This window comes from Seriola aureovittata, chromosome 14, assembly GCF_021018895.1.
Source record: "Seriola aureovittata isolate HTS-2021-v1 ecotype China chromosome 14, ASM2101889v1, whole genome shotgun sequence".
NCBI classification, from domain to species: domain Eukaryota; kingdom Metazoa; phylum Chordata; class Actinopteri; order Carangiformes; family Carangidae; genus Seriola; species Seriola aureovittata.
The window spans coordinates 12,387,405-12,637,500 of NC_079377.1; the positions used below are offsets into that span (position 1 = coordinate 12,387,405).

The 250,096-nt window shown below is 42.1% G+C and overlaps 15 protein-coding genes, 1 long non-coding RNA gene and 1 other non-coding gene across 32 annotated transcripts; 7 read left to right on the forward strand and 10 right to left on the reverse strand.

Annotated features, from left to right (window-relative positions):
• Nucleotides 1–18,724: 18,724 nt before the first annotated feature.
• On the forward strand, nt 18,725–23,116 carry gdf10a (growth differentiation factor 10a). The gene is made up of 3 exons (XM_056394849.1): nt 18,725–19,269; nt 20,712–21,877; nt 22,026–23,116. Exons 1-3 carry the CDS (start codon nt 19,008–19,010, stop codon nt 22,215–22,217), a joined length of 1,620 nt encoding a protein of 539 aa, XP_056250824.1. The 5' UTR covers nt 18,725–19,007; the 3' UTR covers nt 22,218–23,116.
• Nucleotides 23,117–26,351: 3,235 nt separating this feature from the next.
• prdm8 (PR domain containing 8) lies at nt 26,352–37,024 on the reverse strand. 2 transcript variants are annotated; one of them, XM_056394851.1, is made up of 5 exons: nt 36,877–37,024; nt 36,563–36,746; nt 28,575–28,794; nt 27,999–28,227; nt 26,352–27,868 (listed from the first exon to the last, which is right to left on the reverse strand). In XM_056394851.1, exons 3-5 carry the CDS (start codon nt 28,785–28,787, stop codon nt 26,787–26,789), a joined length of 1,524 nt encoding a protein of 507 aa, XP_056250826.1. In that variant the 5' UTR covers nt 28,788–28,794; nt 36,563–36,746; nt 36,877–37,024; the 3' UTR covers nt 26,352–26,786. The 2 variants fall into 2 exon arrangements, with proteins under 2 accessions (XP_056250826.1, XP_056250825.1); XM_056394850.1 differs by lacking the exons at nt 36,563–36,746; nt 36,877–37,024 and adding an exon at nt 29,588–29,751.
• On the forward strand, nt 26,963–54,522 carry antxr1d (ANTXR cell adhesion molecule 1d). Of its 3 annotated transcripts, none has more exons than XM_056394848.1 (18): nt 26,963–27,082; nt 37,558–37,629; nt 37,732–37,803; nt 38,198–38,279; nt 38,850–38,880; nt 38,964–39,037; nt 39,389–39,457; nt 39,547–39,627; nt 39,765–39,825; nt 43,856–43,954; nt 44,247–44,316; nt 47,674–47,752; nt 48,040–48,135; nt 48,271–48,309; nt 48,483–48,581; nt 48,715–48,879; nt 49,001–49,081; nt 53,250–54,522. In XM_056394848.1, the coding sequence occupies exons 3-18, from the start codon at nt 37,736–37,738 to the stop codon at nt 53,556–53,558; spliced, it is 1,503 nt and encodes a 500-aa protein (XP_056250823.1). In that variant the 5' UTR covers nt 26,963–27,082; nt 37,558–37,629; nt 37,732–37,735; the 3' UTR covers nt 53,559–54,522. The 3 variants fall into 3 exon arrangements, with proteins under 3 accessions (XP_056250823.1, XP_056250822.1, XP_056250821.1); XM_056394847.1 differs by having other exon boundaries at nt 26,996–27,130; XM_056394846.1 differs by lacking the exon at nt 26,963–27,082 and adding an exon at nt 31,280–31,691.
• Nucleotides 54,523–55,602: 1,080 nt separating this feature from the next.
• On the reverse strand, nt 55,603–65,708 carry rrp12 (ribosomal RNA processing 12 homolog). The gene is made up of 34 exons (XM_056394845.1): nt 65,504–65,708; nt 64,527–64,756; nt 64,151–64,234; nt 63,928–64,004; nt 63,711–63,816; nt 63,225–63,341; nt 62,999–63,137; nt 62,727–62,854; nt 62,524–62,622; nt 62,334–62,425; nt 62,113–62,224; nt 61,848–61,948; nt 61,634–61,748; nt 61,402–61,544; nt 61,174–61,295; nt 61,020–61,084; nt 60,751–60,913; nt 60,477–60,631; nt 60,168–60,235; nt 59,964–60,057; nt 59,714–59,872; nt 59,511–59,591; nt 59,301–59,406; nt 59,064–59,171; nt 58,814–58,971; nt 58,635–58,726; nt 57,559–57,714; nt 57,299–57,462; nt 57,069–57,179; nt 56,941–56,987; nt 56,717–56,795; nt 56,511–56,578; nt 56,330–56,412; nt 55,603–56,224 (listed from the first exon to the last, which is right to left on the reverse strand). The coding sequence occupies exons 1-34, from the start codon at nt 65,640–65,642 to the stop codon at nt 56,122–56,124; spliced, it is 3,864 nt and encodes a 1,287-aa protein (XP_056250820.1). The 5' UTR covers nt 65,643–65,708; the 3' UTR covers nt 55,603–56,121.
• Nucleotides 65,709–66,441: 733 nt separating this feature from the next.
• Nucleotides 66,442–73,819, reverse strand: ubtd1a (ubiquitin domain containing 1a). Of its 2 annotated transcripts, none has more exons than XM_056394612.1 (5): nt 73,450–73,819; nt 72,888–72,974; nt 68,268–68,495; nt 67,551–67,736; nt 66,442–67,340 (listed from the first exon to the last, which is right to left on the reverse strand). In XM_056394612.1, the coding sequence occupies exons 1-5, from the start codon at nt 73,499–73,501 to the stop codon at nt 67,126–67,128; spliced, it is 768 nt and encodes a 255-aa protein (XP_056250587.1). In that variant the 5' UTR covers nt 73,502–73,819; the 3' UTR covers nt 66,442–67,125. The 2 variants fall into 2 exon arrangements, with proteins under 2 accessions (XP_056250587.1, XP_056250588.1); XM_056394613.1 differs by lacking the exon at nt 73,450–73,819 and adding an exon at nt 73,084–73,399.
• Nucleotides 73,820–75,516: 1,697 nt separating this feature from the next.
• zdhhc16a (zinc finger DHHC-type palmitoyltransferase 16a) lies at nt 75,517–79,848 on the reverse strand. Of its 3 annotated transcripts, none has more exons than XM_056396260.1 (11): nt 79,693–79,848; nt 78,518–78,775; nt 78,230–78,424; nt 78,034–78,122; nt 77,689–77,717; nt 77,462–77,595; nt 77,174–77,257; nt 76,995–77,080; nt 76,619–76,742; nt 76,372–76,442; nt 75,517–76,248 (listed from the first exon to the last, which is right to left on the reverse strand). In XM_056396260.1, exons 2-11 carry the CDS (start codon nt 78,749–78,751, stop codon nt 76,146–76,148), a joined length of 1,149 nt encoding a protein of 382 aa, XP_056252235.1. In that variant the 5' UTR covers nt 78,752–78,775; nt 79,693–79,848; the 3' UTR covers nt 75,517–76,145. The 3 variants fall into 3 exon arrangements, with proteins under 3 accessions (XP_056252235.1, XP_056252234.1, XP_056252236.1); XM_056396259.1 differs by lacking the exon at nt 79,693–79,848 and adding an exon at nt 79,097–79,252; XM_056396261.1 differs by lacking the exons at nt 77,174–77,257; nt 79,693–79,848 and adding an exon at nt 79,097–79,253.
• Nucleotides 79,849–79,922: 74 nt separating this feature from the next.
• On the forward strand, nt 79,923–83,007 carry mettl18 (methyltransferase 18, RPL3 N3-histidine). Its single transcript, XM_056396262.1, has 2 exons — nt 79,923–80,307; nt 81,817–83,007. The coding sequence occupies exons 1-2, from the start codon at nt 80,203–80,205 to the stop codon at nt 82,780–82,782; spliced, it is 1,071 nt and encodes a 356-aa protein (XP_056252237.1). The 5' UTR covers nt 79,923–80,202; the 3' UTR covers nt 82,783–83,007.
• Nucleotides 83,008–84,496: 1,489 nt separating this feature from the next.
• On the forward strand, nt 84,497–97,802 carry sufu (suppressor of fused homolog (Drosophila)). Of its 4 annotated transcripts, none has more exons than XM_056395384.1 (13): nt 84,497–84,788; nt 88,794–88,969; nt 89,349–89,483; nt 89,790–89,926; nt 91,439–91,581; nt 92,193–92,278; nt 92,704–92,776; nt 94,316–94,469; nt 94,568–94,670; nt 95,091–95,225; nt 95,885–96,023; nt 96,116–96,199; nt 96,285–97,802. In XM_056395384.1, exons 1-13 carry the CDS (start codon nt 84,780–84,782, stop codon nt 96,372–96,374), a joined length of 1,464 nt encoding a protein of 487 aa, XP_056251359.1. In that variant the 5' UTR covers nt 84,497–84,779; the 3' UTR covers nt 96,375–97,802. The 4 variants fall into 4 exon arrangements, with proteins under 4 accessions (XP_056251359.1, XP_056251358.1, XP_056251361.1 ...); XM_056395383.1 differs by having other exon boundaries at nt 84,499–84,788; nt 94,313–94,469; XM_056395386.1 differs by having other exon boundaries at nt 84,500–84,788; nt 96,116–96,184.
• A 1,407-nt stretch (nt 97,803–99,209) lies between these two features.
• On the forward strand, nt 99,210–108,982 carry trim8a (tripartite motif containing 8a). Of its 2 annotated transcripts, none has more exons than XM_056395380.1 (7): nt 99,210–99,468; nt 99,958–100,560; nt 105,746–105,841; nt 106,557–106,790; nt 106,962–106,993; nt 107,457–107,572; nt 107,697–108,982. In XM_056395380.1, exons 2-7 carry the CDS (start codon nt 99,991–99,993, stop codon nt 108,353–108,355), a joined length of 1,707 nt encoding a protein of 568 aa, XP_056251355.1. In that variant the 5' UTR covers nt 99,210–99,468; nt 99,958–99,990; the 3' UTR covers nt 108,356–108,982. The 2 variants fall into 2 exon arrangements, with proteins under 2 accessions (XP_056251355.1, XP_056251357.1); XM_056395382.1 differs by having other exon boundaries at nt 99,210–99,464.
• A 7,257-nt stretch (nt 108,983–116,239) lies between these two features.
• On the reverse strand, nt 116,240–118,896 carry npm3 (nucleophosmin/nucleoplasmin, 3). The gene is made up of 5 exons (XM_056395625.1): nt 118,729–118,896; nt 118,451–118,536; nt 118,177–118,296; nt 117,988–118,081; nt 116,240–117,069 (listed from the first exon to the last, which is right to left on the reverse strand). Exons 1-5 carry the CDS (start codon nt 118,799–118,801, stop codon nt 116,954–116,956), a joined length of 489 nt encoding a protein of 162 aa, XP_056251600.1. The 5' UTR covers nt 118,802–118,896; the 3' UTR covers nt 116,240–116,953.
• A 564-nt stretch (nt 118,897–119,460) lies between these two features.
• Nucleotides 119,461–133,120, reverse strand: oga (O-GlcNAcase). Its single transcript, XM_056395465.1, has 18 exons — nt 132,582–133,120; nt 131,792–131,843; nt 131,583–131,680; nt 131,249–131,379; nt 130,960–131,131; nt 130,763–130,861; nt 130,363–130,647; nt 130,090–130,248; nt 129,725–129,915; nt 129,091–129,366; nt 128,780–128,983; nt 128,174–128,348; nt 125,064–125,149; nt 123,868–123,972; nt 123,364–123,455; nt 123,086–123,278; nt 122,807–122,966; nt 119,461–122,214 (listed from the first exon to the last, which is right to left on the reverse strand). Exons 1-18 carry the CDS (start codon nt 132,745–132,747, stop codon nt 122,078–122,080), a joined length of 2,781 nt encoding a protein of 926 aa, XP_056251440.1. The 5' UTR covers nt 132,748–133,120; the 3' UTR covers nt 119,461–122,077.
• Nucleotides 133,121–134,144: 1,024 nt separating this feature from the next.
• Nucleotides 134,145–145,680, reverse strand: pprc1 (PPARG related coactivator 1). The gene is made up of 14 exons (XM_056395464.1): nt 145,544–145,680; nt 143,097–143,192; nt 142,808–142,957; nt 142,484–142,564; nt 140,297–142,391; nt 139,680–139,733; nt 138,608–138,668; nt 138,240–138,307; nt 137,280–138,003; nt 136,968–137,171; nt 136,768–136,846; nt 136,551–136,672; nt 136,077–136,228; nt 134,145–134,787 (listed from the first exon to the last, which is right to left on the reverse strand). The coding sequence occupies exons 1-14, from the start codon at nt 145,622–145,624 to the stop codon at nt 134,687–134,689; spliced, it is 4,068 nt and encodes a 1,355-aa protein (XP_056251439.1). The 5' UTR covers nt 145,625–145,680; the 3' UTR covers nt 134,145–134,686.
• Nucleotides 136,314–136,453, reverse strand: LOC130181916 (small nucleolar RNA SNORA50). Its single transcript, XR_008829642.1, has one exon. It is a non-coding gene; the product is annotated as a small nucleolar RNA SNORA50 (small nucleolar RNA).
• Nucleotides 145,681–149,715: 4,035 nt separating the features above from the next.
• ldb1a (LIM domain binding 1a) lies at nt 149,716–170,360 on the forward strand. Of its 6 annotated transcripts, none has more exons than XM_056395466.1 (12): nt 149,716–149,906; nt 152,984–153,084; nt 162,914–163,016; nt 163,737–163,781; nt 164,030–164,105; nt 165,082–165,184; nt 165,527–165,699; nt 165,793–165,915; nt 166,022–166,099; nt 166,225–166,348; nt 166,538–166,686; nt 167,709–168,585. In XM_056395466.1, exons 2-12 carry the CDS (start codon nt 153,057–153,059, stop codon nt 167,931–167,933), a joined length of 1,227 nt encoding a protein of 408 aa, XP_056251441.1. In that variant the 5' UTR covers nt 149,716–149,906; nt 152,984–153,056; the 3' UTR covers nt 167,934–168,585. The 6 variants fall into 6 exon arrangements, with proteins under 6 accessions (XP_056251441.1, XP_056251442.1, XP_056251445.1 ...); XM_056395467.1 differs by having other exon boundaries at nt 149,717–149,906; nt 166,538–166,680; XM_056395470.1 differs by lacking the exon at nt 167,709–168,585 and adding an exon at nt 168,592–170,360 and having other exon boundaries at nt 149,723–149,906.
• Nucleotides 170,361–174,002: 3,642 nt separating this feature from the next.
• prom2 (prominin 2) lies at nt 174,003–186,504 on the forward strand. The gene is made up of 24 exons (XM_056396354.1): nt 174,003–174,162; nt 174,981–175,327; nt 176,868–176,932; nt 177,265–177,470; nt 177,708–177,828; nt 178,350–178,413; nt 178,535–178,624; nt 179,522–179,718; nt 180,630–180,704; nt 181,007–181,070; nt 181,212–181,362; nt 181,446–181,598; nt 181,711–181,834; nt 181,929–182,008; nt 182,151–182,235; nt 182,425–182,568; nt 182,657–182,725; nt 182,893–182,985; nt 183,103–183,156; nt 183,263–183,343; nt 184,716–184,784; nt 184,942–185,031; nt 185,221–185,333; nt 185,483–186,504. Exons 2-24 carry the CDS (start codon nt 175,021–175,023, stop codon nt 185,532–185,534), a joined length of 2,547 nt encoding a protein of 848 aa, XP_056252329.1. The 5' UTR covers nt 174,003–174,162; nt 174,981–175,020; the 3' UTR covers nt 185,535–186,504.
• Nucleotides 186,505–188,398: 1,894 nt separating this feature from the next.
• On the reverse strand, nt 188,399–193,763 carry LOC130181838 (BLOC-2 complex member HPS6). The gene has a single exon (XM_056396293.1). The coding sequence runs from the start codon at nt 193,194–193,196 to the stop codon at nt 190,404–190,406; it is 2,793 nt and encodes a 930-aa protein (XP_056252268.1). The 5' UTR covers nt 193,197–193,763; the 3' UTR covers nt 188,399–190,403.
• Nucleotides 193,764–239,923: 46,160 nt separating this feature from the next.
• On the reverse strand, nt 239,924–240,663 carry LOC130180967 (uncharacterized). The gene is made up of 4 exons (XR_008829499.1): nt 240,577–240,663; nt 240,233–240,464; nt 240,090–240,116; nt 239,924–239,973 (listed from the first exon to the last, which is right to left on the reverse strand). It is a non-coding gene; the product is annotated as an uncharacterized LOC130180967 (long non-coding RNA).
• Nucleotides 240,664–250,096: the final 9,433 nt, after the last annotated feature.

The following is a 250,096-nucleotide window of genomic DNA, read 5'->3' on the forward strand; positions in this document are numbered from 1 at the left end:
TGTGCAGGCAGTTCTGTTGCATAAATGTCCCAGTGGGATGTGTGAATAGAGCAGTGCTGACAGGTTTGGATGTAGAATAGAATTAGAAAACATGTTTACTTTGAAGCTGTGTTTGCATGCAAATCTGTGCTGGAGAGTGGCGTTTCTCTCTTTATTTCTGATGTTGTGAAGCGAGACCGCAAGCAGAGGAGGACAAAAGCTTCCGCAATACCCAGGGGTTTGTTGACAGCTAGATATCTTCATTCTCACACGAGGCATTACGGATGCAAATTGCCATTTAGGTACATGTATGCAAGAACAGCGGAGATCATTAATTCCTATTTAAAGCATCATTTATCAGAGTTATGTAAAGACTGTATGAACGGCCATTAATCACTGTACATTCTTGTGTATAAAATTGTGTGTGTTTTTATGTTTTTTTTTGCATGTGTGTGTGTAAGTGTGTATGTGTGTATGTGTGTGTGTGTGTGTGTGTGTGTGTGTGTGTGTGTGTGTGTGTGTGTGTGTGTGTGCTTGGGTGGGTGCATGAGTGTGACCTTACCCTAACTTCCTGACATTTTCCCACACACGTCAAGGAAGCTACAAGTTGACAGCAAAAAACACTGTGATAAATTCATCATTTTCTTCTTTCCACCCACATACATGATCAATCAAATTTCTTTCATAGCCAGTCGAAACACAGCCTTCTGGTTGTGAAAGAAGTAGCAGGGGCCCTTGGAAAAGGTATAGTCCATTTTGATGTTCATGCGTTCATGTATGTGCAAGAGGTTCTGTGATCATGTTTGCAAAGACAAACATACGAATGGAAGAAATCCTGTGACGCCGACAGTCTCAGGCAAGTCTTACATTTTTGCTAAAACTAACAGATGGTCCTGGGTCAAAAGCCCGTCATGCCGTTGCTAAAGTACAAACCCATATTTCAGTCTGTTTAACAATTAGTGAACCTCACAGCATGGGACAAGGAGATCATTATTGGAGAGCATCAATCAGACCCTTGAACTCAACCGTAGCCATGCAACTATTACCGAGCCGTGACCACTCTGTGCCTGTGACCTTATAACAGGGGCTGTAAAACACATAAGGAGGCTGTTACTCTTTTTTTACTTTCCCAGTATTCTCCTATCACACTGCTTTACTGTGGAGAGCAAACAATTTAACAGTCTGGTCTACGTAGACACTCTTCTGGTCTGGGGTGAGCCAGAATCCGATTACAAGCCAAGACAAAATTGAGAATATTAGAGAACATTAATACCTTGTTTCTTCATCATAAAAAAAAGGTTGTGTATGGTTTGGCGCGTTCATATTCGTGTAGCCTGTTATGTGCCCGAGCAGCATGTGTGTGTGTGTATTAAAATAACAGTGTTTCTCTTAAGTGGCTGGAAACTCTAACAAGCAAGCAGCGTTTGGAGGGGGATTCCATGAGGAAACACCTCACCAGGGCTTTCCCCGACATCCTTTTCCTCCACCCGCCCAGGCACCAACGCTCATACATACTAATAGACAGTGACATGCATGCATGCAGAGAGAGTGAGGCATGCTAATTTCTGCTTCTCTTGGACAAAGATAAAAGCGTGCAGGAAATCGGCAGGTTGTTTGGTTTCATTTGTGTTATTAAGACATCAAATAGCTGTGAGCGTAGGAGAGTGGCTGCATCAAGCTACACTGTGACTCTCCTTCACCCTCTGAACACCCCGAGAGAAAGCAACAATGACACCTGAAGGTGATTCTGTCATCTCATACTTTCCCAAGTACAGTGTCTGCATTTCAAATACCATAAAAATCCCAGTTTTCACCTTATCGGGCCCTCTTCCATCTCATTAGACCCATATTTACTTCCCATTCCATTACTGTTGTTCAGTCTGGGTTCTCCAGATGATGTGGTTGTAATGTTTAATACCTCTGCAGAAACGTTGGGCTCCCCAACACCATGAGGCACATTTTCCACTGATTTAGATGTTTCTGCTGTTTACCAGGTAAAGACCCCAGAGAGAACACAGGCTGGAAACTTAAACGAGGAAGCCTTTTTAACGAGACAGGGGAAAAAAGCCTTTGCAATTTGATTTCACATCATGGCAAAAAAAAAAAAGAAATACAAGTTGGCCTTCGAGAGTGTATGGAAACCACCAGAGGCAGTGGAACACAACTGTTTCTGACCTTGCAGGGTTGGAGACAACAGTGAGGGAGATTTTCACTCCAAACGTGGGATTTTAGATAAACAAAAGAGTTGGCATTCACTGCTCATAACGGACAATTTCTGAGACGAAATGTATTCAAGCTGAAGTGCAGCATCTCAGCACTAATACTTTCCACAGTGTCATACAACCAAAAAGCACACTGGCTGATCTCAATTGGCAGGATGAACTGTGTCATGGAATATCATGGATCATTTGGCAGCTGATGTCATGGGTAACTAAACTAAAGTAATATTTTGCTCACCTGTAATTTGGATGCATGTCAGAAAGAGGCCTCATCTCATTAACTAGAATTGGATGATTATAGCCCTCAGAAGGCTTTAACTGGCACGTTTGGATTGATTCTGCCAGTAACTGATGTTTTCCCTGATATTTAAGCTCTTTAAATTAGATTTTTAGGCCCACGATTTCACCAAATTACATGGGCTCTTTTCCTGTCAATTTCACTTTTGGTAGTGCCACAACAACAGCATTTACATCATGAAACACAAAAACTCCCACTGAAAAGTGTGATCTTTTAGATGAGTTGCAGACTCCTTATAGCAATGCTGAGCTTTAACTGAATCGTAAGGCATCGCTAACCAATAGTTTTATACAAGAAATTGATTAAATAGGCAGTTAGCTATGACATTTGCCATATTGACTCTTTAAGGTGATAATAGCATTGCTGTTTTTGACATTTATTCATTATTTTGAAGGTTTTTAAAGGTGCTATATGAAAGGTGTTGCTATTGCTACATAGACAGTGTTAGCATCCTAAACACCAATCTAGAAGAAACATTGCAAGTTCATCATCATCATCATCATCATCATCATCATCATCAAATATTCTGACAACATCAAGTTTGTTGCACAACCTTAACCGTGTGTTGTCCAGGCTACGGGGGACACTATTTCAGGAAATGCTCCTAGGGACGTTTAGGTTGGAGGACTTGTTGTTATATACAGTCTAAACTTAACACTAATGAATTTCAAAAGTAAGAATATGCGATGATAGGAAAGGGACACCTGTTGGATGTTGCCACATCCACATCTGACAGTCATTACCCCTCCACTTCAAATCTCTACTCCATTACACTGTTACACTGTTACCATGATACCACGATACCACCAAAGATGACAGCCTCATCAATCTTCTGCTGTCTTTGAACAAACAGACACACACACGCACACACACACCCACACACACACACACACACACACACACACAGACAGACACACACTCAGGACAACTGACAGGCCTTTCTCTGCTGCGCTCAGGCCTCCTCCTGCAGGGAGTTTATTATTCTTTCTCCTCTGACATGTTGTGTGCTCTTTTATCTTTGAATAATGCATGAAGCCTTTTTGAAATCCAGTTGTACATTTGGCACCAATGCTCGGTTTATTTGGCTTTGCTTTTAGATGTCGAGGTGCCCCACACATTATAGAAGTCTGTCAAACCTCAAACCCCAGCTCTCTTTCTTTTTCTGCCTCCTTGCTCAATAATGACACACGCAATTTACAGAACTTTCATCGGTTGACTTTGTACAGCAGGCCCCTATTTCTGCAGCAGCAAAGCCCCCCTTCTTTACCATTTACAACACTTATTTCTTACAGTAGGTCCTACTTAGGAGTGTCCAAGCCTGTGACTGGGATCTTTCCCTCTCTTGTGTATTGTAATGGTGTTGGGGCGATAATGTAAAGTGTTAGCAACGGGCCGGGTCACTGGCTGCTGTTTTGAGGCCTCTGTGTTCTCTCAGGCCTCTCCTTTCCCAGCTCCTCTCCCCTGAAGCACTGTGGGTGTGTTTAGAGCATGCTCAGCAGGCCACCCTCAATCACAAAGCCCTCTTCTTCCACAGACCGAGGCTGCCAGCTGGTGAGAGTGGTCAGTGTAAATGTGTATGTGTTTGAGAGAAACAGAAAATGTCTGTGCAAAAAAAAATAAATAAAAAAATAACGACTTTATCTACTCTGCCCCGCGCCACTAACCTAACCAGTGACGAAGAGAATAAAGGGAGCAGACTTGGAGAGAGACATGCAGGACTTGGATCTCGAGGTGGAATAAATCAACAAGCTGGACTCATTAGACCCAGCGCTGCAGGTTTTTTATCTCCCCAGCAGGCAAGCAGGGCTGATAAAGCTCCGCCACTCAGTAGCAGCTCCACAGAAGAAAAAAGAACATAAAACACAAAGAAAGAATAAAGTACTGGCTTTGGGGTTTCAGGAATCCAAATTAACTGTGGGTCATGTCATGTGAGAGCCTTGCAGCGGTAAAGCAAGAAAATGAAACGGCTGAACTACATCACCTTTCTGGAGCAGTGGGCAGATCTACCATTCCCATGGGAACTCATATGGTCCCGATGACCCGCCCACCATGAAAGCCTTTACAGAAAGACACAAATTCTCAAGCAGAAGAGCAGGCATACGATATAAGATCTGCGGGTGTGAAAATGAAGGACACAGTTTCTCATTTTCTTGAGGCCAAATGACATGCTGCACACCCTCCAGACCTGGCTCAGCTGTATTCTGTGAAGGAGGTAATGACAAGTGGTTGATGAGCATCACCCTCCGATCCACTCTAAGTCCTCAAACAGCACCAGTGGCCACCAAGAGCGATGCATCTGTCAGCTGTCATCTTTCTTAAAGTCTCTCAGTCGAGAAAAAAAAAAAAAAAAGTCCACTTCCTTCCTCCCAGGCATCGTGCAGAAGCCAGGTTTCAGAAGAAAGACGTTCTGGTGCTCATCACACACCCCTGTGATCATTCACAATAGTACTGGAATGCTGCAGAGACCGAGAGCTGCTTGAGCTGTGACTGTGGCCAGACTGACAGCAAGAGACACATTTTCTGATGCTACACTGTCCAAAAACAATCGGACGACTTCTTTCAGGGCTGTCAACCGCTGGTCATGTGCCATGTGGGTTTATAAAGGACACAAGAGGGAGTGAACTCCAGTTTTCTCCATCCTCTGGCCCTTCACCAAACTCTGCTGCTACACAGTGTTACCCTCCTCTGTTGGTTTCTTTCTGTTGTATTTGCACACATTCATATCTCTGAAATTCTCTAAATAATTAGATGTTTTTTTAGCTCTTGTGAAGAGGATTTTTGTCTTTGCTTCAGTGAACTCTGATTGTCAAATTCTCAGACATGTTTCCATATTGGGATTTCCTTCTTGGTTGACAGAACTTTAACAAGATATTAGTCCTCAAGTTCCATATTTTCATCCATATGCATATGCATATTTTGACATGCATATTCATCTTTTTCAAAACCACTCATATATCACCGCAAAAGAATTCCCCACATTCTTATCCATATTCTCTCCACACAGTCTCCAGCATGGTTGCCATGTAGATGAGACCCCGCATTTAGTATTTAGTAGTCAGGAGAATGGACAACACAGCCTGGAGCCTGTGGTTCTTTTAAATCATTCAAGTGTCAGTTTGTCCAAATTACAAAAACAAAACATATTTTCTCAGTAGCTCTTGGTGGTATCTAGAAAACAGATAGTTTGGGGTTCTTTTGCTTCGCCTTTGAGATATCCATGAAAAATGGACATTATGAGGGAAGGGATTTCATTTGTGATGCTCAGAGCATTAAGAAACTAAATTTTAACAAGACTAGGTCAAAACCGAGTATGTGGTTGGACCGTATTGTAGGCTATTCTCCCTAGTGTCAGCTGGTTTCAGCCCTTTATCTACTTGCTTCTCTCCTACTCTCTGTGCTCAGATATACAGTATTTTAATACAGCTGAATTTCAATGAAGCCATTCTCATTTAGATGTTTTTCTGTTTCTGTATGAACAAGTATAGTGACTGAAACATGGCCCATTAAGACTAAATGTTAATTAACAGTCACAAAAGAAAAAGTCGCTAAAAAGATCTGAAAAATCAGTTGAGCTAAATTGGACTAAGTTGATAGCACTGCTTGTTTGTGCCAAATCATTTTGAAAGAGCATCGGCCAATGGGGAAACCCCAACACTCGGCCAGCTGACCAATGATGTAACATCACTCAGTCAACAAGCGACATTTGCATTTATAGGGCTGGCAACATGACTGTCCAGAATCAGTATCCCCAATTTTAAAGAACATTCCCTCAGTGTTTGTTCTTCAGACTATTTCTTGAGCAGGAAGTAGAGAACAGTGAGAACTGTTCACAGCAAGGTCTGTGGACTACCCAGAGAAATTGCGACATTGTCTCCGGAAAGACACATTACCCTTGAATTTTTAAATGTAATCTTTCAATGTTGTGAACACCACAAATAAATTACCATTCATTTCCACTGTACTGGGTTCTGGGAACAAATTCTCACAATTTGGTGATTTTGATTTCAAATTAAAAGTCCGGTTTAATCACATTAAATATTTTTTCTATCAAGTAAAAGAGCAAAATGTTCCACATTTCATCAGGTCTGCCATATGCTTCATCTTTGCAAGAAAACTGTATATCATAACCAGACAGACATTTGGAGTCAAGCAGCATAAATGTCTTGAACACATTTTGGCTCCATATGGATCAGAACCCACATTCTGTTTAAGCTAGTTGTTGTGGTCAGCCAAACTGCAGCGCAAAGGGCTAGATCTGTTTTCAAAGACACTCACAGTGATCTCTGCTATTAAAGCAGACACTTGTGCTATTTCGGGAGCAGGCCTGGGGGGCACAATAATAGTGTTTTATTGTTGTGGATGAAGCTTGAAATTAAACAAGCCACTTTTGAGCTTCACTTAAACAATTTCAGCAGAACAGGGAGAGGCTGACTTAATGAGGTGGATTTGAATGGATAATAAAAGGAACGATATGAATTCTGAACACAGACTGTACTGGCTGCACATTGAAATCATAGGCCCTCTGACTCAGGAGGCATACGGAAGCACTTCAGAGAGGATCCTGCTTGGCTACGGTTTCAGTTTTCATTCTCCAAAACCATGATTATTCTTTTGAATTTCACCCCATCAAAACTGCACTCAGACCTCAAGGCACCACAGCAATCCTCCGGGTCTATGATTTGCATTTCAGGATTTATGGGAAGACGTTTGAAGATCTCCAGATCAAATGCAATATTAGAACACTGTTCCTCCAGCTCCATAAAAGAGGAAACAATCACATAAACATCAACAATTTTAACGATGTATTGAGAAATGATGACAGATGCAAAGCAGAATATTGGATTGTTTCTACCTTTGGTGCATGAAGCCAAAGACAAGGAGGGGCAGAGGGTGAAGGCCATTTGCAACCACAACTTCACACATGCAAATGGCTGTAAGATGGTTTGATTTCCTGTTTATATACTAAATGGAATTGGCCCTGAACACAACCTCTGCAAATGTGATTATTTGGAAATTGCTACACGGTCATATTTACAATTTCCACTGACAATTACAAACAGTGTCAGTCACTGAGTAGAACATTAACAATACTGATGTGTTTGGCAGATAAGAAAAAAAATGTATTAGTTTGTTTAATGCAGCATGTCTCCCCACAGCCTAACAAGGTATGTGTAACCGCTGCTGGTCTTTTGAGAGGGAGAGTGACTTATTGGCCTTTCTCCTGTTTGTCTTTGCCAGTCCAGGTTTGTATTGGCAATGTGGTGACTGAAGAGAAACACAATCAGGGCCCAGAGTGCAGCTCTGCGTCCTTCGTTCATCCATCACATCAAGGGCTTTCTCGACGCAGAGCTCCTAAAAGCAATTAATGCCACTGAGCTCCAGTGTAAAGGCTGCCTTGAGGCGCGGACCATAGAGGTCACAAAGCACTTCCTATCCCTTAACCTCACTCTTGTAGTGGAAACAACAGACAGGCATCAAAGCAATGTCAAAGCTAGATAAAACTTGCTTATTAAGTTCATAAACTCCCCCTGGAGCGATAGTGTGTCCCATTCAGCCACTGATTGCACAAAAACCTTGATTTTCCTTCATACAGCTGAGACATTTCTTGTGTCGTCAGCAGTGGTCGAGGAACAGTTTAGCCAAAGTTTTCCTGAACTTATGGCAAATCCCACTTTGTGTTTTTTTTTTTAAACAGACAATCTTACAAAGGTATTTGAGCTGCACAGCAGATCAACGACAGGCTGGCATCGTGTTTCCTGTCTAGAGAGGAATTTTTTTGTTGTTGTAAAGTTCCATTTTTCAGCACATGTACTGATAGAGGAAACATAGAGAGTAGCTCAGAGTAGCAGTCCAGGCCAAGCAAAGTGTTTTCCTTGGCTCCGGTCAGAATGAGTAACATGGGAGAAAGTATGCTCCCAGCATATAGCATGACATGTTGCGCTTAACTTTATATTACAAATATAAACATGTTTTAAAGACAAAATCAAACAGGAGGCAGAGTTTACTTCATCTGCTGCTCTGAGGTTAGCTTGCGTACACACGGACAAAAGCACACATGCACACACAAATATATTTTTCCTTCGACTGCCAAAGATCTTCAGTCAGTTGTGGTGCATGTTTTGTGAAAACTTTTCATGCCTGCTGTTTTTGAGACACATCAAACTACCACAACCACCTCCATGGGAATCTGAGAACTGCATTTCACATTAAGTCTGTGGTTTTATGCTCCATAAAATGGATATTTTAAAAAGCATAAAACACAAATCTTTGGTTGGACAAGACTTATATGGCATGACAACTATGAAAGATACTCTGGAGAGGCATGGGTCTTTTTCTATACTTGCAAAAAGTAAGAAGATGATAGCAAACAAAAGCGGAACAGTGAGACTCAGCACCCATTAACCAGGCATCCCTTCCTGCTCCAGAACTCCAGTGTGGCATGGCTCTGGGCCACTGGGCTCTAAAGAGAGATGAGATAATCTGGCAATGGTGGAGGTCCACTGTGGAGAGTGTATTGTCTGTGATGAAGCTAATAAAGTCCAGCCATGCTGTCTGATCCTTGATCCTTGGCCCAGGTCCAGACCGGGCATACTGCTCCTGTCTCTCCACTTATCGTCTACTCTCTGCCCCCACCCAACTGTGACAGCGGGGCTTCCAGGAGCAGCTTTGATCAGTGTCTGGCTGTCATTCAGCATTAGTCACCCCGGGAGAGGGGAGTCCTCTCTGGGCCCGGGATGGACCGGTGAAGTGCTGGATCCTGAATGGAAGGGCCCATGGCTGTGGAACAATCGGCTCTGTGTGGTACAGCAGACGTCTGGGTGTTAGCAGACATACTCTGGTGTGTGCCACATGTCTCACCCCTGCCACTGTCATGACCCGATCTGCACTCCTGTTACAGCTTTATCTCCCTAATATGACCCCACGCACAACTCTATTAAAAAGGATGTGTTGGTGTGTGTTGTGATATCATAGCTACTGCTGTCACACACGCACGTGCTCATTTAACTATGGTTTAATTGATTTTTAATTATTTTTCCAGGGCAAAACTCCTAAAAAATTGTAAGGGCATGAAGTTGCACTCATTGCATCCAGAAGGTAAAAGATACACATTCACAGTGTTTCACTTCCAACAAATTAGCTTATTTCCCATTCCACTAGAATCACTGCACTAACGACTTGTTAGACAGAATATTTTTCTTGGTCCAGGCTTATTTAGCTGCCAAGCATGACATCAGACGTCTCCTATTCAAATCTATCATCTGTCCCTACCTCATGTCTGAGGCACAGGAGGCAGAGGGGAGTACAGGAGGAGCGTGCATTTGTGTGAGTGTTATTCAGGCAAATTTTTATAGTAGAGACTCTGAGTGTAAATAAAGCTGTTCTCATGTACATGTTTTTTCTGTTTCTGTTCACAGAGAGTTTGAAATAGAGACCGAAAGGCAGTCCATTAAAGTGATAGTTCAAGTTATTTGACATGAGGTGTGAGGTAGATAGTCAGTGTGTTGCAGTAGATTCGGATTGGCACCCTCTCGGTTTGGAGAAGCAGTCGGCACTACTGGGGCAGAAGCTGAGCGGTGCACTGCTGTGGACGGGGCCAGCCACAAAAACATGTTTTAGCCACACCCAGCGGAAAAAGCCAGCATCAGTTGAAGTGTACGCTATATTTTGAATACTTTCACCACTTTATCTTGCTGTCAAACAGCCCTTTCCCTCGGAACTAGATTTTCTCAACCACTTAACCATGTGGTGTCAAAGTTGCTAAGTTGGCAACGCTGGAAAGGCAAGGCTCCTGTTGGTCTACCATTCAAGTCAAGGCAGTGGTAGAAGAACCGTCCAGTCGATCACAAAGTTGTAACCAATCCGGCTGTAGACTGAATTAGGACCGCCCACCTTATTAACTTACGTACTGTATATGGACACAAAAATAAAGAAAGAAATGTAAAAATGTAGAAATACAGTAAATTAATACATATTTAAATAAATGTATAAATACATGAATTAATTTCTATATTTATTTATTTATACTTATGTCTTTTTTTTTTCCTTCATAGAGTCTGCCTGTGATGGTAGGAGAGGTTAAACAACAGACATAATGTGAAGACCTCATGGTCCGCAGCCATGGCCTTGGAACAAGTACACAACAGACACATGTGCATGTGTACACACTCTGTATATACACACGCGCTGTAACATCTGACACTGCTTCCCTGCTGCTCCCACCGTGTCAGGAGGGGAAGTCCATTCATTTCAGAAAAAAGCCTTGTGAATCAGAAAGACTCTGAACCAGGGCTGAGGTTTCAGTTTACATGGAGACTGAATGTTAACAGCCTGTGTCCACCCCATCCAAAACCATTCATAAATAACATTTATGATAAGGTGGACTGGGACCATCGATCACGAAGCGCTGTCCACTGCACTCAACCATAAAAGTAAGGTAACGTGAAATTTGACATTGTTCATTTTAACCACATAGTTGTCAAACATCTGAAACTCTAGCAGCCAATGTCTTATTTTGTACAATCTGCTGTATTCCATCTTGTGGCTCTCTACCACTCAGTAGCAGTCACACAACCGGCAGGCACATCAGCTATTATAGCCCTTTTAGTATTTCCTGTTCACAAACCAAATCTTGAGCTTTATCCAGGGGAAATCTGTCATCACGATTTGTACTTTTATGTGGACACACTAAAGCAAAGTCAGAATCAGGGGAATGCCAGGACTGCAGTTTTGGAAGAAAAAAGAAAAAAAAAGTAAAACATAGTCAGCTGTAAAGTGGAGCTTGACATCTCTTTTCTTCAAAGTCCCATATTCTTACATTGTGGAATATTGATATTCTTTTTTATATTTTCATATTGATTTGATTTATTTAACAGCAACAATGTGACCACATCTCTCCGTGTGAACCCTTTTTTTAAAAACATCTTGGTGTTCTCCCTAATATGTTGTGCTGCCGGTTCCCTGTGTTCATTCAAAAAAAAAGTTTCCCTGTGTCTTCTTGTCTGTTGCCAGAATGAAAGTAATAATGTAGAAAAATCTGAAGGGTCACTTTGTTTAAAACCAGGAAGTTATCAACAAAGGGCCTTCACTGATATTAATTGAATCCGCGTTCCTGTGAGATTAGCTACCGCTGCTCTGGCCTTGACCTTACAGCAGGCTTTCCAGGGCTGACAATGTACATGGATCTCACTCTCTCGTACTGTATATTTATTCTGTACGCTGACCTGCCTGTAACATCAACAGAGACAATAGACCCCAGTGGATGAAATGTTTGTTCTTGTGTCAGCGACTGCCAGAATCATGAAATATCAAACTGATTCAACATGACTTGGAAATATAACAACATGTTTCTTTTTTTTTCGATCTCTACTTTCCTGACATTCAGCAAATCAGTCACCCACCACTATCGGGCTTTTCACTTCCTGAAAACCGCGAACATGACATCACCAAAGCAACGGTCACGTCCAATTAGAGGCCAGAGAGCGACAGGAGGCCTGAACCCCCACTAATGGGAAATAGATATCATAGTTATTGCTCTGCTAGGAAGCTAAATTTATTGGGAAATATCACCCACCACCTCGCTAAATGATGGAGACAGAAGCAAATTAGAGCAAGGGTCAGTCTGACAGATCCATCAAGCTATGAAAAGGCCCTGCCATCATATTCCCAACACAAATTACATATCTGCTTTCTTTAGAGAGCCAGAGCTCTGGGATAACAGGCTTTCTTTTTTCTTTTTTTTTTTTTTTAAAGGAGCCTTGAGGCCGTTGGGTAAAAGCCCAAAAGAAACAAACCCCATGTAAATCTCAGCAGGATATTGTACTGAATGTGTGTGGGCATATCACGTTCTGGTAAAACACCCATGCATGCACGCACAAAATTATCACATCTCACTGAAGAAATACACTTCGTCTATTCTTCCCATCTCAGAAGTCAAGTTAAAAAAACACCAGAAATGTGAAGTGAGGAGGAAGTGACAAATAAGTGCCCTTTGATTTGTTTTACAGTTAAAATACTCAAACTCATTCCCAAGTGTTTCGTCTCTGTTTTCTAACAATATTATGAAACCTGCGGCAATTCCCAGATCTCAAATAAAACTTCAAATTTCACTTGATTTTTTGGAATACTTTTTTTTTTTTTTCTCTAGAAAAAGTGTGGCCTGTCAAGAAGGTGAAACATTCCCATCTTTGTTTGAAACAGTCAACGACCAAAGGCTACTCAGACTTTGTGAAATCCAAATAATTAAAGGATTTAGCCAATCAATCTCCCAGTGCAATTTCCTCCATCCTGGCTCCAGCCCAATGGGGTTTAAGGGAAGCCTGTGGAGGTGAAGGTCACGGGCCAATGGGACGTGTTCAGGAAGTAGCAGCACACAGCGCAGCCTGTAATGAATATCATGGGCGTCAGAGTAAACACAACACCACCAGTCACAGCTCAAATCACACTCTCTCTAGAATATTCTGCATTCCCAGCAAACACTGCACACTGAGTTACCTCAGTGTCTGAGCACAGAGTTGCTCACTTAGCACTGTCTGTTAAATAAGTCTAACTGGAGACTGCACTGTATGAATGGATAAGCAATAACTGACAAACAAGATTTTTATGGTATTAGAAAAACGCTTTCATGGGGGCAATTATAGTTGGCATGGCAAATGGTGTCTGCACAGAAACACACGCTAACAACATGAACGTGAACCACAAAAAAATAATAATCTTTTAGTAATTAGTCGAGGTACATAGCGCAACCTTGATATTTCTGTCTGTGAATAACATGGCCATTGAGAGATGGAGAGACACAGGACAAAGGCTGCATGTCAGACCCGGGAAAGGACATCAATCCTGCAAGGTTTGGAACATGCAAGCACACACACACACACACACACACACACACACACACACACACACACACACACACACACACACACACACACACACACACACACACACACACACACACACACACACACAGAGAGAGAGAGACACACACACACACATATTCCATTTATTTTCCTTAATCACCGATCAGCCCTCCTGTCAAGTGGTTTGAGCCGTGCTCAGAGAAAATACTCTGTCAGTCAGTGAGATCTTAAGCACAATGCATCTCTCTATACTTTGCCGCGGGCTGTGCAGAAAGAAGTGAACAAAATGAATCTGAATCAGTCAGATGTCAATTAAACATGAAGTAATACTCCCACAGAGGCCCATTGTACTGTGGGACGGTTTCATCATACAAAAGTCAAGATGTCACATGAGGTGAAACCCAGAGAAGTCGGGTCCTGTCCTCCAGGTTTTCAACCTCAGGTAAAAAAAGGATGAGACAAAATCGCATGACCACCTGTGTGTGTTCAGGAGTCGTCTATCAAAAGCAAAGAGCCGGAGGAGAAAGAAAACCCCAAAACACAAAACTATTTATTGAGACAAATTCAGAGCAGGAAGGGAAATATTTGGTTAGCTCGGCGGCGAACGGTCGGCAGCGTTGGAGCAGTCCATGGTTGAAGTGGGGGGGAACAGCCAGCCCTTTGTTTGCGGACAGAATGGTGCACTCCGTGGGGTCACTGCAGGAGGCCCAACATCACAGACACAAGGACACATACACACACACACACACACATTCTCCCTCTTCTCACACACAGGCATGCACACACACACACACACACACACACACACACACACGTTCTCCCTCTTCTCACACACAGGCGTGCACACACACACACTTTTGCCCGCACATGCATGCACACAAAAACCATAACATTCCTCTGCTTCTATGAATGTTTTATTAACCATGTGAATGGGTCACAGAGTTACACCCCCTAGCATAACTATAGTCTCCATAGTCACACACACACAAAAACACACCCCTGCTCTTTCTCACACTCACACACCTACCTACCAGGCGAAGTGCATGACATTCGCATGGCGGGATTTCTGGTCTTTCATTGCCCTCCAACCTGTGTCTCCTTTTTAGGCCGGGCTGTCTGAATCTGGCCAGAAACCATGAATCCCCGCTTGTAGGCAATCTGTGTTTTACTGGACACTTGTATCCTATATTCTCATACCAGTCTTACAGCTGAAGCAGGGCATTCTTTGCCACAAATAAGTATTAAAGGATTAGCTCACCCAAATCCACAAAAACATATTTTATCACTTTCCACTGGTGGTATCTAGCCATGCAAATAGTTTTGGTTTTATTTGCTGTCACTGAGATTTCTGCCTCCACCCCAGTACAATGGAAATTTGTTTGTGGTGATTTCAGTATTGAGACACTATATTATAAGAAATAAATGTCTTTCCAGAGACAATGTCATGATCACCCTGGATAAGCAATAGATTGTTTTCAATGGAAATCTATCAATCGTGTCCCTTACAAAAACTGTTGCCAGCATGTCGTGTGGATTATCCGGAGAAATGAGGACACTGTTACTGGAAATTTTTAAATGTATTTTGCCAATGCTGTGAGCACCACAAACAAAAATCTTGTCACCCCAGTTAAATCGGATAGGAAGCAGAAATCTAAAGGTTGTGAGATTTCTAGGTCTCAGAACTTGGACAAGTCAAAACCAAAACTGATCCCCTTGTAAGATGAAGCTAGAACCAGCAGGAGGTTAGCTTGGCTTATCTTAACATAAAGTATAATAATGTATTGTTTTTACATTTTGTTTTTTGTACTAATCTAGAGATGTTTTGTTGGCAGATTTCTTTTGGTGCCACACTAGCTGTTCCTCCTGCTTCAAGTCTTGCTAAGCTAAGCTAATTGCCCCGCTGGATCCAGATTTATATTAAGCAAACATGACAGTAAGTATTTTCACCTAACTCTAACCAAGAAAGTGAACACATATTTCTAATGTTTTTTTGTTTTTTTTCATACCATGTTGACTTGAGCCTGTAATGAAATGCAGCGAAGAAATAAAGTTTGACAGAAAACTCCTACAACAATGCGGTGATTTAGACGTGGGAGCAGTTTTCACCTGGATGTTTTTGTCTGTTTAACAGCGTCCTAAAACAGCCTTTAATCAGACAAGTTCCAGCAATCCTGAGGGACCTCTTGTACGTTACAGTGTGACCTGTTGTTTTGTCCACCCATAAAAAATTCCCGAGGTACACAGGAAAGTCACTTATAGCAACGGTAAACATCCTGGAGGATACACAACATGCGAAACATTTGGCTCAAACTTCTCCACCTTTTTATTTTTATGAGCTCAAGACATTGCCGGTTAATCCATCCCCCAAATGTGCAGAGCACTGTACTTTCTGGACAAACCATGACAACATCAGGCACCAGATGATGACTGGCCAATAGTTGATCCATACCAAATCCCCTGAGCCTGCACACAAACATCTATCAGACCCCCAGTGCTGAGCTCTGAAACCAAAACGTCTTACCCAATACCACGCAAAGGTGTTAAACTAGGAGCATTTCCAGAACCAACCATCAGTCCTTGCACCACACACAGACACACACACACACATGGGCATGTTAATTCCTCACGCTCCTCCATACCCCCACAGAGAGCAGAACACAACTCCTGTTTGGTTTGGACGGCCCTACGAGGGGACCTCCATGTTGAACAAACTATAACACACCGTGGCCCTGTAACACAGCCCGAGCGGTCAGATACAACAAGTTTCACAGTTCAGTGCTGCTGCGGAGATCAATGGGCAGTGTAACTCACATATCAGAAGACCTGGATTATAAAACAATCATCATTCAAACCCTGCGATGACAAATCATATTCAATCCTACAGGCCATGAGTTGCTTCGTGTACTAACGCAGCAGTTATGTAGCAGTCCACATTGCATCCATCTGATCCGTCTAAATTCTGTTCTGCGCCTCTCTCGGCTCTCGGCTCTGCGGTGCGCTGATGCATGCTGTGCATCATGTGCATCATGGTGGCTAGCGCTCCAGCTGTCCGCTTTAATGTGATTTCTGAGCCCAAAAGATCACACTGCTGCATGTCCACACTCACGCCTGAAAAGTGGCGGTCGTGGCATCTGATGTGGCTGTATTTATTAGAATCAAAAATGTGTGAGATTCTGATCTCAGTCTGAGCCTGAGTACTTCCACATGTGGCTTTGAAGATCCAATGGCAACAAAAGAAAAATCAAATTGTTGTGCACTTTGACCTTGTCACTTAATACGCCCGTGCTTCAGGCAGAGACATAAAAGTCATACTGAAATGACATGTGTAACCATAGCCTTAGATGATGCGCCTATTGAGAGCTCTTGAGAAACATTTACCCATGTGCTTTTCTTTTTTTTTTTTCTGTCCTGCTGTTTTTCATCTTATTAGATCTAGTCACAATGATGCTGCTGTCCTCACAGTCATGATGGAGAGAGGAGCATTATTGTAGATAATGCCCAACATTAATCTCACACTGCCCTACATATTCAGGGTTAGAGGTCAAAGCCATTTCATGTTGTCGTCCTCACGCTTGAACTTGTATTGGGCTGTCTCCTCCCCAGGACTATTTATTATGACCCTAACGCCCTGGTTTCAGATATCAGTTTGACTCTCCCTCCCTCCCTCTCTCTCTCTCTCTGCTCACGCATATGTCGGGTCTGTTAAAACTTTTTGAGTCATTCCGGGATGAACTCCTGCATTTTGTTGAGCGGTTGATTCACGCTTTTCAGTCTGCGTAAAATGCAAAGGCCTCTTTGTTTATTTCCATGTGCCGCTTCAGAGAACATCAAGAAGATGCTCCAATGTGGTCGTCATGACAAGGGGTTTTTAATGGCTTGTTAATAACAGAGAATGACGGCTCACTGTTGGGCAATTATTGTTTGGTTTCAATTTTTATTACTTGAAAAGGAACAATTGTATATCTTTCAGTATTTGTTCGTGTAGCCAGGGGTTTTTGATTTACGGAGCGGTCAGTCCTAAATGCCACCCGAAATCCTCACTGGATTTCTCAGAGTGTTTTTCAAAGATGACACTTAATCAAACAGAAAACAGTTCTGCATGGTTTCAAATAAATAACCACAACAATTAATCATATTTTGTTTTTCAAGAGTATAACTCAGCATGGGGTGGGAAAAGGCCAAGCATTTCTGTGTTTGTGTGCAATGACAAAACCATAGAGAATGCCACTTCAGCCAAATCCTTCATAATACACACACACACAACACACACACACACACACACACACACACTTTCAAACACATCTCCAGAGTAGTCCAGATTTAAGACCTGTCGCTGGTGTGGAACATAGTGAAAAGGAGTATCCTTTGGGGCCCTTGGGGGCCAGCAATGTACTAAGTAGCTCTGTATGTGTGCTCGTGCATGCATGTGTGCATGTGAGTGTGTGCGTGTGTGTGTGTGTGTAGTGGCAGAGTGTGACCCGAGAGGCCCAGCTAGTTATAGCCTCCCTGCTGGAGACCACCACTTCCACAAAACAAGCATTGTTGGTACAGAGCTCCAGACATCAGAGACACACACTGGAAACAACTCGTATGCACACACACACACACACACACACACACACACACACACACCTACAAAAATATATACACACACACACACACACCAGAGACAAAACTTCAGAGTTCGAATCCGGCAGTCCCAACAGAGGTCATGTTCTGTTTGCCATGAATAAAATGACAGAAAGTCCCTCGAAAGTCACAGCAACACTACAGTCTTTCTCTAAAAAACCCACTCTCTCTCTCTGTCTCTCTCACACACACACACACACACAGACACACACGCACACACATGCACACAACACTGCTGTACAAAATGTGGATCACTGTTGCTAACAATAGCCCTTGGGTGGTTGGCCAGACTATTATTGTAGGTGTTTCTATGCTAATTATGTGTGACTGAGAGCATGTCAGAGGCAGTTACTGGAAATAATGTGGTGAGCTGGAAATTGTGAGGTGGAATTACTTTGCCTGTGAAGAAAAAAGCTCAGTTTATTGGGTTTGAACAGTGGCTTTGTCTGACCGGTGCTAAACAAATGACTACAAGTTCTGTCCTGAAACACTGTGCCAAAGCCACTGGATCAATGTTGCCACTCCACCACTGCAAACCTACATAAGGAAGTCATCATCATCATCAACATCCTCATCATCAGAGAGAGAGAGAGAGAGAGAGAGAGAGAGAGAGAGAGAGAAAAGGGGGGGGGGTCAGCATCATGACCTCCACTTCTGGCTGTGTGCTCTGCAGAGACCTCGTTGGCTGACAGGAGTATACGTCAGCACCTCTCAGCGCTCCAGTATAACCCCCCCCCCATCAAGCCTCTGGCGGTCACACAGACGCAAGTGTAAAAGTAGCAGCTCCAACTCTTGCCCGGACTAACCCATTCAGCATCCACGTCCCGCACAGTCTGTCACAGAGGAGTGAGACGGCTCACCGCGCACGGAGCGGAAAGAGAGAGGAGAGGTGGAACATTTACGCACAGCCTCTATTAGTTTGGATTGTTTTTTGGCGCGTCACTAAAGTGCACCTTGGATAGTTTTTGGACACCATTTCCCTGCACTCTTTGCGTCTTTGGATTTTGTATTCTTTTCAGCACTTAAATGGCAGCTCTAAGTGTGATGTCCTCGCACCTGTTCCTGTTGATGTTGAACTGTTTCCTGGGTGCCGCATCGGTTAGGACAATGAAAGGGGGCTCTTGGAGCGCACAGGACAGTGGCTTTCTCCACTCCTCGTCGGACCCGTTCTCAGATGATCTGGATCAGGACATGGTCTCCCAGCACATGTCCAAACTGTACGAGAAATACAACAGGGAAAACCGCCTCAGGGAGGGAAACACTGTCAGGAGTTTCAGAGCCAGCCAAGGTGTGTGAACATATCGATCAACCTGCATAGAAGAGTGCTCAAATGCATGCAGATTTAATTTTGGAACCAACACGGAAAAAAAACAAAGTCTTGTGTGCAATTAGTGCATCAGTAATCCGACGCAAAAAGCAAAAAAAAAAGAATAAAAAATAGATGGGGTACCCAGAAAGCTCCCCGACCCTTTCCATGATGGTTATTAAAAGTGCAGGCGCTCAGTGGGGCTGCATAGCTCGGTCAGCCGCTCTAAATAGGTTGGATTGTTTTGGAACAGTCTGAGAATGCATTTAAATGATTTTGGGGACGCTGTGGACACACTGTGTTTGTTGCAGCAGCTGTGCCCCTTCTGCGCGGAGTCTGACCAATTACCGCAGACAGACGCGCACTCTGCGCAAGAATGCATGCGAGTAATGCCCAGATGCCCAATACAGTTGAAGCCTACGCGCTTGCAAAGGGTCACCGTCGTGGCTTCTGCGTTCCTGTTATGGCTACAGGACATGTGTGACTCCACGTCCTGGAGTCAAGGGGCTTAAAGCACAGTCGTACCTCTCTGTCTGATGCTGTTTTTATAAACACAACTCATAGACATTTATATCCCACATAGTTCTCAGATGGCATATCATAACACGTGTGTATTTTTACTGCAGAGGCTGAGTGTAATCTAAGGAGAGATGTAAGAGAGTTTTCACAACAATGTAAGATCTGTTAAAACAGTCGATTATGTCTTGGTGTCTGGGCAGACAGTGCTGGCTGTATTAGGCTTAAGGGGAAGCTTTAAGAGAAACTGAGGTAAGCATTTCCATATGCAGGCTGAATCCGAGGTAATGTATATCTCTTGAGTCAGCCCATACTTCCGCTGAACTCTTATACAATGAACAATAACTCTGCTGTTGAAGTTAATGTTCATCATGAATATGTAGCTCTCTGCTCACACCCCTCCACCCCTGCCAGCCAGATCCCCCAGAGTCTGGTTCCTCTTAAGGGCACCTTCTGAAATCCTACCAAGGCATGCGGCTCCATACCAGCCACGCAGCTCTGTCCTGTAACACACAGAACATGGGAAGGTGTTGAACAGTTCCCACTTTTTCAGATTTTAGCAGCAGGAATGTGTTTGGTGCAATTTTGTACCTTCTTTACACATTCCTCTCATGTTTATACGGGACTTTATATCAAATTGTTTGCTTCTTTTTCAGACTCATCATCTAATCACGGCAAATATTTTAGCCTCTATGTATTTGTACCTGTCCAAGTACATGTCCTTAAAATACAAGCACCTCTGAGCTGCAAAACGGTCCAATTGTTTCTGTGCAGATTCATCTTTAATGTAAAGGAGTTGTGGGAAATGTTTCAGAAGTAGCACCACTTCATTCATAAAAAACAGGTTTCATTGTAGTGTTGTTCACCTGACTGACTGACACTGAGTAACTGATTGATTGTCTTTGCAGACTCTCCTGACCACAGGATGGTGTATTGGCTAAACTTTACAACCCTCCAGGATTCAGAGGTCATCCTCTCCGCCACATTCCACTTCCTGCTCGATCGGCGCCCTCATCAAAAACCCTGGTTCTGTAAACGCTTCAAGAGCCCATCCTGTCGTTCCTCAGCCATCCACCCTTCTCCGTCCGTCAGCCTGCTCCTTCGCTCTGTCTCCTCTGGGTCAGAGGTTAGGTCTGGGTCAATGGGGTCATTTCTAGGCAATGTGACCTTCCACCCCCACAGGAGAGGGGTGTGGCAGATGAAAGATGTGACCCAGGTCATAAAGGAGGCACGGGACAAGGGTCATCTCCTGGTGTCAGTGGAGTTGGACTTAGGGCAGCAGTACCAGAGGAAACCAGAGGAGGCGCTGTCTGCTGGCAGCCTGCCCTACCTGTTACTGTATGCTAATGACCGAGCCTTGGCAGAGCCCAACAGTGTGGCCGCAAGCCTTCAGAGATATGATCCTCTCAGCGAGGGAGGAGAGCCCTCGCATTCCTCTCAGGCCTCTCAGCTGCTGCACAGACCTACCTCCTCACCAGAGTCGAAAGGACGTGTGAGAAGGGAAGCAACTCTGCCCTCTGACCCCATCCAGAACAATGAGCTGCCCGAGGTTGACTACAGGCCTGATGGATACAGGAAAGATGACCTCTGGGAGAGTTCTTGGTACCTCAAACTCAAGCCTAAATCAGGAAGGAAGGAAAAGAAGAGAAAGAGCCAAGAGGAAGAAGGAGTGGAGGGAAATAGAGGAACACATGATAGAGAAGAAGCTCAGGTTCTCAAAGAAGGAGAGAGAACATCACATGGACTCAAACCTGATGACTCAACTGTGAAAAAACTCAAAGACAGTCGCATGCTGACTACCAGCGATGCACAAAAGCATGAGCGGAGGAATGAGGGGAAGGATGGAAAAAGGCACAAGGGGAGCTCAAACACTCAGTCACCTGTCCTGAGCTTTGATGAAAAAACAATGCGTAACGCCAGGAGGAGGCAGTGGGGCAACAGCCAGCACAGAGGCTGCTCCAGGAGGAACCTCAGGGTGGATTTTGCAGATATTGGCTGGAGCGAATGGGTCATAGCACCCAAGGCCTTTGAAGCCTACTACTGCGCTGGTACATGTGGATTTCCCATGTCCAAGGTAGGAGCACCCACAAGTCGCTCTATATTATATAATTTACTTCTAAAATAGCAGTAGCAAGGTATATTGAGTGACTATAGTGTGTTGTTCTTCTCTCTCTGATTGATTTTCTCGTTTGCATACCTCCCCTCCACTCAAACTCTCCCAGGTGACGAGGCCGTCTAACCACGCCACCATCCAGAGCATAGTCCGAGCCGTTGGGATCATCCCTGGGGTTCCTGAGCCCTGCTGCGTCCCGGAAAAGATGAGTCCTCTGGCCGTGCTCTACCAGGATGAATCCAGGAACCCAGTACTCAAGGTTTATCCCAATATGTCCGTCCAGTCCTGCTCCTGCAGATAGGAAGAGGAGGAGGACGACACAGGGTGGAAGCAGAGAGAAACATAAAACAGGACTAACGGAGACAGAACCATACCTCTGTTTGTTGAGTGGTTTCTCGATACCGAGAAACAAAGTCACGTTGGCCGTCGTTATTCCTTGAGGAACATAGGCTGTAGAGAAATCACTTCCATCTCTTTTGTTCTGTGGCAGCAGACTTGAAGAGACACATTGTCTGGCATCTGCCTTCGCAAGAGGAACAGAGTCCCACATGTAAAGCCAGGGCTCCACATGTCTAAGAAGCCCAGTTGTTTTGATTCTGTGTTTGAGCTAATATTGAGGATTTCATGGACAGGAGCATTTAAGGGATGTTTTCCTTTCATCTCAAAACGTACTGGTTTTATAAGCAGCTCACAGAGAGTCTGTGTTCATCTTTTCTTGAGACACAAAGGCTATAAATGTAAGACTTGATCAATGTGTCGTCGGGCAGCTTACACAGCAACATACAGTTGAGAGATTATGAAACGTATTTCAACTTTTTTTTTTTTTAACATACTGTGTCGAGCTGTTCCTACTTTGAAGCTAATGATACGCCACAGTGTACATACATGCAACGTTGATTTGTTTGCAAGACAGGAAGGTTATTGTACATTCTTGCTCTGTATATCTTAAAAAGGAAGAACCCAATGAATTGTAGAGAGCATCTGGAATTCATTCACACACGGCATCCCTCCAAGAATGTTATAATGAAACCAGAAATATTTTTCTATTTTGAATGTGAAACTTGGTTAAAAATAATTTGTCATGGTTATTAGGTTATGTATTACAATATTTTAGATGAGATGGTGCTTTGTACATGTGTATTGTTTAAATTATGAAAAGATAGCCTTCTGTAAGTTAGAATAAACAGTAATTTAATCCAATGCTCCTGCTGGAATATTATTGTTTCACACAGTTTTATTTTTTGTTCATCAAGTGGCATTTGATTCTTGGGAGGAACTTTTTTTTTGTCCAAACAAACCTAAAAGGGCACCACTGTTCATCCAAAATAACTTACAAAAGCAGGAAGGTCCCACTCAAAGATAGCCAGCATTCCCCTACAGCCCCTTGAACCCATTATTACCCCACACCAAAGGCTCAGGCGACTGCTGGCCAGCAAATATTGTGACTGATGCGGCTGCCGTGCGTTAATGGTGGATGGAGGAAGCAGGCATGCACCTATTAGGACGTCAGCCACTTGAACTTCAAAAACATGGTGAACTTCCTCTTTTCTACCCATTTGTCCCTCCCAATTGAAAAACAGAACATTTCCAAGTGTTGGATGTTTTCCTCAACAGCCTTTCAAAAACAAAAAAAAAAACAGATGGTTATAGATTGATGATCTCAGCCACTTTAACTCAACTGCTTGTCACATTTATTCTCTGGAGGAGGAAGGTGACCCATGTGGTGCCTAAACAGTGTGTCAAGCTGACAGCGAAATGACAGAAGGGAACCTTTTGATTATTAACCCATTACTCTGTGGTTGTTTTTGTTCTGAGCCTGAAAAAGTTGGCGCAGAGCACCACATCTGTTTGCAACAACAGAAAGCTTTGAAGCTCGCTAAGACTGGACAGTAATTTTGTCTCACACACAGAGACATTTAGGAACCACTTGGGGAGGGGGGCGCTGAGCCCTTATACTGTTTATTGCAGTTGAGAATAAAGCTATAAGTCTTCTGGCTTGCGTACATGCTATTGTCCATGGAGAGCTAAAAAAAAAAAAACAGGCAATGAGCAGTCATTCAGCTGCTGTCATCCCTAAAACACAATGTGCCACCTCCTGCTGTCTGCATTGCTTTGCCCATTAGAGAGGCTTTCAAGTTTTCATGTTTTACTGCCACAATGAATCAAAGGGAATTTAATTTTGTTTGACAAAGATTAAAACAGAAAAAGACCCTTAAATGTCTAAGTGACATCAGATTTTCACTCACACACTGGACCGTCAAGATACAGTTGTATTTACACGGCAGTCAGTTACACACTACACACTGGTGTTCTCCATTTAACTAAGTATGCGCTTTCTAAAACCAACTTCCTGCACCAGACAGTGTCTTTTCTTACAGGGTGCGTCAGTGCTTTCACAAACATTAAATCCCCTTTGATTCAATAAAACATGAAAACTATCAAGAGTAGGAGTGGGTGGATGTTTTGTTTTACCATTTATTATTATGAGAGTTGTTTTTTTTTTTTCATTTTGCAAAAGGAAGCGCAAAAGAGACAGTGCGGCCTGCAGCTGAGTTTTCACTGGCAAAGTGTGCTGCTGTTTTATGATAAGCGGTATCACAATCATAAAAAGATTATCTGTAATCCATATTTGAGGATGACGGAGCGAGACAGATGAGGGGAGAGGGAGATGTCTGAAATACCAAATGAATGATTCAGTTTTCTCCATTCTGAACAAGTGGAAATGTTCTGCAGCTAGAAACCTTTGTACAAACGCACCCTTTATGGGGTCTAACCTCCTTTTAAATTATGATGATGACTGTAATTAGGGTTATTATAAATCATGTTTACATTAATAGATGTTTAAGCTTCAAAGTAGGCTGGCCCAATTGTAATGTACACATCCAGGTTCATATTTTTCCCCTCATTTCCTGACTGATCCCTTGTACGGCCCGGACCCACAGTCTGCTATTACAAAGTGAACCCCATGTCAACCGCAATCTCAGTCACAGGAGAGTAGTTACAATGGTCAGTTCCAGCCGAGAAAACCACAGAAGTCTCGGCTCGTGTACAGAGGCCAATATGCCTAAAAGCCAAAACGAGGCGAGCGGGGAACCAAGAACAATATTTGTTTTTCCACATGATGACTGTTCAATTAAAGGAGAGCAATACGGCCATTATTAGACAACAGAGGATTTTCTGTGTCTGGGCTGAATTGGCTCTTTCCTCACATGGTTACTGAGCTCAGAGAACTAATGGCGCTCTTCATTAAGACATAGCTTTAATAAATTGACACTGTGCCCCTTAATCATTCATTTAACCACGAGGGCCAGTGGGTATTTTATTTAAAAATCTTATTTTTCCTGTCGAGAGTGGAAAAAAAAAAATCTACTTTTACCAGTTTCCAAAAAACATTTAGAACTTGTTTTTTTTAACCAAGAAGTTCATTTTAGTCTTGAAACAAACATTATTCTGGATACCTGAAAATAAATAAGGTTTTAAAAGTCAATGAAAGATTATGAGATGAAGAAGATGTTGCAGTGCATTTGTTCTTGCCATATTTTTGTGGGGTGTTTGTGTGCAGTTTTCATGTCTTGCGTAGGTTTTGGTGGGAGTAGTAAAACATATGAGTAATGATCTCCGAGTGATCACAAGCAAAACATCCATGAAAGAAACCTGCTATATTTTTCAGAACTCCTCAAAGGCACCTGTTGATCGTCTAATCAGTCTGTGGCACGCAAACTCTTTGACTCAAATAAAAGCAGATAGCAGCAGTAGTGTGAGTGGGTTTCCATCCCTGCTTACGTTACAGAGTGACTGTACAGGGGTCCAGGCTTGACTTTCCCATGAACTTCATGCCTTCTTCCCGCCTCATTTACCTGCAACAGAGATGGCTATTTAAGTCCATCTGTACGGAGCCTGACCCGAATGGGATGTAAGCTGCTCACTGATGGTGGAGAAACATATCATCACACATTCAAAGCAGTGGGCTTATGTGGACTCCATCCAAGTCTGGTGATGAATGACAACCATGAAACTTTTGAACCTAGAACTTGATTTCATTTTTTTTTCTTTTCTTTTTTTTTTTTTTTTTTTTGAGTGGCAGCTGGGAAATCAGCCTCTGGTTGTTTTCCTATTCCAGTGTTTTTCTTCAAACAGCTGCTGAAATTGTTGAAACATCTTAAACCTCACAACGATATTGAATTGATGCATCTTTTAAGCAGCACATTTCTTATCTCACATTGTAGTGTGTGAGATCTTTTGCTCTATTCTATTCCTTCTCTCTATAAATGACACCGTCCTGGTTTCATTCAGGACAGTCTGATCACAAAGGAAACATGTTTGATAGACATTACACAGAATGATCTACAAAAAGTTAGTCTCAGTCGCCGCCTATTGGAAAAGACAGATACCGACTCCAACATGATGGTGGAATAAAAACACTCGACACGCCGTGTTTTGATTTTCATCATTTTAGATTTGAAAACGAATGTGCGAACACACTCAGTCCACATGTTCTGTACAAAGCAGAGCAGAGAGAAGCTGATAAATAAGAGAATCGCGTCGAGATATTTATGACAATCGTGAGCTGTCCTCCAGATCTCTCTCCCCCTCCTGAGTTCCATAAGGCACAAAATAATCATCAACCTAACAAACAGGGCTAAAAGGACAGACAACAAACTGCAGTGAGATCAGCTTCGCGCGAACCTCTATCGTCATCTAGTGGACAGGCTGTGGTGGCCATGCCTGTCCGTCTTGCTATTTTCTTTACATGTACCTACATTCGCTGTTATACACCTAATCTGGAGTATAAACATGTTAAATACGAGCATCATTTAGGAAATAAATAGACCTAGAGTTTGTTTGTGTTCTTTGTTTGTCCCTTCTCGTCTCAGTTGTGAGAAGTCATGTGTCTCGACAGGTGGTGCCGCTCTCGGAAGTATTCGTGGCAGATCGGGCAGGTGAGTTTCTCCTCCCTCCTCCTCCTCACCTGGGACTCCGCCGCGAACTCCTTCTTGTGGTGAGAGCGCATGTGGAAGACGAGGTCGGAGGTCATGCGGAAGGACAGGTTGCATTTGGCGCACCAGTTCTGCACCGAGACGCCGAACGAGGTGTAAGTCGGCGGGAGGATCGTGAGAGAGGACGTGGTCTGCAACTGGGCGCCAATGTTCCTGGACCAGTGCTCCGGTGCGTAATGGAAAGCGCTGTTTAACGCAACCGGGGAGGGCACCGTTTGTAAGTCACCGCTCAGGATGCTGGGTGCTATCAGGTTGTTGTATCCCATAACGGTCCTGGAGGTAAAAGCATCAGTCATCTCCTCTAGGCGGCTAGAGGGGGCTGTTGTAGCGCTGCTGAGATGCGCCTGGGGGTCAGCAGGGGAAGTTCTTTTACTCGGTTTACAGAAAGCGCTTTTCTGCTCGCCCTGACTGTTGGACAGAACCAGGGAAAATGCGCTGCTGCTACTGGAGTGCACGCCAGAGCTCTCTCCTGTTCTCTCTCTGTCGTGCGTAAAAGTCTCTTTGGCTCCCCTCACTTCGACAAAAGCACCATCCTTACATCCCAAATGATCCGGTTTAACGATCTTATCTGCTTTCAGTTTCCCCGCAGAGGAAGATGCGTCCCCTGCTGTCTGCTCGTAACCTTTAATCAGCTGTGTAATATTATCATCATTGGAAATGTTTGTTTTTTCTAACAGAACTGTTTTCCGGCCTTTGGGATAAAGAGTTTCCTCGTATTTCCTTCTCTTGGGAGAAATCTCTGCGTCCTCGTTGCTGCTGGGTTTTTTGTGTTCCAGATCTCTGGCGATGTTGTGGAAATCTGTCACTCGGTGTTGCCTCTTCATTTCCACGTGCTTGTGCCCGTAAACTTCGCGGCTCCAGGGGTCACTCTTTACTTGAGTGCACAGGAACCGGCAGTGGGCCAAGAAAGGATACTCGTTCTTGAAGACCTGGTTACATCTGCCACATTTGAATTCTACAAGAGACAAAAATGACATGAAGTGACTGTGCACAGATAAATCCACAGATTGCCGATAATCATGTATTTTGAGTGAAATACCAAAAACATAAGGGCTCATAATTAGAAGATGCTAGATGGTCCTCACCTTCACTTGATCCTCTGGTCATGTCTGTGAAGCCCAGTAGGTGAGACAGCTCCTGGTCGTACCACACCAGCAGCTCTTCCTCCTGTCGGATGTCCCGGGTGGTCCGCACATACAGCTGACCCGCTTTCAGAAAGGCCTCTGTGTTCTGCTCCTCTCCATTGCGCGCAGCCTGTACGAGCCGCAGCCAGGACAGCACCAGCGCAGAATTGCGCATGGCCTCAGGGTCCACCTGTTGACAGGAACCATTGATATTTTACTCCAGATTCAAAATGATCACCTTTTAATTTAATTTCAAAAGATAAATTGTTAATCTGGCAGAATTCTGTCAGCAGGTGGCACTTTTAATTATTCAGCTACTTATACAGGTTAGTCCCTTTGTTATAATAGTCAAGGCAGCAGTTTCCATTGACAACATAAGGCCATGTTCACATAAAAGAAAGAATGTAAATACATAAATGTGAAAATTCAGTCAAAATTAGCCCACAATGACTTAGCCTATATCATAACTAACCAAAGTAAAGAAATATTGAAACGTCCGTGTTTCATGACAACTGGCCACAGAAATGTACGACTCACCCTGAACACATAGGGTTTAGCTCTCTTGTCGCAGGACTTCTGCGCTATGAAGGCGATGGTGTCATAGAAAGTGTTTTGGAGCACACATGGACCAAAGCACATGCCTGCAGGGATGCTGCGCGTAACTATGACACTGCTGTAGAGATCCGCTGGATGCTGGAGGAATTTACTGTCACCGGTCCAGATGGACCGAGGCAGGAAAGTGTGATCCATCGTCAGACTGTAATAAAAAATAAAAAATACAAAGGTTAAAGAAAAACTGAGTAACAGTGCAGGTTTAAAATGGTTCAAAATTATTATTTCAAGGTACCATTTTAAATCACGAGGTCTAAATGAATCTTTAACGGATTTAAAATAAAATTATAAGAATTGTAACAACTGATGCACATTTGTAATTATTGGTTTTAGTCAAACTAAAAATAGAGAACAAAGCGCTACATGAAATAAAATAGAGTGGTGTGACATGCAGTTAGCCAATGGATTCAGATGCTCCAACCCCACGCTGAATTGTCCTGTGTGTAATATTGAAAAAAACTAATTGGTGCAACAGTGTTTTATATATTTTTTATTTTTCCTGTAAAAATTACGCTTCCCAACTGTGAAGCAGGCGCAGCCGGTGTCGAGGCAAAATGATTTCTAACGTCCTTTGTCTCTGTTTTTCAGTCGGTTTCTCCTTTTGTCTCCCCATCTGCCGTGGAGCCCAACTGCCTCCTCTGCGCGCAAGATGAGTTCAATACGTTTCTGTCAATTTATGAACAATATTAACGCACGAAGATTACGTGACTATTGATTCTGACCTCGCTGGTCAATAAAAAGTATCGGATCATTAAGGTTTTATTATTTACAAATGTGGACAGGTGACCGCGCGGAAGAATGGTCTGGTGCCAATCTGAAAATTCCAGTTTTGCCATTAAGAATAACGACACGTGAGTGAAGAAGAAAAAAAAAACATCGCACATCCCTGTGAAGAAAAGAGAGCAGAAGTGCATTCATAGTGATGCGTGTGGACTCACCCGCCGGACATGGAGGGGGATGTTTGTGCCGTGTGGCAGCAAGTTGCAGCTGGTGCAGTGGACCTCGGTAATGATGCCCTCGCGTTTCTTGGTGACGAGTTACTTATCCGGCTGAATCTTCCTCCGTACTGTCGCCCCTCTCCTCTCCCACTCCCACTTATCCCCTTCAGAGAGCGCACTGAAGCGTGGCGCATTGATATAAACACGTGCGCGGCCACGCACGCGCGCGCGCTCACACACACGCTTGAATATAGCCCAGTCCCCTGGCAAATTCTCCCTAGTCTGATTTACAGTCCTCTACATGAAGAGGGGCGTAAGAATGAAGGGAGCAGTGACAATGTGGCCGCTAATGAACATTTTGGGGTCTTTAGGATGGTGATCAATACAATACAGCATGCAGCCGGCTGATGTGGATACTGTGTCATATGTTCAGGGTTTAAACATGGGCTAATGTGCCCATGCAGTCTCTGCGTAATTGCTCAATTTGAGGTAACTTCCTAAAACCAGGAACCAAGAACACAACCTGGGGCAGTAGACCTCACGCATGGAGGCCTTTGCCAGCCTGCAGTAAGTCGGATAAAAAACATTATAGTGTGTTCATGCGCAACAGATAGCCGGGCTGCACTTCAGTCTATACACGCTATGTGGGATTCAAAGACACGTTTCTGGAAACAATAAATCAAGCTACACGCGATTTACACGAGCGGTTGAAACGGTCCTGGCTCATGTGGGCAGTGGGAAATAGTAAAATTGGCCACAGATTACATGACATGATGCAGGGTGGTCTGGGTCTGCCACCGGGCAAATGCATTATTCATAAACTAAATGTTTCTGTCTAATGAGCATTTAATGGATTATTCTGCATCAAAGCTTTGGATTGGGTAAATGTCCTGGTTGTTATCGAGCCAACTTTCTATAATGAGAAGCACATAAAAGCCTTGGATGAGGAGACCTCTGGCGCAGTCTGGTTTAAGTATAATTACAGGAGCTATAGGCTGAAGAGTAGCCTATGTTATTTAATGGTAGATCACATTTCCTGGAATTTCAATGACAATCACAGGAACCCTTTGAAAACTTTTCAGTATCTCATCCTGTCATGAGTAGAATTGCATCAGGCCCATAGACCATGTCTTTGCAGTTCCTGTTTTTCATTCGGGGGCGAAATGACTGAGTGGATGTCACCTTTGGAAATAGTCTATAAATTCAGAGACACGTAAAATTATCGAATTGGACTAATGAAAACAAGGCTCAAAACGATGGATTTATTATGACTTTAAATCCTTGTCCACGCGAATCCTGTTTGTTTGGTTTTAATTCTAAATACTATGAAGAACTTTAAAGCAAAAATACTGAGAAGCTCTGCATCAAACATCTTCAAATTAAATTGAATTAACCCTGGTTCATTAAATTTCAGGAATTGTTTCACGAAATGAAACAATTGAATTTTTTTTAGGAAGTTAAACTGAATTGTTTCAGAAAATGAACAAAAAACAAAACCGACTTTTCAAAAAAGACATTCTTGATTATTCCCCCCCCCCCCCCCCCCCCCCATCATCATCAAATGCTCTGCATCTTTATTGTGGGTAATCCCACCTCACACAGCAGCCTATCTGCTCAACACTTTTTATCATTTGTGGGGCAGGATTTTCCTCCTGTGGAAAAGTGGAGTTTTGTATCTCTCCTCGGGTGTCGCTCCTCTCCTCCATCCTGCCTGCCCTGCTCCAGTGCCTCTTTTTTTTTCCTCAGCTGAAAGAGAAAGACTTGAGGATCCCGGCTTAAACTGAACAAGAGTCCTGTGAGCTGAATGCGCTCGACCTAAGAGAACAGACCACCGAGAAACAAAGCCACACACGCAAAACAGTCGATTCAGAAACAGACGTTAGAGAAAATGTGAAGATCTTTAGTTGTCACAGTGTTGGAGCAGTCAACAGTAACCGGGAAAGATGGCGAGGACACAGACTCGCATGTTCCTCGCCTTGGCTTTGCTGGGAATTTTATTTCTCGATGTCTCGGTGAGAGGGGAGCTGCAGGGAGAGCAACAGGCGGAGGAGGAGGAGGAGAGGTCCTGTCAGGGCGCCTTCGACCTCTATTTTGTCCTGGACAAGTGAGTGTCCGATATTATTTATGGCTTTGTTAGTTTCTTATCGCTGCGCATTGCCATGCAACCGCCCAGTTGTTTGGAAACGCGGAGCGCATCAGTCGGTTTCAGTCTCTGTGTCTCTGTTTTTATAACGGTTAAAGATAAGAAGTAACCTACAAGTTTTAACTTTGAAAATCAAGAAGCACAAGTCTTTATGAAATGTCTTTTTGTATCACAGAATCAGTCTGAAGATAAAATAGCGGTTTCTTGTTTAATGGAATGAACTACGCGTCCGAAACCTTTTTTTTACCCCCTCATTGTTTGTGTCTGAGTGCCTTTGAGCACAGATATGCAGCATTGTATTTGAAATGAGAATAATATTGTAGACATTAGTGCATGCAGTTCTTTTCGGCCGGTTCTCAGTGGCGAGGCAGAAGCTTTACCCACGGGATGTGGGCAGGGCGAGCAGGATGGATATAGAGTTTCAGGCTGATGACGCCTGCGGACACAGCTGCAGCAGCTGCCCCACAGCGGTGCTGTGTGGCCGGGTGATCTTTCCTTTCAACTATTCTTCTCTCCATCCACTGTGGGCCGATCGTATCCTGAGCCGGTCATGTAGAGACCAGAAGCAGGCTCCATGCTCTGCTCTGTTGTTTTTCTGCGGCAAATTAGATTTCTCAGTACTGAATTTGATTAGGTTGATGCTTGTCATGGAACAAAAAAACACCAGAAAAACACAGCATGCATATTGGTACCACTCTCTAAGGCATGTTTTACAAGGTGCTTAAAAGTTGGAACTAGCGGCCTTTTTAGTGATTAATAAGATATTTATTAATAATTTATAGACCAGTAATAAGCCATGTGTAAGAACAACGTTTGGGTTGCCAAGTTATGAAAAAGCCATTGGTATATTGTGTCTCTTCCTGCAGAGTAACTTGCTTTGCCTTTTCACTAGCCAGCAACACACAGTTCAACCACTGTGAACCTTCCAGAAACAGGCAGCAGAATGTCTGAACTAAAGCTTATTTATCATACAATAACAATTTACAACCGCTATTGAAGTACATTTTATAAACTCTACTGTATATACAAGTGTTTATACTATATCTTTAAAAATCTACGCCTAACCTTGATCTTCGACTGATCCTAAAAGGGAATGTGTGTATTTATTTGATAGGACGCCATCGACGGTTGACTGCAAAGGAGAAATGAGAGAATAAGAATGACAAACAAGGGTTCTGAGGGTGATTTAGATCAGAGACCCTGCGATTACTAAAGACAGTTTAGACTTCTAATGCTGCCAGAAAGCCCACGACCCTGTTTCTAACATGAACATCAACTCTCAGACTAACCCTTCCTTCATGCCATTGTAACACTTTTTATCTCCTGAAACTCAATAGACTTTGGCACAATGTGGCACAGTTTGTGCACCAAGAGGAATGCACATTAGGCCACCTCACAGCCTCAGCATACATACTTGACTTATTAAAATCTCATGCTAATAAGATTTTTGAGACCTCTTGTTTTCACCACCTTTGTGGGCTGTGCAAGCGACGTGACTCTGCCAGTAATTATCTGTGTGTGATCTCTGCAGTCTCAGATTGTGCCGCTGTTTGTGTGTGCTCAGACATTATAATTGACATTTTTGTCGTATCTTGGCTCAAGCTGCAAGTTGAGATTATGTCCATGGACACAGAACAATCAAACATGTCGAAACATGCAAAGTGAGCAGAGCAAGAGAAAGAGAGAAAGAGACAGAGAGGGGAGGGGGGGAATAACACCCAAAAAAAACATAGGCATGGTTGAATTTGTGCTATTTCTGTAAAGGAATAACAGGTTGTAATGTCAAGAGAATAGATATTATTTATATATTTTTTTAAAAGAAGGACTGAGTGCAGTGATTTTGCAGCGACACAGTTAAACACTGTGGTATCTGTGTATGACATTTGGGAATACGGTGAGGTAATGGTTTAAAAAGGCCTGCTGTATGTCCTCGGTTGCCCCGGGCTCACTACCTATGAGCTGTGAGGTGGACACGCTGAGTGACATTTTGCTCTGGTTTCGACACATTTGATGATCTTTCAGATGTCCACGGCAACATCTGTCAGCCGCTCTTCAGTCTTTACCCTTTGCTTCAGAAAGTTTAGGAAGAGCCTGGGGAGCGTGGCACGTCACGCATGGCCAGGCCTCTGGTACGCCTCTGTTTATTTTTGATGGTCCAGACCTGCATGCTTCAGCAAGGCCTACGGGAAGCTGCTGATCTTTCTCCTGAGATGGCACCGACTTGTTGGCTGTTTTGCAGATCTTAAATGCCACACAGTGACCTAATCTAAAGTTTCAGTGGTAGAGAAAGGAGCAAAATCATACATGAGGGATGTTTTGAAGTGTCTCCACTGGTCTTCACTATTTGTCTTACTAACACGTTTGGCTGTGGTCTCGATGTCCAGAGGGTTATGAAGCATGCTGTGTAGAGAATGTGTGCGCTCCACTGGAAGTATCTCAGTAGACACAGAACGAACATTAGAAAATCTAAACTACCATCAGCTCCCCACATTCCTACGCTCCACGTCTGATCCACACCAAATACCAGGCTGCATTTTTCCTCTCTATCTGGTTTGCCCACAAATAAAATAATAGGCGTTGTGTTTTATGGTTGGGTTTGGAGCAGACAGTGGTTTTCACTGATCTGATTGGCAGCTAGAAGAGATTCTGCCCTCATATTATGCAAACTTTGGAAATACAGGTAGACAGGTGAAGAATAATTGCTAGATTTGTTGGATGATGGTAGTGATTTATATTTTTAATTTCTTTTAATCAAAGTAATAAAGTTAATGTACATGAACTCACTTTCAATTTAATTGTACATTTGCTGAGAATGAGAATTTTCATAATGCACACAGTATTTAAAATCAATTAAATTCACTTGCATCATGTTGAGAGGGATTATTTCTATTAGTGATCAATTCTTATTTCTAATTTAAAATAAATTTTTTTTTTAATCCAAAAAATGTAAGAAAATAATAAAAATGTGCAGAGTCCTATTTGCTTGTTTTATCTGAACAACCGTCCAAAAACCAAAAGATATTCACTGATATCTTCTTGAGAAACTGGAAGTGGCAGCTATCTGGAATATTTGCTTGAAAATTGACAAAAAGTCCATTAACTAATAATTTCTGCACATGGAAAAGGACTAATAATGCTAATATGGTCGACTCCTGCTATGTCATTCATACTCACAGTAAAGTCAGGTCCTTTGTCTCACTCTCAGTTTGATGAGGAGAACACCTTTTTTTTATTTTTATACTTTTGCTGTGTACGTGTATCAGTAAACACTGAATCTTGACATGAGGATTTTTTTGTCCAAGTTCCCCTTAGAGTCTCCTCTTACCACAGGGGTTTTATCATGCCCTCAATTCCAGGGAAAATGATGAGTAAAGCAAGTAGTGACTGGTTAAATAGGATGCACAAAAGAGCCATCGTGAATCTAAGTAGCTCACACTTTCACCCCGTTTATGACCCTCTTACACACACACACACACACACACACACACACACACACACACACACACACACACACACACACACACACACACAGCCCTTTGCTGAGTTTTGTGTATAAGCTGTTTGATGTTGCATCCTTCAATAGAAACTCACACACACTCACACTCACACTCACATTTACCCCCTGCTGAGTGTTACTCCTGCGTCCCTCTGTTGTTCATGTCACAGCCTTTTCACTCGGAGGACCCCCAACCTGTTGTTGGACTGGCTGTGCTCACTGGGACCATCTGTTCCCCTTCACAGTCACACACACATGCATGCATGCTCACATAAAATCAGATACTATACACACACACACACAGACACGGACACACAGGCCAGCTGCCTGCTACATGGTCCCTGCTAGAGGCAGACTGCTACATCTGTCCCTGTCTAACCTCAGCCCTCTGGCCCAGCAGCAATTAGCCCCCATTAGCAGCCCCCTGGGACTGGGCTTCATTAAGGAGACTGTCATGTCCAAAGCAGCATGTAGCAGGCTAACCAGCAGCTCTCACCGCTGACAGGTTGCAGTCCAAAGTAATGGAATGTGACGGAGCGGCCAGAGGAATGTCCTCAAATGAGTAGGAGATGAACTCTGACTGTTGTTCCTGAAACATATCTCCATCTAGTTTGCACAAATTTGTACAAAGCCCCACACAGCCTTTGAATCACATACTGTGAAAAGTGATGGCCCTGTTACACAGACAATACAGTTGCAGTTATTCCTTATTTTTGCCATACTGTTTTGTAGCAAAGGTAGGATTAAATCATTTTATTAAAAACCCCTCTGATAAAAAATCAAGTTTTTAACCTTGTTAACATGTCCATATGGTGTTTTTTTATATAATACAAGACACATCATGACAAAAATAACCAGTCAAAGACATGGCCGCGTATTTCCACCTTGGAACTGCAGTGAACCAATGACGGTCCCACAATAATGGCTTCAGACAGCCAGGCTTTCATTCATCTAACCTAAAGAACCAATCCTGTCAATCCCGGGGGCGGCCAAAATAAACCCAAACCCTGGTCAGTAATGAGAGTTTGCATTAGCCCAGCCACTGACACTGTGTCAGCCACTTCCAGTTGCAAGCTAGCAAACAACTTAAACGAATGAAAGATGCTAACTACGCTAACCGCTCTGATATGATTTCTAGTCACCGATTTTGGTGCACAACAGGCTCCTCGTGTCAGTCTGGGTCTGACTGAGGCTCAAAAGTCCCTTTAATGCTAACCATGATAATCAAAACCTTGTCAGTGCACAAAGCAAGTTTGCATTAGCACAGCCACCAACACTGTGTTAGCCACTGTCTGTTACAAGCTAACAACCAACATAAACAAATAACTACGCTTACCTTACTTGTAGGTCTTCTAGTTGCAGAGTTTGGAGCTCAACTCCTCGAGGCTACATCCACACAATTACGTTTTGGTTTGCGCCTGGCGTCCATACTACTTTTTCGAGGGGCTGAACTTTTGGAGAGCCTTTTGGAAACGCTGCTGGTCCCATTTTAGTTTGAGAAGTCCCGGGTTGCGTTAAGTCTGGATGGGTAGAAATTGAGACTTGTGTAAGATTACAGCTAACACCCGCCGTACTCCCTTATTGGGTCTAATCAGTCATGACTACCAGCGGTGAATGCAACACGGATGACGAATTACAAGCATTACTGACCTTGTTGTCTTTGCTAGCAGCTGTTGTGTAGTTCAATTCTCAATTTTAACGCCACAACCACCTTCCCAGTTCCTCCTTCGTAGTATTTTCTGCAACTAATCAACTGCAGAGTAGACAATATGCTTCCTGTTTACACCGGCAAGCGCATGCCCAGTGTATGTGAATGGTCATGTGATATGCGTTTTCAGGTGTGTCAGATGTACTTCCAGCCCATGGATGTAATATAAGAAATGATAATACATCCATGTTCTAGCCCCGGTTTTAGTTTTTTTTTCACTTTTTATGACGGAAAATCACGTTAAACAAAATTATTAATCATAGCGGATATTTTTACATTGTTTAAACATGTCTGGAGCATATGGTTATTTACGTTAGCATAAACAGCCATGCTAGCAGTTTTGAGGCTACTTAAACAACAATGCTTAAAGCTAAATGCTAACATCCGCATGCTAACATTCTGAGTAATATTGCTAATATGTTGATGTGTACTGCTAAGAAGAAACTGATGGGAATGTCTTGTTGTGGAGGTATCTGGTCATCAAAGTTGAGCGATTGTCAAAGTGATGTTCTGTTTTCTAGTAATGCTACATTTGATTTTATGATATATTGGCTGTGGATACTCATTGTCATCTGTGGCAACATCACATTTCTTCCTTAAAAGGTTGTGTTTTTGTTTTTCAGATCTGGGAGTGTGAAGAATCACTGGATAGAGATTTACTCCTTTGTGGAGCAGTTGGCAGAGAAGTTTATCAGGTACAAGCATGATTAGTCATTCATGAATCATTTGTGTTTTCGGGGGTGGGGGGGTTCTTCTGCTTTTGACAGTGTTAATGTGATCCAACTGTGTGTTTGTAGCCCCATGCTGAGAATGTCCTTCATAGTCTTCTCCACACGAGGAAACATCATCATGAAGCTGACTGAGAACAGGTAACAGCCACACCTGATCAACACCTGATCTGTCACTGTGTCTTTTGTTTGGATCTCTGTGTGCCTGTATCACGCAGGGATATCCTTTCTTGTGTTGTACTCTCTATCTGGGGAAACCAGATTTTTATTTATGCAACTCAAAATTTAATTGCTTACAAATTTCATCCAGCTTTAGGCTGTCTACCAGTACAAAGCAGTGCATTCAGTTTACTTCGGACAGCTTTGGCTGGGAAGTAACACTTGGATACAACTAGAGCCACAAAATTACTTGCCAGCTCAAACTGCTCCCTTCCTCCGTCTTTGTATCTACTGTATTGGGAACATTTCTCTATCTCTTTTCCGGAGAGATGCCTTCTTCCAGTGTATTTTATCAGTCTGTTTGTTTACCCCACAGGGATGCCATTACTGGAGGCTTAACAGCTCTGAGAAGGGTTATCCCTGGAGGAGACACATTTATGAATTTAGGCCTGGAGATGGTAAGGCACGGTTTAAAAACCCAACACGTTGGCAAAACCAGCCCAAATCACACTGGCTTAGTTTTTACTATAAGATTTTATTCTGGAACATATCAATTGAGGATTAATTGAACCTGACAGCTGGAACCAGGGTGAATTAGATGAAGTATGAGGAGTGGCTCAGATCATAAATGACTTGCTACCACTTGAAATTGCTGAGCTTTTCTGGACAAGTGTTAAAGTAAAATTGAGCATGATCCCACACATCCGCATGGTCTGCTTCTCAATTTTTTTAATTCAACCAGGAGCATGTTTTGGTGGTTAAAGATTAAGCAACATTTCCGCTGCTGACATGCAAGCAAGTGGTATATTCATCCAGCCAAGTATAGGAAAGAGCACTTACCAATCTTGAGTCATACAACATACTTGAAATAACACTTTACCGAATCACACTGAGCAAAGTGAGATTTGTGGGCTGCCTTTGTAACGTAAACAACCTGTTTTAATTCATGCTCTGGTCCTTGTATTGTCTGAAACCGTCCTCAGTCTTCTCGTTCACAAGCTTGACCAACACAATCTTTGCAATTGCAGGCCAATACCCAGATACATCAAGAGAAGCATGGTAAGCTCTGTTTAATACGCTCATTACATTAGCCTGCATTTTGCACATTGTTTCATAGAACATGAAAGTTGTCTGTTCTTCAGGTACGGCCAGCGTCATCATCGCTCTGACTGATGGAGAACTGAATGATTGGCAGTTTGTCACAGCTCAGCAAGAGGTAGGATGTGTTAGCAAGTAGAGGGGTTTTTTTGTGGGGAGGGGGTGGACAAAATATTGTGAACACTTGATGAAAAAGGAGAACTTGCTTTTGTGAGTTCAAAATATCACGTAACCACAGTGAATACAAGAAGTGAAGCTCAACTAAATCCTGTGAATACTGTAGTTCCTGTTGATATTTATAGTGCACATTGTTAAATCTTTTTCAAAGCAGCCAATGCTGTGAATTTAACCACCTTTGTGTGGTTTGAGAAAACCTGATTTGTTCTTTGGGAGATATGTTTGGCTCCATAAGGCTACCAGAGTGTCTTTATGCTCACTGCATCTTGGTTTAATTGTTCTCTTCTTGTAGGCGCAGAGGGCCAGGTCCATGGGAGCCATTGTTTACTGTGTAGGGGTCAAAGAATTCAACCAGACCCAGGTAGGATCCACAGGAGGATATTGAAGATGTTGCCAATACCTAAAAAAGCAAATGCATTATTTTCTTTCTGTGTCTGTGTGTTTTTCTAGCTCGCAACTATTGCAGACACTGTGGAACATGTGTTTCCTGTGTGGGGAGGCTTCCAAGCCCTCAGGGGAATCATTGACTCGGTATGACACATACATACCACATGTATAGTCATAGAAACAATCACCGACACAGAGAGAGCCACAAAACCATATTATGTTATTGAATTATCTTCTGACTGTGTTTTTTTTTTTTCTTCTTCTTCTTTCTGATCCCACAGATCATCAAGAAGTCCTGTATTGAGATTCTAGCAGCAGAGCCATCCAGTGTGTGTGCAGGAGGTAAGAGGTGGGAGGAGCAAGGGTTTCCCCTCCTTGTTGAGACACCGGGCAGCCACGGTGTGCGATTGTGTCAGATGACAGTCATCTAAAGCCTCTGGAGTAGAACATGAGGTTGAGTAATCGCATGGACGCTTATGACCGCAGAGTGACAGAGAGCGTATTGTCATTCACGGCCGGGGGAAAATTAGCATAGCCGCTTCAGCACAGCGTGTGTGCAAAAAAAAAAAAAGGAAGGGGGGGCGGATGTTGGTCAGAGGAATTAGCCATGAATCTTTAAGCATGGCTGCTTCTCTGGCCTAGTTTGCCACATCGTATATGCTAAATAGTTATTTGGACTGTTTTAACCTCACCTCCTCTCCCCACGTCCAGCTCCTCTGCTTCTGGACGGCAGCTTGAGGAAGTAAGAGGCAGAATAACAGCTAAAAAGGATGGTGAGGGAGAGCCGTAATGTGTAAGCCAGCAGGATGGATGAGCTTTGACATGACCTTATTAGGGCTCACTTAAGAGAGTGCATTTGGAGCCGTCCTACCAGGACGGCCCATGTAGATTAACATCCATTATGGGATATGATATGAGGAGAGGAGAGGAGAGGAGCAGCAATGAGGAAGGGATAATAAAGAATCACAGTTGTGCCCATGTGATAATTACAGTCTCTGGGCTCTTGCCAGAGCCTGAGTGTGTGTCACTCGACATGTGGACAAATATCCTCCAGCCTAATTAATTATTCGATTGATGAGCAGTCTAATGGTCAGTGAACTAAGAAACCAAGGACCCACTTTAACCAAGGCCTGATTCTGGCCTAATTAATGAAGGACAAAGATGGTAATGTGCTTTACTTGCTTTTGTTGGATCATGTGTGTCTGAATAATATACAGCTCTTATCTTAATAATCCATATATCTTGTACTTATGAATGCTTGTAATTGTTCTGTGATGAAATAAGATGCACTTCTGTTCCTTACTTAAAGCTTATTCTTGCAGTGTAATGGAAAATAATGTGATTGTGGAGCACAAACACACATTTAGCAAGTGTGTGCTTTTATTTTGAACTGCAGGACTGTGAACAAGATTCCTCAGGGGTTTGAATGTAACCATCTACCCACATCTCTTTACTCATACATGCATACACTCTGACATATTGCATAGGTATTGTGACAGTCTCTCTCTCTGTCTTCATCTCTGCCTGCGTGTAGTCACATAACGTACATGCTCTATAGCAACACAGACGTTTAGATGTTCTTTAGTGAGCACGCGCACATTTACACACACACACACACACACACACACACACACACACACACACATCTTCAAGCACATATACACACGTCCCTCACACTGATGTGAAGTGACCAGACCGAGCTGCCTGCAAACAGGCCATCAGACTGGACAGTGAACGTTGGGCTGCACTATCAGACATGACAGCACTGATTTACCTCACACACACACACACACACACACACACACACACACACACACACACACACAGTTGGGCCTTAGATCTAACATGACAGCAGAGATTGCTGCTTTCATTAACGTCTGACCCTTTCCTCCCCGTTGTCCCTTCCTCCCTGTCCCCTCCCTGCCCTTCACTGTCCCGTCGCACTAACGTGATTGAAGAGCCGCTGTTCGGACAAGCCGTACCCCATTTTCTTTTCACACACACGCACACACAGGACACACATTCACATGCATGTACATGTGTATATAGTCACACACAGACGGACAATCATACAAATGAAATCCTTGTCAAACATTCAGGTGTGGATATAAATGGACATGTGGCCACAGAGGCAGGCAGAGAGCAGAGGGGAGAGGGCAGCAGCATATGTGTTGTACATGTCAGCAGGGCACCACCAGTCCCTGCCCACCATGTGTCTGACAGCACTGACCTTTTAGCCCATCAAGCCTCAGTGTGTGTAGTGTGTCAGGGTGTGTTTAGAAGATGCTCACATTGCGACGTTTAGCTAAAAGCCATCACTGATTTATTAAGATTTAAAAGATCTGTGGAAATCATCCAAGTGTAGAATTTGGTATTTGAAAATACATTGTTCTTTGGTTTGGAAATATGATAGACGATTCACATTTAATTTTTGAATTAATAAGATCCTGTTCCGATAAATGTTGAACTTTTACATCTTTTAGTAAAAGTAAGTAATATGCAATGCAATACACTACTTAATTAATGAATAATAAGGCAAAGCCAGTAACCATTTTTTTATTTTCTCACTTTTACAAGAATTGGATAATAACATCTCTTATAATTAGAGCAATATTTGCCATGTGCAGGACACTAAGTTGTGTATTTTTATGTGTGCACATGCGCCCTATCACAGTGCAGCTCATGCTATTTGATGGTAACACTGTGTGAAAGGGGGGTGATTGCTAAAGCAGACAAAGCACTGAGCATTAAGAATAATTAGTGTTAAGTCCTCTCATTAAGTTGCTAGTTGTTGTGGCTGTAAACTAGATGAGTCGGTTTGCTAGAAAATTGATAAAGCCCAAGTTATTTGATATTGTATTTATATTATATAGTTGTAATTTTTGGTTTGATTGTGGTGCTTGTGTTTTACAGTAAAATTAGGGCAGGGGTGGTGGTTAGATGATCAGGCTGTCTGTAATGAGATGTGTGGGTGATCGGGTGTGTGTGTGTGTGTGTGTGTGTGTGAGTGTGTGTGTGTGTGTGTGTGTGTGTGTATATACATATAGAATTGCTGACAAAATGACAAGAGCGGTACTGACAAGTTGCAAGTCATTGAACATGTGTAAATAAGCAGGAACACACACAATGTGTTTAGTGAACTGAGGTGCAATGTGTTTAGTAAAATGTATTATCCAATATCTGTTTCATATACTGTATATCAAATATACGTCTGATCCCTGTTTTTTTGAGAGCTCAATTTCAATTTCCGTCTGTCTTGCACATCACCGGTTTTCATTTTGGATCTTCTCCAACGGCAAATCTGCACTGTTAAACATTTTTGCAGCATCTGTAAACATGTGGAGATGTGCAGACATCTGTAAAGTGATATTTTTTTTCCTCCACTCAACTCTGTCTCTGTTTTGTGTATCTGTATTTATGGCTTTTCATAACAGCTTGTCTGACCTTTAAGGAAACACTGCCACATATACACTCACACCCCGTGATGTTTTTATCCAGTGATCTTCACGCTGGAGCTTTAAATGTTAAAGGTGTGGCAAATGTTCACTTCTATTAGCCAAGATAATGCTAGAGGAGACCTCAGTGCTCAGCCAGAGACCATGAATACACACACACATATATGTTCAAACACATGCCTGCACACATTCATGCATGCACACACTGAGGACATGCAGACGCTTACACATTCCTCGGAAAAACACAAAGCCAGTGCGCACATGTTACATATGTATCCTCACATACACTTCTGCATACACACACACACACACACACACGTGCTAATGCCATGGTGCCATAGGTAAGGTCAGACCTACTTTGACAGTGCTACGCGGTTGTCAGCCCTACAGGCATGTTTTTAAGCAAGTGTTTTTTTCCCACTCTCTAACATATGCTGGGTAGCAGCCACATAGACACTCCAGCATATGCTGGCAAGCCTCTGTCAGTGCGCTTTAACAATGCCCAGGGGAAACTAAAGGTCAAAGACACACACACTCACTCACACACACATACGCACACACCTCCTGGCTACAGCACAGTCTAAGATGTTTGTGAATAGCAACACTTTTAAGCATTAGCACCACTGGAGCATATTATGGCCTTTCCACACATACACGCACAAGCACACAGATATAAACAAGCAGTAATGAAGCATGAACAAGTTTCTACTGCTTAAGTTGAGCCGCTTCAGAGAAAGGGAATGGATATCAGAGCTCACCATAATGGCACACTAGAAATCTTTTTCTCGTTCAAATCAAAACTGGAGACCAATTTTTATCTTTTTACAGCTCTCACACGCATGGCTGAAAATATGTGTCTTATCATTGTTGTGCATATTGCTCATCATTTCTGATTACTCTTGTTGTTTTCGCCTCAGAGAGTTTCCAGGTGGTGGTGAGAGGCAATGGTTTTCTCCATGCCAGAAACATCGATCAAGTCCTCTGCAGCTTCAAACTGAACGACACACACACTTTGGGTAAGTTCTATACAAAGTGCTGAAACCATACGGGACACAGGTTAGCAGGAATATAGGAATCATTTATGCTAAAAGGTAAAAAAGTGATCATCAGAAGAGAGCACTGTATTTGTTTGTATGCTTCTTATTACAGAAAATTTGCTGTAATACATTAATACATACACTTTACTGGATCATGAGATTGTGGTTTGGCTTATGCATCTAAGAAGAATATGTGCGCTGTGTCTACCCTGCAGATGTTTCAATTTCTACTTCATAAAGTGTGATTTAGTTTTTTTCCCTGACTCTGCAGATGAGAGACCAGCTGGAATAGAGGATACCTTCCTGCTCTGTCCTGCTCCTGTCATAGAGGAGGTTGGGAGGTAAGCAGGATATCTCTTCTGGCTCTCACCTCCTTTTCACCCCTCCACCATTTCTTAGCCGTTACCACAGTTACCAAACTCTCCCTGTACAGCTGTAACACTCTGAGCTAGATACTTGCCAGCTGTACGCCAAGTTTGGTGTGGACACAGAAGACTGCTGTCCTTGAACAAATTAGGGCCAAAGTCATTGAGTGTCTGTGATCAATCAATGTTTGTCACAGCTAACGAAGCCAGACACCAATCACAAGGGGACAACAGGAGTAGAGCCCAGGAACACGTCTTAATGAGAGCCTGCTGGAGAGGACCTTCACAACCGTGTGTGTTTGTGTGTTGTGTTGTGTGCGTGATGTATCCCAATCTCAGTCTGACACTTTGGGAGAGAGGAAGTGTGAGTGGAGTCGGCCGGGCAGTGTAAAGTTTCCTCTGAGGGCTCCCAGCTTTGCTCCTGAGGATTTCAGAGCAGAAGTTTCTTGCGGGGCAGACAGAGCGATGCTGTGGGCTGAGCTCGGAGAGGACCGAGGCCCGGCAGCCTTCCCGTCCCCGCCGCCTGGAGTCCTGAGCATAATTATACACTCCGACCTGCGGCCTCAGACACCTCCCAGTCATCATCTGTCTTGTTGCTGTCACTCAGATTTCTAGCGTGATTTGAGCTTGTCTTGTCGGCCAGTGAAAAGCACTGCTCAGAGGTGGGCAAAAGGAATTTTGTTTTTATACCGTGGCTACAAGAGGATTTAAGAGTCTGTCACAGCACAGTATATTTTATTCTTGTCTTTTGACAAAAGTAGCACATAATTGATACATAATTGTTTAGGGTTTGACATAATGACAGAAGAAGCCAAATCAATACATCAAGTATCCGGTCCTAAGTATGTCTTTGTGTCTGATAGTTGTCGCCAGTGTGGCTTGGTGGCGGGTTTGGGCTGCTCCTCCTGAGAGCAGAGCAGAACAGGGAGCATCATTACACATAGCAATGGTGCCTGAAGGAGACATCCCTCCATGTAACAGAAGCCCATTAGAGCAGAGTCAGCACTGCCTAACTCCCTGAGTGCTACGAAAGAGGAAGTCAGCTGTGAATGGCTGAAGGGCCCAGAGAGGAGGCCAGCAGCTGGCTGATGAGTTTTGGGCTGTGGAGCAATGACGTGCAGATAAATGTGGACACATGTAGTGAAGCGAGAGTGTCTCCGTGCAGGCTGGACAGGTGTGGTGCAAAGTTATGCTTCGCGTATGGTTGTGTGCCAAATTGGTGCTATTTTTAGTCCTGTCAGCAAAATCTCCCTCAACAGCCAAGCCTACGCAGATTATATATTTGACTCTACTTACAACTATGTTTATATTTATACATATGCACCTGTGTTTGCTTTAAGTCACTAATCAAGTAAAAAACATTTCAAGAAGACTAGAAAAACAACAGCATAGTAAATAAGACACACTATCAAAAGAACCTAACACAGATAACAGGCACCTTTACAAAAAAAAAAAAACTCTCACCACCATGTCCACGTGCTTGTTTTTCTGGAGCTTTCAATCCCATCTCATGGCCTTCCTCGTGCACAGAGTTGCTCAAAATTAAACACCAAGTAAGTGGACCTTGTGTTGAGAAATTGTTCAAACTGCTGTTTTCAGGGTCAAGAATGAAGCTTGAGGCTCCTATTATCACAGCATCAGTCTGAGACACTTGCATATTAAATAATGCAGAAAGAAAAACACCACTGGTAAAATAAATTACAAGTTATTCACATTTTATTCACAGACGTACGATGAACCATGAAGCTAGAAAGAAAACTGAACCCACCCACACATAAGGAAGCACACAGATAATACCAGTAGTATAAAGATCGCTTCTTAATAGACATTCGATTTTTGACTATTTTCTGCAATTTTATTGATCAAACTTCATCAATAATGACAATAGTAATCATTAGCTGCAGCCCTTAAAATCAGCCTTTACATGTCAGATCACATTATAGGTGAAATGCTTCCTGTTTTGGGGTTGTAAAGTCTATACAGGAGTTCTCAGGGTCTCCAGCTCCCAGCGTCACCTCTTCACCCAAACCCCAAAGACCCGCAATCACCTCCTGTTCCACCCGAGCCTTGTCGCATATAATGAAGTCATTGACGCTGCTGTCACACAAATCCATGTTGACTGGGAACCTTCCGGATGAAGCCCACCCCCCCCCCGCACACACCCACACACACACACACACAGGGCAAAGACATATATAGTGGGCAGATTGATGATTGATAGGGGCTGAGATCACTCTGTCAGAGAGGAGCTGATAGCACCGTGTCCCCTGCCTGCCTGAGAGGAGGGCTGACCATATTGGGGAGAGAGAATGGGGGCAAAAAAGGGAGGGAAGAAATGGTTGAAAAGATGAGTGGCACCTGCACCGCCAATTTCCTACTCTGAAGTCAGTGTCAGCATGAGTTATGAGACGAGCTCCAGTGGTATGGAGAAGATTCAGGAGGGGGTGAGGAGGCGAAAACAGAAGGGAGGTTTCAGAAGGGAGGGACAGCGCTGAGGGGATGTAGAACAGGAAATGCCCTCCTCCTACCATCCCCCACTCGCTGTTTCCTCCACACCCCCACACCACCCTGCAGTGACCTCCCCTTTGTCACCCCCCCCCTCCTCAAATCTAAACCTAGAGCTCAATGGCACCCTTGTCTCTGCCCCCCCACCCCCCACTCCAAAACAGCACAAGAAACCTTTCTCCATTCTGTTCCAAGACCTATAACTACAATCCAGCTGTCTGCTGTTTGTACCTTCGCCCATGTCTTGTTTTTGTTCAGAGCTTTATGAATAAGCTGTTGACTAAATATTCAGCTGCCCTTTTCGCTACCTCTCAGTCCTGGGACTTGCAGCTCTGTCCTGTCGTCTTCCCAACCAAAACATTTTCCCTCATTTCTTGTCCTTGCAAGAGAGCCTATCCTGCAGATATCAGCGCCGAATACCGGAGATGAACAAGTCATTTAGCTGTTTGTGGTTTCCACATTAGAGGTCTGGGTCTGATCCAAACAGAAGAGATTCCTTCTATGGGTGGAGAACTCCCCGACCTCTGTAAAGACTTTGGCTTTGTGTCTATGTCAGCATGTTTGTGTGCTTATAAGGAAGCAAGTATGGACAGAATAGGTGGAGGAATGTGTTTGACACCTCGGGCAAGCTTCTACAGTAGCTGGAAAAAGATCACGAATGTGGTGAACCCAAGCAGATGTACAATCGAGTGTGTGGTGTGTGTGTGTGTGTGTGTGTGTGTGTGTGTGTGTGTGTGTGTGTGTGTGTGTGTGTGTGTGTGTGTGTGTGTGTGCGCACGCATTTTTGTGTCGGAGGAACAGAACGAGTTATGAGTTTGTGTTTTGCAGGGTGATCTACCTGCAGGTGAGCATGAACGAGGGCCTCTCCTACATCACCAGCTCCGTTCACATCACGACTACTGAATGTGTGAGTACATGCTGCGTATATAGTCTGCACTATCACGACACACACATGATGATGTTTCCCGCTTGGCATGCTGCCTTATTTGAATAAACTTTTCTTTCAAGCTCCTCATTTTTTCTTGGTTCTCCAGTCCTCTTCTTCTTCTCTCCTGCCTCTCTGAGGTCTCCTCTGTTGTGTCTGTCATCAGAGGAGGCTGTGAGTACTTCCGCTTGACATTTTCACCTTTTTCTCATCTGCCGTCTTTAAATTCAAGTTCCATCTTAATCCTGTCATTCTGTGTTTGTGTGCAGTTCGACGGCACCATCGTGCTAATATCGTTGCTGGTGGTGTTCCTGCTGCTGGCTCTGCTGCTGTTCTGGTGGTTCTGGCCTCTCTGCTGCACTGTGGTAAGTCTGCACTTCAGACATTTTAAATTGTTTACACATTTGAGATGAGGGCGATGAATCAGAGGTCTGGGTCCAGGCTACACTGAAGTATTTCAGCAGTATATCATGATTCAGATTTTTTTTCTCAATCTTCAGGTAATCAAAGAACCTCCACCACCTCCACCTCCAGAACCAGTAAGTAACCTACCTACGTGGACTTTTTTGTTACTGTTCATTCTAACCTGAGATCCATACAAGAATAAAGGGACTGAGGCAGGATGACAGATTTTTTTTACTGTTAATAAAGTTGTATTAGTGGTATGTTTGGAAGAATATGAGCTGTATCATAGTTGACGTCTCACTCACAGGACTCGGATGATGATGACGGGATGCCAAAGAAGAGGTGGCCCACGGTGGATGCATCTTACTATGGAGGAAGAGGAGTGGGTGGCATCAAACGCATGGAGGTACCCCCCTACACATACACACACACACACACACACACACACACACACAACACACACACACATTCAGCTTTCAACATTTGCAGCACTTGAATTTATGTTTTAGTTGTGTTTTTTCTCACTTTATCTTTCCTAGGTGCGATGGGGGGAGAAGGGGTCCACTGAGGAAGGCGCTAAGCTGGACAAACCTAAAAATGCAGTTGTAAAGATGCCGGATCAGGAATTCGAACCTTATGAGCCCAAACCTCGAAAACCGCCCCGCCGCCCCCCACAGCAGAGGAGGTGGTACACACCCATTAAGGTCAGTCTTTTATGTCACTTCCTTTAGAAGTTAAATGCATATTTAAGGTTGTGTTTTTATTCTTCTTACTTGAAAATCCCAATTTTTTTTTATTGTCTTGTTTTCTTTCTGGGTCGTTCAGGGGAAGCTCGACGCTCTGTTGGCTCTGTTCAGGAGAGGTTACGACCAGGTGTCTCTGATGCGACCACAGCCTGGAGATGAGGTGAGCCTGCCTCTCAACTACAGTCACATTTTTATCTTGACCTAAATCATGACTATAAAATCTGATGTACCAGAAACAGGCATGATGACTGATAGAAAACTATAATTTAGTAATTATGTGTAATTTGGGGGTGGGGTGGGGGGGTGGCTTTGTGGCTAACAACCACTTTAAGTAGCATGGTACAGAAGGTTTTGGAAAGTGTTTCTTGTCCCTGTTGTGAACAATTGGGCATCTGCATCCTTCTCTCTGTCTTTCACACTGCATACAGACAACACGTGTCAGTGTGCAGCATGTACAGCATAATCTTCAACACAGCGGCACAGTACTGATTTTCTACACACACACACACACACACACACACACACACACACACACACACACACACACACACACTGAGTCAATGAGCTACTGATACCACACTCTTCGTCAAAGCTGTCATTGTTCACACACAAGGAGTACTGTATCCTCTGTTCTCTTCCCTGTGACTCCTAGGAAATGACTGGGTTTCTATCAAGTTTCCAAATGGCATGTTACACAGTCACTTTCTACTTTCAAGTGATAATTATAGTAAAAGCTTTACTGATGTCCCTCACTTGTAAGTCACTTCGGATAAAAGCGTCTGAGCCAAATAAGTAAAATGTAAATGTAAAAAAAACAAACTGCTACATGCTTGGTTTCCTGTGAAAGTTTTATGTACCGTCCACCACTGCTGCTCCCGAAGAGTCCTAAATCATGACATCACTGTGTGATGTGTAACCTTGACCCTGTGTTTGACATCCCATAACCCCACAGACATGTTTTCATCATCATACTGGTCGTCATGGTGAAACATCTGGTCTGTTGTAAATGGTTTCATTGTCGCTTTTCATAGCCGAGGCCATATCGCTGTAAAATTTATTGATTTGTTCTTTGAATGGTATGATTCATCATCAGTATGAGTGTGTGTGCCTACTGTATCTGCAGTCTATAAAAGTGGTCATCAATGGTTTTATCCCGTCTTTCCATCTTGGACTTATTTTTAATTTTTTCTCTAATTCTAAGCGGAACAATTCATCCCTGTCAGGACAGAAGTTTCTAGAGTCTTTGTCAGACACAGAGCCGCTCAACAATGACCCCCGCATCTCTTTACGCACCATTAACTGAGGAAAATAAAACGCCGCTTCACACATGGAAAGAAATGAGGGGAAAAAAACCCCACTTTTGTTGCGAGGGAGATAGTTGTTCAGAGCTGGTGCTAATAGCCATAACAGACATGAAAGGCGACATTGATTTCTCATCGTTGACAAAAGCCTGGCACAGATCTACATTCTCAAAAGCAAGAAAGTGCAGCTGGATGTCAAACAGCACAGCCGGATTACAAAAAGCTCAACAAGGTGGCAAAAAGCACAGCGATATCTAGCAAGGATCAGACTTCTCAACGCGGGTTGTTAACCAGCAGCTCAGGAGGAGCTCGTCCTGCTTTCTCCCCGCATTACTCCCACTTCACTGCCTCTGCAAACGGTCATCAGCGGGCTGCCAGTTTCTGCCACGCTCCCTGTTTGCATTTCACCTCTCCTCTCTGCTGTGTGTGCGTGCGTGCGTGCATGCGTGCGTTTGTGTGCCACTGTAACGTGTGTGTCAGCTCTGCCGAGTGAGCGTCACACAAACAGATGGGGAGTTGAAAGGCCACGAGCAATATTGTGACAGAAGAGATTCCCTTCTTTTGTCCCCAGAGCTGATGGCACTGATGGCCCCGTCACACAGTACAGACCAGACCAGAGGGCGGCCGCTATCCCTCCGTCCTCACACACAGACGCCACAAATGAGCACAGCAGCACCTCCCCATCTTCACCTTCCTCTCTCTCTCTAACCGCAATCAGTTCACTTAAAGGATCAGTTCACCCAGATTACAGAAAGAAAACCATATATATATCATACCACAATACAGTGGAGGTCCACTTACTCACTTGTTCTGGTGCTTTTGACCGTATCCCACAGTCTTCATTAGCATACAAGTTTGCTCCAGTTACAATGGAACTGAGATTTTAACTGAAAAGTTACATTTAAAAAAAAAGTATTGTATATCAACTGTCGCAAAGCGAGTTAGCAGATGAGCTCAGAAGATGGAATAGATTGCTAAAAATAATGAATAATCACCTAGTGTCTACCACCTTAAATAAACACATTTGGAACACAATGATCCAGCGCAGCAGAACCACTGATACTGGAAAATGTCACTGTTGAGATACTGTCATTTGCAAATGCATTGAGCACCACAAATAGAACTGTGTTTACCTCCATTGTATTTGGTAAAGAGAAAGAAATCTCAGAAACTGATATCTCGAAAGATAAGTAGATGAGAGCTAAACGATCTCGAATGATCTACACGTGAAAAATGTTTTGTTTTGGTTTTTTTTTATAATTTGGACTCTCTCCATTTCAAATCTGTTCCCCTGGCATTATCTAAGTATTCAGTGAATCACCATATATGTAGTCTAGAAAAACCGTGTTAACTCTTGTAAGAACACATGGAGCGTTTCCCGTGTGTGAGTGGATCGCCGTAATGTCATGCGAGGTGACAGGCAGAGCTGTCAGGTCAAATGTGCGTCTCCACTCTCTCGTCTTTTCTCCCCTTTTCTTTACTATAAATGGTGACAAATGTGTGCGCGCATCAGTTCCCTGTAAACGGCCACAAACTATCTGCTTTGTGTGTGTGTGTGTGTGTGCACGCGTTTGTGATGGAAGGGCAAAGTCTTGGGGCTCAGACAGAGAAACGGAGGCTAGACAGAAGAGTGGTGTCAAGGGCGATGCTGGAGGTGTTTAAGGGGTTTGTTTTTCTCCTTAAAAGGAGTTGAGGGTTTGAAGTAAACAATTGCCGAGAGCTGGAAGTAAAACAGTGGCAGACATTATAGCCAAAGGCGGCTCACGGGGAGACTGACCATCACAAGTGACACATTACTGACCTCTCACACAGCTCATCTGCGTACTTAAAAGTGGAAAGATCTCCTGTTTTCCCCCTTTCTCTGCTGCTCTTCTCAACACCAGGCTTCTGTTTTGTTTTTGTTTTTGTTTTGTTTTTTGCTGCTCTCTCGCATCCAGCCCCCTAACCCCTCTCTCCCTCTCTCTCTCCCTCTCTCTCTCCCTCTTTTTCTGTTATTCATGAGGCTGAGGTTTCATTCAGGCCATATGCTCTGGTGGAAGCATACTTAGTCACACACACACACACACACACACACACACACACACACACACACACAAACACAAACACACTCATATTCATGAGCTTGTGTTCTCATTGTGTCCATATGCTCGATCTGGTGTTGCGCTGCTGCTCTGCTGCTCACAAACTGGCCTTTTCACCACGACCCGGCGACAAGACCAAAGCAGTCGCCCCCCCTCCCCAACTTGGCTTCCCCCAATCAATTACGCACCCCTCATATACAAACACACAATGGCCCCCTAAGTCACAAAGCTACTGCTGCTGGGTTCCTCTTAATGGCCCCTGTGTGACTTTAGGGCCTCTCTGTTTAATAAGGTGTTATAATCAGACCACCAAGGGTCTGTGACACAGAGACCTACTCTCCATCCTTCACAGGCTGACTGAGCAAGACAAGAGTTTGTGTGTGTGTGTGTGTGTGTGTTGTGTGCAGAAGGATGCTATGCAGGGAACAGAGAGGAAAACCATCAATGAGAACAATAAGAGAAGCGTCCCATTCTCTGCGACTTGTAAATTATGTTAAATGCTGAGGGGCCTCTGTTAACTATTGTGGGTATGTTGAAATCACCCCTTTACATTCCAACAAGTCAAGCACATAAGAGACATAAACCACTTTCTGTTCTGCATCAAGGGAGAGTGAGTCGCAGCAGAGCCTCCTACAGAAGAGGAGGGGAAGTGGGGAAAGCTTCAGACTGCAAGAGCGTGTGTGTGTGTGTGTGCGCCTGTCTTTGCTAGCATCACAGCTATTGTAGTGCAGGTGTGGACAGAAGCAGCTCTGTGTGCCTCAGACACACATGCCTCTGTCAGTAGAGTTGGGCAAAGCCTCACACAGACCACTCTGGCTGGTGGATCTTAGAAGCTCATTGATTTTTTTTTTTTTTTTTTTTGCACAAAGATGCACTGCATGTTAATCTGTATTTCTGCATTGAAATGATGATGTGTAGCTGTGGTCTGACCTTGTGTGTCTTCCAGGGTCGCTGTATTCGTTTCCAACGGGTCAAAGACGGGGAGTCCAGCCCAAACAACCGGGCCCCTCCTCACACACATCACTCTCCCTCGCCTCCTCCTCCTCCTTCTCCCCCTTCTCCTCCGCCTGCCGAACAGCGACCTCTGGTCTCCAACTCTGTGCCTCGTACAAAGCCGCCATCGAGAGGGCCCCGCACCACGCCGCCCTCCCGCGCACCCCCTTCCGCGGTCCAGCCCCCTCCGGGTCCACCTCCAAATCGTGCACCCCCGGGGCCTCCGGGACCTCCGCCATCTAGACCCCCACCCAGGCTGTGATGATGAAGAGTTGGCCTCCAATAAACAACTGATACATGAACTCATTCCATAAAAAAACAAAAAAACACATCCTCCTTTCACCCCACAGACTCAGACAGCAGAGAGCCATAAACTCTTATAAGCCAGGAGCTCTTATTGAAGCTCTGTGCTTTGTTGCTGGACAGCAAAAAATATTTATCTGATATCAAAATCAGCTACTGAGTTTCATCGATAACATTTTTTTTTTATTAAAAAACACAAACATTATAGGAAAAACAAGCATGTAGTTACTTGATTAAGCCTGTATGTACAGTATTAGAGGTCATGTTGACTTGAGTGGTAAGAGTAAGTGCAATCCTTGACTGGAAATTCAGCAGAGAGGATTTACGTGTTGTTGAAAGTCAGCTTGTTTGTGTATGAGTGGTGATGATAGATAGACCTGTTTGCTTTGGTTTCTCAGAGAATATTAATGTCGAGCAAGGATGTGGTGATGAATACAGCATGTGGTGAAAGATGATAGCAATGTTGGTGATGCTGGCTTTGGTTTTTAAATGTACACTATCTTAAATCACACTGATGCATCATTTTATCTTTTTTGACCAAAGAAACTTTTTTTTTTTCTACATTATAGTTAAAATTTAGTGTAAAGGTTCAGTGACCTTATTGCAACTGCAGGGCAGTTTCTTCATATTTTATTTATTGTAATACAGGCCCTGTCTGCATCTGTTTTCTATTTAGTATCAGGTGGGTTTTTGGGTCTTTGAGGAATAGGGAATATCCAGGTGGATATAAGGAAGCGTCCTGGGACAGCATGTGATGTGTTTGTGGTCTTGTTGACACTTTTACGTGGAAGATTGCATTGAGAATTAGTACCTTCAGGGTTCTCCTGTATTCTGCATTTACTGACTGAAATGATCATTTGCATTATTTCTTTATTAACAACCTTTTGTGACTGTCTTCAATAAAAAATGTTTTTTATGTGCTACCTGGCAGTTATTTCTTTCATACTTATTAAAAAGTGTATTTCAGTTGGACTTTTTTGCACAGTCATTATGAATCAGCTTGCAGACATATTGGGGTCATTGCAACAGAGACCTTATGGCATATTTATTAGTTAACTGGATATATTGCAGGATGCAACATTTGGTGTTCCTCTTTAAGGAGACGTTCTTTAATTAAAGTAATTACACTTCTGTTGCTGTCAGGACTCTACTAATCTATCTGTGACATTTATAGAGGTAGCCTGCAAAATGAATATTAGTCATATTTCTGGAACACATTACTGCTCTGATATAAATCTTTTTGTCACTTGTTTTCCATTTAAACGACCAGTGCACTTGCAGTAATTTCTAAAAACGTGTTTTCACTTTGTCACTATTTGTGTGGAGTAAACAAAAGTAAAGTGAATTCATTTAAAATAAAGTCTATAGCACAATTGAGTGTGCAAAGAGTGAAGGGGTCTGAATACTTTTAAGAGCGACTGTATGCACATGTACAGTATAACCTGATGATGTCAGGTCTGAGAATGTCCTGAATCCGTCCTGGAGGTCTACCCCGCCCTCCTCAGGGACACCGACAGACACAGTGAGCTCAGACACAAAAGAGTGTGATCAGGAGGTCAGTCTGACACTTCATGACTCATTTTACTGCAATCCATCTGGGGAAATGAATCACACAAGGCTTATTGTATGTTTGGTCAGTCTGTACCACAACAACAACCAACAGCTTCTCTCTCAATGTCTGGAAGGAGCTGCACCATGAAAATCTCCCACAGCAGCTGGAGATAACTGTGGGTTGCTGACATGGAAAAGTGGAAAATTTGGATTTTATTTACTATTCAATCCAAAATCAGCTTTAACGATGTAGTTAAATCAAATTAAAAGCATTCATGAATGCTGCTATTCAGCATTAACAATTCAGTCTGCAGCGCCATCAAGAGACCAAATAATGCAATAACAGGCTCATATTACTCCTCCCTTGAGTCCGTCTACATATTCCAACACATACATTTTTTTTTTTTATGTTATCAGAAGGTGAGAGTTTCATCTGAGGCAAACACTAAGGATTACACTTGAGTGGTTTATTTGACAGACGAATGATTTTCCATTTGATTAGTCAATTTCCATCAAGGCAGGAACAACGCATTCAATGTTTATTGTCTCAAACACGCACTTGCACTCTCGCACACACACACACGCGCACACACACGCGCACACACACGCGCACGCGCACACACACACGCACACACACACACACACACACACACACACGCACACACACACACACACAACACACACACACACACACACACACACACACACAGACACAGACACACACACACACAGTCATACACACTTACTGACTGTGGTGAAAGCTGTATGATGTCAACTGGAGCATTTCTTGAGCTCTGATAACAGTTTAAAAACAAACCGGTTTTACCTTCAGTGACAGTCTGTCAGAAACACACACAGACATACACACACATCCAAGGTGTATGTCCATATTTTAGTAAGTGTTTATACGCACGCCATCACACACACACACAACAGATTTAAAGTCCATTGAATTACACAAGGTATGCGCCTCAGGCCTTCCTCTTTTTCTTCTGCATTTTCTTTCCGGACAGCGCCCCCTTCTGGGCTCCTCTCACCATGCCCTTGAACTGGCCCTGTAGCTTGGCACGCTTCCTGTGAACACAGAAAATAAAACAAGTGAGCGTCTGACATTTTTATATAAATGTATTCCTCTGTCAGAGACGTTTATGGAATTCCACATCGACTTGCTGCTCATACCTGCGATTGAGCTGGGCCTTCTTTAGAGGGATGTACGCGTAAGGATCGAGTTTTCCTTGTTTCTTCACATCTCCTTTTCCTTTCTGGAAGACGCAAGATGAACGAACAGACGCTCAGAATTAAGAGTTTCTAACCAGCAGCTCCTGCATTGTGTGTTTCTGTTAGACGCCGTCAGACTCACCTTTGACTTGTAATCCGCTCCGATGTCTTTGCTACCTCCAACAGGTCTGTGGATACCTGAGCCTCCGGCTGAGTGAGGGGGGAAAAAAAAAAAACCCAATGAATATCCTTAGTCTGAATCCCAATTCCTCATGGACCAACATGTCATCAGCAAGACGTTTTGCTTTCTGGTAAAACTTTACCTGAAGAACCTGGTGCTAATCATACCTTTATATTTCAACTGGGGCTCAATGTCCATGTCATCATCAAAGTTGTCGTCTCTGAACTTCCTCTTCTGAGACTTTTTCTGAGGGTGATTAAAAAACAAAGATGATAAATGAATAAAATAATTACGACAACAATAACAATAATAATAATAATATGTAAATAAATAAAATGTCTCTACAACAAGAATACTCCATAACTCCAGTGTCACATATGTAAGTACTCACACTCTTGACTCCAGCCTCTTCTAGAATATCTTTCATCTCTCCCTCATCTGTGGGAACAGTAACAGGTTCACTGTCACAAGCTGTTCAGACATAAAGCAATGTACAGGACCGTCGTGGATTCCCCTTACCTTTGTCTTTTACATCCTCCTCTTCGTCTTCTTTAATGATCAGCCGTCCGTCTGAGGTCACTTTAAAGCCGTGCTCGACCTTAGCGCTCTTTCTCAGCTCTGGGTTGGTGGCTGAGAAGCAGCAGAAACCCGTGTTACCGCCACACAACATGCTACGCTTTTTTTTTTTTGGGCACATCAACATGCAAGATGGCTGCGACAATGGAGGAAAAGTGAGGAGGCTGTGTTACCTAGCACTCTCTGGGAAACTTTGGGATCCAGGAAGTTGAGCGGGTCATCTTCTTCTCCTTCTTTGAGCCACGCCCGTCCTTTCTGCTGTTTCCCTGCTTTCTTCGGAGCCTTTCCTTCATCCTCTGACAAATCACTGTCTGACTCAGCAAGGATGTCCTCAATACTTGAAAAGGACAGGACAGAACATTATTAGTGAGGAGAGGGGTAAGTGTAAGAAGGAGGGCGGGTCTTTATGTGCGGGAGGGGACGGCGGTCTAACCTTTCCCCCTTTGTTTTAGGCGCCTCCTCTTCACTCTCGGAGTCGTCGTGCTGCTCTGTGGCCTGCTTCCGTCTCTTGGTGCGAGCCTCAGCCTTGCGGATGTTTACGAGCACCTTGTGGTGCTCTGCAGGCAGCATGCTCTTCACCAGCTCGAAACTGGAAACACAGCCGGTAATCAGACACGTACGCAAAAATACATGACACTGTAACACACAGAAGTGACGCAGCTGTGTTGCTAAATTTCTCCGAGGGGACATCTGGTACCGACGAAACAGCCAGTGTAGAGCTGCATGCAAGTAGTGTCCGATTGTATGACGAAAAGAGGTGGGGAAAAAAGTTTGGCGAATGCAGGTCAAATCACAAATGATATAGACACTAAAGAATGAAAATGATGTGGACACGTGGAACCAGCTCTAACCTCTATTCCAAAACAGTTTAAGATGAATGAGCTGCGTTCATCTCGACAAGCAGCTGGTGCCATTACTGCACAAAGCACTCCTCTGTCAATGTCAGAATATGATTAGTTTGCTAACATTATTACTGCTAACATCTCCTTCTAATAAATTCACCACACTGTGCTTTCATCAGCTGCGTTTACGGCAAGTCTGTTTCGGTTAACTGGTAGCAAACAAACTGACATTGTTCAAACCAAAAAGACAAACAGACGCTTCCCTTATGATGAAATATTAGATCCAAATCAAAAACAGCACAGAAATTTATCAACACCGTCAGTTCTTGTGAGAATACGATGCATCACCTGAAAGCCATCTGTTATTCAGACGGTATATTACACATCCAAAGACACAAGCACTTTCTAAATATGATTATGCACAAATTCCATTTAATAAATAAATTTAGATTTCTTTGTTTGAGTAAAGTGATTTATTGACGCTGTGGAAGCACCAAAAAAAAAAAAACAAGATGGGATGCACCTTTTGAAATAATTAATTTAGAAGATTTGAAACCTGGATACGAGTTTTAAAAAAATTGGACATTGTTTTTATCGTGCATTACTACACAGCACCATGTCTCCCTCAGAGCCACAAGCTGCCTGAATGGTGTCCAACAACACTTACCCAAACTTCCTGATGAATTTAGTGAAGATGTTCTTCAGTTTCGTTCTGAAGTGCCTCCTCACATCATCCGTGATGTTCCCCACGCCCTCCATCTGAACACAAGAGTGTAATCTCTGTTACGTGAAGGCACGAATATCTTTAACATTGGACTCCCAGTATCCTGAATGTACAATGCATACCATGACAGTGACATGTGAAGCCAGCGTCTTGGGATCCATGATGAAGAGGATGACCTTGATGAAGCTTAGTGCTGCTTTGACTATCTCCCTCGTACGGGACGACAGCAGCACGCAGACATTGTGCAGCAGCTGCTCCATGGTGCTCACCTCTATCGAGTCTGGGAAAGAAAAGGCAGCCGGACTGAATCCAGTCCGCAAACACAAGCGTTTAAAACACCAACAGGAAGTAGCCGAGAGTCAGCAGGCCTACCTTTGTACTCAAACACTAATCGAGTTAGCGCCAACACTGTGCAGGTGATCATGGTGACGGAGCCTGCGAGTCCTGCATACACCAACACCAGATACTGCTCCATGGCATCTGGATCAGAGACAATTTGGATTTGAAACTTTCACAGTTCACTTGTGTCCACACACACACACACACACACACACACACACACACACACACACACACACACACACTAGGACAGGAAGAGAAGTGTGTTACCTTTTGTATTCCCACAGAAGCGAACAAAAGCCTTTCCTATATCCACCAGCAGGTTGTAGGCGTTCTTACGAGCACCGACGGACACCTCCTTCGTACATATAATCACCTGAAAGAGAGAGAACAAGCTCATGAAAATGATACACACCAGTACTCTCTGTGTTTGTGTGCTTGCCAGCGCTTGTGTGTGTGTGTGTGTGTGTGTGTGTATACCTCTGGCAGCAGTGCGGTGATAAAGGTTTTGTGTTCTTCGCCGAGCCTTTTCACGATGTGGCTCAGACACTTCAGTCTCGGCTGAGAAGAAAAAAAACAACAAACACAAATAGAAGGATTTAATCAGACAGAACTGTGAATCAAGACTTACAACCCCATCTAGTGTCGGTTTATTCTGTTTCTCTCCACACAGCGTTTTTCACCCTCTTTGCTGGTGAAGACGCGTTTTTCAGAGTCTCGAGCAGGACGACTTTGAGGGTTTCCAGGTTAGCCACGACAAACGATCTACACTCATCCCTCTCTCCTCCACACATCTCCTCCAGCACACGGTACGCCTTCTTCTGCATGCCCGGCTCTTTGGCCTGAAAACACACGAATCAACAGACACAGGGTTAACGAGAAACGCACTTAGGTTTAATAGGTTTGAAATGAGCAAAGCATGCACACCCTTACCTCCAAATACGGTCTAATCAGCTCAAAGGTTTTAGTCATGGTGACCTCATCTACAAAGGGAGCCATGGCAACCACAAGGTCCATCATGGAAAGGCTGAGGGAGGGAGAAAAAGAGAAGCAAAGAGACAGAGGAGTAAGTGCACTGATATTTATCCTACTCCAAAATATACAAATCTATATAATAAATGTATATTCATGTCCTACCGTGTGAACTCATTGGTGTCTGTGCTGCTCAGTCTGTCTGTGGCTTTTTGCAGGAAAGTGCAGCTCATCTGAGGATGATCGTTTTTATTAGCTACACACCAGCACAAGAAATATGGCCTACGACTGGACGGACAGCCTGATCGAAACTGATCAGTTCAGTATGAAACATGACTAGATGTGGTTTAGGTGTTCAATATCACAGTAACGGCTTATAATACAAAGTTAAATGATGTAAACAGACATAAATAGCTTCATCACATGAACCACATGAGAACATCGTGCAGCAGGATGTCAGCAAACGTCCCTGACCTGCGTTTCGGTGACAGCTAGGTAGACTTTGATGGTGTCCAGGATCGCCATCCTGTAGGTGCCGGACTCTCCAGCTGCAGGCTGCTGGCTGTACACGTTGAAAAGGATGGGCAGGAAGTTCTTTGAGAAGCGGCCCACTTCTGCCTTTTCTTCTTCTGCAGACATAAAGCAGACAAGTTTTTGAACGGCTTGATTAAACAAAAAGAAAAAAAAGGTAGCTGCAGTAGTTTTATATGTGTTGTCTCCGTCTCTCTGACCATGTGTGTCCTCCTACCTGTGGAGCAGCTCTTGTTGATGATGGTGCGCAGAGCCTGACACACTATCAGCCTCAGGTCTGGCCGCTCACTGATAGCCATACCAAGTGTGCGGGCGATGCCTTTGTAGGATGCCAGCAGGTCTACGGGACATGTACAGAAGCCAGGGAGCATGGTCCAAATCTGAAAAAATAAATGAATAAAGCGCATAGACACGTCTTAATAACTCATTCTCTGGCTCTTTATAATCAGGCTAATGTGTATTATCAAGGTAAGTCAATTAAGATACCTGAAGCTGTAAAGTCTGGTAGACTTTGGCTTCCAGTTTTTGTCCTGCTTGCTCCAGCTCTTCAGCTGCAACACAAGAGAAGAGTCATCAGAGGGAGAAAATCCACAGTCCCAGTTACCTCACCATCAAGTGGAGCAGCACACATTTGGTTTACCTCTCTGCTTGAGTGTGGAGGCCAGAGGGAGGAAATAAGAAGCGAAGAAACCAAGGTGAGTGTTCTTCACATGATCCCGTATGACCGGGACCAGCCAGCTTCGTGGGAACTCCAAGTCATCACTGATGAAGAAAGAAAAAAAAGAAAAAAAACACACACACACTCAGCTAAATCACAACAATGACAAGAGGGCTGTTCCACAGTGTTTGTGCGTCTCTGTGCCCTTACTTGAAGCCGGTGATGTTGAGAGGCACAGCTCCAAGCACCACTTCAGGCCCCATGCTCTCTACAGCTCCTCCTACAGCCAGGTCCAACTCTCCACTGAAGGGGAACTGAGGAGTGGAGCGCAGGTCTGCCAGAGACTGCAGGGACTGTCCAGGACACAACAACAAAGAGTCAGGCAAACCTTTTCCTTTCTTTACTCACACAGTGACCCGACCCAAGCGTTTTGTGACTCTACCTTGGTCATGATGGGGTGAGCTTGTTTCCCTGCAGCTCGATAAAAGCAGCCAAGGATCTGCAGCACAAACGGCCAGGAGGCATGGAAGCGATAAGACAATCCTTCTTCTATGATACTGGAGAACACACACACACACACAGTTATCATGATGAGCATTTACGTGTAGCCTCTACAAAAGAAAATGGAAGAGCGAGATTAGCTCGGAGAAATTTACCGAAACATTTTGCAGACATAAGAGGGATTTCCTGCAGAGGCTGTGGCACTGATGACGCCCATTTCATCCAAGCAAGGGGAAACGCATTCAGTCAACAAAGTCTGGAAAAAATAAATATAAATAAATCATCTATAGACTTCCCTATCTGGGATGTGTTTTTACTGATTCAATTACAATCCCAAACAACCCTGAGCCGAGCAATCCCCAACAAATCACAACTCCTCAATTGAAACGTGTATGGATGTCGTGAAGGTTATTTCTTTACCTTTAGTGTGTTGGTGGCTGCAGAAACCACCTGTGTGTGGGGCGACAACAGGCAGGACATGGCGGCAGAGAAGAGGCGAGGGAGGTGACCCAAACTCAGAGAACTCTGCAAGCTAGACAAACAGACTGCTGATGAGCAAACTGATAACTAATCCGACATGGAAACACACAATTACATGACCGCAAGAAAGAATGTCGCAGTTTTGGGAAACTGATCATTACCGCGCCAAATGAATGTGTGCCTTCTCCATGACAGCGAGCCAGGCCAGCAGAGGCTGCAGGTCGTTCTCACTGGGCAGGTAGTCATACAGAGCCTGGGGGGAGGGGTGGGGGTGGGGGGGGTGACAATGAGTTTCCCCACCACATTTTGCGCAATGGCCTTGGTGCACTTGTTTTGTTTGCGTTCTCTCACCGTGATGATCTGTGCGTTGAGTTCCGGTGAGAGCGTCGAAGCGTTGGGCTTCCCGCTGAACAGCTTATGGAAGGCCTGCATGGCACTCGCCGTCACCAGCTACGGCCAGAAACACAGCGGGCTGATTAAAAACTACACATGAGTGTCCGTGTGGATGAACAAAGGGTATCCGGCTGCACCTATGAGTGTGTTTGTGTTCTCACCACATGGCTGAGTGTCATCACTCGCAGCAGAGTCTCACAACAGGACTTGACAGCTCCCAGAGGAAACGTCCCCATCAACTCCTTTAGAAGACCCAGCACATGAAGTGTAGTGGTGTCCTCTTTGCTGCCTGAGGGGTAAAAAAACAAACAAAAAAAAAAACAGATTAACTACAACTTGCTTTTTGTTCACAGAAGAACACACAAGTACATACTCAAACTACACAGATGGATGCATCGGTATGTCAAGTATGTCAATGACCATGTTGCTTTACCTCCTGCCTGCTCCATTTCTTTGATGCAGAACTTGGCTGTGGTCACTGCAGCAGGGTGATGGGTTGGCGCATTGTCTGTAAACAGGAAGTCACTACCTCTGAGAATGGCGCAAACACCTTGCTGTGCTGCTTTACGGACCTGAGAGGGAAAAAGGCGGACGTGATTTTAGCATCTCGTTCAACGCGGATTTCAACATGTATGACCTGTGAGGATGGTGAGACGGACCTTAGGCTTGCTGTGCACCGTGAAGCTGAGCAGGCCGTGGTAAGCCTGAAGAGTGGACGGATAAGTCCAGACGGATGCATCCTGCTTCCTCAACAAAGTGGCCAGACATGACAGAATCTATAGATGCAAAAAGTTTCAGGTTACATCCCTGTTTATCCAGAATCATATAACATAATAACACATTTGTGTAAAATTTTGTAAGAATTGCTGTGTGAATTCTTGAGTTATGGCAGCATGTTTTGTGTGGTCACAGTGACCTCGACATTTGACTTTTGACCACCAAAATCTAAACAGTTCATCCTTGAGTCCAAGTGAATGTTTGTGCGAAATTTGAAGGGATTCCCTTACATGGTTACTGAGCTATCACATTCAGGAGAGCGGGACGGAGGGACAACCCAAAAACATGATGCCACAATTAATCTTTGCTGCATTTTTCAGCGATGAACAATAAAGAGACAAACAGACGCAAAGACAAAATCTACTCACCCATCTAAGGGCCGAGGCGGTCTCAGATGTGGCCTGTTTAGACATAACATCCATCAGAGCCTTGGTGGTGTCCGAGAACTTGGACATGAGCACCGGAGCAGGAACCCTAGAAAACGCAATACACCAATCAGATGAATAACATTTCCAGTCATATCTAAATAGCTGTTTGCATGACTGGGGGTTTTTGTTTTGGAGACAGAATGTGTGTAAGTCCAACCGTTTCATGACGAGGTTGAGGAGGTACGCCACCGCAGCCTGTGACTCTCCTGATTCCACAACCTCCAGGGTGGTCATCTATTAAAAAAAAAGCAAAGACATGCTTCATTTTCAGACACAACACCTTGGCTCACTATCAGTTTTCAACACACCACAAGTTATTTGGTAATGTCTTAGTGAACGTATTAAAATAAAAAATAAAAATAACAAAAGGCTGCACTCACCAAAGCAGCAAAGTACTCTGTTTCAGTCTCTTTTCCTCCTTGACCTCGGATCACCTCAGTAACAGCTGCCAAAACTGCACAGATCTGTGAGGGACATGAGGTGACAATGTTACAGCAACAGCAGCGCTCAAAACCCATTGGATATACATTTGTTAGTAGGGTTGACGTCCTTGCATCAATTCCTAGAAATGTCAAAGAACTTTTCCATGCTATGCTCAAATTTTTTACTTCTGCTCCTAATGCAAAAGGGACATTTGAATATATCAAAACGAGAGTTGGCAAACATTACACACAGCCCACAATTCACAATATCCCATAAAACAATTTGTGAATGCGGTGCAGTGAATAAATGATCTACCTTCAGTGTAATTCCTACCTCTTTGTGAGCAGCTGAATTGGACTCCCAGAAGCGCTGCACTTTTCTGAAGGTCAGGTTGGAGCAGTCTGACAGGCCGCTGAGGAAGGTGCCTGAGGTTCTTTCTGATAACGCCTCATCTGGCTCCTCTTCCATGAAGGCATCTTTCCGGCTGCCTGCACTGAGCTCCAGCGGACCTGTCTGCAGCTCATTGTGTAGTTTAAGAGCATCAACTGTTAGATCACCGTTTCCTGTGGGCGAGGGAGAGGAGTTTTACATTAAGATGACTTGCCTGTAGGTCAAATGGAGCAATCCCCAAATCAAAGATTTTAACTTAGTCTGTTCTGGCTTGGGTTAAATTTAAGTATAACACAAACAGAGAAGCATGACAGGCATGGAGCAGGAAGCTACAGTCCTGCCTGTGAAATATCTGGACAGAGAGCCTTTCTATATGGTATTGGCTTTGTATTGCACCAGATCAGATTTCAAAATAAAAAAAGATGAGAAACCTCTATGCTAATCTGCCGTTTAAGATTTTTTGAAAGCAAGGATCAGATTTAAGTCAATAGGCCACAAACACAAGGAATAAATGAATATTGTAGAGACTCAACACAACTAAATGTGTGTCTCTGGCCAAATAGTTCATACTACTAAATCTATACTATTACAGTCAAGAAAGTTAATTCCCTTGTGTTCCCTATAGGACATCAGCAACAGTTTAAAGACAGGGTTAAATAATGCGTCTCTATAGCTTTCACACACACACAAACACACTAGTTATTTAAAATCGAAAACTGTTTTGACAGGTTATTTAAACTGACTCAAGGTAAAAGACAGAAAGATGTGAAGTTACATTTTCCACTGACAACGTCACTGGGATTGTTGATACTAATTTTATGGCGCAACATAGTAAGTTGGCCTGTGCTATTAAAAGTTAAATGGCTAACGCTAGCTAACGTTAGCACTAGCCAGAGACCCACGTGTAATGGGAGGCTTACCGGTGGGTCGGCTGAAGAAGCGGCTTTTAGCAGCCTGCCGAAAGCGGCTCGTCTGCGGGTTTGAGTCGCTACTGTGTCCTTTCTTCCACCGTTTGAGTTTCGACCCTGTCCCAGATCGAAGTTTACCCGATTTGACCATTTTCGGGGTTGAAAACAGTCACGTTACCCCGACTGTCTGTGCAGCTGCAGATGACTCAGTCGCTGACCAAGTGACGTCACGGGCGCTCTCACGTGGCTGGCGTTGGTGTTGTTTTGCCGGTAGAGGGCGCTGTCCAAGTGCACACAGGACACGGGAACGTAACAAAAACAAACAAACAAACAAACAAACAAAAAACACAACAACAGCTGCTGAACTTAACAGATCCATCTCCATGACAACTGCGCAGCCATTATCCGCCGATGAAGACTGTGTGATCTGACTGAAAGCTACGGGAAAAGCCACTCGTGGACTTTGAGTTGGAACTGATTTGTAGAAACTGCAATTTCCATGGTAAAAGGGTGTTTTAAAAGTAAGCGTTGTGGATGACATCATTACAGCTACTGAGCGTGTATGTCAACTTATCTATTGTCATGACAACTGAGTAAACTGGTGCACCTGACTATTCACCTTACTTCATACTCTGAGTATTGTCCTTTGACCCCTTTAAAACAGATCAATTTCTGCTTGTGGCACCTCATTGCAGGTCATGGCCATAATGAGATAATGAGCAGCGAGTAGTTTGACAGAAGTTTTCCAGCTTAGGTTGCTTCATTTGAAGGATTCTTAGACAGAGATGTTAGATGCCAGTTTTTCATGAGAAAAAAAATTACAAACTAAGAAAAGTAAGAAAGCATAGAGTTTTACTTAACAGATATTCTTTCCTATCCCTAACTGGAAACATTTATATAGAGACTTGGTACCTTAGAATCAGAAAAGCAGACACTGACTTTAACTTTACAATATTTATTGATAAGTTATTGAAGTACAGTGGAGCATCATATTGTACATAAAACTACAGTATTTTGTTTGGGGTGATGAAATAAAAAAAATATATATATTATTACCTTTTAGAAATGGGCCTTCATTACATTGTTCTTTCATTATGAACAAACAATTGTGGATTGAAAATGTAGTGTGCACATAGTCACATGACCAAACAACATATGGAAACTGATATTTACATTTTTCTTTTTCTCTGGAGTTTTTTGCCTACTTCTCAAATCGCATGACAGAAATATTGAAAGGAAAAAAAAAGATAGAGAATGCATTTCCCTCATGTGGATCCCCAGGTGAACCATATTCAGTTTATCGATAAGCACGAGTACAAACACACATGACAAGGAGGGGAACCCATGTAAACAACAGAGCTGTGAGTTGACAGACAGACACTGGGATGTGCATCTTAGGACTCTACTTTTAGTCTAAAGTGTTTCAGTGCTTTTCAATATTCTTACTTCATTTGGAAAAAGGAAAAATACAAAAAGGAGCAATATAAAAGCAATAATTTCTTATATAAAAATGTACACAAAATTCCACTGCATTACCAACTGGAAAACGGTTTCAAGCCCTACTCCTATTCCTGCAGCCCTCTCCGGCACATCCTTCGTCTCTTCATCACTTCATAGCACATCTCTCTCACTCCTCAGTTAGTTATGACTGAGGAGTTCACATTGACGATCACTTGGACGACAAAGTCCTTCTGGATCTTGGTGTCTTGCAGACGAGTCTTGTCAGTCAGGAGCTTCCCAGAAAAGAACCACCTCTGGCGAATCACGTCGATGTCTTCCTGTTCCTCCAATTGTTTCTTTAGCTCAGCAATGGAATCGGCCATGCTGGCAGTCAGACGCACATCCTTTCCTAAGAAAAACCAGAAGGCATAAATAGAGTTGACGCAGATTTCTGAACAAGCTGTGAGACACTGAAAAGCTATCAATTATAAATTAGTCTCCAGCCTAGATGAGACAAGATGCAATGATATTTCACATGCAAGGGTCAAACTGCATAACACGTAGTTCTTTAAATTTAAATGCCATTTCATATGTTATGGTCATACTGCGTGTTTCTTACCTGTTGATAATCGCACCCGCAGCTGGAACTCTTGTCTGCATGGAGGAGGTTGAGCCTGTTTTTGTGTGGATTCAGAGACTTTGCTCTCAGTGGACGTTTCAGTGATGAGGTTGACAGGCGGGGCTAAAGTGTATGCCGGGAGCTGGTAGCGGTTTCCCAGTTCGTCATAACTCTCTGTCAGAGAGCCTGCGGAGGGAGGAATGACCTACATTAGCAACCAGTTTCCAAAAGTGTTTCTATCAATGACAGCAACTAACTTCATCCCCGTTACATAAGCTCTTTCTCCACGCCGATCCATTGTCTAAATGGGGAAGTATGAGGCCATCACATTTACATTATGTTTACATCCCATTTACATCCTTGAAGCAGTAAAACACTTAAAATCAAAAACACTCCTGTGACTCAGTACATAAATGTGCGTGAACAGAGTGCTATTTCCACCTAACTATGTCATAGCTTTGTGTGCACCAATCCATTCACAGCGGTCACGCAGCACTGCGACTATTATGTAACTATTACAGCAGTAATCTCTGAACAACTGATGCATGGGATTCTGCAAACTGTCCTTTGACATTTGGGGAATTATTACAGTGAGTTATGCATTTGTGCTGGAAGTTCCAGGACATTTACAGCTTACAATTGATAGCTGGATGAAGCACATTTCCATATCTGAGTGTGTGTGTGTGTGTGTTCATGTGCCTGTGGGTGGTTTCATACCATGTGGCAGAGTAATGCAGGCTCCATCCACTATAGCCTGTGCTAGCTCCAGGTCATTGCACTCTGCAGCCAGGGCTGCTGCTCTGAGTGCGTCCCAGATCTCTTTCCGTCCATCAAAGGCTGGAGCCGTATCCCAAAACTCATCTCTCTTACTCCTCAGCTGGCCCTCCGTCATCGGGTATTCACTCTTCCATTTTGGACGCTCCTTCTTGAGGGGCTCATTACGTCCTTGAAAAAAAGAAGGGAAAAAAAAAAGACAGCAGTGTTCAATCTGATCTAAAAGGCTGATCTAAGAACGGATGTAAAGACTGTAAGCCACTGTATTCAGGAATATGCGCTGCTAGGCATTTATGCACAGCAACTTTTACTTTTCAAAATGTGCCACATTTGCAGTAACTTTTTGCAGCTAGTTTATCCTAATGGCATAATGGCCGCAGCTAAAACAGCTAAAAGGGATTATAGGTCAGTAAAACCAGGTATCTGGTATCTGGTGAAGCTCTGGGAAACCTGCTTTGTTTGTAGGTGGTTGATGGGTTGGTTCAGGTCAAAACTGCTGTAAAAATGACTGAGCTCTTTTCCACTTAGCAAGCATTAGAGCAAGTAATATGTAAATATTTGATTCAGATGTCTTAATAATATATAAACTTAAGCAGAGTCGTGTAAAGATGATGGAGCATCATCGAATGTACACCAACTCAATTGTTTTATGAACATGCTAGCTGTCAGTAAATACCAGTGAGGCTCATCTTAAGTCTCACATACTGAAGTCTTTGGTAAAAATAATGCTTGAAAACGAACACGTACACCCCCTTGCATCTGTGATATTCAACACTTATTCATTTGGTACATGGGCTAAGTAAAGCCAATTAGGACTGTGCACGCAGCTGCGCCAACAGCACATAAACCCAAGTCATTTCATACACGTACTGCAGGTGTTTCCATGCTGGCATCTACTTTATACCCACTGTACCAACATAACCAAGAAAGTCAATTTAATTCACAGAGGGAGGAAAATCAAAGTGATTATTTATAGTGCTGTGGATTACTGCAGTGGCTAGTAACGCATACATCTTCACTGACATGCACACACACAAGCACACACACACACACAAGCACACAGCAGTGGATTATGGGCAGTAATCAGGTTCCACATAACAGGATTTATCTGCCCCTGTCCCATAAGGCATTGGTTGGAGAGATGAGCACCCTTTGGCCAATGAAAGGCAGCAAAAACACACACACGTCTACCACAGTGAGCACACAAAAATACAAACAGGAATCCACAGCACGTCAATTATTACGTCATCGCATTTTCAAACTGTAGCATTTCTGCAAACAATGGCCTTCCTTCTGTCAAACTATTTTTATCTGATTTCTATCTGATGGATATTTCATTGAAACAATATCACACAGTTGCTGCTACTGACTTGGGTATTAGGTGCCATTCCCGTCACACAATATACAGATATTTACATGATTTTTTTATACCACTGACAGTGCAGGCCACCATGTAATGTTAAATGTGAAGTATATTTTACACAATTTACACTTTTTCTAATTTAAATTGAATGCATTTGTAATGAAAGACTTAGTTTTAATATCAAATCTACATTTGCACACTCCCAAAGCCATAATTACAATATAGCAGAAATCTGGAGACAGTAACTGCTTAAAAAAATTAGACTCTATATTCCTTTGATCTAGCTGCTGTAACATTATTATGCTAATGAACAGTCTATTCGTTTTACTTCTCTTGCACAGACATGGGTCTTTAGAGTTCATGTCTGTTTTTTGTTATTGTGGAAAAAGCATCTGCAAGGTTGGAAAGGAATGCATTAAGATGCCAGACAAACAAATGCAAATGTTATGGTTGTCTGAATCCTAACGAGCAACCTGACTGACAGGAGACAGCAAGGTATGCTGAAATAATTCCAAGCTGCACAGATCTGTTGTGATGACAAATCAGTTCAAGAAATATCCTTGCAACAGCTACAGATTTAAAAAAAAAAAAAAAAAAAAATATCACACTTCGGTATTCTTAAAGGACAAAACCTGTTCTCAAGAAAGTGTTAGGTTGAGGGATGGTTGATGGTTGATTTTAAGGGAGGAGGTTTTAAAGAATGAACATGTGCCACGGCTCAACATAAAACACATCTTTGCCCCAGGTACATATTGTGACATAATGCCTTATACAAACAATGTTCATCTGCCTCCTTGCTGTTGTAAGTCAGTGAGCCAGACTGTTTGTGTACAGTGGAGTGTGAGCGTAAAGAGAGATCAACTCCGGTGTGACCTCAGCTGTAAGCCCAGGTACCTGGAATATAAGCTTAGCAATTTCAATTGAAGTCAGTGGATCGAGTTTTTTCCCTAGTGCTTAAGCACTATTAGTGAATGGAAGACCTACCTACTACACCTCTACCACTAAAGGAACTGAATGAATTCAAGTCATGTAAATGAAAGTGATAGTTTTGGACTGTTATTAATTCTGCACCACTTCTATTTAAAAAGCTAGCACAAGTAGTTGTTGTTGTGATAGTTCAGTGTTCTGCACTGTCTTCTAACCATAATACTGGAAAACTCAGAAATAAAAAAAACATCTAATCATGCGAGCAGTTCATCCAATATTATTAGCTTTGCAACCCTAAAAACAACATATAAACTTATTGTAAAAACTTAATTTATAAAAATAATTCATCAAAATGATGCCAGTCTCTATGAAAGTATACATTTCAGTAAGAGGTAGCACTGTGGAAATAGTTCATTTTAATGCTTGTTTTCTTGTATTTTTAGCCATTTTTCCTTCTTGTTGCTTCATTTTATTTGTTATGGTATTTCATGTAGAGCTATTAATAAACAGTGATACATACATCCATGAGAAAACCTATCAACGTAAGTACAACAAACAACATCATCAACAGTACAATCTTGAACTCTACACAAAACCTTCTGAGGCAAGTTATGGCACAACAAAGTGAGCTGCACACGAACACGAAAACAGAAAACATGAAAGCATTTCTTCCACCCCAGACAAAAATCTATACTTACTTTTCAGCAAAATCCTGAAGGGTGTGTTTGGAGCGTGATAGTAGTTGTATTCCCTAGAGTTTGGCACTCCCATAGCTGTTCTTCCTCTGAGGTTTGATGTGAGTCAAACTACTTCACATCAAAAGTCTTCAATAATGAGCTACAGAGACCGACCCTGAGGAAGAAGCTAGCCTCTGCTGCGTCCAACCAGTCTGCCGCAACACGCTGCACAATTGACGAGACAGCCTGGTATGTGTAGGCTCAGATTCAGAGCTCCGTTAACCGTCGTGACACTTCCCCAGTTGCTTAAAAATGACCACACTCCCTCCACTTATATCCCTTCTAATAACAAACACTCCAAAAGCCAAAAATACAATAGGATCAGTTCATGGAAAGAGGTGCAATATATGGGGAGAGTAAGTTGAGTGTCCTAGCCAGAAGACTTTGCTCAAGAGGCCTAATCCTATCAGCTCTATTTAGAGACAGGATAGAAATACCCAAAGGCAACATGCTAAACCTATTAACAGACAATAAACCCTTGTCAGACTATTACAGTCTGTGTGAAGGAGAAACTACTGTACTTCTGTGAACTGCCCCCCCAACAGGTGATTGTTTTCCTGTTATTTAAACAAGTACATGCAAACATGTCTTTCAGATGCTGCGTCCCCACAACTATTTCAGTTCATTAAAGAGCTCTTGTGTCTAAGTAGAAAGTCTGAGACAATGGATATGGTCTGAGAAGTCATGTCTGTCTTGCAGGTATATTATCTATTTCTGCACGTAAATATATTTTGCAGCAGGTCGGCATAAGGTCAATCATGCACCAAGTGGGTCAAACTCTGATATGAAAACTCTCTGTGCCGGCCCCTGCTGCTGCTACTGCTGCTGCTGCTGCTGCTGCTGCTTGTGCTGCTTAATACATAATGCATGACAATCCAACGGAGCCCACAGCCGCTCTTTCACAGGCAATGGACTGAACAGTGTTTATATAAAACATTGCCCTCATCAGCGCAGGTCCTCAGCACAGATTAGACACATGACTAAGCCATGGTGCCTGAAACATTTAACACCTGAGACAGTAAGCTTTCAGAGCGAGACAGACGTCCATGCAGCAGGGGCGTAGATCGGAATCACCCTGCATTTCATCATGAATGCTTGAATTGTTGCGATTGCATCTAATAGCCCACCTGTCTGATGCTATAAGTACTGTATGCCCCCTTTGCACTCTCCTGTACAAGGTGTAAGTAGCTAGTTCCGACAGTGCATCCTGATATCATTATTGTGCGTCTGATGTGCACAGGATGTGTGCTGTGTACCACCTGCATTTTAATGCATCAACACAGAAGCAATTTCCCCTCTAACAAAATAATCATTTAATGTAACAGTGCCAGGCCTGCAAGGCTATTAGTAAGCTCTCTCTCAAACTGTAATATCACTCTCTGCAAAAATACATGTATAGAAACTGTCTCATTCCCACTTTCTTAATTTGAGGACATCATCTCCCAAGCGTGAAGCAGTTCTCTCAGTGCATTCACTAAAATATATGGTTATCTTAACAGCTGAGAGGCTGTAATCTGGAGTGTTTCACATTCTCACCTCCACGTTTTTTGCTTCTTGTCGAGCTTCGGGCACTCCCTTGTCCATCCGTCCTACTCCTCCCCACACAGCCTCCCATCACTGTCCCTACATTCCACACCAAGGAGAAAAAGCATCAGTCCGTCTGTATCATATTTGCCATACAGTCGAATACAAATGCTTCTTAATGCATATGTGGTAATGAGGATTAACAAACAGTTAATGATGATGTCAAATTAAGAGCCTCGTATGAAAAGCATCATCAGGGCATGATGACAGCTCAGCAGTCCTTGTTCCTGTGAGGTCAGACCAGCCGCGATGTTTATGTCACGTGTACTGCCAGCTGACGGAGACACGCGCCTGAACCTCATGCCACCCTTGCTCTGATTTTTCATTAACATATATTTATTTTAACATGTGTTCATGCAGCATTACAATTTATGTTATGTGTAATTTAAAAGGTGTATTTCCGATGTGATTTGATTGATTTGCAGTCTTATCAGTCACGGGACTTTTGATATTTCAGTATTTAAATTTTTTTTTTTTTTTTTTTTTTTTTTTAAAAGTGATTCATTTTGCCTACCGGAAATCCAGTCTGCTAAATTATGCATCCGTCTGCAGTTTGCTTGCCACATCCGAACTTGCTTCCAAGTGAAGTTATCACTGGATCCTGACGCGACGATGAGCAGAAGGTGCGAGTCAGCAGGTTGACGGACACAAACTGGGAGCAGTCTGTCCGTACAGGACTCGCGGGCTCTGCAGAGCCTCCAGGAAATCTCAGCAGCTTCTCCAAATTAAAAGAAAAATTGAAATCAATGTCCCTATTCCCCCCGAATCATAATGAATGAAGCTCACCAGCACAATCCGTTTCCACTGAGCTAGAACTAAATCCTTGTCAGTCTGCACGCATGCGCATCTTAGACCAATTATCTACTTTCGTCACTTTCACCAGAATAAGAGCGGAAGCTGTTACTCCTTCACAATAATAGTACCGACTGTAATTAACCATTCAGTTTGCAAACAAGCAGAATATTAAAATAGGATCACTGAAAACATCAGTATTTACGATAAACATGTTTTTCAAAAATGTAAAATCAATGTTAGGAGTTACTGGGCAATATTCCTTTTGTATTCTTTAACGAGGGTTTTGGTTTGAAGTGTAAGGCGGAAGTTGTTGGTTTTTTTTTTTTTGTTGTTGTTGATGTTATGGTCAATTGACATTTCTCCAGAGCCAAAGAAGGCTACATCTTATCATGATCTTATCCCCTTTCATAAAATCTCGCATTTGCAATAAAACACACACCTGAACTTTTATATACCTTAGAAATTAAGAAATCGGATTTTGCTGGTGTTCCTCAAAAATCAAATATCGAGCAAAAAGTTTGACTTCTTTAAAGTCATTACCTATTTGGAATAAACCTGTGTGGAACCAGCCTAATATACTGCAACCTACAAACATGTCAGTTCAATAACTTTACTATCTATCTAACTAGCAAGTTCAAATTTATACTGGATTATGTTTTATCTTTTTCTGGGAACAGGGTAATCCTGCCTGATTTAATCTTGGCACAAAAATTCGGTTAACTCTATATTGATTATCCATTGAAGGATAAGCAACATCATATATACATATATTATAGTGTATGCAAGTAAGGGTAAAAACAGAAACAGCTAACACTATAACTAAGCTCAGGTGCCTGATAAGGATGAGGGTTAGCCTTTGCCTTTGGAACAACTTCAGCCTTCCACAGAGCAAAGTCACATGTAAGCCCTGAAGAGAGCATGTGTGCTGGTGTGTGTGTGTGTGTGTGTGTGTGTGCGCGTGTGTGTGGAAAATACTTCATTATTCCTCAAGCATCCTAATGGGTTAATGTAAGAAAAATGTACTTGGAATAAATAAAAATGAGATGAAAGGTCATGAAAGCACACCTTCACGAAAACAGTGAATTTGTTCAAGAGTGTGTATAAAGGAGTGTTACCATCTTGGAATAAGAGCACATATTGAAGTTATGGACACACTTGCACCACACTGAGATATAATCAATTATCCTAAGCCATTTCTGACCAAACTTGACATGTCAAACACTGACATCTGCTGGAAGATTGAATATTGACAGGTGTGTGTGTATGTGTGTACTCCGTGTCAGATAGAGTGGGCGGGTGTGATGACCAGGGTGAGAGGGTTGGAATCAGACTGAAATCTGTTATCATCCTTTAATCTCTTCTCTCTTTATATGACAACCTTTCTTTTACATTTTCCTCTGAACTGACAATATCAGCACCCCCTCTCTAACTGCCAGCTTATCAAATATTTATCCCATTCCTTTCTACAACATACCTTACACATCATTTCATGGCAGCCAGATTTTGCTCAAACGCCCAATATGTCATTCAGAATGTAACCTTTCATACGAATCTCAATTTACGCTCCTCTACTAGTAGCATGTCTCTGGGTCTGTCTGTGTAAGTAACATTGTGACATAACACAGGAGATGGAGCAAAAAACCTAATCCAGATGTGTAGGCATTGATGCCTACTCCAGAGTGAAAATGTTTCCTTTTAAGTTTGCTGTACAAAAATGAAATCTGTGTATGTGTAATAATAATGTGCGTCTTTAGTTATAAGTAAATACTGACAGCGTAAATTTAAATAAAGCAAGTTAAAAAGATTTATTAACTTAACAGGTACAAAATACAGATAAATAACACATTTTCATGATAACGCAGTGTTCCTTGAAAGTTCTAATTAAATGATAATATTGGACTGGAAAGTGCAAATGGTATACCAAGTATGGAGGTGGAGGTGTTGAGATGAACCATTTTGTCCAAAAACTTTTTGGCTTCTTTTTATTTTAGTTTTAGTTTTTTAGACAAATGTCAGCTTGGGCAGAACAAGCAGAGATTGTCTGTTTCAAAAAAGAAAAGATTATTTTACAGGTACTTTAGTCCAATGATATGTCAGTCAGTACTTGAGGCTTGTAAAAATATCAAACCCATCGATAGCACAATGTTCATAGTCAAGGAAAACCAGTTTGTTAGTAAAACCCAGTAGAGAACAACTCATCCATGACACACTGCCTCTTCACTGCTGAAAAATGTAGACCATCAACCACGAGCAATGCCACAGCAAGTTTTTGAGGTATTGGAGGTTGACACGACCCCAGTTGTATGGAGCTACCACGCAGGGATCCTTTAAGCCAACCAGATCAAATGACCAGAGGAGGTCGGACACAGAGAAGACTGCCGAAAGCAGGCTACAAGGATGCCTATGTAGACTCTGTCATACAGGTATCAAGTCCTTTTTAACCGGGAAGATGTCCCACGTCAACCCATCACCATACGGGGTATGTCCAGAGGGAAGGAGAACACGCGTCACCCAGTGACTAAGGACAAAAGATAGAGCAACAAAGATCAACGGAGGTGACAAGAAGTAAAAGGTTGTACTGGTCATAGATGATGCATGGCAACCTTAACAGAAAATCTCTACAAACATCAGAGACACACACCTTCTCTTCTCCACACCAAGGAAGATCTTCCAATTATTCAGCCTGCCATAGTTGAAAGGGTTTCTGTATACCTGCCAGAGCAGTGAAAGAATAGGACAAGAGGTCATTAAAAACTCATTATAGGTTTCTACCATTCAAACCAAAAGGAACACATTTCCTTTCATTGAGGGTTTGTGACTCATCATAAAGAATACCACGCAACTTATCACAACCTGAATTATTTTAACATGTAATTATCTATGCTCACCTTTCCCCATTTTGCCATTCGCTCTGTTTCTTTGCCATTAATGTGTCTTTCTATGCTGGTCTCTCCTCTGGATATGAGAACCGCATGCCAAATGGTCAGTGCTCCCAGTGCCACTCCCACTGTGCTGAGAGAAGAGAACACACTTCATTTGATCTGCTGCCAAGGCAATAAAAGACAACAACCGTGCCCCAGTTCTACATGACATACTGACGGTTACAGTATGTGATTTACAGGAGTTGTAGGAAGAGTATGAAAGAAATCAATATACTTTAATGTTTTGTACTAACAGGAAGTGATAAAAGTCTTATCAAACAAATTGCAAACTTGATTTTATTTCTTATAAATGGCAAGGGACAACATGAAATGCATATTTTACCTGGTAAGCACCCACATGTAGATGATACTCTTATTAATCATCTTATCCTTAAACGTGTATGGTGGTGCAGATGTCTGATAGTTGGTCTTGACAAAAATAAAAAGAGCAAATATTACAAAACTAATCGATAAACAAGATACGATTAATGATGCTATTCTGTGAGAATTTTGAGACTATACCTGGCCAGGGGGGAGAAGCCCTATAAGAAGTGCCATCCCTGTTACCGGTACCCCTGGCTTGTCCATATCCAAATGCTTAAAGCGCTAATGGAACAGCCCGAATACACAAACCCGAGTGTTAAAGACAGAAACAAGCCAGTGTCAGTAAGGAACAGTTAAGCCCCTCAGAGAAGGACACCAGACATGGAGGAAAAGTAACAGACAACCTAACAAGCCTTAGAAGGGCAGATCACCAAGCAGGCCTACAGACAACTGCAGTCCAGTGTGGTGTGAGTCTGAGCATCTCACCTCAATAGCATTGTATGCATCTAGGAACAGGTTTCTGCCACTGATGCTACAGTAGACACAGCCCAAGGTCATGAAGAGACAGAAGGAGAAGAAGTAACGGTGGTTAAAATGGCCCACGCAGTTATTCAACCACGCTGAGATGCAGTCATTAAGGTAAACCACCATGTCTTCATAGTCACATTATATGATTTCTGATACTACAAAAATAATGTTAGCACAAAGGATACGACAATGATGGTCCATCTTCAGAATGCACCTGGGAAAGAAGAAGAGAATATTCAGTCTGATGCTTATATAGACAATGCTGCAAAGATTTACCTTACTTAACACAAGGCTATCATACGCTAAATGTATGTGGAGCCCACCACCCGAGGGTTCTGGTGGTAGGACTGTAAGTCCATTATTCCACTAAGCAATTGATAGGAACTTTTTTTTCCAACAATTTCCCTTTGGTGGTCAAAAAAATATATAAATGGTCCAAATGAGGTAGCTAGCAAAACAATGTGATACTCCACAGATAAACCACTTAACTAAAGAAATAACAGAACAGAACAAAAATGACACTGACTCACCTGTTACAGATGCCACAGTGGTGTGTTCTTGCTGGTTTGGCCATGATGCATTTTTTGCAGACTGACACAAAAGGAGTGTCATTTTTTTCCTGTTTGGATGAAGACATTTTTGTTGCATTACTAAATGTAAGTTTTATTCGAGCCCAGATTAGTCATGTCATTTGTATACTGCACTGCAGAAAAGTGGATGTCTTACTGTCGGGGGATACCCAGGGGAGGTTTTGGCGGCTTTGTAGTAATGGAAAGCGATCATGATGAGGTTCCAGTGTCCATAACATACATGCCAAGCAATCCATGCAGGGGAGTAAGTGTTGAGGACCAGAGGCAGTAGGACCATGTAGGCTATCACCACGATGGAGCTGGTCAGTATCACCACCAGACAAACGAACACCTTCCAGACAAAGACATTCAATAGAGCTTTGTTCAGAGAAAAACATAAAAACACCCTGTAACTAATTAAATGAGCAAACAAACACACACTCACCGTGCCAAACCAGCGGGTGACATAGTCCACAGTCCAAAACACTGGTTCAAAGACTGAGTCGAAAACCACATCTGAATCAGTGAGGGAGTTAAAGTAAAGTGATTGCAACAGCAGTCTCATGTAACACCATGTTTCCCTAATCCACAGAGGCAGCCTGTTCCTCCCTCTCCTGATACATGACCGTGACCGCACACAGCGCAGCAGGTGGAGCATAGAGCTGGGACAACACCGCATCCTGCATCTGTGACATGTACACACCTGCAAAGAAAATAAGCAATCAACTGTAGACTCTCACAGTCTCACAGTTAACAATTATCACATAATCTGCTAATTATTTTCTCAATGAATCAATTATTGGGTCAATAAAATATACAACAGTAAATATGACCATTTCAATTCCGTCAAGCCAAAGGTAAAGATATTCAGTTTATTATCACTTCAGTCACAGAAAGGCAGCACATCAATATAAATGGTTGGCTGTAAACAGACAGCATTAGGCATTTTAGCTTGAAAAACAACTTTCAATTCACTAATCCTCCTTCCTTTCAGCTGTAATCCAGTGTATTATATTAAACTTACCATATGCTGTATTTGAGAGCCCGTCAATTTGGGTTTTTTTTTGCCTGTTAAGTTGATTATACAACTCCTGTCTGTGCCAGTTGACACTTAAACTTTATCAGGTACAGAAGCCAGAGCATTTGTAGGTGTATCAACTAGAAATACAGGAGAGTGTAGAAAATGGGCTGGCTCATAGGTTTATGGCATATGCTTAAAGTCTAGATAGAGACAACAATCTTGCTTTGCTGCATTCCAGACAGGGTGGAGCCTGGGTGGAGGTTTTAGTTAGCAGCTACCTCAGGTTAGAGGGGCAGTGGTCAGGAGTGGAGTTGACTTTTGTGAGCAGCATCATTCAGCTTCACTTTATCAGGCATTGATAGGTTATTCACAGACCAGTACAGGACATTTAGCTATAGGTGTCGCCTCACGAAAGACCTAACAATTTAATTGTGCATAAAACACAGTGCTTTGAATAGTCTCACAGAATCCTAACGCTTCCAAATCCCTTTTGTTTGGATGTCATACAGTGTTTTCCTACTCAAACATCCGACGCTGTAGGCTGCGGCTCATATTCTGATATATAATAACATTTCAGATTTATGTTAGGGAATACTCACTGTTCTATAAAAGCAAAAACACTGCCGGGAGCGGCCCTCCCGTCGACATTTTCAAAAGGAAGGCAAAAACGGGATTATTGCCACATATTAGCGTAGAACAGCAGGATCTGGGATCTTCTGTGACAGTTAACAGATCTGAATCCTGATCCGGAATTAGTGCGCATGCGCCAGAGGAGCGGCGAAAGGCACCATGGGAATCAGAGTCAGGAATCAATTTGAACGTTTCAGATATGGATGGTTTACACTCATGTGCCCATGTATGAGGTGTAATAAGTCTCTAAACCTAATCTCACCTTAACGGATTTGTACCGGTTACTTAAATTATTTAACAGAAATATAACAACCTGGGAATATGCGGCTATGGTTCTCGGAATTGTGGGATTTGTAGTTCTTAGACGCTCCTGCTAAGCTACACTTGCACGCCAGTATGCTTGCCATGTGGAACCTGTAGTAAACGGTGATACCAACTTTCCAACTTCAACCTAACCGTGTGCGGTGTTGTTAGTCACCATGTCATTTTGTTTTAACTTCGACGTCCCAGCACAAACAATAAAACCGGACGACGTGGATGGAAATGGGCTAAAAAACGTAAAGAAAGACTATGCTGCTACATCTGTGAGTAACGTCAGTTCACTTATAATCTGGTTAAAGTTAAATTATCCAAAGGACTCAGAGCTGTCAGTTTCCTCAGACCTGGGACTTCTGCAAACATGCATCTATTATTAAATGAAAGTATGTGCGTTTGCAGTGGCGTGTATAACTTTATGAGGCGGGGACTGTGAGGGGAAGAACAGGCCCCTTGGTAAGGCTTTAAAGGCTAAGACCTGACTTTTAATTTAGTAATAGCTTTATTATTGAAGGAACAACAACACTGCATTCTTATGTATTACAATGCAAAAGTAAGCTAAGGATAGCAGCAACACAAAAAGAGCAAAATAATAAGATTATATGTAGATAATTGCATTTGGAAATTGTGCATAAGGTTCCATTCAAGTGATTTTTAACCCTGTCTATAAACTAGATTACATAAAAAATCAAATTAAAAAAGAATAGAGATGACAGAAAAACAACAACAACAACAACAACAATCTGGTCAACTGATAGAGGACTTGATACAGTTTCTAGACTGGATGGTGTGTAAGTGAAAACACCCATTAAAAGAGAGAAAACTAATTCTTAAATTACATTATTAAGTAAGCTTAGGAAACGTCCTGGATTTTAATTTTATATGATTTAATGTGGTATTTGCCCAAAATAGATAATGTAACTTTTCAGATATATTTTGTTTGATATTTAATTTATTTTCCAGACTTGAGTTTAGAATTAATCAAAGGACAGGGTAGAAGTGATTTGTCTAATTATAAAATATAGACCTGTCTTTTGCTTCATTAGATGCAGGAAAAGTCAAAACATTTTGTGTTGCCTCTTGAATGGAGCACACAGGAAAACCAGAGAGTCACTCCTTCTCACTAACACACACATACACACACACACACACACACACACACACACACACACACACTCTCTATTCATATATGCATAGTTCCATTGTGTGAGTAATTCCATCACAGTTAATCAACAATGAAAAGTCTTCAGCTAATTATGCTACTTCTTGAGTGTGTAGGTTGACAGACTCAACTCGGAGTGTTGACGTCACGAGAGCAGTGGCATGTCAATAAAGAGTCACTGTGGAAATCAAGTCCATACTGAGTTGTTATTGTTATGTCTCACCGCAAAGTTCAGTAGTTATCAAACCTCCAAAAACTTGTTTAACATTACCACTAGTTGTATTGGTTAGTAAGAATTAATAGTAAGTTAGGAAAGTATGTTAGTATTAGAAGTTACATGTTAAGTGACAGCTTTAATATTTTATTTTAATTGTTTTATTGAAATATGAACAGTGTTCATTTTTACATTTCTTAACTAAATTCCTATGAGGACCCAAAGGCACCATAATAATTTAAATCTGAAAAAATGCTGCCATGATACTTTCAATTTGAAACACGTGTCGTCTATGTAGCTCCTTTGTTACACAGTCATACATTCACGCAGAGCCCTCAGACACGTATGCAGCTGAGGGAAAACATTTGTTCCCTAACCATGCGCATGCTTTGTATTTTTCAGAAGCAGGATGATACCGAACCAGCTGAGCCACTAAAGGAGGCCAAAGAGCACCTTCCACCATCTGACCCACAGTTCCTCCTTATGGATGCTGTCTCTGAAACGGTTACCATTGGAGCTCTTCCCCCTCTCCACTTCCTCAATGAGACAGTTTTTGAGAAGACGGCCTCGGAAAGAGAGGACGTTGAGAAAATTCTCTCTCGCACTGCGGAGCAGAGATCTGATCTCATCTCTGGCGTGTACGAGGGAGGGCTGAAGGTGTGGGAGTGCACGTACGACCTTCTGGAGCTCATTGAGAAAGATGGAGAGACCTTTGGGGGGAAGGCAGTTTTAGATTTGGGCTGCGGTGCGGGGCTGTTGGGGATATTGGCTCTGAAGAGAGGAGCCAGAAACATCCACTTCCAAGATTATAACAGTACAGTTATTGAACAGCTCACGGTGCCAAATGTAATACTAAACTGCCAAGAGGATGATGACATAGAGAATGAAGATGACAAAGAAAGGAGGGGCAAGGGAAAAATACAAGAGGAAGATGGTTGTAAAAAGCAGTTGGAAGAGAAGCAAGAGGTAAAAGACGGCAGTCCATCTCCAAAGAAAAGAGCCGTGGACCTATCCCAGCATCCGTTACTAGCTAAGTGTCGTTTTTTCTCTGGTGACTGGAGCACATTTCCTGCTGTGGTTCAAAAGACGGGCCAACAACCCAAATATGATATAATACTCACCTCAGAGACGATCTACAACACGGCTTACTACCCCGCCCTCCATGATACCCTCCACAAACTGCTGGCACCAGATGGACTGGTCTACCTCGCCACCAAATCCCACTACTTTGGTGTCGGCGGCGGACTGCACCTGTTTGAGACTTTTGTGGAGCAGAGGGGTACTTTCTCTGTGGAGCACCTGTGGGATGGGGATGAAGGACTTCAGAGACATGTCGTAGTCCTACGTTTTAAAATGCCAAAGGACTGAGAGGGACTCTTGTGCTCAGGGATTTTATTTCATGAAAATAAAAATGATCCGGTTTGTGTTTTAGTCTTCTATATGAAGCCTGGATCGGCTCCAGCCCCCCATGATCTTCAAAGGATAAGCAGTGTAGCTAATGGACAGATGGATATATGAAACTTGTATAATGTATGTTAATGCAACAGTGAAAAAACAAGGAATAGCTGTAATAAAAAATGCTGTCTCATCTCCTATGTGCTCTTTGGTCACCTAAACCTTCTCTCACTTCCTATATAGTAATTTGAATATGTCTGCCAGTAACTGAAGTGCAGTTGAAAGTGGCTGTTACAGGTCTTTAGATGCATGGTGAGGAAAGAAAGGAAATGGGCTCAGTGACCTTTGCGAATGATTTCCCCAGTGTTCAAACAGCAGCATGAAAGCCAGGCTTGTTTCTGAAGTTCGGCGCAAAATGTCAATTGCAACTTATCCCACCAGCCCAAGGATGTAGTTTGAAAGTGGATTCTAGAGTCACTGCACATCAATGATGGGACTCTATGGGGTCTCTGTACCTCTTATTCTGGTAATGGTTCCTCCTGTTCCTTTCGGTTTTTATCTTAATTTAAATTCAGTTCATGATCTTAAGTGTTGCAAAACAAAAACCTCATGACACATTATGAGTATATACTACATCCTGGAAATACTTGCAAAAAATGCATCCAAGTACAAGAAGGGAACTAAGCTGTAATTTCTCCAACACGATGAGGAATCCCCTTTTCATTCCAATCAAGAAAAGCCATTGAATTAATCTGACAGGACTTTTTTTATGAGGAAGTATGCATCAGGTTCAGGCAAGTTTCTTGCATTTGAGGTGACTAGGTGAAGAGAATGAGGAAATCACAGGGTTTTTTTTACATGGTGACTGAACAGTGAGACTGAATACCAGTCTGCCCGCTCTTTTAAAAGCAGTGGGTTTTTACCCTGTTGACCTAATTTTGTCACATGCATCTGAGTGAAGTCAGTCAGTGTCACATCCTGGTCATGTTTGACAATGACCAGCGAGCACACAAAGTTATTTTTAGGAAGACAGTGTTATTGATAAACACCCCCTATCAGACGTCACCTGAATAATGACTCCGGCTACACAAATATTCACATTAATTGACCTCATCCTGAACATCCCCATGACGCAAGTAGTATACACTGCTGTGCCGATAAATAATATTTAACAAAGATAAAACTGTTTTCTAGGAAACATGGTGTCACCAGCTCAAACATGACTGTGCATTTCAACACCCACACTGTGGGTACAGAATTTCCAATTACATGTTAATATACTGTAGTGTTAAATGCTATTTCACTGTTACGTTCATAACCAAACTAACCTAACCCAGTTTCTGTTTGCATATGCCTGGCCAGCAAACTTCCAGTGTGCCCACTTCGTCATCGTCTCTCATCTCGACAGCTGTTCATGGCCTGTGGGGGAATTCCTGGTTCCTCGAGTAGACACAGCCTTTCCCCTGCTTACTTTATGGGAACAGGGGGCAGGGCTAGTCAGATGGTTTTCCTCAGAAACTATTATGTGTTGATTCACTGTGAGGGGGCGTGCTGTTCACTCCCACTGTTTCCTTCTTACTGGGAAGTGACTCTCAGGCTTACCGTACAGAGGGAGTGTATGAAAAACAGATAGAGAGGAGGGAGGGAGGCTGATGGGTGATGTGAAAGGTGGTGGTATTTAAGGTTCTTTGCTCTGAATGTCAGACATTATGTAGTATCCTTCCTTGGAACAACTTGGGGGACATGGGAGAGCGAGCAGAACATGCAGGTGAACAGGGGAGAGATGGCTTACTGTATCTTCATTCGGCCTTGGAAAGCTTGCTGCTGATTCAACGCTAAAACATACTTTTGTTGAGATGGGACTGCTGAAGCGTGTTCAGAGCTCGACTGAAAGAGCACAGCCCTGGGAGGCCTTTATGAGGAAATGTATTTCTAATGTATCAAAGATCTGGAAGGAAAATCTTCAGTGAATGACTGGGGTAGGTATATCGGTAGAAAACTTTTTCAAACTGGTCAGATCATGGACACATTTTATTTAAAACTACAAGCTACAAACATTCAACATGTTTTAAGTTGTGAAATTTTTTTTTTGAAAGAGGTAGGAGCTCTTACAAAGAAACACCAACTTCCACATTTTCTGAACACAAGCAGATAAAGAGTGTTAATGTCATACTGTCATACTATGTTAGCCAATTTAGTGTTTGAATGAGAGCTGTTTCACTGAGTGCAGGCTGTAAGACTGGGTTAGTGTCCTCATGGGGGATTTTTTTAGTCTGGATTGTCTAGTAACAGGCAAAAGAACTGGTTGTTTCCCAATCCAACTGCCAGAAAGATAGGAGTTTCCTGAATGTGTTCAGGTGTGGCCTTCCTCAGATCATTGTGCTCTACTGCGTGTATCCTAAAAGAATGTACACCCAAACTGAATAACCCACAGTGACTGAGATAACATTGAGGAGTTATCACACACTACTGTCACTGTCAATATTAACTCCAGGCCTTGAAAGGAGAGGTTTTTATAGATGACGGAAGAGATCCTGTAATTCAGCAGACAAGAGTTAATATCAAACTTACTTTGGACGGTTTGAATACGCCAATTGACCAACAGTATGTCAGTAATCTCACTGTCCCAAAGTTCTTCTCATGGGAGTGTACTGCAATAACTGATGAGTCATTTCATGTCTTGACCGAAGAGCACTATCACCACCATCTGATTCAGAGCTTGCATCAGCCCAGTGGACAGACTTTTATTTCAGTGGTTGTGAAGCATTTCCAGGAACACTTAGGCTGAGAAGATGGTTGCATTCCACAGATGACCCTGAAACTCTCCATAGGCTCTGTCTAACCACAGAATTGGATCTATTCAATCACAACTGCATTCTGGAGGTTTGTTTTCCACAGTGGTTTTATTTCACTTACAATAAAACACCCCTAAATCTGGTGCCAATTTATGAAAAAGTATATATTTAAAATTATATATTGCACAATTGCATTACGCAAAAGCCGGCCATTATTAATTGCTGTTTAAGATCAACTTTTAGTTGGCACTGTACTGACTTCTTGCACAATCTTCCGATGAAAGAAGTAGGGCTGATGATATCATCTCATCATTACCCTGCTTTTCTTTAGAAATAGGTATGGTCATGTGGGACTTAACCTCAGTGTGCTGCTCAACTTGTTGTCATACACCATCTTACCTCTACTTTTGTGTTGAATTTCTATAGTTTTTATGTTACTGGTTATAGACTATATGGTTAGTTTATAGACTTTATTTTGGTTTTATCTCATTAATACGTAGGCAATAAGATGAAAAGTTGACAAGAATATAAAGAGGCCTGAGCTGAGTCAAAGGATTAAACCATTCATTGATCAAGAGGCTTCACGAGGACCAGATTTTGATAAGTGCTCTACTATGAGAACTGAATTCCATAGATGGGGGCATCTTCAGGTGTCATCTATGGGCTCAGTTCTTTTGGCATGGTACTGGTTTGTCAGCCTTACTGCACGGCACTAAAGCGTGGGTTTACGGTTGATTACTTTTTGTTTGTATGGTTGTGTATGTTGTTTGAGGAAATGTGTATATATATATTTATATATATGTTAACTGTCTTGAAGTGATGCATAAGAAGTTCTTTTGAAATTGTGTCTAATATTACTGTGAGTAAAATAAACACATTTCTAAATTATGGATCAGAGTTTATCAAAGTTAATGTTAAACATATTGTATTTTGTTAATAAAATAAATCAAAGTGAATTATTTGAATTATTTTCTTTTGTAATTTATTAACTTTCATAACATTTTGTTTGAGTTTTAAAATGTTGCAACATTTAGGTTATAGATTTCACAAGAATACAAGGGCTGCCATGCTTCATACATGTGGACCTCTTTTATAACTGCAGCTCTTATCTACTTCCATGAAATCTGCAGTCTAATGGCAGTTAGCTAGATTATCTATAAATAATATGATCCGATACCACAGCTGACGTCCTTTTCAATTACAACATCACTGAAGAAGGGGTATGAGGAAACTAACAAAATTTCCAGCTAAAACTACTCAAGTATAAAACAGCATATATCAGTGTTAAGGAGAAGTAGACTCAATCATAGGTAAAAGTAGACCAGTGCTAGTTTAAAGCAGTTTTTGTAAGGTACCCGTAGTGTCTCAGTCATTCTGGGATATGCTGTTCACACTACACACAACCTTTCTGACGACCTGTTAGCATCATGACTGGACTATACACCCTTTCCATTCTCCCACCAAGAAAGTTTTCCCTCAGTCCAAACCCCGTTCTGAGGTTGAAGCCATAGTGGTCGGGGTGGAAATTAAGCCGCAGGGACCAAAGATGCCAGATTTGCACACATCTACCACATGGGTTGAACAGCAGCACAAGAGAGGGCTCACAGTGGTTTTATTATTCACCCTCATGGTTGAATCTTAAAATTGTGGCCTCCAGATATGGCAGTGTATAATGTGTGGTGGTGATCAGCAGAAAAGGGCAGCCGGTATTGTCCCACTGCAATGGAAACATTGCTCTGCTGCAGCATGTAGCAAAGTAATATGTATGAGGAAATCAAAGCATAAAGAGGAAATGTGTGAAGAATGGACAACACCCTGATACCATCCAGGCAGGTCTAACTTATCTTTGCCTTGCATGAAAAAAACCTGTTGGCTGATAAAAATCAAAAAAAAAGGAAAAAGAAAAAACTACTACATTCAGCATTACGGAGGAGATGGCAATACCATAATTATCTTTTATGAGGGAAGTAATAAAAAACACGCTCAGGTCCCTCAGCTCAGAATGTTGTTGTTAGTTTTTTTATTGATGTGTCTGCTGATATATATTTCCATTTTTCTGAGATTTTCTGAGACATTTACATTTGATTGAACAAATTGGCATCCATTTCCTGTTATCACTCACGTGGGATACAATAAAGCCTCTGTCATGTGGCCCAAAGATTACAGTATTCAGGCAGCAGAAAAACAAGTGGGGTAAATCTAAATCTTGATAATGTTCAATGAATAGCCCCAGCAGACAAGCACTCTCCCACCAACATTACAGATATTCTAGGTTCTAGCTCTAAATAAATTAGTTTAATGCAGGATTTTTATTCAAAATATAAACTACACAGCAAACTAATCTACAGCATAGTGGAAAGACCAATAATCCAGCCACTGCACACTGGCCAAAGGCTATGACGTCTTCAAATGAATGATGTTTCTCTGACAGGTTTGACTGAAACCTTTAAGAAACCCTTGCTACACTTGCTTCAGAATGAAATATTTACTTGACGTTTTCTTTGCTGATTATGATGTTTATTGGATCATTATTTGCAACCGGATGATATAATATATAATCGTATAGGCTCACAATTGCCATTTTTATGTGCGATGAATACTTTAGATAAGCTACTTTAAGTACATTTTGCCATTTTGTCTACTACTGGGCAACTGAAGCAAAATTTTGAATGCAGGATTTAGTAAAGCATTTATACATTTTAGTATTGCTGCTTATACTTCAGTAAATGATTTGAATAATACCTCTTCAACTACTCGTTACTTTAGCTCTGCTTTGAAGAACAATTTGGCCTATGCAGCCATCATTTGGCCCCTGAAAAACTTTGAAGACCGGACCCTAAAATCACGCCTTCCTTTTGTTTGATTGACAGTGTATCGACCAATCAGAATAATCTACAAATCTACACAAACTTAAACCACCTTTCTCATTGGTTATTACTGCCGTCAGTCAATGACGTCAGGACCTTCACCTAACCAATGGTTAGGCACTTGGTCTTTTTTTTTTTTTTTTTAGTAGAGGATGAGCAACAGGCTGGGTCCTTCTGTGTGTAGCACAACGAACCGAGTTAAACTGTTTACTGTTAGACAACATTACCAGTGTGAAGCCTACATTGTTTAGTGTTGTCTCTTTTTGTTGAAGTGGCAGTAAGTGGAGGAAGATACCTGCATTCACGTTGTTTTTTTAAATAGATAACCAGATTTGTTCGAGGCCGTGGCATGGATGAGGTACGGCCTACCAGTGGTGCTCCAGCCCACGGGCTGGTGCCGCTGTTTCCTCCCGGACTGCAGGCTATCTACGGGGAATGCCGGCGACTCTACCCCGAGCAAGCCAACCCGCTTCAAGTAACAGCCATTGTTAAATACTGGTAGGTAACCCGTTCTGTTGTTGCTTGTCTGACATCTCTGCAGGTACTGCGTTTGTGCGACATGTTTATGTAGGGATGGCAAGGGTCTAGCCAACAATTAGCTTAGCTGCCAAGCTAACGTTTCAGCCAACTAAATCCAGGAACCAAACTTTAGGTAACTGCTGCTGTTGTGTGGAGTTTGAGGTGTCAGTACCAGGCTATACTAGCTTAATTAAAACATATTCATTTGAATGTATCTCACTACTTGGATAAAAGTTATTGCCTCCCAGGTAAGCCAACAGTGTGTACATGGGTGAACAGAAAAGTAACTGCAGTCCATTGACAAACATTGATAAACATTTTGATATGGCTGATGGTTTTCATTTTATGCTTCTCACAGGTTAGGGGGACCAGACCCGTTAGACTACATCAGTATGTATAGGAATATGGGCTGTCCAGCTCAGGACATCCAGGAGCATTGGCACTATGTCAGCTTCGGACTGAGTGACCTGTATGGGGATAATAGGGTTCATGAGTAAGTACACTAATGTAACAACTTGACTTCCAGTGCCCTGGGGAGTTGGTGCAAATTCAACACACATTTGATGACAAAGATGAAGAGCTTCATTGATCTCTTTTGCATTGAATTTATTTAAAATTTTCAAAAATGATGGACATTGGTACATCCCATTGCCTTTGTCAGGAGCCCTTTCACAGTATTAACACTACACCTAATGACCCTCTATTATTGCTATTATTCTGGAGCATGCTGTTGATCTTGAAAGCAGTGGGATTTTTATAAAAGAAAATAAAAGTACTGTTGCTTGCCTGTGTGTGTCAGATTCACAGGGGCAGACGGACCCAGTGGATTTGGCTTTGAGCTCACCTTTAGACTCAAAAGAGAAACAGGGGAGACGGCACCACCAACCTGGCCAGCTGAGCTCATGCAAGGCTTGGCTCGCTACGTGTTCCAGTCAGGTAAGAGCACAACGTTTAGGGGTGAAAAACACAAAACAGTTGTATTTATGTTTTGCATCTTTGCACGGAGTAAGCAACACATTAAAAACCAAGAGGTCCAGGCAAGTCATGTAATGTCTACTACATTGATTAAAAGTATAAATTACTTTGAAAAACATTATTATGACCACTTTTGCAGTAATAATGATGGAGGAATAGGAGAATACTTACTAATTGGTTTTCCAATGATAGGGGAGCTATTTAGATTTATCATATTAAAAACATTTGGTTTTAAAATGGAGAAGGCTATTGCTTTTCTTAGTTTAGCTTAGTTTTTAGCCATTAGTCATTAGTTAGATTGAACAAGCAGTTTTAAGACATGAATTTGGTCTCTGGAAATGTCGTTTATCATTTAATGTTATTTTAGACACTTTAAGAAGGAAATGATTAATTGATCAATCAATAATATCACTGACCAATTAAAAGGTTATAAAAAAACATTGTTGCAGCTTTACATTCTTCTTACTTCACTTAGAAACTTTTTGTCAAAGAGTAATGATTTTCTCATCGAGTCCCCGTTTCTTAATAGACTAGTAAATGATTTATCTGCACCGGTTTTGAAAGATCAACTCTCCTTTTGCTGCGGTTGCCATGCCTTCTTTTTATGTCTTTGTGAATGTGAGGAATTTGGTCTTTGTAATAATAGCTTGTAATTCCACTGATACATGTAAACATGCATAAATAGAGGAGTCTGCTGTCAGCAAAGGTCTTAAGTTTCGTTCACATCATTTGTGTTTGTTGGAGCTCTGGGTATTGACAGGAAGTCTAATTTCCCCCTTTCTTTCCCTTTACCATTTTAATAGGATTATTTTTTATGGCTGGCAAACAAGAGCACTGTTGTAGTGTGTGAATGTTTACTGTGTGTAAGAGAAATGGGTATATACTGATCTGCTAAGTTCTTTAAATCCTTCAGTTGTGCATATAACGTACACAACAAAGTGTGGTTGAGCTCAGAGGGAGCATTTAAAAGCCACGCAGAAAGAGAAGAGGGCTATTCTCTCCAGGCTCCCCTCTCCTTTCCATCCAACCCTTCTCTACTCTCCAGCTGGGGTCAATTTGCGCGTGGGTGGGCTAGGCCCCTGAGCTAAATGAATGCTGATTCCTGGCCATCATCCCCCTCATTTTTCTCCTGCAGCAAATCTGGACTGGGTGGATGTTACCTCCCAAGCAGATTCCTCAGATGGAAATGTAGTTTTTATGTTTTGTTTTGTTTTTTTTGTTTTGATTTCTCCCTCTCTCTCTCTCTCTTACCCAAACTCATTCTTTGCGGATCTCTGTCCCCCTTTTTTCCTGATACTGTAACTTCCCCTCAGAAATTCTGTTCCGTCAAATAATGAAAAGTAGGAGAGCATGTGTTTCTCAAGGCTGGTTGAGGGTACAGGCCCAAATGCAATTGTGTATTTTAGACAATTTAAAACAACATATTTTGTCATACTCTAAAATTTATGTCTACTCTTGTTCTCTCTTGTACAGAAAACACATTTTGTAGTGGCGACCATGTATCGTGGCACAATCCACTAGACAACAGTGAATCTCGTATCCAGCATATGTTGCTTACTGAGGACCCACAGATGCAGCCAGTTCATACGCCATTTGGCGCAGTGAGCTTTCTCCAGGTGAGTTCAAATATGTGATATTCACACAGCGTAAATAACTTCACATGATGCACTTTTGGGATCTGGACAAAACATGGATCAACATTAGAGGAGATGAGGATGCCAGTAGCCCTGCAATTTAATATCAGAGATGATAAACTAAAACAATAAAAGTCAACACGTGAAACGAGAAAAACCTTTGCCTCATCTAAATAGTTTTATTGTCCAGTAAAATAATGGATCTTTGGAGCCCAGCAGGGTTTGTACACTGATCTGCCTTTTAAGTTTAAGAAAAAATAAGTTAATACAGTATGTGTATGATCAGTCCCAGGGCAACAAGCAGACTGGCACATCAACAGTCATATTGTTGTGTCTGTTTTCTCTTCATATCACATCAGCTGAATTGTTGAATGAATACATTGCTATACATCTGACTAAACCGATTGTGACATTTAGTTAATATTACATGGTAGTACCAAACATTTGTAGAAATGCTGAAACAGCCTTATCGATTTAGTTTTCGTTCTTACCAATTAAAATAAAGGCAGCAACAACAATAAGAAAGACTCTGAAACATTATACAGTAACATGATTGTAGACCACCCTCCAATGCTGTGCACCGTCTCTTGTAGATTGTGGGTGTATGCACAGAGGAGCTACAGGCAGCCCAACAGTGGAACGGTCAAGGCATCCTGGAGCTGATGCGTGGAGTCAAAGTGTGAGTAGACCTACACATTAGCACATGATTCAGGCTCGATTATGGAGCCATGTTTTAGGTTTGAAAACAATACTTTAGATATTGGGTTATGCAATTTCTCATTGGTGTTTTTTTTTTTGTTAACTCTGTTTCATAAGTGATTGTTGATTAGTTAGGTTAGTTCTAAGAAACTCAGAATTTAGATGTGCAGTAAATATAACTTAACTTGCTTCAAGACACTATCTGTTTTTTGTAAGTGCATTTGTGTGTGAACTGAAGTAAATACAGAGAAGACCACTCCACTGTAACATATATGGCATTCAGTCTGCAAACACACTGTGAGCAGCAGAGTAAAGAAGTAGTTCCTTGTATATTTATTAACTTTGTGTGTTTAACTTGAGGTTAATGCAGACCTGGACTAATGTTGATGATCGTCCTGTGTACAGAGCTGGTGGCCCCTGGCTAATCACAGATATGAGGAGAGGGGAGACCATTTTTGACATCGACCCACACCTACAAGTAAGGCTTTATTAAGTTCTCACATCCGGCTTAGGGCACTATATTGCTTTTATACAGTGTAAGATTAGGGGTATGTATTATATAAAAAATTATGCATTAACTTTTTAAAAGGTATTGCAGTCCACTATTATGTTGTGCAAGGGGTTTATTGTGAAGCTCTGTGTTTGGATAGATGCCCAGTAAAGGGAACTGAGTGAAAAAGTTGAGCTACATTGTAAATAGTTAAGTTTAAGGAAAGTGATTGTCCATATACAAAGATTTAAACAGATAAAAGAAAGCTATTTTTAACTTGGCCTCAACAAGGTCAAGAATTTGTCCTGGGTATCAGGGGCCCTCTGTTGCCCTTTTTTAAAGGGATGCCCTGATATGTTTTAGGGTTTTGGAAGTATACCACTTTCATGGTTTACCATTGTGTGAAAACTGCTGGTTATCATACCATGTACATTTGCTTATTACAGGTATTGAAAAAAAGTGAGAGTGATATCATCAGTCATCATTCCAAATCCTTGTTATTTCTACTCCTAATTTCACCAATATCAGATTGACCCGATAATTATTTAAACTGTCTCCCTCTTCCTCTTCTGGCAGGTTGAGGATTCTAATGTTGTTTTTTCTCATTCTATTTTCTGATAATACATCTCATCTGACAAGCATTACAGCTGTTTTTCCACAGAAACTTTCCTCTTTTCTTGTGAATCAATATGCACGCCTTGAGCGAGGACGTCAAAGACAATGGACTAAATTTACTTGTCGAATGATTCATCTTCATTTTTAGCAGATTTGACTTTGTTTTCAGCCGATCAGCATAAATAGTATTTTCCCTATGTTTTGCTGGATACCATTTACCTGTTCATTACTGTCCCTGGCATCGGCATGTTTTTTATTCTCTTTGTTTCTGGCCTTCCAGCAGATTGTTGATTTGATTGTTCTTGTTTCTCAGAACTCACAAACTCGTTAGATCTCTCAACTCTTTTACCATTATAAACTTGGAACTGCAATCTATCTTCTTGATTCCATGCAGATTAATCTTCTGGATATTTATTATAGCTCAGTTTAGGCACAGCTTTTCTTAGAGCTACTAGCGTGGGATCACTTTGGATATCCCTTTGGAAATGAATGAGGGAACATGGAGAAACCACATCAAACATATTCACCCATCTTTGATATCCTGAACGAAAAAACATGAATGTTTAAATGTTGTTCATTAATTGTTCATATCGAAATAATTTCCCATATCCTGCCTCCAGGTTACATCTGCATTGTCTGGTCGGTTGGTAACCTACAACTTACTAACAGATACACACTGACCCTGATCTGACCACATAATGAAACACACACACACACTTTCCTGGTTCGGGGGGGCTGAGTGTGTTACAGCACCAACAGTAAATTGGCAACTACATTATTTTTCTCTCTGACTGTATTAAGAACCCTCTGTTATCGCATAAATCTTTATGCAGTGTCCTCTCATTTCTGAAAATGTTAACCATATGTGAGCTAGTGTTAATGATTGCGTATATTTCTTGCTCATCTAAGCAGGAGAGAGTGGACCAGGGTATCGAGACAGAGGGCTCTAACCTGAGCGGGGTGAGCGCCAAGTGTGTCTGGGACGATCTGAGTCGACCGCCAGAGGATGAGGAGGACAGCCGATCCATCTGCATAGGATCACAGCCACGCAGGCTCTCAGACAAAGGTATACCAAGTCCCAAAGGAATAAAAAGAGTAGATCCTCTAATTAAGACTGAGCAAGGTGTGATAATTCCATGCTGATCTTTGTGTGTGTGTTGACAGACACAGAGCAGATCAGGGAGACCCTGAGAAAAGGACTGGAGTTTAACAGCAAGGCAGCACTACCACCCATCAACACCCAGAGACAGAGTCATGAGAGACCTCAGTGAGTCTTCCTCCCACATACCAACACACACAAAAAAACATGGGTTCAGCTCAGTACAAAGTTTGCACCAGGATGACTCCTTCCACATTGTGCGGTGACTCACGGTGCATTTGACATCAGAATTTTTATCACCATTGTGTTTTAGCTACTAGCATAATATGGTGGTGTGTCACTATCCTGTAGCTGTTTTTCTGTGGAATTCATTGCATCTGCTGCAGAATCAGGTAACAGTTTATGAAAGTCGTTGTGAAATCTGTGGCTGTACACTCCCATATAGGGCCAGGCCAAAGAGCTATTGGTTCCTTCACACTGGCTGTTTCTCACAGACAGCCGTCTTCTCATTGCTGATTGTACCATTTCTCACTTCCTCACTTACATTTTCCTTCCACCTTTCTTTTGTGTTCGTTGTCCGTTTCTCAGGAGTCGGAAAGACAGTTTGGAAAGTGAGAGTTCAGCAGCCATTGTTCCACATGAGTTGGTCCGAACACGTCAGTTGGAGAGCGTCCATTTGAAATTCAACCAGGAGTCAGGCACACTGCTGCCCCTCTGCCTGCGGTACTGCACTACACCTTCCACCCACACACGATATTTACCCTTTGGGAATGCCTGTAAGACAAACGGATAAACAAAAAGTCCAAACTTTCATGTAGATTGGGTGTGGCAGTATGTCTTAATAAAACACCAGAACAAAAACACAGATGATGCCAGTTTCTCAGACGTTCAGTAGGGACTTTCTGCGAGTCAGCTCCAAACTCTTGATTGGGGGGAGCTTGCTCTGTTTTGTTTGGTATTTACTTCGAACGTCAACAGAAGTGACGTCATGCAGGAATGCATAGTGCACCTTTAATGTGTGACTTTTTGCAAATTTAGTTAACTTATCAAACAATATGTAGAAAACTGTTTTATTAGTATCTGTGTTAATTTATTACAAAATACTTGCCTGTTTCTACATGTCTACAATTACTCAGGGAAATATTTCTTTGAAGTCAAACAAGGAAACTTGCAATATTAAATTCAATTTAATATCATGCAAACATTTTTATTTTTGCATTGTCTACCTTCAACAGGAAAATTCTTTAAAGCTTCACAAAATCAAAGAAATGCTTTGAAAAAGCTTGACAGTAATTGTCATATGGAAAGAGAAATGAAAACACACATTATACACTTGTAATGACCTTTGCAGTTCATGCTGTACTGTATTCAATCTTTTACAGGGGCCGGTTGCTCCATGGGAGACATTTCACTTACAAAAGTATCAATGGAGACACAGCCATTACATTTGTGTCTACAGGAGTTGAAGGAGCTTTTGCTACTGAGGAGCATCCATATGCAGCCCACGGCCCCTGGCTTCAGGTAAACACCCACAGACTCTCACATAAACTCAGTTTCCATGTCGGGCTTTCATATTTAATGTATGTTTTGGACTTTCTGCTCTCCCTGTATAGATATTGTTGACTGAAGAGTTTGTGGAGCAGATGCTTGGGGATTTACAAGAACTTAACACTCGTGAGGAGGTAAGTAAAAAAAAAGTAAGTATTTTGACTTTTATTTTCAGTTTTGTTTTCTTCAACTTGCCTGCCTGTTTAACCTTGTATATCCTTTCCATTGGTATAGACAAAGTTACCAAAGGAGTACAGTTGGCCAGAGAAGAAGCTGAAGATCTCTGTTCTACCAGACTCTGTGTTTGATAATCCACTCCAGTGAGACCGAGACACTTAATCACTAGAAAATACCAACAATACCTTCAAACACACACTTCGGGGGGGGGGGGGCCATCATGAACAGGAAGCCTCCCAGGACATGCAGCGACCCTGAGGGTGCACAGATATGTTGTTCCCACAGTGGACGGCCTGAGATGGTTTCATCCCTGAAGATGATCTGACTTCTAACTGTTACTGAATTCTCAGACTATTCCCACTGTTAACAGCATTTCTCTGAGACTTGAATGCTTTTGAAAATGTCAAGCCAGCCTGTCCAGATGGTTGACCTGTTAGAACAATCATTATATGTGACGTACCAGCTGTAGGGCAAAATAGGATGTTGTCATCCCTCCAGTAAGGCCTGCCAGGTCCAACATATACGTCACAAATGCAGTTGAGCATGCATCCTGTGATCACCAGACATTATATCCCAAGCAATAAATGAGGTGCCGTTCTCAAACTAGTTTTATTCTATTTATTCCAGTGGCCTTAGAAAGGGCAGAAAAGTCCATTCTATCAGTATTGTTTTCAATTGAGCTAATGTGTATAGTATTTACAAATGCTGGACATTTTTCTCTTATGTGTTTGTGGTCATACCAAAGTTATAACTGTTGGCAGTCCACTGCCAGTACTGTCTGTGTCTCAAATGTGTCATGATTCTGAGAGAATGACATGACAGGCTGAACTATTATTAACTACTATTCACTGCCTGTTTGACTGGGACAACCAAACAAGCATCTGAACCTTTTTCTTAGATATTTGGCAAATGCTGCAGGTATAACCACCTCTACCCCCTGTGCCAAGAACATGACTCCCATATTGAGTAATCATTTTTTGAATGTCTTCTTTCAGATTTTCCATGATTGATGATACATGTTTTAGAGTGATGAGTTTAAATCCATCAAGTCCGTTGTAAATGTGCAAAGACTAGGAATCTGTGTGTAGTGTCCTCCCTCGTGTGTTGTCTTCAGTGGCCACAGAAATATAAAATCTTTTTTTTTTATTTTTTTTATTAGTAGGACCTGCTTGAAAGTTAGAGTAAAATTCCTCAGTGCCCTGTGCTGAAAAGGACCACATTCTCTGTTCACTCTTGCCTTCAGCTCCCCTGGATTGTTCAGAAACATCACTTTGATTCTAGGCCGCTGCGTTCACTGGCTTGCATTTCTGATGCCGTCATTGCATTCCATGTTAACACCAAATCAAAGAAAAGACTACTTTTACTACAATGTCCTCTTACAAAAATGTACTCTTATACAATCTTATTTTAGTTTTTTGTTTTTTTGTTTGTTTTTTCCAGAGTGACGAAGTTTAGACATCGTTGATATGGTATTTTGTAATTGCTATCTTATTGACTGAACTGGCTGATTGTAATCCCAAGTGCATTAAAGAGTGTAGATATTTACACAAATAAAGCTGGAACACTAATGCAGAATTACAGAGGAACTTGTTTCTTAAAATGTGTTTATGTGAACACAGCATATTATGTCTATTTATATATGATTTCCTATAAATATATGTGAATAATGAGGAACCTTTTATAATGGGCTTATAAGTAATAACTAACGGTGCAATTAATGGTTGATAAATGTACAATCATACTTTATAGATCTATTACAAGCCAGTAATAAGAGCAAGTTTTGGTTGCTCTTATTAATGGCTTGGGCTGGAGGTGACTTGCTCTATATAGTTAAATCAGATCTAAATGTTGGTGATCTATTATTAAATACTCCTGGGTTTCTCACTTTCTAATTGCCCATTATGTCTGCAGTTAGAAATGATACCCAGTCATTATTAAGGGTCATGGGTTTATCAGTATCTTTCTAATTTAATAAGTTTAATAAGTTGTAAATGTCAATAAGCTGTTGATAAATAAATTTTGGTCCAGATGTTCTGCAAACCTTTCCCAGCAGGTAAGTGGTCTAAGAGTCCATTGGAGTGGTTCTCCTAAAGCTGAATTACTAACAGGGCAAAGAGGGTAACTGCTCCAGGACCCCAAATGAGCCTCATGTTCACTGCATGTTAGTTTGCTTCTTCTAAATTGATAGCTGAAAAGCTGTCAGGGAATTTGCACCACTCAATTACTTTATCAACTAGGACTTGCTTAACTCATGTCATTTTTGCTATGTCTTTTAGGATCTGTGTTATTAATATGAATGTTTTATGATGTGCTCACATGATGCATATTCCTAAATAAAGTTGCTTAATTGAAATGGATAGAGTAGAGAATAGAGTATTTTTTTGGAGAGCAGTGTGCACCCTGGACTGAATTTACAAACCACAGGGTACAAACACAACACTGAGGGCAGTAGGTGGGTAAACTCTTAATCTGGGATCCTCTCACAGGTTAATCCGGCCATGCTGGAGGAAAATAACCACAAGTTTGAGATTTTTCACCACCCAACACGTTATCTTTTTGACAGCTTGTAACTGATTTATAAGCATTAGTAAATTATTAAACCATCAACAAAACTACATTAACTATAGATACCGCCATTAGTTATTAACCTGCTGTTTATTACTAATGACTTTATCTATAGGCTACTTGTCCGCACAGAAGGAAGACACAACCTTTTCTCCGCGTGACTCAGTGATTCAGTGTTTCTCCTCCCTCTCGCGGGCCCCCGGGGAGCTTCTGTACCGGCCAGCCAGGACTCCACTTTAGTAACCACTGGTGCAAAGGATGACCGGTCACACAAATGTCTCCTGGTCATCTACGATCTCTCCGGTAGAGTTTGCTGTGGCCGTTTCGTTTGCCTGCTTCCTCTGGGCTCCTCCCCCCCAGTCTGTGTATCAACTCTGTGACGGGTCACGTTATCGGAGGGGGGCAGTCGGTGTGAAAGCACTGAGCTCCCTCCCGACGAGTCACAAGCTGCCTGCGCTGCTTACGATCAAATATTAGTCAAAGAGTTGACGGGAAAGCGAAAGCAGCTGAACAACAGCCCGGGATTCGTATAAAAATCCCAGCGTTGAGCGCTATGCCGGACACACCGCTGTGATCTTACCGGAGGAGCCGGATCTCACCGCGGGCTGGATGCGATAAGCTCAGAAGCATTATAGGTGCACCGGAGTCTGCCGACGACATGGGAAATAAATAGTTGGTAACGTTGCTTTTCTTCCATAAGAATACATCGAATATGTTTCAGGAGACTACTCTAATGCTTGTTTGACAATAGGCAAGAGTGTCCTCGGCTAAAAATAAGATGTCAGTGTGATATTTTATTAGACAGAGTCTCATTTCCAGTGTCGCAAGTTGTCGCTTTCGAACGCCACAGCTTGTATGTGAATTCCCCGGCGAGTATTTACGAGCCAGATATTATATTGTCAATGTTAATTCTTTCGTTATGACAGTGTGTTGTCTAAGTTTGACTGTGATTGCACTTCGTTTGACACTTTGCTGCCGCTTGAATATATGAAGAGTTAATTTTCTTGGCCCACATCTCTCTGTGCCATTTTGGGCAGGATGTAAGTAACAAGACTTTGGTAGGCTTAAAGTGTCTTTCTTTATATGTTTCTAAAGGAGCTCAGTGCAGAAAGCAGTAATCCATATTTTGAAAAAATACTAATTTTCAGTTCTGCCCTTTTTTTAGTCACGGCACATCAGTTTGGATCCAGGTGAAGTCATGGATGCAAGTTGGAAAAACTGCTTGGAAGAGGAGCTTCTGTGTCCCATTTGCCTGAATGTGTTTGATGAACCCATCCAGCTGCCGTGCAAGCACAACTTCTGCAAGGGTTGCATCTCAGAGGCCTGGGCCAAAGACAATGCTGCGGTCCGATGTCCCGAGTGCAACCATGACTACAACCAGAAACCCACACTGGAGAAGAACTTCAAGCTTGCCAACATAGTCAAGCGCTTTAACGCGTTGAACACTGAGAAAGTCCCTGCTGTGCTGCAGTGTGTCCTCTGCAGGCGAGGCCCCCAGCTGCCTGTGCGGAAGGTCTGTCTGCGCTGCAAGGAGCCCTGCTGCCAAACTCATATCCAGACGCACCTACAGCAGCCGTGTGCAGCCCCGGGACACCTGTTAGTTGACGCCGAGGAGCTGAGTGCTTGGACCTGTCCCAGTCATGAGGAGTACAGGCTACTCCACTGTGAGGAAGAGCAGGTGGCTCTGTGTCCGTTCTGCTGCATCTCTCACTGCACTAACCAAAGACATACAGTCTGCGATGTGGATACACAACGCATACAAATGCAGGTAGATAAATCACACCCACACACACTCTCCTGCTCAGTAATTCACTTTAAACTGGCAACTGAAATGCGGGTGACAGTCAAAAAATGTGATAGATGCACTTTCTTTCATGGATTTTGCAAATGTTTCTCTCAGTTCTAGTCTATAAAGGCTTCCTTTATTTGCCTCTTCCTTTAATCTCATGTGATGTGAGAGGAGTGGACAGGTGAAAAGCCACCCCTCATAGCACCCACTCCACACTGCCACACCTTCACATTAGCCACCCTTTGCCTTGGGGTAAGTGCTGTGATGCAATCTGCATCCACCGGAAATGATAACCCCTGTGCAGTGGGGGCGGATCCACATGCAGTTTGTTTAGCTGGTTGGTTAGCTCACTTTCATCATTTGCTGACGAGGAAATGTTCTCTGGCTAGGCTGATAAATGAAATGACTGGTTTTGAGAAGGAAATGTGGTGATTTGTAGGATGTACACAAGACAGCAAGTTCATAACTTTGTGAGTTGGAAAAGTGATTCTAGTAAAATTCCCAGGGGGAAAGAGGAGCAGTGATTCTGCTTGTGTTAACTTAACTGACAAGATGTGAATAATGATCTTCCTTGGCAGGGTTGACCTCAGGATGCATGGAGGTATGCGTCTCGCTTAAGGCCAGCGTGTCATGGCTGTGTCCACCTCTGTATTTTCCTAATTTTTATACTTTAGTTCAGTTCACTCTCTTTTCGCAAGTCTAATCCAAGTGGCAAGGTGTAAAAAAACAACCACCCACACTGCCTTATACACAATTCTATCTGTGAAGGGGCGGTAGTGAGAATCAGATTAGTTTTAGCATCTGCCGTGTTGCGGTCTTGTTGAAACATTTGATGATCGCATTATTCCAGTCGGGAAAGTTACGGACGCATTTCTTTCCAGTGTGTAGATCACAAAGTTCTAAATTGGTAGAAGTCTTTGGTACAAAACTGTTGCTCTGGTTCAGAGCTATTATTGGGACAAAAGATGTCTGTTCAGCCCTTTCCACAGCTGCTCTCTACACACACACACACACACATGCACACACCCACCCATTTTTCTGTTCTTTCACAACTGTATGTTTGCAGGGTAAATGGAGTTAGAGTCCCTGGCTCTTCTCAGATGAACACTCTCCATGCTCGGGCCTTTAGACAGAGTGCACTCTAATATTGATAAATGTGGCAACAGCCAAAAAGTTAACTTCTTCTTGGATGCTGGGTCATTTGTTAAAGTAATTTGAGGCCAGAGAGGCTTCTCATCATCACTTACTGAGAGTTTGTTCTCCTTGACAGAGCTGTGGTCTATTTTGGTAAAAGGATTTTAAATTCCCCTGGCAGCACTCTTCTTGCTTTTTGGATAAACAAAGAGGGAAAAACCAATGTAGTTATGTTCATATCTTTGGTTGTTTTGGCTCTCAAAGGACACTTTTACAGTAACCCTTTGCAAGGTGTGCTGGTAAATTTGGGATGTGAATGGAAGAATAATATAATAGTAATGTCGTCCCTGGAACAGGCGGAGGTGGAGCCCTCCCACACAACCTCACCCTGGTTTTCTTCAGGCATCTCTGCAGGAAACCGTCGCTCCTGGAAGCTCCACCGTTAGCAATTTCTTCTATCTGGGCTGGAGTGAGTCAGTTCCCCAGAATGCTGAGGGCAGTCTATTGACATCAGACGTGGGGAATAGTTCTCAGTTGATTGTGAAAGAGGTTCTCTGTTCATTGAGCCTGAGGCTCCTCATTTAAACATGAGCTTCCTGGCAACCCGCGGGTGTCTGGATGCCTAAATAGGACAGTAGGGAAAGTGATCATTGGTGGGTTTAATCTTGATAAAGGTAGGCTTTCACGCTGCTACAGAGAGATCAGCAACCAGACAGTTCCCTCCAGCCCCCGTATGCTATTTCAAGCACACAACAAGACGAAAAGGGAATTGAAGGGAAATATGGCAAAATGAGGAAGACATGGTTGTTGAGCAGAAGCATCTAGGCAAAGAAAAGCTGCTGCCATTATGCGAAGCCAACTCACATAAAGCAGTTCATGCAATGTTTACGATAGCAATAACCCAGAAAGTGTTCTCTCCTGTTGTACAACTGTCACACAGAAGGTATAGGTACCACTGAGCTTTTATGCTCTGTGTTAAGACAGTGATTGTTGATGTAAGTGATCTCTCTGAAGGGTTTGAAAATATTAAGCACACAGCACTGGATGAAACGAGAAACACAGCTCAACTAACTAGGTACCACGTGAGTTTGCAGGGGAGAGTCAGTCACTATGGGTATTATCAGATTGTTTGGAGAGGACTGTTTAGCTGAAAGTGCCTCTTGTATAAGCAGTGTGTGGTGTGGAGATGTAGTACAGGTGTGGGATGTGACACAAGATTAAGGACGGCAGCTGATATTCAACGAGAATGTTGCTAGTCTCACTTGAGATGATGTGAAAATTTGACAGATTTCCATCACGTGCATGTCTCCAGAACATGCCACCACCTCTGTGTGAAGGTATGCTTGTAATGTTAGCTGCTATTGGTAGCTACTTAGCAAAACTTAATGGTGTCTGCTTAGTTGTATCTTTTAAAGCCTGACAAACACAATGAATGCCTATATGAAAACATCTGGCCTAAGTGCAACACTTACATACAGTTATTTACATACATATATTGGCAGACTTTCTCTTCCTCTTTCATTGGCACATCCACAATCATCATGTGCATGCTAGCAGAAACAACACAATGCATGGAACTGCTCACCATGACGTTCCTCTAGATGCCATAAGTAGTCAGAAATGCCACAGGGTACCTTTTAAGTCCAAGTGATCTAGTGATCCAAATGTAATCAAAAGCATTGTGCACCACCACAGTTTAAAACATCAAGTTTGACAACAAGTTTAAATCTGCTATTGCTCTCAGTACAACTGACAGGTCATCTAATACACAAACCAGATGATTATTCAGCCAACACACAACACTGATTTTTTTCCCCTGTCAGTTACATTCCTCCAAAATAGAAATTTGACAACATACAGTTACCTTAAGGCTAATTTAAGGCAGATTTGTTGCCCCAGCACCTCTTGATCATTTTATGATGTTTGGCCTGCTTCAACAAATCAGATAAGTCTCTATCTCTTGAGCTCACATAATACAGGCCTCAGTATCACAAACAATAAAGAAAAATACTTTCTTGATCTCTTTATTTGGATCCCCTTTAACACTGACAGTCAACACTGCAACAGCAATGCAGTGCAATTAAGGCATTTAATCAAATTAATGGAAATGTAATGTTTTCCTCTATGCACTTAAGCTGCACTGATCAATATTTTTATAGTAACAATGGATCATTTCATTATGTTTAATGTGGGAGACTCGTAAGAGATGACCCCACAAAGAAATTTCAGCCGACTCTGCAGTTCCCCTCAGCTCTATGGAGCTTTTTTAGCATCTTTCAGTTAGGCTAATTGTTTTGGTTTTATGATCTTCAGGTAACTTTACTGATTTGGTCCTCTCTCATCAGTGTCATTTCCAGCTGCGGCAGCCAGCCTGTATCAGAAAAAAAGATATAACCCCTGTACAGTATCTGCCCATCACTAAATAGCAGACTGTCAAAGTTAGCGACTAGCTAACATTAAAGTTAGCTAGCAACAAAGTTGTAAACTAGCTAAAACTGAGTATATTGGACTTAATGTAATCTGCTGGATGTGTAATTAGGCTAATTATTGCTAACACATTTACTAATAACTTTATAGGGCTATTATATGTTAATGTGGGGTTTACAGGTTGTTCCACTGTCCCCCAATGGCACTGAAACTCAGTTTATGCTGCTTTAACAGTGTACAAGCTCCTTTTGTTTATTATGTGCTCTTTACCTTGTTAGTGCATCTAATGTCAATAGTCCAAAGTCCATGTCACAATCCACATCTTAAATTGTGAAACAACTGAACTGGAGGAGACAGAAGTATTCCTGCTGTTTCCCAAATGACAAAATAATCAGCAGTTTTCCTCCCTAAACAAGACAAACAAACAAACAAAAAAGACTGTAGTATCCTGTATTGGCTCGTATTTTATGTTAATCATAGTCTTTCTTATTGTTTTGTTTTCGAAACTGGATGGACTGTTGGAAGTGCTCACTGTGGTATAGTGCTTTGGCCAGCCAGTTGTTCTACATAAGACTCCATGAGTGCTGTAAGCAGCTGAAGAGGCCTGTTGCTGCGATACCACAATGTAGATACCCTGAAACTCGCTCACTAGAGACCGCAGGAATGTCCTCATTCTCTCTATCTCTCTTCTGTGCTTCAAACTTTCTCTCTGTTGGTTTCACTCTCTCTTTTTTTGTATGTCTTTCTCAGTTTCTCTCTGTCCGTTCTTAGCACTTTGCCTTTCCTCCCGTTCCCTTTTTCTCCCATCCCACTCTCATGCGGAGGGAGAGAGCAGACCCCAGCGTTGTGCACACAGACATGACAATCTGTCACTGACACAGAGGCCAACGCAAACAATGGGAGCAATGCATGTGGCAAAAAGAGAAGGCAAAGAGAGGTAGTGTGAAACCCCTGCTTTTCTTGCTCCTTCCTGCTCCCTCACATACACATTAGCTTTCACATATAAATACATACACACGGCTTTGTTTCCATGACAGCAGGTTTTCTCTTACTTGGACAGGGTGCCTTTCCCATTCAGAAATAGTTCATTAAAAAATGTACCTGCCCTCCACTGTTCCTACTTTGCTGTCAGACTGTGACTTCAGATTGATTTGCATCTCCTGTCGTAAACGGAGAAGGATTATGGTTACCAGTTCTTTTACTGGCCTTTGGCTCTTTTTGCACTCTGAATCAGGCCACAGAGGAAGCCGGCTATTCCCAACAATGCACTTCACTTGTTGTAGCAGGGCCCCTGATAAACTTAGAAGCAATCAGAGATGGATTTGTGCAATTCTGTTTGCGTGTGCTGGTGCTCTCCTAATAGATAAATGTATGTGGTTGTCGCTGGCAGCTGTCGTTTCCTCCGTCTAATCAGGATGGTGGAGGAGGTTGTCTTAGTGACTCATGAATAGCAGCCAGGTTTGCAGAGGTCCCAGGAAAGGCCAGAGTTTTTAAGAAACTTTCAGTGTATGTGTGTGTGTGTGTGTGTGTGTGTGTATTTTTTTTCTATTGTTGTATCTTGTTCATCTGTCTAATCCATCTCTTGTATGTCTTCTCCCCACAGGCCATGCTAATGAGGCAGCAAGACAGACTGGAGGGTCGTGTTCAGAACATCGATGAGCAGCTCACCAAGCTGGAGTCAGACAAGACACTGATGAAGGTCCAGTACAACACACACATTGTGTAGACTTACAGAGACACAATTCTGAACATTATCAGTCCTTTAGTTCTTAGTCACCATGTAGGTTTGTGTTTGAATTGTGTCTACACTGTGCTGTTATGAAACCACTCTGCACCTTTGTTCGCTGTTGGAAAATGAAGAGAAAATATAATTTATTTCTAGCTTTGACTGGCTAGTGCACCAGAGCGGAAAATGCATTTTACAAATGACTTTCCTACTTTAGTTCTGAACAAGTGCATTCCACAAAATAGAAGAAAATATATATAAAATATACTTATAAAGTAATTCAACACATGAAGCCATTAATGTGTATTGAAGTATATTTTTTAATTTTTATCCAATGTGTTTTATTATTTTACTTTTCTTATATCTTTATGTAGTTTTGATGTTTAGCCAGGAAATTGTGGAAACAATTGGTAAAAGATGAAAAGTTGCAAAATTGGCACTCCAGCAGTTTAATGTTGCACATTTGATTGACTCACAAGAGACTGATTAAGGACAGAATGGTCAGGAAAGTGATTAATTTTCCTCAGCCACCAAAGACTTTGTACTACTTTTGTAGGTTGAGTGGTATTTTTCACTGCTACTCAATGCATTTTGACATGTAAAACAGTTGCTGTGCCTGTATAATTTGTGTGTGAATGCATTTTGCGCACGTTTTATAACTCGTCTCCAACCTGTCCTCTCTCCAAAGGATGCAGTGTCTGAACTGAAGGAGCGTGTGAGAGCCCAGTACCAGAGGATGCATACGCTGCTAGAAGCAAACCAGGCTGAAACCATGCAGATGCTGGAAAGCACTTGCACCATGTACGTGAGGAAAAACTCCCAGCAGGTTCTGCAGCTCAACGAGAGGCGACAGGAAGCAGAAACACTCCTGAGCTCAGTACAAACGTTCTTCCAGAGAGCGGACAGCATTAACTTCATAAAGGTAAAATATATATATATATATATATATATATATTCACCTGCCTTTCCATTTCTCCTACATGCATTCATGTCCGTACAGTCACACAAACACGAATCAGTTGTTGTATAGCATTCAAAGGCAGATGGTGGGTCTGAAGGACTTTTGTGTTTTATCTCATTCTGTCTTTTTCAGAATACAAAACCGTACCAGCTGCTAATAGACAGGTAAGCATTGTTATTTCTTTTCTGTTTCACTTTACTCTACATGATTGTATTTAGTATTTATCATATGTTATACAATCAGAGTGAGAGGGCTAAAGCTGTGAGACGGCAATTAGTATTGCGTTGTTTGGTGTTATTGATTAGTTAGATATTGTGCTCTTTTAATATTCCTGCTCTCTTTTCAAAGCTGTTCATCTCTGTAAACTAAATCGGTGACGCTTTCATTAAAACAGTGTTTAATCAAATGTTCTCTTACCAACCACAATTTACTTTTCATATACCTGTGTAATTCCTCGCCTGTGTTTTAAAACAAAAGAATTTTCCTTGCATAAGAAGACACGTATACTTCGCTGTTGGATGTCAGTTGACGAGCAAATTATTCTTCTAGTCTTTGAAATATAAACCCAAGTCTCAAGGTGCAGAATGCGTCTCAAGCGAGGGTGCAATTCTCTGTGTTATTTTTCAGGTCAAACTCACATCTGAGTAGTGCCATCCCTCCACTCAGAGTGGGCCAGCTCAACTCTCATCATTTGCTGTCTGAACTCTCAATGAGAGAGAAGAACCTGCGAAAAATGCTGGAAGGTAAGAAAGAGAAGCAATGAATGATTCGTAAGATTGTAAGATATTTAGCAGTTTCCGGGATATAATATGGTCAGGAGGATTAACTATTATCTGCTCCTGCCCCGCCACTACTCTCCACTCTCAGAACCGTTCAACGAGGCGCCCATTCTTGAGATCGTCCAGTCTCGCAGCAGCTCTGCTGGCTCCCAAATGGGGACGAGTTCAGGACTACAGAAGAGGAAGTACAGTATGGCCTTCCTAGGGAGTAACACAGAAAACTCCACCTCCCAGGATCCTCCACCATTGCTCTACAGCAGCAAAAAACCCTTCCTGCCTGACCAGAGTCATCGCGCTTCGTCCATGTACGCATCTGAAGGCCTCCCCCAGAATTTTCATGCTGGCCCCGGCCATAGTCGGCTCCTTGATGCCTCAGCCCATCACATGGTGGGTCTAGGCTCCAGCTCCAGCCACCACTCAGGGACCTTATTCCCCCCCTCCCACTTCCCCAGTGGAGGTGCCTCGCAACAAGCCATGTACGAAGGGAGGAAAGTACTGATGTGCACTCTGAATAACTGCTGCTGCTCCAGGGCCCCCGCTGCTCGTGCCCGGCCTCCGTACCCAGCGTCGGACTCCTTCCCCTCCATGACCTCTCAGGAGTTTCCCCCACATGCCCCGCTATCTGCCAGCCAGCCGCTGCAGCATTTTCCCATCAGGGGACTGATGGAAGCCTCACAGACAGCCAGGCACCCTGACTTCTACGGGCTGTATGGCCAGTCTTCAACCAAGCATTATGGGACCAAGTAATAAACCAGAATCAGTTTGTTCCTTTTTATTCAGAATTGGCATCAGAATTTCCATGTTTCCTTTGTGTTACTTTCCATTTTGGTTCAGAGGTATGTTGTCAACTTTGTGTTTCCTACACGCCTTCATGATAATGTTGTTTTGACAGTTACTTGACCCTATCTTGGGAAACCAACCGCGGTTAACTTTGGTAGCCCTGTTTACTTTCTGAATCACAGTGACAGCTGTAATGCTCTAATTTGAAAACATTTTGTATTTTTTATTTATTATCTGTTTTAATTCGACTGGAAGTGCTAATGTGAATAATGTAGTCTTAAATCCATTCAAGCGGTGAACTAAGAAACAACATATCCTTCATCACAAGTCCTGACATGGGACTCCAGAGACTTCAGTGCCTAAAAAGACTGTTAACGCGCTCTTAATGTACTTGCAAGCTCCTGGCTCTTGATTATTTCCTGTTTGCGGCTGAAAGCATGCAGGGAGCCTCTCCATGCACTCCAAAGTCCATGTGGCTTTCAAAACACACTGGACTACAACTGCTTGTCAGGTTTTTCATGAATTTTTATATAAGATTATGAATAAACCAAAAACCAGTGGAAAATATTGAATAAACAAGCATATTAAATGATATTTTGGTGTATTTTAAGCATTGATTTACAGACTTTGATGTAATCGTGTGGGCTTTTAACCTTCCCCTAAACCAGCTGACACATTTATTATTTTAAACATGATGTTTTATTGTAGTTTGGGGTCTGTTTGTACTGAGAATCACATTGTGTTAAGAGGTTTTGCAGTCTGACTCAGTGGGTTACAGTTGAAATGTCAGAGCTTCCTGTAAAAAGAAGAGAAAAGCCATTATTACAGTGCATCCCACCCTGCAACTCACCCACAGTCTATTCATAGGTTAAGGTTAGTAGATGGAAAAGAGAGACACTGGGTGACCACATGTTTGAGATCTGCTGTACTCAGAGGAATCTCAGAACATGGTGGAGGAGGTTTGGACAATGATTTGTTAAAGACCGGGCAACAGCAGGCCCATTATCTGCCAATTTAGGACAGTTCACTTCCTTGTCAACATCCTGGTCTCTGGCAAAGTCTCTGTCTCATCCCTCTTTGTCTCATTATTGGAGCTGGTTGTCAAGTTAGGTCAGAGAACAGGAATAACTGATGAGCAGCACCTCCCTCCTCTGTCTCTCTCTCTCTTCCTCTCCCGGGGTATCATTTGCCAGGGCTCGATGCAGAGGAGGAGGAGGAGGAGGAGGAGGAGGAGGAGGGTCAGAGTGGTGGATGATATAAGCGCAGAGTTTTAATGAGGGCTGGGACAGTATAGTCATCTACTTATCTGTCACTCATACGCCTTTCATCGCTCCCCTCCCCCTTAGCAAGACGGTGAGATAGAGGGAGCGAGCTGAGGGGCGGAGTGGAGAGGGAGGAAGAATGGTTAGTGGGTTTTTTTTGGGGGGGGGGGGCAGAGCAAGTGAGGCACATCACTTATTTATGGGTTATAAAACGTTCTGCCCTCCCGTTTCATTCTCCCTTTTCTTTATTCCAGTTAGGTTTTCATTTTTTTTTCTTTAATTGAATTCAAGAGTGCAAATACTCAAATGTCTGATATCCTCTCCGTAGAAGCCAGCACACTTCAGCAGCAAATACATGAGGCAGAGGAGGAGGAGGAGCTTAGGTTTAGTTACAGTGTGGCATCAATTTGACATTTATTGTGTGTGTGTGTGTGTGTGTGTGTAAGCCTATTAGCATTCCCCTTGTGCACTGTTCCTTCTGTGTGTGTGTTATTAATAAAACATACAGTAGAATATCTGAGGGAGGCCATACTATTAATTTAATCCATATATAAATAATTTCATTTATAGCTGCACATTTCATTTTAAACTGTAAAAACTTATTTTAGTTTGAAAAAAGTACAAATATTTGGAATCAGTATTTTCCTTAAGACTAAGCAGTATCTTGATTGCCCACTGCAGGTCATTACACTGTCTAATAGTATTTGTAGTCATTTACCAATCTTAGTCTTAGCACAAGTATTAAAGCTTGAAACAAAAAGGTGTGTAGCTTTGTGTGACTGTTTGGTTTGTGCCATCTCCTGTGCGTGCTCAGAGCGGGTCAAATCCTGTTTTGCGAGCGAATGTGTGCTCAGGTGTCGGCACACAATCACCCAGTTAGTGTATGTTTCCTCATATATGTGTGTGTGTTAGTGTGTGTGTGTGTGTGTGTGTGTGTGTGTGTGTGTGCTCATTGAGGTTGCGTATAGGGTGAAGGGTGATGCACTTGACAGCTGTGCTCTGTTGTGGCAGGTGTGTTGGAGCTGTATATGTATGAGTACAACACGCCCCTGCCTGCAGCAGGACGTGAGCCTGTTTTTTGTGAGTGTGTGTGTGTGTGTGTGTGTGTCTTTGTCTTCAATGCATGGGGAACTGTCAGCTGTTGTGCAGCTGTTGTTTGTGTGTTTAAGCCAGTGGGTAGAGGTACAATTGGAGTTACAGTGGGCACTATCTCTCCCTCTGTGTCTTTCACACACAGTTTCTTGCCCAGCATTTTTTACAGCATATTCCTCAGAGTATATTTATATTTGATGACATGTTGATACTGTAGGAGATGTTGGCACCTGAGATGTCAGTAATAGCTCCACAACATTTGAATCGCAGCCACAGATCCGCTGCTGAACAAACTAAAAGAGGATGTTTTATATCGAAAAAGAGGATGTTTTGCAAACAACTATAAAGTCTCTAAGGAGAATTTCCACCTTAAACATCTCAGATTTTTGTGTCAGATCCCTACAATTAAAGAAAGGAACTTTCTAAATTTACCATTTTGCAGCAAGATTAAATAATCAACCAGTCAATACAACTACAAGAGGAGACAAAAGTACTTATTAAAAATACAGATTGCCTCCAACTCACACTGGTGATATACAGCAGCGCAAGAGTATGTGAGGGTGGAGTTTTCCTCCATAACTTTAATGGATATTATTGATGTGGTCCCAGTACATTTACACTGCTTGCAGCTTGTGTAACTGTCCCATCAGTTCAGCGGTGGATGTGGGAGGCGGCTGACATGGCAGCACTGAAGTATTATAGTATGTATAATGAATGAGTGAATATCAGTGTTATTAGTCTGGGCACACACACTGTGTTAGCAGTCCTCCCGCTGACACTGACAGGCACATGGACATATACAGCATAATGCATACAGAGCGGCTATTCATCAAACATGCAGAATGCTAACCTTCATCTGATAAGGCCTTTGAAATCTGTGCCAAAACTCCAGTCCAGGATAACAGTACACACACACACACACTCACACACACACACACACACAAACACACACGCGAGTGCACAAACATCAAAGACAAAGATCCATGGCCAATGTTTATTGATCTCCAGGTCTATTTTTGCTGCTCGTGGAAATCATTGTAACATAAACCAGCCCTCTGTTGACTTTCAGCCGAAGGGAAACAGGCAACATAAAAACAATGTATGTAAGTGAAATAAGCAAAGACAGGAAGGGCGTGTGCAGGTGAGCTGCACCATCGCAAATGTGTCTCTACATGTGAACATGGCAGGCACATCAGATCAGAATTAAAGGGCATTTCAGAGTCAGTCTGTGGAGAACAGCTGTATCAGTTTTAGAGTGAGAATGCAAAGTGGCGTGCTTCAGCTGTTGCCATGGTAACTTTGGGCACTGGAGTGACACATGCAAGTGCAAGTGTATTTTTACTCAAGATTTTAGTTTATTTATAACTATAAATTTGAGTTTTTTTGGTTTTTCCCTTTATTGCATTATTATTATTATTATTATTATTATTATTATTATTATATTGCAGCTTTACACATTTGTTCAACTACATTTGAGAGAAAATATTTACTGTTTCCTCCACTGCCTTTCTCTAAAGGCTGTAGTAGAAAGTGGCACTTTTTTTAAAAGTAGAACAGATATGTCTGCGTGACAATTAGTTCTGCTACTTCTGCTTCTGTTGTCTACATCGACCAGCTTTTTCATCGCTTTGGGCCAGATAAAACTGACAGAAACTCAACACAAGGTCTCCATGTGCTCAGAGGGAGCGTGTTGCAGCAGTAAATACAGACAGGCGCAGTCAAAATCTCCAGTCAACTGTCTTTCTAGAGTTATTGCACAGGCGCCAGAAAATCCCCAGCTTTTCCTCTCTCGAGTTCAATATAGGGACATGATGTTTCTCTTTCTGTTTAAAATAACTTTCCAAAACCGTCTTCCTTACTGGAACACTTGTGCGCTTGTAAATGGACTGGATATATGAACAGTATATGCATGTTAAAAATGCTAAATGGTGAAAGTAAGTAAGTAAATGTGTACTGTTAGTGTTTTTGTGTTCAAATGTACTTTTCTTAGTCTTGGAAAATAGATATGATGGGGAAGCAAAGCTGAAAATGTAGACTGTGAACATTTTACTGTAGATGTTCTCCTGCTGATTATTTTTTCCTAGGACAGGCCCACAATAGGCCACATTAGTTATAGAGACAGGCCATGAATCTGATCATTTTCTTCTACCTAGCTCTCCCTACAGTGGACTTAACAATGAACCTAAGCCGCTCTGACACTGACGCTCCCCGATGGGATCAGAGTACATTTACGAGCTGACTGAAACATTTCTATATTGCAGACTGTCAAACTGTCCCACTGCCTAATGCCACCCAGGACCAGGTCAGAGAACAGCCTCTCTGTTATTTAATGAGTGACTCAGCGGCATCCATATTTATGAATAAGAGCCAACCTCTGGCAAAGATGAAGCTGGATTCTTTTACAGTTACTTGATTATACTCATGGTGCTGCCTGGTACTTTCCAATCATCAGTCAATTGTATGAAAGTCCTACCCAAAATGAAAAATTAGTCATCCATTTACTGTATTTTCATCTTGAACACTCCCACAGATGATCAGTTCTACACCCTCTCTTAATGTGCTGAAATTAATGAGGCCATCTTTTTTTCAATCATAGTGTTGTCAGTGAGGAGAAGACACAAATAACGAGGACAGATTTACATCATATGATCGATACTTAGACTTGTATGATGTCTAACAGGCTGTTTTTGAGAATTTTATGCTTTTAGAGCTATAAAAAGGTCATGTCCTCGCTGTCATGTAGACAGAAATGTAGGAAGTTTAACTGTAGAATGGAATTTAGAAACCACAATCATAAAAACATAGATCTGTTTAAAGTGCATATATACAGAGAAGGACTCTAAAGATCAAATTCTGCGCAAAGTAAGAAGAAAGCTACCACCGTCTCACAAATATCACTGAAGTTTAACATGAAGGTAAGCAGAGAATACAGAAATCTGATGGAGTGCCAACTCTTCCTATTAGATATAAGAATAAACCCTAATTTTTCAGTAAAATTTCTTTTAAAAATGCTTCCGTGTTGCTGCTCCTTCTACAGAAACAAGCATTGCTCACAGCTGTAACCTCTACACGAAGGTGAGGACTTAATGCGCCGCACAGACGCTGTACCATAAAACCCTTATACCCAATAAAAGTGGTGTAAAGGTTCACAAACTCCCACTCAGCACACACCAGATGGATGTGCTTTATGAGTCAGAAAATAAGAAGCAGCAGCACCTGCCCCCAGTGACATTAACTAGTTGTGGGATTGTTACACGTTGATTTGCTATCTGTCACATGACCACGAGGGCTGTCTGACTATGGTGGTGTGTAATTCAATTAATCTTTCTCCTGCTACCCTGAAAGAGCTGAGATATTCTTGTGATCTGTGAAAGCACCATCAAAATCCAAAGCAGGTGATGTGATGTCATCTGAGGCTATTACTCCTGTTGTTTCATCACCCTCCTCGCACAGAGAGAGGGATGAGAGTCGCAACTACGGCAACCAACTGGGACAGTTTTGGGTAAGAGTACAAAATGATTTATTTAAGCTTCCTCTGATGAAAGCATCCCCACCCTCCTTGTCTTTTTGCGCCTCATTCCTGTCTCCTTGTGAACAGAAAGCTGCCATCGAGGGCATCCCACAGGTGGTCATCTCTCATGTTACCATGGCAGCACTTGGCATGACTGAGTTGTGTCAGGACAGTTGTGTTAGTGTTACCCTGTTGTGGACGCTTGGCGCTCAGCATTGTGGCTTATTAAGCGTTCTCGCCCCCAACTTTTCCTGACTGTGTCCCACCGTGCCACAGTTGTGCTGCCAAATCATGCAGAGGTAGGAGAGGTATGAATTAGGCTGTGAGTGTTTATGGCTGAATATGTGTTTTTCATCAGCAGGTGATCCCCCCCCACCCCCCACCCCACCCTCTGCAAGTGAAGATGGTGGGAGTGCATAGGTGGACAGAGCCTCTCTGGTTAAGCAATTGTAGTGTGCCTTGTCATTTGTCTGCTGGGAACGGTTGTGTTGCTTCTCCTTTTTCTGATTCCTCCCATTTCTTTTCCCCATATCTCCTCCATTCTTATCTGCCTGGTGCCTGCAGCCTGCTCCCCACAGAGTGGGAGTTGACGCTTATCCTCCAGATAAATCCTTTATTGTGCAGTAAAGTACTGCTAAGAAACGCTTTCAAACGCTGAATATATGTAATGAGTAAGATCTGTCTTTGTAATTTTCCCGGCTCCTGGGCCGTATCACTTGATGTTTGTACAGTGCAGATGGGATTGTAATGTGTATGTAGATGATGCGGACTGTAACCTGATACAACCACATCTGCCTTCATGAGGCTTTAACTGGCATCACGCCACTTACTGGCACCCTTCAGTCACCCCAATGAGTTGTCCATTGTTGGTGTTTTACAGTTAGCTTGGCCAATTATTTTACACTTTAGGTCATGGTGATATCAGTGGAAATAGGTTTTTATTCACCTGACCAGATCTCTGCTCAGTTTAGTCTTTTTTCTATTGTTTATTCTTCATTTGATCTTTTTTCCATCCCACTGAATTCAGATTTACAACCTTAAAGGCCCTGAAAATCTTCTTTCTAAAGAGCAACAGGTTCCTACAAGAATGCAACACTTTCTGCATTTCACTCAGAGATTTGGGATATTTTTTTGATAGTTTTTGAGTGTTAAAGGAGATGTTTGTAAGTTTTGCTACTGCTACATAGGCAGCATTAGCATTAACCGCTGTTTACTTCAGTCTTGGCATGAGCTTCAGCCATTGTTGCGTTTACAAGACAAAGGGTTATAATGTGTCCTCTGAGTAGCGCTACGTCTTCAGGGCGAACCGCACACTACAGTAACTCCGAATTGAAAAGTGACGAGACAGGCCAAACCAGGAAGGGCTTGCTGGTTAGCATGCTAACTTCAGTACAAGAAAAGATAGTGATAGAAATTGAAGCCAAACAAGAGGGTTGTTTCCGCCACTGGAGACAGCTCTACGTGAGTAAAAGAATTAGTTTGATGTTGAACTCACAAAGTTTCTTCTAGACTGGTAAGTAAGCCAAACATCAAGCTAATGCTAATGTTGGCTATGTAGCAATAGCAAAACTTACAAATAACTCCTTTAAGCTCTTGAAAAACTCAGGATTTTTTCTTTTTTAATCATTAATAGCTAATGTTAAAGTGAAATACTTTGTAACTGAAAACTGAATTTGTTTTCAGGGGCTTTACGTGTGGTGCTGTAGTCATAAATTGGTTAAATAAATTGACCAGCACAATGCTGGCTTTCTGTTACATGTGTTTACTGTGCCCTTTTGGTGAACTCCTTTACTTGATCTTCTTGCAGTTCACCTCACAGAACAGATTTCGTACTGATGCTTTAGTGTTGTCCCTCATTTGTAAGTTGCTTTGGACAACATCTGCCAAATGAGTAAATGTAAATGTTTACATGAAAACCTACTTGATCTGCGTTTCAAAGAAGGCACTAAACTTAAGTGACCATGTTAATATATAAACTATATATAGTTAACTAGAAATTAACGTTTTATTTATATGAATTCAAAAGGGAGATAAAATGAACACAAACTGATGCATTCACTATGAGTACAAAATCTTCACATTTATGACATCTCACATAGAAAAACAGTATTTTAGAAGTACAAACTGGAACAACTGGAAATGGAGACACTCTTGTGAAACATTTAATAATCTGTATGTATGTACGTATGTATGTATGCAAATCATGTGATTGCACCATCCAGCTGAAATCATGATCTGGAAACCCTCTCCGGTCTGACAAGTACACACACGCACACACACATTTTTACTTTTACAAGAACAGCATCTTTAAACAATACCAGAATCCACTGGTGGTAAAAGACACATTTTCCACCACTGATGCAAAAAATCCACATCAGCAGTGGTGACCGTATCATATACAGTATAAAACACTTGGTAGCATTTAATAGCAAAAACAGTTCTTCTATAAGTGAATGTCTTAAGCGCAGTTAAATACACTGCTCAGACCGAGAGGAGAGGCAAGAACATCGGAGCCCCTCGTGATGTTCCTTCCTCCCACAGCATGTTTAGCTGCCACCACACTAAGCATTCACATGGCTGTGTGGAAGAAGTAGTAACTCTGTAAAATGTGTCCGTCTGGTACAAAAATCTGTGGTATTTCTTACAACGCGTCATCGAGTGGGTGAGGCCATTCCAAAAACCCTTCAGCGACCTCTCCGCCTACTGCTTTTGCTTCTTCTTTGCTGGTTTGATGGGGCTGATATCTTCCTCCTCATCCTCGTCGTCATCGTCTTCATCATCCTCATCAGACAGATCGGAGTCTTCAACCTCTGAGGCTGCACGGGAACAGGAGACAATGTTGAATCACTGTCGTCATTTGAATACTGGTGTTATATTTAATTATAAGGCCAGAAAGGTCGCTCTATTTAATCTGCCCTTTCAACTGACCTCATGCACATTTAGTAAAATGCAGCTGCACACACTCATTACTACAAGCAGTAAAGTGAAAAGAATAGGGTCTAATCCTGATCAGAGTTTTCCCTGCAGTACTGATAAATGTATATTTCACAGTTTTGAATTAAGTTACAGTCTACATTTGAAAAGTTTTAAAAACATATCAACTGTGCCAAAGGTCTTAGATTTCATTTAGAAAGAAAGTTGACATTTTACAGCCCAAAGATACATTTAACCTTTCATGTCACTGGGTCAAATTCAAAAGAAACTGAATATAGAAACAAAGTATTTCAGAGCTTCAAGAATCCCAGCAACACATTACATTAGCTGCTTAGTTACTGCATTAATTTGTCAAACGGGCAAAGCATTGATTAATCTTTCGATGATCTTCTCGAAATGTCAGAAGAAATGTGAACAATGCATCTCACAATTTTCCAAAACCCGAGCTCACATAGGGGATTCAGTTAATCAAAGAAAACCAGTGAGAAGCTGTATTTTTGCTTAAAAATGACTGAAATGATTCATTATTAAAACTGCTACTTATTAATTTTCTGTGGATCAGCTAGTTTTATAAGCTTGAACGCAGGGAACCACCATAATTGTTCAATTTTTGGAAATGACACGAGTTGTTGTACAGAGAATTTAAGAGTTATTCCTTTATGCTTTTTAACAGCTTACTCACTGACTCCTAAATATTTTTATAATCTTTTGATATGAATCACATACAAAAAACAGGGATACTGTCAGTGGTTCATTAGTTGTTTGACAAAGTACTGGTAGGGTTAAAAGGCTTTTGTTACCAATGAGGTGTAGCCCGCTGATAGTAACTGGCCCTGAACCAGCCTTGAGCCGGATGGTCACTGGTGCTTTCAGCTCAAACTCCCCCAGACTCACCTGATGAGAGAAGAGTAAAGAGATATCAAACTTCAGCCTCTGCTGTGTGGTACATCAGCATGTGTGTAGAGTTTATTCACAACATCGGACAATACCATGGGCAGACAGCTGATGTGAAGGTTGGCGATGGGAACTGAAATCGTCTTTCCTTGGTGGTTCATGGCTGTTACCTCCACCACATTGCTCTCCTCCTTGGCGCCTTCTCCCAGACAAATCTACAGGAATCAGAGATTCATTTAGACAACATTTATTCAATCTGTTGGCCACATCACAGTATGATTTGACACATTTAGACTTCAGGGGTGGAGTGAGGACTTTTGCAGCCCTGATAATGTGATGACACAAAATCTCTGCTGCAACTGTACATACTGTTCTGAGTTCAAGGAAGTGCTCCAGGTCCTCTTCTTCATCTCCTTGGAAAGTGTAGAAAGGGACTTTGGAGGACAGCTCGCAGCCTGGAGGAAAAAACCACAACCAGGATTAAATATGTTGCCGTTTCTTTACATTCATGTAAAATTAGCGCGCTGGCTAATAGCTGAGAAAATGTCGGGTTTTTTGTTTTAGAAATATCGAGGCAGATTCATAGAAGTAACCCACGTGTGCGCCGACAGAGATAAACTGATAAACTGGATTTAAATTCTTCTTACTGAACAGGAAGCTCTCCAACTTTGATTGACCAGCTAGTCCGAGATCCGGCGATTCATCGTCGTGGAAAGACATTTTGCCGAAGCACTAAATATATATTTTTGAGATTAGCTGTTAACGCGTTACAGCTAAATGAGCCTCTCACGAAAAATAACAAGCGCGTCGCAGACTAAAAACATGACTACATCGTCATCACTGTGCGCCTGTGTCTTGTCATGTTTTTTTTTTTTCCTAACTACACGAGCTAATACATGAATTAGTAGAGTTAAATTACTACGTTACTCAAGGATTACAATAAAAAATAAAATAAAATAAAACTGTTTTTTGTAATGATGTGTAGCTGCCAAGGGAACCAAAAAAGAAAAAAAGTTTGGATTTCAATTAAACTGCCTCTCGGCATTTATCAATTTGCCCAAGAACTTTTACAATCAAGAACAATCTCTCTCCAAGAAGCAGGTGTACATAGATTATTCCACTCAATACAGAAATTACAATATAATAAATTAACAATAAATCCACCAGACAAGGGCTTGCCTCAGGAATAATGAAATAATGTGTGTCAAAACCCTAACAGAGATATTGAACCAAGATTAACTTTTTGAGAGCTGTGCCTTATCCAGTGTATTTAGTAATGGAGATAGTTTAATATTTCTATATGTACAGGAACAACCTTCCTTTACTTTGTCAAAACAGAAACTGAAAAGAAATGGCACAAAACACACAAAAGAACAAAGTAACTTATTATGATTTATTAGTTTTTAATCTTATGTATTTTACATACAAATTTTACATTGGTAAACTGACATTTGTATGATCCCCGTCCCCTTTAAACTCAGATAATCAAAACGTACAATTGGAGCCCTTTCTCTTAGTCACAGCCCATTTTCTATCAAACCCGCTTGGCAGAGGAGAAAGTCAGAATGTCGGAAAACTGCAAAATTAACCATTTAAAACAAGTGTGAAAATTCTGCTGTTGTTTCAGGAGACGAACAGAAGATCTGTTAGTGAGTTTCACACCTTGCTGAAAAACAGCCAGGTAGGACGGCTGTACAGGACAGGGCATTGTAACAAGGCCAGCATTTTGTTTTCCGTGAAGAAAAACAAATTGCAAGCAACAGTTTCAATAAAGATATACAAAATAATAACACTTTATGATTGACAGTGTTAACAGACTGTCTACATACTACAGTATTATGCTCATAGAGGTGAGTGGCATGCTTCCTCCTCTTTGTAGCATAAGATGAGGTTATTCTAATGACTGCCACAGCAAATCCAATACACCTCATGCACATTATGAATGTACACAGTATCAAAACATCACATTGGCAGGCAGCTACTGAAGAGCAACTGATGATCCTCATGTAACCAACAGAACACTCCTAACTATAGTCAAAGTGCTTCTTTTTTTAAATCAACTATATAGATTTACAAAAACAAATGGGAAATGCGTCAGAATATCAAACATTCAACGGACACATAGTAAAAGGCCTAGAAATATCTGCTTCACACCCCCACAAATACAGTTCAACAGTGTGGGAGTCAGTGCCACTTTGGTGACATTTGGTGACAGGATTTAACGGCCTCGGCGATCCTTAGTGCGCTCGCCAAGGCTCAACTGAGAGGACATTCGTTTGAGAGTGTGCAATGTTGAGAACAGAGCAGGGTGGGAAGACGAATGACAGGTGTAAACTGATTATTCACCATTACCAATGATTTATAGCATGGCACATCTGCAACTGCAGTCCAGGTTGATTTACAAGTCTTGGATTAGTGGTTATGAAGAGCTGAGCAGCTTTATGACAGTGGGAGGTTAATGCTTCTGTATTTTTATGATTTTACATCATTTCACCTCATGTAATTTCAATGTGAATTGTTGAAAAATGTTTTTCTAGAGCAGATCAGAATACCAGGATTTTGGTCCCACTGGATACTGCCATCAGGAAATGTTGATTTTGGTTTTCATTCTTTCAAAGAGGACCTGTGTATACAAGTAAACTTGACATTGTAACTACTTACACAAACTTATAAAAGACAAAACTTAAAATTTCCATAACATTTAGTAATTTTACATAAGTTAACTAGACTGAGCTAGTCTGAGCTTTCTCTGACAGCGATATCCCCACCAGTCAGGGCTAGGGTTCACTGAAGGATGTCTGTGCTAAAGTTTGGGATCCGGCAGGGCAAAAAACTAAGACATGTGACTGTCAATGTCAGACTACGTCTCTGGAATTTAAGCAACAACAAGGCCAATGTTCAAAATCACTCTTCTCTAGTTTTATCTGACACATGTTTGACAGCGTTTACACAAAAGACACTAGGGGTCTGCAATATAAACCTAAAATCCAAAGGCAATGAACCAAAAGGCAATAGCTCAAAGGGGAAATAAGCAAAAGAACTGCTGAATCACAAAAAAAGAAACAAATTGCCAAAAGCAAAGCGCTGAACAGAAACAGAAACCATGTTTGTAAACTCGTGGAAGCTTTTCTGTTGCTTTCCAAATGTCTACTACTACTACTTGAACAGAAATTCAGATGGCCTCCCGGTTGAGTCTTCAACAGTCTCAACAAATATTTTGCTGGTCTGTGACGATCTTCTATCAAGGGTTTCATGAACCCCGAAAGCTACAATGTTTCACCCTCCTCGTGTGCAGACGCAGCATTTCACATTACGTTTTGTTAGAAATACGCCACTTAAAAGGCATTTTTCTCCATGTCTATTGTGGAGGAACTGGAAATACCATGATGTGATGATGAAAGGCAAACTCTCACATAGCACCTCACATCCTGTATAAAGGTGTCCTACTTATGTCGACAGCTGTGCTATTCTCTACGTCAAAGCTGGGAAAGCAGGACGTGGGGGTAGTGAGCCACTACCTGAGATACAGGCCGCCCTCATTTCACAGCTCTGCCTCCATTTCAGATACAGACACTTTGCGTTAGGGCATGCGGGCAAAATCCATGTAATGGCTACTGGATTAAATCAGTAAAAGGCTTATGGAGTTATCGCTTCCTGCCTCCTGGAGGTATATGAGTAGTGGGACCCCAGAAATCAGTGCTGGAGTGCCACTCTTCCATGTTGGCTCAAATCATCTGACTACACATCACTCCTCGGCCTTTTAGCTTCGGATCTGCTGAATCCAACAGAGCCATAGCATTTAAGGGCAGCACAGGGAATCTGTGTGTGCGACTGCTGTGCTTCTGTACACAAATCCTAAAAAGAGGTCTCCCGGGGCTAGCCCAGATGGTAATGTAGTATAAAATCATCATGGAAGTTTTTTCTCATGAAGGTAGCAAACATGTTTGAGCCGCGTTGACTTGCTCTCTCTGTCTTTCATTGTAGCAGGACGTTTCTTCATAGGCTGCGTCCCATAATGATGATGTCTTTGGGAAAGCCCTCCATTTTGGCCACTTCAAAGCATCCCAGCTTACTATAGAAGTCCAACATTCTCTTATCAGTCTGACGAACCTTGCAAAATGCACCATGGGACCCTGGAAGCGAAAGATAAAAACTATGTCAGTAAAAAATAAAATCCTAAAAATAATGTTCCCAAAAACCAGTTTTGCCAAATATGGTGTTCAGCTGACAATAATCCTCTACTGCATCCCTGAACGCTAATAAATCGGTTCAAGAACTCCGTCACAGGAAGAGATTATTTTGGTTGGTGCTTTGATAGCTCCAGGTGCATTTTTCTACTTTGATTTACATTACTTGCTAAACAGACATTAAAATAGACAAACAGAACATCCACACTTAAGGTCCTAATCAAAAAAGGGATGCATTTTATCATTACATCGATAAACTGTCTTCTGAAAACCGAGCTCTGGACTCTGGTCTCATTTTCACAGTACAGCTAGATAAGATCACTGAGCCTGCTTGTTTTCAGCTTTAAAGACGCAGCTGAAGTAACACTCATTGAAACACATGTACTGATTTACACTTTTTTTTCTTAAGTCAAATTAAATATTCTAACAGCCTGTTCCTAACATGACTAATAAAACTAATACAATATGTTCTTTCTGTAGTTAGTACAAGCAGTATCAATGAGCATTGTTGTCATAACTGATCATGACCGCCACCTACCGTTGGCCTTTAGAGAAGATAGAAGACATCCCATCATGCTTTTGGCCACACTGGGGTCAGTGACCTTGGCGTGAATATCAACCTTAATGAGAGAGGGGAAGTTGGAGAGGAAAGAGTCTGGAAGACCCTCCTCCTCTTCGTGGAAACTCAGCATCATCTTCTACAGGGACGACAGACAGACATGGTTAAATAAAAATTCAACAATAGGAGACACAATCCACACAGTCAATCCACCTGATATGGATTAATGATGGTAAGAAAGATGGATTAAGACCCTACCTCAGCCTCTGTGAGATCCTTCTGGCAGTCAGGCTTGTGGTATTTCTCTTGCATGAAGGGAATCCAGTTCAACTTGCATTTCTTGATGAAGGGCTTGACATCCACAGTTCCAAGAGCATAACCGCAGATCCCTTCATCATCCTCGAGCACAAACCCATAGTCTGAGCTCAGTGTCAGGAGACCTCCCACTAACCTGTGAGCAAACAGTAAGGATATTGTCAGCCATGTGGTTTGTACAGTCTTTAGTCTGGGCTGATTACAAACACATAAATCCTTACCTGTCTCCTATGAGGTCAGGATCGTCATCAGAGAAAGGTGCATCCTCCATTCCTTCACAGTACATTTCTTTACAGATTTTATAAACTGCACCCTGCAAAAAGAAGGATCGATACACCTGTTATTGTGGTGGATGAGTTGACACACCTCATAACATTGGATATACAAGCCAAAGCATAACCCAGAAAATTCCACAAAGAAACGTAATGTGCATAAAGTAATTTTGGAAAAACACAGTCTGAAGCTGCCTTTACATTCAGCACATATATTTGCTGATATACAGAACAGTTGCGGCGCATTAGCATTAGCATTGTGGAGCAAAACATTCCAAGCTTAAACTAGGTCAGGTCTGCTGGGAACACTTGTAACTGGTAAAAATCAATTCTTCAACCGTACATTAATAAACATTATTAATGCTTAGTAACTTTTGGCACTTAAGGACAAAATACATGACTTCTGGCAAAATGAAGGCGACAAGGGCAACTCTAAACACACAAACATCTTACCTCATCTTTGGGAAAGTATGGCCTTATGGAATAGATTTTGGAGGTTGGCATTGAAGGTGGAGGTTGGTAGAAAAGATCGTTTGCACCATCTATTGGCAACAATCTCTGTGGGCATCAAAAGAAACAGGTTCAGTTTCACTGAGACAAGGCGGTGTGCTGCTTTGGCTGACTGCCTCACTGTGCATTTGCTACAGTTGAGCCGCTGTCAAACCAAAAGGAACTATAGAAGAGAGCAAAATGCTTTGGAATGACAAATATTTAAAAAAAAGAAGATATAAACTGATGTTCCTTGTTGATCTGACAATGGACAACAAGAGCAAACATCACGTTTCTCATTTTTGTTAAAAGGAGCATAGCACAACAAGCACATACATATTTGCTTCTCAAATATAATAAAGGGTGGTATTTTGGTCTGACTAAGGTTTTACTGGCTGAAGGAGATGCTCCTTTCCCTTTTGTAAGGCATCGCAATATTTCGCTGCGCAGGACCCTCCTGTTGAGAAAAATAATGATGCTGGCGCAGAGAGACAGAGAGAACTCCAGGAAAAAAACCAAAGAGGCAAATTAAATGTGAGCTAACTGAGTCATTCAATAGCACTTCAGTTGCCATCATGAGTCTTGCTATTCTCCAAGGATGGAGATGTTACTTTGAGGCTGGACAGCTGTGTTTGATCATGGAGTTTTCCCATTGCAAACATGCTTGCGTACTCGCTGGCGCTGCGATGCTTTGTGCGTGCGCTTGCAAAGGGTTGGCTTGGTAATTTGTGCGCTGTGCTTTCCTGCAAAGAAATGAGATGTCATGAAAATAAAACCTAGCCATGCTCGCTTGCGCTGCGTGCGCCAGGGAAAAGCAGCATCTCCTTGGGCAGTTGCTGAAAGAAACTGAAATTAATCAATCAGAAAATATCATGCCAAACACTGGCTGTAAACCTGTTTTGTCAGGATGGGTTTCAGGTCACCCATTCCCCTCACACAGACTGACAATATCCCAAAGTAATACAAGGCCATGAACTTCTTTGGCGAACAAGTGAAGGGGATGGAACTCAAATTTTAAGAAGCCTGACCCATTCCAATCAGCTCACCTTTGACAGACCAAAGCCCTTCATACCTACGCACACATTACCATAGTCGTCTTTGCTCACAACACTCTTTTTTTTTTTTCCATTTGATTGCTGTAAATTCAGTGCATTAGATACCTGGAACTCTCCTGCTAGACCTCCCCTAAAGGCCCAGGGCTCTTGGTCTCCTCTAAGGAACTGTGCTGAGGACTGACTACGACACCCTGTTAGGAGCAGAGCCAAGCGGACATTGTTACCACAGGATGGGGCTCTCTGACACAGATGAAGGGAATGGGGAGATGGGGAGGAAGGGGGTCATATGTATCTATTAGCATAATCCATATAAATAAATTTATTTTGTTTTAATCATTAAAACATAAAAAAGGACCTAATTTGGAATAGATCAATTATATTCAGAGGAAAGATCTTAAGGTAAAATGGGGCTCAAGCAACTAAAGCTTACGTGTTTGTAGCAAAGAATCAGGTCCACGATATTAATTGTTCAAAAAACAAATGACAACACTGTGTCAATAAACCACGTCACACTGCTCCACATAACATGGTATGCAGGTATTTAGAAATAAATCTTTCATGCAGTGGAACGCATTCTCCATCAAAAACTGAAGAGAGAACAGAGTCAAGTGCAGTTCAGCCCCCTTTGGTGTTTCAATAAGGGTGATAATCATTTGAAAAGCTGACAGACTCCATAAATATTGTACTGACCTTCAGAGCCAAAACCTGTACTGCCTATAGACTACAAAAGTAAGCTTCAGCTGCCGTCACCCCACTGATCTTAGCACCCCGTGTGAAGTCACATTCTCATCTTATCTGCCTCGTCACATGACTAGGGAGCATGAGTCATCAAACCAGGGAGACAGACCGCGAGAGAGAGGTAGCATGAGCATTCACTGTGTTAAAGGGCCTCTCAGCTTTCTGTTAAAAGCCAAAGTCAGACAAACCACAGATGAAATAGATAAAGGGGACAAAGCATATAAAAAAGGAGTATATATCTAAAGCACTCAGGCCTCTTAAGAGTTTGTATGCATTAATGTGGCTCTCAACAAAGTCTAACCCAGGTTGATGAGGAGTCCTGTCATGTGACCAGACAAATGCAGCGCGCGGGCAGGACACCTAACACTGCCTCAAATATGAACCTCGCCCTGATACCTAATGCAATTCCTCTGACGAGCTGACACAACACAGCATGCAGATGCACCCACGGGAAGGAACTCTGAACTTGCTTTCCCAAAGTTAACCACCACAAAAACGGGACAAAAGAATGATCTCTTAGTGGTTTCACTTCCACCTGAATTATCTATTCAGACTGTATCGTCTTAACACAATCACAGTCCTGCAGAGAACATGCAACTCTTGCTCTTGCATGGTCCAACCAACGTGTGTGTGAACACAATGATCGTAACTACACAGTCAGAAATATATCCCTGAGTAGGATGAGGATCATGTGCCATGGTTAAATTTCAAAGCCAAGTGTAAATTCCCTTGAGTAGGTGCATCAGGCTGGTCTGAGCCTTTTCTATAGGCCTACTGACAGAAACAAAAAAACATGTTAGAGAGAAGCTGCCAAAGAGAGAAATTTGGGAGTTAACACTTAGGATTCAAAGCTAAATCGCTGCCCAAAATGTGACTTCATCCGGAAGGCTGCTTCCTTTCCTCCAAATCAATCTTTTACATTTATAGATCTAGTTTAAGAAAAAAAAAAAAAAAACATAAATCTGTCTCAAACATGAACAAAAGAACGAGACGCCTGCACTGGGCATACATCGGCCACTGTCGATCCAATAGCAGTAGAAACTTGTACTGTGGATTCTTCCATCTGTACATAGTGAAGGGAGAAAACAGTAGAAAATTGTTATTAGTAAGTGTTCTCAGTACAATAACCAGGGAGGTTGTGACTGAGTGCCGGCTGCACAGCTTCTATTAAAGGGAAGACATGGGGACTGATGTAAAAACCTGCTAATAGCAACAGCAGAAGTCAACAGTTAGGCATTTAACAACACTCCAGTTATTAAGAAGAATATTCAAAGATAGCTATATATTTGTACACTCCACAATGTTGCTAGAGTGGTTACAATTATTTACTGATGCAATAAATCAGTAGTGTGGAGTTTTGATGTGGCTTTGCCAGTGCGGGTATGCTGCCTGCTGTGTACTGTGGGCTAGAGTCCTCAGCTTTACCATATAGCCGGACAGGACAGAAACCTGTGAATGAAACTGGGTTACAGGGAGTAACCTACAGGCCATGCTGGTGCTTCAGAATATTCAAAACAACACTCCAAAAAAGATGGAGATGTTATCACAAGGCTGAGTGCATCACAGTGCAGCCTCAGTGTAGAGACTACTCAGTGAGGCAACAACACAAAACTTCCTGTAATATATCCATACGCTTCATCTTCAAACTAGCTGATTGAGTTTATGCACAAGAATGGCCTTCCACAGTCAGTCAGTCAACTTGCTCTCCAAGCTCGCGTGCGCGCTAGGGCATGGAGGAGGAGGAAGTGGGGGGGGGGGTAGGGACGTCCCCCTGGCACCCATCCCCACAGACAGAGAGATGGAAGCAAGTGTGTCTGTGTGGGAATGCAGCAGTGATGTTACTGGATACACAGCAAGCAGCAGTAACCCTGCTGGGACGTTTGCCACAGAGACCCAGTTTACATATCACCAAAATGGAGCAGCTTGTTATGGAATAAATAAGGACGATGCTAGCAGTGCAAGCGGCATTCAGTCAGACAAAAAAAAAAAAAGAAAAAGAGAGAAAACAAACAACATGTGTGAAACAAGAGCAATTCATAGAATCGTAACTATTAAGAGGTGATGCATCTGGCCTGATCTTTGCTATGGTATTAGACACTACTCGGATTCTCACCCTGTATACAGGTGATGGCCATATTTCTCTATGTCATATTTCTCTAAGAGCCATATTTCTGTAAGTTTGTGATCAGTAATACTACCATCTGTTAAGCAGACTGAGCAAGATAAGTGTATTACAAATTTGCCTCACTAAACTACATAGCACTGGACTGCAACATAATCCATGCAGTTAAACAATCAATCATAAAAAGTGCTTTTTCTTTATATAATCTGACTTTTTTTTTATTTTTTTTTTTTTTTTATATAATAGTAAATGTGTCTCTAAAAACGACAAAAGTCAGGATTACCAGACTTGATCAGACTACTGCTATGCTACTGCGCTCTAAGAGAAAGCAGCTCATGGTTCCCCTCATACATACCTAGCCACTGGACAAAAGACTTGACCATAGAAATGATGCTCTTGATGTCCCAGATGTAAGGGTAGAGGTCGTACAGGATGGTGCGGTTGGCTGAATTGGACAGCCGCGTGAACATCTGGATGACGGAGCAGCACATCTCCTCAAACTTCTCTGCCCTTAATTGCCATTCTGCTACCTGCCAGACAGTGATTGGAAATAAGAACAAACAATGTTGAGAAAAGACGCACAGCTGTTACTTATGATAAAAACAATGGTTCTGTTTTATTTGCTGCCCCATTGTGACATGATAATTTGGACAAGACATCATTCATCTTATTATTTAACTCTGAACTTTTCTGACTGTGATAAGCAAACTTCAAAGAGAAGACTGGTGGTTTAATAAGGGGGAGCACAGAACACAGTACTCTGTGGTGCAGGCACACTCCATCTCCTGTCATAACCACACCACCCAATGGGCAGTATGGGTAGTACACATCCACCATTTTGTTTTCAGCAATGAACACTACCATAAGGAAGTTCAGTAAATGATGAACTAGTTTTTTCAGACAGACCCCTTTCTCTTACTTCTTAATCAGTCCACGGGTTTATTTCAGTGTATTAACCCACCTTTTCAGTTTCCTTTCTCTTGCAGTTGACACTGACGACACTGCTGTTGGCGCGCAGCCAGTTGAACTCCTTTAACATCTGCATGGACTTGGGTCCATGTTCATAAGGCAGGTAGAAGAGCTCTGCCAGCAAGCTCAGGTCCTCGAGTGTGAGGGGCTCTGCTGTGAACAGGGGCTTCTCATTGGGCCCAGGCACAAACACATCCTGAGGAGACAAACCAGTTAAGTTAACTCTGTGGGGAACTCAAAGTTTTTTTGTCTTCAATTTCAGACATAAGAGGAAGAAAAAAAAAAAAAAAAAAAAAAACTCACAAATGTTTGCGGAACTTGTTTGAGCTGATCATCTGTCTGCATAGGAGCAATATCACTCCCAGAGTCCTCCTGGAGTGACTCTTCAGGGGACTTTGACTCTGTCAGACTCTCCTTGTCTGTATCCATGGGCTTCAGGTCCTCAGCCATCTTCTCAGCTAAGATGGGACCAACATGCTTCCCCTCTGGGTCCGCTTCAGCTTCAGCCTCGGGCTCATCTTGCTTCTCAACCACCATCTCCATGGGCTCCTCATCTGAATCCTTCTTCTCCACCTCCACCTGCACAGGTGCAGTATAAAAATACTTGAAGAACCATTGACAGATGCTTTCCTCTCCAATAAACAAATGATAAAGAAAGAAAATGAATTTTCTGTATTTTACCAAACAAATTAGAAAAAAAAAAATGAGCAAAGAACTTGATCAGAAGGCATTCAAAAGAACTGAGGGGTGTGCAGGACTACTAGCAGTCATTATATAGTCAGTTGCTTATTTAATCAAGTGCCTAATAAGTAATTTTAACTGTATAAATTACAATATATTCACATAAATAGAAAAGCCTGATTCCTCTGAGAAGCGTGCAGTACTCATGCAGGTTATTAAAATGGTACAATTCTCTGTGAATAACAATAAACCTCACCTCCTCTACCTCCTGAGGTCTTTTTGCCATGGAGTGTGAGAGTGGATCCAGACAGAGAGGCGGCATGGCTGGAGACATGATGGGCTGCTGGAACACAGTCGTGACTGTTGTGGAGGAGCAGAGAGAGGGAGCAGCCATGGATGACACGTCGATGGCTGTGCCCTTGGCACCACTCTGAGGCACCTGTCGGCCTGACAGACAGAGTACAGTTTTACTACATTGTGTTCTTGAGCCTGACATAAAACTATAATTTTAGGCTATCAATGACGATGTTATGAGCCTACTTCAAGTTATACTGCTCAGAATTAATAATAAAATAAAACCATTAGCATAGAGATATGACATCATAATGGGACTGCTCGTACTGTTGTATTGATGAGGCACACCAAATTCCCCAAGCCATTCTGTGAGAGCCAGTTTTAGAGCAAGCTGTGGGCTGTAGAGCATGTCTGTCTCCAGTTCTTCATCACTGCCCTCATTCTCTAACTTGATCTGGATGGACACTGTGCTGTCCTCACCGTCCGCTAATCAAACACAGAAAAACACAGCAATGATAAATGACCTGTGTTCCGATACCACAAGACAATGTAACGCCATACAGAGGGATCACACTGTACCCTCACCAGAATCATACTTACTCATGACCACATCCTTGCGCACGCCATTCATATTAGACTTGTACCAGGTGGCCAGAGTGTGGATCGCTACAAAGTTGGACTCAAACTCGCAGTTTGGGTTGGTGAGGACTCCTTTCAGTCTGGGGATGAGCTCTGTGGAGCGCCCCTTGTATGGACCCAAGAAAAGCCTCTTCTGGTCATAATCATTTGCGTGAATGTTGTCCCAGATCACTGGGGCTCTTTTTAGGATTTTTGACACCTCCTCAATTGATTCCACTGTAATATCTTTGGACACAACCTTGGGGCCTGCAGAAAAACACATCAGAGTTTAACATTCCATCTACTTCTCTAACGTGTATGACTGTATGTTTAACAATAGTAATGGTGTTAGTCCGTTGACAAGAAACTGTGTTAGCCTCACCTGTCCATAGCACATCAATGCCAGGTAGGAGCTTCTCTCCTACTGTGTGGAGGTAGGGGGATTGAGAGACACTTGGGTAGCAGAAAGTCCCACAGTACTCTATATTTCAAGAAACAAACAAAAAAAAATAATGAATAAATAAATGGATCAACCATTTGTGTAAAATGTGGATGGATTTAAACAAAGAACTGAGGCACCTGTGGGACAGAAGAGGAAGGTTTCGGGCTCTCCCAGGTACTGGTAGATTTCGTTTGTAATGGAAACCTGAGCGTGTGCAAATGAGCTGAACACCTCTTTATCAGCAGGGCACATGTTGTGGTCAATATCATCAAAAAGTAAGGCAAATGACTTGCAGCCAAAGTGAGAAACCTGAGGGGGAAAGAGAAGGGGGTTTGAAATGAACGCAGAAGGTAAGATGTATGGAATTGTTCTATCAAGAGTTTTAACACATTGTCCATGCTCCTGTCACACGAAATCTTGCAATACCTGATCAAGTTTCCTCTTGAGTGCAGAAACCTCTTTCTGATTGGAGAAGGTGATGTCTAGTCCAGGGGAAATGGCATAGATGAACTCTATCCCATGCTCCTTAGCAGCACCAATTAAAGTCATAAGTTGCTCTAGAAGAAAGTTGGGGGGGGGATCACTCACTGAATACATTTTGGTGCTTTTATAACGATTTATGTAAAATCAGAGATAGAATCACATTCCAAACAGGTTTAACACTGGAATACGCAGACTGTCATTAAACTTAGATAACCAGATATTGTTCAGTTTCCTTGCCCCGAGACAGCCAATCCCAAGAAATGTTCTGAAAAGTCACCTGCTTCTTCCACTGAGTAAAGCTCTCTCCAGAACATTCTGTGTTTGTAGTCATCTTTGGGTGCATAAAGGTATGTATTCAGTCCCCATTTCTGCTGCCTGTGAAATGCAGTGTTGTACAAACTCAGTATAGCAACTGAAATCATCTAGATATACAGCCACGAATGTTAAGAATATGCATGCTTAAATAATTCAGATAGTTCATCATACCTTCTGAACAACTCCTTCCTCTGTTCCATTGTCCATGGTCGACCGTAAAAGCCTGCATCAGTAAACAATACATTCAGTTCCCATGCAGTCTGCAGTGCTGGTAATCAACAAAATTTCCTGTGCATATTGACCTGCTTTTACTGATACTAACAATGTGCCCCTAGTTGCGGGCCGGGCTGTTAGGGCCATTAGACATTTGTTTTACGTTTTTTTTGACTGTTACAGTTTTTCTGTATTAACCATTTTGTTCAGGAGTTGTCAACAGTATGACAAATGGCCAGTTTACTAGAGGTGAAGAGTATGGCTTAATAGTCCAAACTACACAAAACACAATTTGTATAATGACAGTAACAAAAGCAAATCATTCTTCCTCTTAATGGTGTAACCTGTCAGTGTTTGGTATTTTTGTTTGGCACATTACTATCAACATGAATCCTTGTGATCAACACTGGAATTACAGATCACCTGTTAATACCTGTGGTAATTCAATATAAATTCAACGATCTGCCCGTCAACAACATGCGACAATGTTGAATTACAATCTGCATTCACGATTGATTTGAAAAGCTTGCAACATATGTTTTTTTGTTCAATCTTCCCTTGTGTTATTAGACAATTGAAAATTGATTATAATTTGTACACTTGACTATTTCTAGTTTATACCAATAATCATGTCCCTCAGGAAGGAGGATTGCTGCAGCATTTTGATGGCCTATATATGACTGCATGCAGACCACAAGCGGATCAAACGTCAGACTTGAATGTTGTAGTCTTATATAATCGATATTACCTTCCACGACTCCACTTATGAATTTTCTGTGACCCGTCGGCTCGACTCCAATGCTGGACTCTTCCACTGGGCCAGGGGCCTCGGCACAAGAATCTCCGGAGACTGGGCTGGGGCTCGGCTCGCCCTCCACTTGAGGCGCCTCTAACGTTTTTTCTTTCTGTACCATTGTTAGAGATTTCCCTCGACGAAAACCCAACAAACTCAGAAGAATGCAGAAAGCACCGAGTAATTTTTTTTAATGTAGTTAAGCAGCAGATTCAACCAAGCAAAACCTGGAGGAAATAGATCGCGTCACTGTCTGTCTAACGTTAGCTAGCGTACGGTATCAGCGAGTCTATCAAAACTGTCCAAAATGTAGTCACTGGTTCTACAAGATGTAATCGAAATTGCTAACAGGTGGTATAGGACATCGTTTATGTTGGTTAATATTTAAAGAAGAACAAGCCGTTCGGTCGGTTTTCTCCGATCATTTTCTTCTCTTTATGGTAGATTTGCCCTGGTTTTAGTCGTTTCTTCCTGTTTACACCGAGTGCGCATGCTCCTGGGACTAGATTAAACCAGTCAAAACTAGATCTCCGTGACAAAACACTGCAAAGATGTCACCATAGCAAAGAGATAGATGACATTTATACCCTGCAACTCAAAACATCAGCACGTACCCAACGTTGTAAAAGTTAAAATTGTTTTTGTAATCATTCATTGCAGCAAACGGACTATTGATGAATGAAGTCAAATGACAGACTTCGCAAGTGAACAAAATATCTTCATTACGATACATGGTGTCACAAACATTTAATAATTTGTACTTTTTATTTAATTGTGATAAATGAAAGCAATAACATTGCACTGAGTTATCAAGAAACCAGATTAATAATAGTCCACAGAATTCCTGAAATCAGAAAATTCAACACCAGTTTACCACATTGACTTGCTCCGTTGACTGTGTTGACTATCTCTACTGCTTTCTAATATCTTGAGATTCCAGTCCATATTAGGTATGCAGCTGAGCTCCAACAGCACATTCAACAGAGGGGAGGTGCTACTCATCTGTTTTGACCTGAGCCTGTGCTTCCTGTGTCAGCAAAGTACACGCTTTGTTCTAAATCACGGGGACATGTCCAATTATACTTTTACATAATTACACAGAATTTCTAATAGAGTAATTAACTACCCAAAGTAATCACAGATGTGCATTAGTTAATGAAAGCTGGTGCATTATGTGATATGACTTTTTCATATCAGACTTTTAACTTGTCATAGTAGTTAAAGCCTCAGGCATTACTAACATTAAAGAGCTCTGTTCTTTTGTTCCATGCAAGCTGTGACAGTGCATGTGGTCAACATTTGCAGACATTTTGGCATGCCATAGCATGAAAAGCACAGATAAAATTAAAACAAATATGAGTGTATTCCACTTAGCTGAGCTAGTGCCAGGGCCCTGGTATTTAAAATGTTGGCTCAGTCATGGTTAATGAAATTTGTTTCACATGTACTTCTCCTGCTATGATGAACATGAAACATGAAAAAAGGTCTATACCAGAACCCTGAAATCGAAGCAGCAAAATTTAACTCAGCCAACATTTATTCAGTTTTTACGCATGCTTTGACAAAATTTCTTGTGTGAAGTATTGACAAATATTTTATGTTTTTAAAGATGTAAACAAACAGTGACAAATGCAAAGACACAGGTGAGCTGGAGTGAAAGAAGCAACACATTTCAGTTTATCTTTTTTAATTTAGGTTTGTATTACATTTAAATGTATTACATCCTCTCCCAAGAATTAGGGAGCTCCATTCCACTTATTTTTCCCCTTTTAAAAATGATTCTCTCTCTCTCTCTCTCCATACAATTCAAATTGATTGTACATTTAAATAAACTTTAAAAAATTATCTTATTTCACTTATTCCTTTTTTTTTTTTTAACGTCTTTTACTACTTTCATTACAAATCTTCACTTCAATAGAAGGTGTTAGCTTGCAGAAACAAAACAAAACAAACAAAAGAAAACTAATGCAACAACTAAAATGTAATGACAGTGTTGCAGGTGGGGAGCCAGCTGTTGGCTCTGAGGTAAGTGTGAGCTGCTTCCTGCTGCAGGCCTCTTGTTACCTCTTCATATTCTGCTGGGCCTGCTTTAGTAAAGTGTCGAAGTCTAGTGCTTGAAACTTGCCTTTCCCAGGCAATGTATCATACTCTCTACTCGAATCTGAAAGGAGAAGGACAGAAAGTCAGTATCACATACAAATAAAAGGGACAAGAATAGCAGTACATGCTGCATTTGGGTTGAACTACTTCAAAAGCTTGATGTGACTCTAAAAACCATGGGTGTAGCCACAACTTTATTATGTCATGAGTGCCACCCCACCACAACCCAAATGTCTGACTAGACACCGACAACGAATAAAACAAACTACAGACCATCTTGTGTTTGGAGCAATGCCCATCAACATGTTCTGACACATGAGTCATTACTACAGTATTACACGGGTACTCAGTACACACCCATCTTTGAATCACCTTCATTTTAATGTCCACTAAGTTTCATGACTGTATCTTGCACAGTTGTGATGTTAGTGTGGTGACAAAATCTGTCCACAGACAGGCAAACTCCTGCTTAAGTACCCAAAACCACTTCTGTGGTAATAGGTCAAACTAGAGTTGGTGTCTCCAGGACCATATTTTTTCCATGATGAGACACACACACGTCTGATGACTTCATTTCCACATTTTTATTACCAGCCGCAAGCATGGGTGGTCGACAGATTTTGCCTGATAGCGTCACAACTGTGGAAGATGCAGTTTGAATATGGGTGTGGTCCAATGAGAACCGAGTACCTGTGTAAGAATGTCGTAATGAATACAGATTACTCAATAAACCTTATCGCCCTACATGATGAATAAATAAAAAATCAAATTTGAGTGATGAGTCAGGAACCCCAGAATCAACCCATCATGTGTAATGTGTGTGTAATGTCATTCATACTGGTTGCGTCAATAAAACCTCTACATTCACAAAATCAATGCAGAGGATATGACCTGGGTCTCTTTAATGTTAGCTATCGCCCTGCTAGCAACTAAAAGCCATAAAAGAGACTGTGACTGTGTGGAAGCTAAAGTACTGTCAAATGTTCAACGAACTATATCTTAATGTTTACATTTAACGAGTACCTCTCTTTTAAAACATAGACGTCATACTAAAGGACACTATGCAATATAATATACAATATGTCTGCCTTCTTCCTGCTGTGTGATCATCCTTTCAAACAGCGGGCATGTTATCTGCCAAGTTTTGGAGTTATTGGCAGCACTTCACAAAGTACAATGGCTCTCAGCTGCATTTAGCTTGTGGTGAACACACTGTATGAGGATGAACTGCAGTCAGTATCTTCAATCTTCTGCAAACCACATCAATACTGTCTGAATAGGTTAACAGCGCTCTGGGTAGGAGCTACAGGAACTTTTGTTGCGTCTTGTCGATTTTAAAGCCACACCTACCCAGGTCAGAATAGCCGGTCTGGCAGAACTGTCTCCGTCCACCAAAACAGAGATCAAATGGCAGCTCATCAGGCTTGCGCAGCTTGCTTCCATTTTCAATGGCCCTGAAAGCATCCTTGGTGTCGTAATAGGTCACAAAGCCATAGTTGTCCCTGTGACAGACAAACAAAATATCAGCCTGTGTTTGTTTACAGATTGTCAGAGGTCTAGTGAAGGAACAGGTCTTGTACAGTTTTGAGCTGTGGCTTGCTTTTAAAAGAGCGGCCTGTGGGTGTTGCCAGGAAGCTCCAGTTATGAACAAGCCTAACTTTGCTTTAGCACTGTAGCTTGGCCTAAGAGGTCACTGACAAGACCAAAAAGGTTCAAAGACAGTGCAATTTGCAGCCTTATTAAAATTCCAACTGCAATCCTCCATTACACAAGCAAACAAAGAGAAATATATGCATGTGTAATTCTTGCCGTTTATGGACTTACCCGTGGTCTCTAAAGTGCAGGGTGCAGTCCTCAATCTCGCCAAATAAAGTGAAGCGCTCTTTAAGTTCTTTTTGGGTCATCGTACCCCGAATTCGACCAACGTAAACAACCCGGCGCTCCTCCTGAGGGAAGAGTCAATCAGGTGATTGAATGTTACAATACAACATAACTTGCTTACTCAAACTGTACTTGTGTAGTCCAAGTAAAATAAACTTACAATGGCTTTTTCCTTGCGTCTCTTCACCTCTTGCACATCCATCTTTTCACTGTGAGCATAGCCAGGTCTATATGAGGGACTGAGGAAGACAAGATGAAGCGTTTAGTCTTTTTTTCAAAGTATTTGTAATGCACAAGAGAAACAGTTGGAAAATCCATGTAAGGACTCCCACCCAGAAGAGCATGATTCATAAACTGTACCTGTACAATCTACTGCTTCTGCTCCACTGTGCTTGTCTCCGAGGGGATTGAGATCGTGACCTGGAGCGACTCCACGAGCCAGAACGAGAGGAGGAATATGAATACCTCCTCCTCCTGGGAGGGGAGCAGGACACAGAGGGAGAGGACCGAGATGAGGAGCGGGATGAGGAGCTGGAACTGCTCTCAGAGTGACGGGGGCGATACCTAGAGAAGAAAAGGAAGGAATGCCGGTGAGGAACAAAGAAAATCATACCTCCTAGAAATCAGTATTAAGATGCTGCATTATCTAGATGTTTTGAGAAAGGGCCAAACCTTTTCTTAGATGGAGGGCGTGATCTTGACCGAGATCTAGAGGAATGAGAGTCTGACTCTGAGCTGCTGGACATAGGGCTGGGAGAACGGTGGGATCTTCTCTTTCTAGATCGGCCTCCAGTCCTTTCTTTGGGGCTAGATCCGGGGGTGGGTGTGCGAGAGGCAGCACGCTGACGGTAGGCCCTCCCAAAAGGCCCTCTCCTGTGGCTCTCTTTAACAGTGGAATCGGTCTCCTCTCGTGCAGGAGAAGCATCAGGAGTTTCCAGTACAGAGCTTCCCTCCATCTCATCTGTCCTGTGATCCAGGGGCTCTGTCTGTGGAAAACTGTGTGTTTTGGTTGTAACGGCAAGGTTTGTGGTAGACGGGACAGACGATGCCAGCGCAGCTGGTGTCTGTGTGGTGGCTGTAGCGGGTTGCTTGATGGGTTTAATAGTGATAAAAGATTGCTGTTTGACATTCCAGCGCTTGCCTGGCTCTCCAGTGGAAGTGCCTTTGTTGGGGATGCAATAGTCATGGTCCATGCATGCCAAGTCGGGGTCTACAGTGGTGGCGGCAGGAGTGGGTTTACTGCGGGACTTCACTGTGGGCAGTGGGCGAGCCTCTATCTGGATAACCTTGGAGGGGCTCGACTTGGAGGCCTCAGCGGCCTTGCTCTTCCCCAGCAGGGCCACAGGGGCCAGAGGTTTCCACACCTGGTGGGGAGGAGTAGCTGGAGGAGTCAGAGCTGGAGCAGAGGGAAAGAAAGTGCACCAAAATTATACCCAACATTCAAGAGCACATGTTCATCTGTGTTGCAAGGTAGCAAATCTCTGATCACAATGTACTATTGTTAACCATTTCTAATGACTGCTGTTTTAATGCTAAAAGCAATGAGAGCACAGAAGCCATACAAGGGCAGAATAAAAAAGGAAACAATGTTTTCTGAAGCATTCTGAAGCCAAAGACAACATGTAGAATTACCTGCCGTACTTGAGAGGTCATTAGCTCTCACACGTTCCACAACTGTTTTCTCTGGAGCCAACTCAAAACTGCAAAGCAAGCACAGGAGCGTGTTACTGTATCACTGGTAAATAGTGTATCATTCACCTCATTTGTCTTTGGAGTGCAGCCAAGTCTAGACCAAAAACAGGCCATCACTGTGGCTGGACAACAGCAGGCTTTACGGTAGGTCTTGGCAAGAGGTGAACGTGTATCACCTTCACACACAAGCTCACAGACACACACACGCACACATAGAGCAAACAGGTTTCACATGACCAGGGCTTTTCCAGAGAAACCATTGCTCCATCACTCACACAGAGCAGCGTGAGGGCTGTAGGGTAACTCACCTCGAGTTTCCTACAGCTGCTGCTCTACCAGAGACCTCCGGCACACATTGTTCCTCTTTGGCTGAAGAGAGAAGGGACAGGGAAATAAGTGCATCAGCACAGGGACTAACAGATGAGACAAAGGAACACCAAAAATTACAAAATACTGTATGGATAAATCTGTCAGTATACATGTAGAGAATAATGCGTTTATACTGGTTAATATTTGTTCAGTGTATTTTGCACAGAATGACACCAAATGGCCAGCAGCTACATTAGGCATAGCAAACAGTAGAATGGTTCAATAACACATCCACTGACATGAGTAATGGCACACACAGTCCAAGCACTTGTTAGAGTTTGGGCTTGTACATCCGCTCAAACAAAGACAGCAGGGTGAGAGTTAAATGGATTTGCGGACAGGGCAAAATTCCAGCAGCTGAGCAGGCAAGAGCACAAAGCAGCTTCTCTGCCCCCCACAGCACCCATCTCTTAAAGGGGAATGTTTCAGTAGGGGGTAAAAAAAAAAAAAAAAAAAAAAATCCTGCCATTATGAACAATCTTTTAATGTTTAAAACACTTTTCCAGGGGATCAGATAAGCATCAAATTCATATGGCCAGCCCGATAATATCTCTGTTCGGTAGGTCACTTTTGCTGGACTATGAGATAGACCTTGTATGTGCTCTGTTGGTGAAAGATATTAGGGAATGGTCATCTAACTTCACTGATGATCCCACCCCTAAGTGTATGCACAACAGCACTGTATTTGTTGTTATCACTCAAGCTTGAAGCAGATACTCTTATCTTTTTAAGACCAAGTCCTTCTACCCACCAACACACCACTACTGACTAGAGATAATGTTTTGTGCCACTTCCTGCTATTACAAAACCAGGAAAACTGATACTCTGATGACATTTAGCTTGGTAGTAAACCAAGCGACCCACTAAGTTACTGGCCTACCATAACCTCCCTTAGGCAACACCAAAAATATAAAATAAAAACTATGGAATGTGTAACATGGAGTCAACTGAGCAATTGAGCACTTCTTTCATACTCAATCGACACAGTAAAAATCAGCCATTATTGATTACCTTGGGTTTCCTCAAACTGCTCCAGCAAGCTGGTCAGATCAGCAGCTTCAATACCTACAAAAAGGGATCATAACATTATGTTCTGGATTATAACGAAACAGAATTGTACTTATTTAACCATTATTCACACAGGGTAGAGTGTCTGAGCATACATGCTCTTATACACAAATGTGTTTACAGTTATGCTGAAACAGAACAAGACAGTGTTGACACACAGGTGTAGGATGACTATAGAGAATAGTCTAGAAGTTACACAGGGGTGAAAGTGTTTCAATTTGTACAGTGACACTGCATATTATTTTACTGCATTAACAATAAAATAATTCTTTTCTCATATGGGGTTCCTGCACATCAGCAACTACTGGAACAGAGTAAGTGCAGGCTAGAGCTCCAGTGCAGCAGAGATGAGACACTGGCAAGGCAATTTTCCAACAAGGCATTAGAGATAAATACCAGTAGCTGGTATGTCTCTTAATCAATTGTTTGAATGTCTATTTGTCCACAAGACAACATAACATGGCTTCCATCAAAAAATATGGAAATGAAATGGCAATTACTATCAGCCTTTCATGAAGAAAATTACAATATGACTTTTTAGCAATCATCTTTGAGCTCACCGATCTCACTGGTAAAGGCCTCAATCAGCTCCTGTGTGGGGTTCTTTGCCCTTTGGGGCTTCACTGCTGTAGTGGAGTTCTCTTTAGTTTCAAGCACAACAGGTTCTGCTTTCAGACTCTGGGAGACTGAGGGCTGAGCAGCTGAATAGGAACACTGCTGGGTACCACCGGCTGTGGGCTTGGAGGCCTTGTTATCAGCTGCGATGGGGCTATTTAACGTGGTCACAGCAGTGACCTCAGGCACCTTTTGGGAAACAACAGTGGTCTTCTGTGGGGCACTGGAGGCAGACGCAGTAGCAGCGGTGGGTTTGATTGACTCTGTAGTGGTTGTAGGACAGGGTTTAATCAGCTCCACAGATTTTAGAGATAAAGGCTGAGATTGGGGCTTTTCATCGATTCCACCCTTTCCTCCTGAAAGCACGGGAGAACATTTCCGATCTGCTGACGACATGAACTGAGTGGCATGTTTTAAAGAAGCTGGAGACTCAGAGCTCAGAGGCACACAAGGTACTGCAGGTTGAGCAGTGGCATGTTGATTTGTGGGCAAGTCCTTCACTGAATTAGCGACAGGAACTGAGGGTTTTTCAGGTAGAGAAGGTTTGGAAGGTTCAGGTGTTTGCTGGGGTTTAGCAACAGGAGTAGCAGCGGAAACCTTGCTGGATGAAGCAACCATGTAGGCTGGTGGCACCAGCAGAGCCTCAGGGGTGGGTGGCGCAGCCGGTCCCCTTGGCTGCCAGGCAGGTTTGACCTCTTCCACTTCCTTCTTCGCCGCCTGGGGGTTGGGGCGTCGAGCATCCTTGGGGCTGGGGTCAGGCAGGCAGGGAATTGGGGGAAGCTCTTTAGGAAGCTCTGGCAGGCAGGGCCACTTGGTGCTGTTGTCGTCTTGCTTTTCCACCGGCGCTGGCTTTTTCTGCTGCCGGAGCCGCCGGTACTCCGCTAGACTGAGGGATTTGGGTTTCGGCTCTGGGACTGCAGTGGCCACAGGAGGGAGGGCCTCACAAACAGGTGGTGTCGTCTGGGGTGTTACGGGACTAGGAGCAGCTGCAGGGCTCTCTGAAGACAGCAGGGCAAGGACAGCAGGGGGAGCTGCTGATGTGTCTTGAAGCTTCTCGGGGGCTGGGCCCGGCTGTTTAGGAGTTTCATTGGGCTGTTGGGAGCTCACTGCTGTGGGTGAACTGCTGCACCGACTCTCCTCCGGGGCATCTTTTAACAGAGCAGTGTCCTGTCTGGGTGACACACAAGTGGCAACTTGCACTTTCATTTCAGGCAATAGTGTTGTAGTGGTGATTTCTGTTTGTGTTTCGGTTTGGCATGGATTTAACTTCTTAGGCTTCACAGAGGAAGAAGCTGGAGTGAGGGCAACAGGAACCTTTGGGATTTTGTGTTTTTTCTTTTCTTTGACTGACATTTTTTCAAGCTGTATGGGTGCTTCCTGTACCGTCTTTCTTAGTGTACCGCTCCTAAGGACCCTTCCCTCCACAGGTTCAGGTTGGCAGTGTTCTTTGATTTTCTTTTTCTTTTTCCTCGAGGAGGAGCTTTTTTCTCTAATATCTTCCTTCTGTCTCTTTATGATCATCTCATCTTTCACATCTGGACGTGCTGTAACTTTCACTGGAGCCTTGCCGACTGTTACATCTTCATCATCAACGACTATATGCTCCGAGCTGTCAGAGGCCGCCTCTTCTGCTTCATCTGCAAGTTTCTGCTCATTCTCTGAAGACTGCTCTTCGAGCGGCAGAGAGACCGGGAGATCCATGTTTGGGATGGCAAGGATGGGTTCTCCATTCTCCCCCTGGTCCACGACCTCGAGGAGGATCCCTCCTTCGGGCAACATCTGTTCCCCATCGTCGTTCTCTACACAAATGGCCATACAATACGGGTGCATATGCCTGACCAAGTCCCCCAGGCTAACCGAAACGCCATCTTCACCCTCCTGCTCAAAGGTGACAGAGAGCGGGAGGGTCGGACCTTCCCAGTCTAAAAGGGCACTGTCAAGAGATGAATTGAGTCTCACTGGGCTCAGAGTGAGAGAGCCATCGTCTTCTTCCTCTCCATCACTCCTCTGGAGAGAATCTGCATGTATCCTGGGGAGGCTCTGGGCGCAGACAAGGAAACAAACATCCAGTCAAACGCTGAAATCTGGCTGTTGTTCTAGTTTACATACACATTAATTATGCAGAAAGCTACCTTTCCAGTTGATATGGGTCTTGCACTGCATAGTGAGTCTTTGTCGGGAGGGGAACGAGACAGACACAGCAATCTCCGGAGCTGGAGAGTGAAAGATAAAGAACAGCATGAGGACATTAATACTTATCCACTTTAGGTATAAATCTTATATTTATAAACATCTGAAACAATGAACAAGAGGTATATTTATAACCAGAGGTGAGCAGATTGCCCTTCCACCTCCTTTCACTCTCTCTGCCCCAAGCTCAAAGGCCAGATGGGGGGGATGTCGAGAGCAGGAATCCGAGACACTTTCAGAGTTATGTATGACAGCTGGGCACTAACCGGAGAGTGTTCCCTGCCCTTCTGACCTGACAGCAGGTCTGAGTCAGGCAGTGTGTCAAACGGGGACAGGTTCTCATCATCTACATTGTCCAGGATCTCCGTCAGGGCGGTTAGCAGCGTGGCTTCGCTCTCCTCATCCAGTCCTTTAGTCTAAATAAAAACACATGGAAATTAGGTCAAAGCGTTTACTACAGGGAGTGTAAACAAACAACTGTACATGGCTTACACATCATAGATCTCTCTCAGGTTACTGTAATACTTGAGTACAAGCATGTGAAATGAGTCTTGCCTCTATTGTCGGTGTGTCCTCAAATATAGAAAGGATGGAGGGGTCTAAGCAGCTTTGAAGAGCTTCCAGAGTTTCTCCAGAGCTCAGCACAGCAGTCTAGAGAGGTGAAAAAGCAGATTTATTTACTTTTTTGGCAAAATTGGAAATATAATTCAGGTAAAAACTATCTGCAAACAGCCACCCACATGTGCATAACTGTGGCTACTGAAGTTGTACTACCACAGTACTAGTGGATAAGGACAGCAAACATTTTTCTTTACACAAGTGACCCAACTCTGACAAGTTTTCATTGCTACAGTCATGTGTGAATATTTGTTGTATATAACAACTTAATCCAACATTAAGAAAATAATTAAAATCGTGACTTGTGGGACGAGTATGGGACTTAAGATGACTCAGATCTTAGTCAAAGAGGTGTTCCACAGGGTAAAGATCCTTGTAGTATCATATATTGCCCACTGGGCGGCATTTCCATTACAACTGGACTTTTCACTTTTTTTTCCCTTTAAAAAAAACAAACAAAAAAACATCTACCTTTGACTTGGTACTTCTACAGGTTCTAGCATCTGTGTTACTTTTTGAACACATCTCAAGCTTTAAAAAGATATATAAGTCAACAAATGTAAACAAATCAGTGTTGTGTATCTGTTCAGGCAGGGTCGGCTTCATGTTTCACAATGGCCATAGAATTTTATTTAAAAAATGAAAGTCTACTTCAAGTCTTCTCTGCGCAAAGGTTGGACAAGTATATATGGCAAACTAGCTTATCTATTTGGTTGCTGAAGATAAGTTTAAACTCATGTGAAAAGGAGAATCAGAAGAGGAAACCCCACAGGGCAAGGAGGGCAGGAGAAGAGAAGAAAATACCAGAGGCATTTTCCTATGATCAGAAACATACAAGAACATCAGAGCACATGCCTATTGGCCATGCAGGGCTAACACTTATTAAAGGAAGTTATAACTTTATATACAGCTTCAACGTAATTTGAACTTAAATACATTTAAGCAGACAATTTGTTTTTAAAAAAAAGACAGACAAAGTGCAATGGAAAATATTGGAAAATCTTAAGTAGTTACATTTGAAATAAAAGTTTATTAAATACATATAAAATTAAATAAACTGTTGTGGTGGTAGAAGGCTCACTCTTCAGATTTGAGTTATATACAACACACGGAGTCCAGTATAGAGGTCCCCCTATAAGAGCAAACATAACCGATAACATTTTGCACTTTCATCTAAAAACACACCAGTCTCTTACATTGACCCACGTGTCTCTGTCTATGCAGACATGTTTGATCCTGGCCTCACCCCGTCCAAAGGGAAGCTATAGTGCCCACGTGTTGCACTACAACAAACCCCAGCAGGGCCTCACCACCACTCCTGCCTCACGTTTTGACAATTACAAAACTGAAAGATCGCATTTTAATGTGCGTTAGTACACTAAATGTTGGGAAACTTCAGGCAGTTAATTGTAAACTCTATGTAAGGGTGTATGCAGAGATTAAATTGACCGTCTCTGCTGCGCATGTGTGAAGGAATCCAACATGTGATTCACCACGACTGAACCACATGTGGGTAATACACACACTGGTTTTGAATGAAAACCTGACACGCTGCAGCAGCGTGAGAGTGGATAATCAGACAGGTGTGTGTGTGTGTGTGTGTATGTGTGTGTAACTGCAGTGATTGCACTCGTTGTCTAAATATAATAAGACCTTCATAGTGTGCATCAACACTGAGCTCATGACACTTTACTGCAACGTGCTGGCATGAAGCCTATAAGATAAAGCATGGCAAAAATGACTATTTAGCATCTTAACCACTGTCAAGCCAAGACAATAAAATAGAAAAAAGGACACATCCAGGCTACAATGATGACAAAGCTGGAGGACTAGCATCTTGCAGTGCTTGTTACCACGTGTGTATGAATCAGTTGATGGGCAGGACAGACAGTACTCTTGCACATACACCCACTGATGGAGCTTAAATGCGTCTTAATGATATCGATTATACAAATGGTGAACATGCCGGGTCGACCACCAATAAATATACACAACTGTCACTTCATTTTCTCCAACTGGTATTTATATTATATGGGAGAAAACCTGCGTCGTTCCGTAGCCGGCCGGCCAAGCCACACTGACTCACCAGCTAGCATTAACATACAGCTAAAAATCTACCCGCTCATCACAAGGAAGCATTGCGTATTATTTCACAAATACACAACAAGAGAGTCGCCTGGCTGTTATCACCACAGAACACCGAGTACTTTATGAATAAGTTTTTACTAGTGATACTACGGTTGCATCCACGTGTCACTTTTCCATGCGCAGTGTACATCCCGTACACACACCACACACTCTGCCCATCTTCCAAAAACACACACACACAACTACTAAAAGTGGAATTAAATGCTAGGAAATAAAGTTCAGCACATATCCTTTACCTCGTCTAGTGTATCCATAGGGAAAAAATCCATATTGCACGCAGTTAAAGTCTCCTCGCCTGCTCCCCACCGCGCCGCCATCTTGCGAGTATACTCCCTGCCCCGGCTGCTTTCTGAGTGAAAAGTGATGAACCGAGCGCGTCAGTGAACAAGCACGCCGGTGGTGGGAGACACGTGGTCCGACATTCCCGGCAAAATGACGCAAAGTGACGCCCTGGGTCAAGGGTTACGTGACCACGTTTCTTTGTAGTTCTATTAAATACGTCTGAGAGTGCTACACTGCCATGTGGTGGCCGGCGGTATTTATCTGTGCTGCAAAATGAAGAGGACAAAAATACACTTAAGGCACAGGCTCAAATTAAATTAGTCATAGTGGTTACAGTGGCTGAAACAACAGGCTATTAACACGTGCAGGTAGGTTACAGTGACTAGATACAAACTTAAAGGAAAAAATATTGGCTGTATTAAATGATCGAGACATTTGAAGATGTCATCATGGACTATGGGAAATAGTGATGGGTATTTTTTTTATAGTATTTTCTGACATTTTGCTAACTACATGTTAATTTAGGATTAATCAGTTCATTACAAATACTCAATAGATTTAGTGATTATGAAAACAAGTGTTACTTGCAGCTATAATGTCATGCACCACTCACCATATAATTATGAAGGTGTTAGTGGTCTGTTTTATACAGAAAAGAAGTAGAGGTGTAATAGTTTTATAATAGTTGTTTATGGGAGTTAAAGTGTGGATTATATGCATCATTTAATATTGTTTGCATCATGTTATTCTAAAATGAATCACAGGATTGTTATGGTTGTATTTTTTTTTAACAACGACCCAATTGTCTGTTTACATTAAGTCAGAAAAACAGAAACAACTAATGCAAAGCAACACACCAGTTTCAAATGCTCACTGTTCTTGAGACTACTTTAGGTGCATGTATTGTTGTGTTGACTTACAGCTCTGTGGTCAGTTCTGAGACTGAAGATTGTGGTGTTTTTATAATAGACTCCATCATAGTGATATATGTGTCCAGTGTTTTGTCTGTTGCACTGACACATATGGAGCAGCAGACATATCAGGAACACCTTACAAGGTAATGCAACCCAATACAACAACACAACACACTGCTCACACAGCACACAGTACTGTACCACAACAACAACAACAACAACAACAACAACAACAACAACTCTTTTTAAAACTCAACTCTATTGTAGTAAAATTTCTTTGTATCACTTAATTATGCACAGACTGTGTGAAGCTGTTCTGTGCTTACTATGTACAATATATCTACCTGCCTTTATAGAGTGACATGAATCTCAAATTATACATAGACACAGACTTTTTTTTAATCATAGCATAAGTTTTTTAGAACAGGTTATTTTGCAGTTCCATAACTGTCCAGCATTTCGGCTCCCATAGGTTTAGTCTAATTGCTTGTCCTTACAATGACTGTGAAAACAAAGAAGCAAGTAGGGCTCTCCAGGACTGGAGGACTCTTATGTTGTTCTTTGGATGGGAAAAACATCATTTGTGTGGAGACTGTTTCCCTTATAGACTGAAGTGTATTTTGTACCATAGTAAAAGCACACATCTTGTCTGACAACAGATTTGTTAACATTGTATATTTCTGCTCACACTGTTGGGTTGGACAGTGGCAGTCATGGAATTTGTTTTGTTTTTGTGTCAGAATTCATTCTAGTGTCTGTATATCCTTCCCTATATTGTGTTAACATTAAGTTATATAATGGGTAAATATAATAGCACATTGCAATAGATACTTACATTGAAAAGTGCGTATGATAGTAGGCCATTGATTTGACATTAAGCCACAAAATTAGATGCTCTTTCTTTTCCTGTGTATTTAAAAATACAAAAGTTCCAGGTTCAAGTTCCATATTAAAACAAGATCCATATAAATTAAAAAAATTAAAGGCACACACAACGTGTTATTATGCTAATGTCTTACTTTTATTTTGATAGAAGCAGATTAAAAATCACTATTGTTGGTGTACATCTTTTCCTGAAAATGAATATGACATCCTCTGTTTTCCAGTGACTGGCTGGACAAAGATCAATGAGGCCATTCACATCCATCACAAAAAAACAGTTTTAAACTGAGACAGAAGTCACAGTCTCCTGTTATCACATGACCAAGATCCCATACTGTGGTCAAGTGATGACAACTGACCAAACTGCATTAGCTGAAGAAGACTTTGAGATGCAGTTAAAGTTCTGGAAAAAGCTGGTAAGTGGACCTTGACTTGAGATTTCTTTTTTTTTTCTTTTTTTTGTCAAAAATAACTTGAGGTTTAGACCTATGTGATGGTGAAACACTAACCCTTTAGAGTCAGTTAAAATGAAATTAGCACTAGGGAATACCACTATAAAAACATTTATCGTTCTCTGAGGACTAACATCACATTGACAAGAGAAATTCTTCTCCTCACAGCTGGGGAGGTAAATTAAATAAAGGGCAGTGGTGGATGTGTGTTTGTTACTAAGTGTAATACATGAACTAAAGGTATGAGGAGTGAACAGGAAGACAGGCTCTGAAACATAAAGGTGGGGATTAAATTGGGTCAAATACAAAAGTGGGGGGTGATGTGTTCCTCATTAGGATCGGTTCTGCATGGCACAGAAAAGCCATAGGCAATTCCCATTGTCCCACAGGCAGAAATGGATTAGAGGTGAAGCCACACACGTGTGTGTGCGCACATACACACACACACACACACACACACACACACACACACACACACACACACACACACACACCACACACACACACACACACACACACACACATACACACACACACACACTGTGGTCTTCCATTGCGGTGTACCACTTTGTCAGTGTCTCTATTTTTACATTTGTCATTAATTGTCTGCTGTGCGAAGAGTAAAACTGCTACGCTGTGTTTGTAAAGTTTTAAAATCTTTCAACATTCTCTGACAGCTGTGGCGGAGCTCCTCAGTAAACTCACGCACGCACTATGATGGATTTGAGAGAGCGTCCTTATTGACAAGCAGTCTCAAAACAACAGACACATCACTGCAGTGTAGTTTTGTGTCTGCGTGCTGTGTCCTCTCTGGCGTCGATCCAGGAGTCCCTAAGGCAACAATTACGAGTCTCACTGATCAGTTGTGTCCCTTTGTTGCATTTGCTTTGACAAACATGAATTTCCTATGAAGAGCAAGACCATTGTAGTTATGTGCCACAGCATATAGCGTTCATTTAAAAAAAACAAAAATGTAATGTTGCTTGGGCAGTTGGGTTCACCAACAATTTAAAGGGTGTGTAGTCCGATCCCTGGCTCTTCCTGTTTACATGTTGAAGTCTCCTTGAGCAAGGCCCTAAACCCTTAATTGCCCCTGTTGAGTGTGGATGTATGGGGGGGAAAAAAAGTAAAACCAGCACCACTTATATAGGTCCAGCAGTGTCACAACAAGACATCTTTGCATTTGGAGTTTTGTTTGCTCTGCTCCACTCAGACACAATTTTCTGGTTTTATTTTGGAGAAGTTCACCGCTCCCTGTGTCAAGTCATTGTGTTTGATTATCCCTGAATGTGGCGTTGTGAAAGGTGCCAAAGTAGTATACATTTACATTTAAAGTTACTTATTCCATTACCTGATGTTGGAGGTCCTCTGTCGTTTTTTTCTGCATTTACAGTAGAATGAACATTTGCTTCCTCTGTGCCTGTTTCCCACGTGTCTGAGACACAACAGGCCCAATCTGTCTGCCTCTCATTACCTGTCATGCCCTGAAGAATCCACTGCTGCTCACGTTTCATCCACAGCCTCCCCCTGTTTCTGAGAAAAACAGAGAAGGAGAGGAACACTACTGTGCCCCAACACACTCCCTAACTGCTACCTACCGCTGCTCTGCCGTTGCCATGGATACAGTGCCCTCTCTCCCCCTCTCTCCTCTCTCTCGGTGGGCATGGAGGGATGGGGCTAGAGAGGAGAGGAGAGGAGAGGAGAGGAGAGAAGAGGAGAGGAGAAGTGGCTCTGGCTGCTGCCTCTGCGTCATATTCATACCAGTGCAGCTGAGAGCTGCCCCCCCCTCCCCTTTTCCCCTCCTCCTCCTCCTTCCCTTCCTCCTCCTCCTCCTCCTCCTCCACCACCTCTTTCCTTCCTTCCTTCCCTCCCTCCTTCCTTCCTTCTCATCATCCAATTTGCACACTGCTAGATCCCCCCCCTCCATTTGTGTCTCCTATCTGCATCTGCTCATCACTCTCTCTCTCTCTCTCTCTCTCTCTGCTGGCCCAGCTTGGTTTCCTCTGCGTGGCTGACCCAGGCGGACTTTTTCGAGCGAGCGTGGGCGCAGAGGAAAGAGGAAGACAAAGGTAAGCAGTGAGATGGAGGTGGTTGTTTAAGAGTGTTTGTCTGTGAGAGAGAGTGTGGAGAAGAGAAAAGGAAAGGGGGGGGGGGGTCGCAAAACAGCTGCAAAGACAAAAGGCTGAGAGGTAAGCATTGATGGCATGACCTCACCTGAGATAACAACTATGACACCAGGAGCCTTTTAGGAATTTTAGGGGGAAAAAACAGGGTTGTCAGTGCATGTGAGCAAGTGTTGAGGAGATGTGTGCCTGAGAGTGCAAGGCAGTCAGTGCATCTGTGTGCAGGCACTTTGCTGACTGTCACACAGTGTTATGGAACTGCTGCTGCTGAGTGTTCCCACAGTGTGGAGGGAAGGAGGTGAACGGAGGGGGAACTTCATTATTCTCAGAGAGCTTTTTGAGCGATGTGTGGATGTGTTGACAGAGCGGGAATCTCTGTATCTGCAAAGAGTAGGAGAGTGAGAGGAAGAGAGGAGAGTGACTGAGACAGAGAGAGAGAGAGGGAGAGAGAGACAGAGAGAGAGAGAGAGAGAGAGCACGCCTGACAGTGCAGTCAGTGGTGAAGTGCTCAGCTTCAAAGCCTGATCGCTCCTGGAAACAGAAGCCATTTCCCAAATCACATTCACGCACCCCTCCTTGATTTCTTCTCTCTCGCTTTAATCTCTTCTTTTTTTCTCTCTCTCTTGTTGGGTTGCCGCTCTCTGTCTCTCATATCTGCCTTTGTTCAGAGTTGTCCATTTTACAGTAGCACAATCTTCTGTAAATGTCAAACCCGTAGATCGTGACCTACAAGGCGTACAAAGGACCAAATGGTGACAGAATAGCAGCGAGAGATGAGAGGACTCGGAAAGAGACGGACCTTGTTGAAACAGACAAGAGACAAAAAAGTGTGCGCGTGTGTGTGTGTGTGTGTGTGTGTGTGTGCGCGTGTATATGTGTGTGAGTGAAGGGGAAATGAAAAGAGGGAGGGGGGGAGAAGACAAGTAAGGGGAAAAAGAAGAGGAGGCCCGCGGGGTTGTTCATTGTGTCTCGGTCCTGAGAACAGTGTCTGACACCGTTTATGACATTTAAATGTGATGCCTCTGCCAGTGCGCTGGTGTGTGGGGAATGTGCCCCGTCAGCTTTCGTTTCAGTGGAGACAGTTGTTTGTCTTTTGTTGGTATATTGGTTGTGAGTGACAGAAAACAGGGATCTGAGGTTTGTTAAACTGGGCTTCAACTCACTTGGGGAGGAGGGCTGCCGTAGTGCAGGAGATGGAGTGTAATATGGAGTGATATACCGGACCACTGGTTCTCGACCTTTTTGTGTTTGATGTTCCCTCACAGCCCCATCAGATGAACCACTTCACTGACAGAATCCATCATAACAAACATCTGTCATGTGAAAAATATATTTCACCATTATTCATATAAGAGTGGATGTGGTTACAACTATTTTTTGTACAGATTGACAGAAGCTGGATTTAATTTTACCCATTTATCTAGAACTTTTAGCTTCTTAATTCCACAATTGAACCATAAGTTTTCAACCATTTCAGTAATTTATTCACTACTTTTAGTTCTTATTTTCTTTCACATTTTCCAATTTCTTTTATCGAACTACTTCAACAGTTTATTTATTTATTCACTACTTTTTATTAACTATTATTTGAACTATGTTTCCATGACTTTTTAGCTAACGGTTTAGACGGTTTAGTAGACTCTCAATTGCAACATGAATTCAATTTGTGAATATATTTTTTGATTAAATTCTAATTTCTATTTTGTTGGGCTACTCTACAATCTGTCTATACTAGACCACACTGTGTGTGCGTCTTTGTATTTTGTCTGTCAGTTAAGACTGAGGTTGTTTTTCCTTTAAACATTTTCCATTTTTCTTTTTTCTTGTATTCAGTCACAATAACTCAGTCTGTCATCCATCTGACAGGATCATGAGCAACAAAGACATCCAGCTCACGGGAGTCAGTTATGTGCTCGTGTGTCGGTGTAGTGAAGTGTGAGATTATGAGATTATTGGCCTCGGAGAACAGGCACGCTCGAGCCAAGAGAAGTTATGGGATGAACGGGAAGGGGAAACCACAGACGTGGACGAGGGGAAAGGAAATGAAACAAAATCACATCAAGCCACATCAAGCTGCAGAAAGGTCAAGGTAATATCAACAGGGTGAGGAGATTAAATTGACAGAGTGAAGGAAGATTAAAAAGCAAGAAAAGAGTAGAAAAAGAGAGAGAAGAGGCAGAGGCTGCTGGGCAAACAGTCTGTAGTCGAGTCGTACTGTTTACATGCAGCTCCTGTTGGTTGTGAGCGTGTGCGTGTTGGTACGTGCTCGCTGTTCCTGCCTCCCATGGGTCTCCAGTGTCCCTTCGCTCCAGGTGGGCTTTGCATTTTTAATCGATACTGTCTGTAGTGATTAACACCAGTCTTCTCTCTGCAGCAGAAAAACAGAAGGAAGGGGTGAGAGAGTGAGACAGAAAGAGAGATGGAAATCTGTCATACACGAGGCAGGGTGTGTGAGTGAGTGAGTGTGTGTGTGTGTGTGTGTATGTTTGGCAGTACTGACCCTCTGCCTCTGGGCACCTACTGAGTATGTTTATCTCCCACAGCAGCAACGGGCAAAAATAGACGATGCATCACAGCCGCACACACACCTTGTGCATTTTCTCTTTTTCCTCTCCTTTGCTCTAATTGCCTCCCTCTTGCATTCTGCCTTTCTCTCTCTCTCTCTCTCTCTCTCTCTCTCTCTCTCTCTCACACACACACACACACACACACACACACGCACACACACACACACGCACACACACACACACACACACACACCTTTGCCTCCAATCCATATTACTTACTCCAGTCTCACATACCGTTAAGGCTCTTTCTTCCTATTTCACTGCTCTCTCATTTTCCCTCCCACTTGTGTTGCAATATGCCTATTAATGATGCAGCTAGAGCACCACTGCCAACTTCCTGCCTCTGACAGAGAGAGAGAGAGAGCGAGAGAGAGGAGTGTAGTTGTGGTGTACATGTCCTGCTTTGTACCACTCCCTCTTATCACTCCACCCCCCTGTCTGTGTTGTTTTCCTCAGAGTTGGCCCATGCGAGCAGCGTGTGGACTGAGTGCAGCTGTTTCGTTCAGAGCAGAGCCCAACATGTGAGAAGATGTCTGTTGGAGGTTGTGCTTGTCCCGGTGAGTGCCGACTCTCTCCCTCTCTCTCTCTCTCTCTCTCTTTCCCTCTCCGTCTCTCTTCTCCCTTTTTCCTCTTTCCTCCTCCGTGTCTGTGCTCAGTGGTGCTGTCAGAAAGATGACTTATGTAAAAGTGCTGCAAAGCCGCCTAGGGCCAGCGTCAAGCTGTGTGAGTCTGTGTGTGCATGCATGTGTGTGATGGTGAAGCCATGCTACACTTTCAACACATGTCCTAAAACAAGGTTATAGACTGAGGCTACCACACTTTAGGATTAAGTTGTTCAGCAGACCCTCTCAGTCACGCTAGCTTGCTGTGCAGCAGATCAATGGCTCTTTGAGTTTTGCCACGTACAGAGACACTGAGATATCAATAAGTACTTGACTTGCTGACTCTTTTCCCTCTTTTTGACTCTTTTTCTCAGCTTTATCTGCCAACTGCATGTCTGCTTCTTGATTATTTGTGCTCATATATGTCTAGAAGAGCTGGTAGAAATAATCGCTTGCTGTCATTGGAACTGTTGTTCATATTTGTCCTGGAACTCTATGACGCAAAAGTAGTTTAATTTACTCACAGCAAAATGGTTTAAAGGTCTCTCTTGATGAGTTCAAATCACTGATGAGGGTACTTAAGAAGATTTAACTGAGAGTTGAATTTGCTTAGAGTTAAGCTGCTGTTTGGATAATAGACAGCTCTTTGTCATTGTGACTTTGCATTTTGCATTCCTGCATATTTTCGTTTTTCACGCAGTTGTTACGCTTGGCTTGGCTTTTCCTGGAATCAAGATTCTTGATCTCTTGAGCTTTAAATAACGGCTGCATAAAGTATGATTTACTGCCATTGTTAATGGCTTCTTATTGGTACAATGTATCCACGCTCTGCTACTGTAGAGGAAGGATATCTAGTATTGTCTGAGTCTGTCTGCACATCAGTCTTTGGCGACGCAAAACGTTTTGGGGCAGTTTTTATCAAGTAGATCCTATAATCTGTTCTCTCCCATAGAGTGTTCGGCCCTTTGTGACTTTGGAGCAATTTCTCTTTAACGGTACCCCCAGTGAGAGCAGGCGGGCTACAGAGACAGTTGCCTTGCACACAGTGAAAAAGCCTCGCACTGCCAGGGGACGGGCTCTGTGCAACACAAGGGAGCGAGTAACAGACAGAAATTGAATCGTAGCATCTGCTCGGGGGGATCTCAGAGAGAGCAGATTGAATTAGGGTGTCAGTATCATTTTAATGGGGCTGCTCTGATTCATTGGTAGTCAGCTATCAGATGGAATAATATTAGAGAGGCCTCTGCTTGATGGTCTCCTCTCTGATCACTCCTTACTCTCTCCTGTAGTTTTCCAGTATCTCTGCCTCCTTCGCTCCCTCTGTTGACGGACTTTAACTGTGGAGCAGAAACTTTTTAATGACATCCACATGTTTTTGAAAGATGCACCAAGAACGAGGTCCACCATGTGCATGTTTTGCACCAACATTCAAACGCACACGAAGGTTTTGCACATGCAGGCATGCGTCCAAATAATACACCATGCACGTACACTACATACACTACAGCACACACACCTTCACGAGGATCCTGCTGGGACAAGTTTAGGCTGGTGGATCTCTCAGATAACCACAGCAACATTGATCAACACAGGTTCGCAGTTTCTCTCCCCCTGTGTGTGTGCGCGCTGTAAATCATTATATTTGAAAGCTGGTTTGTTTACATTCTTGCATGATGGTGGATGGAAGATCCTCCCCATCCTTTGTGTGTGTTTCGGCCTTGTAAAAACAAAGCCGCTCTTATTCTAACATCACTTTCTCCTTTCACCTGGTCCTGGTCATCTTTGTTTTGTCATTGAGCCAGAATATTATTGAATAAAGGACTATGATCTGAGCGTATTTGCATGTCTGCCTGCATGTGAGAGAATGTGAGCCATAATAAGGAACAGACTTCTCCTGTCTGTCTGGTTCATTGACAACCCTGTGACATCCTGCTGTTGTTGTGACTTTGCTGTGAATCAGCCTTTTTAGGGCTTTGTTCCCCGCATGAAGGAGATCCGTCCTAACACAGTGGAGCCAATCACATCCTTTGTTCAGACTAAATGGTAAAAATAGATTGCCTGTGAGCTGAAGATACCCCCCCCCTCCATTTTCACATGTACCCACTCAACCATGCACTCCCCTCCGCTCACCACTCTCTCCGTCTCTCACCCATCTCATTCTAACCCCTCCCTCCTGTTTCTGCCTTCCTCATCTCACTCTCTCCCCTTCTTCCTCTTTCGCCCTCTCTTTCCCTCTCTGTCACTCCCTCATCCGTCGTTCACTGCCTTTTGCAGTAACAGTGCTGTTACCTCATGCAGAAAGTCACATGGCTCCTGATTGGAGAAAAGTGGCTTAAAGCAGAGCCAAAATGGCAGCCAAACAGCCAGGGCTTTTTTTTTTCTTTTTTTTTTTTTTTTGATTACCGTTACACAACAACACGACTGCCTCAGCTTTATCTCACTGCACTGAAAGCCTGTGCCTCTCTTTCTTTTCCTCCTCAATTCTTCACTTCTTCCCTTCTCCTCGTCCCCTCCTCTCTCTACACTAGTGAGTCTCTCAGATCTTGTTTGCTAGATCAAAATGGCTGTGTGTGCAGAGGCAGAGAGAAAGAAGGAATGCGTGGGAGACAGAGATGCTGGGGAGTCAGAGAGATGAGGGTGAGGGGGGGTGTGGGTGGAGGGGAGGGAAGGGGGGGGGTCGCGGAGTGGAGACGAGCTGTAGTGATGTCACATCTGCTGCAGGCCGACAGGATGGCAGAGGAAAGCTGGCATGTGCCACACAGGGGGAGGATGGGGAGAAAACTAAATGCGTGGGAAGGAAAAAAGAAGAGAAGGATTTTCTATCAAAGCGCACCTTTATTTGTGAGAGACGTGCAAGTTACAGAGTCTTTAAACATAAAAGCAGGTCTGATACTGAGGTAGAACGTGACAGTAACAGTGCTCAGATTGAAACAGAGCTCTGCTGAAAACAAACGGTGTGAGGACAGCCGCAGAGTTGTTTGAAAGCTGCGTGCTGTATTTCTGTGCCACCTGTGTATGTGGCTTCAAGGCTGTTTAAAGCTCAGGATTGTTGTGTAAATATAAACCATCATTAGATGATTAAATAAATGTATCTTGCTTGTTTGGGCTACTGGTTGGTGTCAAAGATGAACTGTGCAAACAGACCATGAATGGTACCCACTGGATTTGATGAAGAATATGCAAATCATGTTGACATTTTTGCTTCTATTAAGGGGATTTCTGGACAATAAAGTCAGAGCATTAGGAGTAAATAGATGATGTCTGCAGGTGGAGGTGCAGTTTGTGGAGTTGGTTCATTTGTTTGGAGGTGACTCGTGGGGTTTATGGAATTTGTGTTTGAGAGGTGACATTAAAATAAGCATTATCTGAATGTAGGCCATCATGTTGTGGGTTAGATAAAGTGTCCATATTCTGGTAAAATCAAGTGCTGTGTCATAGCTGTTCCATTATTCATTATCTGTGGAGCAGCTCCAAGATTAGTCTCTAAATAACATCATGACTACAGTCTGTCTCTCTGTTGTTTAGTTTAAGAGGAGACATTAAAGCTGAGTTGTGCAGGATGATAAGGATACAATTGTAAATTTCATTTTATGGTGGGTTTACACAGACACATTATAGAGGTTTTGCTGAGACATTTTTTGCAGGACACGTCATTTCGTTCCCTGGATGTTAGCACAACAAGAGAAGCAGTAAAAATGACAGTTTTATAAATGAGGTTCACTGCCCGAACCCACAGTTTAAACTGCACGAGATCCTATCTGTCGATCTACAACAACAATCCTTTATGGCGTATACCTTAGGGATTGGCTAATTCTGTCTGGATTCAAACCAGTGACATCTGTCATTGCAAATGTCCACATCGTCAACCGTCGAACTGACATTCACACACTAGCTTTCTTTGGTTATCCTTCAATTTATCTTGAACACATGCTGTTTAACTTCCTCCTGTCAAGCCACAGAAGCATCCTCTGGGTGCAGCCTGCGTTAGTTCTGTCTGCCGCTGTGTTGCTATCACTACCAGTCAGGTGTCACAACAGTTTCCCTGACAGGTTTGTGCTTCCACTGTGGCGTCTAGAAAAGCGGCAACAGGGATCTGAACATGCTGTTCACCAGCTCTCTCTTCAGATTTTCTTCAATCTCACTGTCATAAGTCTGCGTGCACACAGTATGTCTGAAGGTTTTGGTTTTTTTTTGGTTGATTTTTTCCAAGTGTAAAAGTTGTCTAACTGTACCAGCATTTGAGTAATGGACCAAATAATTAAAAATCCGAGCCCTTTTCTATTTTTCAGTTATATAGACCACATTATTAATTTAAATGACAATGCGTGAAAGGCATTTCAGTGGGAATGCTACGCAACGGGCCCGAGATCTATTAATACAAGTGGGTACATCAGATCTTGTGTAGTACAAGACCAGCTTTCTGGTGACTAAAATAGGACTTAGCTCTCGTGTATATGACTGCCATATTCTGATTCAGCCTTTAGTGTTATCACTGCCTACCAGCCCTGCTTGTCAGGTACTCTGTGCATGTGTGTACTAAATGTGACTCTTAGTGAATACAAATGAAACCGGATTCACTTCTCAGAAGAGAAACACTCCCACTGTAATGCATGAAGTATATCACATATCTTGTGCCATATAATCAACACTTCATTTTGATCCATCTTTATTAGTTTCATGTAATAATACTAATGCAGATTATGCAGACTTCATTCTCTGTCTTAAAACATAAGAACTATTATGGATGTAAAGGTTATTGATTGTTATAATCATGGAATAGGCAAATAAAGCTAAAGATCTAACTGCATGATAAAAATGAGAGATTATATAATTTAAAATGAAAAAAAAAAAGCTATATTAGTCGTGACTAAACTCCTGGAAGTTCATTCTGTTGGATTCTTCTCTGTTCTGCTCTGAAGCATGAGGAAGATGTTCGCAGCGTTTGCCAGCAGAGGGAGATGCTGTTCTATCATGTCTCCATGTGTCAGTCCATCAGCACTGAACAGACATGAACAGACAGCAGACTGGGGAATCACTGTTTCCTACAAGATCTGGGCTCCTAGATCTGGGCTCGTGTTATAACAAAATGCTTTCTTTTTATTTCCCCTGTAACTGTTTAATTATTTATTTTCTGTGATAACCATAAAGGCAGATGTCTTGATTGGACCACCAATACTTTACCTAGAAAGAGATTTTGAGTTGCATCTTTTTCCACAATTTGATGGAAAATATTAGATTTGCTGGACAACATCGTAGTAACAAGAAAAGACTGACAACATTAAAACACTGGAGGAAATATATTCCACCGGTGTCGTTACAACATGAAACTCCAGGTCCAAGCAGTTAGATGGATTGTTTAATTTTTCATTATGATGTAGCTCACAATTCACACTAGATATTTTTGTGGCATTGTCTCCTTCAATCTGAGCGGTGAACACAAGCTGAAGCTGATGTGCTGCTCTGTGCCTGACGTGTGGTTTGTGCATTAAGAGTGACTGGTGTGGGTCAGATGTGTTTACTCTCTCAATGAAATGCATCGCTTTACTTCTCTCATCTGCGCTCCTGGCTTATATAATTCTACAAGCTGACTGGTGGCTCAAGTGAAAGCCTCAACAAATTGAGCTTGAAATGCACTTTGAGACCACTTCAAATATATTTGCTTGTAAACATTAGAGTGGTTATTGATTAAAAGTGAGGCTGCAGATTATACCCTTACATAATCTCGGGCTACGACAGGCTCAAGACTGTGGTCTAAAGGATTTGAGTCATCAGTGAAGGGAATCATTTTTCATGAAGCTTTACAAAGTTGGCTTGAATTAAACAGCATATTTAGGTAACAAGTCAGTATCACAGATTTACTGAACAGTGTAAACAGAACGCCTGAGTTACACTCGATGGATTTAATAAAGGGTCAGTCAAGGCAAAATCTTTTTAATTTTGTGATAGTTAATGTCAGGACAAACTGTAACTTACAAGATGACCAGTGCTAGTTCACATAGTCCCAGCATCCCTAGCAAAATAATTTCACTATCCCCTTATTCACCGTCACTGATTATTATAGACTGAATAAGGTTCAAAGCCCCTGTCATAAAAAAGCTTCATAAATGCACCAAGTTGGAAAAATATTCTCACATACTGCAGATTTCACAGGATATAATCCTGACAGTTTTTGTCCAAGACAACATAAGATAAATGTTACATATCCTGGAGGAAGTATTGTATGTATGTACAGATTTAAACTGACCCAAAGTTGTAAGTAATTCCAGGCTGAGGGATGACTGAAGATCATTTCATGTCTGAGGGGCATCACATCCAATGCAGCACTTAAATAAATAATACTGAACCTGGGGAACAAGTCAGTCCTGTGAATGGGCCTTGTAGGTCCCAGAGTTTCTGTTAAGTTGATATTTAATGTGACATGGTAGAAGCCTTGAAAGGGCTTCATGTTTAGATTTATGGCAGTCTTCCCTCCTAACAGACAGGGGTGGGGCCCAACTTTATTATGCACAATGACATTTTAAGACTGTATTTAAAATAGGTCATAAATTATAGAGCAGAGTAGAGTATAGAGTTATAGTTTGAATTTACGGGTATCATGTCTGTCTAATACTTGCTTCAATGAAAAAACAAAGGGCTACTAGGGTCACTCATTATAAACACTGTCTGTTCAAACCCAACAAACAAATGAATTATAGTGAAGATCTCTAAGTGTCGAAACTACCTAATATGTCAGGTGTAGTTGCATTTCGTAGAATGATGCTGTGACAAAAACATGAAGCCATTTGGTTTTGAATATTTAACACAGTGTAAACATCATATAACTTCAATGAAGAGCTGGAACAAGCTGATACACACCAGAGTATGATGCTCTCAGACTGTAAAATAATATTTGTCTATCCAATATGTATGTTGAATAGGCTGATAGCTGTTAACTGTTCCTCACAGTTGGGACCCACCTTGTATCACTTTGGGGGACACCGGGTCCTGAACAAGACAAACTAGGGGCCCATGTCAGGGAGGTAGGCCCGTGTTTGTCCCGGTCTGTGTGTCGGGATGGGCGGAGGAGCTCTGAGGAGGCGGGGCCTTTGTTTGTTCGTGTCTCGGCTGGCAGGAACAAAGGGTCCTGTAGTAGTAGTAGATAGGTAGCACTGTCCTCCATACAAATGATATTTAAAACATATAGTCGGGGGTTGCAAATTGACTGGAACCAAGGGAACTAGCGGGAGCGTTTTACTTACCGTCGCTTGCCGTCTTGTTTGGGATCGTAGGACTGCATTATTAGCGGCCGGCGCTGGAGCTTTCCCCATCCAGCCGCTCCGGCTAGCACCGAGGCTAGCTGGCTAGAAACACCGAGCGGAGGTGTTGAGCAACACCGCGTTTCGGTGGACCTTTCTCTGCAGGTAACTCAAACTTACAGCCGCTCTACTTTTGCAGCACCACTGGTTCAAAATAAACCGCTGAAAACTGTTCGTAAACAAGCACGGGAAATTAGTAGTGGACGGCGCTGATAACGGTTGTTTAGCAACTAGGTTAATAGCTTAGCAATGGCATCCGTCCTCCGCAAACGGTTAACGAATGCGGCCCTTGGGTTCAGTTTACGCCCGGTCCTGTATGGTAAAATAAACACTGGCTTACTTTTAAATGTCCACGGTGCATGTCCACACATCGAGCCATAAGCAGAGGCCAATAAGCAGAGCAAGTATGTTGGGAGGCTTTGCACATTGCTTTGGATGTTTTACTGGCTGAGGGCCAGCCCCTGGATGCAGCTCTATTGTTCGCAATGAACAGTTTGGGCGGACTAAAGTGCACCAGTTTAATTTATTTAAAGTTAACTTATGAGCAGTCGTGCATCAGAAGCTCTCATCTGATTTTACACAGGTTCCTAAATGAAGCTTGCTCTCAGACTGCAGTCAGGCTTATTCATCTGTATTTGTCATGTGTACTTAAACCCAGGACGCTTCTCTGATCCTGTCTTTCATGAAGATGTTATGTTTGGCCCGTGAAATTGTTATTACATAGATGCTTCTGTTTGACTGGGACCTGTAATCTGCAGATATTGTGTCGATAGGTTAAATTCGGTTGACCTGACTTTATTTGGGTGGGAGTGTATATTAGTGTTTATTAGTCGTGAAAATGATAAGCCTGTCAGCAGTTTTGCATATTGTTTCAGAATATGCAGGTATTATATATTAGAGGTGATATGATACATCTTTATTTGACAGGAGACATCGTGATTAGTTTTAGTGGAGGAGTTTTATTGTGGAGGAATTATTTGTTGCAGTGGAATTTGTGTTTTGCACAATGTTCATTAGCGTCAGACTGAACAAAGACTTATCATATAGGGTTGAATGCTGTCTGGGGCTAATGGCTGGTGCTGTGTTGGGGGGGTGGGTCTATAGGTCAGAGGTAATGCGTAGAGAACCATTGAGCAAGTTCGCCCCCATGGTAATGAGGAGGAGAACATGACCTGCCATGACTCTCTCGGGTATACTGAAGAAAGGGGTGAAAGTGAATTAAGGAGGAGTTGTAGTTGTTGAAGGAGCCGAAAGAGTTCACACAGGCATATTTAACCACAACTCGTGCCCCTCTCCCTCTATTTGTGTCTGTCGTGACCACCACGGTTTGTGGATTGGTCTGTCTGTGGGGCATCCATCAGTTCACCTAAAGTGATGTGAAAAGATTAAAATATATAAAACATCCCAGTTAGGTTTGATCCTGCATTAAAGTGACCCCTGTTGGGAGTCCCATGTTTCTACCCCTTGTCTGTTTTGATTTGTTACAACCACCATTTCATATGCCAAGCTGACAGTGACTGACTGCTTTGCATAAATTGTGACTAAGTCAAAGTAACAAATTAACATTATGTTACCTTCAAGTACCTGTTGGGAATACCTGATTTACACGTATGCATAAACACCATTATCAAATGGGCATACACAGAAACAGTCAGGATCTTGTATGATCCAACATTTCTTTACCCTGTTATGAATGTATCACTATCACATATGTTAAATTCCTCTAGATAACTTTAATATTTTTCTGTATCTGTGCTAAAAAAATAGGGTAACTGCACAGTGGTTATGGGGGGCCAGTCTAGGTCAAATTACTTGGAGTTGTTTTTCTCAGTCATCCTAGTCTGCTACTGTGTCTGAATGTGTGTAAAATATCTTTGGTTAGACCTCATTACACAAAGTCGCTGTCTGTGTGAGGTCTCATTGAGTAGAGATGCAGAATAGATGTTTTCTCAGAGCCCTGAATTGTTTGAGCGTGAATTCCTTATCTGGGCAGACAAGGGTTAACAACAGCTAGGGTAGCCAGTGGGGGGATGGGTAGAGGAGGCAACTAGAGGGGGAGAAACACACAGCACTGAGCAGCATGGTTAGGATCACATTGGGCTGGATGTGGAGGGTTCCCTGTAATGGTACGGATGGTACAAGAACACAAAGAACATGCCAGACCATCTCCTCTCCTAGTATCCTCCCATTTCACTGATTGTTTTCTCAGATTTTCTGCAGGCTAATAAATATTGCTGTGCCCCCCACCCCCCACCCACCCACCCATGATGATTTGTTTTCTTGTCCATTTACCAGATTGAAGATACATTAGATAATGAAAGCAGCAGGAAATTGTTTTGGCAGCATGCTTTTATTTGAGTAAATCTCGACAAAATCATCCCACATTAGATTACTTAGATGATGCTGTGATTTGAATGAGCTAAATCTAAATCTCCTCTAAATCTCTGCTCTTTTTCCCCCCTCCTCCTCTGCCCTGTGGTTGTGTGCAGGCTGTTCGTCAAAGTCATTCAAGCTGTACTCTCCTAAGGAGCCCCCCAACGGCGGCAGCTTTCCCCCCTTCCACCCAGGCGCTATGCTGGACAGAGATGTGGGGTAGGTCTGGGTTATACTGTCAGGACAGGAGATGCTCTGTGAAAAGGAAAATATGTCTAAAACTAGGGCACCTTTTGCATTAATTTAGTCATTAAATCATGTAATTTATTACGTTTCTGATGTCTCCTTTTTACGTCTTGCGTCTTAATTTCATAATTTGTTGCCTCGACCTAGATATTTTTTAAAGAGGAATACAACACATCTCTTCGAGATCTTGATTGTTTTTTATAAATAATGTTCTGTATTGAAGTTTTGGCTGTAGTAATACTGTAGTATTATTTATAATATTTTGGTGTGTTTCAAAGCATATTTTTCAAATCAGGCTGTTGTGATCATCCCATCTTTGAAAGAAATGAGAGTTGACTACACAGAAACATGCTGGTTTTAAATGTGTTGCCTAAAATAGCAAAAATGGAGAAGAAGCAACATATAGCTTAATTAAAAGTGTTCTTATTAAATGTATTCTTGTGTGTTGCGAGTGCTGAATATTTTCACTTGTTTTTCTGTACCTCCCTGCTCTATCTTTACCTGAAACTCCATGTTAGTCATGTAAGATCAGGAACTGGCTCTTAGCAGCACTTTTGCAGCTCTGAAATGAAATGAAAGATTTAAAGGGCATGTCATGTAATGCCTTTGCCATATAGAATGAAAAGCACACAACCTTGTTCTTACTTTGGTTTCTTATAAAATAGTTGCTGATTATATTTTTTTCCCTCCTAGGCCTACACCCATGTACCCCCCCTCATACATGGAGCCTGGAATGGGGTGAGTACACTGATGCTTTAATAGTGAGCATATATTTGTGGTTTGCCCTAGCTCGGAAGTAATTTATAAAACATTTATACTGGGTATAATACCTCTTTTCGTGTTATAAATGTAAGCATTAAATTCACCTGCGATTAACTTTAGTATGAGCCTGCTCTTGGCTCATACCATTTGTTTGCACTGCGGGTGTGGAAAAGTCACTGAAGCAGCTCAAACTCTGGAGTGTTGAATGCTGTTTTCTGTTTCAGGAGACCCACACCGTACGGGAACCAGACAGACTACAGGATATATGAGTTGAACAAAAGGCTACAGAACTGGACAGAGGTGAGAGTGACGTCATCATTTACATAGAGTGTAGTAAAATAATTTTCATTTCATTTTCAAGTTGGTTGTTATTACCATCTGCAATACATGCTTCATGCTGCAGCTTCTGTGAACTACTTACTCTTGACATGTTTCCCCCCCAGATGCTGTTTTTGTGTAGCTAACCATGCTAGGGATTTTGTGGGAAATTAAGATTGAGAACTCACTGACTTAATTTACATTCAGAGTCTAATAGGATTATCTGATCAACCAGGCTAAAACATAATTGGAGTGCCAACTGAGCGCGCAACTGAGTAGCCGTTACGAGCCTTTCTTTGCTGTGAATGTCAGTCTGCACACCAGAACAAATACAGGCACTATAACCTGTCTACACTGGAGGGATGTCAGTTGCAGTTATATTTAAGACCAAGCACAACATCTGATATTTGATTGAACTGCATGCCAAATACTCTTTGAGGAAACGTTCAGGGCCACTTGCGTGCCTCCCATGTTGTGTGGATGACCATCATAAAGCAAGAAGCGGTTAGGGTAATATAAGTGGTACATTTTAGGAAATAGGAATTTCTGCTTCTCCTTTTCCTGCAATTATAGAGTGTTTTTAATTTATTTATATTATCTTATCTCAACTTCCTCACATGTCTGTAGCAAACACAACAGCTATTGTTTTTGATAACTGACATTTACTCCTACCAGGGTTGAATATAAGCTGGTATTTTTTTCTTCTAACATGTGACCCATTTAGATTGTTTTATTAAACCTAATCTGAAGCAGAACTGTTTCATGTTAACAAGGAGAACATTAACATCTATTCTGTCTTCTTCCTGTTTCAGACTTGATCGATATGTTTTATTTTATTGTGATTATTATTAAGTTAAGATTATCAAGTAAATTGGCTCAGGTGCCATTTTCACAACATTTTCCTTTCAGATTTATAGGAATGAAAGACTGAGAGTAATCGTTCTTCCTCTGCTTTCAGGACTGTGACAATCTCTGGTGGGATGCCTTCACCACAGAGTTTTTTGAGGATGACGCCATGCTCACCATCACTTTCTGTCTGGAAGATGGACCCAAACGATACAGTGAGATATTTTTTATTTTAAAAAGAACGTTGAGTTTCAGGTGCAGGTATTTTCAGTTTAATATTAGTAATGTCAAGGCAGTGTGATCCATATCTCATGTTTAAATTTCCATATATTTTTATCTAAATATTTTGAATTTTCAAATGTGCTTGAGAATTTAATTGTAAAATAAGCATTGTGTTAGTTGCATAATGTGTGTCCTTTCTGCTTTATTTTCGATTTGACCCTATTTATGGCTGTGTCAAACTTCCTGGTCCTGTAACCTCCCACATTCCCAATGTGGGTGATTCTGTTTAATTTTTTTTGTATTCATTTTAATTGATGGATCATTTTTGTCTGCAGCCATCGGCAGGACGTTGATCCCACGCTACTTTCGAAGTATTTTTGAAGGGGGCGCCACTGAGCTGTTCTATGTTTTGAAGCACCCAAAGGAGTCCTTCCACAGCAACTTTGTGTCTCTCGACTGTGACCAGTGCACCATGGTGACCCAGAATGGCAAACCTATGTTCACACAGGTATGGTTAATGTCAAACAGAATAAGTCTTTGCTCCTGTAGTTGGCGTCATGACCTCTGACCCCTGATCTCTGATCTCTCTCCTGTGGATAAGGTTTGTGTGGAGGGCCGTCTGTACCTAGAGTTCATGTTCGATGACATGATGAGGATCAAGACGTGGCACTTCAGCATCAGACAACACAGAGAGGTCTTACCAAGGAGCATTTTGGCTATGCATGTGAGTTCCAGACTCAAAAAAAAACCACACACACACACAAGCACACACAAAATGCACATCCTGTACGTTTTAATTATTCATCTCCTCTTTTAACTCAATCATGCAGGATCCCCAGATGCTCGATCAGCTGGCTAAAAATATCACCAGATGTGGGCTGTCCAACTCCACGCTCAACTACCTCCGTGTAAGCAAATTTCCATGTCATAATGTTATTCTTTTTTAATCATTCAGTTCACCCCAGCTATACATTCAACAATCCGCTAACGCTACTTCATGCCTCTGTGGTTCCTCTCTTTGTCTCCCCTAAAGCTATGTGTGATATTGGAGCCCATGCAAGAGTTGATGTCCAGGCATAAGACCTACAGCTTGAGCCCCAGAGACTGCCTGAAGACCTGCCTCTTCCAAAAGTGGCAAAGAATGGTAGCCCCTCCAGGTAACACACACTTTTGATATTGCCTGGGCATTTACAGCCGTGTGGCCCTTACATTCATAAAGTCATGGAGGACCCACATAGAAATCCAGCTGCAGTTGCATGACTTTCTCAACAGGGCTGAGAAATAACAGATTTTTAGAGATTGAAATATTCGATCATGATATCTCTTCTCCCTTTCTGTATTTGTAGCTGAGCCAGCCAGACAAGCTCCAAACAAGCGGCGGAAAAGGAAGGTGTCTGGAGGAAGCACCGTGAGCTCCGGCGGAGGCAGCAACAACAACAGCAACAGCAAAAAGAAGAGTCCAGCCAACAGCTTTTCACTCTCCAGCCAGGTACCTGTAAGCATTACATCTGCTTGACCTCTATCTGCACCTCCAAGTTCAGCTGAGCAAGGCATGGGAGGATGAGATGGAGGGTGGTGGTGGTGGGGAGGTGGGGGGGTTGGAAAGGAAGGCAAGGAGGTTAGAAAGTTATTTGCGGGCGTAGGGGGTGGTAGTTGGGGTTGGTACTGTGCCAAGGAGTAGGTATAGCAGCAGGTCAGAGTAAAGATAGCTTAGGGAAGCTTCTGGAGGTGGGGTTTGGATTCAGGTGTGATGGTGGGGGGTAGGGGTTGATTTGTATAATTCTACTGAGGATTATTAGATTTAGTAAGTAGATCCCCTCATGTGAACCAGTGATGGGCAGTCCCTGGTCCTCTGGGGCCACAGGTTTATGGGTTAAATAGAGGGGGCACAAGTGACCTCCATCTCTAAGTAATGGTTACTATATTTTGGGGCTATGGGGTAGGGGTACCTTGCTCTGATTTCCAGTGGGACAGTTAGGTTTTCTCTCTAAATCCGCTGTATCAACTTTGGTTGTAGAGTTACCTCTAAGTCTATCAGAGCACACGAGTCACACAGCACTGCTGTCTTTGCTTACTTGGTTGCTTGATTGAGTGAACGAGACCCGAGGTGGAATGAAACCCCCCCCCAACTCCCGTGATGCAGCACTCAAGGATCAGGGATGCCCACTGCTGGCCAGTAGGGAGGGCCCCTCGACCCTGGTTCTTGGAACAGGGGCAGGGTGTCAGGGCCACATGGACTACTGAACTGTCAGGGATTATGCCCTGGTAACACTAATGCCTCAGGATTTTAACACTTGGGTTCCTTTGGTCCCTAAAACGTAGCTTGAAGTATCGATTATAGTGCATTTCATTAGTCAAAATGAATTTGTAAAGCTGGAATTGAACCCAGTTTGATCGAATCTAGACCGTAGGAAAAAAAAAAACGTTACAGTTACAACCCGTCCGTGCAGCCAGTCATTCCGCGAACCCCCCTGTATTATGGGGATAATATGTACCGGCCCTTGCTGTCCCCTTTAGGACGTGATGATGGTGGGAGAGCCCACTCTGATGGGAGGGGAGTTTGGTGACGAGGACGAGCGTCTGATCACGCGGCTGGAGAACACGCAGTACGATGGGGCGAATGGCCTGGAGGATGAGGACAGTTTCAACAGCTCGCCTGCACTGGGGGCACACTCGCCCTGGAACAACAAAGCCCCCTCCAGTCAGGAGAGCAAGAACGACAACTCCCAGTCGTCCCAGTAGAGTGCTGAGGCCCCAGTCAGCCCCTTTTTCATTGCTTAAAAAACTACTGGGACCCACCTGAGCCAACACGCTAGCGAGAGGAGTCAGGGAGGGTGGCCTCGAGCACTTGTGTTCAATGAATTTTTTTGTTTTGTTCCGTTATGTTATTTTTAAGACAAAAGGAGAGTGATCAGGGAAAGGGATGATAGCTGATGGACTGATAGAGCTCTTTGCTGTCACATGAAGGACAGGGTCAGTAGAATCCCACTCTCGCTCCCTCACATTGTTGCACATGACCAGTGGTGCTCAGCCTTGGCCCTTGTCTGCTCGGCTCCAGTCAGTCCTCTTAGATGTGTGGTGAGGCTGGCGGGGTGGCGGTGTGTGTGCGTGTGTGTTTATCCCCCCCATCATCGCTCACCACAGTGTTTGGGCCAAAGTTCTGGCGTGTCCTGATGTCCGAGTGCTCGCCATGGCGACCATGTCAGTGGGTTCTTGTTCCAACCTCGGGTCTCTCAGGCGTGCGTTTTCCTTGACGACGCACCTCGTTGTTTCTGTTGTGCTCATTTCACAGGGAAGAAATGCTTAACTTATTTTTTTGCAGGCTGCAGAAAACTGTGTGCACTCTTAGTATCAAAATTCAACGTTCGGTTTTTAAAAACTCAATTATTTGTTTTTGTAGGACCTGGTTGGAACAAAAACCTGTACAGTGCCGGAGCTTGAGGACCGGAGTTGAGAACCACTACGTTAAATCTTAAACACACACACACACACACACACATACACACGCACACACACACACACACACACACACACACACACATGCACACACCCAGACAAGTGCACACACTAGCACACCCACACACACACACACACACACACACACCACACACACACACACACACACACACACACACACACCCATACCCTCACCTACACCTACAACATAAAGCATTGAGGTACTGGAGAGAGGTGGTACGCAGCATGTCTGGACCAGAGCACCAGACGCTACAGAAGTGTGTTTTCATTTTCTATGTTTTAGACTTGTTTTGAGTTTTTTTTTTATTTTTGTAAACAATTTCTAAAAAATAAACAGACAAGCAAGCAAACAAAAACACCCCAGAATATTCTTTGCACTGTTTTCCACTCTTAACTCCAATCTATTTTTCTTATGAATTGACGTTGTATTTTTTTTCTTTTCTATTATTGCTAATGTAAGAACTGTAAAACATCTGAAACCTGCAGTATATTAATGTATAGGTATTGCTGTTAGATCATTCTTATTGTGATGGTAATAACTTTCATGTAAGTCTATGCTCGATATAATGTCATCCATCTGTGTCAGACATCACACTGTCATCAGGTCCATTGGCTTCAGTGCTAGAAAACAGGCTGGGGGAGAACAAGGCTAGTGTTTTAATACTGTACTACATCTTGTTTGATGCGAGTCCAAAGCAGCACACTGGAAACCAGTTTACCCACTAAATTACCATCCAGCGCCTGGTTTGGATCTGTTGTCTTGTCATTGCAGAACTGTTTGCGTTGTCTTGAAATCTCTATCTGGGGGTCCTCTATTCAGAGAACAGAAAACTTCTCAAATTTGCTACTCAAAATATTTTAAAAACAAGTTTTGACAGGATTGTAAAATAAGAAAAAAAAAAGACTTTTGTATTAACTTAAGTTTCCCAGAAATGTTTTTAATCACAATTAAGAAAGCTGCAGACCAAGGAGCTACATGTAAAGATTCTTTAGATATTGATTACACTGCGCTGTTTTATGTTTTATGAAGAATCATTTTGTTGGCTTTACTCCTCATGTTTGTGTCTGTGCTTGTATATTTTTAGCTAGTAATTTCTGTAAAAGTTATTCTATGTATTCCTCCCTAGAACTATGAGAAACTCAATCTAATGTAAAGAGATGAAAAGCCTCTTAAAGTTTTTTTAAACGTGATTTTTAATGGTACAATCACTGATAAAAGAATTTTGCCCTCATTTTAGCAAACTGTATTTATTTTTCTATGTACTGACATTCTGTTTAGGTCCCACCCACCTGTACAATACTCATGATAATATATGGAGGAGTTTGTGGGGCTGCTGAGTCAGTTAATGCTAATAGAGGTCATTCCATTACTTTTGTTCTTTGACATGCGGCTCCCAGGTCATTCTGACCTGTTTATTACAAATGTTCAGTATGTTCACAGTAAAGAGATATTTAATAGCCATTCTCTGCTGTTGTAGGTTTCTGGTCTATCTGAAAACTTGTCAGATGCACTGAAAACCAATAAATAACCACATTTAGAGAAAACGTTAACCTCTTAGTTGTCCTTTTTTTTTTTTTTTTTCTCTGAAGTTGCTCAAGTTTATGGTGATCCTCGAGCTCTTCAGATGCTGGGAATGTGCCACAATGGCGCAACCTTTAATGAGATTTAATAAAATGTACCTATCAATCATATTTTTTTTTCTTTTTATGGTTTTGTATTTGATGGATATTTTTCAGATACAGTTAAAGTGAAAAATAAGTGAAAGGTGATATTTCATTAATGGTGAACTATTCTGACTATCCTGCATAAAGGACTCACTGGACCTGACCTTAAGCGGCTGTGTCAGGGTTCCCTGTTTACATACATACTATAAAATGAAAACACTTTACCAAAATCCCAGATCCCCTGCTGACAGATACTGGATAGCAATTTGCCGACTCTCCCAGCAGGGGTCTCTCAGAGCGCCATTGCAGACTGAGCAGCCTGTCAGAAATTCCTCCATCTTTATATCTGGCAGAAATATTGTCTGTAAATCCACACTGAGCTGCAGGCTGTTGTGTTTAAATCCTTATTCATTGTCTCTAGCACCCCTAGTCTACTTTAGTGGTTTATCGTTTCAGCAGGCTGACACAGAATTTAATCTAGGGGCAACTTAACAACACTGTGTTTCCTAAGTTGATGTAATTTAGGGAACATAAGGGTTTGTGAGACAGATGAAATGGCAATGCACCCATAGCTGGCTCTTGTAGCACCTCATCGCAGGGGTGATTTTATATCTATATTTTTTTCCAGGTTTCTGTCATTGATAATTCATGTATAAAGATGAATTTTCACTGAAAAACTCTGTTGTCTTTATTGGACTCAGCTATGATGGTTCTTTATAGGAAAATACTTTACTTACTCTGGTGTGGACATGTTATTGTTTTTTTTGTTTTTATCACACAGAACTTGAACAAGAGAATCACACACACACACACACAAAAAAAACTACACTAAAAACAAAATATCACTGACATTTTCTCCAGTAATCGTGGGAAAACAGCTGTTCAAGTATGCTCTGGTAAATCTGACCTCGGCGCATTTTTCAACCGCAGAGAAATCATGTTCCAAAAATTAGTTTTAGTCTCTTGGCATGCAAAATGGACACCAGAGCCGCCCCCTGTTGCACTTTGTTGAATTTCCTTATTGAAACAGTGTCTGAAGTGTAATTTGAGATAGACCCTGAAGCATTGTTTCTGACTTGATAAACAAGAAATCTTCAAGGATGCATTTCTCAGTGTGGCCCATTTCTATCTGCCAGGTTTTTTTTTATTTATTTAATTCTTTCTTGCCAGGGCAGAAGTAATTTAGAAAATGACTGCCATGTTGGTTAGCAAGAAAAGAGAACAGATAACTGATGACAGGAACTGTGCATGTAATAGATTGCCAATGTTACAGATAGCTGATAAAGCAGAGCTATGGGCCTGTTTTCTCTGTAAAGCTGATGAATCTGATGATCTCAGACATACTGTTTATTAAAAAGGCCAAATGGAGACAGAGGAGCAGAGTGCTGAAACTGAGGATACTGTCAGTGATTCAAGTACATTTTTGTGATAAAAAGTAAGATTTCCAAAGCTTTTGAAAAAACAGGCACATGATGGGCTTCAGGTGTCATTTGAGCATGGAAGTTAATTCTTGACCGTGGAGTCTTATGTTTGACAAAATCTTCTACAACTTAAGGTACACTTACTTGCTTTTTTGAGAACTTAACCAAAATTGTATCAATAAAACATTAAGTAATAAACAAATCCTGCCCATTTAATACAACTTGATTTGACTTTAGCAAAAGCCCAAGACAAATGAAGCCAATTAATTTGAAAAACAGAAATGTTTGACTGACTATAATATAATATAATATAATATAAAATAATGTAATATAATACAATATAATATAATATCCAATATAATCCAATATAATCCAATATAATATAATATAACGTAGCACAATATAATATAATATAATATAATATAATATAATATAATATAATATAACATAACATAATATAATATAATGTAATATAAAATAATATAGTATAATTAAACTGGACAGATGGCATTCGTCACAAATGACTCTTTTCAGCTGCTCTTTGCTGCTCCACCTTCCACTTGAAAATACTCAAAAGTCCAAAGGTGTTCTATAGGTTTCAGGTCAGGGGCCACAGTCTTCACTTTATTGTTCTCTAACAGCTCTGTGATTTTTGTGTGTTTGATCATTGTCATGTTCATTCCTCTCCTGCGAGGCTTCTTGGGACTGGGCAGTCACTGTTGTAGTACTTTGAATCATTTATCATTGTAGTGATGTTGCAAAGGGGTGTACTCAGTTTTGTTGTATACTGTAGTTCCTGTTAGTATAAACTACAATTTTGCACCAAAGTCAGTCAGAGACTCAACTTCAATCCCTGTAAACTGTGGTTGTATGATTCACAATAAGCTGGGAAGCCAGTGAGGGATCTTGTCCTTATCGCAACACAAACAGAACAACCCAGTAGGAGTCACTATTGTTGCGTTAAAGACATGATCCCTCACTGGCTTCCCACCTATGAACACAGTTGGGTGTGGGCGCCACTCAAACTGAGAGAAAGAGGAGAAAAAAACCTTATTTTCAAAAGCCACTCTTTTTTTTTTTTACAAGGGAGTTTAAAGGAGTTTCACATGGTGTCCCAGAGCCGTTGTTTCAGGAACACAGAATCAGTGACAGCACTGGAAGGCCTTGATAGTCTTCACATGCCAGAGCTACTTGGTGAGAGCTCTCTTGGTAGCAGATTAAAGGCTCAGCCTGTAATTGATGACTCTGGGTCGAGGTGTACCAGGGATGAGTGATTGGCAAGTGACTGTGCACCTGATAAGGCAAACAAGAGAAGAGGAAAGAGACAAGTGTACAACTCCTTCCGCTTTATGGGCTTCAGTAGAGTTTAGAAAGGGAATATCAGATTTACGACTGTGGTACAATCTTGTTCCGTTTTGTGCAAATGCATTTTCTACCCTGTAGCTGTGGAGGAGTCCCGACTGCCAGCGTCTCGTCACACAGGGCGGGGGGATATCACAGAGCTCTGCAGGTTGTAGACCTAGTTCTCAAACTAGACTTCAGAGACAGTGATGATGAAACAGTGATCTCATGAGAATAATATAGTAATAACAGTAACTCTATCTTGTTCCTGTGAGGTGGTTCTTCTCCTGAGAGTACTTTAATACTAGTCTGAAGAGCATTATTGTTTAATTCTTGTCTTGACTTGTTCAGCTGCAGAATTATCTCTTACAGTGATAACATGGGGGAAATATAATCTCTCAGCTATTGCCAGTAATGTCAACTGAAATATTTATGATGATTTTTTGGCAATATTTAAATATGTGTTCTCAAAACTCCCTACCCCGAGTGTATCCTTCCCAGCTATTTTGCCCTGCATATTTGGGCTGTGTCATTACTTGTTTGGACACCACACCAGATGTGGACTGATGCATTTGGAATGACTTGATGAGCAAAAATCCCCATTTAATCAAGAATAAATACAATAAATTGTGATTGATGGCCATTCGCTGATTTGAACTAATTTTCTTTTTGTCTTCCTTGCTTTACGACCTATGGCAAAAATTTAACTAGTATTAGCATAAACGTAACCATGTTGACATCCCTTCTTTTTCCTCCTGACACACACCAGGAAACAAAGTGAGGGAAAAAAGGTAACCCTGCTAGTTATTTGTTTCCTTCCCACCACTTTCCCCTCCTCCTTTGCTTGTTCCTCTCTTTAAGACCCTCCCTCCCTCCCTCCCTCTCTCCCTCTCTCCCTCTCTTCTTAGAGCCAGTGTTATCCAAACCAGCACACAGTCAACTTCAACTTGAGCGCAGCTGCAGAGCATATCAGGTTTCTACAGAGGACTGTGAGAGTCACACACCCCTTACTGAATTACGGTAAAGCAGAGCAGCACAACTGTCCTTCACTGTCCAGGCCAAGGAAGGTGAGTCGACTGAGAGAGAACTGCCGGACGCTCACTCTGCTCTCCTGCGTCTACATTTTGTTTTCCTCTACATTTCTATTTCTTCTTTATCTGCCCACTTTTCACTTTGACCTCACCTTTTTCCTCCTTACCTTCTCACTCACACCTTGGACTAATGCCTTGACTAGGAGAAACTGCTCAGACGGCCCAGTATGTACAGTAAATATCCTCATGCTGCTGTGTGTCTCTTTTAAAAGAAAAAACTGGTAGATGGTTTCTCTGCTTTCAACAGCTTGTTTTAACTGTATGAGAAGTAAGTGTGTTCAGTTGGTCTGAGGCTTTACCCTAGTAAATTTATTTACCCAAGAGAGCTACACCCACTAAAAACAGAGATGTGATGCAGGTATCTCCTGTTTATACAACAGTGTAAACAGCCAGAAGCCAGCTTCACAGGTTATTTTAATCCTTTTAATGTACAATATCATGCTCTCTAAGACTTTTTCCTGTAACTTTTAAATGTCAGCACGTCCTGTATTCCATGAAGAAAGTCTCTGGATAAGTATAGTATGAAACAGACGCTTAAAGGGCACCACTTATTGTCAGGAACAAAACAGGCGTTGGCTTAACATTTAGATTCCCCTTTTGCAAAATGCCATTGTTAACGTTTCTTCTGTAAAATAACAGCAGTTTTTCATCATTGCCATTTCGTAAGGAACAGTGCCGTGACATCCTCCTGTGTGACTCAATCTGTGGGTTTCTGTGGGTTTGTTCTCCAGTCTCTAATTCTCCTGCCTTGTAAGAGTGTGTCATTGTCTTCTGTCTTTTTGTCTCGTTTCCAGATGCAGCAAAACAGAGCTTGTGCCATGAAGTGATCACTCTATGAACCTGCTTTCTCTGCCGACTCCTTCCCCACCCGTCTCACCTATGAACATGGGCTTATGTGATAGTATGAGAGGTTGGAGGTGGCGGGGCAGCGCTGGAGGACTCAGGACCCTCGTGGGAGTGATGCTGCTTGGGTTCAGCATGGCCCAGTCTGTCCCTCCTCAGACTGCCTGTGCAGCAGCTGTGACCCCGCAGAGCCTCCCCTCACCTCAGTACCAGGACACGGGAAACACAGATGAGGGCTTTATGGCAGCTCTGGTCCAGTCCTTCCTCCACACAGTCCAGCCTAACCCATTTCCTGGAGGTCAGCGTCATCATCACTAATAACCCATCTCGAATCTCTCCTGTCATGTTTGGATGTATAGTAACCCTGTCTATTTACTCAGTCCACTACACTTTGTTCAGGCTCTAGCTCACAGAGCAATCAGGTGCAATTTAAATTACATTGAAATCTTCTGGTTTCCAGCTCTGTGCTGGGCAAAATTTCCCTACAGGGGCAAAAGTAAGCCATCACTTGTGGCCTTTACTCCTGCTCTGTCCTATTAAAACCCATCCAAAAAGATGGCAGGGTTGGTAAATCATTAAGTTAATGGGCATTTTTGTATTTCGCTGAGTCAATCATTAACCTTTATGTCCTGCTCTGATGTCTTTAGACCAGTGTTTCCTGTGACTCAGACTCCAGTCGCACCTGTAGTCTTTTGTCTGGCCCTGTGATGTGTTGTAATTGTTCCGTAAACCCTTCTCTGTTACGCACATTACCTTCTGCTTGGTATTGACTTTTGAAAAAAAAAAACCCAGACAAACTGACACAAAAAAATGTCAGTGACAAAAAATTGACAGTGTTAGAGGATTTCAAGCGTTATCCACTTAATGACGCTTTCACAGAATTGTGTTTCACCTTTGAAACTGTTCATGTTTATTGTGTCAACAGTTGTTTGCACTGACTCTGTCACTCTATGATAAGGCAAATGGCTGGATGTCTTATTGTAAACTGTAAACTTTATGCTTCCCGCAGGTTATAAATGTTAAACAGCCAGTAATAAAGGAGGAGGAGTATTTCTTTCTCAATTACAAGCTAGAAAGCCAAAACAAGGATATACACAGATACACAGATACACAACAGATCCTTCACTCAGCTGATCTATTGTCTCTGTTTTGTGAAGATTTGCTGATCACTGATTTAATCAAGACTGAACTGAAAGGACATTTTGTGAAACAGTGACATCAATTTTTAGACTCCAATGAATGCTAAGATAATGAGCAAATATCAGCAACATAACACTCCAGCAGCTCACAGTTTCATGTAGTATTTATTCAAACCTCACTGTGAGTCAGAGATCCCACTGGGAGTTTAACAGTAAAAGTAAAGCTTTTTATAACAAACTAAACAGGTTAAAGGGAAATGTCAAGCAATGAGGTAAAATGCAAATTTCCAGAACATTTTATGCTGCTATCTGATGTGACACAAGACAGATGGCACAAATAGCTCGCGTGAACAGCACCTGAACAACATGTCTTCCCATTTACCTGCGCCTGTGTTTTTGGAGTATTATCCACAACAACATGGTTAAGTGGGAACATAGATGGCATGCTTTGTATTCTGTTTGTTTTTTTGTGTTTAAAAATCTAATCTCGCCAGAAAGCGATGCTGATTTCCTTGTAACTGCAAGATGCTGGTGTCAGATTTCCGCCTTTACAAAGCGAGAGATTAAAATGTTTCTACAGGATAGATTGTCCCGTTGGTTGGGCTTTTGCACGTGGATGAGTAGGACAGTAACACAACACACTGGAGGATAGTAATCAGCTCTTTAAAAACTTTTGTTTTCTCTCCCACTTCTTTCTAGATCTAATCTTGAAAATAGTTGATAATGTGGAGCAAAAGTCGTCAAATCAAGACCTCGTCAAAGAAGTAAGTGAATGATCATGAGTTTTACACACATGTCATACTTAAACTACGTGGGAAAAAACGGACACATCCTCCTCAGAGCCCCTTGAGCTGGTAATGTGAGAATGTTGAATGTTGAACCATCTTTGTGAGTGTGTTTACCAGTCGGCTGAAGTTACTGAGGCTCTTTCATGCTCTGTGATTGTGGACTGTTACCGGAGTAAAGTAAAACTACTATTTTAGGTATGATGACGCCACAGAGACCTGCCGCATTCCCTTGAAAGTGATATTTGTGCCATTTTTAATATTTGTCAAAAACATATAATTTGTCTGTTTGTCGTGTGTTTTGTGTTCAGGTCCTGGTGTATGAAGTGGGGTTCCTGGTATGCACAGCAATTGGTATCCTGTACATCATTCTGATGCCCATTGTTGGTTTTTTCTTGGCGTGCTGTCGCTGCTGTGGCAACTGTGGTGGGAAGATGTACCAGAAGCAGACGTCCTCCATTCACTGTCGCAGAAGAACTCTCTACTGGGGTGCATTTGTCACCACAGTCATTATCCTGTGAGTGTGTGTGTGTGTGTGTGTGTGTGTGTGTGTGTGTGTGTGTGTGTGTGTGTGTGTGCGTGCGCGCACACTCATGTGTGTTTCTGAACAGCATATTGGTGTGTTATCTGAAATTTGCATTGAAAAAAGACAGCTTGAATGTCTGCGTCTCACTTCATGACACATTTAATTGTGGTCTGTGTGTGTGTGTGTGTGTGTGTGTGTGTGTGTGTGTGTGTATGTGCATGTTTATAGTGCTGGGAACATCTGCATGTTCAGAAGTAATGAAGCCCTAAATGTGAGTGTGGATCAGAGTCCAGTGAAGCTCAACACGACTCTAGACAACATCCACACCTTCCTCACATCTGTGCCTCAGGTAAGAGAAACCCTCCTGTAGATTTGAAGTGCAAAATGTGAGTATGGAAATACACAAAGGTCAAAGGTCTGGGACCTCAGTGTGGCAGCATTTATCAATACTGGTTGACCTAATAGCCTACTCTTGATCTTTGTTCTTAAACATTTACTACGTATAGAAAATGCAAATAATCTTGTTAGAGTCTATTCAAGATTAGTCACATTAGCTCTTGCACAGCCGTCATCAATCTGCTGGGACTCGACAGCTTTTGTGTGAGATACAAACAGACGCCCAGTTCTCCAATCACGACCAGCCCTGTTCTCTGCAGAGTCAATACACTTATCTCAAAATACAACAGAGTGGGAAAATGGAGAAGGGGGAAGAGATAGGGTCGCATTCTGTGTGCTGTTCATTTGCAAAAGCTACTATGATTAGCTCATGTAATCAGTCCTTGACACACTGTATGTTGCATTTCAACCTATATCTTATGTGCCCACTTTGAAATTGTTGAAATTGTTTGTTTTCCCTATGCCTATCTCCAGCAAATTGACTATGTGGTGAACGAGAGCTACAAAACTATTCAAGAAGTCACCACAAACCTGGATGGTAAGAACAGGGAACTTATTATCTACAAATAGAGAAACCACTTTTTTTACACTCTAGCCACTGCATCACAGTGTCCGTTCATCTCACGTAATCAACCATCTCCTTGTTCCTTATGAATTAGACATTGGACGCCAGCTGGGAACAGAGATCCAGGAGCAATTCAACCCAACTCTGGGTCCAGCGCTGCACCCAGTTATACGTCTGAACCAAGGTATGATGAGCCTGCGTGCTCGGTCCTGTTTCAGACCCAGCATGTAAATGCCTGTGTGAATTATCTGACACGAGATCAGTGATCACGCAGGTGGGGTCCTGCTCATGCGCGCACTGTGCAGTTTCACTACATTTAACCTCTTAGCCTGTGATTGAAGCTTTTGATGAAGTGACAGGTGTCTTTTTTTGTGACCAGCTGTTTTTAATAGTTGTCGCAAAACAAAAATAAAAAATAAAAATTATAATACAAATACAGAAATAATTGTCCCTCATTATGGATGGCGTTCATGCATACTGGACACAGGCCCTGGGGCTGTAAACCGCATCCTCTGTTTGATCTGACTGTTATTTACATGTCTTACTGGAAAGTAAAAGAGCACAGTTAAATATGACTTTGTTTATAAGTTAAGTATCATCTGAGTATAATACATGCACTCTCTGTGTCAGAAAGCTTTGCTGAGGGTTCACACAGCCGATCGTCACATACAAAATGAACAAAATACTTTCACCAGCATTAAATCATAATTTTTTTGGCTGCAGGAATTCTGTCTTTTCTATGATGACAAATCGAGTGTTGATACATCCCTTACCAACATGTTTCTTCACACTGCACGTCGACTCTTTGAGTAACACAGACCAGGCTTAGCAGAGCAATGTGGAAAGTATTTGTAATGATTTACAAAAAGCAGCTGGATAACAATGATTTCCCTTTTGTTTTTTCTCTTATAGTGCTTTTTCTTTAGAACTTCCATTTGGCTTTTGAAGCTGCTTTTCATTTCAAAGCCGTGTAGAATCAAAAGGGAGAGATGAATGTCTTTAAACCATTATTATTATTATTATTTTTAAAAAATGTGCATACACTGACTAGTATTTATGTGTTTTACATTTGTACTCGTAGAGACTAGGAACACCAGTGTTAAACTTGACAAACTGAACTCGTCTTTGGCCGAGCTGCAGTCCAGCGTGGATGCCCTCCAGGCCGATGTCACTGTTGTTAGAAGTCGCATCAATGAGACTTTGTCCCACCCAGACTGTACTGGCTGTAACGCCCTAAAGTTAGAGCTACAGGCACTAACACTGGACACCTCCATCACTGTAAGTACTGGTCTTAGTGTGTCACCTAGTGTGTAGTGTGGGATGTTTTCTTCTTGAATGGATGAACTGAACAACACAGGCAAATTAAATGAGGTTGGTCTGAACATCCACTCCTGTCAGCTTCAGTGTTTTATGCTAGAAAAGTACAGACTAAGATTCAGCCGTGTTACTGGGTTTGACAAGACATTTACATGAATAAACAGGAAGTGTCAGTTATGCAGTCGAACTGTCTCTGACGCAAGCTGAGATGATGATAATACATCTACGTTTTTGGCTTTGTCTGAACAGCTGATTTGTCCTCCTCCCATCTGTTTCTATTCCTCCTACACTCCTCTGTCACTCTCTATGACACATGCAGACTCTCCTTTCCTCTCCTCTCCTCTCCTTTCCTCTCCTCTCCTCTCCTCTCATCTCCTTTCCTCTCCTTTCCTCTCCTCTCCTCTCCTCTCCTCTCCTCTCCTCTCCTCTCATCTCCTCTCCTCTCCTCTCATCTCCTCTCCTCTCCTCTCCTTTCCTCTCCTCTCCTCTCCTCTCCTCTCCTCTCATCTCCTTTCCTCTCCTTTCCTCTCCTCTCCTCTCTCTCCTCTCCTCTCCTCTCCTCTCCTCTCCTCTCCTCTCCTCTCATCTCTCTCCTCTCTCATCTCCTCTCCTCTCCTCTCCTTTCCTCTCCTCTCCTCTCCTCTCCTCTCATCTCCCCTCCTCTCCTCTCCTCTCCTCTCCTCTCCTCTCCTCTCCTCTCCTCTTTACAATATGATTGTCATCATGAAAACAAGATTAAGACATTCTTTCAAATCCATGTATAATTCCTGGTTCTTGGGTAACATCAGTGAGAAAACTTGCCAGGGCTTGTTTTGCTGAAAGTCTGCTGCCTCCTTCTGTTGGTTGAAGGTATTACATGTGATTGTTGACAGATTCCCAGCCTGAATGAGCTCCAGTCTGCGGTGGATGAAATCATCAAAATTAACCTCACAGCGAAAATTGAGGAGGTCAGTGACTTTTTCCCACTGAAAACATGGTCATAAAATCAGCAGTTTTTATAATATAATGCCTTCTTTGTTAACGTTTCAGAATTTGTGGATAGATAGGGGGAAGAGTGTGAAGAATCTTTAACCAAAGATAATGGAATAAAATGTGACTAATGGATTTTTACCAAACTAAAAGTGCAATGAATGTGTGTACAAAGAGATGAATCACTTTTTTCTTTTTCCAAATGTAGACAAATAAACACTATATTGCGAAACTATTTATGTGCTTTTATGAAAATGAACGTACTACTTCTTCGATTCAGGTGGAGAATTATTTCAACAGCATCCCCCAGAGGGTGGTCAATGACACCAAGGATGTTGTTCAAAGTGAGTGAGCGCATTCACAGTCACAAACTTCAGGCCTTTACTTCCCTTTCAAATATTAGTGTCTTAAATCACTTATTTAGTTGAATTTAGGTGAATTTTAAGATACATGTTTGTGTGTGTCTTTCTCTCTGTGTTTTTTAGATAGCAAGCAGCAGTTGGGTGACATAAAAACCCAGATCTCGCAGGTTACCAGTAACATCCCTGCTCTGACCAACGTGTCGGGGGCTCTGAACCAGGCGCGTGTAGAAATCAGCAAAGTCACCCCAGAGGTCGAGAGAGCCGAGAATATTAGGTACAACGCCCGGGAGTGCAAACGCACATGATCAGTGGAAGAAGAACCCACAAATCGCTCATCGTGTGCTTATTCTTCTCCAGGTGGTCGCTGTGTGTTGCCCTGTGCTGTGTCGTGCTCCTGGTGGTGGTGTGTAACCTCCTGGGTCTGGTCCTGGGCCCTGCGGGTCTGAAACCCAAAGCAGACCCCACAAAGCGCTCCTGCACGGCGGATTGTGGCGGCACCTTCCTCATGATGTGAGTAGTGGCTGATGATGTCGCTTTCATCGTTTAAGTCACATATAACCGTTCAAACTGTTTCACTTCCTGAGCGCTTGTTTGACCTCTTGACCTTTGGATGTGGTTGCAGGGGTGCAGGCGTCAGCTTCCTCTTCTCGTGGCTGTTCATGATAGTGGTGCTGCTGCTGTTCCTGCTGGGCGGGAACGTTTACACTCTGCTCTGTCGGCCCTGGAACAACGGACAGCTGCTGAAGGTACGTACACGTACGCCTGCACATACACACGTAGTAACAGGGCAAAGATGGTACAGATGCCGCGTGTTGATATTATCTCCCCTTCTCTCCACAGTTCATTGATTCTCCAGGTTTAATTCCAGGGATAGATCAGACCGTAGGACTTAATAACATCAGTTTCTCTGATGTCTATAGGTATGTAACGCCAGTTCACCTCTCACACCGGAACGAATGTGCATGCATACACAGTTAGACATGATTTTTTCCCCCAGGTCTAAAGTCAGTGGGGATGTACAAATCACTTAGACTTGATTTTGCTTGATGTTAATGTTTCCAGAGACTGCGAGGATAACAAGTCTCTGTGGACAACACTCCACTTGTATGAAGACATAGACCTCGGAGAATTCCTCAATGTATCTAAGGTGAGTTTCCTTGCCGTCCTTTTGGACTGTTCAAAATAAATATAGCTCAAACTTCCAATAAATTTATGTGCATTAAAACCTATATCACCATTCATAATGTTTGTTATTTTTCTCTCTCACTCCCCTCCCTGTCGCTCACACACACACACACACACACACACACACACACACACTTACTCACGCACGCAGTACACAGAGCAGATCCGGCAGCAGTTTGAGGACACAGACATCACTCTGTCCGCCATCACCCTCCTAAGCCCTGAAGTTAAAAAACAACTCAGCAGCTTCTCCGCCGACGCTCAAAGTTTTGACTCCACTGCTATCACACAGCAGGTGGGCGTTATTCACGGGGGTTACATGTATCTTTGTACGTGCTTTCATGTGTAACATGTAATTGTGACATAGTGCGTGTCTCTTTCAGGTGAACAACATTTCCAGGATCAATCTGAATACAACAGCTGATAAACTTGATAACTTAGCTTCCGTTCAAGTGAGTGACAAGGCGTAATCATACATAAAACATTACCCCCTGTTAATATTTTACCCTTTACTCTGCTTTTCTGCTCTAAAAACACGTCACATGAGTCCTAACTCACTTTGTTTTTTCTCGTGTCCATTTTCTACCTTCTTTCTAACCAACCATTTGCTCATTTCAAGACAAACACTGATATTCGAAAAGATCTCCAAACACAGGCCAGTGACCTGAGGAAGATCCAAACCAGCATAGATACAACCATCATCCCACAAGTGGTGAGTAGCTTTCCTTATCTGGGCTGCCATCTCTCCCTGTTATCCTCATTCTGGATATCCTTTTTTTCCCCATGTCGGCCACTCCTCTGAATTTAAACATACTGCGTTTGCCCTCAGGAAAACCTGAACTCGACCATCAAGGGCCTTCAATCCAACATAGAAAAAATCAATGTGAGTACACCGACCGACACCTGGAACTGCAAGGAGTAGAGATCACTCTCCTCTCCTCCCCTCTCTTTCTTTCTGTGGCTCATTCTCGCCTCTCTGGCTCTCCCAGGGAACAGTGGGGGAGGTGCTGAGCAACGTGGGAGCAGCACAAGACTTCCTCAACACAAATACGACACAGATCGTCAAGACCGTGAGTAGAGCCACGAGTCACATGAGTTAGAAGAAAAAGTGCTGCATGTGGTCTGCTAATGCCTGTGGTGGGTCAGTCATTTAACCAGAGGGGGAGGAGGGGGAGGAGATGCTATGGCTCAGTTAGTGCGGGTGTGCTGCTTGGAGCTGAAACAATGTGGCTGTTGGGTTTCCCATCCACAGGGAATGAGTAACATTTAGTGTCCAGTCGTATTTGTCTTTAATTATAGTTCTACATGCATTTTAACAATTTATTACTGGTTGCTTTGAAGTGAAGTACTGAGTGGTCTGGGATCAAACTAATTTATTTCTGATATCCATTTTATCTTATGTTAAACTTTGCTAACAAAAAGAAAGAAAACTGAAAGTAATTCTTGTGTATCTGAATTATCTTCCAAGGTTTAAAGTGCAAATACTTCTCTGACTGTCTGGTATCATGTGAACCCTAAGGTCATCTCATAGGGGCGTGCTAACGATCCTCAGAGTCCAAACTAAACATGTAGAAACAACATTTACTTGCTATGTACCTCAGAGCTGCAACAAATAAACAAACTGGAACAAACTTGCCCTGAATTGAACAACCTTTAAGTGCGCTGCCTTTGGTTGAAACTTCAGCATCCACTTTAATTATCCACATTTACATCTCAACCTGTCAAATAATCATCAGTCATCTTCTATTAAAAAGATTAGGTTGGCATTGTTCTATATTAACAATGTGCTAGTCCATCTTTCACGGACTCCCTTGCTCTGTCTGTGGCGCTCAGCCCCACGCTCTTTCGTATCTGCTGAAGACAGAAAATCTTTAGAAACATCTCAACATCTCAGTCATTTTTTGAAAAACAGACTCAGTAATTTCCTAAAAAAAAGGGGCCACTATGGTGCATTTTGTGGAGGCTATTTTAAACTGTGGAGTAAAATGTGTTTGTTGCTCTAGTGAGTATTTACAGCACCAGCAGGACTCAAAATAAACCGGTGTTCATTGTAACGATGGAACGTGTCGCCCAGTGCAGCGTGTGTGGCTCATTATGTTTGTAAGGTCAGTGCCACAGAGGGATAAGCTCTATCAAGCCTCACACGGGAAACACAATAACGTATTGACAATGGAATATCTCCAATTGACCTTTAGTGTTTTTAATGCATTGTGCAAAGAACTGAGTAAGACGTGCATTATATAAAATAAACTTTCCTTTCCTTGTCTAATCATAAAGCTATGGCAGTTATTTACGGGTCACTTCAGAGGATTTACCCAGAATTCCACACTTCTAAGATGGCCAGGCGTTCCACTGATTCCTCATGACTTCCCAGTGTAAAGCAGGGAGAAAATGTGTGGAATTTACTCTCTCTCTCTCTCTCTCTCTCTCTCTGGATCCTAGGAGAGCAGAAAGTTTTTGGACTGTCAGCTGAGTTACTTCGTTGCTTACACTGAGTGGGCCAACCTCACGGTAAAGTCTGTTCAAATCTGTGCCTGCACTTGTTAAAATAAACGCCCGTTGGTGTTTGTGTTTGTGTTTGTGTTTGTGTTTGTGTTTGTGTTTGTGTTTGTGTTTGTGTTTGTGTGCACATGAGTTCACCTTTTGCCCTGTGTGCATTCTCCCTCAGATCACACAGCAGGTGGGCCGCTGTCGGCCGGTGGCGGGTGCGTTGGACTCGCTGGAGACCATTGTCTGCTCACGCGTGGTGGAGTCTCTGGTGAGTATCAGATGTTGTCAGCTTCGCCCACGCCTGCACAACTCCGCCCCTAACTGACCAATACACTGGAGAATGGGAGAATGGGAACCAATTTTTACGAATGTCAATTTTTTATCTTCGTCAAAAGGTTATAAATCACTTTCCTGGTTATCGGCTCTGCATTGTTTTTTGCTCTCTCTCTCCCTTTAGAATGCGTTCTGGTTCAGTCTGGGCTGGTGTTTGATCTTCTTCATCCCCAGCATCATCTTTTCCATCAAACTTGCCAAATACTACAGGAAAATGAAGCACTCTGATGTCTTTGAGTAAGTAAAAACAAAAACACAAACATGCATCTACTAGAGCTATTTACACATACATATCTGTGTGTGCTCATGTTGTGAAAGAATCATATGACTGATTCATTTGACTGTGCTGACCTGCATTTGACTGCTGTTAGTGTCTCTGTTTCCAGAGACCACATAATTATGAACCACATCCCACGGGCCCAGATGAAAATCACCTGAGAGGGCGGCATATGTGCGGCACAGCTTTAAGAGACTGCAGACATGACTGTGGCATCCCTTGACTAAATCAAAGCACATGGTGCACTCCTGCACACATTGGGCACATTGTCGCTCTGATGCAAAGTCTCAAACTGAAAAAACTGTGTGGGTTACCTATTTCACCTTACCTTACTTTTTTATATTCCAGTTTTCACCAAGCAAAGCCACTCATCAAGCGATCTCAGTGGTCATACTATAGATTTCATACACCATACTCAACATCTGTGAATTGACCTCAGGTGGACGCAGGGCATAAGGGAATCTTCAGGGACCTTTTTTTTTTTTTTATCATCATTTTAAATAAAGATTTAAAGCGTTTCTGTTATTCATTGTTTACATACGTTTTGTATGTATTTAATATGTATGAGCTGACCCTGCTGCTGGATTCAGAGAATATATATTTCATATTTTATGAGAAGCTGATTTTTTGACCACATTTATATATTTATATATAGTCACGTCGGTGGCAGTGCTGTCAGAGAACGCAGCAGTGTGTTACTGTGCCAACAGGCATTTGTGATGTGCCAGTCTCTGTCGCTCGTTTGGCAACCTTTTAACTTAATTCTCACACTCTTGCTGCTATGTTGGAAATCAAAGCACAATTTCCTGTGTGAATCATGAAATGAATACACTTTCTTTTGTGACTGAAACTATCAGTCACCATATGATTTCTATTTAATGCTACAAAGACACTTAAGGTTTTTCATTACCATTTTGTTTGCAAATATGTTTTTGTAAATTTAGATTTTGACTGATGAGATTATTGATTTAATAATAATGATTTACTTTTTTTTTTTTTACTTTGCACTACTTTGTACTCAGTAGTAGATTGTGTTTTAGCTCTCTGTTACACTGCACTTTATGTGGTTTATTCATTTCTGCCAGCTGTTGTGAAAACTACTGTGAGTAAAAAAGGTTACCGACTGACAAATGCACCGAGTCTGCTGTGCATTTTTCTACCTTTTAACCGCAACGTGAGTGGAATTTCCCATATCACTGTGTCTGTTCTCCACACAAACCATGAAAGTGCTTTTCACAGTGCACATTTGTGGTCCAGCAAAGCCCTACCTTCACCTCACTGCAGCGACATGTCAGAAACTAAACTTGCGCTCCTATAGTTCATGTGTGACAGTGACATAAAGACTCAGTTGATGGTGACTTCACGGTTGGTCAGTTATCTTAGACTCTTATGTGGCTTTATTACACTGTTCGCAAACAGTTAGTAGCTACTACATAAAGTGCATATTTGCACAGATTACACAGACACACTTTTATAACGTTTTGAATTACTATGTAGGACAGAGATGGTGTGTCTTTGTGATCATAATCACTGTCATGCATCTCTGCTACTGCAACAGTTCATGCAAACAGATCAAGAACTCAACTCGAAGTTTCCATCTCATGTGACACTGTGTGGATGAATTAACAGAGGAAAACTGTGTCAACGGTTGTAAAGATTTTATTTTTCTTTTATTTGAAGTTTTCACAATAACATGAACCTCACTTTCATTTCTTGATGAGATAATAACCAACAGACATACACTATGATGTCTTTTTTAGGGAGGGTACAGTTGTAAACTGCATTAACTGGAAGATATAAAAGGTAATTGTGACTTATGTGAAAACCCCATTACTGTAAGTGATGAAAATGTTCTTTAATGAAGTTAACCCTGTACTGATGCATTCATTCATTCAGCTCTGTAGGATCCAGTCAGCTGTTCAGGGACAAACAGAGGACAGAGCAGCAGGCAGGGCCAGCCCCCTTCTGTGCAGATATATAATTGGTTACATGATGCCTACATCCATTATTAGAACAAGTGAATCGATGGCGTTTCTGCACCGGCGTCACACAAAAACCTTGTAATATGAGAGAGGCTGTACAAAGAGAAACCCAATCTGAAGGGGGAAAAAAAGTGAGACTCAAAGAGAAAGCGAAAGAAAGAGGGAGGGAAACAGAGGGATGTTGGATATCAGGTTATGACGGGTTTTGCAGCTCTCTGCTGTTTTGTTGCCCTTCGGGAAGACTGGGAAGACTGGGAAGCCTCATATTACCTTCTGCCTCTAACACTGAATATACAGGACTCGCTTCCCACCGCTTCCCACTCCTACACTTATTCTGCTCCTGTGATTATACCCTCACATCCCCATGTCCAACCTGCCTATTTGCTGTGAGATCCAGCAGCCACACACACGGACTCAGTGTCTTGGTTGTTATCAGTTAGTTAGTTGAGAGGCAGATTCTGATTCAGAAGCTTGATAGGTAATGAGTGAACAGTCCTCTTATAGGCTCTAACTATGGAAACATTTGAGTGCATTTACACATTCAAATCCTTCCACTAGATCTCACACACACACACACACACACACACACACACACACACACACACACACACACACACACACCAGACTGCAGCTGTAAGTGGATTTGTCCATGGTGGGGACATGGTGAAACTTAGGAACGGGGGCAGTGAATCATATGAATGAATAACTGTGTGTAAGCCTTTAGATCAGTAGACTGTTCCTCTGTTACCTAAACCTAAAAGACTTTACTGGCCTCGACATTTTAGTTGTTTGAGATTGAATAGTGTGTGTTGTTATGCAGCAGTGTGAATAGAGTGTGCTGACAGCTGAACGAACCAGATCTACAACAATCTGTTGTAGGTGACAATGAATGACACACGCTTGGAAATGCCATTAAAAGGAGGTGGCTGACATATAAATGTATTGTTAGGTCACCACTGTTGCTTCATATTTCTTATACAGGGATGTTTTGAAGAATTGGATTACACTGAAGAAATAAAGAACAAGTAATTTGGAAACAGAAGTTTTATCTTCAGTTTAATAGCATACAGCATCTGTTCATAAATACTTGTACACGTTTTCTTTTTTTAAAATACAGGATCATGAAAAGTAACAATGTGAAACTCTGTCAGACTCCAAGAGGAACTGTTTGGTAACAGAAAACAGGCACAGTTTAAGTTTAAGGCAAATTAATATTTGACATCTGAACAACCATAACACTGGGCTGTGTGGCATGTGTGGGGAAGTCAGGGAGTTCCCAGTTACTCTCAGATAGGCTGACACATGTCTGGTACACTGACCTGAAATCAGTCGCACAGATATTGTCATGCTTGTTCAAGTGATCAGAGTTTGGAATTATACTATTAATACACCAGTTGGACCGTAGTAAGAAATCAACAGGTTTCATGGTGAAATCAGAAACAGCTTTTGACTGTAGAGGCCTAGATAGAGAGCTGGTTACAGTACAAAAAAAAAACCTACAACTCAAAGAAAAAATCTTCTCATCTACCTCCAGCTCGTTCTCTAGAACATGGCTGAAGCTGAGGAGATGCAGCAGAAATGTAACACTGCCCTGTAAATGAAGAGCAGCAGTGTGAAAGGCACTCTGATTGTTCTGCAGCGTTTATGAGTCTGATTGTCACTCAACACTTAAGAGATGTCACTGTCAGTATCTCACCCATGAGGAGCCTATAGGGTCATCCTTTCAGTAGTCTGCCAAATACTGTTACAAAATAAACATTTTGTTTTGGAGGGCTCCATGCAACACTTTCTATGACTAAAACAAGCCACACAGACTGCTCAAAAAGAAACAAATGCATCAGAAGACAACAGGTACTTAAATATACTTTTCTTTACAACACTTAATCAGAAAAACATTCAGTTCAATGGATGCATCAAAAGCACGGTACAAACAATACTGACTGGGGTGATCTAAAAGTGCAATCTGTTTCAGAGCATGGAGAAAAATATCAGGAGCAAGACAGAGGGCCTAACATCTCTAATAACATTACCCTCACTGGGTCCATGAAGGAGGACGTACATGGCCTTATGCAAGCAGCAGGGCGCCTGTGTTAGTCACAACGTGCCCAACCCACACATGAATCCTAACAGAATTACCCCCAAAATTGAATTTAAAGTCGAACTGTGAGTCAGTCTCACTGGCTATTCTGCCTGGAATGTCCTGTGAGTTGGACTGCGACAGAGCAGAGCGGACAAGATGGAGTCCGGAGAGACAAATGGACGACAGGAATGGCGAAAAAAAAAAAAAACACAGAGAGACGCAGAAGCTGGACAGATCGAAGGTTTTGGGGGTTTTGTTCACTGATGGTTGAGCCCATCGAAACCAGGTTAATGTTTAAGGATTTATAATGTGTTAAATACAATACTAGAAGTAAGTACAGGGACCCCCCCCTCTCAACCATACCTCACTTAAAACAAACATTCAAACACAAAGGCTAGCTTGTCTGGATAAAACTCAGTAGATTACCCACTGCAGGAATGCACTTTGTCATCAACAAGTGAAAGGCAGCTATACTTGGCTACAATTAACAGACATCAGCTACTTAAGACAGCCAATGTTGTACACACAGGTACACACACTAAAATGGGAGTTAGTGGCTTTGTTTGTTTGTCTGAGCAGTTAAACACTTAACACAATATATTAATATTATTTATTAATGACATTCTGATAAAGGCTAAACCTATTCAATGCAAGACTATGCAATACCTCTCTCATCCACGTGCAGTTAAGGCTTAAGAGATAAATAACATTGCAGATACAGTATGTACACATTAAGACTTTAAAATTACCTGCAGTATTTACACCGGTAAGATCTTCAGTAGTCATTTCATAGTTTCTAGATGTCATACTTCATCTGAAATTACCAATCTGTTTAAAAACGCTATCAAATAACTGCATTACACTGATGATACCTGTAACATACTAATGTTACTATGTTTTAATTTGATTGTCAGCACAGTGATATTTTCTTCTCCATTGTAAGCTTGCTCAGTTCGTTTTTATGTAAATCAGAATGGGTTTGCAGGTAGTGCCACCCTGGCCCTTTGCACAGTTGTGTGTGTGGACGACTGCTGTTCAGGTGTTTCTGTGAGAAGAGCCGGGGAGATGTTGTTGCCCAGAGCAGAGTCTGTGCTGGGCAGCTCTGCAGGCTGACGAGGAGGTGCTGGAGGGGGAAACACCGGGGACTGGAGGATGTCAGCGTAGCGCTGGCTGGGCTTGGTCTCCCGCTGAAGGACTTTTCTCAGCAGAGGTTTCAACAGCCCGATGGTCAACTGGCTGCTGTGGGGGCCTGCAAAAGGAGCAGGGGATGAGGAGGTTGTAGTTGACATGGAGAATGAGGAGGAGGAGGAGGAGGAAGAGGGGGTGTTAGGAGAAGGGAGGCTTTTCAGCACCAAGTTGAGTATGGTGGTGACAGAGAGGTCCTCAGGGCACAGAGTCCACAACAGGTCCAAGTATGGGTCCAGATCTCTGTGGTGGGCCACCTCACACAGGAGAGTAGTGAAAATCTCCTTGTTGAGCAGGGGACTCTGTTTGCAGAACTTCTGGGCCACCTGGGTGACCCGCTCCCACTCCTGTTTGGCCATGAGGACCCTCATCGCCTGCAGGATGGCGTTAGGCCGCCCGCTGACCAGCAGCAGCTCAACCTCCAAGTCCTGGTGTTGGTCTCTGTCTAGGCCCAGGCTGGACAAGACGCACAGAGCTCGTTTGTAGAGCGGCACATTGTTCTCCCCGCCCTCCCCACCTCTCCCACTGGAGAAGCTCCAGGAGGAAGATGCCAGACCCAGGCCCAGACCGGCTGAGCCCTGCTGCTGCTGGGCCGCCTCGAGGAACCTGGGCAGCCAGCTGGGCTGGAAGTGGAAAACTGAGTGGCAGAGGAGTTCAAACACAGGCAAGGCAGCTGGCAAATTGGAGCTTGGAGATTTGGCTTTACAGTTGGCAAAGTGATCACCGTTGAGGCTGGGATGGCATTTTGGCCCCCCGTTTGCGAATCGGAGGGAGGCCGGGTTGCTGGAGGTTGAAGCAGGACTGAGGACAGTTTTCCACACATCTGGGGGCGCCTTGCTCGACAGAGAGCCCTCACCGTTGTAGTGTAGCTGGAGGGCAGCCTGCGCCGCTCTCCACGCCTGGCAAGGGAAGATGCTGAAGATGGAGTTGAGGTAAAGCAGAGTCTCTTTGTCCAGCTCTGAGGATGACAGCAGTCTGGCTACTTCTTTTTCAACAAGACTTTCACACACTACCTCCACCTCTTTAGCACTTCCCCTCACTAAACTCCCCTTCACGTCCTCAAGAGCGACCAGAGCCTTCAGCTCGGCCTCCAGGGAGCCCATTAGCTTGTCTTGCCCTGCCATACATCCACCGCCTCCATTCTGGGACAGCTCTGCTCCCTTCTGCTTTGGCCCTGCACTGAAGTAGTTCCTGAGGATGGAGGCTAAAGAGATGGGAGCCTGGAACCTACCTCCTTTCTTCAGTGTGTCCACAGTGAGCTGGGTGCTGCTCAGGCTCCTCTGCTGGTAGTATTTACAGGCCTCCTCAAAGACAGCCTCTACCAGGAGGCCTCCAGGATGAATACCCTCCACTGTACTGAAACCAGAGGGCTTCATCTTAGAGTTACAATCTCTGGAATCTGTCTCCTTGTTCACGACCACAAAAAGTCCGGTTTCTGAGAGCAGGTGAGGTGTATGTCTTTCAGCTCGGTTTGCATATAATAACCCCTCTCTCTCCAGCACAATCTTTTCCAGCTCCCTGCCACAGTTCACATCTACGACATGCAGATTTTGCCCCACCAGCAGCGCCAGGGTGTCCTGGTACATGCAGAGGCTAGTGTGAGTACCGTATTTTACCAAGCAGTTGTCTGCCTGTTTGAATACCTGTCGCAGCATCCCATCTTTCTGCAGGAGACACAGCCAGCCTGTGCTGAGCAGCAACAGCAGGCCTCCACAGCCTGTAGGAGAGAAGTTGTAGATCTCAGGTGGCTCAAGAGTCGATAAATATCCCAAAGAGTCAGTCACCAACCTCTTAAAGTCAGACTCTTTAGCTGAAAACTTTTTTAGGGGAGTGTTTTTACATGTTGTGCTGATCCTGAAGGAGTCATGGCGAGGGGACCAGGAGAGGAAGAATTTGGAAATGCTCAACAGTGGCTTCACTTTCAAGTCAGGAAGAAGATGCACATATTCCCCTGAGCTGACCACAGTGAATTTAGGATTGTTGTGGAGGGCGATTTTCACCCCCCCCAGGCTGACGACCCCCTCCTCCACATCAAAGTCACGTCTGCAAACACAGTATCTTAGCTTATTCCTTGTAGAGCTGAGGGCAGGGGAGCTTTCTGAGGGTGGCCTCTCCTCACACCAGATGATAAGATTGGAGCAAGCACACACAGATACCACTCTGGCCCGGGGACTGTTGCACAAGTCTGATGTTTGCAGGAGATGCCAGCCAGCTTTGCACTCCTGGAATTTCCAAAACTCAGCTTTTCCATTCTCATACACCACTGCCACGGCTGCTGTGTCTCTCTTGCTGACGCTGTTATTATCATTATGGTCCAAATATAAAATATCCACAATGGGCACGGGTCGTGTCGACCACAAATCCAGCTTCTTCTGGTTCTGGACCAGCTGGCCTCTTTCATGCTTGTCAAAAGTCACAAGACCGGCTTTAGGCTTGCGGAGGATGACATGGATGTGACGACCATCTGGGCTCAGGCGGACGTCAGACAGACTGTTATTAGTCAGCTGAAGAATGTCAGTTAGCTCTTTACTGCCAGTATAGTCCCCGAAATCTGACAGTTTCTCCAACCGCGCCATAACTCCCCGTTTGTTATTAACTTGCCACAGCGTATCAACTAGCCTGTTAGCTTGTTGTGCGGCACACAAATCTGACCTGCGGAGAAGCTAACTGAACGGCATCTCTTTAGGTCCGGAGAGCAGCTTCATCCCGTTGTTAAAGTCCGTGGGGAAGGATACATCCACCGACAGCCTTCGACCACAGCAAGCCCATGTCGACAGACGACAACGGAGCTAAACCGTTAGCTGACAATAACCGCTGAATACGTTTTTTAAACCCCGAATCGAGAAAGGCACTGTAGTCAATCCGACGCTATGTGAGCACTGCCCTGACATCACGGGATTGTTAATTTCCGGATACCGAGCATGTTTAGCATAAGAGGAGGAGCGGAACGACGACATGGAGGCTAACGAAGATCTGTCTACAGGCAGAGAGAAGAGTAACTGCCCCTGCACGAATGTCTTCAGTCAGCTGTTCAGTCCCGATGGCAAAGGCTGTAGCTGGTAGGTCGAAGTCAACTAAAGTTAAACATCTTAACATCTTTGCTTTGAAAACATAAATAACTTTTTCATATTACGTTATATATCCTTTTCCCCAAATATATATGACTTTATCGTTGTCTCTCTGGTTGTGGTGACTTAGCAGCATGCTTGCTAGCAGTTGTTGTTTCAACCACCTGTAGCTCTTCAAAAAAAACAAACAAAAAAAAAACCTTCAATATATGTTTCATGGCAAAATGGAGTCTAGAGCCGACCTATCCCGTGTGGTCATGAATTACATTTTCAGTCAGTTCATTGTGTTGTTTGCTATTGTTTTGAGGCACAAATAATTTTGTCTGCCCTGCTTTAGTTAATGATTTGCCATCTATAGAATGAGGTATTTCCTCATCAGTTGACAAACAGTAAAAAAACTTTATCTTGATCAAGATACTGAGCTGCTTTCAGATCCACCTCGACCTCTGGCCTTTTAACAGACAAAACAAACAAAAAGAGGTATTCCTTTTAAAATTGCCAAAGTTCCTCATGTTGCTGGAGGATAATCCAAAAGAAACATAGTTAAGAATCTGCAGTGGTGCTGGCAATATTTGGCTGAAAACAGCTTCAAAGTTGCAGCAGGTGAGATGAAAACAACATCTAGATAAACACAAAAGAGGAACTGTTCAAATTTCCTTGTCTGCTTTGACAGTACTTTTTAAAAAGTATATTTAACCGATTTTACTTTCAAGACCTACAAGCTAGAATCTACCTTTACTGGCACGAAATGAAACTGTGAAAAGTACGTATGAGAAACGGTTCCAGTACGTCCTTGTTCATTTTGTCAGGAGGCTGTGAAAAGAGTGGCTGCTCGATAATAACCTCAGCTGGGTTAATACCAACCTGAGAAACTGACTCCCTTTAATCAGCTCCTGGAATAGGAGCCATCCGGCTTCACACAACAGATGTGGTTGCAGGAGGATTTGAGAAGTGATGTTGTTCAGGCTTAGATGAGTCTGTAGAGAACAGCCTGGTGGGCGTCTCAGGGGCCAACTAACATATCACGCAGAGGTAAAAAGAAAACAAAAAATAAAACCATTTTTGTGCTGAAGGGAAAAGAGCATTTATCATAGCGGGAATGAAAGGCTTAGTGGTGACTCAGTGTAAGGAAATGTCTGCCTGCTGTGAGGGCCATATTTATTACTCCAATAAACTTTCATGGCAACTTTCAATTCAGCCCACACTGTGTCACTGCACTGACATTTAGATCCTCAGATTCAGACAAAGCATTGGTTGGCAATTGATATTTACTCTTGGCACTGTGTTGAGGCTAACTCAAACAAATCTGAGAAGGTGCCAATTAAACTTCCTTTCCTTTTATAGATAGTACAACCAGAACTAAAAGTTGTGTGTTTGACTTTCTTGTCTCTCTATTGATGAGAATGTTCTCCACACAGCCCTTTTCTTGGGGGGGTGGGGGGGTGGGGGGGGTCTGTTATACATAGCTATGAATGAAAGCTTTTAATCTCACTGCTGTGATTGAAAAACCACCAGTGAAGAAGTGTTTGATAGTATTAAGTGAATTAGCACACAAGCTTGTGATACCAATAACCTAATCAAATCATGATCACAGCTCCACTGTCATTGTCAGACAAGGGTTTTTTTTAAACATGTCTTGGTCGCATGTTTTTACTTTATATTTTGACAAATTTGACTTTACGCTTTCTTTAATGTGGTCTGCTGAATTTAGATAACTGGATCTGAATTTTTTGCATTTGCATTCATATCCAGGAGGTGGCAGTGTTGAGCTTCAATCGCTGCATGTGGGTGGTTTTGAGAGCTCAATGTACAAATATAAATGAATGAAAATATCCGAGAAGAGCCCACTGGGGTAGAGTTAAATATGGATGATGCTTTTTTTCTTCATAATTTCCCCTTTTCCCTTTTTAAGCTGAACGCACATATGCATTGAATCCGAAGCACTACGCACAACACTCGCTGTGTTTTTCAATGAATATCACATGGCTATGCAGATGCAGCATCACAAGGCTGCTGTCTCCTCTCACCCCCAGTTAACTGGACTTGCCCATTAAAACTCATGACTTTTATTGTGTCTGCTTTACCTCGCTGCCTCTGGACTGTTCATGCTTTTCCAGTAAAATCCACAGTCATCCTGTGTTTGTGTCTGCGTGCGTCCACTGAGAGCTGAGGTGCCTTGAGTAGTTTTTCCACCTACGTTTTAGAACTCAAAGTAAAGATTTTCTGCTCATCAAAGCTGCATCTTCAGCCCTTTTTCTTCAGATTCACATGTTGATTCTACTTTTCTGTTACTGTCTGGAAGTAGGAGGTCGCTTGTCTGGTTTTACTTGCAAGTTCTTTTAAACTTTCTCTGACCTAACCGGCTTGAGCAAAAAGATGAATAGATTTCCTTGAAGTCTCTCTTTCAAACCTGCTGCTTTTCTTGCTTTCAGCTTTCATATATTTATATGGGCTGTCTGTATTATTGTGCCACAAACACTTTAACGCAGGCAGGTGTATGTTTGTCCATGTATTTATGTCCTATTATGTCTTTTTGCCATTACTGATAAAGTATATGGATGCAGTATGTTATTCAAATGGTAGATTCGAGCCCTGCTGCCTCCAGACAGGCTTGCCTTGGACAGAAAACACCCTCTATTAGAGAGTGTGTTTAGTCTGCTGTGCCTGTAGACAGGAAGATAAAGTGCTTGTCTGGAGACTAGAGGGGGTTGGAGGCAGGGGAGATTTCCTTTTTGAGTTGCATGGTGTTGAAAAGAAAACCAATGGCTGTGAAGATTTTCACTGCTCGGGGTAAAGAAGATGGGTAGGCTGTCAACTCCGCATTCCCTCAGGATAGAATCATTTTAATTTGAGCACAATTTAGAAGAAAGAAATGTCTGTGCAATCAAAGTGTGCGAGCAAAGGGAGATGTTTCTCAGTCTGTTTTTTGGCGTTTGAGTGAGATGCTACTTCTCTGTTATCTGTGTGTGTCAAATGAAAGTTGCAGCTGCCTGTCAGCTTCCTGTCTCCTGCGAGAACAGGCAGATATTACTGTCAGTTTGCTCTCGCTGTTGTAAAACTGTCATGTGCGCAGCCTCTCTCTCACCATATCTCCCGTTGCTTCTCGAAGTCACTTCACTGGAGCATTTTGTCTTGGGCGTCAAGGGTCTTTGGTTGACTCCTCACTGTGGTGGCACTGTGGGAGCTGAAGTCATCCGTCATGTTTATTATTTTTTAATACTCATATCAGAGAAATACAAGAATAGAAGGGTCAGACGTGAAGTGGATGAATGGAGGAAAGATGGAGATGGATAATAATAGATAATAGATAACGTCTTTATTTCATTTAAATAATATCAGGATGTTCCATCTAAAAATTGGAAATATGTTTTTTTTTTTGTTCTCTTTTAATCTCTCTGAGTGGCATGGTTTCAATACTAAATATATTTAAATTTTCAGCTTTTCTATATATTCGTGCCAGACAGAAAACAGAGCAACAGACAGATGAGTATTTACCAAGAAACTCCAAATAAATTAAGCGAACGAAGGGATTTTGGTGCAAGTGTTTAATGGATCTGGATAAGATAAAAATTTAATAACCATAGCAATCTTTAGAAATCTATATGATAAATGTTCAATATCTAGACTTCTTTGATGCTTCAGACCCCAGTGGCTTGAAAGTTAAATCTTTCTCTCTCCAGAGCTTCATTTCCGACACAGACGGAGTCCTGTAAGTGGTAAATAATTTTCAGCCAGATTATATTCTGATATCCAGGCCCATATCTCAACAGCGTCTCCACAATATTGAGTGCATAATGAATTCATACGATCACATTGAGTGGCAATTCCTGATTGACTGTCTGTACCGGAGAACAGAGAAGAACGATGATGCGGAGGGAGGGAAGCTTAGCGGTTCATTAGGAAGACAAACAGACTTGCAGATAAATGAGCTGTGACTGACTATATCTTCAGCTGAGATGACTGAACAATAACAAGCTGGGTGAGATGACAGCCATTTTGGGAATGTCATCGGCCATGATTTTGGCATAATGATGCAGAAAGTTGATATTTGACAGAAAAAAAACAGAAAAAGAAAAAAAAAAAACCTGGAATTAGAATATCCCAGAATTAGTGAAAACCTTGAGATAAAACTTTGGATGTTTCTCACATGAACTCAGATGAGAGGTCACAGCAGTGCTGAAATGTCTGTAGCACTGTCGCTCATAACAGATATCCCGCCTCATTGGCTGATTAGATAACAGGCCATTTACAATTTGCTGTCCCTCCGTATTTAGCACTTGACTCTTATCTCAATGATCCATACCCCGACTCTGCGCATAAATGGCATTAGCTCTCACATCACTCTATTAATCGGATTCATGGCCCTTGGCTCACTGTGGAATGTGCTGATGTTTTGGGAGCCCCTTGCCTCTCTCGCTTGTCTCCCATCTTCTTCTGTCTTGTCTTCATTATAGACACACAAAAACACACACACACACATTGTCTACTGAAGTGTAGTACTGTGTGCCACCACAGATTGGCAGTATGTGCACTGGCTTCGACGGTTCGGCTGGGATTGGTCATGTGCGGATAAAAGAAGGTCGTGCCATCACTGTTCTCGCACACAGCTCGCTGACTGAACTGTTTAATCATATCCAGAGGGTTTAGAGTGGAGTACATATACTCTGGCATCAAATCCTCCCTCCCTCTGTGATTGTGACAAGAGAGCTTAACCAGCCAATAACACAGCTCCATTTCCTCTGTGTTTTATAGCTATGGAAACAGGTGTGAGTCACTGTGCTTGCTTGCTTGCTTCGAGTGTACAAACTCTCACTGAGGCAAAAGATCAAAGAACAGGATCCAAACTCAGCCTTCTAAATTTCCTCCTCATTTCACCTGACTGCCTCTTCATTAATCAGTCTGGAATTGTATCAAGGTTTCCCTCCACCTCTGGTATTTATGCTTTCTCTTTCTCTGTCAGCCTCAGCCTCTGCCTGTCTCTCCTTCTGCCTCCATCTCTCTGTCCCAGGATCAGGTATAATTGCTGTTGAGATAAACCCTCCGATGCTATTTCTCCTTTTTGTCTCTGAAAACACCCGCCTCGCCTCGGCAACATGGAACAGTCAAAGCTGGATCCGTGTAGCCTTTGATCACGCTGAGCATCCTCTCACCAGCCTTGGCCTAATTTAACTGGTTCTGTATCCACCCAAACCTTGATGCTGTCACTTGAAAGGCCTCCACCTTGGCTGCACTCTGAGGTGAATCTGACAGCATCTCAGCATGATCAGACCCCCCCCCCCCCCCCCAAAAAAAAAAAAAAAAAAACACAGGTGGAGTTTGTGTGCCATGTGTTACTTTACATGTGTGTTTATTTGCGCGTCCATGTGCCGAGCGTGTTGCCGGTTGTTTCCTCTTAAGTTTGCCCCACTTGCATGGTAAGTGAAGCAGTCAAACCTGCGACAGCGTGCTGGTGCTGAGGCTGATGAGGGCCTCGCACGATGAGCTGTGAAATGATAATGTCTCTCTGCGTCATTAGAGCTCGGCGGCATTTGAAATCGTCTGTGTGCGCTTTCAGAAATTGCATTTATGTGCCTGTAATCTTCTATAGGTGCTAATGATAGCTCAAAACAGATGCATTAACAACAACATCTGTTTCCCTTGCTCTCGCGCACACAGACAGGCACTGCCTCCTTTCTCCTTTTTCCCTCCCTCTCTCTCGCTCCTGCTCTTGTTAATTGAATGGTATATTCTGCATATGGCAAAGTTTTTGTTTTTTTTGCCTGATCTAGCAAGCAAACATTGTACTGGAGACTTAGACAGCTTATTGTCAAGACCAACAGCCAGCCGTCAGATCAGACTGAACATGTGAATGAAGCAGACACTAATGCGGGTGGTTACCTGGTTACACTTTCTGCAGTTTGTTACACCTTAAGGAGGATTAGCTAAAAGGCTCCCGTTTCATACAACCAGGGGCCCTATTTTCATAGTATTTTCTATCACTAATAAGAACATTGTTAAAAAGAAGTCGAGAAAGATAATACAATTAAAACTTATTTGGAAGAGAAAACAAATAACATCCATCACACGACTTTGGTGCACATACAGTTTCCCTGTTCAATGACAGGCTGTGACCAGTATTTTGGACTCCCTCTGTTTTGACTTCACCTCCATAATAACAATAATAATAATGACGCTTTACATGAGTTTTTTTTTTTTAAAAAGAGCAACATACTAAAAATATAAAACACACAATATTATTACAAAATAAAAGCATTCCTGAAAAGGTGAGTTTTGATATGGGATTTGAATATGGACAGATTGTTCCAGAGAGAGGGGGCAGCTATGGAAAAGTCTATGGAGGGCTTTGTAAGTGAGGAGAAGGACTTTGAATTGGATTGGTTCTGGGACAGGGAGCCAGTGGAGTTTCTGGAGGAGAAGGGGTGATGTGTTTACGGGAGCGGGAGTGGGTGAGCAGGCGAGCAGCAGAGTCTCGGATATACTGGGGGTTATTTAGGACTTTGATGAGCCGTAGATAATGCTGCAGCAGTAGTCTATTCTGGATGTTATGAAGGCATGGATCAGAGTTTGGGCAGCAGAGAAGGAGAGTGATGGGTGGAGACGAGCTATGTTTTTTTAAGGTGGAAAGAGGCAGTGCTGGTGATTTGATTGACATGGCGTTCCATATAAAGAGCTTTAGATAATGTGGATAAACTGTTGCCTAGCTGTCTCACGTCTCATGTTTCTTGTCCCAATCTGACTTCCAGGTCTCTGCAGTTACCTTTGTGGGTACAATGTAACTGATTGAACACATAACACAATCGTCCTGCATTAATAAAGAAGGAAGTGCAGAGAGCCTGCTGAAGTGTCCATGAGCATTACCACCTTTTGGTGAGGAGGCAGCCCAGTTCTTTATCATCCCGCCAGAAGGATTGTTGTTGTCATTCAGGCCACTTTTCGTCTGAGTGCTAGAAACATCTGGTGTCTACTTTGTTTTAGATTTTGGCTCAGAGAGGGGCAGTCGCTTGGCCAGCGTTGGCTCAGGGAAGAGCTGCAGTAGACCTGGTGCTGTGTATTTTTGTTTAAAGCACTTTCATCCCTTTTTATCTCCTAGGAGGAGAGACATGAGAGACAAATAGGGAAAAATTAAATATGTCCACAACTTTTATTCCTTTTTATCTTGGTGTGATTTGACATTCATGTTTCACGACAGGTTCAAAATGTATGAAAACGAGTCTTCCTGTGGGTTTGTGTGGCCTGTAGGTGAGGTGCAGGTGGGTGTCAACATCTAACAGCATTTTAACCTGAGTTTTACAACAGTTTTGTTCCTCAGAGAACAATTGCAAAATGAACAACAGGGCTGGGATGATGAAATACTCTTACTCTATCAAAGCACTGGTTGCACATAAAATGCATGTTTCCTACAAAGCTGTCCTTGTTAAAATCGCCCTTTAATCGCCCTCTTTCACATTATGTTTTTGAAAGGAATTCTCTGTTGCAAGTGGCCATTTAAGCTTTCTAGATTTAAAACAAAGCTGAAAGCGCAGCTGCAGGACCTTCACATTTGTGATCCCCATTATTGACAAAAAGCCTTTTCCTCTTCAAAATAGCAGAGTGAAAATGAAAATTGCTGTTGTGCTGTCGCTCCGAAGAAAAGCGCATCAAGGCTCACTTGGACACACCAACATCCGCTCACCTTTACCATCCATTTTGAGATTACTCCAATACCAAACCATAAAATATTCACACCATACTAGATGAAGCTAAATCAGTATTTTCCAGTGATAGGAGACCTGTCATCTTGCATTATCGTCCCTGCAGGACCGTGCATGCCTGTTCCCTTTATTTGACCTTAGCTCTCCCACGCGTGGATGGTGGGGTGAATACGAATATGTATGGCTACACCTTGCACATTGCAGCCCCATTGAGTCATTCGCTGTGTGGCTGCATCTCACGAGGAAATGGCTTTGACACTGTTGGCCTTTGCTTGATAAATTAGGTCCCTGGGTAGGCATCCAACATTACACTGCACATTCATTATTAGCTAACCACAGGCCATATGGCAGGGAAAGTGCTATATCACTGCACATTAGCTGGGCATTATCAGAAGCATTGTGAGTCACAAACTTCCCTTCAGCTTTTGGAAAAAGTTTATTCATCTGTCAACAAAAAAAAAAAAACAACTCTTCATATTCATGTCACATTTCTGATGTGTAGGCCATAAGCATACAGGCTGTATAGTCTTAATTGGCTTACGTCCTTAACACCCGTAAAATCTAGAGACATTGGGAGTAAAGAGGAATGAGTTCACCAGAAATCAGCACGCCTCCTAATTGGAAGAAGGTGGCGCTCAGGGGACAGAGGAGATTGGTGGAGAGTCCTACAGTGGGTGTAATGATTTCCTGTGGGTAGCGGATGAGCCAGGAGCAGGCCTGATCAGGTAGGGGGTCGGAGGAGGGGAGAAGGAGGAGGTGGGAGGGCTCAGAGGATGAAGAAAGCAGCTATCTTGAGACTCGTTTGGGTAGCAGCTCCGCTCCGAGAGAAAGGAATGGCACAGACTCTCTGACCTGGATCAATGTCCGACTTCTTCCTTCTACTGCCTCTCTCTGTCAGTGTGTTTGTGTGCCTGTTTAGTTATTCTTATGAACTTTTAGCCAGTGGAGTATTGGGTGAAAAAAGGCCCCTATGTCTCTCCAGGAGTCTTTTTGCATCTTTGATGTTTTGCTTTGTGATTTTGTTCTTCCTCGTTTCGAGAGTGTGTAATTCAAACCCTGCCTCCCTGGTGGGGCTGGGTATTGAACCTCAATACCATTGTGGTACTGACTGAAACAGGGTTTCTTAATTAAAGATGTTTTAATACCACATAGAATCTAATAGACCTTTTTCACAGCAGACAATTGGCTTGTCATTGCAGGAAAAGCACAGGTGTTACTAATTAAAAACCCATCTCATTAATTAAAGGTCCATATATGAACTTTACACATTTACATATACTAGACTATGCATCTATTTTCCATCATATCAGTAAAACATTTACAACACTTTGTAAATTAAAATCAAAATGTTTTTATAAGGTATGCAGGCAGCTTGTAATGGGTTTCCCTGCTTGGCCTCATGTGTGTCACTAATATTATAATATATTGATGCATACAGGCCCTTTAAAATGACATTCAAGACGTTTTGATACCATCCAAGGTTTTTTTTTAAAGAACTGAAGGAATTTAAAACCTGCAGATTCTCTGTGAAATTTAGATCACAACCTTGTCAGATCTTTATTCTTGTTAACTTATTTTTTTCCCAGCGATTTTTAGACAATTTTTATTCAGGCAAAGTTCTTGTACTGCTTTTTGTGGAACAAGATTTCAGAACATTTGAGAAGTTTGGCATAAATGAAAAAAATACTTCTCACTGCCAAACTCATATCAGATCTTACTGCAAAGGCACAAAAAACTTTCAAATGATGGTCGTCCTGTTGGCCTGGAGGTTTTTGAGGTATATGGTCACATCTTGCAATCTCTTGCTCTATGTTTGCCTGGTGAAGCAGAATCACATCTCTTCTTCATCTGTCTTCTCATTTACCCCTTCTTTATCCCATCTCCCTCTTATTTTCTCCTCTTTCTCTTCCCCATCTCCCCGCTCTGCTTTTGTTGTGCCCATTAGTCCTCGACATACAATCGATACGCAGGGGCCTACAGCTCTGCCACCATAAAAGCGATGAGGGAAACAAGAAACGGCATGAGAAAATGGAAGTGTAAGACAAGGAGGACTTGTTGTGGTGTCTCTTAATGTGGCTGTTGTTTATGAAGCCCTCTTTTTCTCCGAACTGTCTATCACTGTCATTACTGCTATTGGTCAGAATGTGTGTGCTAAATGCCTAACTTTTAATCTCATCTGTGGATAACTGGTTCACTTCCTTTGCCATCTCCAACACCTCGCTCTCATCTTACGGTCTGTCAGTGGCTTGGTGCATCACATCAAAACTGTTGCTTTAAAAACAGGAAAATATTGACCAGTGGGACTCAGCAACAGTGCAGCATTTGTGGATTTATCATTGTGGCTCCTGTTTTATGTCACCAAGGGTTTTGAGAGGGAGGAGAGCTGGTGTCAGAGGTGTAAATTAGACCGTAGATCAGGGAAACCGGCAGACACGGATGCTGCAGGCCTGATGAATGGATAATGGTGCCTCTGTTCCAAAGAGCCCTTGGCATATGGCAAATAAACCAGTATGCACACGTGGAGGGGCCGACAGATAGACAGGTGTGGGCACATGCACACACATACACACACAAACAAACAAACGTGCACACATTTTTAGTTCAACACCAAGAAGCTGAAGACAGGAGCAACTCAAAGTGAATACAAAACATGGGGTTCTCTTAGCTACTTCATTTAAAGCTTTGCCATATATCTCTAATTACCAGAGGGAAATTAAACATTTTACTCATGTTCCATGCCATTATAGAAATATATATTTTTATCATGGTGAGAAACCTTTGATTAATGGTGCAAAAATTGCATATCAACTTTTTTTTGCAAACATTTAATTATCAGTATGGTATTAGATTGTAACCCTTAGTTTCGGTCCACAGGAGTGACCTCCATTAATTCGAAAACTTATTTATTAGCAGTAACCCTGATAACAATAACACAAATACTGGAAACAGCAATCAATGTGTTGTTTTAACACTAAAATACAGCAATAAAATACAACACATATTCTTTGTAGCATCATTTTGTTGTTTCCACATTCTGACTTAAAAGCACATAGTTGAACAAATGAACCATCTGAGGAGCATGTGAATGCAGCATCAGTTCACCTCATATTATTCAGACTGTAATGAGCGACCGAGTGTCTGCGTTGCAATTCCGAGTCGAAGATATAAGGGATTTCAGATAGCTACAATATATCCCACCTGTCAAAAATTAGTGTCAACAAACCAATGGCAACACGGCTGCAAAGTTGCATCTAAATAAAATCCAGTTTTGAAACTATATAATCAGAATCCATACTTTGTGTCTGGTTTCACTAGTTACCGCTACAAATGCATAAAAGTAGCAGATTTAGGCTAGGCTATCTGGTGCGACTACAACCAGTGACCTTCATGGAATAGTCATAGTATGATGTGTCAAGGAATAGTGTGTAGTAGTCATCACAAACAATTTGTAGGGAGAGTCCCGTTTGACCATTGGAAAGAAGCACCGAACCTTTGCGGGAGCAATTTAACACCATTAACACTATTATTGACAAATCATTTAAGTGATTAGAATGAGACAACATTGATTAGCCTACTGTTAATATACTTGCCAATATTTTCCTTGCTCAGGAAAAGTAAAAGTCTCACACACAATGTTGCTCTGTGCTCTCTGAAGGGGAAAGATGCAGGAAAAAGTCCTCCTCCACAAAACAGCTTAGGAGAGTTAGGGTGACAAAGGGAAGTGGGTGTGAGACAGTGGATGGGAGTAGGTGTTGGACAGATTTGAGATTACTGTTTTTACCTCCCCTACACTTGATATCCATCATTTTATAAATCTCCATCGAGCTGTAACTATGACTCAGCCAGCATCTTAGATAACTGAAAGATGGCTAGAGAGACAACATGCAGCAATGAGTGGCTAAAAACAGCCACGATATTACATCAATCTGAGACTTTAATCTTTAATCTAACAGGCACATTCATCATACTGGCGTAATTACACACCCCTTCTAAGAAAGGTCTTCACTTAATTGAAATTAGTTGGATTATTATTTTTTTTTTTTAATACAATCATTATCCAGAGAGCCTCCTGTCATGCTGCGCTGTACTTGATTTGCTTGTACGATGATAAAGTCTTTTTAATAATCCAACAAATACGGCCGTAATAAATAATGTCACTTCCTCTGATGATTGATGATGTTTATATCCAAGAGTGATGACAACAACAGATGCTGTGATTAAGTAGACACTGTCACACACACACACACACACACACACAACACACACACACACACACACACACACACACACACACACACACACACACACACACACACACACACACACACAAACAAACCTAGATCTTAGCTACGCAGATACACCTGCACACAAAGACTACAAAACTTTTAACAATGATGTGTGTGTTTTTCCCCACATATTCGACGGATGCTCAGCCTGTAACATGCTACTGAAGATAAAGTCAGAACTGATGTATGAAATGTGGGACATTCACTAACTGTGTTTACATGCACAATCTTCACACAGCAATCTGTGCACACTCTATATGTACTTTGTCTGATGTTTAAATAATTTTCTTTACTCCACACACAGATTGATGTTGACGTTAACAACTAACGCAAACTCTTACTGTTTAAATCTGTTCTTATAGCATCTGTGTTAGAACCAGCTGTTGTGCAGGGAAATTGCTCTGGAGTGACGTAAATACTTTTCTTTTTCTTTTTTTAATCTAAATGATTAATGTGATAACTAACAACCCGTTGAACAACTGACGTGTGCGAGATTGCATGAGTATAGAAAAGTGGCACATGAACCAGACTTTCAGGCAAAGTTGAACTTCTCACAGTCGAAGTGCAGCCGGTAATGTGATTATATTTTGTACATGCATACTCAATGAATATTCTAACACTTGAGCTTATTAAGGTGAGAGGTTTCACAGTGATTGACAGTCGGTCTTAGCTCAATGCAAGGCTTATGTTACAGCGTTTCATACTGATATGCACTAAGACGCAGACACTCTATCAAGGTGTTCTGCCTGTGTTTCTTCTAAAGCATTTCATGATTCAGCAATCTATAGCTGTGCTGTGCAGATAATGTGGTGGCTTTGAAGGGATTTACACAAGTAGGTGCTGCTGCCTCCCCTGACGCTGTGGCAGGGTTTTCACTGTGGTGTGCTAGGAGGTGTTTGACTGCGAGCTGCGCCAATGACGCCATTGGCAGAGCTGGGGTAAACATGGGTTGCAGTCTAATACCTTGGCTTTAGCAGTTGAATCTGGGACTGAAGGATTTGATAGCCCACTAAGCTAATATCTGGGGAGATAACAAGTTATCAGCCAGACTGATTTCAAATGCTGTGTGACTAATTTGAAGAGGGGTTTTCCAAAACTCACTGTTCGGTCCCCAGTCATCGCCAGCCAACTGAATCTTATTCCTTTATTAATTATAGCTTCATAACAACAGCAGTTCTTTCCACATTTATTGTATTTTACAGTGGAAATGAGGCTGATTTAAAAAAAAAAAAAAAAATCTCAATAAAAGTCCTGATGCAACTGCCAATTAAACCACTGAATATTTATGCCATTGCTATCCGAGTATCTATGGCTTGCTTTCCATCGAGCTGACGAAACTTGATAACATCCACACAATGATGCAATTAAAAACGTAGAAACAGCAACAATTGCTTCATATTGGATATTTATTTTAATTCATTTGAGATCATTGAAATGAGTGACAATCCATCACAATATTGTGCAGCTATTAGTCACCGGATGTACACAGTTATCTGACATTTATAATAACCGTCAATTGTTTCCTCTATGTTATATCATATACTATACATACATCAAAACATATGTTGACAAGCAGCGGTTTAGTAGGATTATATTTAGTGGTGAGTGTCTGAATCAGCTGTTCTCTACTGTCTGAGAGCTTTAATGCAAAAAAAAAACCCACTGGTGGGACGTCATTAGTCTAACTTGGCATATGTGTGGGTGTTCTGAAGTAGCAGAAAATTTAGAAAGATGAGAAAATAAATCAAATTGAGTCTCATTAATTTATAAAGCACTATTCATTTTGCAGGGTCACCCAACAGTGCTGTACTGAGATCACACAAATCGCAGTTGAAGATATGAGGCAAGTGGATCAGAGACTCCAGAGCACTTCAACAGTAAGTGTGTCAACCACTGGGGGCAGCAAAAACACAGCTGCTGCGTCAAAAAATGCAAGAGAAGAAGAGCAGCAGGTGAACAGCACAGTCAAACATGTGGGCTGATGGGATTCATGACTTCACGTTTTCACATTCAACAACGTCGCCTGACAAGGTAATACTGAACTTACTGTATGATCAGATGTTGCACATGTGGTCCAGCGTGCACCTTTTGATTTCCATGTGCTTGTGTGGGCAGTATATAAAAAGTGTGGTTACATGCAATGAAAGTCTTTGAAATAAAATCACAGCTTTAATTATGTGGAGGCAGAATCCTTTGACCAAGTCTTAGTGGCTAGATGAAGCGTGTCATGAACTGATTTATTCAAACTTTTGGGTGGAGATGTGTTAAATGGTCAAAAGCCACTGGAATTAAAGCACTTTTAGACTAAATAAATTAATGATGACGATATATTTCACTAACTGAATTCAAAACCAAGATAAACATTAATAGAATTGCCACCAATACAGCAATGGCTGGCATGTGTGTCCATTTTGTGTGACTAACCCCATTGTATTATATTACACTTTGGTCATCATATTATACGTCAGTGGCTTGCCGTCAGTGCAAGCAAGGCAAGCGGTGCCCAGTTAAAGCTAGAAATAGACATCAATTACAAGCAATATCTCTCCTTACATCTGCTCTCAGTTTGCATCCATCATGTAATTTACTGCCCACTTGTGGTGGCAGCAGGGTATTGTCTCTGAAAACTAGCTTGACTAGCAGCTGTTGTAACTACAGTTTTTGTTATTTTTGTGGCCGTGACAGTGGCCCATTGACAAAAGCTGGAGCTTGTCACGCGGGGAGGACAGCAGCCTTTTTGGGGGGATTTGCGCATGTACATTGAGGATAATCCTGGGATCTTTGACATTTGTCTAGCTATAGCCAAAGTGTGCTTGTTTAGCTGTCCTTGGCTCAGCTTCTACCGTTCTGAGATCAGTTATAATATTGCGGCATTATATGCACGTGCAGACGTGTGGAAACTAAACTTGTGCATTAAGCGAACAGTAGCAAGTCAACAAGCTAATTACATTGTTTGTACACTTGTTTGCCCTATATTAGAATATATAGACTATTCCAGTCTCACGTCCATGCACCCGACAGAGTTATTTACTCAGTATAAGGAGCTGTGCGTGCTGCCATTGTTTTCCTCCAAGTTAATTACACAGATTTATCATCTCTGTGCAAGATCTGCAGTAAGTTTGAGAAGTTTGAGACAGAATATTGTTACATGAGTAGAGCAGCTCCTTTCAGCAATAGCTCATTACGTAGGTTGTGTGTGTACAGAGAGAGAGAGAGGGAGAAGTGAGGCTGGCGACCGGAGCAGGCAGTTAGCTAGTTAGTTAGCAGTTAGCAGTATAGCTGTGAACGTGGCAGTGTGATGTATGTGTACTTTAGGCTGTTTGTGGCAACACTGAAGCAGTGAAATGCAGTATTCTGCCTTGTCACTGAAGTCTGTCATTGTCAGTTAATGGTAAATTTTTTTGATAGAAGTGATTTTTAGATATGCTTGCCTATTTGTGAAACAATAAATTTCACGTTAAAGCAAGGTTATTTTTTCTAAGGACAGAAGGTATGAGCTAATAAGGAGAATTTCAGGCAATTTTTCTGGGTGTTTTGGCCAATTAATGTACTTTGCTTTATGAATGTTTTGTCTTCATAGCTTTGTTGTTGAGTTATATTTAAAAAATACTAAAGCTCAATTCACTCTGTCTCTCGTGCAGTTCCTTTTTCAGATAGCTTTGAACTGATGACAAAGGTTTCTTTTGATTGGACCATGGTCTTTTTTCTCTCTCTCCCTCCTGCCTGTAGCTTCCTCTCTCTCTCTCTCTCTCTCTCTCTCTCTCTCTCAAGGCTGAGAAAAGTTTCATGTACAGACGCTCGACATGCTCAACCAAGCATTAACACTTCACTTTACATGTCACACATATGCCCACCCATCTACACACACACACGCTCACACACACACAAACATGCATGCATGCACACACACGAAATACTGACTTTCCATCCAACTGACAAGCTGTCTCATCCCTAAAAACACCTGTCAAGCTTACCCCATCTCTTCTCTCCCTCTCTCTCCCTTTCTCCCCCATGCACACACTCATGTGCGCACACACACACACACACACACACACACAGTCACAGCACACCAGTTCACTAAATGTAGCTGCTCAGACACAGCTCCATGCTTTAATGGTGGCAGGATGTTGGGATTCACTGAACTAAGAGAACTCTTCCCCAATTATCCCTGAGGATACTAAAATAAGTGTGTACGTGTGTGTGTGTGTGTGTGTGCATGCAAGATAGAGAGTGTGACTGTGACCATGTTCATGCTTATAGTTGACTTTCTGCCTCTCACTCGGAGATCATTAGAGAACCACTCAGTTCTAACAGATCCCTGTGGAGAGAGGCGGAGGCAGGAGAGAGAGAGAAGTGAGATTTAAAAGCGGGAAATTAGCTTTTTCTTCTGTAAAGAATGAAAACAAGTTAGTTGGTTTTAACGGACGACTGCAAACCAGCTGAGGAGCTCTGGCCTGTTTGGGTGACGATGTGCTATCTAGTTGTGAGAACAACAGCTGTCGTGTATCATCCTGTATAGACTGTCAAGCTTTATAAGAAAAAAAAAAAGAAAAGAAAAACTCAGGCGTTCTGTGTTATCTCTCAATCTGCAGCCCCCACCACAGTTTAAGAGTAATCCTGGAGCAGTACATGCGTGTATCTGCCCGTCACAGTGCTGTGATAAGAGGCCAATAGAAGGAAAAGCCAGGGGAGATGCTACATTAATACTGGCTCTGATTAGGAGTGCAGTGAGGGAGGGCTTCTCTGTTGTGTTTCTCTGTGAGGTGGAGGCAGATGCTGCCAATAGAAAATGGTTTATATATGATATCTTCCATCTGCTATATAGAAAGCTAAATCCTGGCAGTAACCAAGCTGTTCACAGCCAGACACACATCTGCAGCCACACCCTCCCCGCATCAGGCCAAAAACTACTTACATACACAGAAAGAAGATTTCTCTGTTTACCTAAAGAATAATTCCATTTTTATTTACTCTGTCTGCTGTGCAACACGTGCAAACCACACTTGACTGACATTTGTGAAAATGCTGCGACATAATGCATCACATGGCAGCTTTAAGGAAGCACAGCACAAGCATTACTAATGATATTAATGATGCTCTGGTACATGTTGTGCTTGCTTGTGCTTGCTCAGCCACATTAAGTGCGTTTCCATCCACCTGTTTTTATGCATGTTTTAAATTTGTGCTTAAAAGAACCTGAATGGAAATGCTGGTAATCTGGGAAAAAAAAAAAAAAAAAAAACTCAAAATACTACAAAAATGTCGTCTATGTGCGGCTGAGACTTCAGGCTACGGCAGTGCCTTCCCGATGTCAGCAGCCGAATTGGTTCATGATTTAGGTGGGCGTGATCCTATTTGTCCTTCTGATACAGCGCTCAGTGTAGATGTCCTGCAGGGAGGGATGCTCACCTCCAATGATGGTCTGTGCAGACTTCACCATTCTCTGCATGCGTTTCTGGTCCGGTGATGTACATTTCCCAAACCATGTGGTTATGCCGCCAGTCAGGATGCTCTTAATGGTTGTAGTGTAAAATGTCCAGAGGATTCCCTATAATGAAGGTGATTTTTACTTTCACTGACCTATTAGTTTGTGTACTTTTAAAAAAGCAGATTTCATGAAGTGTTGTGCAGTTGAAAGTCTAATGACTGACAGTGTTAGGCCATCTCTCTGATCTCGGCCGATAAATGACAGATGTCTGCGTCTTTGTGTGCCTGTGAGCATGTGTGTGCAAATGTTCTTTTGTTTTAACGCTTCAACGTGGGCTTATGTAAAACATGCATTTATGTGCATGTGTGGGTGGCAAATGACTCTCTAAAAGCTGAAAATAAGTGGACTGATGGATCCGCTCGTCCTGTTATGTCTTGTTCTCGGAACACCACGCATCTCCACTGCTGAGAGGCATGAGGCAGAAGTAGTGCTTGTCGCCTCTGCTGCAGATCTCACTCTCTCTGAACCTCCGTGAAGCCTTGTTTGCTTTGCATTTAGACTCATTCTCGCCAGCCTCCGAGGAGCTGTTTGAGCCACAGTGTGGGAGATAAAGTAATGATCATTATTGCTTCAGTGATAGCGTAGCCCGGTGCCCTGCTGTAACACAGATAATGTCCCCTTGCATTCCAACGGCAGTGATGCACAAGGGTAAACTTGTGACCTTATATGAATGCACTCTTTCTTTTTTCATTACGTTACATTCTTTCTCTCATGCATGAAGAGACACCCTCTCCAGGGTTCAGTTAAGATTTATTAAGGTTTATTTTTCTTCTTTGCTTGACACCAGTGACTCGGGTCAGACCCCGTACAGCAGGGAACCTGTTTCAGTATAATGAGGAACCAGGGCTCGGCTTATCATCACATCTGTTCCCACATGACATGAGCTGCAATCCACTTCAGACTCATTTTTATTATGCGTGAGGGGGCAAAGGGTCTTTGATGCAAATGGAGAACATACTTAACCAGATGGGGACAGTATTTAGAATGACAGGTACAGTGTTTCTTAATGTTCAGACATCATGAGTCTTCATGCACCCAGCTTGGTGAAAATTGCATTAGTGTCATTGTTTCACCTTGAAAGCTTGTTTACTGTCCAAGTGTTTTTGCAGAAGGAGCTATTAGAGCAGCCATTAATTAGTGTCACTCCGAGTTAGCGTAGGAGGTACTCAGCCAGTCCTTGGCTTGCCTCCCAAAACAAGAGTACAAACACACACACATACACAAACACAAAAACTGTTGTGTTGTGCACACGACCGCGCAAGCTTAATAGATTTTTATAAGTGATTTATTTCTGGCATACATAATGAAATAACAATCATATCAAAATGTCTCCTTACAGTCCAACATTTTGTTTTATTTATGTCTTAACACGTCCATGTCAAACACTTCCCTCAGTTGTCTCCTTTCCTGGAAACATTTCCTGCCAAGAAGCATCCACCTTTCGTCAGCGAGCGAGGAGGCTGCTCTGGTCGCCTTTGGCAACCAAACCCAACAAGAAACAAGGAACAGTAGCAAACCTTTGCTGCAGGACACAGATGAGCTTCCTCCTCATAGTGTGAATGTTGAATTGTAGCACGTGGCCTCAGCTGACATCTGTCCACACAAGGTACTTTCAATGGGGAAAAATCCAGCTCCCCAACCCAGGATGTATATGGAAGTGGCAAATGATTTTAGCTGTAAAATGTGTAGAAAAATGTGACTACTGAGGGTGTTCACAGGGGCCTGTGCCAACAGGTTTGATGATTCTGTTTGAGTCAGGATCGCTGGAACTCCATTGGAACAAATTGATTGTTTTACCCCTTTCTAAATTCTGGTCTGATTGGGCCTTAACTCTAAAAACACAGTAATACAGGGGTTTATAAAAGTCAACACTCGTTGGGATGTGGGGTCAGTGATCAGATTCTTATTAATTTGATAGGAATTCAACCATTTTACCAGTCTCACAAAACCAGCATTTGGTTTGGATATTAAAATATCTGCATGCAGGAGCAGAAGAGAACATGCAAATTGAACACAACCAAATGCCAGGGACGTTTATGCTAAGTATATATAAATGTCTAGACAACTGTAAATCAAGATTTGCCTTTCATTCACTCCTGCCTCTCTCCCCCTGATCAGCTCTCATCTCTGTGCTGCTTTAGGTTTGGATTGCTGCTCTGGAGCCGGGCTTCCTCCACTCTGGGGCTGTGATTAAAAAGAGAGAGAACGCCAGTAGTAACCTTGGAAAATAATTGGGTTATTTTTCAGCGCGTGCCAAAGAAAGTGAATTGTAATAATCTACTTCAACTCACAATTTCGCTCCATTATTTTCACTCACTTCACAGATTAATCAAAATACAACCGATACACACACATACTCATACCGACACACATACACACAAATGCACACAGGGGAAAGAGGACTAGATCTTTCAGTTGCAATATTAGCAAAAAGAGAGATAATGGGCTTTTGTAGACTATCCTGAGGACTGAGACGATGTATACCCACACAAAGGTAGAATATTTGTCAAATGAATACATCCATTCAGCTTCAGTAAGGTGACAAAATGAAAGTGGTTCTCCAGTTGGGCTTCAGGCATGTCCTGGAGGTTGTTTAGCATGCTGCCCCCAGCTTGCTTACTGCTCTGAAAACCATGTTGTGTTTGTCTCTCAGGGTGCAGCCTGTGCCACGCTGTTGGACTGGGTGGGGTGAAGCTGCCACCGTTGAGAGCCGGGCGAGCTCCTGGCTGCTATTAGAGTTCAGTGTTCCAGCGAGCAGGCATGGAGAATGGACACAGAATAATGTATGAAGGGCTTCTCAGCCGCAGGTTAGAGTGCTGCAGAATGTGGCAGAGTGAGAGCGTTTGGAAATGCGTGAGTGGGTTTGGGTATAATAAATGCACACGGTCTAGTTTTGAAACGGCAAAGACATTTTTTAATTTTTCAGAGGTGAGTGGGTGGTCCGTCGTGGACTTGTGCAAGCAAGATTTGGGTTCACACTGAGAGAAATCTTCATTTGCATTCACACTTATTCTGTTTGATTCTTATTTTTCTTGATTTTATCTTTTTGTCAGAGGAAGACTTTTCAAAACAAATGACTCCCGTGAAAAGTTGTACATCCGTAGGTGCTGCTTTGAAGACTGTATTAGTAGAAATCTGCATGGCTGGCTGTCAAATTCATTTTCTGCATCCCAGTTCATATCATCCTCCTCTCAGCGTGTGATCAGCAATATTCCCCAGTGCTCTCTAATATTCGTTAATCAGCTCCATTATATTAAAATGTCTGGGGTAATTATGAATGTAATTTGCTGTAATTAAATCCCTGTGGACGGTTTCATGTTCCATGATAAACACTATAGGGAGGAGACTGTGATATTGTAGTTTTATTCACAGAGAATAAAATCCGAGATTCAGAGACGTTCAGATTGGAAGAACACACACACACACACACACACACACACACACACACACACACACACACACACACACACACACACACACACACACACACACACACATATAGACAGACAAGAGGAGTTTGATGTATAAAGAATAATAGGAGATCAGTTGGAGAACCTCAGTACAGAGAGACAGCATGTGGCACTGTGTTAATGAGTTTGATGAAGCAATGAAAATCAATTACTAGAAAATGATATGCAAATAAACACTGTTAGAATTGAGTCCACGAGGCCCAGTGTTTTCATGGGAGGAGATTATGGACCATAGAGAAAAGAAACCGCTATCTTCACTGCTGAATGGCATCGTTTGTGTGCCACCCAAAGCAAAGCTTCCCAAGTTTGGATTTTCACTGAGGAAGGAATTACTGCATTATGTAGATTTTAATCAATCTGTAGAATTGCTTTTGACATCATAATAATTCAAATGATTCTTTAATTTTGTTGAATCTGCACCTGCAGACCGAGTGACTCTTTGTTTTGTGAACTCTTGAACTTTTCCTTTACATAGCAACATTCATAATTATATTAGAAAATCTGAAAACAAGACCAAAAAACAGAGTTATATACAATATATAATATAATGAAATAATATTTAACGTAGATGTATGTACTAAACATTCTGGAAACACATATGCAAGTAAATGATCATCTGATATTTTGCAGTTATGCAGGTAACCATTTTCATATTTGAGGATACCTCTATGAAAATAAATACATATGCACATATACAAACAGACATTCAGTGTATTTACATACTGTACTGTATAAAAACACACAGACACACTGTCTTTTGAAGGAATCTCTCTACACACACAAATTAATTCAGAACCTCCCTCAAACATCAACTAACAGCACATTTTCCAGTGTTTCAACTACTGACTTAGTCTTTCTTGAACAAAGACTATAACCCTGCTCGCAGCTTGTAAAGCACCGTCCTGTGACATTCAGTGTGTTTGCAGGATCCGCGGCTGAACAGCAGCAACCTGCTAATGTAGCTGAGGTCCCTATTCACACAGCATTTTATCTAAAAATACATATTCTCTGCTTGCTCAAAACAGCAGCAGAGAAGTTCCTCTGAGTTTCCTCTAAGAAACTATTCACAGGGCATCTCTTACAGTGAAGTATTTTTAGGAAACACAGAGGCAGCTCTAACCTCTTTAGAAATGTCTGTTAGTAATAGGTGTTTTTAAGTGGCTGGCGGAGAAGCTATTATTGCAGTAATTACCGCTGCCACTGTCAGTCTTCAAGTGAGACACAATATGAAGACAACACAGAGGGAAGAATGGTCACTTTCACCGTCAGCGTTTGCCAGATTGATGTAACGATTTTAAAATTGATCTCATAATTGCTGATGAGTTACAGGCATTGTGACGGATTAAGACAGTTATCGCTCAGCAAGCATTTTTTATGTCATAGTAAAAAATTATTTCAGTCGCCAAATCTCGCCTCCGCCTCTTTGGGAAATCTTTTTTTCTTTTTTTTTTCTTTTTTTTATGCTTTAACGCTTGGAGAATTGCTTTTAGAAAAGCTTTTAAAATAATGATTGAAAAGCACATTACTTCTAGAAGTTGTTCCTAAGTTGGCCAATTAGGACCACCTTTTAGCTTCAGATGGCTTTGTGAATATGGCCCCTGTTCATGATTATTTCATGTACTCTTATTTGGACTCATGAATTATGCAAGAGATGTCGTAAGTCTGAGAGTCTGGTGCTGTGAGCGACCTTTGTATGTTTGACAGAGAGTGTGTGGGTTCATGCCAGTTTGCGTGATGAGTATATTGTTATGTCTCCCCCTGCTGAAGGGAGTAAAAGAGGTTGGGGAGGGGGGCAGATTTGAAGAAGTTTGCAGTGAAGGGAATATTCTTATAGGCAGGAAGGTGGGAACACAGTATTTAATTTAATACCCCAGAGCTTAAAGACTTGTGGGTAAATTTACAAACACAAACAAGTGCACAAAAGGCCATGCATGTGTCTGCAGAAGCAATAGACGTGTGTGTATTCAATAATGTAACAGCTCGCCCCTCTTTCCTCTTTTGTGTTTCGGAGATTAGGGAAACTTCCAGAGAGCGCACTCACAAACTGTATTCTCTGGTACACACGCATGAAGGGAGACAAGCACACGCACACAACGATCTCACTTTACAAATACATATTTAATATCTGCAATGGCTTTGCACAACTTTTAATCAGCTGTACCAGTGATGTGATGGAGGGTGACTTAGTTAACCAACCGTTTTAGATATAAATGGATATAGTGTATAAAACATGCACGCACACTCACACGCGCGCGGACACACACACACACACACACACACACACACACACACACACACACACACACACACACACACACACACACACACACACACACACACACACTCCCCAGTCACATACATTTACAGTATAATGAATCTCATCAAACTTCACATAAGCATTGGGACAAATGCAAAAATCAATGCATTTTGTCATATATTACTGTTTACTGGGCATTTCTGATTTGTATATTAGTCCTAGTTTGTTCTCTGATGATCAGTAACTATATTGCATCATTTCCCAGAGCATTCAATCGTCCACTGTAATAGAGAGCCGGGGTCCGGGCATCACTTTTTGATCTACCTATGTTCTACAATCTTCAGAGATTGTGATTTAAGTTAAGTTACACAATGATTAATTTGTGAGCATTTCGAGATGCTCCCGTGATGTTTTTTCATCCATACACTCATTCCTGATTTTTCCTATGCTTTTAGAAACTACTTTTTTCAAAGAAATGCATTGACATTCTGGAAATACTCCTTCACCTTCTTGCTTAGAGTTAAATGAGAAGATTGATACCATTCTCATGTCTGTCTCTGCAGGGAGCTATTCGTTTTGCTGTTTCTACATAGCCAATGTTAGCATTAACAACTCTTTACTAGAAGAAATGTTGCAAATTGAGAATCAAACTTCATTCCTTTTACTCTCCAAAATCTGTCTCCAGTGGTGGAAAGCAACATCAACGTTAACTCTTGTCTCTATCACGTCTTTTCTACTAATGAAGTTAGCATGCTCACCAGCTGGCCCCGGCCCTTCCCCTCACTTTCCGATAGCAACTCACTTTAGCCTCCAATCTGCCCTGAAGACGTGGCACTGCTCAGATGTATATTATTACCTCTTGTCTTGCAAACTCAGTGATGGCTGAAGCTCTTTACAAAAACATGAATTTGAACCTCTAGCTATAACTGATGTAAGAACCCATATGTTTCTTTTCACTTTGACTCTCCTGCATTGTGGGTAACTGAGAAGCTGTTTTAATGGTGTGAGGCACAGATGACCAGTAGTATTCTGTAGGTGAACCCCATCCATCCATTTGGTTGTCTGTGTGTATGTTTCCTTTTTTGTTGATTAATAAATGTAAGAATTGTGTGAGGAAAGCACAGGGGCTCATATTGACTCATCACTCTCCAGAAATATCTGCATTTGTCTGCATGTGGATGCGTGTGTGTGTGTGTCCATGTGCTTGAGAGGCATAGTTGAATCGTATGTGACATCTATGTTAATACCCATGTGCCCTGGGGGTAGCAGAGCGTATTACGACATGCACATACATTAGTGGTCCTGCCAGGGCAGTTTATTTGCTTGTAATGTCTTGCATTCAGTCTTCTTGGCAGACCCAAGGCTACAGCGTGACTGGCTGTGTTCATTTCTCTGTGTCGTCCATACAGGCACACTCGGGTTCGCATTATCACAGCACAGAACAACAGCAGTCAGAGCACTCCATCTTGTTTATTGCTGCTGCTGCTGTATGAATTTCGAGTAACTATATTTTTCTGATTTCATAATTCCACTTGAATTGAAGGTTTGATTGCTTCTTTGTGGGATCAGAAACTTTCCAGGGGGCTCGAAACAGATTTAACCTCCATTATATCACGGCAAAACTTCTCTGTCACCAATGTGAACATTTTTTTCCCCCTAAATGCTGAAACCGAATCAAGATTTGATAATGCTAACATGGTGGAGGTAGTAAGATGTAGTTGTGGTGACAGGAAGTGGGAATATTATAAGTGTTGCAATATTGTATGCTTTTCTGTTTTGAATTGCCCTCCTGTCTGAGGGAACACTGCAGACCACTAGAAACCTCAATTGATGAAATTTGTGTGATTACATAATGAGAAAATGTGTCTTTCTTTTTTTTTCCCGGATGACGAGACTTTTTAATTACTTTTGACAAAGATGTCCATCTTCTGATGAAAGACAATTAAGGAGTAGCCTCTCCTGGCTTGTCTCCTATTGCAACAGTGAGCGACATGATGGAGCCAACTTGAAAACCAGGACGTGGAGGCGAGGGGGAGGATGGAGCAGAGGGAGGGAGTGCTGGTGTTTGGTGGTTTGGGATGCACCTCAGTAATTAAATGCTACTGTAGGAAAATTAATTTGCCAAGTGCCCGATGTGAGAGAGAGAGAGAGGGAGGGAGAAAGAAAAAAACCTACTAGAATTGTTGCAGTGGTTCCAATTACTCTTTTTTTTCCACCAATTTCACCCACCCTTTTTTTGTTTTGTGAATTAAAATAATTGCAATCCTTAAATGGACAGCATTTATAAATGTAAGCTGGTTTTGTCTGCATTTGGTTCCAAGAAGTTAAAATTGACTACTTGCTGCAACCTTTAAAGTGTTCCAGCAAAAGTTTTGTTATGAGCAGGAAGAAGAGGTGGTTGTTTTGTGAATACAACATGTTACATGTGAATGAATCATCCCGGCAGCTCTTCTCTTCAACACAATGTCAGTGCATGTAGCACAGCGAGGCTCCTCATGGTAGGCGTTGATGGTTTCATGACACGTTGTGACGACAGTCCTCATCGTCCTCCTCCTCTTAGGCCGGATGCTTATCGATCGTTCAGATCTCCCTTGAAATTAAAATGCTACCAGGAACTCCTCGAGTGATCGATCATGTTACACAAGAGCGCAGCACTGCTGTGGGTGGACAGACGGGGATTTAGAGTTTATGTTATTGGGCAAGTTCACAATTAGATGCACTCGCTCACACAAACACACACGATTTATGTTTGTTTAATGGATTTGCATTGATCTGTCTGTAGATAAATGTGATGATATCTAACAGTAGGAGGTGGTCAATTATTCCTTGCAAGCAGAGCTTTTCTCTCAGAGATGCTGGGTCATTATATTGGACAAACTGTGTGCGAGGCGACATTGACAGAGAGCAGAGACAGTAGGTTCTTTTATTGCCTTGGTTGTTTAATTGGACTTGCTCACCACAGTGTTTAAGTATTTTATCACATGTGTTTTTTGTTTTTTTTATCTCTTCACCTCTGTGTTTCATCAGAGAGCAAAAAATTGAACAAAAGCAAACTCAAAGCAAACTAAAAGTAAACTCCTGTAAGCACAATTTTCACCGCTCTTGCAGCATTCTCGGTGTTAACTTTTATATCTAAGAGGCGAAATCCCACTGCTTTGTCCCCTGGCTATTAAACCCCGGACCCTGCAATACTTTACCTGTAGCAGCCCACCAAAACAAGCACAGTTTTGTGCTGTAGGAGGGGATTTGTGGAGGAGAGAAAAAGCAATCAGTGGTCAGACACATAGACGGGGGGAGGGCTCAGGGAGGGAGGAGGAGGAGGAAGGAAGGGAGAAAAAAAAAATGACCCCAAGGAGTCTGGGAGAAAGGAGGAGGGAAGTGATACAGATAGAGAGAAGATGTTTAATTTGGCACGGTGTTCCACAGAGACACTTAATCTCCTTCGATCCTTGTGGAAGGTGAAAGGAGGGTAGCAGGGGGTGTGAGGGGTTGGCTTGGCCAGGTGGAGGAACCACAAATCTTCCACAAATGACCACTGCAAAGCTGTTGTGTTTCTGTGGCTGACTGACTCGCGGCCTGTCCCCTTATCTGCTCCTCTGTCCTGTGACTGCCACTCACACATATATCTTTCTATATAACATCAGGAATCTATTTAATCTTCCAAACTAAAAAGTAGCACAGGAACTGAGCTGAACTCCTACACATTTGGTGAGACTGACCCTTCAACAGCAAAACAAAAGGATGCAGAGGAAGATCTATTGAGCAGCAGTCATGGCTGATGAGTCAAGACATTTATTTTGGCAGCGATTTTAATAGCAATTGACATCCTGGTCATTTGGAAGGCAATTTAAAAGTTACATGGTTTTTCCTCTTAATGGCTGGATTATCACTGGTTACATCACATCTGTGTGCAGGTGTGCTCGAGGACAGAGATAGAGAATGAGGAAGAGGAAGTGTTAGCTTTTATATGTAAGACTTAAGGGGGGGGGGGGACAAGAACTATTTGACAATTCGTTTCTTCTCTTCTTATATGAGTCAGTGAGCCCCAGGAGATTTCATTATGTAGTGTGAGAAGCATAAGGAGCATGCAGTTCCTTAGCTCATGAAGAAATAATGCCACATGTGACGGAGGTTAAAAGGCTAGTGTGATGACTTTGTGTATAGAAGCAGATGTGATGTGGTGAGGAGAGGCACAGAAAGCAAGACATTCAAAGAAATGTGAGATGCAAAATAACTTGTGCAGTTTGAGTAAATAGAAATGTGCTTTAAAGGGTTCAGACAAAGTCTAGCAGAAGAAACAATGAAGATAAGTCAAATCATTGTCTTATGAGTTTACGTATAACAAGCCCTCCAACCTGAGAGACCATATCGATACGCATTGATACAAACCATGTGAGCATGCCAGCGCCGGGCTTACTGGACCTTTTGTCGCCATGGTAATGATTGTAAACGCAGTTAAGCTGAAGGAACGGTCAAGGTTCGGTTGGGTTTAGGCATAAAACTACTTAGTTTTCAGGAAAGACAAATGGGTTAAGTACTTTGTTAAGGTTTGAGGACCTTTCGTTGTCAAGGTTACAATAACCAAAACTCAGCTTTGGTTGTCATGGTCAAATGAAACAATGGTTTCATATGAGAGCTGAACAGCAGTCTCCTGTTTTAAAATCTGAGTGACCCATCTGCCCATCCATCCTTCCTCCTTTGCTCCCATCATGCTTACTACAGCCGCTAGAGGTCACCTAATAATAAAATGTAACTATGGCTCATAATAAGCAACTTGCACGACCTATAAAGTCATTTTTTAGAGGACAGTCTCTTTACTTATGGCTGCATTTTATTTTCATTACAACAGACGCACACAAAGTGGTCCAGATCTAGATGTAGAAAAAAAGTGTTGAGGTCACATTGACAGTATATCAGCACTTCTTGATGAAGGGAGTAAGAGTAGCTGCATACACAGAACACAGAAACAACAAAACTAAAAAGCTTAAAAAAAAAAAAAAATGTAAGTAGCAAGTCTTGAAATTGAGTCTTCATTTCCATGATGCAAACACGGAGCCAATTAATTCACCATGATGTTAACATAGCTCGGCTAAGGGGCAGTGCAATTAAAATCAATACAAATTAGGTCATAATGACAAAATTCATCATGCCTAAAGCAGACGATACAAACCACTACAGACAATATAATACATACAATACAATAGATATAGGCTACAGTACAGAAAAACAATATACTAGGGAAGAACATGTTAGTGTCTCGGGGCCTGGATGGCTTGAGGACACAATGGCCTGCGGCTGTTTTTCATGGTGAATTGTGCTAATTGGGGTACACCACTGTAATTTAATACTGCACCTCCATAAAATTAGGGGGAGTCGCAAGAGACAGGCTGAGGCGAGAACTGACTGACTGACTTTCAGTCTCTCGTATGGGTCAGGCATCAAAAACACTGTATCCTAAAATTCAGCTGAATGAAAAGTTGAATGCGAACAGTTTAGAGTTGAATGTAACGCAGATATTTTGCCAATTCACATACATGACAATGAAACACAGTTCATACAAGTGGTGCACAAAGTAAACTTTACATTTATGTGTACAGACCTTTGCACATCACTGGGCCTGATATGAAACTCCTGTCTGCTTTCACATGTCCACCCTAAACTGGCCTGTAGCCATTGAGAGAGGCATTAGTGTATATAACCTCTGTGTGTGTGTGTGAGTGTGTGTGTGTGTGGGTGTGTGTGTGTGTGTGGGTGAGTGTGAGTGTGTGTGTGGGTTTGAATACCCCTGAGTAAATGAGTTAATCTCCTTTTCTTTATTAAAAGGGGGGGATCCAAGAGCACCTGTGTAGACATGCTGGACAGGTAATTAGGCAGGACACACACACACACACACACACACACACATACACACACACACACACACACACACACACACACACACACACACAACACACACACACACACACTCTTGTGTCACACTTTGATCTGTATATGTGAGGTACAGTGGCATCTGTCCCATATGGTTGTCAGCCACAGTGAGCTCTATCTCCAGTGGAGCATATGTGTCCACTTAGCCTCCAATGCTAAGTTTTTTTCCCCTGCTCTTTGATGTTATATAACACTTTCATATTTTTATTTTCACCCAAACTGTTTACTGTTTTCATTTTTCTGCATGAGACACTTGAATGTGTTTGGACTGCTATGTCTCTGAAGTCAGATGAGATGCATATTATGGAACCTAGAGACAAGATAATAATGCCATTCTTCGTTATCTGTATTTCCCTCACACAGCATCTGTGGAGTTGGTAGGGATTCAATGCCTTGCTCAAGGGTGCTTCAGCAGGGCGGAAGTGTTACTGACATGGGGCTCGATCCCTATGGGCCACCCTGATGGCCTACATGGAGTGATCACCAGATCTGGACGTCACGCTGCACCTGCTGCCCGTCTCCTTTCTGCCAGAGGGTATCAGTGGGGGTTTATCCAGCTTGATGGAGGTGCAGATGGCTAACAGAACAAAATGCCTCATGTGCTGCTGTTTGCGAAACCACTGAGTCACACAATGTGATTCACAAACGACTGACTTTGACTTCTTCTGTGCCAAAGAAAGCATCTAGAAGCAAAAAAAAAAGAGATAGAGCATCTGCTCATCTCATTGTCTGACTATTGAAATCCTTTATGATTTGAAGAACAAATATTTTATATCTGCCCATCTAACCTGTGAGTGGCCTTTGAGTCACCAATCACTCATTATATCTGACTCAGTTAAAAACAAACTCTTTAGAAAATTTGGCATTCACACTGAGTTTCCAATCATACAACTAACACTCAAGAGTGCATCCCTCTATGAGCACTATTATCATTTAGGTCATTGTTTTGGTTTGAAAGCTGCATTACTGGCTGTTTTAGTTCACTCTCACTGCTCCCATTAACCTCAAGCTTATTTTGGAGACCCACTGTGCCTTACCTGCTCAGCACCAAACGGCAGATGGACAAAAATAGTGACTAGCTGATGAATATAGTAGAGCATTTATGAAGCAGTAAACGAGATTTCCTTTGGAAGTTGGTGGAGGCCAAAATAGAGCTAAAAGGAGAGTGAGTGAATTTTGGACTTACGTTTGTCAGGTGGAAAATGAAATGAATGATAATGCGAATATTGTCTGCTGAATATGTAAATGCACAACTGTTTGGTAACACGTTGACCACATCAACTTTTTTTAAAGTGATAATATGTCAGTGTCATGTTTACAACATGTTCTGCGTCTGACCTCTAGCGGCTGTAGTAATTATGACGGAAGCTAAGGATGAGGTCAGGTGGTGTAGTATAAAGCATGACGAAGTCTGCGTTAGGAGGAAGTGGAGGGTGATGGATGGGTCAAAAAAACTTAGGACGTTGACATGAAGACCACTTTTCATTTCTGAATTGAAACCAATACTCATCAATGTTTCTTTTATCCATGACCGTTTCACAAAGCTCAACCGAGTTTTTTGTTGTAAGCATGGTGACAAAGATCCTCTGACTGCTGGATGTGTTGGGGTTATATTTCAGGTGGTGTTCCTATGGGTCGTATCAGAGGGTAGCGACAAACGACCTACATGGCTGGTTAGGTTGGGGGACTTGTTATGATAAGCACACCATGTCTCCTGATTTCATGTAAATGATTTAGAGGCTTTATGCTTTTTGTGAGACATCCTCCTCCTCCTCCTCCTCCTCCTCCTCCTCCTCCTCCTCCTCCATTTGAACAATGCCTTGCTTTGAATATATTGCACATAAATTATAAATGTGCAAAACAGTAAGTGCTTAAACAACAGAGAGATTCCTTTACTTCATCCAGTAAGGGATGTAAACACAATCAGTGTCGCTCCCCCGGTATACATGTACATCATCTGAGTTGACTTTATGACTATATCCTTTGATGGTCGATGACTTCCATTAACTGTATAGCCGTAGAATGATCATAGACACTTTGGCTTGAAGATATGCTCGCATGATGCTTTATTGATTGCAATTAAAAAGCAAATTAAGCTTCCACTATCGCGGGAAGATGGAGGGTTTGGTTCAATTAAAGCCCTCATCAGTTTCTGTGTCAACTTAGATCCCCATTAAAAAGTGGTATTAAAGGGGCTTTCAATTACAGCCACTCTTTTTATCGCCTTGAATTTGGCATTTAATAATGAACACACCTACACACACCTACACCCTCACACAAGCTGTTGCAATCCGCCTCTATGGGCTGTGAGGCTAAAGCACAACAAGGTTAAGTAATCTACCTGTGAACGGCAACAATTTGCAGAGTTTGATTGAGGTCATTCGATGGGTATTTGTTCATAAGGACTCTAAACGCAGGACATACTGAGTTACAGTTAAGATTCAAAACAAAAGTGACAGCTTGAATCTAAATATACCAATAAAAAAAATTGAGTCATTTGCAATAACACTTTCAGAACAAAATAGGGAGAGAAATGTCAGTGCCAGATAAACAAAAAGTATCCTCTCTCAGAAAAGTGTTACGTTGCCATGACTACACACCTACAGCTCTTATTTATGAAAGTAATTTCATTTGCAAATGAAACCAACACCACCAAAGCTAATCTTAAGAGGGCAGACAACAGCCTCTGCTGCGCCTGTGGTTCATGGCATGTATATTTTTAAAGTTTACAAAGTGAAGTAGGCTCTCCACCTTTTTATCTCACAGACTCTTTCAAACACTCGCTTTAGCCTGATGTCATGTCAGAGAGTGCATGGGAGGACCTGCATGTGGGTGAGAGCTGGCCAGGTACACAAAGAGATTGCTGTCTGTAGGTGGAGGTTAAATTCTGTGTTTAATGCATGAAGAATCGGTAAGAGAGAGGGATTGAAAATGAAGATGAAAGCTGCTCAGCTTGTGGACCGTTAGCACACCTGATCCAGCATGACTCCATTTTGACAAAGGTGATTGTTTATTCTGTCCTCACTCTTTTGTGTTTCTCTGTTCAAGGGAAGGAAAGGGAAACGTGAAGTTGAAACCAAGGGTGTAGGTTTGGTCTCAACATTGGTAGGGACACAAGCCCTCCAAAACAAAGAGGATTTTTTTAATGCTGTTAACCGAATGGTTTATTAACATATGATTTGTATTTACATTTAAATAGAAACTGTACACAGTAACAGATCAAGGATTAAAATGAAGGAAATTACTTGTTTTTGCGTTTTTGCATCCAACATCATGTTTATATTCAGTAGCACTACCAGAGTTGCTGTTCCCCCTTTCCCCTTGATTTCACATTTAAAACCAGCTCCTCCTTGACCAGTTACAACCACCAACAGTTACTACCTTCCTACTACAACCTCTGGACTGACACCGATAACTTACCACGCAATGATCTGCTCTCACCTCCTCACTGGCGGTAAGTGCGATATTTGTACATGAGGTGAGCCTCCAGATAGTCCCCGCCTCTTCAGCCAAATCAAAGCTAGCATGCCTAAATTGGTCGTCTTGGAAACGCAGCCTGTGGGAGGGCACATCAGAATGTGACGTCACTCCAAACTTAGTGCGAACAAGTTCATTCAAATATTGGTAGGGACACTTATGTCCTCCCAAAATATTGGTAGGGACATGTCCCTACCGTCCATATGTAAACCTACGCCCTCGGTTGAAACTGAAATAACAGCCACGACTGTTACAGGTTTATGATTAGGTTGCCACCTGCTGTGGGTGATCAACACACAGGCAAAAAAAAGCAACAATTAATGAAGGAAATGGCTCATAAAGTGGTTTTAGAGGTTTTAGGGGAGATGAGGAATGAGAGAGAAGATTAGGAGAGCAGATGGGTGGAGTAAAGCATCACTGAGACGAGAAGGAAAAAATGGACAGCAGGATGTCCTGAGGACAGAGGGTGTAGAAGGAGGTGTAAATCTGGCTTAATGGGCAGGAAGAGGTCCTTGGGTGTCCATAATGCCACACACACACACACACACACACACACACACACACACACACACACACACACACACACACACACACCTGCTGCCAGCTCAGGAGGTAAAGTTAGACAAGTGTGTCTTTGCTCGCAGTGTGTGGCTGTAAAAGTTCACGAAGCTGAAGGGGAAGGTGTGTGTGTGTGTGTGTGTGTTGGGGGGTGGGGGGGTGTGTGGGTGTGCTCTATGCAAGAAAAGACAAGGTATATTTTATGGGATGGCAGATTAATGAGTCTTAATGGGAGAAGTGTGATCAAAGATAGGTCTAGTTGGTGTGTTACTGCTGACAGTGAGTGAATAAGAAATGTGTGCCGACTTTTATTTCACTTTGCTTCCAGCTGCAGTGAATTTACAGTCTTTGTTCTTTCGCTCTTAAATATATGAGCAGACAGGGATATTTCTACCTGCTCTACCTCTCCCTTTTTTTTCCTTTGTGTTTCTGCTTTGTGCTCCCTTCCCTTGTGCTTCTTTGTTTGTCCCCGGTTTGTTTTTCTCAGTGTGTCTGTGTGTGTGTGTGTGTGTGTGTTTGTGTTTGTGCTTGTATGTGTCTGCTGGGTGTGACATTCCAGCTCCTTCCCACCCGTGCGTCTCTTCCTGATCAGTTCATCAGCTCACCAAGACTCTGCAGTATATCATGACCAGTTCTTCACTCTTTGCCAGATTGTCCGTTCGCAATGCGTTGGCCAACTAGTCTATAAAGTTTTGTCCTGTTTTTTTTTTTTTTACGTGTGCCTCAGGTCCACTCTCATCCTGTCCTGTATCCTGCCTCACCCAGCTCACGAGTTGGTCTGCAAATGTCAGCTCAAGAACCTGTACACAGCCTGCCCAGCCTCAACCATCGTTCTGTATCTTGCACCCTGCCTCGTTCTCAGCCGTTGATTCTGGCCCACTTTCCTGTTCAGCTGCCTTTCCCGCTGTCCAGCCTAACTAACCCAAACCCCCGAACCAAACACCCAAAGAATTTACTATAAACAACCTCTCTCCTACTGCGAACCTGTCTCTGTGTCTGAATCCTACTGCTTGGTCCAAAACCTCAATTCAAATTAACCACTCACTACCCTTCGTGTCTTTCTATAGATTTCTGTGTATTTTATGGTATAAGTGTCTGTTGGTCTGAAGAACAGCCTTCTATTTGTAGACTAGCATTTAGTGTAAAATGCAGGAAATGAATACATGAAGTTATTGTAATGTCCCTGAACGTGACATTAACAACAACATCACACGAGATGAGGACAGAATTTCAATCTGGGCAGACGGGCTAACTGAACGAAGAATGATGACAATGTTACTATCATTTTGGTTTATTGATTGATGAATGAATCCAGACAAATGCAGATTTTTTTTAGATAGAGAATGTGAATAAGGGTGGTGACCTTAATAGGAGGATGTCCGGACGCTGAAGGTGGCGGTAAAGAACTGACTGGACAGACGGTCCCACTGTGAGAATTTGATGATGATGACAATAACATGGGGGTATGTGGAGTAGTTAGGGAAGGAACATGGCACTGAAAAGATTTTTTTGCTTTGAGGGACTGAGTTTTTTTTTTTTTTTTCTTTTTTACAGCATCATTTTCCATAACAAGCTCAGCCTGTCCTCACTTCCCATTGAAAGATTGATGGTTATGTTACATGTAGGGTCGAATGATATATCTTTACAAAATATCAACACTGCTTTTGTGACACATGTTGTCATGCTGTGACTTGTACTCTCCATCATTCTCGACCTTAACTCCTGACCTTTTTGTGCGTTTGTTTTATTTTTTTTTGAAACTTGAGCAAGACTCCCTTCTTCTCTTTGATTTGTGTTCTGCCAAAAAAAATGAGTCACAGCCGGCGTTCTACTCTGAAAGTCTATTGTCATTGAGACTTTCTGCCCTTCTCTTTCTTTCTCTGCTGATTCCTCATTCTCTCTTTTTGCTCTTTCATCTCTTGTTCCGCCTTTCCCCCCCATAACACTGCAGCACTGGCATGTGTGTCTTTTATTCCCTTCTGTGAAACCGTGTCTGTGATCAGTGTCATAGGATCTCACAGGATCATGCACATTGCACATTCAAGCAAACACAGAGACAGAAAAAGCAAACACTGACACAAACATGCACTCAACAGACTGCTCATCAGTGGTGTGGGAGCTACTTTGAAAGCTACCAATTACTTCACCCTGGGAGTCAGTACAGCAAAGCTATGTGAGGGAGAAATGTTGATTGGTTAACTAAAGCTACTTAGAAAAAGTAGTACAAACTACTTTGTAAAAAAAGAAGAAGAAAATATCAAATTGACAATGTACATGTGATATGTAATTATAACAAAACATAACACAAAAAAAGTCACATACCAGCAAAAAAAATGTCAGTCGGTTGAGTTTACTGCAAAAAGTGCATTCACAGGTCAGCCACAATAATTAGAAAAGTAAAATACCTCACTATTCATGGAAAAGTGTCAGCTTTGGTTTTGTACACAATAATTGCTTAAGTATGGCCACGGTGATTCTTCCTCAGGATTTATCCATGACGAAGTTGTTGCTGTGTGAACACTGACTAACGTCCACCCTTGGCTTTTGAACATGCACTACACAAAGGTCAGGTGTGTGGTGGTGACTGCCTGATGAATGCATTGCCTGGACATGCCTGCACAGTGGCTGGGGCTGGTCAAAGGGGGTTTAATTACAGTACAGAAGGAATGGTAAAATAAACATTCATTCTTTGCCTTTTATGGCCCAAAATGTTTTTAGTTTCAGTAGTTCACTAAAGAAATGGCAAAAAAAAAAGTAATTTAACTACTTATGTGAATGTAGTTGAATTAGCAGGAAGCTGCTGCTAAATGTAGATTGTTAAATTACGGGTTTAATTACGTGCGGTTCACTACACCCCAGCGCTGCTGTTCAAGGTGTGTTCAGTGCACAGTATGACATGATGAGCAGAGATACTGTATGTGATGTGACTAATGTCATGTAATTGTTTAACTGACAAAATAATGATACTCTAAAAAAGTGCAAAATCGAGACCAAAGGAATACAATATTGTGTATTGTGCATTGTGGTTTCTTTTCTTTTCTACTCTATTCTATTTTATCTCTGCACACACTCTCTGCCTCAATCTGAACCATGCGAGCAGCCGTTCCTCTTTTTTGAGAAAATTGCTGTGATACGCAGTCAAAAAAGATGAGGAAAGAAAACATGACCTATTTCAAGTCTTGATTTCAAGGCATTTTTTCTTGCAAACCTTAATGGATATTTCATAAGGCACAGGAAAGGTGCTGTGTGTGTGTGTGTGTGTGTGTGTGTGTGTGTGTGTGTGTGTGTGTGTGTGTGTGTGTGTGTGTGTGTGTGTGTGTGTGTGCGTGCGTGCGTGCGTGCGTGCGTGCGTGCGTGCGTGCGTGTGTGTTGCGAGATGGATTGAGACTGGGGTGCATGCATGAGTTATAAACCAATGTGGAGAATACTGAACAAGAAAATCCTGGAAATATTTCAGAAATAGTCTGAATGGTCAAAAACATATGAATATAAAATGTGATGTGAATGTTTATAGGTGCTGTGTTTTGATTTGTGCCTGTAGTTTTAATTTAACTATAACAACAAAAAAATCTGCTTCCTCAGACATTGTTTAGAGTATAAAGTACAACGACTATAAAATAACCTGTGTGAAACGTGCTGATATGTTTGTTGCAGTCCAGATGGTTTCCTTTGGATCTGCTGCACCGCAGGTGCAGATGTGACATTTCTTATTTTTGTAAACTCATTACTCTTGTATTCCTGAAACTTAAAAGTCATGAAACTTAATTTAATTCCAACAAAGTTATATTATATTTTAATGGCACAAAGGTTAATCAATGAATGTGCCCACATACTGGATTTGTGTGAATGTTTGGCAGATGGTGCTCTTCACAACTGGGATTTGTACTTTAACTGGACTGACTGTAATAGAGCTGAAAAAATTAGTTGATCAATTCAATAGTCGACTGACAGAAAATTAATTGGCAACTATACTGATGATCAATCGAATAGAAAAATGTCAAAAAATGAACTAGTGGCAGCTTCTCAACTGTGAATATTTGGCCATTTGCTTAGTCCTATTTGAGTTTTAGCCTATTGGTCAGACAAAACAAGAAATTTCAAGATGTCACTGTATGCTCTGGAAAATTCTGATGCACATTCTTCACAACATAATCTGCAGATTGATTAATAATTAGTATAATCTATAGTTGCAGCCCTGCCGCTGTATATGTAGAGGTAAAGCAGAAACAGTAAAAAGCAGACGACAGAATTTCACGTCACCCTTATGCACATTAAAAACCTCACTGCGAGCAAGAACGGTAGGTTACATGTAACAGTGCAATAACTTTAAGTTACCCTGAAGCACTACGCACACACACACACACACACACACACACACGCACACACACACACACAGACACACACAAACTAAACAAACATGGCATGCATATAAATATAAAGCAGACATGTCTTCATTCCTTCCCTCAAAGACACTTGGGGTAGATAAGCGCAGCAGCAGCTGAGATGTGATCTTTGTGTTTATAGGTTCAATTCAAAGCAGCAGTCCTCATCTCCACCCAATCATATTTCCTTGGCCCTCTAGAAATCCACTGTGCGTGGATAGACTGTGTATGAGTGACATTTCTAGGCCATTAACACCCACAGCCATTCCCATTCATGAAATCCAGTGATGAATTTTATAGAAGTCGATCTAGAAACATGACATTTAAGCCTTCTGTTTAATTCAAACCCTTGCAGCTCTGTCCTCATGTGAAATGGGGCTCATGTGAGAAACAATACAACATGATGCAGGGGCAGGGGCTGACAATGTTAATGTTTTGTCAAGCAATGAAGAGGGAGAAGTGCTCTTACTGTGGCGAGGTCCATTGATTCCGGACTTCCTTTCTCGGTCCTTTACGTGTTGGAGTCAGTTTTTCAGCCACAGCCACGGCCTCATTACTATAATGAGAAGAACTACATGTATTATGTAAGACCATGTCAGTGAGAAGCTCAATTAGATATGTCAGATCTGATTTGGAAGTACATTTTATTGAACAACATCTTTGGGGTATGTACATTTCCTCTGCCAGACAGAAAAATGCTGAAGAGGATTCTGTAAAACAAGGAAGTAACAGTGTTTTTCATTTTTCACCGTTCTTCTCTGTCAATTTAACACATTTATTCTCCCTAATATTTATTCATTTTCTAGCTAAAACCTTTGTGTCATTTCTGATGTACAATTAATTGAACAAGTGACAAAACTAGAAATGTATTAAAGCTGTATTAAAAACTCAAGGAAACACAATAAAATACCTGTACCATGTTTTGGAGTTTTTTTTGGCACTCCAGAGCTCCCAAGACATAATCAGTGTCGTAATTTATGGTTTGAATAATCAGTGCATGTAAGACAGAAGAAAATAGTTATTTTTGCATAGCATGCATGACTGCAAAGATCTGCGTGACAGCTGCAAATGTAGGACCATAACCCATAATGAGTACGTTTTTACAAGTAAAATGGGTTACATTCCTCGAGCAGTTTCACCCAGAGAACTTTATAGTGTGTCGTCTATCTATATACCTACTCACACACTGATGGCGGCGAGGTGATGATGGTAGTTTCGATGTTAAAATCAGATACAGTGAATCTCTTCTGTCCCTGATCCTGTGGACCCTATAGTGTTGCTGGTCCAGCATCAAGGCCCTCACAACTTGAGAGAGCTTTATGAACTTTCAGAAACTCAGAACCTGACTTGCAACTTGCCACACACACACACACACACACACACACACACACACACACACACACACACACACACACACACACACACTTGATCAAGTATTTATGAGGCAGCTAGGTAATACATTGTCAGGTTCATTTATCCTGATGATTTTGAGAACTGCCATGCCAATACTCACACTGAAGGAAAGAAAAAATATGTGTGTGTGTGTGTGTGTGTGTGTGTGTGTGTGTCTGCTGAGGAGGAAGCAGGTGTAGAAGGGAAGGGGAGTGATGGGGTTTCCCTCTCTGTAGTCTTGCTGCAGACCTTTTAGAACAGCCCAAGGTTCGGAGCCTCGTTTGTCATGTGGACAGCTCTGCCTATGGCTTTGATACTCCGTGTGTGAGTGTCTGTGTGTGTGTGTGTGTGTGGAAGGACGACTCTGAAGAGAGACCATTTGCATATCCCGGCACCCAGCGGCAGTCTCCTGTGCTCTCTCAATCAGACGGTTTTTGGATTTTGTTTGAATAATGTAAGTTATGAAAGATGGGATTCATTCACAGCCAAAAATAGCAACAGCAGAATGAATCCCCTCAGGTGTGACTGTGCGTGTGTGTTTGTGTGTGTGCGCTTGGTTTGTGATGGTGTTTGTGAAAACCTATTACAGCTGATGGGCCAAAGTGATAGCCTGCTCGCAGTTTTAGCGGCTGATGAGTGTGTGTTTGTGCGTTCGTGTGTGTTGCATCACATGCATGGATCACAATCTACATTGATAGCCTTGGGTAATTAGAAAAATGCTATCACACCATTTGCCTACAAGATGCAATTTGTCAATGTTTCTTCTGTGATCAAAGTGCAAATCACTTTGCATATAAATGTACACCATTAACATTAATAGGCCTGAATGTTTTCTGTCTAGTTCTGTACTGATATACAGTACTGTGTGCATGTGTTCTATTATTATCCATCTCCTACCCCCATTTTAATGTTTGGTTTCACTGTCTCAGTGGGGCTAATCTGTGTGTGTGTGTGTGTGTGTGTGTGTGTGTGTGTGTGTGTGTTTGTGTGTGTGCATTTGAGCAAACATGTGTAGTATGCCAACAATTTCCTCAGAGTACAGTGTCAACAAAGACTATCTGGGGACCAGTCAGCAACCCAATGAAAGACGCACCTGGGTGTTTTTTCCCAGTCACAGCGGGAAGGCTTGATGTATTTGTCTGGTATGACACAGCTGTGTGCATGTCAGTGTGTGTGTGTGTGTGTGTGTGTGTGTGTGTGTATATATGTCGTCTCACTGTCGTCCTCAAAAAGAAATAGATTTTTTTTATCCTCTTTTGCTTACCTGCCTTTACACCCGCTCCCTCGAGATAGATGATTCTTCATACTCTCATTACCGTGTGTGTGTGTGTGTGTGTGTGTGTGTGTGGGATGGAGGACAGAGCACAAGTACAGGAGCGTCAGAGAACAAGACAGGGGGATGGAAGCAGCTGAAATCATTCACATTCTTCATAAGATGACAAGTGCTGACAGAATGTAAGATTGTCACATTTTCTACCTCCCTGCTCCTTCCTGTCCTTCCTCTCTCACTCTGGTTCTATATTTAGGTTCCATGTTCTGTATCTGTGGTTATTATAGCAATTCAGAACATCTGCACGAGCAACTGGAAACTCTAAACCTTTCAACACTATAGCCCGGCAATAAAACCTACTGTTGTGATACAAATGTGATGGGATGTGAACAAATATTTGATGTTTAAGGCTGACGTCCAGGAACTGGTTTCATTTTGGATCCAGTTCCAAGTCGGTGAAACATCCAGATTTGTTATGGTCTGACAAATGTCTCAATGAAAAAAATGAACAATACATTGAAGTAACTGTTTTCTCATTTTTAGTAAGCACTTTAAACTATTTTCGAAGCTGGAATCACATACAGTTGTTAGCAGCTGTTTATATCACTTGTAGCTCATTAATGTTAAGTCTGTTAAGTTAACTTTCCCAAAGGGAAAGCATAAGCATTTTCCACAAAGCATATATATATATAACCTGCTTTGTGCAGAAGGCCAGACACTGTATTATTATTATTATTATAAGAGAAAAAAAAGCCCCACCACTCTCACAACTCTCAACTCTCACTGAACAACTTTTGTAGTTTCAACAAGATGATGAGTCAGTGGGTGAGTGGAGGCTACCTTCAGAGCTAATTCAGACTTGTCTATAATAACATCAGGAAGAAGAGGGGTAGAGGTTAGACTGCAGAGATTACGGCTAAAAAGTCGTTTTTTTGGGGGGGAAATATTACGGAAATAGATTAAACTACAGAGCCCCTAAAGTCCTGAAAGATTTTTTTTTAAATCTTATGATTTAAAAGCTATTATAAACATGATTAGAATTTTTTTTCCTACAAGACAATAACTTGTGCTCATAAGATAAAGAATATCACATTTAAGAGCTAAATTTCATGTTCAAATAAATAATTTCTGCTTAGCTGTTGTAGTTACTGAGACCTGTAAAGTGTGGAGCACAACGTCTCACCGCTGGTAAAACTATCACATGTAGCTTCACAGGAGCTGACTGATGACTCAAAATACTGCTTCAGGGCAGGTACTCATCACTCCAGACAGTTTTTGGAGGATCGATTGATTCGCTCCGTCATCAACAATCTGCTGTCCTGATAAGTCAGTGTAAAGAATACAGAGGTTTGGCTACATCCCATCACGTCAGCGCCAACAACAAGACTCCTACATCCTCCAACGCTGTGATCTCTGTTATTGTTTGTCATGCACTTGTTATTTCACCCAGTTTTCTTCCGCTCATTATATTCTTTAGTTTCCCTCTTTTTCCTGCTGATGCTTTACCCACCTCCTCCACTTCCTGCTCGGTGCCGTCTTGGGTCTGTGGTTCAGCATTTTGACGTTTCGCTCCTGCTGAGAGATTAATTAGCCATCTACCTCTGAGATTGGTGTAGGTGCCTCGTGGCAGCCTTCAGTTTGCCTTGTCATCTCTCACTCTCTCACACATACGTACACAGGCACACACTCACTTTCCATTTCCCATTTTCTTTTTTTCATATTTTGTCTTATTTTCGTCCCTCCAGTCACAGGCTTGCTGCTCTATCTTTTATTCTCATGACGAAAGACTCTAGTTCCTCATTTCAGCCGAAATCTAATTGGTTCTGCCTTTGCATTTAGAGAGGAAACTAAATCTGATGGATGTCGACTTGATGCACTTGAGGCTGGCTGTGTTATTGAACAGTTTATCTGTATTCAAACCATGAGCTTGTCTGCAAGACTAACATGCTGCATGTACAAAGGATGAAGAGCAGCGAGGTCACCAGAGACAAACGCTTAAGCCTTTGTTGATAAAAGGATCAATCACTCTGGGAGAGGACAAGACCAATAAGGATCAAAAAGATTTGCTGTGCTATTTGAGACATTAGAAAAATGTTTGAGCTCAATTTTTTGTCACATGAGCAAAGCAAAAGGAAGATTTTTTTCTTTTTCTCCCTTTTTCTCCTCAAATGGAAAGGAGATGTCACACCCTTAGGTTGAAAGCACTTAGCACGCAAAAATACAGCTTTACATAATTTTATGCTCTTGGAAAAACTAAGCTGCAGCAGTTCCCTGCTCTTTCTCCATAACTAACAGCACTCTATTTTAAACTTTCATGTGCTTCCAGAGTGAGTCCAAAGCAGAGTAAACGCTGTGGGAGGAGGTCTTGTCAGGCTACGTTAAATAAGAGCTGTGGTAAGAGAGAAGCGAGCAACACAGTCCGTCAGTTCAGCTGATTAGTTGCACATTTTACGTTATATTCGGTTAACATCTTGTGGAGATGTTTTTAGAACGTGTTCTAGCCTTACATGATAACCTTTTAAATTCAGCACAAACTCCTATCAGGTGAACAGGTATTTAGACACAACCACAAGCCCAACCCTGTAAGTAGAAACAGGAAGTGAATGGAGAAAAAAAAAAGCTGCAGAAGAGCTTGTTCTCCTACAGCAGCGGTTCCCGACTTTTTCCAACTCATGGCTCACTTGAAAATCTAACCCCAGAACAATATGGAGGTCAGACAATATGCTCTCAGAGCACTTTTTATTTTAATGTTAACAATCAAACATTCAGGACTGAACTGAAATCACTGGTCGACTCACTGGTCTTTACTCTCTTCCCTTTTCATTCTTCCTGTTGCTATCAGCTATCCATTTTCATACTCCAGATATGAAAATGAAGATAATTTCATTAAAAACATTATTTATATTTTTATTTTATTTTTATACTTACATTTTTTTGATCAAAATTATACTGTTTTGCAAAAGATTTGTCGGCCCTCTTGCATTATTTACACTACCAGTGGCTCCCACAGGTTGGGAACCACTGTCCTACAGTTTATATTACAACTCCCTCTCCTACTCTGGATCAAACAAAGCTAGAAACCTGCAGTACGGGGAAAAACTGTACACACTTGTGTATTTTTCTAAGCTCCCGAATCATTCACTTTGCATGAACTGCATGAAGAAGGCTGAAATATTGATGTTCCTCTACATTTGCTATGGCAGCTAGGTTTCTATTTTCACACATTACAGTCTGCAGGTACAGCACCTTGCCAGTCAAGCTCTCTTATGACATTAAACCCACAGTTTAAGGACGGGGACATGAAATTCTACAGTAAATACTGCGGTGAGAATCAACCCAAATTTTCTGTGATGTATTTACTGATACAACAAATCACCCAGTAACAGAGTCGCCTAGAGTAGGCAGCTGTTCTGAAGTAGAATTGTTTTATATTTTCTCCTGTGTTGGACCTTTATTAAAAAAGCTTTGGTTTGAATTTGACTCTAACAGGATTTATCATCAAGACAAGATAAAATAGCTGGTAAAGATTTCACATGGAAGCAATAAAATGCTACTACCGCTGACTTGAGAGTACTATAACCTTGGAAAAAGGATAACCCTTTTTGTTAACACACAACAGAACATTGCACATGACTGAGATTCACTGATGTCCATGTTAACAACAGAGTGTCGGTGTCAGTTTCACTGTGATTCAGACAGATTTACTGTTGTAGTACCCATGGCACAGCACAGAGGCTTTCCCACAAAGACAACATGTGGAGTCACTTCACCAGTTGTGTAATCTAATGATTGCTCCTGTGGTGCAAGTAATCTAAATCCGAGTGTGTGTGTGTGTGTGTGTGTGTGTGTGTGTGTTTGTGTGTGTGTGTGTGTGTGTGTGTGTTATAGTATTGACACATAGAATACTGCTGCACACCGTACATATTGGCTGAACAGAATTTGTGCACATTTGAAGAGAGTGTTAGTTTAGCATTAGTAGTAGTTGCTATTTATTTATGTCATTTATTAAATTGTTCATTTTGTTTCGGATCATCCATCCCACACAACATCACACAATGTCAAAACTTTTCTGTCAGTACAGTGCATCATTTGTTTTATATAATGAGTTTGAATCATGTTTGCTGCAATAAAAGTGCATCAAAGTTTGCAAATTTCCCTTTATACAGTATCTGTATGTCTGTAATATGTATATATATATATATATATATATATATAATATATATATATATATATATATATATATATATACATGTATAAGGATGTTCACCCTTGTGTGATAAATCCGAATGATAACCCTTCATTTTCAATCAAGCAGATCCCATTAGAGCAGAGTGCGATAAGTGAAGCTAAGCCCCAGTGTGATTGCAGGGATTTGAGCTTTGGCAACAATAATTAGAGATGATTACTGTGTAGTCACACAGGCGACATCCTCTCATCCTTTACTCGGAGTCAGGAGACCACGGCTTGCTTCCTTTGTTGAATACTCTCTCTAACACAATAAGATAAAGCTTCACTGAGATTACTTTCATGTCCAATTTTCTTTCCCTGAAGATCATTGGCTGAGAATGTGTTTGCTGTTGCTCTCTTTGTTTATGTGCTGTATTTGCACTGAGACAAGATGGGACAAAACATTTTTTCCATCCGCCTCATGTGCCCTTTTTTTCTGCTCTTTTATACAACTTTCCTTGGCCCTTGTCTTATTCCCTCTCTATTTCCTCCTCATTTTCATTCTCTAATCTCAGCAAATACCCGTTCTTTTGCTCATTTTCATTAGCCTGTGCTTCGAGGTCTGGGGAATCCACAACGTCCTTTTGTCTTTCATTTCTTTGCTTTTAGTTTAGACATCCCATTTTAAAGGAACATACTAATATCTCCCAGCTCCTTCTATTTTTCCTTCTGCAAAGACAACAAACAATGCAAAGGTTGTAAATCAGTAACTTATAGGTCTTATGAACTGTATATTGGATGGTGTATACATGGCTTAGAGAGCGAAGATTGAAATTGATTGTTAATGGTTAAGATCTTCATCCTGTGGCTGTGTAGTGGTTATTGATTAGACTCTGTATTTGCGCCCCAGGGGTGCTAGCTTTGACGAGGGATGTCTTTTCATGTAAACTCTAATATCACATTTATGTTTTATTATTTCCAATTTTTTTACTCTTCACAGTGTTAACGTACATTCATGCCCATCCAAACACACATTACAATGGAAGTACAGTAAGTTGCACATAAACATAGACGTAAACAACCACTGGTGATCACATGTACCATGTTTACAAAGAAAATCCTTCATGTCTTAAACCTGTGAGAGACCCTTGTGCGAGCAATCAATACAAACCCCACGTTGCTGTAGTTTACACACTTGCTCAGGGCACAACAGGGCAGACAGAAAGCACTGAAGTTAAGCATGAGAATCAGGGTGAAATGGAGCAATCCGCATGGCCTTTTCACGACTACTATCTAGAGAAACAACAAACTATTCCACGGCTGCGGCGGTGTTCCAAAGAGTTCTGATAAATTAGTCCCTTTTTGCCGGAGAACAAAAAGGCCAGAGAAAGTCAGTGAGTGTGCATTATTCACAGGCCAGTGAGCACATTTAGTGAATAAATGCCACGTGTAAATGGCTCTACCAAGCACCCCTGTACCTCTGCCATGCCATTTTAGATCTGGGAGGGGGGTAGAAGGAAATGAGACCTTATTTCCCTGCAGGCCATCAGCAGCTGGCAGATTGGTCAGGTAACTGCATGACTGACAACTTAGTGGGCTTGCCCAGCAGACTGCCAGACAGCCAGACAGCCCAGAGGAAATGAGAGGTGCTGGTCCTAATAGCTCAAGTGGATATACTGTTGTTTTTGTTTGCCGCTGACATTTACTTGTATTTGGATGCCTGAAGTTGCAATTCCACTCCTCATTCCTTTATGATTTTAATAGCATTTATAATCTCAGCAGAGATGCAGACATACAGATAATAGAAATTCGGATTTTGCATACATTTCATGTACATTTACTTTTTTGAATAAGAAAGTTCAAAGTGCACGCTGTCTCTTTTCTTCTCCCCTTGTCTTGTCTCCACTCCTCTTCTCTCTCTGAAAGACAAAGGACAGATTAGGAGCAATAAGGTAAACAGAAGCACATCTGATGGATATGAAAACTCTGGTAATATCATATACTGTCATCTTTTGAAAAGTGAGTGCATGGTCACCTCCTCTTCTCTCACCCTCTCTTCTCTCTGTAAAAGTCAAACAACAAACAGGTGGAGATAAAGTTAATAAACAACGTCAGCAAACATTTGATCACTATATGAATTCTGATCATTATAAATAATACCCTAATAAAAGGGCTCACAGTGCACGGTGTTTCCTTGTGTTGGTTACTCTCCTCTTTCCAAAACAGATGAGGGGGAACAGTTAACAACTAAAGCAATGGCAAAAAAAAAAGAAATAAGTCAGTATAGAAATTCTGTTAATATCCCAGATTAAACATATACTTTCTTAAATGATGTTTTCTCCTTTCTTCTCTGCTTGTCTCGTTTGGTTGTGTTCTTCTTGCTTCCTCCTTGTGAAATTTCCTCCGCTCACTCGCAAAGACAGATGGCAGAAAAGGGGGAATAACAATTAATTTTAGCAACGACATAAACATTAGACCTATCGATAAAAATAATAACTGTGATACTAACAATAAATGTATACTTCTCTTTGTAAATGAGAGGGTTCACGGTGCATGCTGTCTCCCTGCTGTCTTATCTTGGTCTGGACTTGTTTCTTCCTCTCTAAAAGACAAATGACAAACAAGGGGAGACAATAGTCAGTAGTTAACTTCAGCAACCAGAAGAATTATTTAACTGTGATGTAATCCTGATAATGACAATGCCTCTGATCTAACGGTGCCTCCAGCGTTTTAGGAAAAATGTCGCCATCTTCATCCTATTCTTTCGATGTTAAACTCGATGAACTTGCCCCTCCTTAAAAACAGTTTTTCTCAACCATGACGTGAATACTTATACTTATTTCACCTGTCATGTGCACACTTAGATTAAAATCAATCATCTTTAATGCCGGTGTTACATTCTTATTTTGTTCTCGGGAAAATTTTTCAACCAAACAAAATAAAAGAACCCATATATAAATATTCTATTTATTATGTCTAAAACATGTGGTTATGTCTAAAACATGGATTAAGTCTAAAATGAGTGGTTTCCATTAAGAACATATTCTTATATACAGTCTATGATATACATGTGCACAACAATACCACTGATAAAATAGCATCAGCATATTTCAGCGCCAACACTGCAGTAGAAACATTGATCTGGTTGTTGGATCATCGGGTTGACAAGGCAAGTAGAATAAATATTAAATTCACGTATCTGCTTAGTCAGTGACATTTCACATTGGTACAACACAGGATTTCTTGGTGAGACACATTGGGTGCCTTGCCAGCTTTGCTCAAGAACCTCAAGAACACAAACATGTAAGAAGATTCTGCCAAAACACTCAGCGGGAATGTGGAAGATGCCGTATTTAGCCTACGTCCTCATTAGGAAACACTGATACCTCTTTTCAGCTCGCACAATTCATCAAAGCAAAAGTTATAGTGAAGAAACAAAGAAAGTTATAGCAACAGACTTCCCTCTTAAACTAAAGCCAGTACGAGGCAAGAGGATTCTCTTTAGTCATACAGATCTGGACTGGCAGAGCTCCAGCCTTGATAAACCACAGCCATCCCTCTCTCTGTATTTCACAGGCCAGTGACCAGCCACCGCTTTCATCTGTGAAAACAGCTGCCATCTATTCCCTCATTCCACTCTTCCTCATCCGCGACCCCATTCTCTCCGTGTATAATAGTCCCATCTCCTCCGTACAACATGTAGCTTCCCTCTCCTACAGCTCGTTTATCAAGACGAGGGGGATGCCTCCACTTTGCAGGCGTCCCAGGGGAGGAGAAGGGGAGGGGAGGGGGGGGGGGGGGACTGTTGATGGCTAAGAGATGGTGGACTTCCACTGTGGGGTGGCTGCGGTTTAACAGAATGAGGAACGAAGAGACTGATGAGGGGTTTGTGTTTCTTAGTAAGGGTGGAGTTTCTCACAGACATTTGTGAAAAGAATACAAAGCCAGAAACACAGGAATACTGGAATCATAGTTCTCCAAAGACACACATAAATATCACTGTCAGTCTAAGTTGCAGATCCAAGCTGATTGGTTAGACGTAAACTGAATAATCAGTCGTGTGTATGTTTATTTATTTATTTGTTTGGGGTTAATTTTATTGTTGTGTATTATTTGCATCCATTTGCATTGCTATTACTTTACTTTTTGTTTGAATGTATTATATATTTATTTTGCTTTGCATGTAGTTTTGATTTGCGTTCCTTTTCCTTGTATTTTGGTTGCTATATTAGTTACTCTTGCCTATGTTCACAGCTCACTCTATTGAAATTCAGATTGAAATTGGATTATTTGCAACTGTGCCCTCCTAAATTGATTTGACAAGCATTTTGCAAGTACCAATCCCTGCAGGGCCCGCAGTGGTAACTGGAGAGGTGGACCAGGTGCCCTCAGGTACCAGACAAGTTGCAGGCAGCAGCAGTATGGAGGAAGCAGTAACTATAATTTACCATCAATTTAAAGTTGCTTTAAGCATTTTTAAGCAAATACTGTTTGCTAACAAACAGTGTTCACATCCTGCAGACATGGATCAACATTAAGGTTCTATAAACAAGATTTTAGACAACTATATAGCAGAAAACACCTTGTAAAGTATATAGTAAAGTAATGGCATCCTGACCAGAGAATGAAGTCACACCCCCTCTTGTAATCTGGGCTTCTCTGCTCTTTGTTTTGCAATCTGGTCTGGCAGCTAGTGCATGTTAGTGCATGTACATATGCATTTTAGTGCATGTGAGTCCCTCCAGTTAAACCCTGGCCCTGCCCACCTTTATAAACATGCAGGGACCTCCCACACACAAGGTGGCACAGTGCAGCACCCAGCTTTGAGGTGACAGCTACCTGCCAAAATTTCCTCTGCTGAAGAAACCATTTTTTTTTCCTCTACAAAGGCCTCCAACAAAGAAAGAGATAAGATGGACACAGGCGGACTGGCCATGCTGGACTACTGATTCACTGGCCGGACATAAAGTTTTAAAGTTTTTACCGGCTCCTTAAGTGTCATTCCTGGGGAAGGGAAGGGAGGGCGGTTGTGGCAAGTATTTGTTTTGGTCTGAGATGCTGGTGGTTCAGTGCGACTTCTAGTGGCTGTGACGATTGTTCACACAACCTGTAACAATTATTTGTCATTTGTTTCTGGGGTCCTGACAAATGTAAGTCCAATGTCCACTCTGTTTTGTTCTTCATATACTCCTGAGAAAAGCATCTAGCTCTTTAACTTAATGCTAAATGCTGGACTTTTCCCCCTGCAAATCATTACGTTTGTCTGTCTGCTGTTTGGTGTTGAACAGATAGTGAGCAGAGGCTTTTCCAGATGTTGTTTTTTATTTTTTGATGACAGCTGCTCCTGTAAAGAAACATTGTTGTGAACAGATTTGTACATCTTTGTTCAGTCTCACTGCTCACATGGCCATAGTACCAGAACAAAGAGTTAAAAGAGGCTAACTCTATAAAGCTGCAGCGTTGGAAGCTAATGCTCTGTTGGGAATTAATTAAATAAACTGTTGACACCTCTGTACTAAAACATACTGTAGATGCTAACCAGTTCAAGGAAGAAACTAGGTCTTAAGTGTGGGATAATTACTCATACTCACTGTAGGACAAATTATCAAAGATATGACCTCTGATACCTGCCTGGTTTTTTACTCCCTGGATAAGAGTGTTGGAGGAAATCCTTAAAATGTTCGTTGGAAAACATATTTCAGCAGTTTTCGTTACTTTCATATTAGCAGGGACATGCTTAACGTCCATATGCAAATCAACACCCTTGCTACTCTGTGTTTCTGGTCTTATCTGCTCCTTGTCCATTTATAGTGGAAGAAAAACATTTCCCTTATCTTTTGTGAACGGGAACATTTATCACAACATTGAATATAGATTCGAAAAAACCAACCTGAGTGCACAAAGAATAATGTTCAGTGCAAACTGTTGCCAAGGCGGTGTCTGAAATAGATACAAAGCAAATTTTTCATCTCCCTCCACTCTGCCATTTAAGCTTGTCTTGTGTGAAATATATCAGAAAGTCACCCCCGCCTCTTTGGTGTGCTCTGCTTTTCTTTTGTCTGTCATTCATTAATAACTTCAAGTTCTGCCTCCTCATGCCTCCTGACGTGCTCCTTTCCCCTCAGCCCCTGCTTTCCAATTTCCCTCTCCACCCTCCAGGTTTGTGCTTTGTATCGCTATTCTCTTTCATTTGCTCATTCCTATTCTCCTTTTCTCCCCAGCCTGTTCTTTTACCATCGTCAGACCCAGGGTCAGCACTAAAGGGAGTCCTCTCCGGTTTTAGATGAAACTAACCCAATTAGGAGGTCTTGCCTTTCCGTATTTGTAGCCCTGCCCTATCTGTATAATTTTTTAATGCCCTTTTATTTTGTGTCTTACTTGTTTAATTTGTTTAGTCTTCCTCTTAATGCATTGTGGTTCAGGGAAAAGATCCCCTTTTAAAAATTAGCCGTACAAATGAAAGTTTAGTAGCCCCGCAGGAATTTGGAGCATTTCCAGAGAATAAATAATAAGCTCTATTGCAGGAAGTTCAGTTCAACTTCTCTCCATGGATGTTTCATTAAGACTTCTTGCAGTGAAGGAGAAATGGCTGGTGCAGTTAAAAGTCACTTAAGTTCATTTGAAAGCCACACCTTACTCTCTGTAGTGGCTGGCTGGTCAACTCAACAATTTCCTAAAAATAGCTTTTGTTTTCTATGATTTTCCTGTCATTCACTGAAATATTTTCAGATGGCAGCCAGAATACTTCTGAGTCAGCAGATTCGCTGCAGCCAGGGGACTAAATATAAATTGCAGCAAAGCACTACTGTGCATCATTACCTGAGCTATGATTAAACAGTACTCCTACCATTCACTGTTTACACAATAATAGATTTATACCTCTCATTAGTATGAAAAACTTTAATTTGGCTAATGATAAGTGAGACTTACACAACCCTCAAGTCATATTACAGAAGTAATAGCAAGAGAAACTGGAGAAAAATGCTTAATAGACTATATGCCTTTACATTATTGGAGTTTGGGGGTGGGGGTGGGGCATCTGATATTAATCTTATTAAACCAGTTATGGATGCAGTAATAATATCACGAATATACAGTACAGTATACCAAAATATATTTGGTGGTAGAAATGTACCTGTTACTAAAAGACATTTTTCAGATAAATATGAAAGCCTAGATTTTCATATATTATATTGAGTATATACCAAATGCATAAAACCCAAATGTAAATTGTATAGTCCAGTCTACCACTATCAAAAACACAATTTATTTTAAATGTACAGTAGTTTTAAGGTTTTGAATTATCAGCCTGATTATATGTTGAAATTTAATCTTCTAAATAAAATAGCCCAGAACTAAACTAAACCAAAGTAAAGCAAATTAAAGTAATGCTCTTCGATGTTATTCTTAATCTTTTCCGGGTTAAGATCAATCCCCTGACTTAATCTTGTATCTGTCAAACCAGCACATACTGTTAGATGCAGATCTGCAGTCACAGTCGTGTATCAGTTCCATTGCTGCACACTGTTGGAGTTTGACCTTCAGCTTCCCTGCAAGCGGGGAAGTAGCTGTGCCCTGCCCTCCGTCACAGCGGGAGGATTAATCTACACACCTTCATGACTGATTTCACACTAGATTAGAGAATTTCATCCACTGCATCCCCTCCCCCCACTTATCCCTACGCTGTCACAGAGGTGGGGAGTGAGGAACTTCAGCCACCCAGGGATTAGAAGGGCAGTTTTCATTATGTAATGGCTGCACCTGAGTGTGTGCGTGTGTATGTGAACATTCGTAATTACATGTGTGTCTCATGTTTGTGGACATTAAGTGTGTGTGTTACTTAAGTGCTGTACTGTATATACAGTATGTGTATGAATGTGTAAGTGCACAGGTGTGCCCTAGCAAATTTAATCCCCTGGAGAAAACTATGAAGGTCTGATTTATTTGTGGAGTAGATTCATCTTCCGGATAGCACATCTGCTTCTGTGCCTAGGGCACTGTGCAGGCACTGGATTTGTTGGCCCTGTGCTATGCAAACACAATGAGTATGCATGTTCCGTGCCTGTGTATAAAAAATTCAAAGCCCTGCCTAACTGTAATTGCGCGTTTATTGATACATAGCGACTGAGCCCGGCTTGCCTCAAACCTTTCAGTGTGGGTGAGATTGAACCTGACACATCAATATTTACTAAATATAGAACCAGCAAGCCATAATCCAGCAAATACTACACATAAACTGAGGCTTTAAACCCTCAGTATTAGCAAATCATTTCTGAAGGGAAAGTCGCTGTTTCCTCTTTCCTGATATTTCAGTTACACAACAGACACGTCTCCAATTTACAACCGATGATGATTGTCTTGTGAGTATGTGGGAATGCCTGCGCGTATGTGTCACTCTGGGTGCTGTTGCTTGTTTGCGTGGGGGATCTTTTCTGACACGTTTCTCATGCTGTCAAAGCATATTGTGTGTGAGTGATTACCTGTCATCGCAAGCCTTGAGCTCTGCTCACTCCCCAATCACACCACTGCCGTTGCTTTTCCATTGCTCTCCCACTCTGTCTTTCCTTCTAACCCCTGCCAGCCGTCGTTCTCTCCTTTTGACTTTTCTCTCTCTCTGGTTCTCATTTTCTCTTTTGCTTTGAGACTGTGCATCCTGCCAGAAAGGTGATATCAGGGGTTGGTGGCTTCTTTGATCTGTTTATTTTATTTATTTTTTCATTTTATTTTTCACGAAGGCATTCAGCCACAAAACTACCATTGAAGGTCTTCATGAAATTCCTGCCAGGCCTGGCTGCAGCTTCCATTTCAAACAATGTAAGACATGTAACAACCAGGCCCAGAGGTTGCTGCTGATGATGACAGGTCCGCTGGCAGTCTCCGTACGTGTGGGCCGTGCAGATTGGTGCCCGAAAAACCAGCCTGGTGGTTTTATGTTTGTCTGGGGCATCAGGGGCATGCAGTGCACAATGTGGGACGGTGGCACTTTCTTTCCCATTACCTTTTGAACTGTTCAGTTTTATTTTCTTTTACATTTTCTTGTTGATTTATTATGTTTCTTGGTTTTTCTGTATGATCCACTGACGGGCTGGTAATGGGTGTATATATAATGCATAGCACAGAATCTGATTCATGTTTTCGGATAGTTTTTAATAAAGTTTGATTTTTAATTAACCTCTTTTTTTCGGCCATATATTTGGTTTGCACATCGCTGTGCAAGTCTGTTTACGTTGTGTCTGCGTTATGAAAACAAACTGCCTCTGCTTTGCTTCTCCAATCAGACATAAATATCTGTAGTTAATGGGAGGCAGGGCAGCGGCATTGGTGTATTGATTGCGAGGACCGCCTGTCGCCATAACACTATTCCTACAAGTCCCTTTCTAATGGCTGCTTTGACTAATAATAAGTCTGAATCTCATTAGTGTCTGTGTCTGTGTGTGTGTGTATGCGTGTGTGTGCGCGTGCCTGCCTGTTCTTTCTAAAGTACAATATCATTAATGTGATAGTCGGAATGGATGAGCTCATTTACCTTTGGCAAGAGCAAAACCGTAAAAAAGCGTGTGTATGCTAGTGTGCATGCCCGGCGTGTGTGTATGTGTTTGCACGTGTTCATAAGTGCTTTTGAGGGTTTGAGCGTGCCATCTGTTTTGGTCAACTTCATGCCAGGTGGTAAGAGAGCTGTCTTTAACAATTGACTGCGTGTCTGATTTTCTGACTGACGCTGCCTCTGATGCTCTGTGACATCTTCTTATTGTCTGCTGGATAGGAAACTGTCCGCATCTGTGTTACAAAGGATCAGGTCAGTGATTTGCTCAATGCAAAGTTAAGGCAGAGTTATTGAGCATGCTGGTGAGGGGAGTGCCCTTGCCTCATTAAGGATCTAGCCCTGGCCAATTTCATGCAACTAGAAAAGACTTGCAGCTGTCTCTAACCTACAGGGAGGAATATGGTCCTTTTTCAGTGAAGACATATTGACCTGTACCAGTAGGAGGAGCACAGCTGTAAACAATATAATGAATGATGGCTGGATTCCATTTAGCTGCTTCAGTTTCGGGGTCCTGGTATTGTTCATGCTGGCTCACAGTCACACTGTCATGACTTACCAGGGCACTTGAACAGAACAAAGCCATTGTTAATGTTATTAGTAACACCTGTGCTTTCCTGATATGACAAGTCAAAAATGCCTGCTTATGTGCATATTAAAAGCAGCAACAGTTTAAACCTTTGGATGTCCAGACAAATTGATGCACGTGTTAAAATTGCAGCAGTTTTTACTTACTTGCACTTGCCAGAGAAGAATCTGGAGAATGTGCGAGCTGAAAAGTGAATTAATGAGTTTGTCAGTCAACAGAGTTTTGTTGAACTTGGGCCGTCAAATACTCACTAATTGGCTTCACACTTTAAGTTGATTGATAGCCACCGTGTGCCTTCTTTATCGCCACTGTCACGACTGCTGCACTATAATGTTTGATGAATGTGCTGTTACCTGTTTTACGGATAAGGTGCTGATTGATTTAGTTTTATTACTAAGAATTGTTTGTTCTGTCGCTGTTGAGAGCATTGGTCAACTGGCAGCACGCCATGAAATATCTATCTGAAATGAACTCACCTGCAGGCCTTTCCTTTTCCTGTTTTATATCTTCACAGCCAGGAATCAGCAACAGTAACTTCTGAGCTCTGTCTAGGGTTTATTTACAGCATCGTTAATGGTTATATTCATATATTCCTCTAGCGCAGACTGTATATCTCTTGACACATTCCTACATTTGGTATTGGCTTTTCTGGTGCTGTACGTTGTTACACAACAGAAGAATAATATCCATCTCCCACTTCCTGTGTTTTGATTGACAGTATGCAGCGAGGGTCACCGTACAGTATACATCTGGACCAGACCTTGTATGGCCATGTGGCACTGAGCTGGTGGTTCGATGACAGAGATGGGGTGAGCTCCAGTGAAGCATCTCTGTTTGATGAAAGCTCTCCCCTGTGGGAGGAAACAGCAGGAGGCCTGAGACAGCTTGGCTCTGGCACTGCTCCCTCTCAACAGGTACAGGGGAGTGTTGAGTCGAATGCTGATTATCCAGTTGGATTCTGTGTGAGGCTAGAAATGACAAAAGCAAATACCTGGCATAAATGAAATCCTCGGGGGAATTTACTTAATCAAACAAAGGTCATATCATTAAAATATCGATCTTGACTTATTTAATATTTGTTTAAAAAAAAAAAATGTCCTTGACGTTCGCTCTTTGGAGTACAACGGAACCTCTTGACCGGGGAAGGACTTGTGAGTGCCAGTGGGATGTGAAAAATGTCTCCTCTCCTTTTGCCAATTGTATTGCACACATCTCATGTGCATCCATCATTACTAGGTCATTATAAGCAAGGAACACACACACACACACACCACACACACACACACACACACACACACACACACACACACACAGAAACACACACTGCCAGCCGGCATTTAAGGGCAGATGGAAGCCTTGGGGCAGAAATTTGCTTGCATTCAGACAATAGATGGGGAATTTATTTTCATTCCCTTGTGTTGATCAGGGACATGACTCGCATAACTTAAAGTGATGGCACCTCACCAGTTTATAATAGTATCGACCACACGGAGTAAATGCCAGTCTTAAGTGGGACGACACACAGAGACGGAGGGTTTATGGGCGGCAAAGCACATTAGTTACACTGCACACTCGTGTTTGAATCAATAGACCACTGAGAAGTTTGGAGTTGTGGTTCACAAAGAATAATGGATAAATGAGATGCACATTCAAATAGAAAAGCAGGTTTAAATTTAAAGCCCCGAGCTTAAAAAAAGACGAGTGTAGGGCTGGTGTCAGCAAAGATATGGTTTCATTTAAATCCTAAAACAAGTTTGGATATTTGGAAAGCCAGATGGTTGTCTGTCTCATGGCCACCCTGTCTTCATCAAGGGCCTCAGGGCAATGTAAACAGTGGTAATACATCACAAAACAATCAGACAGCTTCCCTCAGACTCGCATTATATGTGTTATCCATCACAGTAAATACGCT

Coding starts and splice junctions, on each gene's coding strand:
- gdf10a (XM_056394849.1), top strand. CDS start 19,008: ATGGCAGCTCTAAGTGTGATGTCCTCGCACCTGTTCCTGTTGATGTTG. Junction 19,270..20,711: donor GAGTTTCAGAGCCAGCCAAG/GTGTGTGAACAT, acceptor TTGTCTTTGCAG/ACTCTCCTGACCACAGGATG. Junction 21,878..22,025: donor GTGGATTTCCCATGTCCAAG/GTAGGAGCACCC, acceptor AAACTCTCCCAG/GTGACGAGGCCGTCTAACCA.
- prdm8 (XM_056394850.1), bottom strand. Junction 28,228..28,574: donor CTAAACCCTATGTGTTCAGG/GTGAGTCGTACA, acceptor TCCTGTCAACAG/GTGGACCCTGAGGCCATGCG. Junction 27,869..27,998: donor GACCAGAGGATCAAGTGAAG/GTGAGGACCATC, acceptor TGTCTCTTGTAG/AATTCAAATGTGGCAGATGT.
- antxr1d (XM_056394846.1), top strand. CDS start 31,531: ATGGCGAGGACACAGACTCGCATGTTCCTCGCCTTGGCTTTGCTGGGA. Junction 31,692..37,557: donor CTCTATTTTGTCCTGGACAA/GTGAGTGTCCGA, acceptor TTTGTTTTTCAG/ATCTGGGAGTGTGAAGAATC. Junction 47,753..48,039: donor ACATCACGACTACTGAATGT/GTGAGTACATGC, acceptor GTTTGTGTGCAG/TTCGACGGCACCATCGTGCT.
- rrp12 (XM_056394845.1), bottom strand. CDS start 65,642: ATGGTCAAATCGGGTAAACTTCGATCTGGGACAGGGTCGAAACTCAAA. Junction 60,914..61,019: donor ACCAGACTTTACAGCTTCAG/GTATCTTAATTG, acceptor TTATTTTTTCAG/ATTTGGACCATGCTCCCTGG. Junction 59,172..59,300: donor CTTCTGTGGGAATACAAAAG/GTAACACACTTC, acceptor TCTCTGATCCAG/ATGCCATGGAGCAGTATCTG.
- ubtd1a (XM_056394612.1), bottom strand. CDS start 73,501: ATGTGGCAAGCAAACTGCAGACGGATGCATAATTTAGCAGACTGGATT. Junction 72,975..73,449: donor TTTAGCAGACTGGATTTCCG/GTAGGCAAAATG, acceptor TGTGGAATGTAG/GGACAGTGATGGGAGGCTGT. Junction 68,496..72,887: donor AAGAAGCAAAAAACGTGGAG/GTGAGAATGTGA, acceptor CTTTTTTTCAAG/GACGTAATGAGCCCCTCAAG.
- zdhhc16a (XM_056396259.1), bottom strand. Junction 77,596..77,688: donor GAAGATGGACCATCATTGTC/GTATCCTTTGTG, acceptor ACTGCATCTCAG/CGTGGTTGAATAACTGCGTG. Junction 77,258..77,461: donor ATGCATACAATGCTATTGAG/GTGAGATGCTCA, acceptor CTGTTCCATTAG/CGCTTTAAGCATTTGGATAT.
- mettl18 (XM_056396262.1), top strand. CDS start 80,203: ATGTCATTTTGTTTTAACTTCGACGTCCCAGCACAAACAATAAAACCG. Junction 80,308..81,816: donor AAGACTATGCTGCTACATCT/GTGAGTAACGTC, acceptor TGTATTTTTCAG/AAGCAGGATGATACCGAACC.
- sufu (XM_056395383.1), top strand. Junction 94,470..94,567: donor ACGCAGGCTCTCAGACAAAG/GTATACCAAGTC, acceptor GTGTGTTGACAG/ACACAGAGCAGATCAGGGAG. Junction 96,200..96,284: donor AGGAGGTAAGTAAAAAAAAA/GTAAGTATTTTG, acceptor CCATTGGTATAG/ACAAAGTTACCAAAGGAGTA.
- trim8a (XM_056395380.1), top strand. CDS start 99,991: ATGGATGCAAGTTGGAAAAACTGCTTGGAAGAGGAGCTTCTGTGTCCC. Junction 105,842..106,556: donor CAGACAAGACACTGATGAAG/GTCCAGTACAAC, acceptor CTCTCTCCAAAG/GATGCAGTGTCTGAACTGAA. Junction 106,994..107,456: donor TACCAGCTGCTAATAGACAG/GTAAGCATTGTT, acceptor GTTATTTTTCAG/GTCAAACTCACATCTGAGTA.
- npm3 (XM_056395625.1), bottom strand. CDS start 118,801: ATGTCTTTCCACGACGATGAATCGCCGGATCTCGGACTAGCTGGTCAA. Junction 118,537..118,728: donor GTTGGAGAGCTTCCTGTTCA/GTAAGAAGAATT, acceptor TTTTTCCTCCAG/GCTGCGAGCTGTCCTCCAAA. Junction 118,082..118,176: donor ACATCAGCTGTCTGCCCATG/GTATTGTCCGAT, acceptor TTCTCTCATCAG/GTGAGTCTGGGGGAGTTTGA.
- oga (XM_056395465.1), bottom strand. CDS start 132,747: ATGGTACAGAAAGAAAAAACGTTAGAGGCGCCTCAAGTGGAGGGCGAG. Junction 131,844..132,581: donor CATAAGTGGAGTCGTGGAAG/GTAATATCGATT, acceptor TTACTGATGCAG/GCTTTTACGGTCGACCATGG. Junction 130,249..130,362: donor GCGCAAGGATGTGGTCATGA/GTAAGTATGATT, acceptor GTGTTTGATTAG/CGGACGGTGAGGACAGCACA.
- pprc1 (XM_056395464.1), bottom strand. CDS start 145,624: ATGGCGGCGCGGTGGGGAGCAGGCGAGGAGACTTTAACTGCGTGCAAT. Junction 142,565..142,807: donor AGGGCAGGGAACACTCTCCG/GTTAGTGCCCAG, acceptor TTCACTCTCCAG/CTCCGGAGATTGCTGTGTCT. Junction 139,734..140,296: donor GGCCTTTACCAGTGAGATCG/GTGAGCTCAAAG, acceptor CCCTTTTTGTAG/GTATTGAAGCTGCTGATCTG.
- ldb1a (XM_056395466.1), top strand. CDS start 153,057: ATGTCTGTTGGAGGTTGTGCTTGTCCCG. Junction 163,782..164,029: donor TACATGGAGCCTGGAATGGG/GTGAGTACACTG, acceptor TTTCTGTTTCAG/GAGACCCACACCGTACGGGA. Junction 165,185..165,526: donor AGATGGACCCAAACGATACA/GTGAGATATTTT, acceptor TTTTGTCTGCAG/CCATCGGCAGGACGTTGATC.
- prom2 (XM_056396354.1), top strand. CDS start 175,021: ATGAACCTGCTTTCTCTGCCGACTCCTTCCCCACCCGTCTCACCTATG. Junction 182,569..182,656: donor CCACTGCTATCACACAGCAG/GTGGGCGTTATT, acceptor TGTCTCTTTCAG/GTGAACAACATTTCCAGGAT. Junction 183,157..183,262: donor CCAACATAGAAAAAATCAAT/GTGAGTACACCG, acceptor TGGCTCTCCCAG/GGAACAGTGGGGGAGGTGCT.
- LOC130181838 (XM_056396293.1), bottom strand. CDS start 193,196: ATGGCGCGGTTGGAGAAACTGTCAGATTTCGGGGACTATACTGGCAGT.